This window comes from Tamandua tetradactyla, chromosome 2, assembly GCF_023851605.1.
Source record: "Tamandua tetradactyla isolate mTamTet1 chromosome 2, mTamTet1.pri, whole genome shotgun sequence".
Classification (NCBI taxonomy): Eukaryota; Metazoa; Chordata; class Mammalia; order Pilosa; family Myrmecophagidae; genus Tamandua; species Tamandua tetradactyla.
Genome location: NC_135328.1, coordinates 214,133,966 through 214,353,238, shown reverse-complemented (window position 1 = coordinate 214,353,238; position 219,273 = coordinate 214,133,966). Strand labels below are relative to the sequence as shown.

Sequence of the window (219,273 nt, the reverse complement as noted above, 5' to 3'; positions counted from 1 at the left end):
CAAGAAGTAGTAATAGAGTTTCAAGACATGAAGGCAAATACCAAAATAATCAGCTATAAGAGGTAAAAGTGGCTGCCTCTGGAAGAAGCAAAAACGGGGATAGAGGGCTGCTATGCTTTTTTTTTTTCCTTACAAACTACACTGAACTATTTGAATTCTTAACCCTAGAGGCATGGCTGAAACTTATTTTAAACTTTGGGTGGGATTGATTTATTCACCATTCTACAAATTAAGCCTCTTAATGGCCTGCTTTGTGATCTCTGGAACTTTTGGGGACTCATGCCAACATGCTCATCAAACCCCTTGCTTCTGCCACAGATTGGTCTGTGCTTTTGCATTGTGCCCACCTGAATGTAGGATTCAGACCCCTGGGAGGTGTGTGTATAGCATATAGGAGACTTGACTAAAAGCTGGAGAAGTGGAGGGTTTATGCTGCTGACAACTTCAACCTCAAGGCCAGGCGTTATTGTGGCTCAAATGGCAACCAGCTGTTCCTGCAACTTGGGGCCAGGCTTCAGCTCGCACCTGGGCCATCTCCCCTTTTTTTTCTGCCCTGATTTCCCAGTGCAGAGCCATAATGCTCAGTGCACATGGCATCATCGAAACTCTGAGTACAGGTTATTGCTCCCACTCTCTAGAAGGGGTAACAGATCAGAGGAATTGAGTGGCTCATCAAAGCCACAGAGCTTAATGGAAGGCAGAATGGAGATCCGGAGACCTTGGGGAAAGGCTCCCAGACTAAGGGGACACAGGGTGTGGGACCTGGAACCACCCCATTCCCTGTCCTCACATTCTCCATGCTTTGAGGGCCTGAGAATGGTGGCCTGACCCCTGCAGGTGGCTGTCAGTGTGTCCTTCATTCTAGGCATTGCTCTTTGAGTGACAGCTGGCTCTGCCAAGCAGCTGACACTGAGTCCCGGCTCTGTCTAAGTGCCCCTAAGTGGGGAGGAGGTTAACTGAGTTCAGAGCGGCTGACCCAGGGTCAAAGGTCTGAGGACTCAGAATCCTGAACACCTGAGGAGGTATGGAGCCCAGAGAGGGCAGTGACTAGCCTGAGGCCACAAGAGTTGGTGGCAAGGCTGGACCCGTACTCCCTGCCATTGTATCAGGTGTCACAAAACCACTTCCTGCTCAGGGTGGGGATTCCTGCACCATGGCCAGGCTCGAGGCCACTCAAGTTTAGCCCACTGTGGGGCATGGCTCTGCCCAGCCCAGACTTGGGGGGCGGGATGGTCGTTCAACTCTGCAGAACCCCAACTCCAGCCTTTGGGTCGGCAGTGGAGGGTGCGCGGAGGCCCCCCTTTCCCAGACCCCCCCACCCCCAGCCCTTTTGGACAGTTCCCTGGAAGGAGGGCCTGGGGCACCGGGGTGGAGCTTCAGCACCTTGGAGAGGGGACAGCACTGTGCTGCACCCATGTGTTTTTTTTTTTCTGCATGGGCAGGCCCTGGGAAATGAACACACGTGCGGTTTTAATCCTCAACACTGTGGGGGAGCTTTTAGGCCTGTGCCTGAGGCCACTCAAGAGGGGGTCCAGGCAGGGTCTGAACCCAGCTCTGCATGTCGGGACATAAACTTCTGATTTGTTTGAACCGGCCCAGGGTTCTGACTCCCAGGGCTCCTCTAGAGCCCACGGCAGGGTGGGGCCTGACCTCCTCCTGTGAGTGGTCCTGGCTCTCCTGTGAACGCCCCAGGAGAAACCGAAGCCCCTCTGAGCCCCACCCTGACTTCAGCCCCCAGCCCTGGCCCCAAGGAGTGTCACCACCACCCATGCTCGGGGCTTGCTGGAGGGAACAGAGGAAACAGCAAACCCAGCTTCTCAGGACCGGACTGGATTCCCTTTGATCTCGGCTCTGTCCCTCTGGGCCATGGGTGGAGGGTCATGCAGGGAGGGCCCTGCGTGGCCCAGACAAGGTCAGGGGACACACGATTTAGAACTTTGTTATAAATACACATGTTTGGAGACGGTGCTGTACACAGCTGGTAGAGGCTTGGAGGCTGGACGCCACATAGACAGTCCACCCAGCAGGGCAGGCCGGCAGCATCTGGGGCCTGTTAACACTCGGTTGGTGGGCAAGAGCCTGCAGAGGGTCCTGTCCAGGGCAGCTGGGCCAGCACGCTGGAGGCTCCTGGGCTGGTGTCCCGCGGGGCGGCACCTGGGCTCAGCTTACATCGTTCAGGGCCTGGAGGTGGGCAGAATGCCGAGTCAGGGGGCTTCTGGGTTGTGCAGGGAAGCTGGACGGCTCCCCGCCCGCACCCAGGGAGCTCTGGATCTGCACCCCAACCCTCCACCGTCCAGAGGGCCACTTGCCTTGCGGGCAAACTCGGGCAGCACGAAGGCTGCGCGGTGCACATCCGAGTTGTAGTACTTCAGCTGCATCTGTTCCACTTGCTTCTGTGTCAGCTGCTGCACAGGCTCCCGGAAGTTGGTGCTCTGGGGAAGGGAGAGGAAGTTGTCAGGGGAGTCCTGTGCCCACCGCCCCACTCCCCAGCCCCGGGGCAGCCCCAGCTCACCGGGTTTTTGCTGCACAGCATGAAGCCGATCTGGCCGCTGGGGTAGGTGGGGATGGTGCAGTAGGCGTAACCCACCACGGGGAAGAGGGACTTGCAGAACAGCCTCATCTCCTTGATAAGGTCCAGGTGTAGCCACTGGCATTCGCCTGGAGGGGTTGGCAGTCAGCGCTGGGTGGGGCCAGCCCTACCCCACCCAGGCCCCCACCCCATTGCCTGGAGCCTCGGGCTCACCCTGGCAACAGAGAATCCCATCCTCCTTGAGGGCTGTTTTCATGAGCTGGTAATAGGATTCCTTGAAGAGGCTCTCAGCTGGGCCTGTCCGTGAAAGAGGCAGGGTGGGGGCAGTGAATAAACCCTGGCTAAGCCCTGCGGGGGTTGCCAGAGGACTCGGAACCCCATCCTTCACTCACCCATGGGGTCTGAGGAGTCGGTGATGATGACATCAAAGGCATCCTGGTTCTGTTTCATGAACTCAAAACCATCACCCACGTGCAGCGTCAGCTTTGAGCTGGAGTAGCCAACCGCCATGCCTGGCAGGAACTTCTTGGAGACCCGGATGACGTCCTGGGGTGGGGGAAGGGTGGGAGGAGGCTGAGCACCCGGGTTGACCCGAGTGGGTGCCCTGGCAGTGTCTGACACCCAGGTCAACTCCAGCAAGCCATTCCCACTGTGGGACCTCAGTTTCCACATCCGCAAAACAGGGAGAGCATGGCTACCTCCCACCTGCCACTCAAGCCTCACCTCCCACAACCTGCGCTCTCCACACCCCCAAACCAAACCGCCCCACCAAAAGTGGCTTTCTGTATTTCCCACTTCGGGCCTCACCAAGGATACCCACCCGATTTGGGGTGGTCAGCACCCCCTCCCACCAATGTTGTCAGCAAGGTCGGAGGCACTGCTGTCACATGGGGATGGGAGGTGAGGGGCTCTGGTTGTGCTGGCAGAGGCGGGTGCAGGGCCTGGGGCGGCGACACCCCGCCGTGCGCACTCACCTCGTCAATCTCGCATTGGACCACAGACTCCACCGAGGGGTGCTTCACCACCTCCCGCAGGACGCCGCCGTCCCCGCCCCCGATGATCAACACCTGGGGTGAAAGAACAGTGAGGGGCCTCCAGGAGCAGGCCAGGCCCCGCTTGGCCGCAGGGGCGCAGCGCGTACCTTGCGCGGGTCGGGGTGACTGCAGAGCGGCAGGTTGGCGATCATCTCCTGGTAGGAGAACTCGTCCCGCTCGGTGCACTGGATGACGCCGTCCAGCACCAGCACGTTGCCGTAAGTCTTACTGGGTGGGGGGAGGGTGCGGGGGCAGTTAGGACCTGGTTCTCCTCCGGGAGGCGGACGGGGCCCGACCTGCTCTGGGTGAGACGGTCTCCCTCGCCCGCCCAAGGGGTCCCAGGGGTGACACGTGGCGAGGGCAGCAGGCAGGCCGGGGCGCGGGGGCTGGATCTGCGCTCGGGTTCCCCGGGCTCTGACGTGTCCCGGGACTGACACGTGGAGCTCGGCGCAAACTGGGGGCCCCTCCCCGCCGAAGGGACCACCCGAAACGCGGCCCCAGTCCAGGGAGATGGGATCGGGGTGGGGAGCAGACCAAGGGAGACGGGCCCGGCTCACGGGAACTTCTGACAGCTTTGCAGAGAGAGTGGGGCAGGGGGCAGAGAGGGCGCAGGGGGCGTCCTCAGGCTAAGGGAAGGCAAGCCCCGGGACTGGCGCGAGCCAGGGCAGGAGGGACTCCCGGCTGGGATCTCGGCTTGGAGGGGTCCGGGAGGGCGTCGGGCAGGGGTGGCCTGGGCTGAGGGCCACGGCGGGGCTCGGGGGGGTGCCGGTACCTGCGGAAGACAAGAATATCCTGGTAGCGCGAGCGCTGATGGTGCAGCAGCTGTTCCACCTGCAGCGACAGGGCCTGGCCGGGCCACAGGCTGCACGTCTCGCGGAACCAGCCCTCACGGATGGCAGCGGGGCCGGGGGCGGCGGGGCCGTCGGGGCCGGGATCCATGGCGGGCGGGCGGCGCGCGGCGCGGGCCCGGGAGTGCAGGCCGAGCCGAGCCGCGGCACAACGGGACCAGCTCCGCCCGCCGCCCGCGCCGCAACCTAACCCGGCCGGCGGGGCGGGGCCCGCTGGCAGGGGGCGGGCCCCTAGCCCTCCAATGGTGGCGCGGGAGCCGGACCGCGGCGAATCGCCGGCGCGTCCCCGCCCTCGCTGCGAGCACGCTCATTGGCCGTCGGCCCCGCAGCGCGGCGCCGAGTGGCTGGGGCGGGCCGTCCATTGGCGGCAGCAGGGTAGTGCGGCCCGCTCCGAGGGGCCACGTGGGGCTGGGGCCAGGGGGCCGGGCGGCCGGGCCGCGGGGGGGTTCCGGGGCGGGGTTGGCCGGCGGGAGGGGCCCGGGGTCCCGCCCACAGGCCCGCGCCTGCCGGGGTGGTGCAGCTCCTCCGGACCCGGAGCCCGAGACGCTGCCCTCTTCCGGGCCGGGCTCCGGGGCTGCTGAGACGGGGCGAGGCGGTGCCGGGATCAGGAGCGGAAACTTGCACCTCCCGTCCTGCGCCGAGGGTTCCAGCGCGGGCACGTGCGGACCGCGGGTCTCAGCCTTTAGGCTGGAGAGAGGGGAGCGGGCGGCTACTTGGCAGGGCAAAGGGTTACGTTGTTGCACCGCAGTGAGTGTATAATGTATCTCCCGCTGCGTCCCCAAATTTGATTCCTTCTTGGACTTGCAACAGACTGTGCGGTTTGTTCGGCTCCCACTTAAGGTTTTTATCTACTTGAAAAGGATCATCACAGCTTCGCTATTTAACTAGCTCGATTTAGCCATTTTTTCTGTGGATTCGCTGAGCGATCAACCTATGGCTGCTGAATAGGAAAGTTTTTCCTAATTGGTTTCTAAATTTACCAGCAGTGTTCCGGAAGAGGCCGGCACATTCGTATTCAACACCAAAAATGACTGGCGCGCGATTTTTTGACAAACTGGGTCTTGCTCCTTCAAGGGTGGGCGGGAAATGTGCTTTCTGTTTTTATGGAAATGTCAAGGAACTTCTCGGAATCACATTAAGAATGCTAATTGCGAAACATTAAATGCTAATTGCTCTTACGCACTTCGAATGGCAAGGAAGGGAGAGGAAACTGGTATGAGCTACTTGGTGACATGTCAGAGGTGTTTTTGTAGCTCTCTTTTTTTTTTGACTGACATTTTGCAGCCTCCACTTGGAGGTGTGGAGCATGTTCTTGTGTCTAAACCGAGGTGAATAGCGATATTGTTTATCAGTGAGTGCAAGCCTCAGGTCTTGCAGCACTAGAGTGCCTTATTTGACTTTATGCTCCTTTAAAGGAAGGTAAGGAAGGCAGTTAAAGAATTTCTAGGAGACAGCCCCTCTGTTACTGATACAGGACCCCATATCATTCCGGAGAACAGATAACATAGAGGATGAGAGAACAGTATTGACTGGATCAAACCCTGTACTTGGGTCAAAGTGTTCCCATCACACCCTGTTCTCCACCAAGGCATTTACTCCTGAGTTGTAACTGCCTATGTATCCTGAGCCAGACCAGCCTCCAGGAGGCTGGGGGAGGGCAGGCTCTGCAGACAGCAGGCTCTGGACACTCACAGTCTGAGGGAATGCGGGAGGCAGGACGCTGGTCCTTAGGGAGCCAGTTGTGTTGGCTTTCTTCCAGGCACAGCACAGGGGAAAGTGGAGGATCAAGTCCATCCCCTCCTCCTCCAAGTTAAACAAAGCTGTTCTTCTCAAATGGGAAGGACCATAAATGACATCCTTCGTCTTCCTGTAAAGGAACTGTGGTCTCAGCAAGTGGGGCCTCTAAGGCTGGGGTAGATAGTATTAATTCAAACTGTTCGGGGCTTAAAGAAAACAAAGGCCCAGTATAAACTACAGACAGAAAAGCTCCCAGATGTGTAGCACCATGAGCCCAGAAAGGCCACCCAACGTCAAACCACAAGGAGGAAAAATTGTGGTCTTGTCAGAAGTAGTCACTAATGCACAGTTCGGTCAGTCACAATTGGCGTTGAAAATAAGGAGGGAGAAAACCAAGTTAGCAGCATTACAAGGCTTCCCCACGTTTCAACCAATATGATTTAAAATTTTTATAAAGCAATATTGTCTAGTGGGGAAACTATCCTAACTATCTAAGAAGTGTGGATAGCTTATAACGGGAGGAGAGGGTTAAGGAGGGGCGTGGTCTCTCACCCAGGCAATGGTTTGAATGGGGTTGCACAGGCGTATGTACCTATCTCTGGAGACAACTGCTTGCAGTTAGTAGTGAGAGTCATTTTCTAAGCATAGTGTTCAGCCAGCCAGACAGCTGTGGTTGTGCGTGGGGACAAATTTGGCCATTACAGGTGTTACTGGGTTGAAAACGCCATGGCAGGCTGCCTCAGGGACCAGTAACAGCAGCACTGAGTCCTTGAGTAAAGAACCCTTCTGCTCCTCAGTTCTCCTTCCAGCCTGCAAGCCAGTTGACCCTGCCAGGTTACTCTTTCCAAAGCACATCTGTCACATCAGTCACGGTTCAGAAACACTTCCTCACTGGCTTAAACAAGCCCTTCCATAAACTTGTCCCATCCTCCTTGATCCTCGAAGCTCCTTTCAGATGAAACTATGGCTGTTCTGCAAACACTCCCAAGGCTTCTATCCCTACTTCAGAGCTTTCAGGTCCCTGCACCAGTGAAATTTCAAAAACACATCTGGGGATTGGCATTGGGTTGGCAATGTTTTATTTTCAAGAAAGAATATTTAGAGAGACACCAGTTCACTGCCTTTGCTCATCAACTTTTTAAATAAAAAAGTTGTGTGTGTGTGGGGGGGATTGTCACAAAGAAAAAGGACAGGAATAGGGACTTATTTTAACTTTATGGGAAACTTAGCACATTATCTTCATTGCTCTCGAACCAGCAGTAAGCCCACTGGGCCTGCTAAGCAAGTTCTGGAACTTGCTTTAGCTTACAAGGGTGGTTCTTGAAGGTGAGCATGCAGAGATGACCCTGGACACTTGTTAGAAACAGGTTGCTGGGCTCTCTGCCCTCAGGCTCTGAGCGGGCAGGCCTGGGAAGAGGCCTGGTGTTTGGCCTTTCTGACAAGCTCCCAGATGGTGTCTATCCAAGGACCACACCTGAATTGAGCAGCAGTGGCTCACAAAGTTCTTTCCTAACTCTTCCAGGTCCACCCAAATGACTCTTTTAGGAAACCTCTGTGGGATGTCCTCAGTAGAAAGTAATTTCTCACTTTTCCAAATTTCCATGTATTTGTTATTATATAGCACTTTGGCAGAGAATGCTTTTTGTCCCTTACTGTTCGTTCTTTTAAAATTCTGACTTTTTAGCTGGGCACACAGATGAAATAATGACATTTCTCACCTCTTGCTGTGGTTTTGTGATATGACCTATCACAAATTCTGGCTAATGGGGAGCTGAAATAGACAGTATCTACCACTGAACCACCCGTGGACCCCAGACAGTGTCCATTTAATGGGTGTGATTTTCTCCTCCCGGCTGGCTGGAATGGGGGTGTAATGGATGGACACCTGGATTCATGAGGTGGAAGCCACATGTTCAAATGGAGGATGGGACCACAATAGATGGGAGTCTTAATTTCTGATGATCATGGCCACTACACTAGCTCTGAACTAGGTTTACAAGAGAGGAAAAAAATACGGATGGTTTGGCTTTTCTGCCATCAACTAGGCTACTCTAATACAAACCCTTGTCTACCTTAGGACATGCCTTCTTCTCTGAAGTTCTGATTTGGGAGCTCTCCGATAGCAGAGTAATGTTTGATTTCACCTTGCAGTACCCCACTGTTGATGCAAGAGCATCAACACAGCCCTCTCAATCATTTGTGAGGTTAAAAAAAAAATTCCTAGAGTGTTTATGAAAACAAAAATAATGGCATTAATCTCTGCTTTCTTGATTTACTAGCTCATCTCAGTATCAAAACCAAATGGAATGGTTCAGTGGTAGAATGCTCGCCTTCCATGCAAGAGACCCAGGTTTGATTCCCAGACCATGCACCACCACCCCACCCCCCAAAAAAACACAAAAAACAAAACTGAATGGAATTCAAAGAAATAATCAGAGATTGGGTTAAATACTTATATAAAAGAACTTCAGGGTGGGCCACGGTGGCTCAGCAGGCAGAGTCTTGCCTGCCATGCCGGAGACCCGGGTTCGATTCCCGGTGCCTGCCCATGAGGAAAAAAAAGAACTTCAATTGTGTGCAATTTAGAACAGTACAAAATTGGAAACCTAAATAGGCTTAATAATGATAATTTGAGAAATGAGAAGTATCAATAATATGAACTTTTTTGTTTTTTCATAATATGACTTTTAAGATGAAAAATGAGAAAAATTAAAAAAAATTTATATACATGCTTACAAAAAAGCTGATAAGATAATATAAAAATATTAAAGACTGTCTCTCTGCATGGTAGTATTACAGAGATTTAATTTTCCTCTTTGTCTTTTTCTCTGTTCTTTTCTTTGATCATTATTACTTTTATAATCAGGACAAATAAAAAGTTTTTTTTTTTTTTTTAAATGACGGCAAGGGAGAGAGAGAGAGAGAGAACAGACAGGAACCCCAGAGGCCAGTCTGCCCTGGAGCGCTCTACCAGCTCCTCTTCCCAACAAGGTTTTTTTACCATTTGGCTTCAAATTATTTTGAAGGTAGGTGGAGGCAGTAAAATGATCCACAGAACTCTCTCTTTACCTGGAGAGTCCAATGAGACATTCTCCTTGCCTTGCTGCCGCAGCCCTTTGCTGAGTCACAGGAGGTTCTCCTGCATTCCTCCTCTGGGAGGAATTTTCTGGATTTCTCCAGAAATCACGGCAACCTCCAAGGGCACACTTACCTTTGTCCACAGACAGTGGAAGATGGAATCTGAACAGGATGGGATCTGTCCTTCCTTGCCAGGGCAGTGGTGGCAGCAAAAGAAAAGTCAAGAACCAGCTTCCTTTCAGTAAGAATTATTTTTAATGGTTTAAAAATAAGTCTGTACAAAATTCGCACCACCATTCGGTGCTTGGGTCCACTGAGGGTTGCCGAGGGTCTCTTTCAACACTATCTCTTTGGCCAATTATGCCTGAAACCTCTGCAAAGACAACGTGAAGATAAGAGTCACCTCTGCCAGTCTGGCCGGATGTCTGCTCTCAGCTGAGGTGTACACAATGTAGACATTAAGGACATGGAAGTGAGAGCGAAGGGTCTTGTTCGTGGGGTCATGGAGAGCTAAGCTGCACAGTAGTGCTTCCCCCGGTTCCTGCAGAGAAGAACGGGGGCCAGAGCAGCTGCGTACCCAGGCAGGGCTGCCTGTTCTGACCAAAAGAAGGTAGGCCCGTTCTTCATAGCACCTCCAGCGGCAAGTCTCAAGACCTCAAGGTCTGCTCTAAGGATTAGGATTTCATGCTTTTAAGGAAAAAATCCTTAAGCAAAAAACAACAATCTACATTTGCTTATTGATTTTTTTCTTATTCCTAAGAACAAAACTGATGTAGGAAAACCTCAAACCCATTTGTTCTGGGGTGACCCCAGGAAACTACGGTAACAGGAGAAAAGTCGGAGTGACTAGACTGGAATGCAGTGACAGGCTACGGGATGTGTGGCATGAAGTGATTTGCTTTCCCTCCTCACAGCTCAGTTTTTGGAATGATGAAGAGGGCTTTGGATGTGGCAGGGCTCTCTGTAAGTCTTTCTAACTGAAGAGTTCTGAGCTGCTCTTTCCCAGCTCCTCCCCGGGGGGTGGTCCTGGGCCTCCAGGGGCCCTGTTGGCCCTCTACACGTACCTGTCGGACTTTCCACTTGGAAAAGACATGCTCTTATTTCCTGTTGGCTGTTTAAATTTTTTGGCTGCCACGCATTTCTGCAAAGATAAGAAACCATTTGAGCTGGGTACCAACCCTGACGACACGATACACAGGAGAATACACATGAGTTCCGATGGCCTGTCAAAGACTCCAGCACCACTACTGGTTTCTTGGTAACTGGGCATTTCTGTGTTTCTGACAGCAAAAGCATTAGAACGAGCAACAAAAGAGGAGGGCTCCAGGTGCCTCTCTCCACATGCCATGCTTCCAGCCACATTCAGCTCTGACTGGTACCAACACCCACGTGGGGCAAATGCAGGCTTGTGCTGGCACCAAAGGGAGTGTCTGTGGCCTGCGGCTATAACTTCCATGGTAGCAAACACAGACAAATGCCCTAGTACACCTCATAACAGTTTTTACAGTCTTTTTTTGTCTTCATTGCTGGAATAGTTAACAGGTATGGTCTGTACTTGGGAAGAAATGAGGTAAGGGAAAAGATATGCAAAGGAAAAGAAATTCCTAGATGGACCCATCTTCTGAGCAATGAAAGATACAGAAATAAATAAGCCCCAGGGACATGCTGAAATTCTCCAGTTATATTTCTCACCTTGCCAGACTGGGTCTGCTTATTTGGATCAAACTGGGAAGAAGGTTTGGATTTGCTGTTTCCTAAAAGGTGAGAGAAGAGAGATGGTGGTGGTCATGTGAGCCGATGCACGTGGCAGGCACACCACTGGGCTGGATGCACAGCGACATTCAGGACGTCCTGGCTATCGGTCTGCTGCCACCTTCACGGTGAGGCACTTAGGGCTGCTGAAAACCGACAGATCAATTTTCCAGTAGGTAAGGGCAGCTTTATCTGTCTTGGGAGGTCAGGGGCAGGAGGCTAAAGTTCTGGCAACTTTTACCCCAGGGGAATCTGCTTGGGGTTGTGTGCCTGGTGATACCACTGTCAGTAATGTGGGCTCTGAGGCCATGTGCCTGCAGGAGGGACTGCTGTGTGGACTGTGACAGGGGTCAGGAATGCCCTTTGCAGCCCATTCAAAGTAGATGGGCTCTCACAGGCTAAGAAACCAGGAAGCTGCATCTCATGGGCATTAGATCTTATCAATAAACAAAATCTCTACTCTGTGTGTCTGTGAAATTTGTGTTTCTGGGCACAACTTGTTATTGTGAGGAAAAAAGGGTGCCACGGCCACAATGGCTGACAGCTGGCTACACCACCGCAGCGAGTGGACGCTGAAGCTGCGCTGGGAGGAGCTGGGGGAGAGGGGCCTTGTTTCTATGTCACTGCTGTTTCTTTGGATTGTTCCAATAATTCCTGCTTAGTGCTGTGTCTTAGCCAGGGCTTAATCTGAGCCTAAGTCACACTCTTCCTTCACTCTCCAGGTTCCTCCCATCTAACCCGGCCAGACATTCCTTACAAGCATGGTTCCATTCTCACCAGCAAAAGCCTTGAAATCTGACTTGCTGTAGTCATAAGGGGTGAAATCTTTTTCTGGTGCATCGGCATCCTTTGGCTTCTTGGAAATTTTGAGTCGTTTCTTTTCTTGCTTCTGTTCTGTGGTCTTTGGGTCACTTGTTGTGCGCTCTCGCTTCTTAGCAGCATTTTCTAGCTGTATATTTAACAGGCCCAAAGGAAAGAAGCATGAAATCATGGGGGGGGGGGAGGGGGGATGGTCCTGCCTGCCTCTGACGTTAGCATACTGTGAGGGATGCAGCTGCCTACTGTGGGGTAAAAACCGATGCAGTGATGGGAAAGGAAGAGTGGCTGAGATTCTGGAGAGTCCTGGAACTTAAGAATAAACATAGTCACACTAGTATCAGTGAGAACTCAAAAGTTCTTAGCTGAAAAATGACATCGGGCCATTTACAAAAGCCAGGGGTTAAGTATTCCAGAGGACTTCTGGGGCAGGAGAGCACAAAAAACTTAAAAGGGCAGAGTGGCTTCACTGTCATGAGCTTCCATACCTTGGCTACGACTGCAGACACGTGGTAGGGTGTATTCACCATAAACACAGTGGAGGAAATTGTTTAAAGAATTATATCAACTTTTCTTGAGTGGAAAGAGGCAGGGATTAATTGACAAGCCAAAATGAATTGGAAAGAAGGAAGCATTTTATCTGAAGCCCAGAGTAAGAACACCTAAGGTATTACAAGAAAACCCTGACCATCTCCAAGGGCACCTGGTTTTTCAAAAGAAAAAACTAAGAAGCCAGCACCTACCGCTGCCTGCTGTCGGACAGAGATGGCCTGCTCCACCGGTGCTTTGTGTTCTTCCTTGGCTTCTTCCTGGGCAGCTGCAAAAGGAGACTGTCTACAGAGCTGCTGAATCCCAAGGCCCATTTTCATCCTCATGCACTCTGATTCATCACTGGCAGCTATCACAGCCGATTATCCCTCCACTCTTGAGCCGCTTTCCTCCCTGGCTTCCAGGTCCCACTCTCCTCTGTTCTTGTACCCCACAGAGTGCTCCTCTCTCCTTGGCTGGCTCCTCCCCATCTCCCTAGTCTGCAGGATAGGGTGCCTCAGGGCTACTCCCAGATGCTCCTCTCTTCCTCACCTGCACTGCGAGTCTGATGCCTCCAGCCTGTTTTTTGCATATGAACCTGGACTCATGTATCTACCAACCTGCTTGACTATTCTGTGAGGGTGTTTCCTTAGGCGCTTAACCATAACCCAACAAGGACCAGAACTAAAACCTCTTCCCCCTCCAACCGGACCTTTCTTCAGAATCATTCAGCTGAAGGCAACTCCATTTCCTAGCTGCTTGGACAAAACCTTCCTGCACTACACCCAGCTCTTCCTCAAATGCTGACAGCTTCTCTTACAGGACACATCTCACCACCTCCTCTGGTGCCATCACCTCTCACTTGGATTACTCTAATATCCCTAACTAGTCTCCCTAACCTTGCTCTTGACAATCCAAGATCAGCACTTTTGAAAGTAATTTTTTAAAAAAATTTTGAGTTGTTTTAATGCACGAAAAAGAATATCCCAGAACCAGAACAAGTATCGACTATTAACGATGAAGCACTATATAAAGGAGATCCTGCCCCCTGAATATAGTGTAAAAAGACATGAATGGAGGTGAACACTTAAGCACTAAGTGCAAACCTTAAGGTTGTATACAACATTTATAAATGGCTTATTATAGCTATATTTTCATAACGATGTGTATGACATTTATATTTGTTGGAAAGATGCTTTTGACTCAAGAGTTGAACAAAAGTGCTGAAAATAGTGCATTTGGATGATTTTTTGAAAAATTTAAGTCACTTCATGTCATTGTTCTGCTCAGACCCCGACAAAGCTTCCCAACTCATTGAAGTACAAGCCAAAGGCCTTACATGGGCCCCGTTTGCTCTCCTTCCTCATCCCCTTCCAGTCTGTTTCAGCCACAATGGCCTCCTTGCGATTCCTTGGGTCGCCAAGCAAGCTTCCACCTTGGGGCCTCTAGACTCACTGTGCCACTGGTCTGGTACACTCTCTCTAGACAGCTGCAGATCTCTGCTCAAGAGTGCTGGTTAACAGTCTACCTTCTCTGACCAGCACACACACAGAGCAACCATGCTCTCTGCCCCCAACCCAAGAGCTCCCTGTTCCTTTTCTGCATCATGCCTACTGCATCGGACAGTATACACATTAGAGGGTGAGCCCCAGAGGGTAGGGCTGTGTCTGTTTTGTTTCTATTTGACATTTTGTTAAATGGCTGAAAAAATACAGTGTGATGTATAAGGGTTGTTCTTTAACAAAAACATGGGCTAAGTTTACGGGAAGTGAAAGCTACCTGTTTGCTCAGCTGCTTTCTTCTTTGCAGTTTCTTTAGATTCTTTTGGTACCTGTACCTGGTTTTTTGCCAGCTTCCAACGGTTGCTGATCTATAATGAAAATAAAACAAAAAAACCTTCAAAACTCAGCCACCTAAGCATGCCTTATTTTTTAATGATGTAATGTGGGCCATGTTAACCTATTAACTACATATATTCTAAATCCAAACCTAAGGACACACAAAATATAATCTCACTCTGGATTTATAAAGTACATTATTAAGAAGGACACAGTACAACTGTATTCCAGGCACATCCCATTCAGTCTCTTTAAGAGGCCTGGGAGAAAGGTGTTATCATCAACTTAGAGATGAGGAAACAAGGTCCGAGAGGCTAAATAACTTGTCCCAGGGAATGCAGTTAGCAAATGGCAGAGCTGGGGTTCAAGCCAGGACTTTTGTAATTTTCATGTACTTCTTTTGACAGATGCTGTGCTACCCAGTGACACTGGAACATGTCTAGGTGACACTACACATAAGCATGGTGAAGGCTGTAAGTTGTTCAATGTGCCACCACCAGTGGGGGAAAAGGAGAGAAGGCAAAAGCCCCCACCTGACTTCCCATTTCTCAAAATAGCAGGACAGCATTTTTGGCCCAATTCTTGGCTGTCTAATTAGAGTGGTGCTGACGGACAGAGGGAGCCAGTGCACTCATTTGATAGTGTATTTCCTGCGGGCAGGAAGGAGGCTTTTCATGTTAGACAGCTAACATGCTGGCTCTCAGGAAGATCTCATGGGGACCCAGGTGAGGTACACTCTTACTCTTATTCACAACCCTATTAAAAACAAACCAAATAACATACGACAGTGTTTTAAATTTAAAATTTAAGAACTTTAAAGTAACATACATTTATAAAATTGCACCAAGCTGCACACTTAATATCTGTGCACTTTACGGTATGTAAATCAAACCTCAATTAAAAACAAAACAAAAAACTGTTTCTTAAAAGGTTTCCAGACACCACTGAAAACCTGATTGAAGTTCTGGACCCTCTCCCTGGAAAAACTGCAGATATAGAAATTAAAAAAAAAAGCACTGCTATGAAATGTTTTTTGCATTCCTGTTGGGGGGGTGAGGTGGGAGGAGTGGTGGCGGGTTTCACAGATTATCTGGGGCCTCATCTAAGAACAAACCTGGTTCAAACAGTTCAAGTCCCCTTTTCATCCTTCAAGGGATTCTGAAAACTCTTAGGAAAGGTGACAAATCTACTTATTTCATCAAAAATCTCTACTTACTTCATAGATTTTCGATGATGGATCAAACTTTGCTGCCTGAGAGATGTGAGCATGGTGCTCTAGTGAAGGCAGATACTAGAAAAAATGGAAACAGTCATTATAGGCTGTAAGAACTGGAATCTGTGCTCAGAGTTCAGGGGCAATCAGGTGGAATATTCTTGCTGGTTTCACCTCAGAAGAGTTCAACTCAAAGTTTTAGTCTTACCAGGGCCAACTGACACCCACTGTTCTCAAAGCCTCCTCTTTCCAAAGCCTTACAGCTTTCTTTTCCAGGTAAAAGGCAGTTGGAGCTGCAGAAAATCTGCATATTCTACCTGTACTTAACATACGCACTTACTGCTTACCATCCTGAATGGGTTTTCAAAGGACTCCATTATGTTCTGGGCCTTTTTTTGTGCAACTGTTAATGGACCCTTTCCATTTTCTTCAGCACTAGGTTCCTATGGGGACAGAGAAGACATAAAATCATCACTTACAACCATGATCATTTTGTGACATGAAGCAAGAAGAATAATTGAGAGGATATAATAGTAGCAGTAGTAATAGTGGATAGTGTTTCTTTTTTCTTTTTTTTAATATTTTTATTGAGACAACTTCATGAACATATAGTTCATCTAAACTATACAATCAGTGGCTCACAATATCATCACATAGTTGTGTATTCATCACATGATCATTTTTAGAACATTTGCATCACTCCAGAAAAAGAAATAAAAAGAAAAAAGAAAAAAATATATCTCATACCCCTTTCCTCCCTCTCATTGACCACTAGTATTGCAATTTACCCAATTTTTTTTTTAACCCCTTACCCCCCTATTTATTTATTTTTTGTCCTTATTTTTTTATTCTTGTGTTCATACCCTGGATAAAGGGAGCATTAGCCACAAGGTTTTCACAATCACATGTTCACATTGTAAAAGCTATATGTTATACTATTGTCTTAAAAAAAATCAAAGCTACTCAATAGGCTGAGCCCCCAATCTTGGGGTTTGTTCATATGAAATTCAACCCCACAAAGGATAGGTCAGGCCTATTTAAAATTAGGCCTAAGAGTCACCCCAAGATAACCTCTTTCGTTGCTCAGATGTGGCCTCTCTCTCCAGCCAACACAACAAGCAAACTCACTGCCCCACCCCCCCAACTATGTGGGACATGACTCCCAAGGGTGTGGACCTTCCTGGCAACGTGGGACAGAAATCCTAGAATAAGCTGAGACTCAGCATCAAGAGATTGAGAAAACCTTCTTGACCAAAAGGGGGAAGAGTGAAATGAGACAAAATAAAGTGCCAATGGCTAAGAGATTCCAGAGTCAAGAGGTTATCCTGGAGGTTATTCTTATGCATTAAATAGTTATCACCTTGTTAGTCAAGATGTAATGGAGAGGCTGGAGGGAATTGCCTGAAAATGTAGAGCTGTGTTCCAATAGCCATGTTTCTTGAAGATGATTGTATAATGATATAGCTTTCACAATATGACTGTGTGATTGTGAAAACCTTGTGTCTGATGCTCCTTTTGTCTACCTTGTCAACAGACGAGTAAAACATATGGAATAAAGATGAATAATAGGGGGAACAAATGTTAAAATAAATTTAGCTAGAAATGCTAGTGATCAATGAAAGGAAGGGGTAAGGGGGAATGGTATGTATGAATTTTTTTCTGTTGTCTTTATTTCTTTTTCTGAATTAATGCAAATGTTCTAAGAAATGATCATGATGAAGAATATGCAACTATGTGACGATATTATGAGTTACTGATTATATATGTTGAATGGAATGATCATAAATTAAGAATGTTTGTGTTTGTTTGTTGTTATATTTTAAAAAAAAAATCAAGGCTACTGGGTGGCTGGTGTTTCTGGAGCCCTCACTCCTGTGTATCACACCCCTATGTCTGTCCCAGCACAGAGGAAGGGATTCACCACATGTTTGCTGCATGGAGGAATTCTCACTGCATCCTTCTATGCCCCCAAGGATTGTGACATTATTCTGTCTTACAGATCAGGAAATCAAGGTTTAGACCTGGAGGTCTTAAGCTACGACTTACCTGAAATTTAAAATTATAAACCTTACCACGTGATAAGTGATGTTTTACAACAGAATGTTGCTTTCGGCTGGGTTCATAAAATTTGAGCTATGATCTTGCTTAATTTGGGGTTTTATACCCTTGCAAACAGAGTACAGGGAGATTACAGCCTCCTTTAGACTAAACACGATGCTTCCATACGAAGGCAGCCGAAAGTTTATGTGAACATTCTTAGCTGCTGAAGCACGCTGGTGGCTCACAGCAACACCACTGTTACACAAAGCTCCCAGGTTTCTTCTTCCACTAACTGCTAAAGAAGACCTAGTCTGAATTTATGTAATTAAATTAAAAGAGAAAGTTAAATCCAAGGTAGCACATTTTGAAGGTGGTATTTCACCTTGTCGGATTTGGCCCTGTGTGATGGAATGGCTGTGTAATTTGATCCTCTAACCTACTGTTTCTATAATTTGAAAATTTGTTAAGCTTGATACCTGCCTTTATCAGAGAAGGATATTATTCTTACTTCTCTTTCTCAGTTCTTTCTACCTGAAACTATGATTTTTCCTTTCTATAAACCCGTTGTTCTTCTTGGTATTCAGCTTTATCTGTGTATTTTCCTCTTATCCCTGGCCATTTCAGTATTCATCAGTCCTGACCAAGAAATGCACCCTGGTCTTCTTTTTGCAAGGAATGACAGTTCAAATGGCTGGTAGAAACAAGAAGCCTAACAGGAAGGACAAAACAGAAGGCCTGACACAACCCAGTGCCCACCTGGGACAAAGGCCCCCACCAGTTTAGCCACACTGGGTCCCCAGAATGAAGGGAGTCCCTAACTATCATGATTCAGCCTCCATTCTGGGATGGAAACAAGTTTTTACATGCTCACTAGTGCTTACATATCCTGCTCTTCATTTCCTCTAATAAGCCACAGTGTAGAGAAATGCTTTCCAACATTTTCTTTTTTTTTTTTTTCCACTAAAAGCAAATGCAAATGGTGATGGTGTTAGGAAGGAATACAAAGCACATACTCTATAATAGTTCATCAGGAGAGATAGCTCCCTCCATCCTTTCTGGGATCAAAATGAAACATCCTGATGGTGGCTACTTTTCTGTTTAAATGTCAATATAGCCAATGCTCACCTCCTTTTTAGGCTTTAGTGAGTATCAAGATGTCACTTCCCTTGAGGATTTCTCCACAAGTTCACAAAAGTATTCTCCGTCACCTCTCACAGACCAACTCCTCCAGAGTGGCCAAGGCTACCTTGCTGACCAGTGATTCCCACTGCTGCTGCGTTTTTCTCTTAGCATTTGTCTCAAAGCATATGCAGCACTCCCAGCAGACAGTTTGTTTGACAAACCCAAGAAATCCCCATGAGCCAAAATCACTTCAAGGAAGTTTCCGCATTACTTACATTGAATAAGGTGATGACAGCAGTTGTGATAAGGCATATGGTATCCATTGAGGGTTCCTCTTCTTTTCGGTCATGGAAGAGGCTTGCCTGTTTCTGAACTGGCACAGGTCCTATAGGTACAGAAGTCATTGTGGTCAAAGCCTATGGATTTTATACAAGACAGTTTTTCAGCCTCTTGCAGGAACCCAGAGGGTGCCTGACATTACCATTGATTGGGGTGAGAGCAAAGCCTTCTGGGGAAGCATGGGAACAGTCATGAGGTCCAAAGAGAACATTCTCCAATCTCTGCATCAAAAAATAAGCCAAACAGGTTGGCATGAAAAACTTGCACACACATCAGTAGCTTTCCTCCTGTAGCTAGGCACTGGCCTCTAGCACAGAGGTTTATTCTACACTGGCTTTCACCCACATCTTCCCCCAAAGAAGAGACAACAAATACAGCACTCTACCTCAGGAACGGGCAGTGGGCTGTTCTTCTTTCCTACAGATGAAACTTCAGACTGAAGAGAAAAAAAGAGAAAATCTGAGGAAAGCTGCTGAAACAAGATGACTGACTCATAGTTTTACCCCAGCACTAGACTGTGTTCCTTTAGTGGGCTGTGTGTTTCTCAAGGAACCAGAGATTTTCTTTTATTCCTTCATTCCTTCGAGTGCTTGGTACCTACAGGTGCCAAATAGTTATTTGTAGTGTGAAATAATAAAGCCCTCTAGTGTGACTAAACTAATACAGGATTCCAAAGGGCTTGAAAGCAATTCTTCTCTAATAACCAAGGCTTCTCTCTTTATGTGAAGAAACTATGGAGCTAAGAAAGACATTTTAAAACAAAAACTGCCCATATGTTTATCCTCAGAATCTCTTCTGGGGGCTTATTTTTGGTCTTCCTGGATCAATCTTTCAAAAAGTTATAAACAGGACTTATCGTATGCTAATATCACTACTGAGTCCACATCTTTAAAACTGTTCCTGTAAAACACAAATAACAGGCAAATTTATATCCACATGCCTGTACTCCACATGTAAGAGCACATGGACACCAAGAGATGCTATTGTACTTGTACTTCTGCACACACATCTACTCCTACAGATACTGTATCTGCAGTTCCAGCTGGGTACCCCAATTTCATCTAAATTTGGCATCTCCTTCACAAAATCAGCTCTTTCTGAATTCCCTGTTTATACCTACTTCTCCCATATTTTCCTAGTCACCTAAGCTTTAAATCTGGGGGACCTGCCTTTGCCTCCAACATGCCCACCTCCAAGTGTCCTTCAGACAATACCTCTAAGTATGCAGCCCAGTTCTCAAAAATAAACAGCAATCATTTTCACCATCTATTACTAAATACTGTTGAGTTTTTCTTATGATTATGTCTCCTGCACCTTCCTTTCCTTTCCATTTCTGTGAGCACCACACTGATTTGGGGCTCTGTTACTTCACATCTCGACCCCTGTAGGCTTCCAAAATGGTCTTCCTTTGCTGTAATTTCCACTCCATTTTATTTTGTTATATTATAATTGAATCAGAATAACAGCTAGTTGGCCCATTCACTAGATATTACTTGCTATTAATCATCAAAGATAATAAAAATAAGAAGGATGAATTTTAACTTTTGACTATCATAAAGGAAAAGCAGCTAAATCTAAGAAGACAGATCCACAGGATTTTCTAATCTGTATTATTTCCTCGAGTTTTTTTAGAATGGAGAACAGCTCATATGCATAGGAGAAGAGAAAGGAGTAAGATGCTAAAAGGAAGAACAGGCCTACTGATCTGAGGCCCTTTGTAGAAAAGCTTACTTTGAGCAGGGGCATCTCTCGAGCTTGTTGGACTAAAAGATGCATTTCGTTGATCTGCTGCCGTACAAGAGGTGGAACCGGGTTACAGCAAGCTATGATGCCCTGAGGTTCCCTGAAGACAAGTAAGAACACACTTAATTCATTACTTAGAAACACAGCCCTTATGGCTTCCAGACAAGAAAAACATCAGGCAAAGCTAGAATAGTACAGCTAAACTGAAGACTAAGGAAACACATTCATCTCTGATTACAGAAGAGTAATGATCTGCCAGCCCAGGCCAACTCCTTCTACGTGTGCTCTTTGCTATACAGAGCTGGACGGAGACTCCTTCCAGTGTGTGACTCCTGCAAATGGGAAAAGCTCAAAATTTCTATCAGAGCTTTGTGAATTCTGCATTGGGGTGAATGACGGATTATGAATTTTGATTTTTGGTGTAATATACTAATTAACATTATTACACATTTAAAATTAGGGGTGGAATAAAAATAAATAATAGGGGGAACAAATGTTAAAATAAATTTAGTTTGAAATGCTATTGATCAATGAAAGGGAGGGGTAAGGGGTATGGTATATATACACTTTTTTTTCTGTTTTCAGTTTATTTCTTTTTCTGAATAGATGCAAATGTTCTAAGAAATGATTATGATGATGAATATGCAACTACGTGATGATATTGTGAATTACTGATTATACACGTAGAACGGAATGATCAAAATAGGAATGTTTGCATTTGCTTTGTGTTCTTTGGTATTTAAAAAAAAATAGGGGTGGCTTAATTTGGGAGAAAGTACAAATAAGAGAACTTGAGACATTTTCCTTCTTATGATGTCGGCTCAGAGACTTAAAATGGACCTAATTTAAGTAAGGCCAAACCACTGAATTGGTTCCAACTCAGAAGTTTTATTTCTTATATGGCAGTCAGAGGGTAGAAATTCTCAATTCTTTGGACTTGCTAACTGTCTTAAATGACTAATAGTCTCTGAGTAGACAGGCTTGGATGACAACCTAATATTCAAGGACATGAAGCTACAGAGAAAGAAGATATCAATCAGCCCTTGTACTCACTTAGGCAGTTCTTCAGCTATCTTTAACATCATATGGTTTGGCAGGACATATCTGGAACAAAATACAATGGAATCACCTTAAATTCAGCCACCAAGTTCCACTGAATGCTATAACCCAGGAAAAAACATAATCAACTTCCACAGGGAAAACAAATTTTTTATTATTTTTTGTTACCAGACCTGCTCAGTCTAGAAGCAAGTACTCAAGGAATTTCTAATTCCTTACCCATAACTTTCATCTTCCTTACGGGCTGTTTTATCCCTCCAGGCAAACAGCAGCTGAAAGGCTGTCAACTGCTGTGTATTAAGATGTTTCTTTTGCTTTCTATATAGTTCAAGGTAGGACTCATCCGTGAAGATAGGTTTGATGAATTTCTGCAAAATGTTAGAAATATTCAAAATCAATGGAATCACCATTGTGCTCTGGGCTCTTTAACAGGTTTGGATCTAGTCATAAATATAAAGAGCAAAGATAAAAACCAGCACTGAATCCAAAACAAAGAGCCTGAGAGAGTGTCAGGGGTGTATGACTCTGAGGAAGTTTTACCTTAAGGCAGATATCCCGGCTCCGCTGCCAGACCACCTGCAGCTGAACCGGCTGATCGCCGGCCCGCTCCCACAGTTCCAGCTTCATTTTATCGTAAATGTAAAGCAGGTAATGAGTGTCATCTCGGGCGTAGTTGAGCATTTCCTCAGGCAGTGGTCTAGAAATGCAACAGAGAAATTGTTTCACTGATTTCCCCCAAGGGTGGTACTTTAATTTGTCTACACTGTGGGTGCTAAGATGTTCTTGGACCGTTTTGATATCAAAGATTATTTCACAGCCAATACTATAGTTCTATCAACAATTTCTGTTGAACTTAATATGACAAACTACTGTTGTAACACCTGGGTGGAAAGCGAGGCAGTGTGATGAAGATGTTACAAATAAGAGCACTGAAGTCCTGAGTTTGAATCTTAGCTTCAGATAGCTGTCCTCAGACAAGTTCCTTAACCTTTCTGAGCTCATTCTGTTTACCTGCAAAACAGGAACAAGGTATTTCACAGGGTGCTGAGAGGATGGCACAGGACAACAACCTAAAGCACTAAGCTCATGCTTGGCACATGGTAAGGCTTCAAGAACAGGGAGCGGGCTTGAAGATTTATCAATTTTCATCTTATGTTCAGACTTCATTACCTTCTCTTTAGAAATGTGACATGCAGAATTGGATAAAGGTTGGTGGAATCTTCATGCAATAGCTGCAACCTCAGAGAGGCAGCTAGCCATTTGAAAGAATCAAGCTGAGAAACTTCCAGAAAGTGTGGCAGGACTCTGTTACGACTTTATACTACAGTAAACACTTACCATAAAGCTAAAGAAACCATGTATTTTAAAATTCTCTCATAATTACAGGAGATAATCTTGCACAGATATAAGTAACCATCCCTGTTAAGGTCATCAGAATTTGAAACAAGAGACTGGCATGGGCAAATAGTGTCATGGCAAACTTTTCAACTACTACTTCCATGACACTCAGAGTCACAGAATCAGCTCAACACAAACTCTACTTTATCATCCTGAAACATGCCATTGCTCTTATGTGCTTCTGAAAACAGCTGCAGAAAAGCCTTGCCCCAGTCAACTCAAGATTCAAGTTGACTCGAATCTTGTTACAGCCTGAACACAAGTCTCCATGGATGAGAGGTTAAGGAACAATCATGCTTTGTTCTCCCATCCATATTTCCCCATCAAGTGCACACAAGTAAACTGACCGTATTCGCCAATCTGCCAGCTGGTATTGCTTGTTTGACTCCACACTGCAGTAGAGTTTCAGCAGATGATCGAGTGAGTGCCTGCCCAGGTTAAGAAGACGCGCTGCTTGATGGGTATCAAACATATTTACTACGTACAACCCAAAATCTTTCTGTAGCCATTCTATGTCTGAGTCAGCACCATGGAAAACCTGAAAATAAAACCAAAGTCATGGGTGGGCAACGGTGGCTTGGTGGCAGAGTTCTCGACTGCCATGCCAGAGACCCGGGTTCATTTCCCAGTGCCTGCCCACGTAAAAAAAAAAAAGTAAATAAATAAAACCAAAGTCATACAGTACACTGGTATAAGGCTATTTATGCTTGGAATTTAACTTTGCCTCTAGGTTATTAGAATATTGGTACTAGAAGCCAGTATGAAGATTAAGATGTGTTTAGTTTTAAATGCTGCTTTTAATATGGGCCCATAGCTTTCTATACTCCTAATTGCAAGCTCTTAAAGTCTGAAGCTGCTAGCAGCCAATGATACTCAAGAAAGCAGCTCTAATAGCTTCAAGTATAGTCATTAAGTTCAATCTTGATGGCTTGGGCTTGATGCAGTAGTCATTAAAATGATTCAACATTTTTTTCTGGAAGGTAACGAGCGAAGTCTTAGCTTTTCTGTTAGAGCTTTAAACATAAAAGTAGTTCAGCATGCGATATCCTAGTATAGGAAATGATTATTATTTCTCACAACTTTATTGGGTCTGTGTTGAAATAATGACAGAACAAACTGAAAACACTTAAATCTTGCATTCATATGCAAGAGTTGGAAAAGGCTGGCTGACCTTGACAATGGCTGGGTCTGTGAGGCTCTCATTTAGAATGTACATGTCACTTCGAAGCTCCAGGGTGTCAACAATGAAGTCTTCTGTTCGGGTGGAAATTTGCATCAGGCAGGTCAGTCCTAGGAAGCTCCGATAAGAGTGGTGCTAAAACATTGAAAGGGAGAGAGAATAGGGAAGAAAAAGGATTTTATTAGGATTTTACTATTTTTGAAAAGTCAGCTACAGAGCAAAGTTATATAATTTTTATTTAAAATATGTTAAAAATAGTATTTATTTTATTAATTTTATTCTTTTTGATTAGGTGAACTCATAAAAAATGTCAAAGTTTCACTCAAAGTCATTAAAAGTTACCTCCAAATCAATAGCAAATTCTTTACAAGTCAATAATTTTTCATTGAGTTCCACAAGTTCATCCAGAGAGGATATAAAATGGCAGGGTGTTTCTTCTACAGGTCTATACATCTGGACCAAAAAAGTACAGTTAGAATACAGAGGAACAGTGAATATTCCTCACTGAAGTACAAAATGAATTACGAGGTGGAGAAATGACTCAAAGTCACAACCTTCTACTTAAAGATGTTTAAGGAAAGTCAAAATTACACCAACTAATCCCCTTACTTGATTCTTCCTGGGCTATTCAGACACCATCCTTGAAACTACAATTTCATACTGACCTGGGGTTGTGGCTTATGAAGGACTGAATCTGGTGGAGTAAAGTGATCTAGTTCATATTGATAAGGATGTGCAAACCTGAATAAATAAAACAAAAGGAAAATCTTTTGATTAATTCCATGATTCAGAGGAAAAACAACTGCTCTGACCTGATCTGTTAAAAACATGGTCATTAAAAGACCACGGTGAAAATATCTTTTCTTTATTAAGAGCATATTATTCCAATGATACAGTTCAAGTATATCAAACAAATCAGGTGATACCTGTTCATCCTTAGAGTACAATTTAAAAACTATTCATTTAGAAGGGTTTGAGCACTTATTTACCCAATCCTGTATGACTGGTATTGTAGATGATATTACAATGAGAAATATATAAATCCTTATGGTTGGGAATAACAAATCTATGAAGTAAGAGAAGATGGGCAAATGTTTCAGTTGATTACGTAATAAATATTTTATTTGTTCTGTTTCCCTATCACGTAACATAAAAATACCACGTCTAATAGGATCTCTGGAGGGCAAGGCCACCTTTAATTATTTTCATTTTTCTAGTACTTAGCTTGGGGTCCCGCATGTAAAGTGGAATGCTGAAGGAATAAGTGTTCAGAGACACTGGCTTAGAGTAAAGGCCAATTTTAACAAGTTTTTACCACTTTTTTCTCACTCTACTTAGGGCCAAGTCCACTTATTTATGTTAAGTGAAGTTTTTCCAAGTTGCTTTTCTGCCAATGAAAAATGCTTTTTCCTTGTTGTATCCATTAATGCGTCTGACCTTACTGTCTGAGTGCCCCACTAACAAGTAAGGTATACTGGTATTGAGGAAAAATAATTTTACAAAAAACTAAGACTTAAACGTCTAGCCCTATGGGAAGTTAGACTCTCTAATTCTGTTTTTACATGTACAAACGGGGATGAAAGCAACTGTTACCTCTTGGTAAGGTAGCACAGTGAGGATTATGAGAGAGAATGCTGGTGCAGGCACTATGTCAACACAAACAGAAGCTTTTATTGACGGTAAGACCCATGTTAGGATAAGGTAAAAATCACCTTAGATTCTTGTTTTCATCTACACATTTTAAGGAAGTAAAAATGTGGCATAAAGATAAGCACTCCGAGTAGCAAGCTCAAACACAGGTAAACACTTACATGTCTTGCTCAACCTGCTGGGTTCTCTGCTGATGGATGAAATCTGCCAGGGCAGGTGGGACATCCAAGTCCTCAGGCCGATCCTGTGGGCACTCCCGCTTTTCTTTAGAGAGAGCTGGATACCCAAGCAGCGACAAAAATGCCATCATAAAAGAGACAGACATAATTGCTTCTTTTTCACTTAAGGAGGGATTAAGCGGCATCCTTTGAAGAAAGGAAGGCAGGAGGGAGACCTTTCCCCTTTACTTGTTTTTGCATGTGACTGAAAGCAAGACTTCCTTAGGCAGCGTACACACTACTTACCTTGAGGTAGGGGTTTCTGGGCATTGGGCTTGATGAAGATTTTAGGAAGAAATGGTGTGTTGGAATTGTCAATCTTCTCTCGAAACTTGAGCTGAGGTCGGATGATGTTTTTTGCGTGAAGGAGCCGGAAAGTTTCAGATTTTGCTTTTCTGCCATATTCTCCTGCCTGTGATGAAAAAATACAAACACTTTATAACACAGCAACTCAATGAATTAGAACAGCAAATTCCAACACATGTGATCAGTTTTCCAGGATGATGGGAGTATTCCAAGAGCTATTTATTTAAGACTATACATGTGGGAGCATGTGAGATTGGTAGATGCAAGGTGGAGAAGAGGGGGTAAGGAGGCTGTGTTTGTGCATGAGAACAAGCTAGAGGAGGCAGGGACCAGTTCTGCACCAACAAATAACAACAGAAATGCACACTGGAATGGGCAAATGTTCTATTATAAATCTGACATAAGGAGCTTTAGGTAATCTGAAACGAAGCCCTCACCTTCCGGTTCCAGCTGGAAACTATCGTTTTGGGGACCTGCATTCCTGCAGGGAGAATGGGCTGTTGATTTTTATTCACACCTGATGCTTCATCCAGTAAAATACCCTAGGAGGAAACAAGGTATTAGTTTATAGTCTTTTCTTTTCTTTCATGGTTACCAGAGTTAATCACCTACATTTTTTTTTGGTTGCATGGTCTGGGAATTGAAGCCGGGTCTCCCACGTGGCAGGCAAACATTCTACCATTGAACTACCTGTGCACCTTTATCTAAAATTTTAAATAAATACATTCAAAGAATTATGTATAAGAGAATATATACATCCAAGAGCAACATATGATGGGTGATTAGGGAGTACAGTTATTATGGAATGCAGAGTATTACTTGCTTAAAGACAGACCAAAAATCAGCTCCTACCAAACCCTGATTTACTCTCTCTACTGTTATGAATGGGGCTGAAAATTTAAATGGGATTCAATATGAGGTGACCGTTACAATAATTTAAATAATTAAAAACACCCCAGAAAGCATATATTAATTACAGAAGTATTTAGAATGAGGATGATGGTTGTCTTGATCTACTTTGTGCTATCAAAGCAGATGTGGACTATGAGTTTGGGCACCACAAATGAAAATGCACCAGATGATGGATCAGCAGTGACAGAACCTGAAATCACAAAATACAAAAAATAGCTGCAAGATCTGTGGACATTTAAACTATAGAAGATAGTTTTCATGGGACAGGAGAGCATAATTTCATATAGAAGATAGATTTCATGGGACAGGAGAGCATAATTTAAACATCTCCAGTATCATCCCATGGCTAAAGGTTAGATTTATTTTAGACAATCTCCGTGTATTTCTGTAAATAACATTCTGCTGTAGAATTGGGCATAAACAGATGGCAAGCTAGTCTGAATGATTAATATCTTCTTCCAATCCTGAGAGTCAAGGTAACGATAAGGTTTTCAATAACAAAGTAAAAATGATTAAATTTTTATTGGGTTGATAGAGAGGCTGCTTCTCTTGTAATACAAAGGTGGATTTTTAATCAGCACCTTAAAAGAGGCCTCTATGGGGCAGTAATAATTTGAAGTTATTCATACTTAGTTTTGTATAAAAAGAAACCACTGGTCAAAGGAAGGGAATGTTATTACCAGTAAGAAATTGTATATTTATTTCCTTATTTTCTAAGGTACTTGGATTGCTCTTTATTTTTAATCAGACAAAAACTCTTTGTTTGTTAGTTATCATAAGAATAAGAGAATACTCACCACTCTTTCCAGGATGACGTCATTAGCATCAACTAGGAGATCAAACTTATCCTCCAATTCAGTCACTTTGCTTCGATCCTTAATGCTGCTACGGCACCCATGGTACTGCATTACTCTGCTCATGCTGAGGGAGGGACACCCAGGTAAATGTGTGTACATTTATTTATTTGTTCACCATCTGGAAGAAAGCTCAAATGGCTTGGCTCAGGCTGTTCCCAATGCCTTTTCTTCAAATTAATAAAATCTGTACCGTTATGACAGTCTTCAAAGAAACAGCCAGTTGTGTGGCTTTGGGCAATTCCCTAAATTTAGCTAAGACTTACTTTCCTCATCTGTTAACCGAAGGGGCAGAAGAAATTTCTGATTTCTTTAAATTCCAAAAAAAGTATGATAGTATGTAAATAAATGTACATTACATTTACTTCATTCTTTTAACATGGCAAGTCTAAAGCAGTTTCTCCAACTCTTGTCATGCAAAGGGTAAACAAAATTAACGTTTGTACATTAACTGTCCTAATGTACTAGGTAGAAAGTTAATATGTGTGACTCTGCAAGTCATGGGACTAAGAAACCTGGATCTAAGTTTTCAAGGCCCATATTAATTCAGTTAAGCTCTGTTATGTATAAGTGCAAAAGTCAATACATTTTTTAAAAATTAAACTCAAAATTTACCAAATAACAATTTCCTAGTCCTCTTGGCTATTTTTTCACATTTTGTAGCACTTTATAAGCATGGAAGATTATGGTAAGGAAAAACAAATTTCAGGAAAAATCTACCTCTTTATTTTCATTTCTTTTATTAACTTGGGGAAAGAATGTATGGTACTTACCACTGAAGCAATCTGTCTCCCTGTGTTTCACAAAATGCCTGGAAGCCAGGAAAACTTCGGTAAAAATCATACTCATCACCAAACTGTGGTAGGCCCCCAGATGCCTTGGTAACTGCCACCACTGACCCAAGAGCAAACTGTCAAAAACCAGAAAAGAAGGCGTTTTAAACACAGATCCCCATCCACTTGGCAATCATGTCTTGAAGATCTACAACACATGGTACCTTATGTTAGATGCTAAAGATAGCCAATCTTCATCTCTCCAACAGATCTCCATTTAATACTGACTCTACTCTTTAGTCTACTAGGCCTTGAGGAGACAAGGCTGAACACAAAACCAAGGTTCGGACCATACATCTTGAAGAGTGGGGAGAGACAGAACAAATGGAAAATATGAAAAAAAATGAGACAGGAGGTGGAAAACGAGTCAACGTGGGGTATGTGGTGACTTGTGAGTGTGAACTCCACATGATCAAGACCTCAGTTAGTGGTCTGCGAGCTACTCAAGGCCAAACAAATAAAATTAATAAAAGTATCTACTACTAGTACATTAGATAATATGAATGGAATGGGGGGGTTAAGTAATATTAACTTCAAATTATGTTTCATGGCTGCATAAGAGGCATGCATGACGTGTTTAAACCTAGTTTTATTTTGCTCATCTTTAAGCTGCATTACACAAATAATTTAAATGGACCCTCTCTGTTCCTTCCAGGAGTTTCCAATCTATTCTGAGATATTGATAATTAGAAGAAAGACACTCGACGATAGCTGTATCTGGGCTTTGGGGATTACGTAGGGCTGGACGTCAGAAGAGGGAAGAAAGATCCCGCCGGTCGTGGGAAGGGGGGCCGCCGGGCAGACGTGGGAGGTGTAAAGCAGTCAAGTTCCCTCGGAGAGTTCGCCGGATGGTTCAGGCACGGGCGGGGGCGAGGTCGCCGAGGGCTGGAGACATCAGGGTGACGAGAGAGTTTTCCCCAAGGTGTGGAGAACGCTCTGCACAGTAAGGGCTGCAAGGCCTCAACTCGGGGAACGAGGGCTCTGGGAAATGGAGCGTCCCTCCGTTTCCTTGTCCGGGGCCCCATCTCCGGAGGAAGACACCCAAGAGACTCTGCCCAGCGAGGGGAGAGGCCCCTTGACCCGCCCTGGAGGCTCCGCTGCGGGACGCGCGCGTTGCCTGCCGCCTACAGGACCTGGGCCTGCTTCCGTCCGGCCTTGATCTGCTCCCGGTGCCTCCGAGGACTTACGAACTCACCTTCACGAAGCTGTCGGAGTCGGGGAAGCCGGGCAGCACCATCTCCTCGTCGGACTTGGTCGCGGTTGTCGCCGGCGGGGACCTAGGATCTCGGGGACTGGGAGGCGCCATGTTTGCGGACTTTACGGCGCTTCTCGCGAGAGTGTCACGCGCCAACGCGACGTGTACGCCGGACGCATGTGCAGAGGGGAGAGGGCCAGAGGGGTTTCAGTTGGGTGAATAACCCTGAACGCCCACCCCGAGAACTTAAAAATTTCCTTTAATTTCATATTGCATCCTCCTAACGATCCTCTGGTTTAGCGAGGGAATCGGCGGACCCAGTCATCTCCTGTGTAAAGCTAACACCTTCCAGGCCCTGGATCCATGCCCCTCTCCACTTAAGATCTTGGCCACAGTCATTATCCCCGCCATCTGGCATCGTCATCTCTCCCCTCGCTCCTGGTTCATTCCTAACAACACAGCCCTAAGCTGAAATCTCTCCCAACTAAGAAAGGGAAGACACCGAGCCCCCACCTTCCAGGCCCTGCCATATTTCTCTTACCTTTTTTGTAGGAAAACTTCTGGAAAGAGTTTTACGCTACCGCTGTACTTCCTAGCCTGCAAACGTGCTTTTGAACCGTTTCGATTAGACATTCTTCTCGTGCATCCCACTGGAACCTGTCTTGTTAAGGCATACGATGCAACTCAGCAAAGACTTGTTATGAGGCAGGCACCGCTTTGCTAGGTAGCTGGGGAATGGGGGAAAATGGATTCCCGGAAGCCCTGTGGAGTGAATTGCGTCTATGTGCACAGAGCAGAGGTGGTGTACCCTTAATAGATCTCATTTGACTCAGTCAGTGTTCAATAAATGTTAGCAATTATGGTAATTCAGGATATCCTATCAATAGGACACTTGTTTTTCACTTTTTCTTTCCTAGTTGTGTACTTCAGGTACACAAGCACCCTGAAAGAAGAAATGCTTAGTTCATTTTAATGACTGATATTTTTGAACACTTATTTCATAACACAACATTCAGGCTGTGTGCTAAATGCTCCACATGGATTATCTCATCCTCACCCAAACCTTAAGAGGTAGAGGTAGTATTAACCAGGTTTTCAGATGAGGAAACAGCACTGGTTCAAAGTCACACAGTATGAAGTGGAGTTGAGATTTGAAACTAAATAATTCGATGCTGCAGCCTTGACTCTTGAAAACTACTTTATAGTAGTTTTTATTTTAATTTTTATTGACAAAACAACACAACATACAAACATGAACATTTTTAACCTGTGAATATTCCATTCTTGGTGTATAATCAATGACTCACAATATCATCACGTATTTGTGTATCACCATGATCATTTCTAAGATTTCTTAGAACATCTGCATCACTCCAGAAGAAATAAAAAGAAAAAATAAAAAACTCATACATACCAGACCTTTTACCCGCCTCTCATTGGCCTCTAGTATTTCCATCTACACAATATATTTTAACCTTTGTTCCCATTTTTTTCTATACCCCTTACCACTACCTTTCATTGATCACTAGTATTTCAATCTATTGATAGTAGTTTTAACCCTAGGAACGGAAGGATCTGGAAAGTCATTCTTTGCACACCCCTTTCTTCACACAGGGTTACACAAAACCATTCAGGATTGATGGGTTAATTAGACTGTCTTTAAAGACCTCCAGTAGCTCTTCACCTGTCTCTGATAATTCACTTCAAAACCAGAAGGTTTTGCTTAGAAATCACTTAAAACCCATTGGATTCACCAAAGATCTTAATCCCAATGACTCTCAAACCCTGAGTATGTCTCTACCACTCATGGCCACCATTTTCCTGAGTTCACCCATCCCCATACCCTTTAATTTTCGTAAAAGGTAACATCACTGTAGTCATTGCTAGTTACTTCATCTCAAACCGAGGAGGTCAGAACAAATCAGACTTGGTTTAGGACTCTTCTAGAAAATTTCAAAAAAGAATGAGACTTCCTCACTGTGAATATTGAAAACGTTATTAGTATCACTATTGAAATTTGAATGTATCTTTGTCTTTAAAAGAAAAGTCCTCCAACAAATTGTCTAGGGCTAGGTTTTCTCTCAGATTTTGTGGGTGCAATGACACCTATGATGTGGTTCCTGACCTTGTGATTCTCAGGCTCCCCATAATACAAGTTCCTTGAACAATTTTTATACAAAACAGTGTTTCTCACTGAGTAGTTGTGGACAACAGAAATTTAGAGAAAAAATTTCACTTAAACAATGTCATGGTTAGGGAAAGGTATCAACTTGGCCAAGTTGTGGTACCTGTTCATCTGATTGGGCAAGCGCTGGCCTGTCTGTTGCAATGAGGACATTTCATAGGATTAGGTCATGATCACGTCAGCTACATCCACAGCTGATTCCATTTGTAATCAGCCAAAGTGGAGTGTCTTCTGCAATTAGTGATGCTAAATCCAATCATGGGAAGCCTTTTAAGGAGGACTCAGAGGAGACAGGTTGCATTCCTGCTTTGGCTGGTGAGCCTCTCCTGTGGAGTTCATCCAGGCCATCCATTGGGGTCATCGGCTTCGCAGCCTGCCCTGTGGATTTTGGACTCTGTGTTCCTATGGTCACGTGAGACACTTTCATAAATTTTATATTTGCAAGTGTTCCCTGTTGGTTCTGTTTCTCTAGAGAACCCTAACTAATACAAACAACTAAAAAATAAATTTCTTGGAAGAACTTCTCTTTAGGTATGCTCTTCAGAGGGAATCTATAAGTAATTACCTGATCCATTTAATGTTCTCTCCTCCCCAGCATTGCAACACCCTCTTTACTGGGCCTTCTGGCTTCTAATTTTCTTTACATCCATTTGTCACTACTTGCCTTTTTCAAAATACTATTAGGATTCTCTTCCTGTTTTAAAAATTTATACGGGGGTGGAGTGCAAGGGTATTTCAGTGGTAGAATTCTTGCTTGCCATGCAGGAGACCTGGGTTCGATTCCCGGCCCGTGTACTTCCCAAAGCAACAAAGAGAAAAAACAAACAAAAAATTCATCAAATAATGCTACAATCATGGGCTATTCACATGGAAAAAGAATGAAATGTGATCCCTGCCATATAGTACACACACAAAATCAGCTAGTTCCCTGTTGTTGACAGCTTCAAGCCCAAACTCCTTGTCATTGAGTTTTTCTCCACTGACCCCTGAAGCCACACCTGCTGAACTATGAGGACCAACCATATGAAATTGCCATTTTTGTATATAAAAACTGGTTGAATACCTGCAGATTCATATGGTTTAAGCTAATACTTGCCATTCCTGCACAATATTGTGCATTCATGGCTTGATGACTTGCGCTTTCTTTTCTATTGAGGAAAGCTCTCACTCATTCTTCCAGACCATCCATGAGACTTTCCTGGCTAACCCGGTGGAGTGAGTGAGCCCTCCGTGGCTCACACTCTGTTCACGGCTCTTCTCACCACTTAGCTAGCAGTGGAGTTATCCATTTATTTCCTGTTAGGCCGTCTCCACCTTCTCTGGCCTGTAGACATGCTGAGCAAAGGGACCACGTCATGTATACCCATGTCATTTGTTATCCTTGTACTAAGTGCTTAATGAATGCTGAATGTGAAGGAATAAATGCTTTTTTTTTTTTGAACTCTCTATTAGGAATAAAAAGCTACCCATATGTGTGTTTTAAAATTCTGATGTAATTTATTGGCACAAAAAGTATCAGATACATGGTGTCTAGACATGGCTATACTTTATACTTTGTGCATTTAGTTTAATATTTATTTTGTTCATAATTCCCAACCTGTACTAGACCTTCCCTCTGTGTTCAGCACCTCCATGACAGTATTTCTGTTTTTCAAGCCTTTGCTCTAAACAGAGTATACAGAACTCACTGAAAACATCCAAGATCCAGGCCAAGGAAGGCGGATTTGGGTCACCCCATTGCACCATGATCCCCACCCTGCGTTTGCTTGGCAGAACTGTCTAGCAATAGCAATAAAGTCCCCTCTTAGCAGCTCAGGTCTTGGTTTGAAGTGTGTAATTTGCGGCGTCACTGGGTCAAGCAGAAGACAGACCCTTTTCACCCATTTTGGCCCATTTTGCAAATGCTGTTGATGATGTTGTGGTTGTTGTTGTCCACGGACCAGTGAAATCATGGGATGGGAGGAAGTGATGAAGTCTGCTCCTCTTGATTTGTTATAGTCCAGAATCCTCCTATGTTTCCTCCATGACCTAAAGCTTCCTGACAGCACTAAGTCTGCTGTATTGGGTTGAGAGGAATGAGTAGGCCATTTTTCTACCAGTAAATGCATATGATGAGTTCTCTTGTGAGTTAAGTCAAAACCCGTATTTCTAAAATTATGGATCTTCTGTTCCCCAAAATCAATGGCTTGATTTATGTGGCAACACTGTTTTACAATCCTGGGAACGAAATCAAGCCTTGTGTTTCCGACAATATATTCTTCAACAGCAGCTAGAAAGTTGGTTCAAACCAACTCTTAATATACAGTAGTTATTTTTTCATTTACATTTCAAAATATTTAATAAAGTCAAACTTTTTGACCATAGTTTCAGTTTAGTGGAAGCATACATATACCAAAGTACAAAAGCCTCACAAGAAACACTGTGGGCGTGTCTGGGCCTCCAGTTACCAGAAAGGACACCTAGGAAGACAGACAGAAAAAGGAATATTTTAATCATAAGAGCTTCTTCAAAGCTTTACACAGATACAAGGAAAACAAAAAGATCAAGGTCTGATAATCCTCAGGACACTCCCTGAGATTTCCCACAACTAACTGTGTGAGGCATACTCATCGCTTCCAGGCCAGTGCTGATGCCTACTGAGGTCCCAGGGGACACGTCCCCTTTACCCTCTCTTCAAGCATGCCTCGGGCAAGTAATCAAAGCGGAGCCCCGAGTGGTCCTTGAGGTTACAATCCCAGATCATAAATTTGTCTTTTCGTCTCCTTCTATCACTGCTCTGGCTTCTTTTCCATTACCCTTCCTGTATCGGAACTGACAGCAAAAATCCAAAGACCTCCTCCCTTCACCCCTCTGTCCCTGAAAAAAGCCTCACCTATGCTCCTAAACCACTTCTCTTAATGCAATTTTAATTTATTTTGGTGTCTATCTTTCCAATCCATATTTCTCAACTTTTAATGTTTAAAAAGTTGTATTTGCTGAGAATGAGGTAAGGAAATTTCTCTCAATAGGACAATAAATGAATATATGTAGCAAGCAAAAACTTTTAAAGAGATTGAACCTGTAACTGCCCTTTATGGATACCCTACCAATTCCTTCTTTGTGATCCTGGATTTGGGGCATAGGTTAGGGTTTTTTTTTCACATGGGTAGGCACCGGGAATTGCACCCAGGTCTCTGGCATGGCCGGTGAGAACTCTGTTGAGTCACCGTGGCCCACCCCAGGTTAGGGTCTTGATTGCTTATTTTAACAGAGGAACTCTGAGGTGCCCACTCACCATCCAATGTAGCACTGGCAGAGGTTTTCATGGGAGGTTGCCTGTTTGATGAGCAGCTCAACTTGTGTTGGAACGTCCAAAGTTTCATCATGAGAGAAGTCCCGACCTAGGATAGGAGAAACACAAACTTTTTAGCTGCACCTGGATATCAGCTCATTCCTTGTCACCTGTCTGGTGGTCTACATGGCAGAAATCAGTTAATCTTCATACATGAGTAAGAAGGATAGACAGACGGATTTTAAAAACCCACCTCCAAGTAACTTGAATAAATATCAGGCTTTCTCTTAATTTGGAAGTGGTTCAGACATGGGAAAGCCCTATAGTTGGCTGAGTTCAACTGTGGCAGAGATTAAACTGTTGGATTTGTGAGGACCACCTTCTTCTACTCCACAGTTATCTTAAGAGTAGAACAAGTGGACAAGAAACTCTGTTCTGTTTTATTCCTACTAGCCTCCATTTTTTTAACTCCCCCAGAGATGTTTGCTTCCAATATACATTCATAATCCCAACCTCACACAGGCATTTATTTGGCACTTACTGCCTGGCAAGCTTATTGATGTTTCTCTAGTCTACTTGCTTTGCCATCTCCACAAGGACAATTTCAAGACCTCTCTACTCTTCCCAAATGTCTGAACATCTCCCCCAACTTCTCACACTTAGCAGATGCCTTCATCCTCTATTTTATAAAGTTAATGAATTCATAAACATAAAGTTTTTGAGCCCTGACAATGTGCACGGCTGGGATATAGGTGCTGGATTCTTTCAACATGAACTCTCTCATCTTTCCTGTATTCACCTCCTATTAAAGGCTATCCTCTACCTGTGCTTTGGCCCCCATCTCCTCTTGTGTTCTTAGGAACCTTAGGTATCGATTATTCTTTTTCTTATGCAAGTCTCCAAATTTTCTCTCAACTGGACTGTTTTGTTTTTAAAACATGTTTCTCTCTCCCATTAAAGAGAATAAAGCCTCCTACTAAACCATGTGTCTTTTTCCAGCTACTGTCCTCTCTCCTCCTCTGCCCAGCGAACTTCTTCAGAGTTTTTTTTTTTTTTTTTCACATGGGCGAGCACTTCTTCAGAGTTTTTAAACTTGTCTTCATTTCCTCACTTCTTTCTCTCACCTTAAACATTTTCTTGAAATCCTTCAGGCTAACTGCCAGACTTGTTGCAGTTCTCCAGAAGGTCATCAATGACTTAGAGCCATCCTTGACCCCTCCCCAGCCCTCACTCCCCATTATCTATCCTTTGATTTTACCTCCTAAAGATCTCTTGAATCCATACAAATTTCTCTATCTCAACCACCACCACCCTAGTCTAATCAACTCCCATTTTTTTGCCTGGGTAACTGCAATAACCTCTTACCCAGGCTGTTTATATGCCTCTCCTCAAATCCATTGTCCACTGAAGTCAGAGCAGACAGTTTTCACAGAGCAAACCCGCTCAGGCCCTCCACTCTCCAACTCTGCTTAAAACCCTTCAGTGGTTTTCCAATGCCCTTAGGGTATAGGATAAAAATATAAGGTCATGTATGGTCTGGCCCTGGCATACTCAGAGTCAAGTAATTTTGCACTGTGCTCTTTTCATCTTGCTTTCTCTGCTCCAGTCAGACTGGCCTTCTCATGGACTCTTCCTGCCCTATACTTACCCACCACAGGACCTTTACACATGCTGTTTCCTCTGCCTGGGAACAATCTACCTCTAATTAACTGTTATTTTAGATTTTAGTTCATGGGTTGTTTCCTTAGGGAAGCTCTTCCTGGACACCATGACCTAGATTAAATCCTCTAATTACAGGCAACATAGCCTCGAGCTCTTCTCTTCCACTTAATATGGAGTATCTTTTCAGATGCTAAGCCCCATGAAGATGGAGAACCTGTCTGATTTTACCAACAGTTTCTTCAGCATCTAGCACTGGTTAGGTACTTAATAAATACATCGTGACTACATACAAATGTGCCAGCACTAATGCTAAGTGCTCTGTTTCCCATATCTCCTTTGATCCTGATCACCTGGAAGGGAGGCAGGGGCTCAGAGGTCACCCAAGAGCAAGCACTGGAGCTGGGGTCCTCTGGCTTTCCTGATTCCAACCCTCCATATGACAGAACCTTCCTCTCAGAAATAAGATGAGAATGTAAGATGTCTCCTTTTAAAAATGATGCCTTTCTCACCTTCCATTATCTCTATCCCATACCTTTACCAAAGTACAGGTAGACAATGAATTGGAGTATGGTCAGATTTACTCTAATATCAAGTATGGTGATAAAAAACATTTTCCTGAATTTGACTGATTTTTGGACTCAAACGAACTTTAACTCACCTCTGTTAAAAACGAGATTAGATTAACCTTAAGTAATATCATGAGTTATCAGAAAGAAGAACCAGAGAGGGTCCTTAATTGTTGGTCTCAGAGAAACTTGGTAGCTAACTGGGAATCACAATTCAAAGCCCAGGCCCCAGTACCACCAGAAATGGTGCTCACCACCTACTCAAGGAAGAAAAAAGTCTCCTCCACATATTATGTTCCTTTTAAATAAACACATACACAATACACTCACCAGTGAGCTTATCTCGAACTCTGTTAATAATCTGAATGGCTTTCTTATTTAGGGCCTCTGGTTTCACCAAACCATCTCCAACTGAAATAAAAAAAGGAGAAGTAACTGCAAGAACGGATCAACCCAGCAGGTTCAACAGAGACCCCTGTTTTTCTCAAATATTCACTTTTGTAAGTATTGAGCAATCTTTCCTCTCTGTTTTGTCCTCAGAATATAAAGAGAAATTCACAGAACTTTTTCTACTCAAAGGCAGTTTTGTTGCTTTGTCTTATTGACCTCTTCTCTTGGTACAACACAGCTGCTCTTTTCTTTATGAGATAGTCAACAGTACAATTCCTCAGAAGATGGACTTACTGAAAGAATGAATAGATTCTGGCACTGTGGTCCCCGTTTTCTTATGGGCTGGTTCCCCAAGCTCTACACCGTCCAAAATTTCTAGGGAGTAAAATCAACAGCGAAAATTCAAACACCAAGAAGCCACTGTTTCTAAGATATTAACATATAATTCTTTATGTGCTATGTACTCTTTGATACCTGCCCTACCAATTGCAAAGGGGAAAGGATTTAAATACATGCTATTTAAAGCTTTTAACTCTGAAAAGCCATTCTCAAATGTGAGTTATTATTATTGAAGAACATGGTGCTTACTGGAACTGAAACATGAATTTTAAAGCAAATAGCATTAAGAACATATTCTGACACAGAGAAAAGGAACAAGGGTCAAAGACCTGTCAACAAAATGTGTTTGGCTGAACAAAAAATGTCAACAATATAAAGAAAATTAGTTTTGCAAGGGTCACACACGATTGAAGTATTATTCCTTATAGGAATTTACATATCAATTTTGGGAAGAAAGTCTTCAGATTTCAGGGTTACCTGCCAGTGATTATAGCATTTAGCAGAGAAGAATATGGAATGGGAATTATGAAGTTATGTAAACATTGTCCTTGAACACCAGAGAACTTCATTTTTATTAACGTTTTTCATTTTTTATTGTGAAATATAACATATATACCAAAAAAAAAAAGGCAGTAGTTTTTAAAAGTACATTTTAACAAGTAGTTACAGAACAGATTTCAAAGTCTGGTATGGGTTACCATTCCACATTTTCAGGTTTTTCCTTCTAGCTGCTCTAAAACACTGGAAGCTAAAATAAATATCATTATAGTGATCAGTAGTCATAATAGTTTGTTAAATCGTATCTTCTCTGTTGTAACTCCTCCTTCTCCTTTGATCCTACTCCCAATCTATAGGGGTGGGTCTTTGGGTTATGCCCATTCTAATTTTTTCATGTTGGAAAGGGTGTCAAAATACAGAATAGAAAATAGAATTAGTGGTAATCTTGGAGAGGCTAGTGCTTTGGGTTTCAGAACTTATCCAGCCTAGGAACTCTCTGGAGGTTCTCAGGAAAGCAAACTTAGTACATGAAACTTCTGTGCAGTCTCAGATAGAGCCCCAGGTGATCTTCAGGGTTAACAGGAATGATGTAAGTTGGAGTATGGCAAGCCATGCCAAGTACCAATATCTAGCTGAAGCTTGTATAAGAGTAGCCTCCAGAATAGCTTTTTGACTCCATTTGAATTCTCTTAGCCACTGATATTTTATTTTGTTACACTTCTTTCCCCCATTTTGTTCTAGTAGGCACTGTTGATCCTACGGTGCCAGGGCCAGGCTCAACCCTGGGAGTCATGTCCCCCGTTGACTGGGAGATTTTTATCCCTGAATGTCATGTTTCATGTAGGGGGGAGGGTAATAATTTTCCTTGCAGAGTTGAACTTAGAGAGAGATAGGCCAAATCTGAGCAGTGGCACTCTTAGGCATAATTACAGGTAGTCTTAGCTTATCTGCTACAGAAATACATTTCAGAAGGGCAAGCCTCAAAATCAAGGGCTTGCCTATTTTCTTGGGAGGCCATAATGTTTGAGAAAGTACCAGGGGTTTCCCCCAGATGACAAAATTTAATATTTCCATATTTTTTTCTCCAGTCCCTCAAGGGACTCTACCAATACTTTTAAATTATCAGCCCACCATAGTCTGGGATGTCTCCAAGGATTATATTAAGCTATACAGAATTACAAGGCCTCATTCCCATTCTGGGCTCCATGTTTGGGTTGTTTAAATGAGTTATTCAAACACGATGATTTAGATGGTGTGTTACAGAAAATTTAGGTTCCAGACACAATAAACCTCTCTGCCTTTGGTCTCATACAGTATGTGAAGCTCTAGAGTACATATACTATCATCTTTTGTCCTGCATTCTGATTTGCCTTAGCCCCAACCAGATCAGCTTCATTTTTAACTCTAACTGAGGTCTGATCTCTTTTTTGCTAAATTGAACTGTGTTTGTATGTACCAATGCTGACTTTCAGAGCTCCAGAGCTCCAGCTCTGAATCTTGTGTGTCAGAGATACTCAAAGTTCCAGGTAAATACCAGCTTATACAAATATAAGTCAGCGTCTCAGAATCTAGAAATACACTTAGAACTTTGGACTAAGTACGGTTGCTAGCTTACAATCTAGGCTCCAATATTCTTAATGTATTTTCTGGAAGAGTCCATAGCATGTTTGTTCTTTTGTTTCTGACTTATTTTGCTCAACATATCATCCCCAAGATTGTTTAGTTCCTTGTGTGCCCCACAATATCATTTCTTTTTTGTAGTCAAACAGTGGCTGTGATAAATATATCACAGTTTGCCTTTTGGCTTCTCAGTCATTGTACCCTTTGGTCCCCTCCTTCCATTGGTCATCATGGATAATGTCCAAAATAAACAAATCATGTCTTACAATGTCCTCACTTCACTGTACAATCAGCAGCACCCTCAATTTAAACTATTTTCATTGGTCCAAAGAGACAAAGTACCGATAAACAGCCTCACTAAATAAATCAAAACCTCCCCTGATCTCTTACTCCTTCCCCCCACCAATCATTTACCCCTGATATTATTGTGGTACTGTTGCTGTCTTCCTATTAATTATAGGCCACAGCATGCAATATTAATTTCCCCCCTGTATCCCTCTATCATTGACTCTCTGTATAAGATCAAACCTTACATCCCCTTTCAATCAAATTCACCTTCAATATGGCAATGCTTCTTATAATCTCACTGATTAGCTACCATCATTTCCATCTGCTCTCTTACATTTAAGTTCAACTTCATTGAGTAGCCTTTCCCGTCTCTAGCTTCTGCATACTTCTAGGTCCCCTATATTCTATAGTGTAAACCTTTGAGATTACCAGAGTCATATCAGCAAAATCATACAATACCTATTCTTTTGTGTCAGATTTGTTTCACTCCGCATTAGGTCCTCAAGGTTCCTCCATGTTGTCATATGCTTTGAGACCTCATTTCATCTTACTGCTGCATAATATTCCATCGGATGTATATACCACAATTTTTTCATCTACTCGCTGTTGATGGGCACTTGGATTGTTTCCACCTTTTGGCAATTGTGAAAAGTGTCACTATGAATATTGGTGTTCAAATATCTGTTCGTGTCACTCTGCTTTCTGCTCTTCTGAGTATATACTGAGTATTGGTATTGCCAGGTCATAGGGCAACTTGGTATTTAGTTTTCTGAGGAATTGCCAAACTGTCTTCCACAACAGCTGTACCATTATAAATTTCCACCAACATTGAACAAGTGTTTCAATTTCTCCACATTTGTGGTTTTCTGTTTGTTTAATAGCAGCCATTCTTATAGGTGTTAGGTGATACCTCATTATAGTCTTGATTTACATTTCCCTTATAGCTAATGAAGACAAGCATCTCTTCATGTGCTTTTTGCCCATCTGTATTTGCTCTTCAGAAAAACATCTATTCATATCCTTTGCCCATTTTATGACTGAATTGTGTATTTTTTGTTGTCTTGTATAATTTCTTTATGTACACAGGATATCAAACCTTTGTCCAATATGTGGTTTCCAAATATTTTCGCCTATTGAGTTGGTTGCCTTTCATCTTATTGGTGAAGTCTTTTGAGGCACAGAAACTTTTGATTGTAAGGAGTTTCCATTTATCAATTTTGTCTTTCATTGCTTGTGCGTTGGGTGTAAAGTTTAAGACGCTACCTCTTACTACTAAGTTTTGAATATGTTTCCCTATATCTTCTCCTAGGAGTTTTATGGTACTGGCTTGTATATTTAGGTCTTGAATTCATTTTGAATTAATTTTTGTATAAGGTGTAAGGTAGGGGTCCTCTTTCATTCCTTTGGCTATTGATATCCAGTTCTCCCATGACTATTTACTGAAAAGTCTCTTCTGACCAAGTTCAATGGATTTGTGGGCCTTATTAAAGATCAACGGACCACAGACTTGGTGGTCTATTTCTGTAGTCTCAATTTGATTCCATTGGTCAATACTTCTATCTTTGTGCTAGTACCATGTTTTGACTACTGTAATTTTATAGTAAATTTTTAAGTCAGCAAATATTAGTCCTCCCACTTGGCTCTTCTTTTTTTAGGGTATCTTCAGCTATCGAGGTCTTTTTCTCTCCAAATAAATTTGATAACTAGATTTTCCAAGTCTTCAAAGTAGGTTGTTGGAATTTTGATTGGTACTGCATTGAATCTGTAAATCAATTTGGGTAGAACTGACAACGACATTCAACCTTCTTATCCATGAGCATGGATCTATTTAGATCCATCTATTTAGGTCTTTTTTTTTTACTTCTTTTAGCAATATTTTGTAGTTTTCTGTGTACAAAAACTTGATTCCCCTGGTTAAGCTTATTCCTAGTTATTCTTTTGGTTGCTGTTTTGAATGGAATTTTTCCCCTTAATTGTCTCCTCAGTTAGGCCATTTCTCTCCAAATTTATTTGGAGAGAGAAAGACCTCGATAGCTGAAGATACCCTAAAAAAAGAAGAGCCAAGTGGGAGGACTAATATTTGCTGACTTAAAAATTTACTATAAAATTACAGTAGTCAAAACATGGTACTAGCACAAAGATAGAAGTATTGACCAATGGAATCAAATGTATACATGTATACATTATGTATACATTAATCTTGTGTGCTGCTATTTTGCTGAATCTGTTTATTAGCTCCAGTACCCTGTTGTAGATTTCTCAGGGTTTTCTAACTATAGGATCATGTCATCTGCTAATGAACGTTTTCCTTTTCCTTTACTATTTGAGTACCTTTTGTTTCTTTTTCCTGCCTAATTGCTCTAGCTAGGACTTCTAATACAATGCTGAATAATAGTGATGACAGTGGGCATCCTATTTCATTCCCAATCTTAAGGGGAACATTTTCAATCTCTCACCGTTAATGATGTTGGCTACGGGTTTTTCATATATGTCTTTTATGATATTGAGGATGTTTCCTTTGATTCTGACCTTTTGAAGTGTTTTTATAAGAAAAGGATGCAGAATTTTGTTGAATACTTTTTCAGCATCAATTGATATAATTATGTGATTTTCCCCTTTTGATTTGTTAATGTGCTATATTACACTGATTTTCTTACATTGAAACACCCTTGCATTCCTGGTATAAACCCCATTTGGTCGTGTGTATAATTCTTTTAATGTGTTGATGGATTCAATTTGCTACTATTTTGTTAAGAATTTTTGCATCTATGTTCATTAGGAAGATTGGTCTCTAGTTTTTCTTTCTTGTACCATCTTCATACAGTTTTGGTATTAGAGTGATGTTAGCTTATTAAATGAGTTAGGTAGCATTCCCTTTTCCTCAAATTTTTTGAAGAGTCTGCACAGGATTGGTGTTAGTTCCTTCCGGAATGTTTTGATAAAATCCCCTTGTGAAGCCATCTGGTCCTGGGTTTTTCTCGGTAGGAAGTTTTTTGATGACTGATTGAATTTCTTGTAATTGGTTTGTTGAGATTTTCTATTTCTTCTCAAGTCACTGTACATAGTTTTTATGTTTCTAGGAATTTGTACATTTCATGTAAATTTTCTAGTTTGTTGGCATATATAGTTGTTCACAATATTCTCTTATAATTTTTAAAATTTCTTCATGATCCAGGGTAATGACCTCCCTCTCATTTCTGATTTATTTGTGTCCTCTGTCTTTTTTTTGGCAGTCTAGCCAGGGATCTGTCAATCTTATTGATTTTCTCAAAGAACCAACTTTTGGTTTTATTGAGTTTTTCTATGCTTTTTGTTTTCTAGTTTGTTTATTTCTGCCTTTATCTTTTAATTTCTCTTTGTATATGTTTTGGGTTTAATTTGCTGTTCTTTACCTAATTTCTCCAGATGAGCAGTTAAATCCCCATTCTTGTTTTTTAATATAGGCATTTAGGGCAATGCATTTCCCTCTCAGTACTGCCTTTGCTGTATGCCATAAGTTCTGATATGTTGTATTGTCATTATCATTTGTCTTTAGATATTTACCAATTTCTCTAGCAATTTCTTCCTTGATACACTGATTATTTAAGAGTGTTTTGTTTAGACTCCATATATTTGTAAAAGTTCTGGTTCTTTGGTGGTTACTAATTTCCAGTTTCATTCTGCTGTGGTCAGAGAAACTGTTATGGATAAGTTCAATCTTATTAAATTTATAAAGACCTGTTTTGTGTCCCAGCATATGATCTACCCTGGAGAACGTACCATGAGCACTGGAGAAAAATGTATATCCTGGCTGGTGTTTTGGGGTGTAACAATCTATATCTGTCTATTGGGTCTAATTCATTTGTCACATTAAGTTCTCTATTTCATTGGTGATCCTCTGTCTGCTATCTTTGGAGTAGACTGGTGTACTGGAGTCTCCCTCTATTATTGTTGAAACGTCTACAGCTCCTTTCAGTTTTGCCAATGTACTCTGGGGTTTCTTGATTGGGAGCATAAACATTTATGATTGCTATTTCTTCTTAGTGAATTGTCCCTGTAATTAATATACAGTGTCCTTTTTTGTCTCTTATGACATCTTTACATTTAAAGTCTATCTTATCTGCTATTAGTACAGCTACTCTTGCTTTCTTTTGACCACAACTTGCATAGAATATCTTTATCCATCCTTTCACTTTCAATCTACTTGTGTCCTTGGGTCTAAGATGTGTCTCTTATAAACAGCATATGGATGGATCATATTTTTTAATCCATTCTGCCAATTTGTAACTTTTAATTGGTGAATTTAGTCCATAAACATTCAGTTATGACTCTAAAAGCACTTTCTGAATCTACTATCTTATCCTTTAGTTTCTGTCATATCTATATATTCTTTTCTCTCTCTCTCTCTTTTTTTTTTTAACATGGGCAGGCACCAGGAATTGAACCCGGGTCTCTGGCATGGTAGGCGAGAACTCTGCCACTGAGCCACTGTGACCCCGTCTCCTTTAATGATTTGAATTAACCTTACCAGTACTCTTCAATTTTGTTCCCTCTTCCAGACCTCTCTCACCTTTTTAATTTTTTTCAGCCAACATAACTTCCTTTAGTATTCCCTGTAGGGCAGTCTCTTGTTGACTAGCTCCCTCAGTCTTTGCTTGTCTTTGAAGATTTTAATTTCTCTCTCAATTCTGAAGGACAACTTGCCTAGATAGTGAATTTAGGATCTTAAATTATCACTGCCTTCTTGCCTCCACAGTGCCTATTGTGTAGTCCAAACTCAATCTTGTGTGATTTCCCTTGTATGCAGATCGCTTTTCTCATGCAGCTTTCAGGGCTTTCTGCTTCTTTTCAATGATTGACAGTCTGAGTGCTATGTGTCTGTGAGGAGGCCTATTTGGATTTATTCTATTTGGGGTTCGTTAGGCCTCTTTGATTTGTATATTTACGTCTTTTATAAGTGTTGGAAAGTCTTTCCCAATTACCTCTTCAACAAAACTTCAACAAACCTTCCAAGCCCTTTACTCTTCTCTACTCCTTCTGGGAACCAATCACTCTTGTATTTGAGTGCCTTTTGTTATCCATCATTTTCCTGAGATCCAGTTCCATTTTTTCCACGTTTCTTGCCATTAGTTCTTTCACGCACTTGAGTTCAACTGTTCTGTCTTCTAGTTCTGCCTCTTCAAATCTGCGGCTGTGTGTTTTTAGTATATTTTTAATTTGGTCTACAATATCTTTAATCTCTGTGAGATCTGCTACCTATCTATTTAATCATTCAAATTCTTCTTTACGCTCTTTTTTTTTTTTCAATTTTTTTTATTAATTAAAAAAAGAATTAACAAAACAATTAGAAATCATTCCAATCTACATGTACAATCAGTAATTCTTAATAACATCACATAGTTGCATATTCATCATTTCTTAGTACATTTGCATCGATTTAGAAAAAGAAATAAAAAGACAACAGAATAAGAATTAAAACAATAATAGAAAGAAAAAAAAAAACCTATACCTCACATGCAGCTTCATTCAGTGTTTTAACATAATTGCATTACAACTGGGTAGTATTGTGCTGTCCATTTCTGAGTTTTTATATCCAGTCCCGTTGTACAGTCTGTATCCCTTCAGCTCCAATTATCCCTTCTCTTTTTTTTTTTAATTAACGGAAAAAAAGAAATTAACCCAACATTTAGAGATCATACCATTCTACATATGCAATCATTAATTCTTAACATCATTACATAGATGCATGATCATCATTTCTTAGTACATATGCATTGGTTTAGAAGAACTAGCAACATAACCGAAAAAGATATAGAATGTTAATATAGAGAAAAAAATAAAAGTAATAATAGTAAAATCAAAACAAAACAAAAGAAAACAAAACAAAAACCTATAGCTCAGATGCAGCTTCATTCAGTGTTTTAACATGATTACTTTACAATTAGGTATTATTGTGCTGTCCATTTTTGAGTTTTTGTGTCTAGTCCTGTTACACCATCTGTATCCCTTCAACTCCAATTGGCCATTATCTTACCCTGTTTCTACCTCCTGCTGGACTCTGTTATCAAGGACATATTCCAAATTTATTCTCGAATGTCTGTTCACATCAGTGGAACCATACAGTATTTGTCCTTTAGTTTTTGGCTAGACTCACTCAGCATAATGTTCTCTAGGTCCATCCATGTTATTACATGCTTCATAAGTTTATCCTGTCTTAAAGCTGCATAGTATTCCATCGTATGTATATACCACAGTTTGTTTAGCCACTCTTCTGTTGATGGAGATTTCGGCTGTTTCCATCTCTTTGCAATTGTAAATAACGCTGCTATAAACATTGGTGTGCAAATGTCCGTTTGTGTCTTTGCCCTTAAGTCCTTTGAGTATATTCCCAGCAATGGTATTGCTGGGTCGTATGGCAATTCTATATTCAGCTTTTTGAGGAACCGCCAAACTGCCTTCCACAGTGGTTGCACCATTTGACATTCCCACCAACAGTGGATAAGTGTGCCTCTTTCTCCGCATCCTCTCCAGCACTTGTCATTTTCTGTTTTGTTGATAATGGCCATTCTGGTGGGTGTGAGATGATATCTCATTGTGGTTTTGATTTGCATTTCTCTAATGGCCAGGGACATTGAGCATCTCTTCATGTGCCTTTTGGCCATTTGTATTTCCACTTCTGATAGGTGTCTGTTCAAGTCTTTTTCCCATTTTGTAATTGGGTTGGCTGTCTTTTTGTTGTTGAGATGAACAATCTCTTTATAAATTCTGGATACTAGACCTTTATCTGATATGTCATTTCCAAATATTGTCTCCCATTGTGTAGGCTGTCTTTCTACTTTCTTGATGAAGTTCTTTGATGCACAAAAGTGTTTAATTTTGAGGAGTTCCCATTTATTTATTTCCTTCTTCAGTGCTCTTGCTTTAGGTTTAAGGTCCATAAAACCGCCTCCAGTTGTAAGATCCATAAGATATCTCCCAACATTTTCCTCTATCTGTTTTATGGTCTTAGACCTAATGTTTAGATCTTTGATCCATTTTGAGTTAACTTTTGTATAGGGTGTGAGAGATGGGTCTTCTTTCATTCTTTTGCATATGGATATCCAGTTCTCTAGGCACCATTTATTGAAGAGACTGCTCTGTCCCAGGTGAGTTGGCTTGACTGCCTTATCAAAGATCAAATGTCCATAGATGAGAGGGTCTATATCTGAGCACTCTATTCGATTCCACTGGTCGATATATCTATCTTTATGCCAATACCATGCTGTTTTGACCACTGTGGCTTCATAATATGCCTTAAAGTCAGGCAGCGCGAGACCTCCAGCTTCGTTTTTTTTCCTCAAGATGTTTTTAGCAATTCGGGGCACCCTGCCCTTCCAGATAAATTTGCTTATTGGTTTTTCTATTTCTGAAAAATAAGTTGTTGGGATTTTGATTGGTATTGCATTGAATCTGTAAATCAATTTAGGTAGGATTGACATCTTAACTATATTTAGTCTTCCAATCCATGAACACGGTATGCCCTTCCATCTATTTAGGTCTTCTGTGATTTCTTTTAGCAGTTTTTTGTAGTTTTCTTTATATAGGTTTTTTGTCTCTTTAGTTAAATTTATTCCTAGGTATTTTATTCTTTTAGTTGCAATTGTAAATGGGATTCGTTTCTTGATTTCCCCCTCAGCTTGTTCATTACTAGTGTATAGAAATGCTACAGATTTTTGAATGTTGATCTTGTAACCTGCTACTTTGCTGTACTCATTTATTAGCTCTAGTAGTTTTGTTGTGGATTTTTCCGGGTTTTCGACGTATAGTATCATATCGTCCTTTACGCTCTTCTTGTGTCTTCTTGATATCCTTTATTTCTTTATAAATATTTTTGAGTAATTGTTCCATATTCTGTGTTCCCTCCAGTGTTTTGATTTGGTCATTTAGCTGGGTCATTTCTGCGTGGATCTTCACAAGCTGTGTAATTTTCTGTTGCATCTGGGGCATATGATTATCTTAAAAATGTTATTTTGTAAATTGGTGTTCTAGTTTGCTAGCTGCCAGAATGCAATATACCAGAAATGAAATGGCTTTTAAAAAGGGGAATTTAGTAAGTTGCTAGTTTATAGTTCTAAGACCAAGAAAATGTTCCAATTAGAATAAGTCAATAGAAATGTCTAATCAAAGGCATCCAGGAAAAGATACCTTGGTTCAAGAAGGCTGATGAAGTTCAGGGTTTCTCTCTCAAGTGAGAAGGCACATGGTGAACACAGTCACAGTTTCTCTCTGAAGGGTACATGGTGAACATGGCATCATCTGCTAGCTTTCTCTCCTGGCTTCCTGTTTCATGTAGCTCCCTGGGAGGCGTTTTCCTTCTTTATCTCCAAAGTGTTGGCTGATGGACTCTTTGCTTCTCGTGGCTATGTCATTCTTCCCTGCTCTCTCTGAATCTCTTTCATTCTCCATAATGTTTCTTCTTTTATAGGACTTCAGAAACAAATCAAGAGCCACCCAAATGGGTGGAGACGCATTTCCCCCAATCCAGTTTAACAACCACTCTTGACTGTGTTACATCTCCAGGGAGATGATCTAATAACAGATTCAAACTTATAGTATTGAATAGGGATTATTCTGCCTTTCAAAATGGGGTTTAGATTAAAACATGGCTTTTCTAGGGGATATACATCCTTTCAAACCAGCACAGTTGGTTTCCTTCACTTTTCTAAAGTTTTCTATTTATTTGGGTTTGAAAGTCCCCCTTTTGTACTTGGTTTGTAAGTAATTCCCTAACAAATCAAGGTCTGGATCTCACATAGGGGGTGCAGTTCTCTTTTGGGTTTATTAAGGGCTATGCGAAAAAGATGCATGAATGATTCAGGGGCAGAATGCCCACTTGTCAGGTGGGAGACTCAGGTTCAACTCCCATCCCATGTACCCCCCCCCCACCCCCCCAAAATACTTGAAGGTCTGTTAAAAAAATAAGCAGAAAAGGGTGCACAGGTGGTTCAATGCAAGAAAGGTCACCTGTCATGCAGGAGTTCAACTCCCGGCCCATGTACCAGAAAAAAGAAAGATAATAAAGATGGTGGCATGTGGATTGGCTGGCCTCCTCAGCCCTGCCTCTCTGTCACTGCACACCCAAGAGCCTCTGGCCTCTGTGGGTAAAGGGGAGTTGGACCAGGACCCCTAAGAGCCTCCCTCAATAGCTGGTTGCCTGGTCAGCTCTGCTCTGCATCCCCCAAATCCTCCCCAGGGATGGGGAGAGGACCACCAGGTCTCCAGCAAAACCAGACGCACATGGTGGCTCACCACACAGGTGGGGAGCAGGAACTGTACACCGACCCAGTGGTCTCCATACAACGGTCCCCAGGGTAAGTTTGCCACTCTCTCGGGTCCCTGTGGGAACTCTTGGCTGCGGGATCATGAGGGAAGACCTCCCATGCCTGCTGTGCGAGCTGGGCAGAGTGCAAGAGTGTCCCACTCTTTTAGGACCTATGCCACACTGCATGCCTCCTACCTTAGGAGGGCTCACAGTTGAGGACACTCACTCATCTCTCTCTGTCCCAGTCTCTCTGCTTCAACTGCAGTCACGGTTGTTTATTATTATTTAAAAAACTTTGACTCTATTCTTGTTGTTCCACAGAGCTTGGGGACAGTCAGCCCACCCTACTCCACCATCTTCCTGGAAGCCCACCTGAAACAACTTTTAAGCCACATTATAAAACAATCAGGTTCATTATCATCTGATGCCATCAGAACTGGCTGATCTACTTGCCCACTATATACTGTCAGCTATATACAGGAATCACTTATTAACATATTAATGAGAATGAAGTGGACCACAAGTGTTAAACTAGTAAGTCTCAGCAAGTTTTGGATAAGACTAGTCATTTGCACAAGGTACCCTAGAAACTGGGGAAATATGAGCATTCACAAATCCTGTCAAGGTGTCCAGGGTAAAGTCCATACGTGTCTACACATGATACTGTAACTCAGTGCCCCAATTTCTTACCTAGAATGCCCTTTTCCTTTCTACCCATCCAGATTCCATTCATCCAATAAGGCTCAACCAACCAAAGCGTTCCCTTAATTACTACAGTTCAGGTGGATAGCTCTTTTCTCTGAATTCCCATAGTGCTTCTGTTCCAAACCAAATCATGGGATCCTTGATTCCACACTGGAATATATCACTTTTCTTATTCCATGCATATTTTGGTCATATTTATAATGTGATTCTGTTCTTAAGGAAATCTCTGTATCACACTGTTTCTTTCTGTATCCCTAAACGTTATTTGGCTTAGTTAAGTAACTAGCTGCAAATGTCTCATAAATATTTGTAGAGAATATTTGCTTTTTATACCCCAACAGTAGTTCCTAAAGAGTGAACAGTGTAGGATGTTATAAGGAAAAAAAGATGGTGGTCTGGAAGGCTTAAAGTAAACAGCTTTACTCTAAGACTCTGGAGCACTTTCAACATGCACAAGTGTATCTTGAATCCTGGAAGGGTATGTATCTTCCTGGTACTGTTGTGTTCTGAGGAACACAATCTTGGAAACAATTTTCATGGCTCTTACAGCAGTAATTTAAGTAATTTTCTGTTGCTTCCATCTTTCTGTTTCCAAGCTAGTAACAATACTTTAAGTCCAAAGTAACAGAGCTAATAATTATCCCAACCCAGACACAATTACAATACATGCTAAATAATGACTAATATTCAGATAGAATTTTAATTATGTTTTAATAAATAGATTAAGATCAGATAGTTTGATAAATATTTCTGAACTATAGGTCAGCTATAGGTCCATCTATATAAAAAACATGTCAGGTATTTGGTGATCAGTAAATATTTCTAGACCAAGTTTTTAAAGTTAAATAAATGCCTGTAAGGTGATATTTTAGCAGTGACAGCCTCTCTGCAAAACTATATTTATATAAAACAATCAGTTTATTCCCTTCATAACAGTGGCCCCTGCTGGTTTAAGTCATGCCTCCTACTGGCAACAACAAGGCTCATCCTGTTCTAGAAACACTCTTGGACAAAGGAAACAGGATCTGCAATCTCTCCTGGGGTATACCCACCTACTGACTGGCCAGCAGAGTAGGAATCTGTCCTTGTTCGGGATCTCTTATTGCCTTTGGTATTTGCTAGGGAGAGAAATAAAGGGAGTATTAAAAAGTGCTTCAATTTTGACTTGGTTGCTATCCTTACAATCATAAAAATCTAATTTTTCCAAAAGCTGTGACCTCTAACAGAGAACAAAAAGTATATTACTCAGGAATGAGCAGGTAGCTATTAGCACGGGTATTCAATTCAGAGGGACACACTGTATACTGTTGAGTCATCTCTTTTTATTTCCTACTAAAATTCCAGCATGCTATCCTCTATATGAAATCCAGGCAAACAAATATCACTAGGGTACTTAATTTGTTCTGAAAAATATTTTAATTATTCACTAAGCTGTTAACAGGAGTTTTCTGTTCTAGTTAATAAAAATACTCAAAATTCATCTCTAGCCACCAGAGCTGCCCTGTAAAATGTAATCCACTAGCACAGTAATGTATCTCAGGCTCCAGGCCTGAAAGGCGGTGGGTTTGTGAAATGGAATGTATGGCATATTCCTAATCTGGGAGGTGGGTGGGCCCATAATGGAATTGTCAGCTCCAGCTCCTGTGCACTTGATGATACTCACTGTCCATCAGCCGCCAGTTCAGCAAGGGGTCGTAGACAAAGGCTTCCAGCACAGCCATGACGCTATCTTTGTGTTCCCGAAGCACTTCCATCACCGTGTGGCAAGTGATTCTGTAGTTTCCATCTAGGCCAGTAACCTACGGAAGGGACAGAGCCACTCTCCTCAGCACTCCCTGATTCCTGCCCTTTAATACCTCACGATCAAAAGCCAAGTCAAAGCAAGTTGAAAGGGTTTGTTATCCTTACTTAGGAAGCAGCCACAGGCCACTGCTGTGCTATTAGGCTGGAATGTCTTGGGAACAAGGTGTCAGGGCAAGGCTATGATACATATGAAACAAAGGTCTGATGTGAAAGTGGTAAATTCAAAGATAAATTCAAAGACAGACTGTTACAATGGGAATTAACAGGTAACAATCACCACAGAGATAACCTGGGTCTTTCGGGGAACTGATGAAATCTACCATGCAAGTCTGTCCTTAGAGAGGGTCTTAATTTATATTGGCCCCATTCCAAAATAACTTATTCCCAATATACACTCACCTCCATAGCATTGGTCAACATTCTTGTTAGTCTAAATGGAATCTTCTCTGGGAACTTCTCTCTGGTCATAGCTACCTAGAGTGTAACAATAGAGAAAAACCATACCTACTGGTTAGACTGTCTTCTTTAACTGAAACCAGGTGAAGGCAGATGGAGTTCCTTTGCATGCCAGCAGATATTTCAGTTAAAGCATATAAATGAAGTAGATGAAGTTGTCTTGTCATAAAGGATTTGAAAGATAACCAAAAATTTTTAAAATGGATAGACAGATAGGACCAGTGCCAGACCTTCAACCAGTAGGAACAGTGGATGATAAAGGCTTTCCCCACTCAAAAGAGGGTATGTCAATAAGAGCCCTTGCCACAGAGGGGTTATGGTTCAATTAAAGCAAGTATCAAAAAGCAGTGATTTCATGTGATGATACTATAAACCACTGTTTGCATACTTCAGATGGATTGTATAGTGTGTGAATATAATCTCAATAAAACTGCGTAAAAAATAAAAGCAGTGATTTCATTTCTTAGACTATCACCTTGGTAGAAGAAGCAGTAGTGAGGATAATGCATTTTGGATTTAAGTTGGCCTAAACTGTAAGAGAAGCCTGAAAAGTGATCATCTGGGAAGGTGGGCTTTACGTGGTGCTCTGGAACACGTGTTCACCTCACCTCAAAGCAGTCCCCAAAGTCAATGTGCAAGATCTTCCCACTCAGCCGGTCCAGCATCAGGTTGGAGGGGTGTCTTTCTCAGAGAAACAAAAGAGAGATGGCGAGGGATGAGCAGAGCAGCACTGGTGAGTAAGTCAGTAAGCAGGTAGTTGCCTAGGTCAGGGGTTGGCAAACTACCGCCCTCAGCCAAATCCAGCCCACTACCTGCTTTTGTAAATAAATCTTTATTGGAACACAGGCATTACCTGTTTGTTTATGCATTGTTTAAAGCTGCTTTTTTATTACATCAGCAGAGCTTATTAGTTGTGACAGAGACCAGATGGTGGCAAAGCTTGAAATATTTATTATCTGGAAATTTACAGAAAAAGTTTGCCCACCCCTATTCTAGGTCCCAAATGAGAATTTATCTGTGTGATCTCTCTCTGTGACAGTCATAATAATTTGTCCTCCCCCACCCCCAGTTCTTTGGCTACATGATAAACAGTTTTCTTATAGTGCTGGCACCTCAGAATGGCAAGGCTTGATAAATACTACTTAATAGCTTATCACAGGAGCTCATCTCTCTGAGGTCCCTCGCCAGTTCAAGCAGGATCACCTGGCTTTTGTCAATGGGTATTCTGCACCTCACTGGTAAGGTATTTTTATTTTTTTTTTAACAAGAACTTATTATTTTGGTAGGGTAAAATTATTGTTACTCCCAAAGATTTGTATGAGACATGATTCCAGGAGAAAAACAGCAGACATTAGAGAACTTTTTTTTAAGTATTCTTTGTCAATGTCTGAACATTACTTTTTCAGCCATTATGGTCGGATGAAATTTATTATGCAAAATATCAGAAGGATCTACTTTGCTTGGTTTCAATTACAGAAGCAGAATTATTCATCTTAGCATAGCGGTGACTGATACATGCTTATTGAATGAATAAAATAAATCAGATTTACTACGGCTTTTAATAAATTAAACAAACCTATGGAGAAAGCAGTATCCTTAAACTATTTCTTCTCTTTAGTTTGATGTGTTGTTGTGTTGGCATGGATAAGAAAGTGGGGACTAAGGTTGACGCCACAGAAGAGGCCTAAACCACAAAATACAAATATCTACTCCCCAAGAGGTAACAAATTTCACTGGAAAACAAAATGAGATGATTCAAGAAAAGTACAATGGAGAAGAAAGACTAAATTAAACAAATTACATCCACTCACCTATCTCCCAGGCCCAAAATATACCCAACCATTGACATGACCGCTAAGGAGCGGGTATAATTGGTTCTTCGGTCAAACCACACCTAGAACACAGGAGTTCAAATGAACCAAAGCTCTACGAACTTTAACTGATTTTAACATAATTATACCCAAATCAGCTGTCTTCTTATAATCCATTAAAAACCAGTTGGAATATATAATGGAGTAAAGATTTCATTCACAATTGAAACAAGAGCAAACTATTCCTTGGGTTCAAATTAATTAGAAATGGGCAGGACTTACACAAATAAAAAGAAAGCAAACTTTGCTTAGGAAAATAAAGTCTGAGTAAATGAAAAGAAAACCATTTAAGATTATAAAGATGTAATTTCTTTCTAAATTATTTGATACATTTAATGTAATTACAATGAAAATTCAATGGTCCTTTTTTCTTCCCCCCAAAAGTTGACAAAATGATCCCAAAATTTATTTGGAAGAAAAAAATGAAAATAGCCAATGAAAAGAGACTTTACTTATAGCAAGGTACATAAGGAAATACTGGCAGAAAGACCGATGAAACAGAAATCCAACGGTACATAAGAATTTAGGGTATAATAAAAAAGGTATCTTTGAAATAGTGGGGAAAGGATGGATTATCTGGTAAATGGAGTGGTAGCTAATCATTTTGAAAAAAAAAATCAAAATTATATTCTAATCTTAAATGCCAAATTGAGGTAAGGATTTAAATGCAAAAAATGAAGTGTTTATAATTAATTCAAGAAAATATAGGTATAAGGTGGAAAGAGGCTTTTTAACTACAAAGCCAAAAGCTGAAAGTTGAAAGGATTACAAATCTGTAATATCTAACGTTAAAAAATTTTGCAAATTAAAAGCAAAAGAAAAGAAAAAACCCAATCTAAAAAAGCACGATTAAAAAAAAACCAAAAACAGGAAATTTGCAACATATATATATATATATATATAAAAACAGCTCAAATACTATTGTAAGTAATGAAAGAAACGTTATGGATTACTAAATCTATATTTGTTAAATTGCATGGCTCACCTGTTTAATTTTGGTTCTAAGAGAATGTATAAAATCCACAGCTAATCATAACAGAGAGAAGCCCACTACACGTGTGCCAAAGGGGAGCAGAGTGCATGTGTAGCTGTGGGCGCCATACCTCAGAGCTGGGGCTCTTCAGCCACAGCAGCTTGGCCAGGTCGTCCCCAGCAGTATTATTGACAGCATGCTCAAACACCTCTACCTTCTGCATCAAAGTTAAGTGGTCGTAGTCTGGAGCCATCTACATCAGGACACAGCATTCAGTAAAAGAGAAGCCTAAGACAAGCTAGCTTAAATCCAGGAGGAAACAGGGTCTGGGTCCAGACAGAGCTGGGTTCTAATTTACCCACCACAGCCAAAAGGAGAAGGGGAGTAACAGTGCAGAAGGGAAGACTTGGGTGGCCAGCTGGGATTGATGAGCATAGGAACTCGCTGGGTATTAGAGAGAAAAATTAGGCTCTCACCTAAGCCTACTGGTGTGCATGAGAGCACTGGAGATTTCAAGGTTTTGGGTAACAAGTAGTTTTCTTTCTTATTACTCACTCATACAGCTACTAAACAGTTTCTCCACATGGCCAGTACTTTGTATACATTAGGTGTTTGGTAAATATATGTTGCCTAATAAATAATACTGTCCAGTATCACCTATGATGACGAAAAGTTCATTTCTGGGCTTTATGGTCCTTCTCTAGCTTAAAAGATTATCTCCTTTAGAACCCACTTCATTAAACTTTTTTCAATGACTAATTCCCTCAAATAGATTTTTCAGTGACTGAAATATATAGAAGAACTAGATAAGTAGCTCTGTGTAGATTTGTGAGTTTTGCCCCCAAGACAAAAATGTCTCATTACATACCCGCAACATGATGCGATGTTCAATGTTGAGAAGAATCTTCTTTTTCTCTCTGTAGTCCCGGATGAGGGCATGCAGCGTGTCACAGTGGGGGACCCAGCCAATGAGGCCAGAGTTGGTTGATAAAGGGATGACGGCATATCTCTGGATGCTGGCGCCCAAAGGAAGACAGGATTATTGAGCAGTAAAGAGGGTACACATTTAATCAGCTCATGACAGCATGCAAACTATTTTTAACAACCCCTTTGAGAGGGCTGTTGTGAGCTGCTACTGAGGGACCCTCTATGAGAGCCCTTTGTGAAGGGTAAAGTGTCACACAAAGTGCACTGATGATATAAAAGCCACACCGGCCTTCTCAATATGCCTCACAAATGAGCTGCTTTGGGGGAACTATCAAGTAATTATTTCTAAGCCTAAAATAACTTTCCAGATTAATATTCATGCTCTTTGTAGAGGAGGAGGAACAGGGCACTGAGGATAGGAAAGTCTTTACCGGGTTTTCACCCCAGAAAGGATAAAATACATTGACTCTGCAACTCTCTAGTTAAATGGTCACAACCTGCTCCATTCTGCATCTCTAGGAGGTTGTTAGGCATTTCCTAAGAAGAGAACACTATGAATTCTGGAGGATTTTTCTTTTTGTGTTTGATACCATGGCAACTGATGACTTTCTGTGAGGTACATAATTTTATAACTTTTTTCATAAAGGTACATGACTACATGGGACAGATACAGGAAAAACTGGAAGACTTCTGAAATAATTGCTGTTTTTAAGGTCATCCTGAATACCTGAGGTTTTTGCGAAGAGATGTTGGGTCATTGGCCAGAAGGGTGTTCACCAAGCCAAAGAGCTGCATGACACGTTCGTCTTGTCGCAGATCTTCATGGCCCTTCAGAAGGAAAACAAACTCGTGCCCGTTGCTGCCTGTGAGGGTGGTAAAGGTGACTAGTGTAGACCGGAGCTCAAACCCTTCAGTTTGTTAGACCACCACAGTATTTAAAGATCCTACTGACAGACCACATATACCTTAATCCCACGTCCCCTACAAAAAGAAACAAACACTTCCCAGAATTAATGAAAAGTATGGCTTCCCATGAAGTGCTCAAATTAAAAAAATAAAAACACAAAAAACTCTCTTGGTCTTTGAAGACCAGGAATTAATGCACAGACATCATCACTTCACATGTTTCTCCTTGGGATCCATTCTCTGCCCTTCTCTGTCCTGAGAAGATTGACTTGTACATAACATATCACTTGGCCTCCCAAGTGGGTTTGTCCAAGGGGGGGACACTGACAGGAGATCAAAGGGCAGGAAGAGGGCAAGGTCATGGTATCCATCCCCTATAACTTCCCTCCATCTGGGATACAGCTTCTGTTGGCTGTTCCCTCACCCTCTGTTAATCCTAGAATTCTTGCTGGATTTCAGTAGCACTAATCTCTCTCCTTGCCCTTTCAGCACTGGAGGGTGGGGATATGAAGAAAGTGATAGCTTCTCACTACTGCTTGTTCCGGGACTCTTCTCATTGGATCTCAACTCTGCTCACACCTCTGGAAACAGTTCCCTCACTGAATTTCTTTTTAACTTAAAAATGACAAGAACCTACTGGACATGCACTTTAATAGCAGAAGATACAAGGCCATGGAGAGAGAATCACCCATAGCCTCTGTTAGGATTTACTGGTGTTGGTGTGTAATCACTGCATTTAGAAAACACTAAGCATTATGGAGAGGGCGAAAGATGCAAAGTGGCACCAGACTACTCTGGCCTACCTAAAACCATGCCAGATGGTAACACTCAACCACAAGGGGAAATTCCAGGGGCCATCTGTTTGACAGATCCCACTGTGAGAACTTCTTAAATCTTACCTAACTCCTTTCTATATCTATTCGTTAATTTTACACAATCATTTCCCACAAAGAGGGAATGGTAAATAAAAGAATATTCAAGAGCCTAGAACCGCTTTCTTCAAAGTCACCTTCCCCATTTTGTCCAGATGCCTCTTTGTTGTCCCCATTAGTTTCCCACACCTGCCCTCCACAATCAACTCTCTGCAGTATAGGCCCTTATACTTCCCATCTAACTGTTCTTTGTGCATGATCATTATGTGCCACTTAGATAAGCACGGCTATATGAACAAACTAAGAGTCCCAGAGAGGCTGGAACGAAGGGAAATTCACTTGTTCTCTATTCCTCTCTCAATCAACATTGGAAAGGTATAGCATAGGAAAGTTAGTAGTGTGTTTAGCAATCAGTAATTTCAGAAGGGACAGTGGGGGGTCGGAGTGGTTTGGCCAGGGTAGGCAGGAGGGGCAGGCAGAACAAGTGCCCAGTGGTTCTTACCCATGAGGGTTAACTTCCGAGGCCTCTGCTTGGATGTGATGACTTGCAAAGATGGTGCTATGGACTGAATGCGAATAATCGGCTGGTTGGGGTCATATGTTCCTGGCACGGCCAACTCAAGGTCCCGGCACATAAGAAGTTTTGGAGAGACATACTGCAGCTCTAAGGATGTGAGCTGTGAATAATTACCACAGGATTTAGTTTTCTGCCTTGGGGAGGACTTTAAATCCAATTACTTGTCCCAATGTCTGCAGGTAGAAGTGGAACCAGATGCTTCTGAATTAGCATCAGAACATTCACTAATAGTGAAACAGGACTACAACGATAGTTAATTTGGCTAGAACCCTGAAGATCCTACCTGAGGAAGCTGCTTTGAGATTCGTCTGAACACATGATAATAGAGGTCCCAGGCTTGGGTAAGATCCTTAACATTCCCTGATTTCATGTACTTTCTGCACCACTCTTGGGCTTCCATTAAATCTCGACCATATGCCTGAAAGGGAAGGCAGTAGAAATTTGCAAATGGTCAAGGGGTTGACTGAGTCACAAGGCCAAATTCCCGTATAGTAGAAATTCCTATGACTGTAAGTTGTCAGCATGGAATTGGTTTGTAAGAGAAGTTTTGCAGTTCTCTAGTCCTGGAACTTCTGAATCCTTGGTATGGCTTATTAGGTTGGGTAAGGCTAGAAGAGAAATGGATTGACTTTTGGAGGTCTTTCTTGTTTTCCAAATAAACTCTGAGGAGGGTTCTTGTAACTTAACATCAATTAAATTTCTGGTGTTTCTGTATTTTGTGACCACCGCTGGAATTCATTTTAATAAAGTCAGGAAAAAGGTCAGAAGGAAAGGAGCTTGATAAAAAGCTCTACATTATTTTATCTAATGCTTTTTCATCCCATACCTGATTAAAGGACGTTTCCTTCAGAGTCTGGGGTCCCCGTTCCATCATGGCATGCAGTGGCTCTAGTACCTCAAACATGCCTTTCACATTCCTCTCCCCAAAATACAAACGAGAGGCCTCTTCCAGGCCTTCATGCCACATCTCATGCCACAGAATGGCCACTCGGATCAGCTCCTCACTAACCTGCATCAAAGAAGGGAAGGAGAGGAGAGAAGCATTAAGGAAAAGCTAAATTCAGAAATGTCCTTTTGGGAGAAACAGGAGGTATTCCTTCTGGTAGTTAAAGGAAGTATGCAGCATTGTCTGAAGGAAGAAGAAAGCCTCACTCTAGACCTGTGCTTAGGTGACCAGGCAAGTGAAATCCCTGCCGGCCCCAGACTCACCATCATGGCCTGCTGTACCAGGGTGTTGCTGTGTTCACACATATTCTTCAGAATCTTGTTGGCTGCATTGTGACGGGCTGTTGTGGTAGACTTGGAAGCCACGGTCAGTGGGTAGATAAGGGCCTGGAAAAAACATAAAGGGAAAATTTGCAAGCACACGAGAGAAAGGAGCTAGATACTAATTTTAAGGAGGATGACAAAAAGAAATGGCAAATATCACATTAATACCCATGTGGGTCTACCAGGATGGGTTTATTCAATCTCGAAGGGAACTCTTTCTTTTCAGGAAGGCCCCTGGGCCACTGGGGCTGCTGGCTGGGCAGACCCTCCTGGGGGTAGGACAGAATGCTTGGCTCCCAGTTCCTGGACGTATGTCTCCTAAGCAGCTATAGGAAAGGCTTAACACCAAATTAAAAGGTCGGTGGTTAGATCAGAAAATGCCCCAGGGTCTCCACATACCTGGGGGTGGTACCGACCAATGTCTGTGAGCAGCTGGTGAATGAGACGTCCCACCAACGGCCTGGGTGTATCGATTCTTGCAATGAGCTGAGGTATAACCTGGTATTCAAAAAGGCACAGTATGTAGCAGATGAGACACGGAAATTACTCTAGTTATTCTGGGTAAAACCCAGCTCTTATATAACTTGTTTAGGTTGGTTGTGAGGCTTTGCAATGGTTTACTGCCTTCAGATCTCTAAAGAAACGTGGAGTCTTGACCTTGTGGCTAACCCCTTACCAGTATATAGCATATGTGGCCTTGCCACCCTGAACCCTGAATGATTGCAAGAGGAGACACAAGGGAGAGACCCTGATCCATACTCACCTGTAACCATGTATCAATCTGGATTGCTTTCACTCCTTCCACTAAAGCTTCATTTACATCTGGCCAGTGACCATAATCAAACCATAAAGTGAGGACTCTGGAAAAGAAAATGAGAAAGTCATGGAAATGTAGTTTCCCAGTTTCTATTCGTTTTTTTTTCATCCTCAAGGCTCTTGAGAAGAGAAGAATTGGCAGGATTCAAATCAGTGGTTCTCAAATGTGTTTGTTTGGTCTCCGGACCACATGGGAAGGGGTAGATGGTGATGACCAGAGGAAACTCTTGACCAAATACCATAAGGATTATTCTAATTGGATTATTATTACATTCCAGAAAATGTACAGAGACCATTATGGCATAAACTCAGAATCTAACAGAGGAGCCCATGGATAACCCTTTGAGAATCACAAATCTTTGCACATACAGGAAGAGTCGCCTACAGAACAGTGGCAACAGAAACCTGGCACTTGGCCATGCTGAATGAAGCCCCAAATGAAGGAAGAGACTGCGCTTGTCACCTAAAACACTGACTGACTGGTTTGTCCCATTTCTTTAGGCCTCTCAAAGCAGCTGGCTAAGAGCTGAAGAGATTTCAGAAATATTGCAAGTAATAGATGAGATGTGTTTGTTAGTATCTACATAATAAATAAAGCACACTTGGAAAGTCTCCACCCCATTTCTCTTCTTTAATCTTTGCAGATTTTACCCAGACAGGTGGGATCTAGTCAACAACAACACCTCAAACTGCAGCTCCTGGGGGTACTGACAGGGGTGGGGAACGGGAAGAGGACCTGTGTGTAACTTCTGTGTCCTGTCATTAAGATGACCTTCCCTTCCCTGATACCTGAGTGTATCCTGGAGGTTGTTGCCTCGTGACAAAGAGATAGAACGGAAGAAGCCCTGGACGGCAGGAACTGTGTACATTAACAGGGTCTTGGATAAATCCTGTTGGAACACATATAGGTTAGTGACACTTTTACCTCAACTTTCTCATGAATAAAAGGGGACTAATAGCACATAGTAATAGCTACCTCAAAGGGTGCTTATGAGCATTAAGTCAGTTAAGGCATAAAAAGCCTTAAGGTCAGTATCTGGCCAATGATAAACACTCAATAAATGGTTATCATGACATAATTGTTATTAACCTAGGCTAATGGTGGCTTCTTGAACAGGACTGCAGGAAGGGATGGGGATGAGGCTCTGAACATGCTAATCTCTGGGCCTGCAGCCACATTCTGAGCTGACAGCCCAAGGGGGAGGCAGGGGAAGGGACAGAAAAAACCAGAGGATGGAGTCACCAGATCCCATACTCAGAGGGGACCTGAAGATGTGCATGGCCATCTGGCCACCCACACACACAGGTGCAGGAGATTCAGAGAATGAGTTCATTCACGTGGGAAGCAAAACAAGGAACTTGCTGTTCAGCTCAGGGACACATCAGCTCCCCAAACACAAATGTACATAAAAACACTGTCTCAAGCAATGGTAGGATGGTAAATAAGCAGTATTTTCTAGCCTCATCTGGCATTTCAGAGTAAACCCTTAGGTTCCTTTAAGCTGAACACCTATTTTATTCCTCAGAGAGCCTGGTGCCTGGGTCAGTTCTTCATGGAGGAAGAGCAAGAGAAGGGTACCTCAGTGACTTTCTTCTGTAGAGGAGATGGAGTGGGGCTGTTTTCCGGGCTCTCGGCCTCACTCTCGCTGTTACTGCCCTCAGTGCTGGTGGCAGCAGCAGAAGCAGTGGCAGCTGTGGTGGTGGCAGTGGTGGTGTTGGTGATGTTGGCCCCACTAGCATGGCGTAGTTTCTTCTTCTCATCACGGGCTTGGTTCTGATGTTTGTAGTGAAGCACGGCTTCAAAGTTCATCACTGCCCACGCATGCCAGGCCTGGGTGGGAGACAGTCAGTGACAGACAGCAGGACTGGGAACAACCAGCATAAGGGCTTAAGAACACAGGATGAGCTATAGGATTGTCCTTGCCTCTCAGCCATTAGTAGAGTGAAACTTCACTTACATTAAAAACACTCAGGAATGGGGTGTTTTATACTGACTTCAATGTGATTCATTCATCCTGTGGAATTCTTACTATAAAGATACTGTAGGAAGTGTTGTGAGGGGAGGGACATATTAAAAGGAGTGAGATATGATCCCTGCCTCAAGGGATCTTCTAGTCTAGTAGGAGAGCTCATTCACAAACCTAGAGCTCTGAAGACCATGCAAGGCAGGATACCACTGGACAGTAAGAGATAAGCAAAGAGAATATTGAGAGGGAAGTTTTAATTCTAACAGGGATAGGGATTGGGAAAGCTCCATACAGAAGAGGGGTTGAGGGTAGGTTTTGAAGAGGGTTTAGATGGGGCAAGTTGGGTACAAGAGAGAGGGCAGCAGTGAGGGTTCCTGAGAAGGGAAATAGGAACAAAGGTAAGAGGCGGGCAAGCACAGGACAGTTCATGGGAAACATGAAATGAACTGACTTGGCAGAAGCTTAGGGTACATGCAGAAGAGTAGCAAAAAGAAAGACTAGCAAAGCGGCTTGGGTTAGATGGAGGACCAGGCGGTTAGGCCAAGGGCCCATTTCATTCTGTACAAAACAGCTTCACTGCATTTAAAGATTCCTTTGGCAGCAGTCCATAGAACAGATTATTTAAGAGAGCAGAGACTGGGGACAAGCAGCCAGTTGTTATGGTATTTCATGGCCTGCTGAGGTCTGAAATGGAGGTCTGAACTAGATTATATGACAATGAGAAAGGAAAGTCACTGAGAGTGAAAGGGCAAAACAAGGTGAGTGAATTTCAGGCATTTGTCTAGGCCTAAAACCTGGGCCATGGCCTGACAGAGAGCCAGTGCTCAATGACTTATAGAAGAAGCCTCTGGAGCTTATTTGGATGTGGAAGGAACTATTCACATTGCTGGGATGCTGAGCTACAGCGACTCTATAGTATATCACTGCCTGATGCAGGGAGTATGATGCAGATTGTGATTTTGGGCCTGGTCACTCTGCAGTGTTCGCAGAACTTACATAATCCACCAGGAGTTGGACTTTCTGGATAATCAGGAGATTCCTTTGAGCCTCTTGCTAAAAATCCTTTCTAAATTTCTATCTGAACAGAGATTGTTCATAATTAACCTTAAGTTGAGTGAGAATTCTACAATAACCCAGGTTCAGTTTCATTGATTGAGCAAATACCTCCTGGCATTGTGCTGTGGACACGGCACACAGGATAGAAACAGCCCCCCCCCGCAACATGGAACCATGACATTGTCGATATAAGACAGCACACAACCAAAAGGTCCCATGCCAAGAAATGCTTTTACAAACTAAAATTAAAATTTCTGGAACCAATTTTTTTCCTTGTGATTTGTTTCTTTCCAAAAGGCTGAATGAAAAAAGGAATTCTGGTTAGGAGACAGTTCTGATTAGTAAGGTTCCAGCTAATCGGGGTTACCAGATTCATTTTATCAGCCTAGGGCACACAGCTATTCTACAGAGGGTGATTATTGCAGCTCTTACAAAATGAGTATCGTTTGGAATAGAATGAAGCACGTTTAACCCAGGATAAGATTTTTGTTGTAAATGCTTCTGTGGTCTTACGATGTATATTTTGAACCCAGAGGGCTTTATTCACAAAGTATTAGCAAGTTAGGGAGATACTGGAAAGAAATCAATGAGATATGATATACCAAGCAGCTATTCAGAAAAAGGGTCTTAGAAAAAGATGTAAAAAAAAAAAAAACCCAAGGTGTTCTCTTTCTTGAATGTAGACTTTCAAGAATTCCTCCTCCATCGCTGAATAACATCTTTCATCTATTTTCTAATTCTCACTGATAATCTCTTTGAAAAGTTTCCTGTAACATAATAAGATGTTTCTCAGGCCTTTCCAAAACAAAACAAAACAGAGAAAGTTGTTAGGCTGAGAAGTAGGCAGTGCTGAAGAGCAGAAAGATGCTTGAAAGGAACAGATGACCCAAGGGAAGGTAAATTTTCAGTGATGAACCATGTTTAGACGCTCCTAGGAAAATAGTCAGCTGAGAGTCTACAAGAGCAGCAATCCAGCAAACCAAGTACACACATAGTGTAATCAGTATTGCTCTAATAGAAGAATCAATCAATCTTCCTGAATCAATAAAGCTTGTCCGGAGAAACGTGGCTCCTTGGTCCTGACAGACGAGCTCCAGGTACTCCAGAAGAACCTTCACAGTATCAGAGCAACTCCACAAAGGCTTAGCTGCATACCACAGTAACTCAGGAGGACACAGGTAAGGTGCAGGGCATTGGGTTGGCCTGTGGAGAAAGGCAAGGCTGCAACCCCAGCCGCTAATATCCCTGGGTTACCTTGTACCAGCTGCGGTCGTGCTCGGTGGCGGCACTGTAGTACTGCAGAACTTTGGGGATTGTGCTCTCGTTGATGCCCTGCAGGTTCAGTTGCCACTCCCCAAGTTTCAGGAAACATCTAAAAAACAGAGAAAGAAGCCCTCATGTTGCTCCTTCTTCAAAAAAGCCCTCCTGAGGAGAGCAATGGTTTATGTTAAGGGGGCTCAAAAGCCCTTTTGGTATTTACTCTTGTCCTTGGGAAGCCTCAGGATAGACCCACAAGATATCCAACCACATAGAAGGAAAGAAACAGGCTTTTGGGATACAATTTCAAAGTGTTATTTCTTCTTTTTTATTTTTATTGACAAACCAAAGCAACATACAAACACGAACATTCTTAACATACAAACATTCCATATATTGTATACAATCAACAGCTTACAATATCACCACATAGTAGTATATCAATCACCATGATCATTTTTTAGAACATTTGCATCACTCCAGAAAAGAAATAAAAAGAAAAAAGAAAAAACTCATACCTACAATATCCCTTACCCCTCCCACTCATTGACCACTAGTATTTCATCTATCCAATATATTTTAACCTTTGTTCCCTCTATTTTTTTTCTGTACCCCTTACCACTCCCTTTCATTGATCACTAGTATTTCAATCTACTCAATTTATTTTAATGTTTGTTCCCCCTATTATTTATTTATTTTTAATCCATATTTTTCACTCGTGTCCATATGATAGATAAAAGGAGCATCAGACACAAGGTTTTCACAATCACAGTCAGACTGTGAAAGCTATATCATTATACATACATCTTCAAGAAACACGGCTACTGGAACACAGACCTACAGTTTCAGGCACTTCCCTCCAGCCTCTCTAATACACCTTAAACTAAAAAGAGGAAATCTATATAACGCGTAAGAATAACCTCCAGGATAACCTCTTGACTTTGTTTGCAATCTCTCAGCCACTGACACTTTATTTTGTCTCATTTCTCTCTTCCCCCTTTTGATCGATAAGGTTTTCTCAAATTATTTCTTCTTCTTGATCTTTGTGTTTGAATGACAGTATAAAATGGGTACTATCTGTATGGAACTAACTACCCAAATCCAATTTCTGTGGTTGGAAGTTATAAAGAGTAATTTTTCTTATTGACTGCTATATGGATTCTCTTTTACTTTTCTCTTCTTCTCCACTTTTTTATAATGATATTAACAATTACATTTACCGATCACTTAAAACTATGTTTCAGGTACTGCCCTAAATACCCGACATTGTCTTCTTTCTGTTTAATCCTTACATCTTCCTCCATCATCCTGGGAAGTAAGAACTCTTATTATCCCCATTTTATACGATGAGGAAGCTGAGGTATACAGAGGTTAAGTAACTTCTCTAAATTAGCTGCAAGTCTGGAATTAAAAGATAAGGGGTCTGAGTCTAGAGTCAGAACTCTAAATCAATGGAGACTTAGAAACTAAGTCAGACACCAGGAAAACAGCACACACACATGTATAATCTTGGGCTACCGAACCCTGGGAAAATAAATGGCAGAGACTTTGGAAAGCATGATTTTATGGTGCGGGGGACCCGTACTGGAAAGGGTGAGAGAGACCTAAGGAACTAGCTACCCCTTGTTGTAGAGGCTGCTGAGATGGCAAGACTGGAATGTGACTGGCTCCAGGCCAGTGTGTGAGCTCACCGGGCCATGAGCTTGTGCAGCTCCTGTTTGTGCTGCTGGTCCTCAGTAGCAATGGCATGCTGGGCCTGCTGCTGCATGGTCTGGACAAAGTGCTGCATATGCTGGAAGGCATCGATCTGGAGCAGGACAGAGGAACAGGAAGTCACTTGGCATGCGGCCCAAGCTCATGGGAGACTACAGGTCATCTAACAGGCATGTGGGCCATGCCCTCTCTACACAGAAAACCTCAGAACACAGAGGGAAGACCCAGTAGGACAGAGAACCAGAGCATGGTCCTGGGAGAGGGCTTGGTTTTTCAATAAGATTCATGAATTAGTTCAACTCAAGTCTTGGCACTCCTCTGCCAACTGTAATTACTAATTTAACAAGTCTTCCTTACCTGGCTATCCCAAATAACAATTTGAAGTAATATGAAATAACTGTTTACCTCACTGCCATTTCATTGCCCTGGGGGAAATTAGGCTTAAAGGGAATTGTTTTGGGCAAGTAAAATTTTAGTACTTGTTCTAAACCCTGTGACACCTTGGACACACCAGCCAAAACGATGCATTTAAAAATCAGATAGAACTTTCAGAACCCAAATAAGAACACTGAGGTGAAGTGAAGCCCATGATGCACCCAAGGGGAAGAAGGGTAAGACTCTAGCTAAGCAAATATCTGGTTGAACAGCTAAACATCTAGTTTAGCTTAGGAGCAAAATCTTCAGAGGATTCGCCAAAAGTAGATCTAATTACAATATGAGATTTTATATAAAGTGAGCAGAAAAGTTTTGGGGTGGAATAGATCTGCGAACTAGGGAAAAACAGAGACAAAGAGTCACAGATCTGGGAATAAGCTAAAAGCCAATTGTATAAGTCTGACACATCCTAACACATCATCATCTTGATAAATGGGGTCAATACTTTTTGTAAAGGGCTTCAAGAATGGAGACAAGTATGTACAAACACTGAAAACTCAAATAGAAAAATGGTGAGATATAAATCCACTAACAGGAGGGGAAACATCATGTTAGAGTGTGAAAAGGGGTTATGAGTCCTCTGCTGAGGAAAAGGGGGAAAAACTCAACAGTTCAAATAAATGAGATCATAAAAGTTTCCTTATAGTGAATCATATAAGAATTCTTATTTTCTAAATATAACCATGTGGTTGCCTCAATGATGGCCTTGAAGAATAATGAAATTTCCTGGTTTGGGGATCAGGGCCAACTTCAGATCCTTTTTAACATAAGAGATTAATTGGCTTCAAGAGATAGGGTTTAACCCACAGCCAGAATGATGTGAAAGAATCACATCATTTTTCAAATAGTTTGAGAAAGCAATTTATCAGGCAGTTAATCCACACATGAGGAAAGGGCAGATACATAGATGTTTCAGCAGTTAACAAGACACCTATCTTCCTGAGACATCTGCCTTCACAAAGTTTCATTTCTCACTACTGGTTTTGAAAAATAAACTACATTAGCATCTCACACCTGGGAAGTAGATAGATGTACTTTCAGTTTTCCTCTAAAAACTTTTAAAGCATAAAATATATATATATTTATATGTATGAACTGGGAGGCTGTTCTAAAAAGATCAATCACTAAAAAAGGTGTGATCACTAAAAACTCAGTGTGATCAGTGTTTACATTAAGTAGTTAGGAATTAAATTAGGAATGCTAATCCCAGTGTTTTTCACAGCCAATAAGCTAAGTGTCACTGACAGGACCCCAAGTTTAAACTCTCTTTTCCGTGAATTTTAACAAAGGCCTGGCAACTTATTTGTATATGTGTGTGGATATATATATATACACAGTTTAAATATATATATTGGTTAAAAATAGGAATTTATTTGCTGATGGTTCTGTGGTTAGGAAAAATGTCTAAATCAAAGCACTGTCAAGGTGATGTTTTCTCCCCTAAGACTGTGGTGTTCTGGGATTGGCTGCTGGCAGGTGTAAATACTTTGGTCCTTAGTCTGTCACATGGCAAAGCACATGGTGGCATCTTCTGCTCTCTCACTTCTCTTCCAGGTGCCACTGATATTCAGCTCTAGCTGCTCCATCTCTGGCTCTTTCTCTTTGAATTTCATTCTGCTTATACAGGACTCCAGTAATAGGTTTAAGACCATAACTGAAGTAACCTCATCAAAGGGTCCTACTTGTCATGGGCTCACACCCACAGGAATGGATTAGGCTTAAGAACGTGATTTTCTGTGAAGCCCAATATTAAGTTTATCCAGCATGGGAGAATCTAATACCTTTCTAATTTATAGCATGGATGCAAGCTATTTTTAAGGAATTATAAATGTTTTATTAAAAACACCTTCTCTCATCCATCTTTAGGAAGTAAAGAGGGAGAAGAAATCATTACTTCCCTCTTATAGATAAAGGTCTAGTCATTTGGAGGAAGGGGCTTCTCAAAGGCCCTAGAGTTTTAGCCAGAAATCAGACTCCTAGGTCTTTGATGCCTGGGCAGTGTGTAGGTAAGAGCAATGTTCTTGGCTTAGTGACATTTCACTGAAGGACCAGCCTGTCTCTAGATTACGTAAACTGCCTTGCTTAAGAAAATACTGCACATACACCTATTTTGCCTGCTCTCTTTCTGTAGAAGAGGGTCTGTTTTTTTCCCAAAACTTTAATTTGTTCTAGGCAGGGCAGAGATTATGATTTTTATTTATAGTGGAGGAAACTGAAGCTCAGAAAAATAAAATGACTTGTTCAGGAGCACAATCATTATTAAGTAGTCAGTATTCTTTAGGTAGTTTCTGAGCAAAGATGTGGTATCTCTGGTTTGATGTCCAAGCATCAAAATTTAAATAGGCTTCTTAATTTTTAATCTGTATGGTTTTAGAATATCCTACCAGAATTTGGGTTTCTAAGAAAAACCCATACTTCATGGGGTAGAGTTGGGCTAGGGTCATATGTTGAAAGAAGCCACTTCTGGGTTGAGATATTACCCAAAAGGCTCCTTCTGCCTGCCTTCAGCAAGACATCCAAAGACTTGGAGGCTATATATAGGACGGAAACCAGACTATATTCAGATCCAGCACCTTTTGTTTTTCTCATTTGCCTGGAGGAAGATCAGGCTTTGAATTAGAACTGCTCTGGCCTCAGAGGCTCACAGAGACTGAAACAAAGCAACACACACTCACACACCACAATGAAATGTGCACATTTGGGAAAGCAAAGTTGGATCTTTAGTACTAAAGTAAATTCAAGCCAAAAACCAAGTATCTGGGAGCAGACTGTTGGTCCACTCTGGGTGGCATTCATGGTCACTCTGAGTCAACAAAATAAGTCAATTTCTAAATCTAGTCCACGGTTTAGAAGCATGTTTTTAGCACAGACACAACTGATATTTTATCAGATTTTCCCAAAACCACAGCTCCAGTAGTTAGCTGCATTTCTTTCTTGTGTCAGATACCACTGTAGGGACCACAACAGGGAGAGAAGGATAGATGTGACTCCCTTCTCCTTTATTAAAAGGTGATGGGGAAGTCAAAGCATGGTTTTGCCTCCAGGGTCTCCTTTATTAAGCCATCATTATTCAGAGAGATTGTTTAAAATCAAACAAACAAATAAAAAACCAGGAGCCACATCTATTTTCCAAAGGCATGTCTGTAAGTAAAGTAAGAGGATTCTGCATTGGCTTCAATGGACTTTCCCTACTGGTTTCAGCATTATTATACTCTGGGTATTGCTTTTGAATTCCAATTTGTTGATAGGAAAGGAGACTAAAAGTCTGAAGAAACCAAACTGGAAAGTTCTAGTTTGTGTTTTCACAAAGATGGTATTTTGGTACTGAACATCCCAGCTACTCTTAGGGAGAAGAAACCGTGCCTTCTCTATGTCCCAATGTAAAAGGGAATTTTACAAAGCTTAACAGTAGCTAATTTTTCCTGCTTAATTTAGCTATTTACATATATTTTAGCTTCTGAAATATCCAGCAAAAGCATTTGTGTCATTTTATATTCACGGCTATGCATTTGGTGTGAGTTAAGAATTATAAAGAAAAGAATTATGGGCCCCATCAGGCTGAAGATAAACAATCCTGGCGCCAAGGTTACTTGTTGTAAAACTGTTAAGAAATGCTTATTGTAAAACTGTTCTTATCTGCTTTTTTGCAAAACAGCACCTGTGACCCATGCTCAACCCCCACCCCCCTCATCTTACCCTTTAAAAAGCTTTTGCAAACTTAAGTTCGGGGCTCTCTGTTCCTGCGTGTTCAGGGAGCCCTACACATGTGTGGAAAATAAACCCCTTGCATGTTGCATGAGAGAACGTCTCTTGGAGTCCTCCTTTGCGTGGCAAAACTCTCGGATTCTCAAATTCTTACACCAATATATTCTGGATGCTTATAATAAATATAACTGTGATTGTACCCACTTGTTTGATCAATGGTATATGCACATCTCCTCAAATATGATTCACTTTGAAATCAGGCCAAATAACGAAATAATAGCAACAAACTCTATGACACTGTAATTGCAGGTAGGTGGTTTAGACATTGCTTCCTTTCTGGCTGGTAAGGAGACAGTGAAAAACAGTTTAGGTGAGCACTCCAAAGAATATGCTTATGCCTGGGATGGACTCACAGACCTTGCGGGCGCTCTTCCACATGTTTTTCATGTATGCATAGGTCACCTGAGGGTGAACTGTTGGCAGAGGATGGTCAAGTTGCCGAGATGGATCAACTCCCAGGAGCAACACTAACGTTTTATGAGCAAGAGCCTTAAAAGCAAGAAAGGTCAGGTTTTAAACAGGTCTGGACCATAAACAACTCCCATCCTCCCATCAGCCCTCCATTGCTTGAGGGGTGGGTTTACTTGCCAGTCTGCCACTCTTGCCACATAGGCTTGCATACTTGAGCCAGGTTCTCATGTCCTCATGAGGGCTGACCACAAGGGACCTCACCATAAGGATTTTCTGCCAGTCCTCCACAATACGCTGGCAGCCCTGGAACAGTCATAAACCAGGATTAGCATTTGTTCTCCACCATACCAACCCCCCAAACAACAGTGATATCCACCCTGGAATACAAAAGAGAGTCATTTATACAATTTCCAACTTTCTCCTCAGTGGAGGGTACCCTGAATGAAGTAGCACTTAGGCATTTCTCAAAATTTAGAAAGGCAGTCTGGCATGGACTCTGGAGCTTGAATCTTGACTCTGCCACTTACTATCTGTTTCCTCTGGGCAAATTATTTTATCTCTTTGTAACTCATCTGTAAAATGGGGTAAACTCACTACCAACTACACAGGGCTATTGGGAACAGGAAATAAATTAACATATTTAAATTTCTTTTGTGGATTGTGAATAACATGTTTTTAACTTTAATTTTTTGTTTTTCATGCTCTCCGTAAAAATGGCTTTCACTGACAAAGAAATTAAACTCAAAATGTATCATTCAAAATTCAAAAAACTAAGGGTAAAAGAAATTTAAATAATTCAACTATCAAATGATGCTGTTTGTAAGTTGATAATATTTATACTTCTGAAATCATTAAAGCCTAAACCTGCACTAAAATTTTTGGGATGCCCCCAATGTTGGTCTTGCTTAGATTCTTTCCTTTTCATTTTTATTTGTCTCATGTCAAAAACTGCATAAGCGGGGCGGGCCACAGTGGCTCAGCAGGCAAGAACGCATGCCTGCCATGCCAGAGGACCTGGGTTAGATTTCGGTGCCTGTCTATGTTAAAAAAAAAAAAAAAAATTGCATAAAGGGGAAGACGCTCATTAACTCACACATAAATGCTTTTTAATAAAAAAAAAAAAATAAGAGTGAATTGTTGTCAAAGGGGCTAAGCTAATTTTATACAGAGTTTAATTAACCTCTCCTTTTCTACCCATGCTAATAAGAAGTCAGACTCAGGCCATGTGGTCGGAGATACATCACTAGGTGAGATGAGTTTATGAAATCTATCATTTCATCAGCCAATTCCATGAAACCAAATGAGCTGTTTTCCACAGAGATAACTAAAAGTCTAGCACCAAAACGTCAAGGCTCTGAAACATAATGTGGTGCACTCTAAGCCTAAAGAGAGAACCCAAGATAAGAAGAGACTCAGTTTAACGAAGGCTGAAATCTTGCACTGCCCCACAGGAGACAAAGGTTAAGGGTTTTAATTTAAATGACCTGACCACAAAATGGCAGTCTTCCTGTGTAGGCCATTGAATGAGTGTTTTCACAGCAAGCCATTCTCTACAGCCAAATTTCCACCACAAAGTAAAGCTTCTTTTCAATCTTGGACCATATGTTACATCCCATGAAGTGTGACATCAAAGATTTGGAAAGTTAGAAAAACATAAAAAAGTACACTGAGTGACTGTTTTTGGATAACTTTCACCAACTGCAAGTTTTTCCCAGATGTAGAAATAATTTGGCTCCCTTCAAGCCAAAAAGTATATTGCAGTCTTAAGATAGGAAAGCCATGAAAGTTTACGGAGATGACAGTGTCCTAGACAGAGTAAAGTCAGACATGTGTCTCCTCTCCCCAAGGCTCACTGAATTAATCCTTCTTCCAAGCCAGTATCTGGATAAAATCCCACTTTTTATAATATCAGAAGATTCACCAGATCTCTAATTTAGAAACTCTTCACCCCATTACAGGCACCTAAAAAAAATGGGGTGTGTTCAAGTCAAGTGGGGAAATGCTTTCTTCGTGGAATTGCTTTCTGGTGCCCAGCAGACAATTTTCCATCAAAGCATTCACTGGGCATTTCATAATCACTAATAAAACAGGTAGAAGAACTGTATGTGCTCATTTCAGAGCCATAAATGACTGCCCTCATAGATGTTTCTTTGCCCACGGCTCCTTTCTTTCCAGTGGAATGTGCCCTTTGAGCGTCCTAGACAGGAATGCAGCTTGGAGTCAAATGGTTTTGTCACAGCCTACTAAAAAGCCCTGAAAGCACCAACTATAACTGGTCTGGAGGGAGAATTTGGAATTAGGTGTGGATGGGGCTATGAAGAAAAGGATTAGAATTGCGGGGTTGACTATGACAAGCAGGGATAGGAGTGGCAAAGGCTTTCTCTCTTTTGCTGATGAACTTCCTTCCCTCTTTTACCTATTTAAGGAATGGGAGACCTGTCCTTTCCAAGAACACGTAAGACCACTGACTCCAGAATTTGGAACTGACAGCTTCTCATGCTAAAATGATCAGAATGTTGCAAGGAAAATACTGAAGGGAGACCTGGAAAGGTTTCTCTACAAGGGAAAACCTCAATGGAAAAAGTCTCAAGGGAGATAACAGGATGACTGTGACCTGAGGAGTGGTGAAGGGCAGGAGGTGATAAACAAGAACATGAGGCAACTCCATTGAAAGAGCTGGACGTAGCTGGCCAGTAAGTGTATTTAGAGCAGTGCTTCTCAGCCTGGGCTCACCCAACATACTCTTCCTGCCCCTACAGATGCTTGGTTTACATTCAAAGCCAAACACTAAAAGGCTTTTCACCTCAGCCTTTAGCAGTGATAAAATGGCCAATTTCCCAGCCTCCTCTTAACTGTTCTCTGGGAATGAAAAGACACTAACCCTCCCTGGGTCTGTCCCCAGAAATTTCTATTTAATTGGTCTTGAGAATGGCCTGAGCATCAGGATTTTAAAAACTCTCTAGGTGATTCTGGTGTACAGCTAGCTAAAGGTGAGAGGCACTGATTTTGAGGTTAGGATTCCCAACTGGCTGTTTTCTAAGTGTCACTTAGGAAAACACATGTTCTTTCATTCCCAGAGAAGGGTAAGAGGAGGCTGGGAAACCCATCATTTTATCACCGCTAAGGCTGAGGTGAAAAGCTTTTTAGTGTTTTGCTTTGACTGCAAACTGAGCCTGGGGAGGCAGGAAGAGTATGCTGAGTAGGAGCAGGAGAGGGAGGGAAGGGAGAAGAAGGTGGAGAGGTTGGGGCAGGGCAGAGGCCACTCAAGGAGGCTCACCTGTAGTCTCTCCCACCAAATCTGGCGGATGATCTCCCGGCGCTCTGGGACAAGTTTGTACTGGATAACCTCCTCCAGCTCAGAGAGCATGTGGCAAGAAACCATGGCCTAATGGAAGCAAATCGCATTCCAACTTAATCACTGCATGAAGAATCCAAAAGACAGGATTAATTTAAAATCATTCCTTTTGGTGCCAGATTATTTGCTGACCAGAGAAAAACAGGTATGCTTCCAGCAGTTTGTGAGTCCTCAGTAGCCCACTCTGTAAAAATAACTGAAATAAACCTCTAAAAGGATAATGTGCAGAATATTTGACACTTACCCCATATGCCCGACTGTAGCTCTCTCCTGCCATAGCAGTTAACTCAGCATCCAGCAGGTCTCTGGCTTTGTCGATGCACTAGAAGAGAAACCAAGTGCCCCTGGAAAACTGAGCTCTGGATTCGGGAGCTCAAGGAAATGTTATTTTAGCACTTCCCAACTAGCTGCAGAAGTTATTTGTCTCACTTAAATTCCAGTGATAAAGAGAAAAATTCACCAAGAAGGGAAGAACCTTTTTCTCAAGGGTACAAGGCGAAGGAAGAGTATTATTCAATTACTCATCAAAGACGGAAATGTGTACTTCACATACAAAAGTTTAAAATCTACCCAAGAAGACATCCCAAATCCTGGGCATGAAGGGAGGGGTAATACGTGCTTAGAAATAAAATCACTGTGTTCTTGCACCTGGAGAGGATAACTCGGGAATCCACCTGCTTTTGACTTTTCCTTGCTGGGCATGTCTGTGAAAAGAGATCCTGCAAAAACCCTCACAGCGTTCCAGCTGGTTGTGGCTTCTACGCATCCTCTGTCTTCTTGAGAGAAAGCCTCTGACTTAGGCTGCGTGACACCCGATCTGCTCTATGTTGATGGGTATATTTGTGTCCCTGGAACAAATGGCCAGGCCTTGGGTCTATTCATGTAAATTAAGAGCCCCACGTATCAACATGTGACTAAGTCATCAATTAAAAACCCCTTGGCCAGAGCTTTACCTTTCTTGAATGTTTCAGTTAATTACTGAGTCCCCATCCCTTAAGTGCTCTGATCATTTACTCATGCACAACTCATCCAAGACAGTCTGGTGCCTGATAGGGTAGAGGTGATTACTTCATTAATTTATTCTGTAAGCTAGCAAAATAAGGCACTAGCTTTCCTGGAAAGTAATCAATGTATGACATCCCTCCATAGTCAAAAGAACACTGGATTTATTTTTGCTACAGAATGAGGACTGGTCTCTGAACCCTCCTTTGGTGAAACTGACAGTTTTTCTCTACTACAAGGAATGTTAAGGCCTGAAAAGATGCCATGATGACCCAAGAAGCTAATTCCAAAAGCAATCTAAATGGAAACTTGCAGAACACATTTGTCCCTCTCAGAACAGAAACCAGACCCAGTTGAAGTGCTGGCAGTTTTCTTACTGAGTATTATATGCCAAAGCCATTTTAATGAGCTTATGAAGCCAAATAACTACCAGAGTTGAAGAAGAATATCTACCCAGGTACCATGTTCTTAGGAGCCAATGGGACATGCCTAAGTACCCTTCCTTTGATAGAGGGATCTGGGTACATGTCAATTTTTACCTGTTGTGCTAATGAGAAGAGGTCCTGATGTAGTGCCAGCACGGCTCTATAAAATGCCCCATCGTGGGTGTCTCGAGGGATCATACAGGTGTACTCTTCCATGCTGTCCCACTGACCTATAAGCACACACAGGCAGAAACAAATTAGGGTAGGCAGCTGCTGGGCTAGAGACAGCATCTAAAATAGGCCCTGTCAGTGTTACTTCCATTTAAGAAAAATTAGTCTGAAGTCATCAAAATTCTGCAGAGACCCTCTATATACTGTGGGGGTTCATTAAGCCAATTTAACAAAGCCACATTTCTCTTCCAAACACAAGACTCCATAGCTGCACCTGGAAGCATCACAAAAGATGGCAGAAACAGCGTGGGTGCAAAGCCTGGCCATCAAGTAGGTTTAATGTAGCATCTCACCAATCTAGAGAACCCTCTCAGGTTTCTCTAGGTGAGATGAAATAGCTTTTCCCCTACTAGTGAAACATCTCAAAATTCGACGGTACATTGGGAAATTAAATATTCCTCTAAACAACTAAAAATGGCCATTATATAGTCAGGGGACAGCGTTAGACAAATAGCTTGCCTGTTTCACTCTGGCAATTCCTTTGCTTCAGGAAGGAGGAGAAAAACATCTTAAGAAGCACTGTTATAACAGAAATATGGGCTGGGTCACAGCACAGTGGTCTCTGTGTCATGTTAGACTGGGGAAATGGCTACATCCAGGAAGAAATAATCATTTTCCCTGGTGGGGTAAGCATGTATCAAATGCCAGGATTAACAAGATCATCTGCAGAAAAAATATCAGCTTCATTAGCTACAAACTGCAGGGCTGTCAAATTTATAAGGCATTTTCCTGCCTTTTGCTCTGGAACATCAGCTCATCTATTCTCTAAGCCTCTGGGCAAAAGCAGATAGCAAAAATGACTCCTCAGGAAGCAATCTGTTTTGAAAAATGTTTTGGATCAAACCCAGAGCTCATGAAAGGAGAGGATATAAGCTCCGTGACTCAAGTGGGCCAGAAAGGAGGTGGAAGGTTATGTAATCCCCCTCTGGGCTCCATAGGTGAAGCTTTTCACCTGGGACAGCCTAGGTACCCTTTTTGCTTTTATAAGAATATCTCTGGAACAGACATTGCAAATCTTCATTAGCTGGGGCCTGATGTCAGCAATTCACATATGCCTGTGGGGATTAAAACAAAATCTCTGCTTTAAAATACAGTGGGAGTGGGAGTGAGGTGGGGAAGGGTTGGGGCAATAGGTTGGTGAATACAGAAAACAAAGTTGTTGTACATTTATAATGGTTGAGGATGTAGGAGTTCATTATACTATTCTCTTCACTTTTTCATATGTTCAAAAGCTCTATAATAAAAGTTAAGAAATGAAAGACAGCTGCCTTCTCCCTTTCCTCCTCCTTGAAATAGTGGGTGGAGCTCCAGCCACCCTATGGATCATGAAGTGGATCTGCAAATGGAGGCTCCATGGTATGGATGGCAAAATAAAAATACGGAAAAGGGCCAATGACAATAGAGCCACAAGACCCATCTGAGACTACCTGCCTCTCATTTACAACGCAGAAAAATAAACCAGTAACTTATTTAAGCCAAACAAAAACAAGCTGCATTAAATCTCAATTTCACTGCTTGCTCATTGTTTTGCTTGGCCTTCTCATGCAGACTCCTTTTCACCCAAATCTAACAAATTAGTCTAATTCATCAGGTGGAAAGGTCAGATGGTGGCTGGAGAAGCAGGTGGATATAGACTGTTTTTACATTTCTGTAGAGCTGACATCTCTACCTGCAGCTACAGTCCTTTCTTCTTTGGTTGTGTGCCCTCAGCCTTACTCTCTCCGCATCTGAACTTCCTGTGATGGAAGCCTTACCCAAACCCCACGCAGCAGCAGCTGCCATCCGCGCCATCTTGGCTTGGGTCTCATCATTAACCAGGGTCCACTTTTCACAGCACTGCTGGTGGAGCTGCCCCCTGAAGGAAAAGAATTAAGCAGCCAGGTTAACTGAAATCACCTCCATAACTTGCCAGTCTTCCCCTTCATCCCCTTGGGTTAGATGATGGCTATAGATAATTTGGCATGAGAGGGCCCTGTCTAGAACTGGAAGTCTTAAAATAAAAAAAGCACATTCTACTGGGTCATTTCATAGCAAAAGTGAAAGGGCCGTTTGTAGCTTCTATGGCCTAGTGCTTATAATTTGTATGAGAGTTAATTTATCAAAGATAGAAACTGTGTCTAAATCTATGTGATGAGAAATGTCCTGAACATCTGGCCCCATTCATAAATATTAAATAACTTCTCTTCTGTGCCAATGAACTCTAGGCTCTTTTCCTTTGGCAGGCTTAGAAAGAAAGCAATCTGAAGAGACACATCTGGATATTCATTTGGGCTCAAAGCTAAAAGGAGAACTGGCTCTTAAAAGTATTATACAAATGATTTCAGTCTGAAATGAAACCCAAATGAAACCAATCTGCAAAGAAGGAAGGGCCTACCATGATCACACGTACCAGAATTTTGCACAATTACCAAGAATATGGGTACGGACAATGAGACAATAAGATATGAATGGTGTTTAACAGACTCTAATACAGAGAGAGCAGAAGTCCGCCAAAGGATAGACTTCCTGCTGACTGTTAAAACTGTTGCCCTCCCATGCTCCACTTCTGAATGAAAGGAAATAAAAGCCTACTACTGTGCAAATTTGACCTCTGCTTTCACGTGAGTTTCAAAAATTAGTAAGGAGAGTCCTTAATCTTTCTTGCTTTTCGAAAGAAATGTTACAGGATGTTTTAACTTGGCATTGGAATGGATTCAAGAGAAAAGGCACAAGTTCCAAGTGGCTCAACTCAGAAGCCTTGTGCCACATGAGCTGCAATGCACTATAAGGTAACAGAGACAGGAAAATAAAGATGCTGAAACTACTCAGTGCTAAAGGGATCTAGACTGAGCTCACTGACAGACTGCCTGTGGCCATCCCTAGAACCAGCATCATGGCATGGTGGACATCAACTTCATGTCCGTCTGGCAACTGATCAAGAGAGGTGGGGCCCGAGCACTCTGGCTCAATACAGAGTCAAGAGACAGACAAATGAAGGAACCACAAAGAACAGCAAGAGAAACAGTGACTGGGAAGCCATAACGCCTTAAGCACTTGCTGAAAGCCATTTAGAGAAGTAGAATGAACCTCAGTTTTGGTTTCCTGACATTCAAACTTAGACAGCATATCTTTTGTTGCCTTCAGGGGCCCTGCCTAGATGAAGGGGAAAAGGCTACATGACCTCTGAGGTGGTCCTTCCAGCCCCAGAATTCAAATTTTTAAAGCTGGTGGCCACAGGTAATATGCTTGCCAGGAGCAAAAGTCGAGAGCCTGGGGATTCAGCTTTTCTCCAAGATGCAGGGAGAAAGTTCAGTGACTTAATACCATGAACTGTTATCTCAAGAGGCAGTGCAGGAAACAACGCAGGAGCGGCCTTCTTGCAAGACAACCCCTAACAGTGACACAGGCCCTGCCTTCCAGATGGGCTATGAGAGTTGCCAACAACAACAACAAAAGGGGGGGGGGGGGGCAAAACAAAAAATATGAAAATGCTTGTGGGGCAAAAACTAGGAAAAATTTTCCGATAACTCTCACTGCACACTAGGGAGGACTTTCTCCACCTACTGTAGCAGCAAGAAGTTTTGGAAGTGTTTTTCCATCTGGAACACCTCAAGTGGTTGGCTGCCTATGATCTCATTCCTGAGGAATCTGTTCTCGAAGACCAGAAGGTTGAGTCAGGAAAAGTGTGGGGAGGGGATTTCCTTGTGTTCACCTTGGCTGAGGAGCAGCTGTGTTTGTCATGGGGATGGAGCCCAGCTCTTACAAGTTAGCTTCCTGGAGGCAGATGAGCATGGTCATTCTAAATGCCACCTCTAGGGAATGCTTGCCTAAGGCATGTTCAGGTTCCATGCTCATAGCAAAAGAAATTTAGAAATTGCATTATAAATAGAAATGAATGAATAAACCATATCAGAAATCTGCATAGGATTAGAAAAAGGATCCTGCTTTTTTTCATCTCTTTTTAAAACCTCTTCTCTTGCATTCATAAATCCCTTGTCAGCATCACTAGCCAGTTATACTTTATAGGTAATCATAAAACTGGAAAGAACCTAAGAGGTCAGTGATACTGGATTGAGGATGGTAAAGTTAGAAGATGCAGATTAGACTGGTCTTGGGAGACCTCAGACAGCTATCTCGACTTCTAAGAGCCACAGTTCCCTCACCTGTAACAAAAGAGTATTGGAAAATTCACATCTAAAGACTTTTGATATATCCAGGTTGTCCTAGCTCCATCCAAAAGCAAAGTGCCTTAACTAGCCTTAATGCATATGCCTGCACATACACAGGGTTATCCCTGGAAGCACACACAAGAACCTGGTAATGGTGCCTGGAAGTATGGGGGGCTGAGAGACAAGGGGACTTGTTTTCCCTTTTTTTGGGGGGGGGGGAGAATGGTGCATTGGCCAGGAATCGAACATGGGTCTCCCACATGGCAGGCAAGCATTCTAACACTGAACCATCCATGGAGACCTGTTTTTAATAGTTCTGCCACTGTTTTGTAAATGTTGAATTTTATACCAAGTGTATATTACCTTTTCAAAAAGCAATGCTGTAAAAATAAAAAAAAAAAGGGAATACCAGGATATAGATTAAAAAAAAAATAGCCTTTGGGGACAGAGGTTCCATATGCAGATCCAAATGCCAGGGCACAGTCCCACAGAATTCTGCTTTCAAGGTTTTCAGGTGGCCAGGTTTAGGGGAACCTTAAGCTTTGGACTGAGTTGGACTCTGAGAAGATTTGGGTGTTCCAGCCTATATTCTAGAAGCTCAAACTGTAATTCCCTTCACTTTCACATCTAATCAGTCTTCAAATCCTGTCAATTCTACTTCTTAAACATCTCTGGGTCTAGACACGTCTCTCCATCCCCACTGCCATAACCCTCCTTTTTTGCCACCATCATCACTCCCCCTGAATGGCCTCTGTGCTGTTCTTGCCATCTCCTCTGTCCTCTCTTCACTCTCTATTTCCTCCTAAAGAGTTTGTTTTGTTTTTTTTTCAAATAATAGAAATCCAATCACCCTGGCCCTCCAAATATTTCAGTGGCCTCCTGGTTGCCCTTAGGTTAAAGACCAAACTCCTAACATGGTCTGTAAGCCCTTTATGATCTGACTACTGCCTACCTCTGCCACTTCACCTTTTACCTCTTTCCAAATGATACCTGACCTTCTGGCCATATTGAACTTTCAAAACCTTGAACAGACTGTGCTGGCTTCCCCTCTATGTACAGGTCTAAGATGGATATCACTTCCTTTTGGAAGGCTTCTATAACCTTCTAAGCCAGGATCAGGGCCTTTTCTATTTCCCATAGTCACCTGTGCTTCCCTTGTATAACTGTTCTCACATGGTACTTTACAACTGCCTGGTTATCTGTCCTGCAAACTTTGGGAAGGCAGAGGCTGTGCCTGCCTTGTTTACTGCTGTGTTCAAGAGCCTGGTACAGACACTGACAGTGAATTCCTGCTTGAAAGCCACTGGTTGAATAAATGAATTAGGGGACTTTCAGTATCACTTCAAAAGAAAGACGAGATAGCCTGCAAGTGTGGAGGCAAGGACTGTGGTATGGTATTTTGTTTCAACTATTCAAAAAAAAAAACAAACTGCACTTGACACTGGAAAACAGAATGGGGACCACTTTTGCTTCATCACCCCCCAACAACTCTCTAAACCAAAACCTAATTAAATGTTCTCATTTGAACATTACTGTTGCTTTTACCTGGAAAACACTTCACCTTTCCCCTTCCTTGTCATCTTCCAGGAAGCAATACAAGATCACCCTGGTCCTGGCTGGGTTACGTGTCCCTCCCTGGGCTTCCAGGGCAGTCTCTCATGGAACTAGCTGCCCATCAACTACACAGTGGAGGCCTTCAGGGCAGACATGTTTTCCGTATTTGTTTTTTTAATCTCTAGAGACTGGCATAGGCTGGGCACAGAGTAAGCATTTAATATCAATAAAGGCTAAAGAGCTGAAGAAGCAGGTATTTGTTTCTGTTTCCTAAGACATTAACAAAAGCTAACAAAAAAAATCAACGTTCTGGAGAAAGAATATGAGATCTTTGCCAGGTAAAGAGAAGCAAAGCAGATGGATGAAGCAGTGTAGATTCTAGGAGCACACCCAGCTCTTGCTAGCATTATAAATCCTCCAGCATTACAAAGTTATATTAAAAAAAAAAAGTCTTGCTATTTTATTTTGAAGCTGAGAACCAAAGTGATAAATGATTCCTTGGAAAATCTTAAGGGAAACAAAAGTTCTGTTTAGTAAGATTTCTGTTTAAGGGAAGGCCTTTCAGATTCAAAGATCAAAGAGAATAAATCTCTAATAGTTCAGACAGATCCTCATCACCAGAAACTCACCATTCCCCCAAGGCCTCAAGGCAGCGCATGCGTCCTAGCATCAGCTCGGGGTCATCCTTGTTGGTGTCCATCTTCTTATCATAGGCTACAAGAGCATCCTCCCACTCGTGCAGCTTCTCATACCAGGTAGCCTGGATCTCCTGCCAAGCGGAAAAGAAAGAAGACTGCTATGAGGCACAGAGAAGAAAGGGGTGACATTCTGTAACACCACACATTCTTTCTCCTAAGGTGCGGTGCTTCATGCGTGACACTTCATCCATCTAAGTATATCTTGGCTTTGACTGAAAAGAACTTCAGAATATCTGGAGTTATGTTGTTTGGTAAAGGTAGAAATGCTGGTTCTCTGGCACACTGACGGAATGATTCTGGGATATCTGAGAGCAGATGTCTGCCCATGCGCCTCCCTCCTCACTTTCTGCCCAGACTAAAGCGCTTACAATGGTGCTAGCTGCTGGAATATGACATTGGGCTACATGGGAGAGATGGGAGCTGTTTTTCTAATAGGACCAAGCAATAGCTGCATACTTGCTGCAGGAAAACAACTTACTTTTTAAAAGCTCTTGATTCTCTGTATTTCTTAATGCATATATATATATATATATATATATATATGCATTAAGATTAAATATATATATATATATATATATATATATATATATATATATTTTTTTTTTTTGGTACGGGTAGGCACTGGGAATTGAACCTGGGTCCCAGTCTTGGCAGGCGAGAACTCTGCTTGCTGAGCCACTGTGGCCCGCCTGCATTTTTAAACTTATAGGAAATAATTAAAAATACTATATAACACTATCACTTAAAATTCTCTGGAAACCCTTTTCTTCATTCTTTTAGAGTCTCCCATCCAACGTTCTCTCCTGCTCTGCTCTTGGCAGCTTTACCAGCACTAGGAGTCAAAGGACGGATTCCATTATCCTGGGCAGATGGAGTACCATGCTGAAATTCAGTGTTGTCCATGTGAGTAAGAGGTACTAGAGTCCTGAAGCTGCTGACTATGGCTCTCTGAATGATCAGGAGACTGTTATATGTATATTCTCTGTTTGTCCTCCATCTGCCCTCCACCTCAGTTTGTCTTCTGGGCTTCACCACCAGCTGAGTAACTGACAATTTCTCTGCCAGGCCTAGGTAGAGAGACTCTCCAGGGATTTCTTGTATAACAGTGTGATTCCACAATGGAATATATATATTATAATGCAGGGTCCACATTGGTTTCCTCTATTACCCTCCTTCCCTTTCTAAATAAAACTCATGTTTGAGTAGTACATACACTAACAGCTATTTTGCAAAGCTATTTGAAAGATCCTTTCTTTCTTGAACCTCTGTAAGGAGGTCATTTATATTTTACATTGTTAACTTGTACCTATTTCCTCTAGTTTGTTTTTGACAACACTACTCCCCTCCACCGCTCCTGCACTAATTCTGCTGCCACTATAGCCCTTACCCGAACGTACAGTGGAATTTGCCAAAATGGGCAAATCTGGTTCTATGGAAGGTAAAAAAAAAATCTAACTTGTATTTTCCAAGCCTATTTAAAATAATGTCTCTCTATTATGCCTTAACATGAAAGGCTAAACTTAGTGACTGCAAAGATAATGTAAAATTAAAAATTCTTAGGAACAAAACTGGTAAATTTCCCATTTTGAATTTCTATACTGGGTGAAAAGGGGCAAAAGGGCTAGTATATGGCATATACTTAATATGAACAGACAGAAAGCAGAGGGAGCAGCATGTGGAACAGGTCAAGTAGGGGGCAGGATATTTTGAATTGCAATAGATGGCAGAAACTATAAGGTCTAAGCAATGAATCACAGAAAATTCTAATGAGATTGCAGTTATATAAATTGTGCTGAGAAAGTGCAGGCTCTGCCAAGAAAAGCAAACTATTGTTGAGCTTAATAGGATTCAGCTCTTTAAATATAAGAGAAAATCCACCACGGGTTTAGCAATAATCCTAAAGCTAATAGTTACCTTTTGAACCTGGCGACTGAGGGGCTTTCATTTGAGGTTGGCACTCTGAACCACTAGGATATAAACTACATGTGGCAGAACACCTGTACACCAGATGCTGTGGAGTTCCTTGTTTGAGTCGGCACAAACTAGGTCTAAGCCCTAAGGATATTTTTTTGTGTAGCTGGAGTACATTATGTACCCTCTCTGTCTACTTTCTGCAAACAAGGATTGTGGCAATGATGGCTAAAACATAGATCTTTCTATCTTGTTATCACCTGGAGAGAAACATTCTATACTCTAATTATAGATAAGATAATATGCGCTAAAGATGGCAAAAAATTTCCATAAAATTCAGTTCAATTCACTAACCCTCATGTAAGGCAAAATGCTAAGTACTCAAACAAAAGCCTGAGAAACATTCATAATCTCCTTTACTCTTAATACCACGGGCCCTTGATTGAGGCAAACTAGACATGACTAATATAAGGCTCCCCATCAAATGTATGAACTCAGAACTTCTTGGCCTTCAAGGATTTAATACTAAGTTAAGTAGATATTTTATATATATGGTTAGGAAGTTACCAAAGTACCTTCCCAGGGCCGCAAAGAGTAATGGAAACATTTTAATATTGGTAGGACAAAGATGGCAGAAGAGCAGAAGCTATGTAAGCAATAATGAAATGGAAAGATCCATCAATATCATGTATAAATCATAGTATATTTTTTCCCAGAAAACCGGCCATGGCCTTTTATGTCTATACTAAGTGTTAACTTAGGACCAGGTAATGCTAGCTGCAGTAGATGATGCAAAGGTAACTCAGATCAGGGTTAAATTCCTGGATTCCAATGCCAGACCACCTAGGTTTAAGTCTTGGTTCTGCTATTTATTCACTTTGTGAGCTCAGGCAAGTTTCTTTTAAACAAACAAAAAAATTTTAATTTTTTATTGATATATATATATATTATATATTCACATACCATGTAATCATCCAAAGCGCACAATCAATGGTTCACAATATCATCATATAGCTGTGCATTTATCATCACAATTGACTTTTCTTTTTTTGTGAAAAATATCATAAATACAAAAAGTAATAAATTTCAAAGTGCATCACAACAATTGGTTGTAGAACAGATTTCAGAGTTTGGTACAGGTTACACAAAAATTCCACCATTTTAGGTTTTTACTTCTAGCTGCTCTAACATACTAGAGGTTAAAAGAAATATCAGTGATTCAGCCATCATACTCATTTGTTAAACCCTACCTTCTCTTATAACTCTGCCATCACCTTTGATCTTTCTCCCAATCTTTAGGGGGATTTGGGCTATGCCCATTCTAACTTTTTCATATTGGAAGGAGCTGTTGATAATATGGGATGGGGCTAGCTGATGTTCTGGACAGGATGGCCCCTCTTCATTTCAGGACTCCTCTGGTCCAGGGGCCCATCTGGAGGATGGGCTTTCTGGAAGGTTACCCTAGTGCATGGAACCTTTGTAGAATCTTATATAATGCCCTAGGTGTTCTTTAGGATTGGCAGAAATGGTTTTGGTTGGGGTTTGGCAAGCTATGACAGGTAGCAATGTCTAACTGAAGCTTGCGTGAGAGTGACCTCCAGAGTAGCCTCTTGATTCTATTTGAATTCTCTCAGCCACTGATACCTTTTTGTTCTTCCCCCCTTTTGGTCAGGATGGCATTGCTGATTCCATGGTGCCAGAGCCAGGCTCATCCCTGGGAGTCATCTACCATGTTCGGCAAGGTTCTAAACCCATTGGGGCTGCAGTTTCCTTATGGATTAACAATTAAGATCAACTTTACAGGTTTGTTAAGAAGACTGAATGAATCAGATGAGTATGTAAAGCACTTAGCAAAACGTTAAGCAGATGCTAAAAGCTTGGAAAAAGATCAGCTGTACTATTTATTACATCCTACCCTCAAAATCTATGTTCTGTTTGAATACAGCCCACATGGCCATTGACTTCTTCATTCCTAAGACATAGGTAAATCAGACAATTGGTCAACCAAGATGGCAGCATAAGATGCTCCAAGACAGTGTACCCCCACAGAACCTTTGAACAACCAGCAAAAACTGGCAGCGCTGGACACCTGCATTCGATTCCTGGTGCCTGCCCATGCAAACAAACAAAACAAACAAAAAACCAAAAAACTGGCAGACCCACCTAACTCAAAACTCCAGAAAACAGTTAACGCTTTTTTTTTTTTTTGCAGTAACTGGGCAAGTGCCAAATCAAGAAAACTAGCTTAAAAAATGGCTGGAGAAGCACCTACAACAATGCCTGGCACATAATAGGCCCGCAAGAAACAGCTGGTAAATGACTGGGAAGTACTATTATCCCTCATTTCACAGATGAGGAACTGAGGCCCAGAATAGTGAAGGAGCTTACCCAGAACCTAGCTAGGAAGTGGCAGAGCTGGCATACAAGCCCAGGCAATTTGACTCTGGAGACAACATACGCAACCAGTATGGTGGACTACTTTGAGATCTCCTTGAAAAGGGAGGAGAATGGGCCCTGCTAGCCCAGGTGCATGGCACCACTAGTCAAGGGCCAGCCTGAGTTGGGAGCCTTGTGCAGCAGGGGTAGATCAGGATATTCTGCTTATAGGAGGGAAAGGAAGGTCCTGGCAGTGAGATGGTAAGCACTGAAAATTAACTTCAGCTCTTTGACACTTGTACTAAGAGTGCTAGGTATCAACCTGGTATGAACATAATCTCATAGAAACATTCAGATACTTACTGAACCCCTTTTGTGTGCAAAGCACTAGATAGGTGTCGAGAAATATCATAAAAGTGTTTAAAAAGACGTTTGGCACTCAAGGAGCTTACAATCTAATTGGGCAAAGCACTAGCACAAGAAAAATTAAATAAAGTCAGCAGTATTAAGGATGCCATAAAACAGCACATGGTTAACAGCCATACCAGGGAGCCCGAGAAATAGCACTTGTCCTTAAAGGAGGTTACTTGTAGGTTCACAAGGACTGGGAAGCTTCATGGAGGGAGTAACATTGCACAGGGCCTGACAGAGCCAGGAGGGCTGGGGACACTTAGTGACAGCTGAATGGAAAGGGTCAGAAAACAGAGAGGAAGTCTGGGGAGAACTCCTCAGGCAGTGAGTGCTAGGAAACAAACTGCTACAGAGGGGCTAGACAGGGTCATGGGGGGTAAATGGAGTCAGCTAGCTGCACTTGGGCTTGGGAAGGGTGGAAGATACTCCCAAAAGTGGAATAGCATCAAAGTGGAGTGTTTTGAAAGCCAGGATGAAGAATGTAAAATGTAGCTCATGGATAGATGTCTACCTTGAATTGGAAAGTAATCCAGAGACAGAAAGGGAAGGAAAATAGGAAGTGTAAAAATGGGAATGATGCCAGAGAAGACCCGGGGGACTAAAGGAAGGCTAAAGGCCATCGATCTCTGCCCCTTCTGAGCCTTGTGAAAGGCCAAGCTGCTCAGCCTTTCGGAGACTCAATTCCTCACCTGTAAAATGAGAATACAAATACTCATCTCCTAAAAAAAATAAGAAAGAAAAAAAAAATACTTATCTTCTGGGGGAAAAAGATGATTGGAGAAGCATGTGGCACCTTTGTTGGCCCTGACCCTGGCCCCTCTTTAGGGTGAGGTGGAGTTAGCCCATGCGTCTATTGTGGGCCCCTGGTCCTATTCTAGAGTGAGCAGAGTAACCCCTATGTGCATACGTGGGTGCCCATATGTTGGTAGCACCTACTGGGAGGCAGCTTGCAAGACTGAACTGGGACACTAGTCTCTAGCTCATTCTCCCAGGACTAGCCCTGCAGACAGAAGCAGCAGGAGAGCTAAAAAAATATATAAGAAACAATTAAATCAAAATGGCTTGGACCAAAGGATGACTTGTTTTAAGACATATAATAGAGCCCCCAGAAGGGGGAAGGCGAGAGTCTATTTATTAGGGAGTAGAGGATCAATAGGATTGCTGTATTCCTGGGATCCCTAAGGCCACCAGCAAGGATAAGCCCAGGACAAGACTAGGGCTCAAAAAAGACAAGATGACTTCACACTTGTCTTGGGCTGATATTCTTGATTGGAGGCTAAATGCTATAGTGGTATGTTTTTGTTAGTCCTGACACTTGAAGGAAATTGCTGTCATATCACTAACTGTATATAAACTTAAAGAATAGATAGCTCAGGGACTAAATCCCATAGTTAACTGGTAAATATATTAAAATGTACAGTGTGCAATAAAAGATATAAGACAAAGAAACAGGAAATAATGGCTCATCCAAAGGAATAAGATAAAAATCCAGAAACCACCAATGAAGAACACAAGGATCTGGACATACTAGACACAGACTTTAAAAAATAGGCTGAAGGAGTTAGAGAAAAACAGAGAAAGAACTAAAGGACACCAAGAAAACAATGAGTGAACAATATGAAAATTTCAATAAAGAGAAATTTTAAAAAGGAATCAAATAGAAATACCGGAAGTGAAGGTCACAATCACTAAAATGAAAAATTCCCTAGAGGGTTTCAATAGCAGATTGCAACTGCAAGAAGAATAGAAAAGAAAACTCAAGGCAAAACACAGAAGTGATTCAGGCTGAGGAACGGAAGGAAATAAAAACATGAGAAAAAGTGAATAGAGAGAGCTTAAGAAACCCATGGGAAACCATCAAGAGACCAAATATACGCAACTAGTACTAAGAGACATACATAGAACACTTCACCCAACAGCACTAGAATACACATTCTTCTCAAGTGCACATGGATCATTCTCCAGGACAGACTATATGTTAGGTTACAAAAAAAGTTGCAATAAATTTAAAAATATTGAAATCATATCATGTGCCTTCTCTGACCACAACAGGATGAAGTTAGAAATTAATAAGAGGGAGAACTGGAAAATTCACAAATATGTGGAAATTAAACAATGTATTCTTAAACAATCAATGGGTCAAAGAAGAAATCTAAAGGGAAATTAGGAAATATCTTGAAGCAAGTGAAAACAAAAACACAATATATCAAAATTTGAGGGATACAGCAAAGGCACTGCTGAAAAGGACATTTATAGCTCTAAATGACTACTTTAAAAAGAAAGATCTCTTGGGCAGGTCACGGTGGCTCAGTGGCAGAGTTCTTGCCTATCATGCTGGAGACCCAGTTTGATTCCCATTATCAGCCCATGTGGAAAAAAAAAAGACCTCAAATCAGAAATATAACTTCATTACCATAGGAACTAGGAAAAGAGGAGCAAACTAAACCCAAAGTGAGCACAAGGAAGGAAATAAAGATTAGAGCGGAAATAAATGAAATAGAGAATTAAAAAAAGAGAGAGAGAATAAAAAAACAAAGGTTTTTTTTTCAAAGATCAATGAAATGGCTAGACCTTAGCTAGACTGACAAAGAAACAGAGAACAAGGCTGCAAATAACTAAAATCACAAATGAAAGTGTGGGGCGGGGGGACACTAGTATAGACAGCACAGAAATCAAAAGCATAAGAAAATACTATGAATACTGTATGCCAGCAAATTAGATAACTTAGATGAAATGAACAAATTCCTAGAACACACAAACTACCCACACTAACTTAGGAAGAGACAGAAAATTTCAAAGGACCAATAACAAATAAAGAGACTGAATGAGTCATAAAAAATCTCCCCCAAAAAGAAAATTCCAGGACCAGATGGCTTCTCTGGTGAATTTTACCAAACATTCCAAGAATTAACACCAATCCTGCTCAAAATCTTCTAAAAAAAGATGGGACACTTCAAAACTTATTCTATGAGGTCAATGTCACCCAAAATCCAAAGCCAGTTAAAGATACCCCCCCCAATAAATTACAGAGCAATATCCCTTATGAATATAGATGCAAAAACCCTCAACAAAATACTAGCAAACAGGATACAACATCACATTAAAAGAATTATACACCATGATCACGTGAGAGTTATCATAAGTATGCAAAGATGGTTCAACAAAAGACTAACAATTAATATAGTACATCACATTAATAGAACACAGGAAAAAAACTCCATCTCAATTGACACAAAAAAGGCATTTGACAAAATTCTTAATAAAAAACATTTAGAAAACTAGGAATAGAAGGAAACCTCCTTAACACGACAAAGGGTATATATGAAAAACCCACAGCTAACATCATACTCAAAGGTGGAAGACTGAAAGCTTTCTCTCTAAGATCAGGGACAAGACAAGACAGCCCACTGTCACCACTGTTATCCCACATTGTACAGGAAATTCTAGCCAAAGCAAGAAAAAGAAAGAAAAGACATCCAAATTGGAAAAGAAGGAAAGCTTCCCCAATATGTAGATGATATGATCCTATATATATACATGTAGAAAATACTGAAAAATCCACAACAAAGACACCAGAGCTAAGAAACAAATTCAGCAAAGTAACCCACTGGTGCGGTACAAGATCTGTATGCAAAAAACAGAAGCATTTTGCTGCACCTGCAATGAACAATTTGAAGAGGAAATCAACAAAATAATTTCATTTACAATAGCCGCTTAATGAATCACATATATGGGAATACATATAACCAAGGATGCAAAGGACCTGTAATCAGAAAACTACAAAATAGTGCTGAAAGAAATCAAAGAGGACCTAAAGAAATGGAAGTATACTCCATGTTTATGGATTCAAGGACTAAATATTGTTAATATATCAATTCTACCTAAAGCAATTTACAGATTCAATGCAATCAGTCAAAATTTCAAAGGTCTTTGCAGAAATGAAAAAGCCAATCACCAAATTTATATGAAAGGGTAAGGGGCCCCAAATAGTAAAATTCATCCTGAAAAAGAACAACACTGGAGAATTTGCAATTTCTAATTTTAAAACATACTGCAAAGCTATATGATCAAAACAGTGTGGTACTGGCATAAGGACAGACACTGACCAACGGAAATGAACTCAGAGTTCAGAAATAACCCCACACATCTACAGCCAAATGATTTTTGACAACAGTAGCAAGTCCACTTAATGGAGAAAGAATAATTTCTTCAACAAATGGTGCTTGGAGAATGGGATATCCAATGCAAAAGAACGAAGGTGGATCCATACCTCATAACATATATAAAATTTAACTCAAAATGGAACAAAAGATCTAAATATAAGAACCAAAAACTATAAAACTCTTAGAAGAAAACATAGGGAAGCACCGTTAGGACCCTGTGTTAGACAATGGTTTCTTAGACATCTAAAGCACAAATAAGAAAAGAAAAATAGATAAATGGGACTTAATAAAAATTTAAAACTTTTGTGCATCAAAGGACTTCATGATGAAAGTAAACAGAAAACCTACAGAATGGGAGAAAGTCTTTGGAAACCACATATCTGATAAGGGTTTAAGATCCAGAGTATATAAAGAAATTCTACAACTCCACCACGAAAAGAAACAACCCTACTTAAAAATGGCTAAAGACTTGAACAGACATTTCTTCAAAGGAGACATACAAATGATCAATAGCATATGAAAAGATGCTTAGCATCATTAGTCATTAAGGAAATGCAAATCAAAACCATGAGGTACCATTTCACACATGCAAGAATGGTTAATACTAAAAAGAAAAAGAAAGGAAAATGACATTTTTGGAGATGGTATCAAGAAACACGAACACTTATTCTTTGTTGGTGGGAACGTAAAATGGTGCAGAACTGTGTAAAACAGTTTGACAGTTCTTTCAGAAAGTATGGAACTACAATATGACCTGGCAATCCCACTCCTAGGTATATACTCCAATGAACTGAAAGCAGGGACTCAAACAGATACTTGCACACCGATTCTGACAGCAACATTATTCACAGTTGTCAAAAGATGGAAGTAATCCAAGCTTCCATCAACAGATTAATGAACAAATGAAATATGGTAAAGACATAAAATGGAATATTATTCAGCTGTAAAAAGGAATGAATTTCTGAAACATACAACAACATGGATGAATGTTGAAGATCTCAAGTTGATTGAAATAAGCCAGACACAAAAGGACAAATATTGTATTATTTCACTGTGCTGGTTTGAAACTGTTATGTACCCAGAAAAACCATGTTCTTTTAATCCAATCTTGTGGGGGCAGATGTATTCTTGGGCAGGACCTTTTGATTAGGTTGTTTCCATGGAAATGCGACCCATCCCATTCAAGTTGGGTCTTAGTCCTTTTATGGGGCCCTTTATGAAGCAAATAAAAGGCAGAAAACACAAAGTGAGCTTAGAACTCACACAGAGAGCAGAGAGATGAAATGAAGACACAGATATTTGGAGATGTAAAAGGAAAAACGCTCCAGGAGACACCAGAAGCTGAGGGAGGCATCTGAAACCAGAAACTGGGTAAAAGAAGGACCGCAGACACGGCCACACACTTTCCCATATGACAGAGAAACCCTGGTGGTGATCAGTCTTTCTTGAATGAAGGTGTCCTCTTATTGGTGCCTTAATTTGGACATTCTCACAGCCTTAGAATTGTAACTTGTAACTTAATAAACCCCCTTTGTAACAGTCAATCCATTTCTGGTATTTCCCATTTCAGTAGCTTTAGCAATCAAACTACTCAACGATATGAAATAACTGGAAAATGCAAATTCATAAAGGCAGAATGAAGATTACATAGTACCAAGGGCTGGGGTGGGTGTAATGGGGAGCTAATGCCTAATTAATATAGAGTTTCTGTTTGGGTGATGGAAATGTTTTCGTCATGGATAGTGGTGATGGTAGCATAATATTGAGAAAATAATTAACACCACTGAATTATATATTTGAATGTGGTTAAAAGGGGTCATTTTAGGTCATATAAATGTTACCAGAATTAGACTTTTAAAAAGCTACTGAAATGTACAACATAATGAACCCTAATGTAAACTATGGTTATAGTTAACAGTACAATTATAATAAAAGAGTTTCACCAATTTTAACAAAGGTACCAACTAATGCAAAGTGTTAGTAAGGAAAACTGTGTGAGGGTGGTATATGGAAACCCTGGAATTGTGCATTTTTCTACCTACCACTTCTTTAATAAAAGAGAGAGAAAGAGAAAGTGATATAGGTAATCAGTGTCAGACTGTTACTGATTAGTAAAACAAACAAACAAACAAAAACAGAAAAGAAAAATAACTTTTTTGAGGTAGGGGCCAAGTGCCTTTCTTGCCAGATTTCCCCCCATCTCTTGCTTTTCAAAGCAAACAAGGCACTTACCAGCTCTCCAAAGTGCTTCATGGCATATTCTAACACCCCGGCAGCTGCCTCTGGCTGCTGTAGCTTATTATTAATACTGGGAAAACAAAAGGAAGAGGTGGTTATACTCGACATGTCTGCAGGTGAGAAGAAGGGGACCGTTCACGGGCAGCTGGCTCCCAGTACACTGGGGACTAGGTGTGCAGATGCAGAGCAAGCATCAATGACTTAATGCCATCCAGAATGCTTAGCTTGAATGATTTCGTCTGAGAAAGGTTTCTGATTTCCTACGCCCAATTTCTTTTTTTCAGGGATGGGGGGGTGGGTGCAGTAAAACAAATGCTCATATTTTGTATTTGCTTATTCTGGGGCCCTTCTTCCAAGCAGCACAGAGTGGTTTCTTCTCAGATCCTGTAAAGTCGCGCAGAACGTGTTTGTTTCTAAAAAAACTAGGAATACTGGATCCAAAATTGTCATTGTTGTAGTGCACAAACATGAAGTACCGCTGAATTTTTAACTCCTACATCTTCTTGTCAGCTATCATCGGTAATAAGAATAACCAAAACAAATAAAAAAAACCCTGTGAGAGACCCAGAAGAGGGACTAAGGCTGGGCCATCCACGTCACTGTCAAAGAACCTGAGCTGTGGCTGTGCAACTTCCTGATCGTCTTCCTGACAGAGCCCATTTCCTCTAATCTTCAAACTAAGGAGACACCTTCAAGGACTACCCCTCCATCTGCATTGGACTGAGTGGGGCGAGATCTACAGGTCCTTGGACTGGTCTCTCTGGCATAGAGACGATTTTGCTAATACCACGCTGCTTTGTCATTTATCTACAGCCACTATGTGGCCAGTGGGGCTGGAGGATTGTACCTGGAAAGGGGCAACGAGGCAGTGCCATGAGAAAGCCTGGTGCCTAGAATCGGTTAATCAGAGATTACAAAGAGCTCCAGAAAGTAGGAAGGGGTGGGACTTAGACTCTTCTTCCAATGGGAACTTATGTAAGAGAGTAAACAGTATCTAACCCCGATTTTAATCATAAGCCTAAATTATAAAAGGAAGGAAAAGAGGGAGGGAGGAGCGGGTTGGAGAGAGTCATATGACAACAAGGATTCTACCTGTTTCTTGACAGGGAGCAAGAGATGACACACCAACTTGGGAGCCTAGACTGGTTTAAAGAGCAGAGATCCAGTTTACTGCCTCAAGTACAAACTGTCTACTTGAATAGAATTAACCTTTAAGTAGTTTTGGAAAATTCCAGGATTTGGGTTCAGTGTGGTTATATGGCCAGGGAATGCTATTACAAATATTTTTAAAAATTCAATTTCTACCACATTTCTTTCAATAAAACTGGGAGGGAACTGCTCAGAAATCTGATGAACTAGAGAAGTTGACATCTGTAAAAGTAATAATCTAATGCCTCAAGTTTACAAGACATATTTCAAATAATCTTTCCTACCTATCACTCCTTCAGTGTCACGCCTCCCTGAACAACAGGGAGGAGAAAGGCATCATCAGCCCTGAGGCCCATGGGGAGGTGTGAGAGAACACATACAGTGATTTTTCCCAAGTTTCACAAGGACTCGGTACAGCGCATGTTACCTGAAACAACCTTATATCTTTTTTGCTGAGGGGAAGAAGGAAGAGAAACAGCTCTGGATTTGGTCAGAAAACTTGGGCTTAAAACTCTGGAAGTCCGATTCTGCCACCTATAAGTTGTGTGACCACTGGCAAGTCACCTTTTATGAGTTTTAGATTCCTCATCTATAATTGGGGATAATACTACCTCCCTCACAGGGTTCTTCAGAGAATTAAATGAAATAATGGGTATGAAATTTTGTCCAAGGATGAAATTTACTAGAAACATAGTTATTTAGATGCTTGTGAACAGGAGAAACATACATCCATGGTTGAGACTTGAGCTAGCATTAGGAAATCACTGGTGTTTAAGTTCCATATGCTTCCTGAATAGCACTGCTTGGGTCAGGTATCCAGGCTCTGGGAAGAGCTGCAATCAGAGGTGAAGTCACAGTGTCTGATGTCCTCCTGTGTTCAAAGGAGATAGGCAACCTGGTGTGGGATCTACTGGGAGGACCCACTGTGGCTTCTGTGCTTGTCCTAAGGAAAGCAATGAGTCAAAGTTGGTTAGCTACGGAAGTCAGAAATGTTTTTATTTCAGAGTGAAACTGTAGCTTCACTGTTTCCTTAAAGAAGCCCTATATGCATTTTTCCAAGCTGAAAATGAAAAGCCAGCACAAAAGGACTGACTCCACTGCAGGATCTCAACACTTCTTGGCTCTTAAGTCAGGTACTGTACTTTGCTGTCCAATAGCCTGGGGCTGGGTAAACTGTATTAACAATTAATATTACTGGGGATACATTTGAAATTATCTAGTTTCTTGAAACCAAATAATTTGGAAGTATAAGAAGCCAGAAAGTTCCAAAAAGACTCTGCAAACTGCATGTTATCTGAACTTAACTAACTTTATATGTTAACCCTACATGGACTATTGGGATGGTCCCAGTAGGAGTAATGAATTTTTCTAATGAGGGAAATGAGGTGGTTCTTTGCCTGAACCAGAAGCTAACTAAGAATGAGACATAAAAATCCAGGAGTGCTAATTTTGTCTTGATTTGTTCTAATCTTGTCTTCTAAGCTTGTGTTCTGGAACATATTCTATTTTCAAAAACAAATTATAAACACTACTAAAGCTTGCCTCATTCTGGGGATAAAACAAAACAAAACTAAAAAAAAAAGAAAGCTTCTTCCCACCCTACCCTCCCACTCATTATATTTAAGAAGTTTTCTGATCAAAGTCAGAAAGTACTGAGTAGAAACCTGACAGGAGAAATGCAAATTGATAAATCTCTAAATACAGGCCAGCAAAGATTTACAAATTGAAAAATAAAACCACCATATAGCCCAGCTCCTTTTAGATAAAGTCCAAACCTTCCAATACATAAATGAGCCATCTACATAATACTTCCTACTTATATGTGGGGCAGATGAGGAATCAGACAAAGCTCAAGGGGAAGGAGAGAGGCTGGGCTTGTTGGTGGGGAATACTGACCCTTAGCAACTGCTCTGGGGGTATACTCTGAACTTCATGATAAGCCGTCATCCAATAGGAAGGACAATCATTGAAAAATTACTGCCTTGACTAAATGGACTGAAAAATAACCATGAAAAATGAAATAAAGTTTAATTCCTTGGTCTCTGATTTGAGGACCTAAAGGAAAGATTATACAGACCCATTTTCTTTTGTTCAGAGAGTCAAAAAGATTTTAAATTAACCAGCTGTTATCAACCTGTTTATTCTTTCTTCTTCCAGCTTTGACATGTTAATTTCCTATAGGTCTCCTTAATCTGCACTTTTCTCTTGCCTTCTGCAGAATCTTGCCACAAGACTTGTGGAGTATCTACAAGGTTGCTGGAGTATGCTAACTGCAGATGTTGCAGAAGTTCTGGAGAGTTAAAGGGAACATCTTGTTTGGTACCTTAATTTTTTTTTCTTCCTCCATGGCTCCTGGCACCCTACCACATGAGGCAACATACTATAATGACAGTAACAATGAAAAAATACCCAAATTTATTGAGAGCTCATTATATGTGCCAGAGACACCGTATTAATTGCTTATAAGCATTATCTCAGCCCTTTCAGGTAGGAACTATTATTAATAGTCACATTTTATAGATGAAGAAACTGTGGCCCAGTCGGTCATAGGCTGTGGATGTCATCCTTTCCCTTACAAAACTTAGCATTTAGAATGATCTTAAATAATAGAAGATATGTTATAAGCTTTGCAATGGGAAAGACTGTTAACGTTCTACTCTCAGCATCAGTAAGTGACCAGTAAATACTTGCAAAATGAATGGATTATTGACTACTTGAATGCAATGGGTGGGACGTTTTCAATGATCTCTATAATTTGCTGTACAGGAGAAAGGAGCTCTACTGTGCTTCACCTAACCCTTGTCGGTGACATTGTTTACACTCCCCTTTGACCCCACTCCATTTCTTACTTCTTTTCAAAAGCTACTGATATACCTTAAGGCCTCCCAATATGAATCAACCAGGCTGCCACAGCAGGCTTTTCTGGAGCAGCTTGTTTGAGGTTGCCAGACCTACAGATAATGTCTATATTGCAAAGTGTGAGATAAGTCTCTATGAATACTCAGGAGTTTCTGGCTTCGAAGTCCCCGAGTCTCTTGGCTTCTTGGGTGACACAAGGCTGTCCTTTGAAATATTCCTGTTTTAAATTCAGATGTGGTTTTATGAGACCGAAGGGAGAGATTGTATGTTCGGCTCATGTTAAGAAATCACCTTTGCTCAAGAGTCCCCTTAATAAGGAACTCTCATTTTATTGGACAGCTGGGAGTTTTTAAAGCCCATTCCATAATTGCTTCCTTGTGTGCTCCTCACGTCTTTCTCTATTAATACTGTAGGCTTCTAAAGGGCAAACTGTTCAAAGCCAAGCCCAATGGCAGAGGAGTATCTGACACAAACCAGACTGCTAACTTTGGTCCAGCTGAAAGGTCTGCAAACAAACACGTTTAGAAAGACAGAGGCTCGGGCAGCAATGTACCTAAAATGGCAGCGTGCAAACAGAGATGAAAGGCTGGCCAGCTTTCTGTCACCTTTGGATGCACACTGAGGCTAGAAGGAAAGGAGAACTGGATCAAAAGGATTTCTAAGTTAGTGATTCCTACTGCTGCCTTAACATGGATATGAGGGGTATATCTGTAATCTATTTCGTTTTCCAGTGAGAACATCCAATTGCAATTTTAAACAGTTGCAAATCTATAGACAGCAAATAGAAACTGCTTAGCTGCACCATAAAACCACAAATGAACCTGGTGCTGGGAAGACACTGAACAGAAATGGAGAGAACACTCAATATGTCAATAGGATATCAAAGGGAGAGGCAAGTATACAGATGTATTCATTCTTACTCATTCACCATTCCAAGATTTAATTATTATAAAGGAGGCTATGTTGAAAGGTTGAAATTTGGAAAATTCTTGGCATTTGGGGAAAAATGCTTTCCAGAGTTGAGTAGAATTAACAAATAAGGACAAGAAATTGCCTCAATACCTTTGTATGGGTTACACCAAGCATCTTTTCTCCCCAGTATCCAAAAACCTCTTTCCAGAGGTAGGCGTACCCAAGCAGGGGAAACAGATAAGCTGAGGAAGTGGTTTAGATGGGAAGGAGTTTCTCATGGCCTTGGCAGTTCTCTGTCAAGAGGGATCCTGGGAACCTAATGCTGGGAGCGGGTATATTTACTTTCCCATAACCTTTCCCTTTCCAGAAAGTTTTCCTTCAGCGCTTCTCATAGGCAGGTCTTGACCAGTTTAATGGAGGAAGATGAGACTGACAGAAAGGGTTAGTCATTACCTGCTCAAGGTAGTAAGAAAGACTTGGCATTCAAATGCCATTCCTACCCCCTGAAAAGAGAAACCGGAAGAACACTGTTGTTTTTTAAAGGAGTTCCTAAGTTACTATTCCATAAGAATCTGGGATGATAGCAAATCCAAAATAATCTGGTTTAGTAATTCCTTCTTGCGTGGCTCATTGGGTTATCAACCCTCATCTCTCAGTCTTGGCATCTCAGTGACCCATAGGCTATTAAAGCAAAGTGGCGCAAGACTATTCAACACATATCCTAACCCTGTGGAAAAGTCCTCAGTCAAAAGAGGAGCAACTGCAGTCAATTCTGAGGGAGGCTCAGGTTTTCCTAGTGTGCCCATTAGGAATTTATAAGAACATCACCTACCCATTTGCTTCCCAAATGGCTCTGGGCCTCCCCTCTCCTATTTCTAGCACAGACCACAGTCTATGTTACATTTGGTTCCCTGTCAAGTAAGAATTCTCTGAATTCCCTTGGCACTAGGCTGGTGACACATGCCACACAGCTGATGGGGGGTCTGCAGCAGGCCTGACTGAGGAGCTTTTGACCAGCCATGATGGGGCCAAACTGGACACTGTGTTGGTCCCTAATCACCATAGCAAGCAGTTTTTCTTGTTTCTATAGAGTGGTAATTGCATCAGACCCTGCTGCTTCTTCAGAACCAAGACAACTCTGTTTCCAGCACATGAGTAAAAGCAAAACAGCTTGTTTCCCTGACGGTGTCAGCATGATTTGGGGTTGGCTGGGCCCCAGTGTCTTTATTAGGCAGCTACTCTGGGATTCTGGGAGTGGCAGCATGGTCTGGGGAACTCAATGACGTAAATTTCTTTTTGAATAGGGTAAAGGCTAAAGGACAGCAGTGAGGCAGCAAAGGTAGAGGAAATTTGTGAGGAGCAATTTAAATGCGAGCAGTAGGGTAAGTGAAGGAAGACTGGAAGACCATAAGAGTTTTATATCTTAAAGCCAGAATCAAGTGAAAATAGTGATTTTGGGTCTGGAAGGGTCAAACCTTTTTTTTCTTTCTTTAAGAAGTTAGGAAACAGAACTACTCCACTTCCACATATTAGAAAAGAGAAGGCAAGCCCCATTAGAAAGCATCAAAAGTGGGACATGAGTGTCTGTGGAACTCTCAGGGACCTAAGGCACCAAGATAAAAAAGATCTAGTACAAGAACGGTGGCCAGCTTGGATAATCAAAATGGATTCCTGATGTCTTAGCCCTGTCCCAGAGTGCTTTTTGATTATCTGCTTAATATACTCTAGGACGTATCTAAGAGTAGATCTTACTTTGTCTCCAGTCCTTCCTTTGATTACAGTATAAATGTTAAGTTTGTCATAATATTTATAGGGCACACTAAATCTGTATGTGAGAAAGTCTGGGCTCTTTAGAATCAAAAGCTAACAATTTTCCATATTAGGTAGAAGGAGGGTGAAATTCTATCTTTTCAAGATTTTGGTCTGTAACTGAAATTTTCTGTAGTGAATAATCTAATTCAACCTATCTGTATAGCTCATTTGAACAACTGAAACACAAGGAGCACAGAATAAGAAAGAGATCTTTTAACCCTATATAGATTATTGAAACACCTGAATACGTCCTAAAGTATACTAAGCAGATAATCAAAAAGTATTGGCAAAGTCCCCTGAGGGATGGGAGAAAGCATATGGAACTATTAAACCTTAATCAGTATCAGGGAATCCCCGATACTGTGTCAAACTTTATGGACACCCAAATCAATAGGCCATGCCCTCCATCATGAGGCTTACTCTTGTGAAGCTTATGTAGGTAATGGAGAAGCTTAGACTATAGGCATGCCTAAGAGTTACTTCTGGAGGACCTCTTTTGTTGCTGAGATGTGGCTTCACTCTCTCGAAGCCCAATTCTGCAACTGAAATCACTGCCCTCCCCACTACGTGGAACACGACATCCAGGGATTGAAGTTGCCCTGGCAACGTGGGAGACGACTCACAGGGATGAATCCAGACTCAGCACTGTGGGATCAACCATTTCATCCATCGACCAAAAGGCAGAAAAGAAGTGTAATTAATACAGTATCAGTGGCAGAGTTCAAATAGAGTTGAGAGGCTACTCTGGAGGTTTCTCTTATGTAAGCTTCAGTTAGACCTTGCTACCAATATAACCTGCCAACTTCCAACCAGGACCATTCCAGCCAATTTTAAAGAACACCTAGGGCAACATGCAAGATTCCACAAAGATTTCATGCGCTAGAGTTAACTTTCCAGAAACCTACCACCTCCAGATAGGTCCCTGGTCCAGAAAAGTCTTGAACCTAGCCCAGCCTCTCCAGAACATCAGATAGTGCTATATTTATCCCATATTAGTGACAGATCCTTTCAATATAAAAAAATTTAGAATTGCCATAGCCCAAACACTGCCAAAGAGAGGGATGGAAATATCAAAGCTGATGGTGGAGTTATACATAGAAGATAGGATTTAACAAATGAATATGAATGCTGAATTAAATTGATCTCTCTTTTAGTTGCCAGTATTTCAGAACAGCTAGAAGTAAAAACCTGAAATTGTGAAATTGTAACCCATGTCAAATTCCGAAATACGTTCTACAACTAATTGTGATGCTGTGCTTTGAAATTTACAGCTTTTTTGTATATATGTTATTTTTCACAAAAAAGGGGAAAAAAGTCAATTGTGATGATAAAAAAATATTTAAACCCTCTAGCTTCCTATATTCTGGAGCAGCTAGAAGGAAAAATATGAGAGGATCATATGGCAACCCATGACAAATTGTGGGATCTGTCCTATAACTACTTGCTGAAGAGTGCTTTGAAAACGGTTACTTTTTTATTTCTTTGTTTTGTATATATGTTGTACTATACAATAAAAAAAGTAAAAAAAAAAAAGAGAGATTGGTTGGGGAGCTATATTTTTTTAAATGAAGAAAAATCTGGGGAAGCAAAATTCACCACAATATAATCACCTTTCCAAAATATTATTTTCATCTATTCTATATAAACAAATAGGTATTTTATACCTGGTGGTGTGCAGAGCATTCACACAATTTCAAATTCTGTTTTTTCACATAGGTGTGTCCCATTTTATTCAGAGGCTTCATAATTACTACTTTTAAGGGCGGTGTAGTCATTTCATCCTGCTGACGGACTCTGAGTGACCCCACTGACAATCTCCTGGGCATGCCCTCATGTCGCCTGAGAGATAACCTTTGTTCTCTATGTTCAGTAAGTGGTCTTCCTGCAGAGGTCTACGAGGAGGCTCTGGGCATCACAGTGCCTGTCCCAAGGATGACCTCAGTACATGGGGTTAAAGAAAAAAAGCTGCCCATTTACCATCACCTCCAGGCAGCAACTGGCTGGAAGTGGGCCCAGGTGCCCTAGTGCAACCCTGTTTAAAGCCCAGAGAAGCTGCACAGCTGAGTGTGACTGCCCACAATTTGTGCTGGCTGGGTGTCCAACTGAGGAGCCTGTCAGAGGCGTGTGGTAAAAATGATGAATGGCTGTCACATTTCTAGGGCTCTGGCTGATTTAGGGAGCTATTGGCAGACGCATCACTCCCAGCATGTCAGCCAGTTAATTACTTCCAACTTTATCTTTCTTGTCAACACTTCTTGACAAATTGGCCATTATCTTTTTATTCTACAACAATGAGCACTGCTCCTTTTCTGGTGATGCCTGGAGGTTTTTCTCCCCCTTTCTGCTTCTTTATATTCAGAGCAAAATGAAGAGCTCTGAGAGAGACTGTTAGAAAGAAGCTGTCAGGAAAAAAAAGGGCAGAAACAAACAAAAGGTGGTGGTGGTGGGAAGGCCTGAAGGAAGGTTGATAGGTTCAAGCAATTTTTAACTACCTTGACTCAAAAGACAGCTGACATTTTGGGTAAAATCCTGATTTCTTGGCTTCTGAATGTCCAAGAGCTCTGACAGCCTATCATGTGGATGAAGTTGGGAAACATGTTAAATGAACTGGCATCTACTTAGAGCTAGCTGGCTTCAAACTTTATACATTTAATTGAATAAGCAGATGTGAGCTGGCCTTGTACTCTATTAAGGAATTAGGCCACTTTGTAGGAATACTGATGCCTATTCTGGGATCAAGGAAAGGAAAAAAAATATGCCTATCTTCTTGGAAAGGAAAAGTTTATGGATAAGAACCATGACACACTTTAACTGAATTACCAAGATTCATGGCCACTGAGATGTCCAAAAGAATTTTGGAGAGACCAATGGTGTCACCACCGAAACATTTCATCTGTACTGGTGGGGCAGGCAGTGTCAGAGATGGCCAAGGGCAAGAGCCCAGAACCTTCTGAATTTCACCAACTCTAAGACACATACTTTTTCACACTTTAACGTCTCTGAAATCAGGATGCAGCTTACAAGTCAACAAAGCACAGTGATGAGCTTGACTGCAAGCAGGTCTTCTTTCCTCTATAACGGTATATAATCATCAGACACAGCTTTTCTAACTCACCATAAAATTTCAAAGTATTCCCAAGGATGAACTCGATGCTATGAGAGAAAAGAGGTTTACCACTGAAACACAGCATACTTCTCCCTTTAGAATGGTCTTGGCTGTAAGACACTCTGGCCTTTTGTACAGCTTTAGGGAAACCCTAGAGCTTTTCCCTTCTTACAGTTCCTCATTGATGGCCAGCTTTCTACACTGAAAAACAACCTTCCTTGGGGCTTGTATGCTGCTTTTATGAAGGCAAGCTGCTTTATCCACAGGAGGTCCCAAGAGCAGCCAGAAGTAAATTTACACTTTACTGACTGCTGTTGAGAGACTTGACATCTTTGGTACAGCTGAAAATCAGAGCATGAAAGGAAAAAATGGGTCTAGAAACGCTAACCACAAAGAATATAATCTGTGAATGTGCTTTCACTACACAAGGGGTTTCCTTTGTCCTCCTATTCTTTGCTGTTTTGGAGCTTTTCTACAAGGATAAAGTTTACTAGCAGTACACTGGCACTTTTGAAATCAGCATGAACCCAGAAGTTTGGAATGTGTTTTTGCTGAGAAGTGAAAGCTTTGAGCAAACCCTCACCTCTCTGGACTAAGGGATTTTCTTATAGCAGAGGTGTAGGAAGACAACAGGACCATGTACCTTTTTTGGAAGCCAAGAAACAACTGTAAAAGCAGGACTCATACTTCCAAGCAGCACCTTAGCAGCACCTTGGGAACATGTGTTCAGAATTAAGACACGAGCGTGGGTTTTGTTCAGCCATCGAGCCCCTCACCTGTAGTCCGTAAAGCCCCATTACCCTTCCCATTAATTGTTTGCTCAGGCACAAATGGCATGAGTTCTCCAATATTCTTAAAGAATTACAGGCCTATTTATTGCAGTTAGTGCTGCCTAAGTCAGGGTGGCAGCAATCTGGCCCAACAGGAAGCACTGCAGTTCAGGGGGCAACCTGTAGTACGGACTCATGATTTTGTCTTGCAACGGCTGAGAGGGTCTTGTTTCTACCTAAGAATGACATGCTGAAACTGCAATGTAATGGGCATTTGATTCCCCTTTGAGACTGATGTATTAAGTTCCTGGATAAATTATGGGGAATACAGCTGCCCAGAGATAAAGCTGTTTTTATGGGGACATGTTCCTTTCTTTGCTTTGTTTTCTACAGTGGCAGCGTGTGGCCCCACAGGCTGATTCAGGTAGAAGCAATCAGACATGCCATTTACACAAGCCTCAGCATAAAGAGCAGTGAAAAAAAACCCTATCCCAAATGCTCTGTCATCCTCCTGCTGATCTTCATTTGTGAAGAGAGGTGAGATACAAGTAAAGTGATTATACAATAAGCATGCTATTATCTTGGGTTACTGATGAAAACAAGAGGGTTCAACCAAATGATCTCATCTCTTCCAGTTCTAACTTTCTTTCATGCTATGACTAAGATCTAAGGAAGAAAAATGGACTTAAACCAAAGCAGAAGAGAATACAATGCCCAGTGAAGAACTTACCAAATAACAAATACTAAAAATGACCATGGAGAGAGACTGTCAGTCTCTGTAACAGAAAATGTTCTGTAACGGGCAGGAATTCATCCACTCATTCAACAAGTTCCAACTAAGTATCTGCTTTGTCTTAAGTCTTGTGCAAGTTGGATGCTAGAATTACCGTGGTAAGAAAGACAGATCAGGTCTTTGCTTTCACACTGCTTACATGTAGTGAAATATAGATGTACAAAAATCAAACGAAAATAACTACTGTGGAGGTAAATACCGTGAAGAAAACAGAGAAGGTTTGGATTAAGAATAACAAAGCAGCATTATTGTAGATTCGGGTAACAATGAGATGGCACACCTAAATAACATATTTACAGTTGCTGGGCATGGACATTATTCCATATATTTTATGTACAACATCTATTTTTAAAATGAACTTCCTAATTGAAGTATAACATCTATGGAGGCAAGTGTATAACTACGTGTACAGGTGAATGAATTATCACAAAGTGAAAACACCCTTATGACTACAACTCAGACCAAGAAACAGAATACAACACAAATATCAACACCCCAAAAGTACCTGATACTCTTCCCAATCACTGCTCCCTTCTTCATCCCTAGAGAGGTAACCATTATTATGAGTTCTAACACAATTGGTTAGTTTTGCCAGTTTTAAGCTCCAACATTATGCTTGTGAGATGTATCAATGTTACTGCAAGTCACAATAATTTTTTTTCTTCCTATTGCTTAATAGTATCTTACTGTATGAATATGCTCCAGTTTCTCTATCTCACACTTAATGGGCATTTGGGTTATTTCTGGGTTTTGGCTACTATGAATGGTACTCCTCTGAATATTCTTGTATATGCCTTTTAGTGCACATGTATTTGCATTTTTGTGGGGAATATACCCGAAGTGGAATTGATGGGTTATGGGGTACGTTTGGCTTTAGAAGATATAGCCAGATTGTTTTTCAAAGTGGTTTTACCAATTCATATTTCTACCAGCAGCATATGAAAGTCCCATTTGCTTGACATTTTTTGTCAACACTTGTATTTTCAGTCTTAAATTTCAGTCATTCTGGTTGGCGTGTAGTGACATCTTATTATGGTTTTAATTTTAATTTCTTTGTGACGCTGAGATTTTCATGTTTACTGGCCTCTGGGATACACTCTTGTGAAATAAGTGCCTTAGATCTTTTGTCAATCTTTTAATTGGGCTACCTTTCTTTTTCCTATTGTTGGACAAAAGTTCTTTATATACTCTGCATACAATACATGCAAGAGTATGTATAGGAAATATCTTCTTGCCTTTTCACTCTCTTAATGGTATCTTCTGACACCAGTAGAGAAACAACTACTTTCATTTTATTTACTGATGTTATGGTTAGCATTTTTTGTGTCTTGTTTAGGAAATCTTTGTTTATCCCAAAGTACTGAAGATAATCTCTTCTATCTTTCAAAAGCTTTACTGCTTTATTGTCACATTTAAAAGTTAAATTTCTCCGGACTTGATTTTTTTTAGTGTGGTGTGAGACACAGATCAAGGATCTTTTCTTTGTTCTGTATGGCCATCTAGTTGACGCAGCAGCACTTACTGAAAAGACTGTCATTTCCTCACTGTAGCAGTGCTATTCTTACATAAATCAAGTCAGCATATATACGTGTGGGTCTATTTCTGGATCTTCTATTCCATTTGTCTATTGTTTATCCTTGTGCCAATGACACATTGCCTTTATTATTTATTGTAGTTTATGACAAATCTTGATATCTAATAGTGTAATGTCTCCAAATTTGTTTTCCTTATTCAAAAATGCCTTTGCTTTATTTAACTTAATCCTCACAAAAATCCAGTGATATGATGTAGTTACAATTTTTATCTCCAGATACACTCTGAGAAGTTAAGTAATTTGCCCATGGTGATAGGGCTATCCAAGTGGTGAGGAGGGATTAGAACCCAGATTTGTCTGATTCTAGACCTATATGCCTCCTCAATTCTAAAGTCAATGACCCTACCCAGGCATTAGTAAAAATGCATTGGGCATTAGTAAGAATACATTATGCATTGAGAAAGTCTAATGTTCAAAATAATCCATTTTCCAATTAAAAGTTTTGTTTGGTAGCTACCAAAACTCACTTTTCTGGTGAGACTCAGGAAAACAAAGCCTCCAAGAGGTAAAACCTCCCTTGGATTCTTTCCATAGCCCCATCCATCTGCACTGCAACAAGCTCCCTCAGCCTGACCCCTCAGCATTTCCTCAGTTCTAATTCTCGCTATCACTTCTTTCCCTTCTTTCCTTGGAAGCTACGCTCAGCTGCTTATGTTCTTCTCTAAGCCAAGGCCTTTTACATACCTGTACCTCTGCTCAGGATGCCCTCTCTTATGTCTGGCTATCTTCTTTATCTTTAAAGCTTCAGAAGGTCTTTGAGGACCTCATCTGGGGTGGGCACTCCTACTCTGTGTCCACTATCACAGGACTGCATACTAGTCTAGGCATGTGGTGCTCCAACTGAACTATGAGGCACTACAGGCTGGACTGGCAGTGTTGCCGTATTCTACAATGGGCCTGGTAGCTAACAGAACACATTTGCTGTTAAGCCCTGGGGAAATGAGAAACAGACTTTTTAAGCTATGTGCTATAATTAATTCAGAGTCTCTGTGAGGAAGTCTGAGAGAAATGATTTCTAAGAGGTTCAGGGCACACTTTTTGGTAGAAGTAGCATATCAGAAGATGTAGGTAAGATAGAGAAAACTTTTGTGATAGACTTGGGCTTTCAGATGAGACTGAAATGAGATCAAATGACAGAAGGGTCAGATATTAAAAGGCTACACAGTAAGGTAAACCTGTGGCTCATTATAAGTCTTTAGGAGAAGTAACACATTTATATGCAGTACACAACTAACAACAAAGCACAGTTTTCTGAGATTTATTCATTCAACAAACTCTGAGTCTGGTGCTGAGGGTATTTGCTTCTCTACTTCATCAATTCTGAAAGTAGTGGCTTAAGGGTAGGCCAGGGCAGGAAGGCATTAGCATGAAGGGAGCAGTCTATCAAGTGGTGACTTTTCAAGAAGATGAAATACCACTCCTATCTGGGTAGAGGCCTTTCTAGCTATACAGTTCTGAGCCTGTCCTGCAAGCTCTAGTCTTTGGTGCCAGCCAAAAAACAGTTAACTCAAACACTGTTAAGTCTGAGAACTCCTGTACTAAGTAAAAGCTCACTGACTTTTTTCATTAAGAATATAAACTTTAGACAGACGAGCCAAGATGGCAGCTTAGTGAAGTGTGGGATTTAGTTTGTCCTCCACAGCAGCTAGTATATAGCCAGGAACAGTACAGAACAACTGTTGGGGCCAATTCAGTGACAGGACACACAGATTACCACAGTCTGGACAAGCTGGACCAGCTGTGCTCCCACCCTGAACCATGAACCCCCCAAGCCCTGGCAGCTACAGCCCCTCCCCCACAGGCCGCTTCCCAGAGGGGAAAGGAAACAGACTTTACTAGCAGCAGCGGCTGAGCCCAACCAAGCTCCAATTGTGGAATTAATTAACAAATTCTGACTACTAAAAACAGCCCCCAGCTCAGCTAACGTTGAGTAAAAGCTGAGTTTGCTGGGTTTTGCCTTGGTGCAGAGCGGGCAGGGCTGATGGTAAAACAAACAAACAAACAAACAAACAAAAAAAAACCAGAAAAAAAAAACCCAAAGGTTTTTTGGATCAAACAGCACAAAATACTTGAAAGGGTCTGGGCTCTGAAGGAAAAGGGGGGGCACAAAGGACCTGGACATACACAGAGCAACTTACCAAGTTAAGCTCTTGATTGGCAAATCCGAGGAATGGGGGTCCTGTTCTGAAAAGGATTTATTTTATTTTATTTTACTTTATGAGGTTGTATTTCTACAGCTTAACTACTCTTTGGATAACAACTGGAAGGCTTCTCAGGCTCCAACTGCCCCAGGCAAGGGTGGAATTAAGCTTGTCTAAAAGACAAAGACGCTGGTAAGGTGAAAGGAGGTAATTCCCTGGAGGCTGTGTCTTCCCCAGCAGAGAGGTGGGGCCCAGCTCAGGTGGAATCCCTCCCTTAAGGAATTCAGACCCCAGGGTCTAGAAAAGTGAAGCGCTTAAAGCCAGCCTAAAACCTCTCCTCTGTCTGAACCACACACCCAGCAGGTAGAGTCTGCTGAAGTTAAAAGGTACCACATCACCTTATGCTGGTGGGACCTGCAGGCAGACAAGTGTCATATACTGGTCAGGATAGGAAAAGCAGAGTCTAGAGGCTTCACAGGAAGTTCTTTCAGCCTGCTGGGTCTCACCCTCAGGGAAAAGTGACGCAGGTGACTCTTTCCTCCTGAAAGGAGGCCAGTTTGGTCTGGGAAAATCTGACTGGGGTCTATAATACCTAAGTAGACCCTCCAAGGGGGGAAAAAAGGGACTATATAGGCAGGGCAAGAAACAAGAAAACAAGCACTGAAAAATTCTGATCTGTTAAACAAAACCTAAGCTAGAGGTCTAGAATAAGCAGAACTGAACATCAAAGAACAGACAGATGACAAAGTCATCCAGCAAGAAAGAAACTTCTAGGTAAAAAGTGAAAACAATCTCCAGAATAAATTAATTAAGGAAATTAAATGTCTAGATGCCAGCAACAAAAATAATGAATCATAGTAGGAAAACTGAAGATATGGCCCAGTCAAAGGAACAAACCAACAATTCAAATGAGATACAGGAGTTGAAACAATAAATTCAGATGTTCAAACAGACATGGAAAACCTCATCAAAAATCAAATCAATGAACAGAGGGAGATATAAAGAAGGCAAGGGATAAACAAAAAGAAGAAACTGAAAGTCTGAAAAAACAAATCTCAGAACCTATGGAAATGAAAGGCACAGCAGAATAGATAAAAAAAAAAAAACGGAAACCAACATTGTTTGAGTTCAGGAGGCAGAAGACAGGATTAGTGAACTGGAGTATAGAACATCTGAAATCCAACAAGCATAACTAAATATAGGGAAAAGAATGGAAAAATATGACCAGGGACTCAGGGAAATGAATGACAACATGAAGTGCATGAATATACGTGCTGTTGGTGTCCCAGAGGGAGAAGAGAAGGGAAAAGGAGGAGAAAAACTAATGGAGGAAATTATCACAGAAAACTTTCCAACTCTTATGAAAGTCTTAAAATTACAGATCCAAGAAGTGCAGCATACCCCAAACAGAACAGGTCCAAACAGATGTACTCCAATACACTTACTAATTACAATGTCAGATGTCAAAGAGAAAGAGAGAATTTTGAAAGCAGCAGGAGAAAAGCAATCCATCACGTACAAGGGAAGCCCAATAAGACTATGTGTACATTTCTCAGCAGAAACCATGGCGGTGAGAAGATGGTGGTATGATATATTTAAGATACTAAAAGGGAAAAAAGGCCAACCAAGAATTCTATATCAAGTAAAACTGTCCTTCAAAAATGAGGGGGAAATTAAAACATTTTTAGAGAAAAAAAATCACTCAGAGAATTTGTGACCAAGAGACCAGCTCTGCAAGAAATATTAAAGGGAGCACTAGAGACAGGGAGGAAAAGACAGGAAAGAGAGGTATGGAAAAAAGTGGAAAATGAAGACTATCAGTAAAGGTAAAGAGAAGAAAAATTAGATATGACATATAAAATCCAAAAGGCAAAATGGTAGAAGAAAGTACTGCCCTTACAGTAATAACAATAAATGTTAATGGATTAAACTCCCCAATCAAAAGACATAGGCTGGCAGAATGGATTAAAAAACAGGACCCATCTGTATGCTGCCTACAGAAGAAACATTTTAGACCCAATGATAAATACAGGTTGAAAGTGAGGTTGGGAAAAGATATTTCATGCAAACAACAATCAGAAAAGGGCAGGAATAGGCTATACTAATATCCAACAAATTAGACTTCAAATGTAAAACAGTTAAAAGAGACAAAGAAGGGCACTATGTATTAATAAAAGGAACAATTCAACAAGGAGACATAGCAATCATAAATATTTCTGCACTGAGCCAGAATGCTCCAAAATACATGAGGCAAACACTGAAAAGAGAAATAGACACATTTCCCAGAATAGTTGGAGACTTCAATTCCCCACTCTCATCAACGGACACAACATTTAGACAGAGGATCAATAAAGAAACAGAGAATTTGAATAATACAACAAACAAACTAGACTTAACAGACATTTATAGAACATTACACCCTACAACAGCAGGATATACCTTTACCTCATGTGCTCATGGATCATACTCAAGGACAAACCATACGCTGGGTCACAAAGCAAGTCTCAAGAAGACTGAAATCATACAAAACACTTTCTCAGATCATAAAGGAATGAAGTTGGAAATCAATAATAGGCAGAGTGCCAGAAAATTCACAAATATACGGAGGCTCAACAACACACTCTTAAACAACCAAGTGGGTCAAGGAAGAAGTTACAAGAGAAATCAGTAAATATCTCGAGGCAAATGAAAATGAAAACACAACATATCAAAATTTATGGGATGCAGCAAAGGCAATGCTAAGAGGGAAATTTATTGCCCTAAATGCCTATATCAAAAAAGAAGAGCAAAAATCGAGGAATTAATTGTTCACATGGAAGAACTAGAGAAAGAACAGCAAACTAACTCCAAAGCAAGCAAAAGGAAAGAAATAACGAAGATTAGAACAGAAATAAATGAAAGTGAGAACATTAAAACATTGAGAAAAATCAACAAAATCAGAAGTGGGTTCTATGAGAAAATCAATAAGATTGATGGATTCTTAGTGAGGCTGACAGAAAGAAGAAGAGAGAGGATGCAAATAAGAAAAATTAGAAATGGAAGAGGAGACATAACCACTGACCCTGCAGAAATAAAGGAGGTAATGAAAGGATACTATGAACAACTTTATGCTAATAAACTCGACAATGTAGATGAAATGGACAACTTTCTACAAAGGCATGAAAACCAACATTGACTCAAGAAGAAACAGATGACCACAACAAACCAATAACAAGTAAAGAAATTGAATTAGTCATTGAGAAGCTTCCAAAAAAGAAAAATCTGGGACCAGGTGGCTTCGCATGTGAATTCTACAAAACATTCAAGAAAGAAGTAGTACCAATTCTGCTCAAATGCTTCAAAAAAATTGAAGAGGAGGGAAGGCTGCCTAACTCATTCTATGAAGCCAACATCACCCTCATACCAAAAACAGACAAATATTCAAGAAAAGAAAATAATGGACCAATCTCTCTAATGAATATAGATGCAAAAATCCTCAACAAAATTCTTGCAAATCGAATCCAGCAGCACATTAAAAGAAATAAACATCATGACCAATTAAGATTCATCCCAGATATGCAAGGATGATTCAACATAAGAAAATCAATTAAAATAATATATCATATCAACAAATCAAAGCAGAAAAACCACATGATCATCTCAATTGATGCAGAAAAGGCATTTGACAAAATTCAACATCCTTTCTTACTGAAAACACTTCAAAGGGTAGGAATAGATGGGAACTTCCTCAACAGGATAAAGAGAATATATGAAAAACCCACAGCTAACATCATCATTAAATGATGTTAAAGTTTTCAAAAACTGAAAACTTTCCCCCTAAGATCAGAAACAAGACAAGGATGTCCACTATCACTATTGTTATTCAACCTTGTGTTGGAAGTTCTAGCCAGAGCAATTAGACAAGAAAAAGAAATACAAGGCATCAAAATTGGAAAGGAAGAAGTAAAACTCTCACTGTTTGCAGATGATATGATACTATATGTTGAAAACCCTGAAAAATCCACAGCAAAACTGTACTAATAAATGAGTACAGCAAAGTGGCAGGTTACAAGATCAACACTCAAAAATCTGTAGTGTTTCTATACACTAGTAATGAGCAATCTGAGGAGGATATCCAGAAAAAAATTCCATTTACAATTGCAACTAAAAGAATAAAATATTTAGGAATAAATTTAACTAAGGATACAAAAGACCTATACAAAGAAAACTACATGAAACTGCAAAAAGAAATCACAGAAGACCTAAATAAATGGAAGGGTATACTGTGTTCATGGATTGGAAGACTAAATATAGTTAAAATGTCTATTCTACCTAAATTGATTCATAAATTCAATGCAATACCAATTAAAATCCCAACAACTTATTTTGCAGAAATAGAAAAACCAATAACCAAATTTATCTGGAAAGGCAGGGTGCCCCAAATAGTTAAAAATATCCTGAGAAAGAAAGATGAAGTCGGAGGTCTCATACTACCTGACATTAAGGCATATTACGAAGCTACAGTGGTCAAAACAGCATGGTACGGGCATAAAGATAGATACATTGACCAAAGGAATCAAATAGAGTATTCAGATATAGACCCTCTCATCTATGGACAATTGATCTTTGATAAGGCAGTCAAGCCAACTCCCCTGGGACAGAACAGTCTCTTCATTAAATGGCACCTCAAGAACTGGACATTCACATGTAAAAGAATGAAAGAGGATCCATATCTCACACCTTATACAAAAATTAACTCAAAATGGATCAAAGACCTAAACATTAGATCTAAGACCATTAAACTGTTAGAAGAAAATGTAGGGAAATATCTTATAAATCTTATAATAGGAGGCGGTTTCCTAGATCTTAACCACAAAGCATGAGCATTGAAGAAAGAAATAAATGGGAACTCCTCAAAATTAAACCCTTTTGTGCATCAAAGAATTTTGTCAAGAAAGAAAAAGACAGCCTACACAATGGAGACAATATCTGGAAACAATTATAAGGGTCTAGTATCCAGAATATATAAAGAGATTGTTCAACTCAACAACAAAAAGACAAACAACCCAATTATAAAATGGGCAAAAGACATGAACAGACACTGCTCAGAAGAGGAAATATAAATGACCAAAAGGCACATGAAAAGATGCTCAACTTCCCTGGCTATTAAGGAAATGCAAATCAAAACCACAATGAGACATCATCTCACAACCACCAGAATGGCCACTATCAATAAAACAGAAAACGACAAGTGCTGGAGAGGATGTAGAGAAAGAGGCACACTTATCCACTGTTGGTGGGAATGTCAAATGGTACAACTGCTGTGGAAGGCAGTTTGGTGGTTCCTCAGGAAGCTAAGTATAGAATTGCCATATGATCCGGCAAAACCATTGCTAGGTATCTACTCAGAGAACACGAGGGCAAGGACACAAATGGACATTTGCACACCCGTGTTTATAGCAGCATGATTTACAATTGCCAAGAGATGGAAACAGCCCAAATATCCATCAACATATGAGTGGCTAAACAAGCTGTGGTATATACATACAATGGAATATAAGGCAGCTTTTAGACAGAAGAAAGTTATGAAGTCTATAACAACATAGATGGACCTTGAGGACATTATGCTGAGTGAGATTAGGCAGAAACAAAAGGACAAATACTGTATGGTCTCACTGATATGAACTAACATTAACTTGGAGAATTTCAGTTAAGAACAGAGACCATCAAGAGAAAGAAATAGGGTAGATATTGGGTAACTGGAGCTGAAGGGATACTGATTGTGCAACAGGACTGACTGTGAAAATTCAGAAATCGATAGTACAATACTACCTAACTGTAATACAATAATGTTAGTACACTGAATGAAGCTGGATGTGAGAATGATAGAGGGAGGAGGGCTGGGGGCACAAATGAAGTTAGAAGGAAAGATAGATGATAAAGACTGAGATGGTATAATCTAGGAATGCTTAGAGTATAGAATGATAGTGACTAAATGTACAAATTAAAAATAGTTTTGCATGAGGAAGAACAAAGGAATATCAGTATTGCAAGGTGTTGAAAATAGATCAGAATTCATGTTTTAATACTTAAACTTATTTGTGAGACTAAAGCAAAAACTATTTATTTGATACAAAATTAAAAAAAGAAAATAGATGGTAATTCATATTTTAAAACTTTAACTTATGTGTGAGACTAAAGTGAAATATGTTTATTTGGCACAAAATTTATATTTTGAGTAGTGCATCTCCTAATATAAGTTATATTGACAGTTTAATTGAACACCGTAAGTACACGGAACCTTGAGTAAGGCATTAGATTTTCTAGGTTTGTCCAGAGTGATGCCCCGATAAATCACAGAGTGATGACCTGATAAATCCCAGTGATCTGAATAGTGAATAAAAAAGTATTTGCAAAGTCCCCTTGGGGGAATGGTGAGAAAGAGGGAAAATTCAACTTCCCCATTTGGAGAAGGCCTGATATTCTTGCAAGCAGTGAGGACAACAAAATCAATATGCCAAATCCTCAGTCTTAGGGTTTGTTCATATGAAACATCCCCGCAAAGGATAGGCTAAGCCTACTTAAAATTAGGCCCATAAGTCACCCCTACAGAACCTTTTTTTGTTGCTCAGATGTTGCCTATCTCTCAGCCAAAACAGTGAGCAAACTCACTGCCCTCCCCCTCTCTATGTGGGACTTGACTCCCAGGGGTATAAACCTCCCTGGCAATGTGGGACAGAAATCCTAGAATGAGCTGGGATTCAGCATCAAGGGATTGAGAAAACCTTTTCGAGTGAAAGGGGGAAGAGAGCAATGAGACAAAATAAAGTGTCAGTGGCTGAGAGACTTCAAATAGAGTTGAGAAGTTATTCTGGAGGTTATTGCTATGCATTACATAGAGAATCCCTTTTTAGTTTAAGGCATATTAGCAAGGCTAGAGAGATGTGCCTGAAACTGTAGAGCTGTGTTCTAGTAGCTGTGTTTCTTTAAGATGATAGTATAGTGATAAGGTTTTCTCAAAGTGACTGTGATCAGACGCGTGCGTGTCTGATGCTCCTTTTGTCTATGGTATGGACAGATGAGTAAAAAATATGGATTAAAAATAAATAAATAATAGGGGTAACAAATGTCAAAATAAATTTAGTAGGTTGAAAAAAACGTTTGCATTGTATATTGATTGGTTTTATTAATAAAAATTAAAAATATATATATATAAACTTCATTTTCATAAACATCTTTCCCAGGAGCACCAAGTTGACCCTCTTTCACTACCAGCAAAATGGAGCTGTCAGATGCTGACAGCTTGGGGCCAGGTTCTTACTGATGTGAGGAGCTAAGACTGTAGTGCCCAACTAGGGTAGATATTTGCAAAAAGAGAGCAGGGACTGGCAGACAGTGCCAATTCTAAACAGAATGATTTCAGTGGGATGACAAGTTTCTGTAGGGGTCTGCAAATTCCTCACCCTTCAGTAGGCAAAGGAGACTAGGGAGGTGAGAAGAAAAATTCTGGCTCACCTTGGTCCCCTATTGCTCTTAGATTTAGGGAGGAAAAAAATATTTGGTCACTCCAGCTGCTTAAATCTAAATTAATTTCTGAGAAGCTACAAGCCCTGACTGGAACAGGGCTCTGGGAGCAGATTATGGCATAGAAGGAGAATTGTCAAACATCAGGCTTGTATGTGAAAAACCCATACTGAAATTCAATGTTATAAGTCTCTGCTTCAGTGGCACCATAACAAAGAATACAGCAATAGGATATTCTGAAGACAAAGCTATTCTTTTAAGGACTGAATGTGTACATTCTTAGTGAAAAGTTTACTTCAAGGATGTTTGCTGAAATTCCCTGTTTTTACATTTGCTTTTAAATCAAGAATATTCTTCAATATGGTATTTAAAAAGTTACGTGTCCCTATTTTCAGGTACAAAATCATAAATACATGGAGGGAGAGAGAGAAAGAGAGACAGAAAGTCAGAGAGAGACAATAGAGACAGAGGAAATACAATTTCAAATTGCAAACCATGCCGCATGAGAGGAGGGAAATTAGATTCTGGATATGTATTTATTAGGTAATAGGGATTATTTTAATGCATTTTCCAAGTTTTGAACCATGGGCATATATTATTTTTATAATCAGAAAAAAACAAAAAAACATATTATGCTCCCTTGTCTCAAATACAGGCCTGCTCTTTGTTCTGCTTAAAGACTGATGCCATGGTCTTCTGTCACTCCCTTGGAAAATACCAAGTGTGAGAAGCTCGTACTGGCCAATGCTTTGTTGAAGGAGAAAGTATGTAAAAAGAAATAAAGAAAATAGAACAAATCCTATGGATGTAAACTACAAAGTATTTTTTCCTTCTAAAGAGATTTATTCTATCCTTTTATTTCTAGGAATTTTCTAAGTTGGAAATTTTCAAATGTGAGCTAACACTGGATCTAGATAGAATGAATATTTTTAAACCACTGAATGCTAATCAGAGAATGGAATAACCAGCCTAGTTAAAGCACCTGCAGCGGATGCCTAAATATACTAGATCCTCACATAAGTAGAAATAATTATATCGATTGGTCTCCCTTGGTAAGTAGAAAGTCCTATTTCCAACTCTCTTTCCCTATCCTTACCCGATTATATAACCTTTAGAATGGAATTTGGAAATTCTGACTCTGCCCTGCTTGCTGATAGAGTGGAGCCAGTGGCTGGCAGGGCCATAATCTAATAGACAAAACATACTAGAAATACACAAATTTACAGCCCTCTTCTCTCAGCCCAGACACTGGGCAGGCAAGAAAAGACAGACTCGCCTCTGTATCCTTTTATCCCTCCTCCCTTCCTCTGGCCTAAGTTGAAGCTGACTTCACCCAATAGGCACCTAACCCTCCCAGATGAACTGGGAGGGGCTGAAGCACAGTACATGGTCCTAGTGGGGATGGAGGTTAAGAAAGAAAACAATATTTAAGATGTTCAGTTTGTAGAGGATTCAGGTTTGGAAAGGAGGATTTTGAGATACCCAATTAAGCTCTACTTTCAGAAACTTCAACTCTGAGGAAGACTTAAGAAAGAGCAGGGAAAGAAAGAAAATGAAATGGTGAGACCATAAGGAGTGAAAGTATAAGATTATACTTTGCAGCTGCTTTGCAAACCTCAACTGGGAGTATCCAAATTTCCTTAAAGGAAGATCTTTCCTCACCAACACCCAAGAAAGATGCTGAAAAAGACTCTTTCAGCCATGACCTGGCTCTGCATTTTCATTGTGGCCTTTGCCAGCAACCCAGTGTGGCCACAGAAGCCCCCTAGGCGTAAAACACCCCCACAGCTCAAAGTGGCCACTTGCTGTGAGGAGGTGAAGGAGCTCAAGGCCCAAATTGCCAACCTAAGCAATCTGCTGAGCGAACTGAGCCAGAAGCAGGAGAGAGACTGGGGCAGCGTCGTCATGCAGGTGATGGAACTGGAGAGCAATAACAAGCGCATGGAGTCGCGGCTCACAGATGCCGAGAGCAAGTACTCCGAAATGAACAACCAGATTGACATTATGCAGCTGCAGGCAGCACAGACTGTCACTCAGACCTCAGCAGGTAAGGAGAAAGTGTCTACCTTCCCCCTTGAATCGCTGAGTGTCTCCCCCATCTATAGTGTTGCTTCTAAATGATTACCGGGGGGTTCTTTTGGGACCTACTTTCTTGGGTATGTGTCACTACCTCTATTTTCTATTTGGTAAAGGCTTTAGGAGTATTTTTTTTGAATTCTAAAGTTCTGTAAATTTACCCTCTACCTGCAAGAGTCTCTTTTACTCACACAATGTTTCAGCAAATAAGGAAGAGCACAGAGGGATTACATGGTTTTTCCATGTCACACAGCAAGTCTCAGAAGAGTTCAAGTTTTCCTGGGTCAGTCTAGCTATGCTGTTTCCTGACCAAAAGTTGAAAGGCTGTACCATCAATCATGAGTAAGCAGAAACAAACACCCAAATCTTAACATCTACTGCTCTGGAAGCAAAGTTTTGTCAAAATGCTTCTCTGGTGTAAGATTTAGTAGGGATGGGCATTATTGGAGTTACTGGAGTTTTGTGTTCACTCTGAGAAACTGACTTTTCTTACTGGCACAAAATTAAGTGTGTAGACCTTGCCCATAGCCATCTGAAGAATCTTTTAGTTCAAGAAAGGACAGGCTCTTCAAGACGCCTCAATTTTAGGGTTATTATTTTTCCCTATGGTCTCAGATAAACTTTTCAAACAATTCCTGGCTACACAAAAATGCTATACCGAAATCAGGATTTTCAAAGGTCAAAAATAAGATATATTTTTAAATATTTTCTTTTGTAAAATAACTTTCAGTTTCTGGTTAGCTTGGCTCAGACAGGCTTAGGAGTAAATTTATTGTTTAGTGATTGATTTAGCTTTCTGGAAGTATCAGGAAATGATTAGGTGAAAAGAATTTATTCTAAAGATATGTCGTTTCTTGCTGACACAAAAATTGTTAATCACATTATAAACCAAACTGTGAAAAAAGAAATGCTTAGCTTCTTGGAAAAGGCGATGGCTTTAATGAGTAGGTTTACTGTCTACCCTTAGCTCAAATGAAGAAAGTTTTAACGTGAAATAAGTTTGAAAATCCTATTATATAAACCAATGTGTACAAATCATTTTCTAAGCATTTACTTCCTGACTCAGTTTAGAATTAGAAAGATATTCTTAGGCCATTTTTTCAGATAAAGGAGACTTGACGTGGTCTGTGAAATAAACTAGACATGCAGAAGATCAAGCCAGACAGAGGAACCTGACCAGGCCACTTTCTGTTCCTCCAAACAGGTGATTTTCTTACCACCCACAGGGAGTTTCTTGGGGGATCAAAGGGAGCTCCCCTGCCTGCCTCTCACTCTTCTTGCTCAGGAGATCATTCCTTATTCTTCTCCATTACCAGCTGCTACCACCATTATACTCTGTAAGTAGGCACTTTCTCGGAGAAAGCAGTGAGTTAAGATGCTTTCATCAGTAACAGGAAATGAAGAACTCTGAGGGCAAAGGCACATGTATACAGTTTACTTTCCCCAGTGTGCAATGTAAGGGAGCCAAGCAGCCTCAGACATCTCTATGACAGAAGTGATACAGTTGCAATCTTCTCCAAGGGCCCACAGAAGTGGCCACCAAGACAAGGATCCTCTAAGACATAGAGGTAGGAAGTGTGTCCTGGACAGTGTGATTTCCCAGGCTCTGAATCCTATCAGGGAAGGCTGTCTCTCTCACAAGGCTCTTTGATATTCAGAAGAGGGAAACAAACTCCAGCAAAAAGCAGTTGCCCAGTGGGCAGCCAAGAAAGCATTTAAACCAATCTCAGAGTGAAAATCAGCCTGTCTAATGCTCTTATTTTCTGGTTTTAATAATACCGCCAGGGGAAGACCTCGAAGGGTTTTTCAGGGTGTTTTCATTTCATTCTAGTGTTGTTAGATTAAGAGGGGGGAAGATAAGAGTGTAAAATCCATCTCCTGTAATTAGGGCCTTATTTGCAGTGGACATTACCCTCTAAACAAAAATAACACAAAAACCAACCAACTAACAACCACCAACAACCACCAAAACCAGACATTATGAGATACTTGTGAATTTTATGGTAACTGATTTAGCTGTTCAACATATCTGAATCTATTAGATAGGATCATCAGTTACAATAAATGTCAAAATCCATGGTCTTCACACATTGCAACATTTCTAGAATTCATGGCCAAGGATAATAGCAGGGTAATTAATTTCATAGTTAGCCTGAAAGTGCTGTTAGATTGTTCTGTTAATGCCATTCAGGCTTTCCTGCCCTACTCCCGGTGAGGCCAAAAAACTCCTTTTTTTGTTCTCTCTATGCATATCTCTTCTGAATTCAGACACTGCCTAGCAATTAACACCAATGTCAATTCTGTGGTCAAAATGAAGTCTTGGCTTTGACACATTCAATTTAGATGCAGCAGGAATGTCCTGACTGCCCTGGAGCCCTGAGTCTGGATGTTTATCCCTGTGGTTTGCTCCTTTTGCAGATGCCATCTATGACTGCTCTTCCCTTTATAAGAAGAACTACCGCATCTCTGGAGTGTATAAGCTTCCTCCTGATGACTTCCTGGGAAGCCCTGAGATGGAGGTGAGGTCCAGTAAGCTCACTGTCTACGTTCTACCTACCCCGCCATCTCTCACCCCCCTAAAAGTGATGGAGACAAAAGGGATTGTTTCTAGTCTACTGAAAGGTAAACACGAAACACAGAAGGAAACACCCCAAATACCCGAGATACCAAACACTCAACTTATGGTAAAAATAGGCCAGACAAACCAACAGAGGCTCCTGTTTTGCCCCTATAGATCAGTATCAACTAAAAACCAGACCCTCTAATACAGATTAGATTGTTCTTATAACTACCACCTAACCAGTTTAGATCTCTTGCCATATCTTAGAGTAGTTATTCTTTGGGAGAGGAGAAAAGAGAGCATATGAAAGGGGCCTATCAAAAGTACCTGGGGTTTTTCCCTTTGAACCATATGCTCCTTGCATCCCCAATTCTGATAATTCTTCCCCAGTAAACCACTACCCTCCCCCAGCTTGCCAATACTGGGGTAGAGCCATTGCTGCCAATGAGTCAGTGTGACTATGGAAATGCATGTACCCACTAGTCATGAAGCTGGGAAAAGATTGTGACCTCTGCCTACACATTCCTGCCACTTGCCTCTGCTAGGCCCTGACCAGCAATTCTCTGTTCTAGGTGTTCTGTGACATGGAGACTTCAGGTGGTGGCTGGACCACCATTCAGAGACGAAAGAGCGGCCTTGTCTCCTTCCACCGGGATTGGAAGCAGTACAAGCAGGGCTTTGGCAGCACCCGTGGAGACTTCTGGTTGGGGAATGAACACATCCACAGGCTCTCCAGACAGCCAACTCGGCTACGTGTGGAAATGGAGGTGAACGGCGGGCCTGGGACCCTGGGACTGGACCAGGGCCACCATACACATCTAAGCACCATTCTGGGGGTACTGTTCATAGGCTTATTCACTAAGATTTTAATATTTATTATGATGGTTTACTGCAGGTTGCATGACAGTTGAGGAAGAACAGTTGTTGTCTTTTTTAACTTATTTTGTACAAAAGTAGGGCTACAAGTAGCATGAGGAGGTAGCTAGCCTAGGCCAGAACTGAACAAGTCCAACAGTCAGCTGGGATCAAACACTGCTGATTCCGATCTGGCCTGGGGAATGTGGTCTTTTATGTGCAGAGCTCAATGAATATGGTTAATGTCCCTTGTTAGTGGCCTTGAAATGCTCACTTTATATTCTCACATTATTTTTTTTAACATATCTGAGGGAGACAGAATGAAATTGTAAATTTATACCTTACAACCAGGGAAGTGAGGTACAGAAAGAGAGACAAATCAAGGTCATATGGTGAATCAAAAGAGAAGTGAGATCTAGGATTCATGCTTTCTGATTTCCAGGTTGGTATGGAATAGAGGTAAATAAGTGATAAAGGCTTACTAGATCCACAGCTATAAAAAAAAACATACCTGCTATGGGCCTGCATAGGGAAAAGAGGTACAAGGCTGGGTCTTTTCTGTGAGATGAAATAAAGCCCTGGGAAGTTTCTCTAAGGCTCTGACTCCTCCTGGCAGGACTGGGAGGGGAACGTGCGCTATGCTGAGTACAGTCATTTTGTTCTGGACAATGAAATGAACAGCTACCGCCTCTTCCTGGGAAACTACAGTGGCAATGTGGAGAACGATGCCCTCCACTACCACAACAACACAGCCTTCAGCACCAAGGACAAGGACAACGACAACTGCTTAGACAAGTGTGCACAGCTCCGTAAAGGTGAGATGGGGGGTGTGTGCGCGGGGTGCAGTACAAAGGAGTGAGGTAGGTACTTATACCTTTGGTTTTTTTTTTTTTGATACGGGCTCTGACTGCTTACCCAGTTTCCAAGGGGGGGTGGGCATACTCAGGTTACTGGCACTGATCAGTTTTTCTTGGGCCAGGTGGATACTGGTACAACTGCTGCACAGACTCCAACCTCAATGGGGTGTATTACAGCCTTGGAGAGCACAATAAGCACCGGGATGGCATCACTTGGTATGGCTGGCATGGGTCTAACTACTCTCTCAAACGGGTGGAGATGAAAATCCGCCCGGAAGACTTTAAGCCCTAAAAAGAGACCTGCTGTGGAATAGGGCTGCAGAAATAGAGACAAATGGAGGTTGGGCAAGGTCAGAAAAGGGAAGAAAGAGAGTACAGAGACGGTAGGGATGGAAAATGGCCTATAATATCCAGTGAGAGAATACATCTCTGAGGAGTACAACAAAAGATGCTGAAGCAAACGGGATGAGGTATTTAAACATAATGGGTCCTGAGTGACAGTTCTCAGGGAGCTGGACTGGGTGGGTTCTCTGCCTATGATCCCTGATACAGCAGCAGCCTGTCTTTTCCACATGATTTTTCTGTGAAAAAAATAATTGTGAGATTACTTAATCCATTTTCACTAATGCCTAGATTACATGAGGGCAGGAAACAAATCATTTTGCTAAAAAAGAACTACATTACTTTGACTCTCATGGGAGAGGCCTTCAGTGTTAGGAAAAGGTATAAAAGAAGAGGAGGGGGGAGGAGTTCTTATTTTTAAATCTAATGGAATTGCCTTCAGTTTACACACTTTTTTTTTTTTAAACATAAAAACTTCTGCTGGCGATGAGGTGACCCAGACTGGTACTGCTTGGAGGAGAATCCAGGGAATGAGGTCTTGCCATCATCCTCAACCCTGGCAGAGCACTCACGGGAATTAAATGGGCCTTGCAGTCCACCCCAGCACAGAGTGGGGAGAAATCTCTCATGAAGCTTACACAAAACTGCCTGAAAATATTCACGATCAATATAGACCTATCTATTTTTATTTACTTTCTGTAAGAAAGGGACTCAAAGAACTTTATTTCATACCTTGTCTATAAAAATGTCTGAAAAATGAAGGTAGATGGCTCTATTCTTAATAATTCATGCTATATATAAGTATCTTGCTTTGTAATAATAAAATATTGTAGTTTATATTTTAAACATTTAAATTTCTTTTCCTTCTGCATAAACTCTTTTAAAATTTGTTTGTTTTCTTTATAAATTATTGCCATTACCACTTAGAGTATGGAAAAGTTTAAGCAAACATATCAGGATGAGCACTAGTAAAGAGACTCACGAGTTTATTTCCGTATTCAGGGAAGCCAAAGGAGGAAGAGGAACCCCCAAAAGTAAAAAGTGAGGACCAATAAGAGACTGATAAGACATTAGATCCTGGCACACTTAACCCTACAAGGCCACACTTTCATCATATGATTTCAATGTCCTTTGCAAACAGTCCTCTTCCTGAGCAAAGTACAACACATACAGAAGAAAAATATCTTTAATTATAACTGGTGTCAAAGTTTTGACTGTTAAAAAGTAAATTTTCCCTGCCTGAAAGTACTTTTCTTTGAGCCAGTCAATATATGATAAGCCATTATTCTTTTTTTAATTTTTCTTTACAGTAATTTTTTTTAAACTTATGATACATAACCACAAACAAACACAAACATTCTTACCATATGATCATTCCTTTCTTGTTATATAATTAATAACTCACAATATCATCACATAGTTGTATATTCATCATCATGATCATTTCTTAGAACATTTGCATCAATTCAGAAGAGGAAATGAAAGCAGAAAAAAATCATATATACCTTACCCCTTTCCCCTCCCTTGCACTGATCACAAGCATTTCAATCTACTAAATTAATTTTAACATTTGTTCCCCTTATTTATTTTTAATCCATATGTTTTACTCATCTGTCGATAAGATAGATAAAAGGAGCATCAGACACAAGGTTTTCACAATCACATAGTCACACTGTGAAAGCTATATCATTATACAGTCATCTTCAAGAAACATGGTTACTGGAATATAGCTCTACATTTTCAGGCAGTTCCCTCCAGCCTCCCCATTATACCTTAACTAAACAGGTGATAACTACTTAATGCGTAAGAATAACCTCTAGGATAACCTCTCGACTCTGTTTGGAATCTCTCAGCCATTGATACTTTATTTTGTCTTATTTTGCTCTTCCCCCTTTTGGTTGAGAAGGTATTCTCAATCCCTTGATACTGAATGTCAGCTCATTCTAGGATTTCTGTCCCATGTTGTCAGGAAGGTCCACACCCCTGGGAGTTATGTCCCACGTAGACAGGGGGAGGGCAGTGAGTTTGCTTGTTGTGTTGGCTGAGAGAGAGAGGCCACATCTGAGCAACAAAAGAGGTTCTCTTCGGGGTGACTCTTAGGCCTAATTTTAAGTAGGTTTTGCCTATCTTTTGCAGGGTTAAGTTTCATATAAGCCAATATTCTTAATCAATATTTTCTACCGTAGCTACAGTCTTTTGATGATTGGGAACCTACTTAAGTCTTAAAAATTGGAACTTGAGGATCTTAAAAAAAAATAAGCAAAATGAGTAGAGAAGAACTGGAGTTGGACTTCCCATGGGCTAGACATTCAAACAAAATTTTAAGGTAGGCAGGAGAAGGTGAAATGCTCAGCAGCCAGCACAACAGGGCTAGAAAAGAGGATAAAAGTATCAGGGGGCTAAAAAGGAGGAAGAGAGCAAGAATACATCTAATTGTTGAACTTTGCCCAAGACCCTTTGTATGTGTATGACAGAAGTAGCACATGATTTTCTCTCACACCTATATATCCCACAACTCAAAACACAAACAAACAAAACACTAAGGCTGTTATGTTAAATCAACCTCTGTGGTTTCCTTCCCTCTTTTTTTGAGAAACTTCTCAGAGAGAGAAGCAGAAGGAAAAGGAAAAGAAGTTGATAAAGAATGTATAGGATATCCCCAACCACTTAATCTATGGTGGTGCATTTTCTGACAGTAACTAGCTTTTTCTGTTTTTAAGCTGGCCTTTCTTTTTAGAGAAGTTGCAGTTTTACAGAAAACTTATACAAAGAGTACTGAGTTACTATACAGATCCACCCCCCCCCCACCCCCAGTCTTCCCTATTATTAAGAGTTAGAAACTAATATTTTAAAAGCACCTGTCTGGTGCAGGTCAACTGATGGATACAAAGGATTCAGAGATGAGAGCACAGCACAATCTCTGACCTCAAAGAGGACAGAACCATGTCAGAAACAAAAACGAAAGCCCAGTGTTGCTCCCAAAGGTAAAGAACATTGTGTTCTGACCAGGTCCTTTAAGAGAAGTGATGGAAGAGAAGCACAATGAAGAATAGAGCTGTGCAAAAAAAAATGGACCAATCAAGCCCTCTGGCAGTTTTCAGAGCTAAACATTCACCTAAAGAGCACTAGCCTCTGTTACAATTTTTAGTTTTGCAGATGTTTCAATCAGAAAGTTTTAAAAGGCAGAATCACGTGTTAGGAGCTGGGCAGTGAAAGAACTTAGAATTTGACAAGGTCCTCTATTCTACCTAGGGTACAGAAAGAAAAGCAGGCCACCAGACCTTACCCTAATGCTAAGAGTTAGTAGAAATCCTACAGTTTTATGTGTGAGTATTCCCGCACACTCAAATACTCTCTAATCCTTTGCTCCCCTAAAAAGCAATTATATCTTACTGAGATATAGGGGCTTTAAGGAGATGGGAGCAGCTTATACTGTTGCTGTCTCAATGTTAGCCCTGGTTTGGGAATTAAATGTGGGATCTGATTTGTACTAGAGGAGACAGGTAAAAGGTAGACAGGTAAAAATGCAGGAAGACTAACAATGTGATCCAGCAGCAAGAGAACAATATTGTCATCAAGGTACACTTTCTTAAACCAAAAAACAAAAAAAATTGAGAAATAGCTATATAACATGTTTTGTGTATGATCATCCCAAGTTATTTCAGAAAGAATTTAAGGCAAGTGACTCAAATATGTGTAGCAGAATAAGATTTTTTTTAAGTGGGAAAATTGGTGAAGGGAAGATAAGAGTAGGAAAAATAAAATAACACATGGAAGGAGGTAAGAATCTGTAATTTGTTGGGGATGGGCCACAAATTTAGCTGCAAGCTCTCCAGTAGCCACCGTGAGGAGGGGAACTGCTCTATTACAGATGAGTAGTGGGACTGGAGTCTCAGGAGACACGTGACCACCACCGGTGGTGGTGGTGATGGTGGCGGTGATGGTGGCGGTGGTAGTGAGGAAGGCGGGCAGTGCTAGGAGTAACTTCCTTACTAGCAGCTTTGCCTAGGGCTGTTTCTTAAAAATTTCCTTCAGTGAAACTGACGGCACAGTGCTGGACTGATGCTTAGGAAAAGCAGTTTTACAAATGGTAAAACCAATAAATGGAAATAAAAGAGAAAGGTATTTGGAAGCTATGGGATACCAACTTAAGGGAGGCAAAACTGCAAGCTGAGCTGAATGAGGCTAGGAATAAACCCGAAGCACTTCGAGTCAGGCTTTACCTTGGAACAGATTTTTTTTGTTTTAAAATTCAAGATCAATCTGCAGGCAAGTACGATAAAAATCTCTGAGAACTATTTTTCAATTATATTTGGATTAAGAAGCCAAAAGGCCATCTTGAACACTTTTCCAGGCATCTGACTATATATTTCCACTGAACTATAAATTAATGTTCCTATGATTGTTTCAAATATGGGAAAAGTACAAGGTAGAAAGAGTGGGGTTTAAGAAGGGTATTAAACAGAAAAAGGCTTTGTAAGGCAACTAATGTTCAAAATTAGTTATCTGATATTGAAGCAATTAGATGCAGCTGTCAGATTTCCCAGTAGTTATCATATGATTCGGCATTACCTAGGTCAGCAGAGGGAGGAGGAAATGCAGGTGATGACGTCCGCTGTTCTTAATCTGAAACTAAAGCATGCCTCACAGAGTGGTATGTTTATAACTGCTTCTATAAGCCATTTTAGAATCAACATTCTCTCGGTCTTTTTTTTGGCAGAAACACAATTCTATTTCTATCTTTTAGCATCTATCCAAAAGCAGAGCCAGCAGAGAACTTGACTATTTGATGAGCCTCTCATATGAAGGAAGCTTTGTACACAGCAGGCTCCTTAAGCTACAATGGAGGTACTTATTAGTCAGGTGGTTTATTCATAAACTATCTGTGGTAAAATGATCAACTATGTTAGCATTTAAGTAAAGATAATCAGGTCCCGGAGTCAATATTCCCTGATAATCATGAGGGAAGGTGGACAGTTTGCTAGGAGCTAAGAGCTAACATTTCAGCTTGTAATTGCGTAACAGCAGAAAACTGATTACACAACTTATTTCTTCCATACCCAGAAGACTCAAAGCCCCTTAAGAGGGGAGAGAACACAATCAAATCAGAGAGAAAAACTAACAAATCTCAGACTACACTCTGCCTTTTATATTCATAGAATGTCAGAGGAGAGAGACCTTGGCATCGATATACTTAGTCCATAAAACCCCAAACCTGCTTTTGGGTAGCCTTTGAGGATGAGGAGATCCTCTTCCTGCTCAGAGATCATTAACTAACTTGGACATAAAATTTTTCTTTCCTAGGTTGCTAAGGCTACAGAATGATTCCTAGACTAATTTCAGTGGGACCAGCAAACAAAAGTGGGAAAACAATAGGAGTTCAGGTGCTATGGGTCAACAGAAATGACAATTATGGCTAGAATACTGGGGAGAACCATCTGCAACTATCTCCTTTAAACATGTTGGCCAGACCGAGGCAGATATCACAGATCAGAAACATCAGACAATGGGACGAGAGGTTATTTTGTATTAAGGAAGCGATTAAAAATGGTTTATGACCTACCTGATGAGAGACTCTAGGATGGCAGGGGTAGGACCTTTTTGGAACTCCAGTTCTTTGTAGTGTAGTGCTTTGGCATATGCTCGACACTTGGCAGCTCTCTCACCCAGCAAAACAATGCCATTGTTGTCTCTTAGTGGCAACGGGCCCTAGAGGAGGCAAAAACCCATAACAGAGGTAAAGAGCAGATGGAGCACAGATAAGATTGAGTTGCATGGATGCTTTTCTCCTCTCTCCAGCTGGCTCCCTGTTAGCTTCCATCTGGACACTAGGGAAAAGTCTCACCTTGTCACTGTGTTCCATGAATTCAGCCAAGTTTAAGAGGGTTTGTGTGACTTCGGCAATGTCTTGTGAGGTAAGGGCCAACTCGATGCTTCGGATGAGCTCATCCTGCTGGTCTTCATTCAATTCAGACCAGCAGGACACAAATGCTGCATTGAAGAGATCCCTGAAGGCAGAGGAGTGGAGAAAGATGTTGGAAATACCTCTCATACCTCTGCCTGGTGCTACAAGACACACTTGCCCACCTACTCCTGGCACAGCTGACTTTAACGATATAGACCTGTGCTGTCCAAAATAATTTCAGTGATGCAAAAAATGGTCTATATCTTTCCTGTCCATATGAGAGCCACTGGCCACATACAGTCAATGAGCATTTGTACTGTACCTAGGAACTAAATTTTAAATTTTATTTAATCTTAATTAATTTAAATTAAAATAACCACACATGGCTAGCAGCTACTATATTTTACAGTACACTATAACATACAGGAAATTCTGTGTGTATGTGTCTACGAGAGAAAGAGAGAGAAGGAGGGAGGGGGGTAAAGAGGAAAGAGCAGGGAAAATGTACTTGTCCAAACAGGTATATTTCTTGGCAATTTTTAAATCAATTCTCTTCAGCAGAGGGGAAGAACAGAAACAGGACTTCTAACATAGAGGCTGGAACTAACAGATTTAGAAAATAAAAATCTTCAAATGATTCTCAGAATGTTTCTTAGGTAATGTCTGAATTCCTAAGATCAAAAATGGTAAAGGCAGAATCTGGTATTGCCTTTTAAAATGAAACCAGAACCCTTAGTTGGATGGTCATAAATGAAATGATAGCAGACCTAAAGTTACTAGAAGGATTAGAGAACAGAATCCAAACCTACAGTCTTAAAAGATTCTCTAGGTCAATCTCTAATAGCTGGGGCTTTACAAAGAACTGGAACCAGAGGTGCCATTTCTAAGATTTTAAAGAATATTTTAAATTACTACAGTATCACATGGATGGAGATAATTTGTTATCCCTGATGTGAATTTTAATCCTAACCCCTCTTTTTTTTTTTGGTGAGGTAAGGGGATGGGGGGTGGAGATTGGGGGGGGGGGTAAGAAATGCTAGGATATGCCTATAATATAAGGGGTTTAGCATTTGATGCATCGCCATCTACTTTCTATTATACACTGGAAAGGATCAGTTGGACTAGATCAGTCAGACCAGTATTTGTATAATTTTGGAATGTGATGGAAAAAAATAGTTTAGAATTCAAAGGATAATATGAAGACTGAAAGAAGTCTTACGTAAATTAATAAATAAGTCTTCCTGAATGAGGTCAGAGGCTATATCAAACGAACATATTTGGACCTAAGGGCATAAGTATGTATGTGTACATTTATCACAGCCTAATTTGGATGACATTGTGCTCAGAGGTGACTTGAAGCAGAAAAGAGGTACATTACAGTACTCTAGCTGAGCATGTGAAATCTGCATGCTATGGAAAGAGCAAAGTCTTAGAAACTATTTTTAAAGCCTTAAAAATATACTTCAGAGAAATTACACGAGCCAAGTCATGGCAGCAATTTAATTGTCTTAGGCACCATCACTAGTCCTGCCAAACAAGCGCCATTGAACAAACCAGATGTGCTGATAAGTGTGAAATGTAATACCCTGCTTTTTTAAAACATTTTTTACTGTGAAATATTAAAAAAAAGCAATAATTTTCAAAGTACATTTAATAAGTAGTTACAGAACAGATTTCAAAGTTTGGTATGGATTACCACTCTACATTTTCAGATTTTTCCTTCTAGATGCTCCAAAACACGGGGAGCAAAAAGAAACATCATTATAGTGATTCAGCAGTCATGCTCGTTGTTAAATCCTATCTTCTCTGTCATAAGTCCTCCTTCTCCTTTGATTTTACTCCCAGTCTACAGAGACCTTTGGGGAATGCCTATTGTGACTTTTTCATTTTGAGAAGGGATGGCCACACTAAAGGATGGGGGATGTAATTAATTGACAATCCTGTAGAGCCTAGTTTCTGTGAGTTTCAGGATTTATCTGGCCTAGGAACTCTCTAGGAATTATATGTTCCAGGAAGGAAAACCTAGAACATGAAACCTTTCACAGAGTTTTAGTTCGAGTTCTAGGTGTTCTTAAGAGTCAACAGGAGTGATGTTGATTGGGGTTTAGTACATCATGGTAATTAGCACTATCTAATTGCTTTTAATCTTTGGGCTACGCCCATTCTAAATTTTTCATGTTGAAATGGGGTGTCAACAATATAGAATAGGAGGATGGGATTAGTTGATATTCTTGGAGAGGGTGGCCCTTCTGGGTTTTTAGGACGTAACTAGCCTAAGAACCATCTAGAGGTTTTAGGTTTCTGGAAAGTAAACTTAGTACATGAAACTTTTGTAGAGTCTCAGCCAGAGTCCAAGATGTTCTTTAGGGTTAACAGGAATGATGTGAGTTGGGGTATGGCAAACCATGGCAAGTAGCAATACCTAGCTGAAGCTTTCCTAAGAGTAGCCTCCAGAACATACTCTAGATTACATCTGAGCTCTCTTGCCGCTGATACCTTATTTTGTTACATTTTTTCCCCCTTTTTAGTCTGGAAGGGACTGTTGATCCCATGGTGTCAAGGCCAGGCTCAACCATGGGAATCATGTCCCCCACTGTCAGGGAAACTTATGCCTGTGAATGCCATGTCCCATGTAAAATTTCCCTTGCAGACTTGGTCTTAGAGAGAGATGGGCCACATCTGAGCAACCTAAGGTTTCCTGGAAGGAACTCTTAGACATAATTATAGTCTTAACTTCGCCACTACAGAAATAAGTTTTGTAAGAATGTCTTGCTTTTTGCTTCTGGCTAACAAGAAGAGTTGTTTGTTAATTAATTCACAATTTTACTCTTCATATAAATAATAAGTGTTCACTGTAGAAAAGCCTGGAAAATATGGAAAAAAATAAAGAAGAAAATAATAATCACCCCTTATACCTTCCTACTTAGATAACCACTGTTTTGTTACTTTCTAATCTTTGTCCTATGCAGATACATTTCTTTTGCATGGGCAGGCACTGGGAATCGAACCTGGGTCTCCAGCACGGCAGGTGAGAACTCTGCCTGCTGAGCCACCATGGACTGCCCCATTTTTAATAGGTGACGTCATATATTTATATTTTGTATTTTATTTTATTCACTTACATTATACTGTAAATATTTCATATGCATTAAAGCTTTTAATAAAACAAAATTTTAATGGCTGGTTAAGATTTATTAATGTAATATTTTTCTGTGGTAAATGTTTTCTTCCTAAGAAAGCTGCAACAGTGTCTCCTGTTTCAATGCTCTTCTAGAACTTTAATACTCCCCTATCAAGAGGTGGTGACCATGTCCCCTTGTGAGTGGGCCTTGGTGGCTTCCTTGAACAGAGGACGGCAGAAGTGCTACTATGTGACTTCCAAGGTAGATCAGAAAAATGCCAGGCATTCCACCTTGTGGAATTTCACACTCCCTCTTGAACCCAGCCATCATGCTGTAATGAAGCCCAAACAGCCCTTGGAAAGATTCACATGGAGAAGCATCAAGGTCTCCACCCCCAGGAAGAGCTGAGCTTTCAGTCCATCATCAGTCGCAACTTGCCAGAGATGGGAATGAGCCACCAAAGGGATCTTCTAGGCCTAGTCAAACCAACCCCACTGTTACCGTGTGAAGAACCGGCAAGCTGTTCCCCCAAGCCCTGTCCAAACTCCCGATTCAGGAGCAAGATAAATGACTGCAGCAGTTTTAGACGACTGAGCTTTGGGGCATTTGAAATGCACAATAAATGATTAGAATACCAATATATTGGAAACAGATTATATTAAACTATTATATAGTTGTTTTCCTAATTGTACATGGCTTTGTAACTAGCAAATTAACACAGAAAAGTATTTGTAGTTTACTAGCAAGGTAAAGATGCATGCTTTTCCTGTAATATAAGCTTGTTCAAGTTGTCTCTCTATTTTTTTGTCCCACAAGTGAGAAAACTAAGTCGTATACAGCATTTCCTCTGGGCTAATCTTCTCCATCCGAACCTGGCGGTGGGAAAAAGGGAACCCTAACACACTGTACCTGGCCATTGGGTTGTAGGCCTGTGCCAAGGCCCAACATGAGCGCAAGGAGGGCGATGAGGAGTCCTTCAGCAGCTCCAGGCTCAGCCGTCTCAGCCATTCCAGCCAGTCATCTTTGGAGACCCTCCTGGCAGCTCCCCAGGCCTGTAATCCCCCAGGCAGTAATGGAAAACCATCAGCTTCAAGGGCCAGTTATAAAGAACCCTCATCTATTTACTGATAATTCTACTTCTTTGATTTATAAAATTATATCATTCTCTGTATTATTTTTACAATTTTCCTGTTAAGCTTGAAGTTATTTCAAAATAAAGACAAAAAATATATATATTTCTAATGATAAAGATCCCCCAGACCACAAATACAAATACTAGTATTTAATTAAAAGCCATAAAGCAAAAGCCTCGACCTCTGGAATACACTATAATAGAAAGGTATGTTTTACAACCAATTTGTGCTGAAGTTTGAATATCAGCACTGTAGAGAGCACTGCAGAACCAGAATAGACAGGACCGTCATACTCAAAGTGCATCCCGATCAAGCCTCATGGCCTGCAGTGGTATGTGAAAGGATCCGGCAAAAAGACAGGCTCAGTTCTCGATTCTCCGGGATCAAGAGTCACTAACAGGAGCAGCTTAGGGTAGTGGATGGAAAGAACACAGGATCTGGAGAGGCACTATAGTATAGCTGCAAAAGCCACATTAGAGCTCAACTGCCTGAGTTCAAATCCCTGTTATGTATACTTTTTAGACCTCTGATCTTGGGTAATCTGCATCTCTTCTCTGTGCTTAGCTGCCTCATCTGTAAAATGAGGATAAAAGTTCCTACTTCATAGAGTATTTTCAGAATTAACTAAGATAATGTTTGATTAGCACAAAATCAGTGTATGCGCGCTCATTACTCTGCAAAATGCCTGGTTGGAATCTTGGCCTTCCACCCTAGGCAGATTATTTCTAGGTTATCTCTGAGCCTCAGCTTTCTCACCAGGGATAATGCATCTAAAGGGCCCAGCTGAAATAGATGAGCCACAAATGGTCTGTATTATAATCAAAATGACATCAATTGACCTGGCCTAGCCTAATTACTAAATCTCAAACTTTTTTTTTTAACTTTTTTTATTATAAAATATAACATACACAAGAAGCAAAGAAATAAAAAAACAATAATTTTCAAAGCACGCTTCAACATGTAGTTAAAGAACAGATTCAAGAGTCTGTCGTAGGCTACCATTCCAAATTCTCAGATTTTTCTTCTAGCTGCTCCAAAAACACTGTGGTTAGAAGGAATATTAATTAATTCAGCAGCCATACTCCTCTGTTAAATCTCATTCTCTTTGTTATACCTCATCCTTCTCTTAATCTATAGAGAACTTTGAGCAATGCTTGCTCTGATCTTTTCACATTGAGAAAGGGTACCTATACTATAAAGGATAGGGGGATGAAACCAATTGACAATTTTGGAGAGGCTGGTCCCTCAGTTTCAGGTTTTATCTGACCTAAGAACCCACCAGGAATTATATGTTCCAGGAAGGAAAACCTAGTGCATGGTGCCCTCACAGAGTCTTAGTTTGAGTCCTAGGTGTTCTTAAGAGTAAACAAGAGTGATGCAGATTGGGGTTTGGCAAACCACGGCAACCAGCACCATCCAACTGAAGCTTGCATAAGAGCGGCCTCCAAAACAGCCTCTTGACTCCATTTGATCTCTCTGATGCCTTATTTTATTACACTTCTTTTCCCCCTTCTGGTCAAGAAGACATTGTTGATCCCATGGTGCCAGGACCAGTCTCATCCCTGGGATGAGATGCTGTCAGGCAGATTTTCACTCTTGAATGGCTTGTACATGTAGGTGGGAGGGCAACCATTTTCCTTGCAGACCTGGGCTTAGAGAGAGAGAGGCCACATCTGAGCAACAAAAAGGCTTCCTTGGAAGCAACTCTAAGGCCTCGTTATGGGCAGTCTTTGCTCCTCCCCTACAGAAATGTTTCACCAGGGCAAGCCTCAAAATCCATAAATCTCAAACTTTTAAAATACATTCTTATTTTAAAGACTTTTCTAGCAAAACAGTTATGTTATTCCACCTATACCAGGGAGATCATGTAAGTTAGAGCAGAAGTTCTCAAACTTTGACAAGCTAAGTATCCAGGAAATGAAAGAGATCCCCGTGTGCTTTACCAGTTAATATCAAAATTCAATCCACCACAACCCTGGGATAAACAGGATATTTGCTGCTGCTTTTGATAAATTACCAATAATGACATTACATAAACTATTATTTTATGTTAGAAACTGAAGTTGACATATTGATAAATCAAAAGAATTGGTATTACAAGAGACAAGCTAAAAGTTGTATCAAGGATCCTCAATGACCACACATTGAGAATCCCTGAACTAGAAGGAAGAGATTAGATATCAAAGACTTTAATCTTTAGACCTTAGTTCTGTTGGACAAACTGGAACATCAAGTCTTTTTCTCTTCAAATTTCTAACTTTCAACCTATATAATGAATCTCTGTGTAGCTTCACTATATCATATAGCACTTTAAAAAGCGGACATATGAGAAGTATTACTAATTTTTTTCTCCTTCTAGTTATATAAGGCAATTCGGCACCGTGGTTAAGACAGACAATACCTGAGTCAAATCCTAGTTCTTTCAATTACCAGTTGACATTCAGTAAATCATTTAATCTCTCTCAGTCCCTTAATGTCCACATCTGTAAAATAGGGGACAGTGATAATATCACCTAATTCACAGGATTATTGTGAAGAGACACAATGAGCTAATGTACATAAAGTGGTCATAACAGTGCCTGCATATGGAAACACTGAAAAAACATTAGTTGCTGCAACTGCTACCATTACTGTTGTTACTATTTGATAAATGGAAGTAAAGAGGTCTTCCAAATATCAGAGCTTGACTGACCCTTTTCTGCACAATCTATCAAAAACAGGCCAAGTACCCCACATGGACCCTTCCCTTCCCATGTTCAATTAAAAACGTAACTCTCAGTTCTCTGGATTCAGTAATGAATGTTTAAACACAGGCCAATTTCCTCCTACTATCACCCACTGCTGACTACCTCATCTGGTGATGCTGACGCATGTTTAGGTAACATGAACTTATTCTGAAGGTAAGCCCAAAGAGATTATTATAAGATGGTAAAGCTACTGAAAATCCTGGAAGGCATTCTAGAAGTATATATAAAGGTGTTTTTTTTTCTGTACCATGTAGCATGGCTAACAGAAAAGTGACTGAGGTGGCAAATTATTATTCTGAAAGCTGGTTAAAACTGGTAAATACATCAGTTCCTAACTAACATCACATGACTGTCTGGAAGAATGATGTTCTTTTCAATGAAATTGATCTGAAAATCTGTTGTATTGGAGGATTTTGCTTAGGGTTTGTGAATTTGATCCGTTCTCTCAGATAAGATAAACTAGAGATTCTTTTTTCTATTTGGCAAGGCTTATGTTTATTTTTCCAAGTTCTGGATAGAAAGCAAAACTTCCTGGAAGCAAACTAGAGTACTGGAAAAGTTCCTAAAGTAAACAGAGCAAAGCTTAAAGCAGGGCAAACAGATGCCTGGTTGGAAGGACATTCTGATCCTAGGCAGGCTGAAAACATCTGGGTGGAAATGTACATCTGGCCTCATTGCCTGGCCGGTCCCTTGAGTGTGAGCTATCATCAAGGTGGCCTCAAAACCTGATTACCTTTTTCTGCCTTTCTCACTACCAGGGATATTTTAGCACTTATTACATCACCACACATTTCTCAGCAGTGATCACTTTTTAGCTGTCTATGCAGGTAAAGACTGACAAGATTGTCAATAATAAACCTCCAAAGTTCTGAAGCTGTTCGTGACCACACCTGCACACACAGACTTGTGTTAAAATCTTCATGGCCTTGGCCAAAAGAAGAGAATGAATCAGCTGGGACACAGACTTTGACAAGTTCTTTAGCTCTAATTGCTGCGTAACACATGAAGTACAGCTGCTATGCTGGTTTGGATCTGTAGTGAACCCCAGAAAAGACATGTCCTCTAATCCTCATTCAGTATTGCTGGGTGGGAGCTTTTTAATTATTCCCATGGAGATCTGACCTACTCAATTGTAGGTGGTAACTTTTGACTAGATAGTTTCCATGGAGATGTGTCTGCACACACTCAAAGTGGGGTTGCTTACTGGAGCCCTTTAAGAGGGAACCATTTTGGAAAAAGCTTAAGAGCCACGAGAGCCCATGCAGTCAGAGACCTTTGGAGATGTAGAAGGAAAATGCCTCTGAGGGAGTTTCACGAAACAAGAAGCCAGGAGAGAGCCAGCAGACGTCGCCATGTTAGCCATGTGCCTTTCAGTTGAGGAGAAACCCTGAATAACACTGGTATTTTTGAACCAAGGTATCTTTCCCTGGATGCCTTAGATTGGACATTTTCAGGACCTTGCCTTAATTTGGACATTTTCACAGCCTTAGAGCACGTAAACTTGCAACTTAATAAATTCCCCCTTTTAAAAGCTGTTTCTGGTATATTACATTCTGGCAGCATGCAAACTAGAACAGCTGCAACAGTCAGCTGCTAATAAAGGACGATTAATACCATATTAATGGGGTATGAGGCTGTTTATAGTTGTCAGAAGCACTGAAGACTAACACAAAATGTGGAAAATAAGCAACCTGGTATATTTATTTAGAAGTCAGTGAAGTAACTAGTTATTCCCAGGAGATTCACCAGATACATTTCAAAACTGCCTGTTTTTAAATAGGTGGTTAGTGGCATATGGGTAAAAAGCTGGCCACATCCCAGGCTGTGATCAGCAAAGAGAATAAAGTACTTATCTTTAAAGATTTAAAACCTGTCTACTCAAAGCATATCAGCATTATCTGGGTGCTTGTTAGAAATGCAGAATCTCAGGGTCTACCCCAGATTGTCTCATCAGAATAAGCACTAAATAAGATTTTCAATAATTGGTAAGCCCAATGAAGTTTGAGAAGCACTGCTTTAAAAAGCTCACATCAGTCTCAGGGGCTAATTATAAGAGGCAGTTTTGTTCTCTTTAAGTAAAACACAATAATAATACTTGCAACAAAGTGTTCTACTACCAAAGCTTCAAGGGAGCAGCAAAGAACACTTTGTTCTTTACTTTACCTTTATTAAAAAAAAATTACACCAGTTAACCAAGATGGTGGCATAAGACATTCCAAGGCTGTTGTCTGCTGCAGAATCTTAGAACAACTCGCAAAACCTGGCAGAGCTATTTTCATCAAAACTCCTAAAAACAAATAAAAGGGGTGCAGGAATTGGGTCAGTGCCTGTTTTAGTTTGCTAGCTGCCAGAATGCAATATACCAGGAATGGAACAGTTATTAAAAAGGGGAATTTAGTAAATTGCAAGTTAAACAGTTTTTAGGTCATGGAAATGTCCCAATTAAAGTCAGTCTATAGAAATGTCTGATCTAAGGCACCCAGGGAAATATACCTTGATTCAAGAAGGCCAATGAAGTTCAGGGTTTCTCACTTGGCTGGAAGGGCACACAGGAACACAGCATAATTTGCTAGCTTCCTCTCCATGTCCCCTGGAGGCATTTTCCTTCTTCATCTCCAAAAGTCACCGACTGGTGGACTCTCTGCTTCGTGGTTCTGCAGCGTTCTCTGTCGTGGCTCTGTCATTCTTCTCTGCTCTCTCTGAATCTCCCTCTTTCTCCAAAATATTTCCTCTTATTTTATAGGATTCAAGTAAAGTGATCAAGACCCACCCAATCCTGTTTAACACTAACTCTTGAGTGACTCACAACTCTATGGAGATAATCTAATTAAAGTTTCCAGCATACAGCACTGAATAGGGATTAGAAGAAACAGCTGCCATTACAAAATGGGATTAGGATTAAAACATAGCTTTTCTAGGGAACATACATCCATTCAAACCAGCATGGTGCTGAATCAAGAAAACACAGCTTTAAAATGGTAGAGGCTCAGGGTGGTGCAAGGGTAGCTCAGTGGGAGAATTTTCGCCCGCCAAGCAGGAGACCTCAGTTCAATTCCCAAGCACGCACATGCCAAAAGAAAGACAGAAGCTCATGGTACCCTTGCCAGTCCCTTAGCCACCCCTCAGGGTGATGGGGAGCCAGGCTGTGGCTCCCTCTTCTGTTATGGAGGGATCAGAGTAATCCCTATGTACACACTGGGGTGACTGCATGTTGGTGCCCATCTACTGGATGGTAGCCTGAAAGACTGAACCAGAAAACTAGTCTTGCTCGTCTTTCCAAAGGCCCAACAAAAGGAAACAACTTGCTGACAGCTAAAGCTGTGTAAAACACAATCAAGCCAAAGCAGCCCAGGATAAATGATTACCTGCTTTAAGATATACAATAGAGCATCTGGGAGGGAGTGAAAAATCTATCTCATAGGAAGTAAAGCAGGCATTAAAATTCCTGTAAAGGGAGAAATTCCTAAGGTCACCAGTGAGCACAAGACCAGGACAAGACAAAGGCTCAGAAAAGACAGAAGACTTCACATTTTTGCCTTGGGCTGATCTTAATAGGAGGTTAAACCCTGAAGGAGCGCACCAGCCAACACAGAGCCAATCTGCAAAGACAGTGAGAAGTATTTTTGCATTGGCTTATTTGTTTTTGCTAACTCCTGGAACTCAAAGAAATCTCTGTCATATCAGTAGCTGGACAGAAACTTAAGGAACAGACAGCTCAGAGGCAAAATCCCAGAGTTAACATTTGCAAATGTTAAAATTTACAGTGTACAACAAAAGATCACAAGACAAACAAACATGAAATGATGGCCCATTCAAAGAACATGATAAAAATTCAGAAACCATCAACAAAGAGGATCAGAATTTGGACATACTGGACAAAGACAAACAAACAAACATCAATATACTCACAGAGACAAGGATAATATGGAGAAATAAAGAGGATATCAGGAAAAAACAAATGAACAGTATGGGGATCTCAATAAAGAGATAGAAATTTTATAAAGGAACCTGATAGAACTACTGGAGTTGAAGACCACAATAAATGAAATGAGAAATTCCCTATAGAGGTTTCAACAGCCAACAGAATCAGTGAATTCAAAGGCAAGACAATACGCATGATTCAAGCTGAGGAGCAGGAAGAGAAAAGAATGAAAAAAAAAAGGGAACAGAGCTGAAAGAGACCCATGGGACACCATCAATCATCTCATTATATGCATTATGAGAGTCCCACAAGAAAAAATAAAGAGAAAAACTGTAGAAGAAATATTTGAAGAAATAATAGCTGAAAAGTTCCCAAACTAACCAGAAGACATGCATATACACATTCAAGAAGCCCCCCAAACCAAACAGTTTAAACTCAAACAAAATCAGGTCCAGGTACATGGTACTCAAATGGTCTATGACCAAGGACAAGGAGAGAGTCTTGTGAGTGACAAGAGGAAAGCAATGCATTATGCACAAGGGACCTCCAATAAGATTATTATGTGCAAGGGTGTCCCAATAAGCTTAAGTGCTTATTTATCCTCAAAACCCATTGGAGAAAAGGCAGCAGTGGGATGAAATATTCAAAGTGCTGAAAGAAAACAACTGTCAACCAAGAATTTTATATCTGGTGAGAATGACTTTCAAAAATGAAGGAGAAGGCTTCTAGGAAGGTGGTGGATTAGAGTGGATTTAATTCATTCCTGCTCCATGGAAAAAAAACGGGATGGGGAGGGAATGACCGGGAATGCAGTCCTGGGATGTGAGAAATCAAAAAGGATCTCCACGGGTTTTAATGAGAACAAGAGAGCTGGGGGATCAGGATGGGGAGAGCAGGGTTGGTCAGATCAACCATGATTCCCACTAGGGGCAGGCTACGGCATGAGGGAGATGCAGATTGGAGGGAACTGATCATCCCTCTGCTCCAGCCTGCCCCAAATGCTGGCTGGGGGAATGTCTTCATGTGCCTCTGCAGCTGGAAGTACCCATGGACAGCACAGAGGCAGAACAACAGTCCACCATGAGGGCCACGCCTCCTGAAGCATCACCGGGCAGAGTGACAGGAATAGCCAGCCTGCAAAACACATATTTGAGCTGCTGCTGCAGTCCAGCAGGGGTAGCCCTGAGGGAAGAGGTGCTTCAGAAGTGCTACCTGCTGGTGAAAAGCGGTAAATGCAGTAAGTAAGGGAGTAGAGAGCCTAAGGGGAGGAGGTGCTCAGAAGTGCCACCTGTAGGTGATAAGAGGTAAGTGCAGGCTGGTTAATTCCTTATCTGCTAGGTTTTTTTGGTTATTACTTTTTTTTCCCTTCTTTTTAAAATATATTTTCTATATACATATATATATTTACTATTAGTATTATTTTATTTTTACTTACTCATATTTATTTAATATATTTGTTTTTATTGATTATTTTTTATATTTTATTTTACTTATTGTTATTATTTAAAAAAAAACTCTCTCCCTTCTGTCGGTACCAGTCTGAGTTCATTCCCAATATATCTTGGGGTGTCTTCTTTTGACTTTGGGCCTATTAATGTTGAGATGTGTCTTTTGTTGTTTCATATTTTCATTTTATTATTATTATTTATTTTTCTTCTTTTCTGGGGTGCATGGGCTGGGAATCATGTCCAGGTTTCCACATGGCAAGCTGGCATTCTACTGCTGAAGAACCTGTGCACACTGGCCTAGCTTTTAACAGATCCTCAAGTTGAATTGTACCCCCTATATGAGATCCAGGCCTTGATGGGTCTCTGACAGAGATTTGATGGGGTATAACTGACAAACAAAGAGCAAAAGGAAACCATCAATGCAAAACCAAGTAAATACAAAATTTAAGATGAATGAAGAAATTCAATTTGCAAAATAACCTTACTAAGATAATCAAATGCCCTGAACACAGAAAATCAAACAGCACATGTAGACTCACACAGAAATGGCCCAGTGAAAGGACCAAATCAAAACTCTGGAGGGGACACAATATGGAAAAACTACTCAAGGATATTTATAAAGAAATAAAGATTATCAGAAAGACACCAGAAGACACAAGAAGAATTTGAAAGATTAAACGGAAAAAAGGCAGATCTCACAGAGATGAAAGATACAGTAGACAAAGATTACAGTAGAGACACACAAGTAGCAGATTCAAAGAAGCAGAAGGAAGAATAAGTGGGCTGAAAGACAGAATAATTGAACTCGAGTGTACAAAAAATGGAACTGGAACTTGGGGGAAATGATGGGCAACAAGAGGTGCACAAATATAAGAATCATAGTTCTCCCAGAAGGAGAAAAGAAAAGTAAAAGGCTGGGAAAGATAGTTGAAGATATAACTGGGAAAATGTCCCAACCATTATAAAAGACAAAATGTGCAAATCAAAGAGGCATATTGAATCTCAAATAGAATAAATCAAAATAGGCCTATTCCAAGACACATAATAAGCAAACTGTCAAATGTGGAAGTGAAACAGAAGTTCCTGAAAGCAGCACTATGTACAAGGGAAAACACATGAGACTGAGTTTGGACTACTCAACAGGCACAATGGAGCAAGAAGGCAGTGGTGTGATATATTTAAGATCCTGAATGAGAAAGGCTTCCAACGAAGAATTCTTCATCGAGCCAAGATGACCTTCAAAACTGAGGGAGAGATTACAATCTTCAAAGATAAACAAAGACTGAGAGAACTAGCCATCAAGAGACTTGCACTACAGAAAATACTTAAGGGAGTTCCATGAGCTAAAAAAAAAAACAGGAGACCGAGATATGGAGGCAGGTATAGAATTGAAGAAGACCAGTCATGGGAATTTAAAGGATAAAGAGAGAAGGAAAAGAATATACAGATCTGACAAATAATAACTAAAGGATAAGATGGTAGACCTAAGAACTGCTTTTATAGTAATTACTCTGAACATTAATAGACTAAACTCACCAATTAAAAGATACAGATTGGAAGAATGAATAAAAAAAATATAACCCATCTATATGCAGTTTACAAGAGATACATTTTAGACCCAAGGATACAATTAGATTGAAAGTAAAAGGAGGGAAAAAGATCTTCTATGCAAGCTGTAAACAAAAGAAAGCAGGAGTAGCTATACTAATATCAGATAAAATAGACTTTAACAAGTTCATATGTTAAGAATGTTAGTGTTTGTATGTTATGTTTTGTCAATAAAAATATTTTTAAAAATATAAAGACTTCATAAGAGACAAAGAAGAACACTACATGTTAATAAAGGGGACAATTCACCATGAGGAAATAACAATCAGAAATGTTTACATTTCCAGTCAAGGCGCTCCAAAGTACATGAGGCAAACACAGGCAAAACTGAAGGGAGGTACAGATATTTCAACAACAATAGTGGAGACTTCAATACACCAACCTCAACTCTCCACTATAGACACAACAACCAGAGGATCAACAAAGAAACAGAGAAGCTAAACAAGGGAAAGACGTATTAGACATAATAGACATATGCTGACCTTTACACACCAAAACACCAGGATCTACATTCTTCTCTAACGCACATGGAACATCCTCCAGGACAGATCACATGCTGGGACATAAACTGAATCTTTCTAAATTTAATAAGATTGAAGGTATCCAAAGCACTTTCTCTGACCACAACAGAATAAAGCTAGACTCACCAAAGAACTAAAGTTTTCAAAAATATATATAGATTAAACAACATACTCTTAATCAGTAGGTGAAAGAAGAAATTGCTAGAGAAATTGGTAAATACCTAGAGATGAATGATAATGAGAATATAATTATCAAAATTTATGGGATGTGTGCAGTAATAACATTGAATGTTAATGGATTAAACTCTCCAATCAAAAGACATAGTCTAGCAGAATGGATTAAAAAACAGGACCCATCTATATGCTGTCTCTACTCAAAGGACACGAAACCAAGGACACAAATGGACATTTACACACCAATGTTTATAGCAGCATTATTAACAATTACTAAGAGATGGAAACAGCCAAAATGTCCATCAACAGACAGTCGGCTAAACAAACTGTGACATTTACATAAGATGGAATATTATGCAGTTGTAAGACAGAATAAAGTTATGAAGTATGTAACAACATGAATGGACCTTAAGGACATTATGCTGACTGTGATTAGCCAGAAACAAAAGGACAAATACTGTATGGTCTCACTGATATGAACTGACATCAGTGAATAAACCTGGAATATATCCTTGGTAACAGAGACCATCAGGAGATAGAAATAGGGTAAGATATTGGGTAATTGGAGCTGAAGGGATACAGATTGTGCAACAGGACTGAATATAAAAACTCAGAAATGGACAGCACAATATTACCTAACTGTAATACAATTATGTTAAAACACTGAATGAAGCTGCATATGAGAATGATAGAGGGAGGAGGGCTGGGGCATAAATGAAATCACAAAGAAAGATAGACGATAAAGATTGAGATGGTGTAACCTAGGAATGCCTAGAGTGTATAATGATAGTGACTAAATGTACAAAGTTAAAAAATGTTTTTGCATGAGGAAGAACAAAAGAATGTCATTACTGCAGTGTGCTGAAAATAGATGGTACTTAATAATTTAAAATTTCAACTAATGTGTGAGACTAAAGCAAAAAATGTTTATTTGGTACAAATCTATACTTTGACTAGTGCATCTCCTAATACAACTTATGTAGATAGTTGATTGAACACCTTAAGTACATGGAACTTTGTATAGGACATGAGATTTTGTTGGCTTGTCCAGGTGATGCCCTGATGAATTCCAGCATGATTTGATCAGTGAGTGGAAAAGTAGTTGCAAAGTCCCCTTCGGGGAATGGTGAGAACGGGGGAAAACTCAACTTCCCTAAGTTGAATTCTTGATATTCTCACAAGCAGCGTGGACAACCAAAGCTATAGGCTGAGCCCCCAGTCTTGGGGTTTGTTCATATGAAACATAACCCCACAAAGGATAGGTCAAGACTACTTAAAATTAGGCCTAAGAGTCACCCCCAAGAGAACCTCTTTTGTTGCTCAGATGTGGCCTCTCTCTCCAGTCAACACAGCAAGCAGACTCACCACCCTACCCCTGTCTACGTGGGACATGACTACCAGGGGTGTGGATCTTCCTAGCAGCGTGGGACAGAAATCCCAGAATGAGCTGAGATTCAGCATCAAGGGATTGAGAAAAACTCTAGAATGAGCTGAGACCCAGCATCAAGGGACTGAGAAAACCTTCTTGACCAAAATGGGGAAGAGTGAAATGAGACAAAGTGTCAATGGCTGAGAGATTCCAAACAGAGTCCAGAGGTTATCCTGGAGGTTATTCTTATGCATTAAGTAGATATCACCTTGTTATCCAAGATGTAATGGAGAGGATGGAGGGAACTGCCTGAAAGTGTAGAGCTGTGTTCCAGTAGCCATGTTTCTTGGTGACGATTGTATAATGATATAGCTTTCACAATGTGACTGTGTGATTGTGAAAACCTTGTGTCTGATGCTCCTTTTATCTACCCTGTCAACAGATGAGAGGAACATATGGAATAAAAAGAAATAATAGGGGGAACAAATGTTAAAATAGATTTAGTTTGAAATGCTAGTGATCAATGAAAGGGATCAGTAAGGGCTATGGCCTGTAAAATTTTTTTTTTCTGTTTGTTATATTTTTCTGCCATCTTTTTATTTCTTCTTCTGAATTGATGCTAATGTTCTGGGAAATGATCATGATGATGAATATGCAACTATGTGATGATATTGTGAATTGCTGAGCGTATGTGTTGGGATTGTTTGTTTCTTGTAATTTTTTTTAATTAATAAAATTAAAAATATATATAAGAATCCTACTATTTTGAAAATTAAATGTCTTATCCATCAAAAAAAAAAGATCTAATGGAGAAGCTGGAGGGAACTGCCTGAAAATGTAGTTGTGTTCCAGCAGTCATGTTTCCTGAGGATGATTATAATATAACTTTCACAATGTGACTGTGTGATTGTGAAAACCTTGTGTCTGATGCTCCTTTTATCTACCTTGAAACAAGCAAGTAGAATATATGGAATAAAAATAAATAATAGGGGGAACAAATGCTAAAATAAATTTAGTTTGCTAGTGATCAATGAAAGCGACAAGGGGTTTGGTAGGTATAATCTATTTTTTTTCTGTTTTCGTTTTATTTGTTTTTCTATTGTCTTTTTATTTCTTTTTCTGAATCAATGCAAATGTTCTAAGAAATGATGAATATGCAACTAAGTGATGATATTGTGAATTACTGATTATGTATATTGGTGTTTTATTTGGTTTGTTCATTTCTTTAAATTAATAAATAAATTTAAAAAAAATTTATGGGATGTGGCAAGAGCAGTGCTGAGAGGAAAATTTATTGCATTAAATGTCTATATTAAACAACAAGAATGAGCAAAATTTGAGGATGCTCACCTGGAAAACTTAAAGAACAGCAAAGTAACCTCACAGCAAATAAAAGAAGAGAAATAACAAAATTAAAGCAGAAAAAAACAAACTGGAAAACAATAAAACAACAGAAAGACTCAACAAAACCTAATATTGGTTCTTTGAGAAAATCAATAAAATTGACGGACCGCTAACAAGACTAAGAAAGAAAAAAAAAGAGAGATGACACAAATAAAATCAGAAACAAGAGGGGGTCATTACTAAAGATCATGTAGAAATTTTAAAAATTATAAGAGACTACTATGAACAACGATATGCTAACAAACTAGACAACTTAGATGAAATGGACAAATTCCTAAAAACTCACCAACTACCTACACTGACTCAAGGAGAAATAGCAAATGTCAACAAACCAATTACAAATAAAGAGATTGAATCAGGCATCAAAAACCTTCCTGCAAAGAAAAGCCCAGGGCCAGAGGGCTTCACAGGGGAATTTTATCAAACATTCTAAAAAGAACTAACACCAATTCTGTTCAAACTCTTACAAAAATTTCAGGACAAAGGAACACTACCAAACTTATTTTATGAAACTAATTTCACTCTAATACCAAAGCCAGATAAAGATGCTATAAGAAACAATCTCCCTAATGAACACAGATGCAAAGTTCTTAACAAAATAGTAGCAAATCTAATCCATCGACACATTAAAAGAATTATACATCATGATCAAGTGGGGTTTATACCAGGAATGCAAGGATGGTTCAACAAAAGAAACCAATCAACATAGTATAGCACACCAACAAATCAAAAGGGAAAAATCACATGATCATATCAATTGATGCTGAAAAAGCATTCAACAAAATTCAGCATCCTTTTCTTATAAAAACACTTCAAAAGGTAGAAATCTAAGGAAATACCTCAATATTATAAAGGGGATATATGAAAAACCCATAGCCAGCATTATTAACAATAAGAGACTTCGTCAAAAAAGTGAAGAGGAAGCCAACTCGATGGGAGAAAACATTTGGAAACCACATTTCAGATAAAGACTTGATATCCTTTGTAAAGAAATTATACAGCTTAGCAACAAAATAACAAATAACCGAATTATAAAACGGGCAGGGGATCTGAAGTGACACTTTTCTGAAAAGTAAAAAACACATGAAGAACTGCTCATCTTAATTGACTATAAGTGAGATGAAAATTAAGATGACAATGAGATATCACTTCACACCTATAAGAATGGCTGCTATTAAATAAACTACAAATGTTGGAGAGGGTGTTGAGAAATAGGAGCACTTATTTATTAATAGGACAGTTATTGGTGGGAATGTATAATGGTGCAGCTGCTATGGAAGACAGTTTGACGATTCCTTAGAAAACTAAATATTGAGTTGCCTTACGACCCAACAATACCAATACTTGGTATATACTCAGAAGAGCTAAGGGTAGTAACACAAACAGACATCTACACACCCATGTTCACAGTGGTACTATTCATGATTGCTAGGAGGTGGAAACCATCCAAGTGCCCATCAGCAGAGGAGTGGATAAACAAGATGCGGTATATATATACACAACGGAATATTATGCAGCAGTAAGACAAAATGAGGTCCCGAAACACATGACAATGTGGATTCACCTTGAGGACATAATGCTGAGTGAAATAAATCAGATATGAAAGGACAGATACTGTCTGATTTCATTGTAATGACTCTGGTAAAGGTAATCTCAGAGGTTATACTGTAGAATATAGCAGACCTAGAGGTACACAAAAGCTAGAGATGGGAGGAAAAGTGACCCAAAGAGATTGAACTTAAAATGCAAGGGAACAGATTGATAACCAGTTAGTGGTTTTATAAGTAACACTGGTATATTGAAAGTTAATATGATTGAAAGTATAGTGCCATGTATCCCAATGATAAAATTTATGATTATAAATAAATTCTCTCATGAACTATTTAAATCGTTTGAAAGTGAACAAAGAGTCAATAGTAGAGGGATTTAAGGGTGAAAACTAAAAAATGTATGCTATGGCAAAGAACTCACAGGAAAACACCAACAATACTACAGCACTACCAGGGGCAACTTACTGGGGGGGGAGGGACAAGTGATAAGGAGTTCTCTTATTAAAAAATATTTTTATTGAGAAATCCTCACTCACATACATTCCATACATGGTTGCGCTGGTTTGAAAGGACTATGTGACATAGAAAAGCCATGTTTTAATCTTGATCCATTTTGTGGCAGCAGTCATTTCTTTCAATCCCTATTCAGCACTATAGGTTGGAAACTTGATTAGATTATCTCCAGGGAGATGTAGCTCACCCAATTGTGGGTATTAACCTTTGAGAGAGAGATATGTGACTCCACCCATTCCAGGTGTGTCTCGATTAGTTTACTGGAATCCTTTAAAAGAGGAAACATTTCGAAAAGAGCTAAGACAACCACCAGAGCCCACACAGCAGAGACCTTTGGAGATGAAGAAGGAATACACCCCCGAAGGAGCTTCATGTAACAAGAAGTCTGGAGAGAAAGCTAGCAGAAGTCGCCATGTTCAATATATGCCTTTCCAATTGAGAAAGAAACCCTGAACTTCATTGGCCTGTTTTGAGTGAAGGTAACTTCTTGTTGGTGCCTTAATTTGGACATTTTTATAGACTTGCTTTAATTGAGACATTTTCACAGCTTTAGTTAGAACTGTAAACCTGCAACTTAATAAATTTCTCCCTATAAAAACCATTCTGTATCTGGTATATCACATTCCTGCAGCTAGCAAACTAAAACAATGGTGTACAATCAATGGCTCACAACATCATCACACAGTTGTGTATTCATTACCATGATCATTTTTTAGAATATATGCATCACTCCAGAAAAAGACATAAAAAGACAAAACTTAAAATACCATACACCTAACTACTCCCTCTCATTGACCACTAATATTTCCATCTACCCAATTTATTTTACCTTTGTCTCCCCTATTATCTATTTTTTTATCTATATATTTTTACTCATCTGTTCATACCCTGGATAAAAGGAACATCAGACACAAGGTTTTCACAATCACATAGTCACATTGCAAATGTTATATCTTTACACAATCATCTTCAAGAATCAAGGCTACTGGAAAACAGCTCAACAGTTTCAGGTACTTCCCTCCAGCCACTACAATACACCATAAACTAAAAAGGGATATCCATATAATGCATAAAAATAACTTTCAGGATAATCTCTCGACTCTGTTTGAAATCTCTCAGCGACTGAATCTTTATTTTCTCATTTCTCTCTTCCCACTTTTGGTCAAGAAGGCATTCTCAATCCCTTGATGCCAGGTCCCAGCATTTCTGTCCCAACTGCCAGAGAGATTTACACCCCTGAGAGTCATGACCCATGATGGAGGGAGGGCAGTGAGTTTACCTATCAAGCTGTTTTAGAGAGAAAGGCCACATCTGACCAACAAAAGAGGTTTGCTGGGGGTGATTCTTACGCCTAATTTTAAGCAGGCTTACCCTAACCTGTGCAGGAATAAGTTTCATAGGGGCAACCCCAAGATTGAGAGCTTGGCTTATTGATTTAGTTGTCCCCACTGCTTGCAAGAATATCAGAAATTCTCCAAATGGGGAAGATGAATACATGAATATAGCCCCTTTCTTCCCATTCCCCCAAGGGGACTTTGCAAATACTTCTTTATTCACTGCCCAAATTACTTGGGGATATATCAGGGCATCACACTAGCCTGGACAAACCAAACATTTTCAGACAAAAAATCACTGAGAGAATTTGTGACCAAGAGACCAGCTCTGCAAGAAATACTAACTAGAGACAGATACAAAAAGACAGAAGAGAGAGGTGTGGAGAAGAGTGTAGAAAGAAGGAAAATTAGATATGACATATAAAATACAAAAGGCAAAATGGTAGAGAAAGTACTACCCAAACAGTAATAACACTAAATGTTAATGGACTGAACTCCCCAATCAAAAGACATAGACTGGCAGAATGGATGAAAAACAGGATCCTTCTATATGCTGTCTACAGGAAACACATCTTAGACCCAAAGATAAACATAGGTTGAAAGTGAAAAGTTGGGAAAAAATATTTCATGCAAATAAGAACCAGAAAAGAGCAGGAGTGGCTATACTAATATCCAACAAATTAGACTTCAAATGTAAAACAGTTAAAAGAGACAAAGAAGGATACTATCTACTAATAACAGGAACAATTCAACAAGAAGACATAACAATCAAAAATATTTATGCACCGAACCAGAATGCCCCAAAATACGTAAGGCAAACACTGCAAATACTGAAAAGGGGAATAGACACATCTACCATAATAGTTGGAGACTTCAATTCCCCACTCTCATCAATGGACAGAACATCTAGACAGAGGACCAATAAAGAAACAGAGAATTTGAATATTACAATAAATGAGCTAACAGACATTTATAGGACATTACACCCCACAACAGCAGGATACACCTTTTTATCAAGTGCTCATGGATCATTCTCAAAGATAGACCATATGCTGGGTCACAAAGCAAGTCTCAACAAATTTAAAAAGATTGAAATCATACACAACACTTTCTCAGATCATAAAGGAATGAAGTTGGAAATCAATAATAGGCAGAGTTCCAGAAAATTCACAAATATGTGGAGGCTCAACAACACACCCTTAAACAACCAGTGGGTCAAGGAAGAAATTACAAGAAAGCAGTAAATACCTCGAGGCGAATGAAAATGAAAACACAACATATCAAAACTTATGGGAAGCAACAAAGGTAGAGCAAAGAGGGAAATTTATTGCCCTAAATGCTTATAGCAAAAAAGAGGAAAGGGCAAAAATTCGGGAATTAACTGTCCACTTGGAAGAACTGGAGAAAGAACAGCAAACTAACCCCAAAGCAAGCAAAAAAGAAAGAAATAACAAAGATTAGAGCAGAAATAAATGAAATTGAGAACATGAAAACAATAGAGAAAATCAATAAGACCAGAAGTTGGTTCTATGAGAAAATCAGTAAGATTGATGGGCCCTTAGCAAGATTGACAAAAAGAAGAAGAGAGAGGATGCAAATAAATAAGATCAGAAATGGAAGAGGAGTCATAACCACTGACCCCACAGAAATAAAGGAGGTAATAACAGGATACTATGAACAACTTTATGCTAATAAATACAACAATGTAGATGAAATGGACAAGTTCCTAGAAAGGCATGAACAACCAACTTTGACTCAAGAAGAAACAGATGACCTCAACAAACCAATCACAAGTAAAGAAACTGAATCAGTCATTAAAAAGCTTCCCAAAAAGAAAAGTCCAGGACCAGACAGCTTCACATGTGAATTCTACCAAACATTCCAGAAAGAATTAGTACCAATCCTGCTCAAACTCTTCAAAAAAATTGAAGTGGAGGGAAAGTTTCCTAATTCATTCTATGAAGCCAACATCACCCTCATACCAAAACCAGGCAAAGATATTACAAAAAAAGAAAACTACAGGCCAATCTCTCTAATGAATACAGATGCAAAAATCCTCAACAAAATTCTAACAAATCAAATCCAGCAACACATTAAAAGAATTATACATCATGACCAAGTAGGATTCATCCCAGGTATGCAAGGATGGTTCAACATAAGAAAATCAATTAATGTAATAGAACATATCAACAAATCAAAGCAGAAAAATCACATGATCATCTCAATTGATGCAGAGAAGGCATTTGACAAGATTCAACATCCTTTCCGGTTGAAAACACTTCAAAGGATAGGAATACAAGGGAACCTCCTTAAAATGATAGAGGGAATATATGAAAAACCCACAGCTAATATCATCCTCAATGGGGAAAAATTGAAAACTTTCCCCCTAAGATCAGGAACAAGACAAGGATGTCCACTATCACCACTGTTATTCAACATCGTGTTGGAAGTTCTAGCCAGAGCAATTAGGCAAGAAAAAGAAATACAAGGCATCAAAATTGGAAAGGAAGAAGTAAAACTCTCACTGTTTGCAGATGATATGATACTATACGTGGAAAACCCTGAAAAATCCACAGCAAAACTACTAGAGCTAATAAACGAGTACAACAAAGTGGCAGGTTACAAGATCAACATTCAAAAGTCTAGTAGTGTTTCTATACACTAGTAATGAACAAGCTGAGGGGGAAATCAAGAAATGAATTCCATTTACAATTGCAACTAAAAGAATAAAATACTTAGGAATAAATTTAACTAAAGAGACAAAAGACCTATACAAAGAAAACTACAAAAAACTGTTAAAAGAAATCACAGGAGACCTAAATAGATAGAAGGGCATACCATGTTCATGGATTGGAAGACTAAATATAGTTAAGATGTCAATTCTACCTAAATTGATTTACAGGTTCAACGCAATACCAATCAAAATCCCAACAACTTACTTTTCAGAAATAGAAAAACCAATAAGCAAATTTATCTGGAAGGGCAGGGTGCCCCGAATTGCTAAAAGTATCTTGAGGAAAAAAAACGAAGCTGGAGGTCTCACGCTGCCTGACTTTAAGGCATATTATGAAGCCACAGTGGTCAAAACAGCATGGGACTGGCATAAAGATAGATATATTGACCAATGGAATCGAATAGAGTGCTCAGATATAGACCCTCTCATCTATGGACATTTAATCTTTGATAAGGCAGTCAAGCCAACTCATTTGGGACAGAACAGTCTCTTCAATAAATGGTGCCTAGAGAACTGGATATCTATATGCAAAAGAATGAAAGAGGACCCGTATCTCACACCCTATACAAAAGTTAACTCAAAATGGATCAAAGATCTAAACATTAGATCTAAGACCATAAAACAGTTAGAGGAAAATGTAGGGAGATATCTTATGAATCTTATAATTGGAGGCGGTTTTATGGACCTTACACCTAAAGCAAGAGCACTGAAGAAAGAAAGAAATAAATGGGAGCTCCTCAAAATTAAACACTTTTGTGCATCAAAGAACTTCATCAAGAAAGTAAAAAGACAGCCTACACAATGGGAGACAATATTTAGAAACGACATATCAGATAAAGGTCTAGTATCCAGAATTTATAAAGAGATTGCTCAACTCAACAACAAAAAGACAGTTAATCCAACTACAAAATGGGAAAAGACTTGAACAAACACTTCTCAGAAGAGGAAATACAAATGGTCAAAAGGCACATGAAGAGATGCTCAATGTCCCTGGCCATTAGAGAAATGCAAATCAAAACCACAATGAGATATCATCTCACACCCACGAGAATGGCCATTATCAACAAAACAGAAAATGACAAGTGCTGGAGAGGATGTGGAGAAAGAGGCACACTTATCCACTGTTGTCAAATGGTGCAACCACTGTGGAAGGCAGTTTGGCAGTTCCTCAAAAAGCTGAATATAGAATTGCCATATGACCCAGCAATACCATTGCTAGGTATCTACTCAGAGGACTTAAGGGCAAAGACACTAACGGACATTTGCACACCAATGTTTACAGCAGCATTATTTACAATTGCAAAGAGATGGAAACCGCCAAAATGTCCACCAACAGAGGAGTGGCTAAACAAACTGTGGTATATACATACGATGGAATATTATGCAGCTCTAAGACAGAATAAACTTATGAAGTATGTAACAACATGGATGGACCTTGAGAACATTATGCTGAGTGAGACTAGCCAAAAACTAAAGGACAAATACTGTATGGTCTCACTGATATGAACTGACATCAGTGAATAAACTTGGAATATGTCGTTGATAGCAGAGACCATCAGGAGATAGAAATAGGGTAAGATAGTGGGTAATTGGAGCTGAAGGGATACAGACTGTGCAACAGGACTGGATACAAAAACTCAGAAATGGACAGCACAATACTACCTAACTGTAACGTAATTATGTTAAAACACTGAATGAAGCTGCATGTGAGATTGATAGAGGGAGGAGGGCTGGGGACATAAATGAAATCAGAAAGAAAGAGAGATGTTAAAGATCGAGATGGTATAATCTAGGAATGCCTAGAGTGTATAATAATAGTGAAATGTACAATGTACTAATTTTTAAAATGTTTTGGCATGAGGAAGAACAAAGGAATGTCATTATTGCAGGGTGCTGAAAATAGATGATAATACTTTAAAATGTCACCTTATGTGTGAGACTAAAGCAAAAAATGTTTATTTGTTACAAAATTTAGATTTTGACTAGAGCATTTCCTAATATAACTCATGTAGATAGTTTGACTGAACGTCATAAGTATTTGGAATCTCAGGTACGACATGAGATTTTGTTGGTTTGCCCAGAGTGATGCCCCAATGAATCCCAGAGTGATTTGATCAGTGACTGGAAAAGTATTTGTAAGCCCCCTTCGGGGAATGGTGACAGCGGGGAGAAATTCAACTTCCCCAAGTTGAATTCTTGATATTCTCACAAGCAGTGTGGACAACCAAAGTTATAGGCTGAGCCCCCAGTCTTGAGGTTTGTTCATATGAAACTTAACCCCACAAAGGATAGGTCAAGACTACTTAAAATTAGGCAGAAGAGTCACCCCCAAGAGAGCCTCTTTTGTTGCTCAGATGTGGCCCCTCTCTCCAGCCAACACGACGAGCAGTCTCACCACCCTCCCCCTCTCTGCATGGGACATGACTCCCAGGGGTGTGGACCTTCCTGGCAACGTGGGACAGAGATCCTGGAATGAGCTGAGACTCAGCATCAAGGGACTGAGAAAAACCCTGGAATGAGCTGAGAATTAACATCAAGGGATTGAGAGAAACTTCTCAACCAAAATGGGGAAGAGTAAAATGAGACAAAGTGTCAATGGCTGAGAGATTCCAAACAGAATTGAGAGGTTCTCCTGGAGGTTATTCTTATGCATTAAGTAGATATCACCCTGTTGTTCAAGATGTAGTGGAGAGGCTGGAGGGAATTGCCTGAAAATGTAGTGCTGTGTTCCAGTAGCCATGTTTCTTGATGATGACTGAACAATGATATAGCTTTCACAGTGAGACTCTGTGAATGTGAAAACCTTATGTCTGATGCTCCTTTTATCTACCTTGTCATCAGATGAGTAGAACATATGGAATAAAAATAAATAACAGGGGGAACAAATGTTAAAATAAATTCAGTTTGAAAAGTGGTAAATGAAAGCGAGGGGTAAGGGGTATGGTATGTATAGTCTTTTTTTTTCTCTATTATCATTTTATTTATTTTTCTGTTGTCTTTCTATTTCTTTTTCTAAATTGATACAAATGTACTATGAAATGATGAATATGCAACTATGTGATGATATTAAGAATTACTGATTGTATATGTAGAATGGAATGATATCTAAATGTTTTGTTTGTTAATTTTTTTAATTAATAAAAAAGAATAAAAAATGAATAGAGAGACTCAATCAAACCAAAAGTTGTTTGAAAAACTGAACAAATGTCAACAAGCCTTTAGCTAGACTGACAAAGAGAAAAAGAGAGATGATGCAAATAACTAATTGTGCCATTGAAAGGGGAAGGGGGGAAGTACTATCAATACCACATAAATAAAAGTATTATAAGAATAACTGCATGTCAACAAATTATATATCCTAGCTGAAATGGGCAAATTCCTAGAAACACCCAAACTATCAACACTAATGCAAGAAACAGAAGATCTCAACAGATCAACAAATAAAGAGATTTAATCAGTCATCAAAAACCTCCCCAAAAGAAGAGCCTAAGACCAGATAGCTTTTTTTTGGTGGGGGGCAGGGGGGGGTGTATGGTCTGGGAATCAAACCCTGGGTCTCCCGCATGGAAGAGAGGCATTCTAACCACCGAACTACCCGTGCACCTGACCAAGACCAGATAGCTTTTAATAAATGGGACTTCACCAAAATTAAAAACTTCTGTGCATCAACAGACCTTATCATGAAAATAAAAAGACATCTACAGAATCGGAGAAAATCTTTCTAAATCACATATCCGATAAGGGTTTAATAATCAGAATACATAAAGAACTTCTATAACTCAATGACAAAAAGACAAACAACCCAATTAAAAAATGAGCAAAAGACTTGAATAGACATTTCTCCAAAGAAGATACATAAATGACCAATAAGTTGTTTCACATCATTAGCCATTAGGAAAATATAAACCAAAACCATAATGAAATACCATTTCACACCTACCAGAATGGCTACTACCAAAGAAAAAAAAAGGAAAATAAGTGTTGAATAAGATGTGGCGAAATAAGAACACTTGTTCATTGTTGGTGCGAATGTGAAATGGTACAGCAGCCATGGAAAATAGTTTGGTGGTTCTTCAGAAATTTATGTATAGAATTACCATATGGCCCAGTATTCCCAGTTCTAGGTATATACACCAAAGAAATGAAAGCAGGAACTCGAACAAATATTTGCACACAAAGCTTATGGTAGTTATTCACAACTGTCAAAAGATGGAAGCCTCCCAAGATGAATGGATGAAATGCAGTATAGATAAGCAATGGAATATTATTCAGCCATAAAAAGGAATGAAGTTCTGATACATGTGACAACATGGCTGAATCTTGTCATGTTGAGTGAAATAAGTCAGACACACAAGAACAATACTGTATGATTTCACTGGCAGGAAATAACTAGAACAAAATTCATAGAGTCGAAACTAGAATACAGGTTAGCAGGGGTCAGGGTAGGGATAGAGAATGGGGAGTTAATAATTGGTATAGAGTTTCTTTTTGTGGTGAAAGAAACATTTTGTTAATGGATGGTTTTGATGGTAGCACAATATTGCAAATGTGATTAACACCACTAAATTATCTATAAGAATGTGGTTAAAAAAGGAAATTTTAGGTTATACATATGTTACTCAAACAAAAATTAAAAAGAAAAACACACAGGACTGTACAACACAAATAGTGAGCCTTAATTTAAACTATGAATTATTTTTAATAGAACATTAATAAAAATGTGTCATGAATTGTAACAAAGTTACCACACTAAAGTGTTTATAATGTGAACACTGCATGTGTGTGGGGGGGTGTATAATGGGAACTCTGTATTTTCTGGATGAATTTTCTGTGATCCTATAATTTCTGTAATAAAAAGTTCTTAAAAAATTATAATTCAGATTCTTGGGATAAGATAAAATTTTCTAAACTCATGGTTTCAATTTCCAGAAAGATCCTCAGGTTAGTTTTCGCTTGCCTTAAACTGAAGGTAGCAAGAACTGAAAGTTTTAAACAGGAAAGAAGAGCAGGGATCGCCTTCCCAAGTCAGCCAGAAAACAAAGGACCTGCCTTTTGGAGATTGATGGTGCTGACGTGGAGCTTCTTCATGGGTCCTGTTTCTACTGGTCCACTAGCCAGAGCATCCCCTTGGCCACTCCTCAGCATTCGATGTTGGTAGATCAGAGGATCCTCCTCTTCATCAGCAAGGGTGTATCCCTGAAACCAGAGGTTTAGAGGAAACACTGGCACCTCTATTATACAACCTCCCCACCCCAACCCCAGATTAGAAACCATCTTAAATCCGGGGAGGTTCACACTTTTTGGAAGAGCCAGGATTTCAACAAGAAGTAAAAAGTTACATGTATGCACCAAACAAATTACAGGTGGTATATTCCACAGATTGTCTTTGCTGATCATTCCTCGTCATTGATAAGTACAAACTTAGTATGAGCACTTAGCCATTTAACTGGCAAAATTGAAACAACAGTGAGCTATGGTAAAACTGATGAAATGGTTGGAGCAGAGGTGGCAAACAGTCCCTGCCTGTTTTTGTATGGCCCAAGAGCTAAGAATGGTTTTCATATTTTGAAATGGGTGGGGGTGGGGAACAAATGAAGATCAAGATTTCATAATTACATGACATCCAAATTTTGGTGTTCATATATAAAGTTTGACTGGAATGCAGTCAGACTCATTTATTTATCTATTGTCCATGGCTGATTTCATGCTAAAATGCCAAAGCTAAGTAGCTGCAACAGAGATTAAAAAGCCTACAAAGCTGAATTTTTGGTGTCAAGAATGCCACCAATTAGGAAAGAAAATGGGGGCTCTGAAACAGAAACAAAGTGTAGGTCACCTTGACGATTCTGCAGATGAGCACATCGTAGCGCTGATGGTTGATTCGGTGTCGCACCAGAACTTTATTCACCATTGGAATGAAAATTTGGTACTATAACAGGAGGGGGAAGAGATCAGAAACCATTACTTTGAAGATTGGAAAGTAGAGAAAGGCTATTACTGCAACTCTATTACTCTGTTTCTTCTGGGTTCTGGGGTAGCTCTGTGGTATTCAGAAGTATCCCTTTTACCCCCCACCCCCACCCCAACGCTATTATCCCAGTCCAAGTCCCCATCATCTTTCTTCTGGATTACTGCAATGGCCTCTTAATAATTCTTCCTCCTTATAGCCTTGCCCCTATAGTATATTTTTCCACACAACAGTGAGAATAATCATCTTAAAATCTTAGGTCAGATTATACCACTTCTCTGCTCAAAATCCTCCAAGGATTTTCAGTCTTGCTCTGAGTAAAAGCCAAAGTACTTTCAATGACCTACAACAGTGATTTGCAAACTTTAGTGGGCATCAGAGCCAGCTGGGGAACTTATAAAGCCAGAAACTGTTTTTGCTCCACAGCTAGAATTTCTAATTCAGGAGGTTTTTGGGTGAGGGTTGAGAATATGCACTTTCAACAAATTCCCAGGTGATACGGATACTACTTGGCCAGGGATCACATTTTGAGAACCACGGGCCTACAAGATCTAGTCCCCTTACCCATAACCCTTATTTCTATGACCTCAACTCCAAGCTCCTTGGAGGAGGGGAGTCCTCAACTGCCCCTCAATCACACCTCTAAAGTCATACTGCTTTCCTGGCCATGCCCTGTAGTCTGCTACCACCTTGCAGCCTTTGTATTTACTATTTCTTTTGCCTGCATGTTCTTCTCCAGATGGGGGCCTTTACTTTACTCAGGACTCAGCTTATAAGTCAACTCATCAGCGAGGCCTTCCCTGTCTACCCTAAATGAAAAGCATCTCTCTCTACTCAAACTCATCACTCTTATGAGACTAACTACGCTTATCTGCTTTGCTTTGTTAGAATGTAAGCACTATGAGAGTAAAGACTTTATTTTGTCCCTAGAAAAGCCCTTAGCTCACACAGGTGCTCAATAAATATTTGCTGAATAAATGAAAAAGAGAAAAACAGAATTCCATGTCCTCTGACAGTGGATGACGACTGAGACCTAGGGACAAATACATGTTTGTTTAGAACTCCTTCCATAATTACCTTCTTCCCTAGCTGAAACACAAGTGAAGATAGCGTGTCCATGGCTGTGGGACGCAGCTCTGGGCTCTGGTCCAGTGTTCGAACAATGGGGTGAATAATCCTTGAAGCATAGTCAGTGAAATCCAGGGACTCGGTCAGGCGGTCCACTGTCTCTAATGCTGCCCTACAACAATCGCTCATGTGTAGTAAGTGCTAACCAAAGTACCAAAGTAAGAGACACAGCTGAGGGTTACTTTAGCAATCAGCAACGAATGGGAAGGAATGGCAATACTGAGATATTTGGGGTAAATAGATATAACATATATTCTAGTAAGATGGGGAGAGTTAAGATTTTCACAAATCTGTGACATTTCTGGAATAAAATAATGGCAATTGAAATAACAACAACAAAATAGAAAGATGACATGGGAACCTAAGAAAAGGACATCTTCCAAAAACTATTAAAAGCTTATTAATTATTAGTGCCAAAGGGCAGGTGCTTACTTTCGAGACGGTAGTGGAACTTCAGGGGCATCAAACAACTTCACGATAGGAGGCAACAACAAATGCAGATAGTCATCCAGGTTGGCACCAAATAACTGGATTGCAGTCAACAACTGCAAAAGAGACCAAAAGCATGGCCTGTGAACAAATATACTGAGATATTGAATATCTAAACACACAGAGAGGGGCAGTGGTACGGACAATGCAAAATTCTGGAGGACTCTGAAAGGTCTTTTTAAGCGGCTTTTAACTACAGTGTTTGATGTGCACTTTTTTTTTTCTCATTTTATTCTGCTTCTAAATTACTTTGCTTTCTCTGAGTTTATTTCAACTGGTAAGCAGTCAGAGAAAGTTGGTCTGAGAGATAAGGCATTTACCAAGGATAATTTATAAAAGGGATTAATTTTATTATTATTTTTATTAAAGATAATCAAGAGAGGATTAACTTTCTATAAACTGTAAATTGCAAGCACCAGATATTAATATTCTTTGGATTCGGTAGTGTGGACTGTCATCAACCAGTGAGTCAGAACAGGGTCTCATCTCCAGGTGACCATCCAGGAACTCTAATTGGAGCTGGAAACTTCTCTAGAGGATGCCCTAGATTACTTACCTTGATAGAGACAATACGGCCTGGGCTGTTGTCATGCATGAAAACACGCAGCATGTGCGGGATCAGCAGGGGCAGGTAGAGTTTAAATTCACCCCCAAGAGCCACCACAATTTGCTCAATGAGAAGAATGATTGTGCTCTGGATTGAGGTGTTCATGACCCAGAATTCCTATAAGGAGGGTAGAGACAGGGGAGCACATATTTCTGCTGAAATATGAACCTAGGAACTGGGATGACCAAAAAGAAATAAAAATGCAGTGAGTCTGCCCCAAGCTGAACTCCTTCCCTATCATCCTCTCTCACTGAGTCCCTTCTTGTAGCCTATGTAACAGCCATATTCAACAAATTAAACTGCACTTCCCCAAATACCCAGGCCACCTCACTCCCCTGAGCTTTGCTCAGGCTGTTGGCTTCCTTTGCCTGGAGTCCCGTTTTCCAATCAGCTAAGCCCTGTTTTTCTAGATCTGGTTCAAACCTCACTTCTCTTACGAAGTCTTTCCTGTTCTTCTAACTTACCCACTTTGGGCCCTTTTACATTCCTCATTTCTAGCACTGGTGAGTCTTCATTTTCTTTACCACCCTTCCTCTACTAGACTGTAGGCTATTTAAGGGCAAGGAACCCCTCTGATTCATCTCTGTATCCCCACTATCTATCAAAGGACCTGGCATACTCTAAACATTCAAGAAAATTGTTTAAAGAATGAAAAAAATGACTAAATCTAAATCAGTCTAAGAGGTCTAAAGTGGATACTTAACTTTGGATGTCATCTGACATCTCTACTAGAGGGTGACTCCAGTGTTATAAAGATTTCTTATTTTTTCTAGATTTAGGCTTTGCTAGATAGCATATGACATCTGTCCCAATTGGTTAGGAAGACCGAAGCCATGCTAAGTGAGCCACAAAAATGGAAACAATATCTAACATTCTTGGCCATCATCTATCACTGCTCAACTATATTAACAGGAATAGAACATGGGCTTTAAGTGAATACAGTCATTCCATCAACAACCATCCACCAAACGTCTATCTTAGGGAAGATGCTGTGCTAAGGACTCACTGGTACAGTTCCAGAAGGAAAACTAAGACATGTCACAGGTTACTTAACTATATCACTAGACTTACATCGATGTCTGCTGTATGGAACCAATAAGGTATGGAAAAGGAAAGAACTAGAAAACTACAAAGTACTTTACAAATGCAAAATATTACTGATAATAAAGATACTGTTTAACATGATGGAAGATTTTGTTGAATGACTACACTTTAAGTTAACACAAATACTTAATAATCTAGATATTGTATAATATACAGAGAAGAATGTTACAAGTCTATTAGAGGCTCTCCTGTGTCTTAAATCAGTCAATGATTTTTGAAAATACATCTTCTTTTTCAACACTCAAAACATTTTCAGTTGTGACTAGTACCACAAAATGCCACATAATTTACTAAAATTAAAAAGTTGACCAACTGGTCACAGATCCTGCCTTGGTACTACTGTAAGCAAATTGGTCTAAGCCTCTGACTCAAGGAAATCAACTTAAAAAGATAGTGGCCTACAATATTCTTTAAAATTTCCAGAGTAGGAGATTTAATGATAATAGAAACTAATAGCAATGGCAATAATTGTACATTCATACTGTCGGGGCCCCTAAATAATTCAGAATGGAAGTCAATGAAAACAGGGATAAATTTTCAAATGAAAGGTCTTATAGAAATATCAAGTATTTGTATCTTTTTTAAAAAAGGAAGCATAATAGTTTAGAAAGTAAAAATCATAGTAGAGACTGTTGGTAAAGTCTTCTTTCTCTCTACTTGGAGAGAAGTATTCCCTCTGAAAAAATCTATTTTCTGTAGGAAAAAAAACCTTTGCCAAAAAACCCACAGATTTAATGGCCTCCATAGATTGTCTGATGTTCATTCTTTCACTTGGACCACACTGCTTTTTTCAGAAAATCCCCCTACCTCCCAGCTATATTACCATTTGCTCCTCAAAGGGGTTTCTCTACCTCAAAGAAGCCAGGCGGCCTGCCCAGGGATGTCAGATCACTGTTAACAAAGACGGTTCTCTTCCCAGGCTCAAGGGAGTTCATTAAAATGCCCCGGATCAACAGATAAAGGAAGAGCCCCTGCTGCACTTTATCTTGGAGGAAATGAAAGCTGTATTTTAGAGGCATGAGGCTCTGTGTCTCAAGTCTCTGGGTTCAGCCTCTTCAATGCACAATGCTCAGAAAACTGGGCATTCACATGCAAAAGGATGAAGGTGGACTGCTACTCCATAACATACACAAAAAGTAACTCAAAATGATCAAGGACCTAAACACAAGAGCCAGGACTATAAAACTCCTAGAAGTAAACATAGGGAAGCAACTTCAAGACCTTGTGTTAGGAAATGGTTTCTTATGACTTTACACCAAAAGGATGAGCAACAGCCTTTGATAAATGGGATTTCATCGAAATTTAAAACTTCTGTGTATCAAAGGACCTCATCATGAAAGTAAAGACAACCTACGGGGTGGGCCACAGTGGTTCAGTGGCAGAGTTCTCGCCTGCCATGCCAGGGACCCGGGTTCAATTCCCGGTGCCTGTCAATGAAAAAAACAAAACAAAAAAAACAACAAAGTAAAAAAGACAACCTACGGAATCAGAGAATATCTTTTGAAACCACATATCTGATAAGGGTTTAATAACCAGAATACATAAAGAAGTCCTATAACGCAAGGATAAAAAAACAAACAACCCAATTAAAAAATGAGCAAAAGACTTGAATAGACATTTCTCCAAAGAAGATACATAAATGACCAATAAGCACAGCAGAACTTGTTCGACATCATTAGCTGTTATGAAAATGCAAATCAAAACCACAATGAGCTATCATTTCACACCCACCAGAATGGTTACAATTTAAAAAAAAGGAAAATAACAAGTGTCGGAGAGGGTGTGGAGAAATAGGAAAAGGTGTTTATTATTGGTGGGAATGTAAAATGGTGCAGCTGCTGTGAAAAACAGTTCGGTGGTTCTTCAGAAATTAAATATAGAAGTGCCATATGGCCCAGCAATCCCACTCCTAGGTATAGAATTGAAAGAAGGGACTCAAATAGATATTTGCACACTGAAGCTCATAGCAGCACTATTCACAATTGTCAAAAGATGGAAGCTTTCTAAGTGTCCATCAACAGCTGAATGGATAAATAAAATGTGGTACAGATATGGAACGGAATATTGTTCAGCCATAAAAAGGAATGAAGTTCTGATACATCTGACATCTTGAAAGGGTCATGTTGAGAGAAATATGTCAGACACAGAAGGACAAATATTGTATGATCCTACTGATATGAAATAATTAAAGTAAATCCACAGAGTCAGAAAACAGAATACAGGTTACCAGGGGCTGGAGAGGAGAGAGGGAATGGACTTCTGTTTGGTGAAACAAATGTTTTGGAAAGAGATGGTGGCGATGGTAGCACATTATTGTGAGTGTAATTAACAGTACTGAATTATTTATTTGAATGTGGTTAAAGGGGAAACTTTTAGGTTCTATATATGTTATGAGGATAAAACTTAAAAAATAACCATTGTACTCTATAATACAGTGAACACTAATATAAATTGTGTATTATAGTTAATAGAATAATTATAATAGTAACTGTTTCATCAGTTGTAAGAAAGGTACCACACTAATGCAAACTGATGATAGTGAAAACTGTGTATGAGAGGGAGGAAGGAAACTGAATTTTGTGCATGATTTTTCTGTTAACTTACAACTTCTACAATAAAAGAAAACTCTGTATTTGGGTCGTTAAATCTTTTCGGAGGAAATAAGTCATAGATTACTTCTGCTTCATACCACAAAGACACTGCCCTCCTCCCAGACCCCTCCTTCCTGCCCAACACCATCCATCAGGCTCTGTTACATTCTGCCTAAAAGTTCCTTGTACAGGGTTCTCTGAGGTAGGAGTCAGGAAATAGAAAGCTTTTAGCTGTTCATATATGTATGAATTTTTCAGAACTGAGATCCAATTGCTGGGAAGTTACATTTCTTAAGTCAGCCATTCTGATTTTGGTCCTGTTGCCTTCTCCACACTAACCACAAATGTCTGGCATAGAGGAACAGAAATCACCTTCCATTTTGTGGTGGTTTTAAGCTGTTATGTAACCCAGAAAAGGCCATGTTCTTCGAATCCATTCCTGTGGGTGCAGACCTACTGCACCAAACGGATGGAACCGTTTGGTTAAGTTATTTTAACTGAGATGTGAACCACCCCATTCCAGGTGGGTCTTAATCCTTACTAAAATCCTTGATGAGAGGATAAAAGACAGAAAAAGCCTAGAGAGCTTAGAGAAAAAGCCCCTGGAGGAGCTAAGACAGGGAGTCACTGAAGCCAGAAGCTAAAAGAAATGAAAACCAGTAGAGAAGGACCAACAGAAACAGGCCATGTGCCTTCCCACGTGACAAGAGGTGTCCTAGATGCTGGTGACCTTTCTTCAGAGAAGGTATCATCTTTCTGATTACTTAATTTAGACATATCCATGGCCTTAAAATTGTAAATTTGTAAGCTTATAAATCCCTATTGTAAAAGCCAAGCCATTTCCGGTATATTGTATTCTGGCAGCATTAGCAAATAGAAACACACCTCTTTGAGAACACAGCCACCTCTGCAAAACACTTTTCCAAAAGAGACATTTAAATTATATAGAAAAGTAGGAAGCAAGCCTTCCCCTAAAACAGAAAAATGATATTGCCATCAATGGGGAATCCTCTGGCACCTCTTTATGTTATCAAATCCTGGGAAGAGAGTTTTTTCTCATATACCATTGCAGTCAGAAGGTGACATTTATTCTTTGGAAAGTAGCAGGGTAGAACATCACTTTCTTTCTCAGTGCCTACAGGAGTCTTTCATATTTAATAGCCCCGGGAAACCCAATATTGAAGGTCTTCTTAAGACGATGGTTTTATGGGCAGTAAGGAAGCGTGATTTAGTGGGACTAATAAAGCACTGTTGTGATATTAAAGTAAAACTGCTTTGCTGTGTGTGAGGCAAATAATTCAAGAATCTATTTCTGGCAGAGCAATTATTTCAGGATTCTTCTTCAGACTCCATACAAGGTACTCTTGTACATGGGAGCCTGGAACAATCATACCTTTCTCCCCTTTCATAACCTAGTGGGATACCTTGCTTTGTTTTTTTACACTTGGATTTAAACAGCTTTACATTGATCCATGAAAAAATGTCCATGTTATTTAAACTTGCTTCTGAGCTTTCCTAGAACCAATACTGATGAATAAGCCAAAGCACTGACTCCTACTCACTCTCATGAGGGTGACTATTTCATCCATATAAGGTCTGATGTGGCTCTTCACAAAAGACACCAACATTCCCAGCTGCTGGAACAGGAACTGAAACAGAGAAAAGGGCAGCAAGTTGGTACCATGAAGGACATGGAACTCCCAGGCTTAGCCTAAGTCCTCTTGCATAAAGACAACGACAGAATTTGGTTTCTGCACCACTCCAACTACTGAGAATATGTTTCAAATAATTAGACTTAAAACTTGTGGTGTTGACGACAGTGGGGGTTAAAAACAGCTACCAGGTAGGCCACTAGCAGTGTAGGAGGGGCTCTGGAAGCAGATGGGCCATTTTGAGCCACTCTATCACCTATCACTTTGCAACCTTCATTAATATCTCTGTGCTCAGCTTCTTCATCAGGAAAAGGGAGATAATACAACATATCTCACTGACTAAGGATTAAATGGGATAATACATATAAAGCACTAGACATGAATACTGTAGGAGCTATTAATAACAACTGTTATTAATGGGACTTAAAAAGGATTTCTGAAGTCACTAATGACTTAAAAACGAACATTAAAATTTCAACTAACTGTAAATGTCTCTTTTGCTTATTCTGCCTTAATTCATTAGCATTTACTTTCTAAACTAAAAAGAGCTAACTCTTTACTCTGGCTATTGTAGCTCATTTATAGTAATCTTGCTTTTCAACTTTTAATAACAGCACAATTTCCTCTTTTTTTTTTTTTTTTTTTTTTTTTTTTTTAAAGGAAAGACAGAGAGAAGGAAGGAAGGATAGAAGGAAGGAAGGAAGGAAGAAAGGGAAACATTTTTAAACATTTTCTTGTTTTATTGTATTCTGTTTCTCCGTTTTTGTTACATGGGCTGGGGCCGGGAATCGAACCGAGGTCCTCCGGCATAGCAGGCAAGCACTTTGCCCGCTGAGCCACCGCGGCCCACCCCCACAATTTCCTCTTTTATTAATATCATTAAATATTTCTTTTTAGAGGTTTGAGTTTCCTATTAAAAAAAGAAAGCAAAGAGTTAATTAACTTTGTGTCTCTAGGAAATTAAAAGCCAAAATAGCAAACAAACATAGAGGAGGGATGGGGTAAGGAAATTCAATTTAAGTTGAAATCCTGTAACTGAAGGGATAAATCCATCCACTAAATAAAGGTGGGAACAAGGAGGACTGGGTAAGAGGGCCAGATGGGAAATCCCAGTTACTTTCAGGTTAAAGATATGTTCTCAGGATGTAGTTTTTATTTTGTTATGACCTTCAGAGAGTGCTACATGACAATATTATGTAGCAAATCACATTCCAAAGTAAAAGAAAAGATTTTTATAAATCTCTATTCTTTTGCTTCCCTCCATTAACAAGGATAGTTCAGAGATAAACATATATATTTTTACCCCCATCCACATTTTTTAAACTTGGGTATTGGAGATAATAAAAACGTTTCAAATAGGGTGCACGGGTGGTTCAGTGGTAGAATGCTCACCTTTCATGTGGAGACCCGGGTTCAATTCCCGGACCATGCACCCAGAAAAAAAAAGTTTCAAATAGTAAGTAATGGACTTAGAATACTTATCTCAAGAGGCTGACAGAACCCATGACTGGGCTGAAAGAGTTTGGACTAATTTCCTAATGGGGACACCAGGGCTCCTAAGGAGGTTAGAACCTGGACACTGCCCAACACAGATCTGACTCAGTAGGATAGCCCTACCTATATCTCCTGGGTCCCTACTCATAGAAGCACTGCTGACAGGTTTTGTTAAATAGTCCCTATAAATGTATATTATAGAGATCAAGGAACATGAGACTCTATACCATTCTATAGCTGAAATTTTGTTATGCAAAACCTAAAAGAAGGTCAAAATTCTGGTTTTGGGAAAAAAGCAGGTCATTGGGGACTGCAGGAAGTATGGGGGAAACTACAGAGAGAAAGAAGAGCCAGCTGACCCTTGCACTCATCTCAACAGACACAATTAGGGAGGCTTCTCTGATGGCCAGTGGTCAGTTCAGAAGACAACGCAGTGGATACAGACAGGCCAGCACTTCATTCATGTGTAAATAGCTCACGTAGCCACCTCATTTCTTCTCCCTTAGAGTTTTTCTCTCTATTTTATTCCCTCTTAGCATTAATATACAATAAAACACATAGTTCTGTTCTTGAAACTATGGTGGACTATATATCCTACTATACCCTCTTGCTATTAAAAAACTAAAAATACAAATATTATTATAACTGAAATTCAAACATAAAGCCAGACCTTCACATGGCCACATCTTAAGAGAAATGGTGATTAAAAAAAAAAAAAAAACCATCTATAAGTAAAAGGAGACTAAGAAATCTGTTAGTCTTGATGCTGGTTCTAGGAAGAAACAAAAGTTTCCCATAAACTTATTCATTTCTTTCTTTCTTTGTTTTGCATGGGCCGGCACAGGGAATTGAACCCGGGTCTCCGGCATGGCAGGCAAGAATTCTGCCACTGAGCCACCACTGTCCGCCCTCCCACAAACTTTTATAATCTCAGGCCTACCTTCATATGGGTTTAGGGGTTTATTTTTACTGTCTGTGTGGCATGAAAAATTCTAAACCAAGAAATTAAATTAAAGCTTTTTTGGGGGGCCCAAAATACTGTGGATCACCCAACAGAAGCAAAAGGAAATTCTCTCTGTAACTGGTGAAGCCCAGCTGGATAGAATTTACACAATCTAAAATTTAAAAAAACATGTGGAAATATATCACTGCAAGTATCACTCAGCAGAAACAATAAACAATAGAGCTAGACCCACTAAGGATTTTGCATATATTGGAATTAGTGAATACAAAATAAATTTGCTTAAAATTCTTAAAAACATTAAAAGTAGAAATAAAAACTATGGATAAAGAACAATATATCACTAAAAAATACTAGGCATATGTGAAAGAACCACTTAACTTTAAGAAATAAAATATGCAGCTGGAACAAAAACTCAGTGACAGGTTAAAAAAAAAGGCATAGCTGAAGAATTAGTAAAGAGAAAATGGATGTAAAGAAATATATAGAACGCATCTCTGAAAGACAAAGATGAAAAATATCGAAGAGACACTGAGGATAGAATAAGAAATTGTAATATGTATAATCTGAATTCTGGAAGGAGAAAATAGAAGAGTAAAAGGGCAATATTAAAAAAGATGATAATTTCTCAAGAATCGATAAAATACAGCAAATTCTCAGAGTGAGGAACCTCAACATATCTCAAACAGGATGAGAAAAAGAAATTCACTTCTCGATACCTAAAAGTGAAATTGTAGGACAAGAGAAACAATGAGAACATCTGTAAAAAGTTACAGAGAAAAAAAGAGATTAAGTAAAAAGGAACAGTGTTTTCTAAATAGCAACAAAAGAAGTCAGATAATAATTACCGACAAAGTTGTAGAACCTAGAATCATATTCTCAGCTAATGAATACTTACAAAGAAGGTAAAAAAGAATTTTTCAGATAAATAAAAACTGAGTTTATTTCAATGAATATGCACAAGAAAAATCTGCTTAGGAAGAAGGAAAATGATCTCAGGAGGAAGCTCTGAGATGGAAGATGGAATGAAGAGGAATGAAATGGCAAGTGTGGATGAATACAAACAAACACACTGTCTACATAAAGCAACAGTAATAATATTTAATTTGGTGTTAAGAAATGTAAAATACTAGATAATAACATAAGAGGAAAGGGAGGTCGTCTGAGCCATTATTCTAACTTTCATATATTGATCAGGGGAAGTACGGACATTGACAATTTTAGGCTTTTTAAAATTAGGTATGCAAACTGAAATTCTATGGGTGAAAAAGAAAAAACTGAATCCATTCCTCACTGGGACAAAGTTCAAAGAGCTCAATGATCTAATTGTAAAAAATGAAGCCAATCAAATACAATAAGAAAAATAAGTAAAAATGATATATGTATAAAGTTTTTCAGTGGAGCATTGTTTTAATAGCAAAGACTTGAAAAACCACAAATGTTCATCCATAGAGATGTTAAATACTTTATACTAAAGTACCCGCAACTGAATAAAGGAATGTAGAAATTCTCAATATACTGCTGTAGTGTGATCTCCAGGATATGCTATTAAGTGAAAAAATATTAAGTTCAGAACAGTGTTTATATTATCTTATGAGTAAGAAAGATGGGGAAGTACACACACACACACACACACACACAAGAAGGAAGAAACAAGGTAACAGAATGGGGATAGAAACTAGACTTTACTGAATATATCTTAGTTTATAGTTTTGACTCTGGAATCCTGTAAATTTTTTATGTAACTAAAATAAAAAGTAAATTTAAAAGGAGAAAACTCAATTTAAAACGGACACTCTGGAATGGAAAACTGAATGATGAGCACTGAAATGAAAATTGTTCAATAACTGAAAATAATTGAAAAGAAAAAGAAAAAACTAAATTTATGATAAACTAAGTTGGTTACAGAATGACTTGAAGAAATATTTCATGTGACTTTCAATACAATATTTGGTTGTACATCCCTAGTGCGACCAACAAAATTGCAAAAAAAAACTTAAATGGCATTCAGTAAACTTATTGTTAATGCTAATATTGGTCATAAAGTATTTATAGGTCTACAAATATATATTTTATAAGATAAAGCAAATAAGAAATTATGAAAATGTCAGAATCAAGTTTTTAGGGTAACAGAAAAGAGATACAAGTTAAAATCATTCTTTAATCTTAAATTTGAATTAGAAATATCAATAGTGTTATGCTAGTTTGAAGCTATTATATACCCCAGAAAAGCCATGTCCTTTAATCCTCATCAATATTGCTGGGTTTTAATTGTTTCTACGGAGATATGACCCACCCAATTGTGGGTAACTTCTGATTAGATGGTTTCCATGGAGATAAGTCTCTACCCATTCAAGGTGGGATTGCTTACTGGAGCCTTTTAAGAGGGAACCATTTTGGAAAAACTTGTAAAGCAATCAGAACTAGCAGAGTTCACAAAACCAGAGACCTTTGGAGATGAAGAAGGAAAATGCCCCCAGGGGAGCTTCATGAAATAAGAAGCCTGGAGAGAAAGCTAGCTGGCACTGCCATATTTGCCATGTGCCCTTTCAGCCTTCTTGAATCAAAGTATTTGTCCCTGGATGCTTTAATTTGGACATTTTCAGAGTCTTGCCTTAATCTGGACATTTTCATGGCCTTAGAGCTGTAACTTGCAATTTAATAAATTCCTCTTTTTAAAAGCTGTTCTGTTTCCAGTATATCACATTCCAGCAGCTTACTAACTAAAACAACGCTTATCATTTATTTTTCTCATTCTCAAAATTATATATTTCTCATTCTGTTCACTGAAAAGACCTAGAAATAATAATCCTCAAATCGCAATACAAATCTCTCACTGAAAGAGATCCTTGGAGAAGCAGTCATGTCCAGTTTTAAGTGAAATGTATTTGATAAGCTTGGAATATCTTTTTTCCTGACAAAAAGCAAGAAAGAAATCAAAGACTAAGATCAGTGTGCTCTGTAGAAAGGACACAATAAGTCAAGGTGATGGGTTCATTAGACCATGAAAAAAAAAAAGCACTTGCAACAAAGTTAAACATACCAGACATACATACATCAATAAATTAATAATGATCCTAAAAAAAAAATAAAGGGGGCGGGCCGCGGTGGCTCAGCGGGCAAGAGTGCTTGCCTGCCATGCCGGAGGACCTCGGTTCGATTCCCGGCCCCAGCCCATGTAAAAAACAAACAAACAAACAAAATATAATAAAACAAGAAAATGTTTCCCTTTCTTCCATCCTTCCTTCCTTCTCTCTGTCTTTCCTTCCCTTCCTTCCTCTCTCTTTAAAAAAAAAAAATAAAGGGGGCGTGTGCACCTTGGTCTTCTCTGAGAGGCTGCTAGAGCCCTGACTTCTTATTTTGAAAAACTGATAAAGGGAAAAGCCATGCATTTATTCTGCCTTTCCCGCATGAACTGTATTTCAAATTAACTAGTTGATGATACAAAGTTCCTTACAGATGATTTCTCGCTAATAAATCCAGAAGCAATGATGGAATTAGAAAATCATAATGTTACAGTCCCTAATGAAATAGTGGATGTTGGACAGTCATCAATGGATGCTAAAACAATGCAGGGAAATAATGATGAGGAACTTAACAACAGATGGGATCACAATCACAGCACCTGAACCTTCTAACTTTCACATTTCTTTAAGTAGATGGTCTAATAAATATTTGCTTCTTAGTATGCTGAAACAGGGAGCTTCTAGCAATACCTATAAAGTAGTTTTTTCTAAAAGAAAGGAGTATGAATCCAATCAAGCCTCTAAATCTATAGTTTATAGGAAGTTAAAAAATACCTGGATGATTCCATCAATCTAATCCAGAATGGGAAAATCTATAGGACAAATGTCCTCATTTCTTCCACAAATATATGGTACGAAAAAAAGTGGGAAAGAAAAGGGAGATACATATAGGGAGAATTAAATGTATCAACCAAATGTCATGTGTAGACCTTATCTGATTCTGATTTGAATAAAAAAACTGTAAAAAGACATTTTTTAGGAAAACATGAAAGTCTGAAAAGACAGTCTTGGTATTAAGAAATTATTGTTACTTTTGTAGGTGGGATAACTGTATTATGGCTATATTGGAAAAAAATAATTATTAATATGAAATTTTGAATTCGTTTTAAAATACTCCAGAAAAAAATGAAACCAAACTGACAAATTGCTAATGATTGTTGATGGGGACATGAAAATGTAACATGATTATGACTGAAATATTCCAATACAAATATACACAAAAATTAAGGGTCAGGCGCTGTGATGGTGGCTCAGTAGCAGAATTCTCGCCTACCATGCCAGAGACCTGGGTTTGATTACCGGTGCCTGCCCATGAAAAAAAAAAATTAAGGGTGGCCAACAAGTAGAAGGCAAAAAATAAAAAATAAAAGTTTAAACCCCCAAAAAAGACAAAATGAAAGAAAAATAAACAGAAAGCAGGACCAAAAGAAAGGATTAATTAAGATGGTGGAAATAAATCCAAATATTTCAATAATCACAATAAATGTAATTGGGCTAAATGCACTGATTAAAAGACAATGACTTCCAAGCTGGGTAAAAACATTACATAGCTATATCATAATTACAACACCCATCTAAAATAAAGGTCAAAAAACTATGAAAATTTAAAAGTATAGGAAAAGACATACACTCTCCCTCAAAAAGAGCTGGTGTGGCTAAATCAGTATTAGGCAAAATTAATTTAAGGAATCACTAAAAATAAAAAGGGTCACTGCATAATAATAATAAAATATTCAAATCACCAAGAAGATGTATGATTTAAAATTTGTACATTGAATAATATAACCTCAAAAATATGTAAAACAGAACTGACTAAACTATGAAAATGTAATAAATTCACCACTGTAAAGGGAGATTTTAAATCACCTGTCTTAGTAATTGATAGATCAAGCAAGCAAAAAATTAACAAGACTAGAGAAGAGTTGAACATAATAAGTAAAAAGCTCAACCTAATGTCATATATGGAACCTGTGCATAACATTAGCAAATATGCACTATTCCCAAGCATTTAAGACATATTTATAAAAAATTTATTACGCACTGATTCATAAAGACAGTCTAATAAATACCAAAGAATCATAAATACAATGCAATTAAGTTAGATATTAAAATCAAAAAGAAAATTTTAATAATCATGTAAATTTGCATATTAAAACACTCACTTCTAAATAACTTAAGGTGAAATAAGAAATCATAACAAACAGAAAATATTTATTTTTGAACAATAATGAAAATACAGTACCATTATTCAGCAAATAAAAGAAACGCCCCAAATATGGGATAGTTTGAGCAGAAAGAATAATGCGTAACAACCAATACCTGATCCTAGACTGGATTCTGAACTGGAGGATAGAGAATTTTTATAGGAATTCTTACAGGACATTATTGGATCAACTGTAGTATGTAGATACATGCTACAACATGGATGAGCCTCAAAACCTTTATTATGTGATATAAGGCAGACACAAAAGACCACGTAACATATGATTCTGCTTATATGAAACATTCAGAAAAGGCAACTCTACAGAGACAGAATGAAAATTAATGGGTGATTATGACTGGGGTAGGAATGAGAGTAACTAAAGGGTCTTGAAGTTTCTTTCTAGGGTGATGGAAATTTTTTAAAATTAGAGTGTGGTGATGGCTGCCCAACTCTGTAAATAAATTAAAAATAACTGAACTTTCTATTTAAAGGGGGGGATTCTATGGTAAATGAATCAATACATTCTATGGTATGTATCAATAACCAAAACCTGAGTTTTGTAATGCAGCTAGCAACACTTGTAACTTGTAGCCTTAATAGATTACATTAGAAAAGAGGAAAATCTGATGATTAATGAACCAAAATTCCAACATAAGAAGTTAAAAAGAAAAGAAGAAAGGAAAATAGAAAATTACAACAAAGATATGAGCAGATTACTGAAATAGGAAACAAAGATCCAAGAGAAAATACGAATAATAGAAAGTTGGTTGTTTGAGAAAGAAAAATACTACAGATAAATCTTTCACAAAAATTTTTTTATTAAAAAAATAAGAGAATAGTGTAAATAACTTCATACTAACAAATGCTATTTAGATAGAATGAATAATTTCCTATAAAAATGTGATGAAACTGTCTCAAGAAGAAACAGAAAAGCTGAACAGATGTTTGAGCTTGTAGTTAAAAGAAATTATTCATAGGCTAATTTCATTTAAGAATATAGATGCAAAATTATTAAATTAAATGCTAGATATAAAATCAATGTATTAAAAATACAACATGGGCGGGCAACAGTGGCTCAGTGGCAGAGTTCTTGCCTGCCATGCCAGAGACCCAGGTTCGATTGCCAGTGCCTGCCCAGGCCAAAAAAAAAAAAAAAATATATATATATATATATATATACACACACATCATAGACCAAGGTATTTTTATAATGCAAGTATGTTCAACATTAGAATATGTATCAGCATAATTCAAAATATTAACTCACTGAAAGAGAAAAACCAAATGACCACAATGGATAAAGAAAAGCATATGAAAAATCCAGCACCCATTCATGATAAAGACTCTTTAGAAAACTAAGGCTAAAGGGGGATTGCTAGAATCAAAAAGCTATTCACTCAAAACTACAGCAAGCGTTATATTTAATGGTGAAATATTAATAGCAGTCCCATGAAAATCAGACACAAGATTAAAAGATCTTCACTATCACTGAGTCTAATCAACACTATAGTGGAGGTCCTAGGAATGCAGTTAAGGATAAATAATAAATGGTTTATAGATTAAAACAAAAAAACCAAAACGTCTTTTTTTTTCAGACTATGGGATTATCTAGAATGAAAACGTGAGAAAATTAACAGGTAAATTATTAGAATCAGTAAGAGAATTCAATGTGCTCACTACTTATACAAAAAGAAAGTACAGTTCTATATATCAGACAGGAAGTAGAAAATGCAACTTCCAAAAAGGTACTGCCTCTTCTATATGTGTATCAAACTGATAATGTGACCACAAAGGGAAAATAATTCAAGTATCTTTTTAGTCCAGGACTCTGACTGTATAATGTATTTTAAGAACAGTAGGTTTGTTACTGGTAGTAGCACGGGTAATCATGGAACTACTCTGAGAATCCTATATGGTTTAGGGCAATTGAGCAAATGTTTCTGTAGGATCCAGGGCTCTCACTATAGGAGAGCAGACATACAAACATGGACTATGAGGAGGTGAGGAAGAATCCTGCGATACTGGATTTGAATTCCAGATCAGCATGAACTCATTTTTTTATTATGTTTTCTCCTAGTGCTCCCACTGAAACGGTCTAAAAGCAACAACATATCAGTGAAATGATCTTCCCTAGTAGCCAGATACTGGTTTCTAAATACTTTTCCCCACTAAAAGGAAACAGGTCTCCTTGAAAAAACGGCTGATTCCAGGTCTGGGGTAGGGAAAGAATACAACAAGCCTGGGAAAATCTTGTATCAGAAAGCAAGGATGAGCTCAGAGACTCGCGGGACATGTCAAAAGGATATAAGCTTAAAGGGACTCCCATTGGCCAAAAATGGGACAGTTTGAGCAAAACAATCAATACCTGATCCTAGACTGGATTCTAAGTTGGAGGAGAGAGAATACTTATAGACATTATTGGATCAGCTGGTAAAACTAGAATATAGGAAGTAGATTAAAATATCATATCCATGTGTTAAATCTACTGTGTTTGAAAATTGTACTGTACTTGTGTAAGTGAATGTTCCTGTTCTTGGAAAATATACACTGAAGTATTTATGGGTGGAGTGCTATGATGTATGCAACTTATTCTCAGGGAATAGGAAAAATAAATTATGTAAATATACTATACACAGAGAAAAGGGGCACACAATGAAGGAACTGGGAAAAATGTTAACAAAAGGTGAATCTGAATAAAGAGTCCATGACCATTCTTTATACTTTTCTTATTTCTGCAATTTTTTTTTTTGTAAATCTGAAATTATTTCCACATAAAGTTTTTAAAAAATTGAAGACAGTAGTGAATTAAAACACACTGAATTAAAAAAAAAAATCTGTAAGTCCACAATGATACACAACAAAAAGAAAGCAAGAAAAAGAAAGAGGGCAAAAAGGGGAAAAGCTCTTTTTTACAGAAAAATGCCAGCTAACAAAAGCAGAATGAGTGATACAATTAGAAACTACCAATGTAGTTTTGCAACTACCAATGTGATAACTGATTCAAGCAAGGATCATCAACAGATGTTACAATCATTAGGTGAAATGTAGTTGGAGAAGAGGATAGTCGCAAAGTATCATCCCCACAGATTACTTCTTAATGACAATGGAGAGATCTGATGGGTAATAATTTAACTACCTGCTGGAATTTAGTATCGAGGAAAATGGGACAAACTGACATTTTGAGATATGGTATGAACTTCATCTATGTTATATACTCACCAGAAATGTTCAATTTAAATCTAATTGTGTAGAAGCAACCAGAAATCCAGACAAGGGTCATTCCCAGACAACCGGACTGAACTCTAGATTAGTGAGACTGACAATGCTTTCCTTCCCCTCCAGGCACTCGTCTTATAGCCATACTGAAGGGATAAGCCAGAAAACTGAACTGAGCTGATTAAACTTGTACACTTGGGTGTTAAGAATTTAAGGAGGAGCATTAGCTCAGAACAAGCAGAGCGCATGATCAGGAAACTGAGGCATCGGTGAATCTTCTAAGTGTGTATGATGCAAAGAGAGAGAGGAGCAAAGGAGTTTTAGCTACTTACTTCACGGATGGCCCCGTCGCAGACCCGAATTACATTAAGGAATGTGGGCATGACCTGGGGCAGGAACTGCACACACTTGAGCCCCAGGGATTTGAAGATGAAGGTGATGGCCTGGACAACCATGGTGTGATGGTGAGAGAGGGACTGGTCTCGGAAGATCCGCATCAGGGCCACCATGGAAACAGCAGGGTAGAACTCATCCAGAGGCAGGTTTCCCATGTTGACCAGCATCTCACTGGTGCTGTAGTCAGCTAGAAAAACACAATGGGGAGAAGTCATGAGGTACGTATAACACTACTGACTTTAGGCAGAGTATGGTTAACAACAAACAAAAAATTTCCTGACAGACATGAGAGTTCATATCTTTCTCCCTGGTGTATTCTAACACTATTGGGAAAACAGGGTTTATTTGGACCCACTGAAGAGCTCTCACCTTTCAAGATGAAAGGGTTTTTGGCTATTCTAGTACCCAAACTACAAAAGCCTAAAATAGCACATAATGGGTTTTGTTTAAATGTTTAACTTAGCTTTTTACCATTATAATTCACAACTATGTAACTGAAACCATCAATAAATATAATTACTCCCCCAAATAAAAGTAAAGGGAATTAAATTAGGCAAACATCTGTTCAGCAGCTGTGCAGTCCCCTTGGGCATTCAGACAAGTTAGTGGGCAGATGTTCCCTGACCTGAATAAGGATCTCCTGGGCACTGACTGGGGATATTACGAGTGCTGCCAGGAGCTTAAGAACCACAGTAGGTGCAGAGATAGGCCTGCCTGATGGTGCTGACAGCCAAGGGTCTGCTAGGATAAACCACAGGTACAATTCTCTGATAGACAGAAAGAAGAGAAAATCGGAAGCAGTAAGAACCCAATTACAGACTTTAGAAACAACTATTTCATTTTGGGAAAAAAACATTTTACTGGATTAGTTAAGACTACAGACTTTCACATTTTCAGATACACACCTTCCCTTCTGTCACTAGTTTCTATAGATAGATAATGATTAAATTTGGAAACTCTCCTGCATTCTCATACCCTATCACAATCTCTCAGGTTACTTGTCAAAAGGCAATGGGGTTCTAGGACCCTGGATTTCTGACAGCTGTTAGTTTTTCTATGCCTCTGAGACTTGCCTCAACAACAAAAGTTACTTCTAAACTCTACAGATGAGCTCTATTCTCTCAGATTTCCTTATCAATTAAAACAGGAAAAGTAAATCCTATACTCTTCCTCCTCGGGTGTTATAGGGATTTAAAAAAATAAAACAGAAAGAAAAAAATATAGCAAAGAATGAGAGATGAACAAGAGGTGATGGGGTTATTCTTTGTATCTCTCTCACCAGCACCAAAAATGTATTAACCCTTGACAAAGAATCTGGACAGATGGGAGGACTCTGGGTACACTGGGAAGCAGGATCCCTGCTGTGGCTCAAAAGGAAATTAATTTTTCATTCAGAAATAAGCCAATAACCTATAATTTCAATTATCCAGCCCAAGACTCTTTCTAACTGGTCAACAAAGTGTCTCTCACAGTTCCCTTCAACTTACAGGAATCCTGACTTGATTTGGACTCTGAGAGGCTGACAGCAGAAGCATCCCGGGACTGGTCAATCATCCCGATATTCACTTTGTGCTTGTAGGGATCCAATGCCCCCAAAAGCCCTAACACACGGATAGCCTGTGTGAGAAAGGGGTGGGGAAAAAAGAAACCATTCATTCATAACATCTGATTACAGCAGGTTTCATGGATACTCTTTTTCTGTTCTATAATACACAATTCATACCTGGATGATCAGCAACATGAACAAAAGAGAGGGGGGCAGAAAGTCCGATCAATACGTCAGAGCACATTAATTGCCTCAACTTTCCCCCTCTCTCCACCCTCCTGGAAATCTTTCAAGACTGAATTTACCATGTTCCCTACCTCTCTCCGTGTACCCTGGTTCTGCTCAGTCTTCAAAAAATTTAGCAGCACCTCAAGCAAAGTAGGATACTTCCTGTAGGGCTCCACCACATAGCCAGTGCTAGCCACCAACTGTCCCAGTGTCCACAGAGCCACCTGGACAGGCAAAAGATTACATGGGTTGTTGAGCCAGTAAGAGAAAAAAGAAGGCATAGTTTGTACTCTTAAATTATTGTAATAAAGTGTTAGAGACTATTATAAGAAAAGAAGTTTCTCGTAAAGGTACTAACATGACCAGAAATTCTCAGAGTTCAGGCATAAAAACAAGGCTGATCAAGTACAAATCTATTAACAATCACTGGATACAAAAATAAGGAATATCTCACCTTTCTTTAAGGAAACACATGGTCCTTCCATATCCCTAATGATTAACAGGAGAAATGTGATTCAAAAATAAACTGACTGGGGTGCACAGGTGGTTCGGTGGTTAAAATGCCGGCCTTCCATGCGGGAGACCTGGGTTCGATTTCTGGACATGAACCCCCAAAAAGGAATAAATAAATAAATAAATAAATAATAAATTGATTGTTCATAATTTTAGTCTAGTAACCTAATGACCTCAAAGACCAAAGTGATACCAGAGATAGGAGGAGCTGAGTTGAAGCTCAGCTTGCCTCCACCGTCTGTGGCTAAGGTTTTCTCAACATAGTGTGCCCTCTCTGAGCTGCAGCTCTAATAGATGATCTAAATTTTCTTTTGCATTGAGGAAATGGACCTCATCAGTCCTGATCTGCACTGAAAGTGACTTTGGTTCAGGATGACAGTTAATTCTGATTCCAAGTCTTTCTTCTTTTGGCTCATTCAGTAAATAGCTCTGAGTATCAACTCTGTGCCAGGTCCTGTGTCAGCAGTGTCTGGGGACACTGAAGTAAGTAACAGACAAGGCCTCCTAGGGTCTGTCCTGCTCAGTCAGGAAGCAATGGTACACACCTGCCTTTTGGCTAACAGAGAGGAGTCCTGAAGCATGTCCATGATGATAATAAAAAGTTCATCAACCCATTTCCTCATTTCCAGGCCACTAACCTATAAAACAAAAAGAGAGGGGTTATATGGTAGAATAAGGCTAAGCAGGGTTTGTATTATTTCTGTAATTGTCCTATAAATTTGAAAGTATTTCAAAATAAAAAGTAAAAAAAAAAAGGTTGTAGATAATATCAGAAATTATGACATTAAGAGATATTTTGACTTTCTTAGAGGTTAAATAGTATTCTCTCCACCCTTTGGAAAAAGCAGTTGTCCCTTTACCTGAGCCAATTCTCCTATTGTAGCCAAGACATTATTGATGACACCTGGATTTGGATCAGGGTCTGGATCTTTCAGTTTCAAAATTAAAGCCTATGGAAAGATGGTATGAGAAGATGAATGCAGATTAGAATCTCTTAGAAATCTTTCTTTCACATAAGTAAAATTTACCCACGACACAATCTCAGTCATATGAAAATTACTTCTAGGCTTTATGAATCCAATATTTCACTAGAATGTGGTTTCTTAAACTTTTCCCCACACTGAGCACAAGTCTGGGAAAAAAACATCATTTAAAAGTATTTCCAATGCCTCCTCTAAACTAAAACTGTATAACCATTTATCCAGATTCACACATGAAAGACTTCTATGATCCCAATGTATTCAGATTTAAGGCTCATTCTTCCTTATTTTGGAGAAGCTATTTTTATGTTACTATCTACCTACTGCTTTCCAAGCACATTTTATGATGTGCTTTAGGCATCATATCTTATCTCTTAGAATTGGAGCACTTTGCTACAACTGGTGAGACTCTTGGTGCTCCTTAATTGAAAGTGCTCGAGGTGCTCCTTGTCTCTAAGCAAGGACTAAAGAAATGATTCATTCTGTTCAGTGTACCAGTGAGCAGTGAACACTTCAATCTTCCCAAAAAAGCTGATAAGATAGTTCCAAGAGAAAGTTTCAGTCTCTGCCATGTACTACCTTCAGAATAGGCTCCATGTAGGGGCGGATGAGTCGGGGGGCATTGGAAACCAGGTGCCCCAGCATGCGGGCACTCTGCTCTTTGATTCTTCCAATGCCACTGTGCTCCAGCTCTGTCAAAATCTGAAGGAAAGAAAGGCTCATTATGACAGAGGAAATTCTAGAGACAGATTGTGTGTCAAAAGGGAAAATGTGTCAGGGATCTAAGGGAGAACCAGGACTCCACTGCAGATCAAGTAGCTGCTAGATATTCCATAAGCAGAGGCCACCTCTGCAGTTAACAGAACAGTCTTGGAGACAACTGTGACTGGAAGGAAAAACCGTCTGAAACCAGCCCCTTTTCTTTCTATCATAGCACTTCCAAGGACCCACAGTCCGCTCTAAAGCATAGCTTTCAAGTGCAGAGCACACACAGTCTTGGAAGACAGAAAACTAACAGGGATAGCAGTGAGCAGGGTTTTACAAAAATGAGGAATGAGGGGAAGGCTCTCTGGAGGAAAAATCTTTGTCCGGATAGCTTAACTGAAAGAGGGCCTGCAAATAATGACAAAGAGATCAGAGAACAATCAGATCAGCTAAGACACTGAAAGAAATGCTGATACTCAATAGCTGTTTTGGGCAAATTGAGATAAACCAAATAATTAAGGATTGCATTAACAGGATCCCCTTGGATTTAATGAGCAAAGATATCATGCTTGTTCTGACTTCCTTAAAGTACCAGCAAATTAGCACAGTATATTCATGCTGACAACATACAAACACCACAACTTCCGGACAGCCGAAGTTGCTAGAAAGAGAGCTCTGAGAAGTGAGGAAAGTGACTGCCACAAAGCTCATGTTAACTCAACTACCCAAAAGAGAGACCTACAATTTGTTATACTTGGTGTTCAGTTACTAATAGCCCTGATTTTCTGCAACACTTTGGCAGCTATTTTTTCTCCATTCACAGTAGACAGCAGTGAAAGGGACTGGAGAGGGATACTAAGAACAGCACTGCAGCAGCAAGTAGAGATGGCAAGGCAGTGTGCCCCAGTGAGGAGAGCACAACTACCTGGAACAGTGTTGGGCCAAATCAAAGAATCCCAAATTCACTTCTAGAGCCAGACAGTTTCATTGTACCCTAAAAATAATAACCAATGCCCACCCTACTGACCAAGACATTGAAAAAATGGCTGAAGCACATTTAGGGCACGTCCGTTACCAAGTCATAGACATGCGCTATTCAATTCTGGAGAATCTGAATCAAAGTTTAAAAGTTACAAAAAAATACAATTTTATTAATATTTTAGTTTCAAGGGCTAAGTTCAGTACCTAGAAAATTCATTCCAAGTGTTTACATTCTCTAATATCAGAAAAATACAATAACTTGAGAGCTTAATGCCAGCTTCAGAAGGACAGGCACCATGTTGGACTTGTTCACTGATCTATTTCCAGCTCCCAGCAAGACCCCAAGCATAGTAGATGCTCAAAAAGTATGTTGACCAAACTCACATGCTGATGTTCTTATTAGGAGACATTTCTACAGCAAACATATTTAGCATAATCAGAGCTAGAAGTTTCAACAATGATTTCTTTTTCTTCATTAAGCATTAAGTATTTGTAAAAAACTTAAAATAATAAGCCTTCCTAATGTGGGACAGTTACAAACCATTAGGTTAAAAACAGACGTGCCAGCATTAAATACATTTCCTAATTTGTTGATTGATGATATAATCTCACAGCCACTTGAATTACGAATTATGAATAAATATTTGTCTAGAGTAAAAGTTACATATATTAATGATTCTCAAGTTCTTTATATGTTGAAAAATGTTTACTTCAAAAGAAACCATGGAGGAGGGTCAGAAGGCAGAGGAAGTGGCGAAGCAGAGTGCAGGAGGGGATAGGAAAGAACTGGGTGAGCCACACTGAGTCCCAGAAGAGAGGCAGGTGGAAATAACTTGAGGCAGGAAGGACTGGATCATGCATTGCTCACAAGGAGACCAGAGAACGTACTTGTGTAGGTGAAGACAAAGAATGGGGAGGCAAGCTTCAGTGGGAATTGGAAATCCTACTAGATCTAGTAACAATGCCAACCTCAGGCTATCACCCTGGCAGCTTAGCACAGCCTGGCACATTGTTTAAGAACATTTTATTTAAAAGCAAAAGCCAGGGATCACAGACCTGGAATAAGGACTGAGGAAAAATGTTGGAACCTATCTCTGTTTGTTATTTTGTTAAGAATAGTAGACTCTGTGCATCATCTTGGCATCAGCAAGAAAAGCAGGAGAGTGGAAAGCTGGGGAGGTACAGGGAAGATGGATACCATCCACAGCCAACTGAAGGAGAAGAGCCAATAAATGGAATAGATGGTAACCTGCCAGGGAAGAAAGTGCTGCATGAGAAATTAGACTGGTACTAAGAGGCATGCCGGAGTCATAGTGACAAGAAGCTTGTGAGGTGATAATACTAGAAATGCAATTACAAAACTGGGAAAACATGTAGACCTGGGAAGGCAAATGTTTTTTCCTAGTATCTCACTATTTCTTCTCCTTCCTTGTCCTATTTCCCCAAGCAGAACTCCAAATGAGAGCACTGTGCTCTATGGCCTCTTGGGTTGACTGCCATACCCGTTACCTGGATGAGCATCTTGCGGAGAAAAGGCATGACAAAGGCTGGGTTCATGCTACTGAGCCGGCCCACAGTGCAGATGGCCAGCTCCCGGATCTCAAACACCTGGTCATTCAGGGCCACAAACAGGGCCTGCAAGTTCTCTGCCTGGGCCAGGTGTGCATCAAAGCGCTCATCCAGGGATGCCAAGACACAGTAGCGGATGTCAGGGTCTGCAAGAGCAAGTGAGCCTTTGAACATTTCTTCAATTATTTCATCCCTCTAGTCCTTTCCCAATCACCACCTCGACTGCCAACAGCCTAATGGAAGGATTCCAGATAATTTTTTCTCATCTAACCTTGTCATTTTTTCCCTTACATACAGGAGCAAAGGTAAAGACAAAATTATCTTCCACCAATAGGCTGGAGTAATCAAGCATAACCTTGGCAGAGAAACAGCCGAACATCAGCCTGGTTGAGACTGACGATCTCTAGAGAGACCATGTAGTGAAACTGGCAACTTTCAACTGCCAGGCTCCTAAACTTTCCGAGACTGCTTCTGTCTGTAAGCTTTACCAGGATCTGTTATCCCAACCACGAGCAGTTTGCTGAGCACATCTGCCACCACTTGCACTGCAGTCTGGCTAACCACGTGAGCATGGCCACTGATGAGGTGGATGGAGGGTGTGAGCAGGCGGGAGCAGGTGCGGGCAGCTTCCATGCGGATCTCCTTGTGCTCACTGTTTAGGAAATGATCTGCACAGTGGCGGACAAACTGGGTCAGAGAGTGGCCTGGATACAAATGCAGAGAGAAAACAGAATAGACATTGGTGCTTTGGATACGTAGGTCTGCAACTTGCTAGCTGCAATTTGTGGCTACAAATTCAATTTTCTACAAGGTATCAAACAACAAGATACTGACCCAGAGCTCTTTTAAAATGTTTAATAAATGCGCTTTGAATTGGCAAAAAGGAAGAAGAGGAATGGTGGAGGAGCAGAGACAGAAAAAAAGTACCCACCTACAGTTTTATTCCTTTCAAAGAATAAGCTATTTTGTTTCATTCTGATCCAACCCCTTACATGACCAGTGAGTAAAACAGTTCTTAAACAAATGTACCTTGTCTTAGTTCCCAGAATTAATTAAGCTAAAAAGTCTGATGCAGGCTGACTTTAAAATATTGCTACCTTTTATTAATTAGAAATGTTACATTGGGCATTAACCAATGTTAAATGGAGTAACTACAACAGGGAAAACACAACAGGGAAAATACAGATGTGAAAGTCTTCAAACAGCATGTCTGGCATTTTACACTTGAGTGGCTCCCTGCAGTACTGACCAATACTACCTCTATATTGACCAATACTACCTCTATGATCTTACATTTCAAAAGTTAACTATTTTTTCTCATGAAACGTATCTCCCTAAGGTATTAATGTGGGTTTATTGGGGCTTAGAATTCCAAACTCAACAACCTAATATATCATCCTTGGAAATCGTAACTTCAGGAATGGAAACATCTCCAAAGGTCCCTACTTGGAAATTCTGAAGCATTAAATACCACCTCAGCTATCAGATGGAAGTGGGGAGGTAAGAGGGATCTATCTTTGACTTTTCCATTTCTGAAGCATTATTTCCTTAGATTAGTACATACTTCTAATGAATACTCTCTGTCTCCAAACTCACCATGACACAAGGAAACAGTAGGGATTAACAATATGGAAGGAGTATGGGAAGGGTGAAGTGCTACAGAATCAGCTGTCCTGCTGATTCAGGATATGCCAGTCACCCTCATTCCTTTCTCAAGGCTCCCAGCATTGCTTGTTATCTTGGTAAGAGCCACTACAATTTCTCACCTTCAAATTCAAAGCTGCCAAGAGTTCGGAGGGCAAGAGTGATGCTGCCCACATCGCTGGCCTCAGGGAGGGTTGTGAGGCCAGGGGAGGCCAGCTGATGGGCTAGGCCCTTGGGCATGCCTGGGTGCCGGAGGGGTTTGTGCATGAGGACCAGAGACAGCATCTTCAAGAGCCCATCCTGGATGTCCTTCTTCAGCTGCGGGATCTGACGGCTCAAGTCATAGAGCACTGCAGTCAGGGCAGGGCTGAGGGGAAGGAAGCCAGTCATATATGGGATGGGCATGTGACATTCAGCCTGTTCTTAGAAAGAAAACAGCCCTTCTTTTCCAGCAAAGGGATCGAGCTCCATTACTGCTTGGTCTTTAGAAGAGAAAGATACTAAAAAATAGAGTGCAAGTCCTGAACATTCTTGTCCTGGCCTCAGATTTCAGAACAATTGGTTAAGTTTCAGGGTTTTGCCATGGCAGAACTTATTTATACTTCAGTACCACTGCTGAAGACCTCAATAAATAATCTGGTAAGCAGACTGAGGGCATCATCCTTATTTCATAAATGAAGGAAACTGAAGTTTAGGGAGCTGAAGCAATTTTCCCAATAGCAACAGAAACAATAGCTACACACATTTATTGAGCACTTCCTATAAGCAAGGGACTGTGCTAAGAGTAGCTATTCCATGAATGCTTTCACTTACTCCTGCTAACAACCCTAAACAACAGGAATTGCTTTGGTAGCTAACTTTTCAAATGAGGAACTTGATTAAATTATCTCCAGGAAGATTTGAGACTTCCGATTGTGAATATTAACCTTTGATTAAGAGGGAGATGTGATGCCACCCATTCCAGGTGGGTCCTAATAGTTAATTGAAATCCTTTAAAAGAAGAAGCATTTTGGAAAAAGAGAGAACTAGGAGAACCTCGAGAGTCCATGTAGCTAGAGATCTTTGGAGAAGGAAAACATTCCCAGGGGAGCTTCATGAAGAAGCCTAGAAAGAAAGCTAACAGATGTTGCCATGTTCACCATGTGACTTTCCAGTTGAGAGAGAAACCCTGAACTTCACTGGCCTTTCTGGAGTGAAGGTAACCTCTTGCTAGTACCTAATTTGAACATTTTTACAGACTTGCTTTAATTGGGACATTTTTATGGCCACAACTATAAATTTGCAACTTAATTTCCCCTTTTAAAAGCTGTTCTGTTTCTGATATATCACTTCCGATAGCTAGCAAACTAGAACACCTGCCGATCCAATTTAATGCACGACTTAATCATGCCTCTCTCTTTGAGTATAGTCCAATACTATGGACCAAGTATCACAATGGGACACGAAGGCTCAGGTTTCTGAACATTTACCTTAGTCCCACTGCCAACATGGGCTCTAGTAACTCCTTGATGTCCTGTTGGATACCTGGCCCCATCGCTCGAGCCAGCATACTGATACAGGTGAACACAGTGGCATCTACCTGCATTGCCTTCTGCCTCCTGCAGAAAAACAAAGAGTGGCTAGATCAGACATCCTAGCTTTTTATGACATCCTGCCTCAAAATCACCCATGGGAAGGTAGTTTACCAAGGCAGGACCACCACATGTGGGAGTACAGGTAGTCTACTCCATCATTCTAGGGGGTACCTTTCACATTATACCCATAACAGATTTGTATATTTATAACAACCCAGCAGATGGCAGTAAAGAATCTTGAGGAAGAAGCCCCTTTGCTGAATTCACAAGATGGTAACAAATGGGCTAGGGCAGTGCTGGCCAGGGTACCCTATTCAGGAAGCAAATTGTTTATACAGTCCAAAGTGCAGCACAGTCATCCTACAGAAAGACTCTCCCGTGTTAAAGGTGTTGGGCTTTATAATGGACAGAGCTTATTAACTCACCAGAGCAATCCTTGCTACCAATGCAGAGAAATATGAAGATAGAAATCTAAGACTAAAGCCAAGCAACACTGGGACCCCAGCCTTAAAGAAAGACACTCTAGCCTATCCTTTCTGTTTTTTGCATGGGTAGGCTCTGGGAATTGAACCCAGGTCTGTGGCATGGCAAGTAAGAATTCTGCCAGAGCCACCATTGCACCACCCTACCCATCTTTTTTTAATTTTTTTATTGTGAAAAATAATATATACACAAAAAAGCAGTAAATTTCAAAGCACACTGCAACAATTAGTTCATAGAACAGATTTTGCAGTTTGGTATGGGTTACAGTTTGCCAATTTTAGGTTTTTTACTTGTAGCTGCTTTAAGATACTGGGGACTAAACGAAATATTCAGCAACCATGTTTATTTGTTAAACCCTACCTTCTCTGTATAACTCCACCATCACCTTTGATCTTTCTCCCACACTTTAAGGGAATTTGGGCTATGCCCATTCCAACTTTTCCATGTTGGAAGGGGCTGTCTATAACGTGGGATAGAGGGATGGAAATAGATGATGTTCTAGAGAGGTTGGCCCCTCCGCATTTTAGCATTTATCTGGTCCAGGGACCAATCTAGAGGTTCTAGGTTTCTGGAAAGTTACCCTAGTGCATTGAACCTTTGCAGAATCTCATATAAAGCCCTCGGTGTTCTTTAGGGTTGGCTAGAATAGTTTTGGTTGGGGGTTGGCAAAACGTGATAAATAGCAATATCTAGCTGAAGCCTGTGTAAGAGTAGCCTCCAGAGTAGCCTCTCAACTTTATTGATAGCTTACTTGTTACAATTTTTTTTTCCCCTTTTGGTCTGGAAGGCACTGTTGATCCCATGGTGCCAGAACCAGGCTCATCCCCGGGAGTCATGTCCCACATTGCCAGGGAGACTTTCAGTCCTGGGTGTCATGTCCCACACAGTGGGGAGGGTAATAATTTCATTTGCAGAGTTAGGCTTAGAGAGGGAGGCAACATCTGTGCAACAAAAGAGGTTCTCTGGAAGTTTCTCTTGGGATAACAATAGGTAGGCTTAGCTTTTCCACTATATAAATAAGCTTCACAAGAGCAAGCCTCAAGATCAAGGGTTTTGGCCTATCCATTTTGCAGGTTGCTGAGAGTTTTTCTCCTCATTTTATTCACTGTGAGATTTAAAGACGTGGTAGAGTAACTTATCCAAACTTAGTGGATAAGGAATAAGATGATCTGTAGGACCCCTCTCACTTCCAGTCTAAGAATTCTCTCTTTAATTCATATATCAAAGTAAGACCCTTGAAAGTCAAAGAAAAGAGTGAAACTAGGAGAATTCCAGTAAATAATAATATTGAAAACAGCACTGGTATCTAATGTGTTCACAAGGTACTCAATCTCCCCAAATACTTACATATATCATTTCACTTAGTAGAGATTAGAACTCATCTGAGGAAGGAAGAGTTATTCTATATATGATCTCTGATCCCCTCAAAGTTCATGATAGAAGGGGCTTAAGCTCCATGAGAGCTGGGATGAAGTGGGAGGTGACATCGTAACAGAGACGCTTACTTGTGGGCAAAGTCCTTAGGGGGCAGGGCTGCTCGGATGATGTCCAGCACACGGGGCAAATAGACCTTGAACTCTGACCTCACTGCCACAGAAAGTAACCCCAGGGCCTGGAAGGCTGCTGTACGTTCCTTTTCTTTCTTGACACAACTTAGGACATGGTTCATGGTATCTTGGAGGTACTGGGTATCTGAGCACAGAAAAGACAAGGTGCACGGCTCAAGGTCAGAGATCAGAGCTCCTATAAAGCACTTAAATTTAAGAATAAGTTAAAAAGTTGGAAAGATTTTAGGAAGAATTCAGAGACTATACTAGCCAAAGACATATGTTTGATAATCACTCCTCAGATACATCTTTTGGAAATCTTAGAAATAGAAGATTTTTCCTTCAATTAAAAAAAAAAAAATTAAAGGGTCTCCCAAAACAGTAATATGACATAGTGGTCTCCATTAGAATGTTATATTTTGAGGGAAAGATTACATGGTCTTGTTTGGGGAATATATGGCAAATCTTCATTAAAAGCAAAGAGAGGATCATCTAAATTACTATATTATATTGAAATTTAAAGTTATATTGAATACTGTTTGTAATGAACAGGTACTCTATTCAGTGTAGGCCTGAAATCACTTATTATTGAAAGATTTTGTTATAGTTATATTTAATAGAACAAAATTTGGTCTGTAATTTGGAAATCTGTGTTTTCATTAGATTTACATAAGCCAATGTGCATGAGCAGGCAGTTCTTGGGCGATTTAAATTAAAGTTTATTACTCCTCTGAAGGTGAGGATTTCCTAATTGTTGCTTCTCCTCTCCCACTGACGCTGGTCCCGAGTCTGTGCACTACTTTTTTTTTTTTTTTTTTTTAACATGGGCAGGCACCGGGAATCGAACCCGGGTCCTCTGGCATGGCAGGCAAGCGTCCTTGCCTGCTGAGCCACGGTGGCCTGCCCGAGTCTGTGCACTATTGACACAAACACTGTAGAGGAGGCAAGACTGCATAACCACTCAGAAGCTAGGAGTGTTGAGGATTACCAGAACTACAATTCAGGAGACAGAAAACTAGATTTCCAAATAGACAGATACATTACTGCATTTACTCTAACAAGAAATGTCTTCTCCTAGCTCTTAGAGTCAAACAATGATGAAGGTGGCTTTGATAAGAAGGCACTGAAAAGAGGCAGGATACCCTATTATTAAAGTGAATCAACAAGAAAAATCAAGACTTGATGTAGGGGTCAGCATCTTAGAATGAAATGAGCTCTTATCAAGAGTCTAATTTTCTTTTCTAGATTAGCACCCTAAGAGATTAGGAATCTGACATTATTAGAAGTTTCACTCAAGCTTAGGGGGAGTATTTTTGACAGTCCAAAAGCGTACATCATTAGGAAGTTCAAGCAGTGACTTCCAAACTGCAAGCTTTAAACAAGTGGCACTTATGCAATGAGATTTGTATTTCTGGGGTCTGCCCACGCTGAACTTCAGTTACATATCTTAGTATGTTATTTAATAAAACAACAAAAACCCACATCAAAAGAATAAAGCTAGGGGCCCTCTGAGCCTTTGTAGCCTGCTACTAGACAGCCTTTTGAGCTTACTAGGGTAACTGCTCTTATGTCATGCCAGGTTTTGATCACATTTGGCCTGGTTATTAGTTTCTTTTCAATCACAGACTTTCTACCCAAGATCATTTAGAGCTCTACTGAATAGGGGCATGTCTGGAGAAAACTGCTAGGTGCCAGGTGGGAAGAATGGCAAATTGAAAAAATATGGGTGATTTTTATTATACCATTTCTCTTTGCTTCAACACATTTTGCCTCTTATAAACAGCACACTCAACACTTCACCAGTTATCCTGCTGGGCCATGTGTTGGGGAATGGCATCTGCTGAAGGTCAGGCTGGCCTTCCATTTATGTTCCTGGTCCGCATTCAATACTGAGGGCTCACTAAGCACAGGCATCTGCATCAGAGATGTTGGAAATAGGGTCTCTACACTCAGCAAGCAGGGAGCAAAGCAAGGACATTAGGTCAGCATAAATAAGCAGTTCTACTATTATTGTAATTTGCCTCTATCTTATTTCCATATGGATTTGAAGAAACTGTAGGAGGCAGTAATTATATAATAATAGTTTTCTTTTATTGGGATTTATTCTGTACCAGGCACTTTAATAGGTGCTTAGGCATTAATGCAATTCATCTTGTGAGGAAGAGATCATTACTCTAATTTTACAAGTGAGGACATGAGGACCAGGAAGGTCAAATAACCTGTTCAAAACCTCACAGTGACAGAGGCAAGATCCACCTCAGGTCTGCCACCAAAGCCTTTCTACAGCTGAGAGCTATAAAGGAAAAGGAAAAGAATGTTTCCAGGTGGAGCAACCTAGGAAGGACTCACTGAGAAGCCAGTACCTGAGTTGGGCAGCTTTAGAAGCTCACACAGCCCACCAAGGACAGGGAAGGGAGAACGGGAACCCAGTCTATCACCAGGGGAATCTGCCTCTGAAACATCCAGTCCTTCCTTTCTGTAGAGTGGGAAAGTGGCCCGGTGACCACAGCAGGGGCAGAAGCAGGACAGTTTCCAAGTCCTTCTGTTCCACAGACAGGCTGCTTCTCAGTATCCAAATTGCTCTCTTTGGTCTCTTAAGTTCATTCATGAGCTTGCGGGCTCATACATGAGAACCTGCTTGGCCCAAGAACTGACACGCTGCCCATATATTCAGATTATTCCTATGTCGGCTGCCTCAGACATTAACAGGAAACTTGAGCTAGATACCACTGTAATTTGGCATGGGGCAAAGAAATCAGAGAATAGTCTCTTAGTTGGCATTGCTTCAAATGAGAACTTTTTTTTTTTTTGCATGGGCAGGCACCAGGAATCCAACCCGGGTCTCCGGTATGGCAGGCAAGAACTTTGCCTGTTTGAGCCACTGTGGCCCGTCCCAGACATAACTTTTGAAGTCACCTCTTCTCCATTTATGTATAAAGTTAAAACAGGTAATGGTGTCTTTCATGGACATTCTCACCTGTGAAAGCAGAAGGCCGGAATGCAGCTAAGCGAGGCAACAAATTAAGGATTGTCATTTGGATCAGCGAGTTCTTGCTATTCCTGCATTTCAGCACCCACTGGCACACCTGAGAGAGGAAGGATAAAGGACTGGTGGAGGCAAGTGAGGTCTGGAGCCTGGGAAAAGAGGAAGAGGGCTTCTCATCATTTACCTGATCAAATTTCTCCTCCATCAAGTCTCTGCAACACCGGCTCTCCACCAGGGTAGATTTAGCTGGGCTGGGGGAGGTCCCAAATCCCAAGATGCCTTGATGGGAGGTGTACCCCAGCAGTCCCACCAAGGCATTTGACTGCTGGGGCTGTACAGCCTGGAAACTGGTGAAGGGGGTAATATGGCGAGGTTTCGTCCCAAATCCCATGAGATCTTTGCAGTACTTGTCATGTACCAGCTGCTGCTGTGTGATTTCTTCCATTTCCTCCCTCAGACGCTAAATAAACGGGGGAAAAAACATCTTTACTTACAAGTGGCTTCAATATGGGCTCTGCGGAGTCTACAAGGCAATGAATTTGTCCAGTCTGAAACGAAACTATTTCAAAACGAAGCGTAGTTACTCTTCCTCTCTAGGATCATAGCTTCCCCAGAACCTTGCAGGGGGCCTAGCTTTGTTTAATTGAGGCAGAAGAGTATCCCCTTACTGAACAATGAAGAAACAGCAGGGTCTGCCTGCTCAGGGCTCCTGCCTCCCAAGACTTCCAGCCTGCCCTGGGAAAGTTGACATGCAAATTGCTGGGACTAGAGGACACTTAAGATCACAGCAGTGAAGTGATGGGCAGCTACATGCCAGCATCTTGTTAAGGATATTCTGGTCTCTTTCTTCTCCCCAGAAAACTGGGTAGAAACAACTTTTTTCTCAGACTCCTAGAACTCCATAGGAGTTATGGAATAAACTGACTGGTTGAGAACTCATGTCTATTTCTTTCTCAAAGAGCTCCTTAATAATTTCATCCTCCGAAAGTCCAAATTGAAAAGGATAAAAAAGCATTCCAAACTTCCCTTAACACAGATACTTTCATTTTACAGAAAATCTTATCTACAATTTTCGTCAAGGTCACCAATGATTTTTCTTTTTCTTTTCCTTTTGAGATTTTATTATCATAACATATATATATATATAACACAAATTTTTCCATTCTGACCATTTTAAGTGTCCAATTCAGTGGCATTAATTGCATTCACAATGTTGTGATACCACATCCACTACCAAAAAACCTTTTCATTACTCCAAACAGAAACTCTGTACTTATTAAGCAATACTTTCTCTCCTTCAGCCTCTGATAACCTCTAATCTACTTTCTGTCTCCATAAATTTGCCTGTTCTCAATATTTCATATAAATAATATCATAAATAAAATAATAAATAAAATATAAAATAATACCACAAATAAATAAAATCATATAAATAAAAATCAAAACAAACTTTGTCCTTTTGTTCCTGGCTTCTTTCACTCAACATGTTATCTTCAAGTTTCATCCATGTTTAGTATGTATCAGAACTTCATTTCTCTTCACAGCAGAATAATATTCACTGTATTATATATTCCAAATTTTGCCTATTGATGGACACAAGTTGCTTCTATCCTTTGGCTACTGCAAATAATGCTGCTATGAACACTGGTGTACAGACATGTTGGAGTCTCTGTTTTCAAGCCAATGACTTTTATGTTTCTAAATTCAGTGGTCCATTCTCAGTCCTTGTCTTATTTGGCCTATGTGCAGTATTTGATCTAACTGGACCTTTCCTCCTCTTTGAAATTCTTTCTTTGGACTTCCTGGACCAGAACTCTCCCGGCTCTCCTCCTTCCCTGGCAGTGCCTTTTCAGTCTCCCTATCTCCTGACCTCATCTCTTCTCTGACTGTACAAGTTCCTTATGGTTCAGACCCTGTCTTACAACATCTGTATGCTGCTGTACCTCTAACCTGCATCCCTCCCCACAACTATTCAGGATCTCTGTGCACATACCCAACAGGCATCTCAAACATATTATGTTCAAAACCAAACTCCTCACCCCCTCCCCAAAACTGCTTTTTCTTTCTCTGTAAATGGCAACTCCATCCTTTCAGCTACTCAGGCCAAACACTTTGACCCTTCTTTCTTTCTCACTTGCCTCAAATCTATCAACAAAGCCCAAATTCAGAATCCAGCCACTTCTTAAATCTCCATAGCTCCCATTGTGGCCCAAGTCACAAAAATCTCATACTAAGATTGCTGCAGTTCCCTCTTAACTGGACTCCTGGCTTCAGGCCTTTACCTTCCTACAGTCTACTGAGAACACAGCAGCTAAAAGAGTGATCCTTTTAAAATATGAGTCAAGTGTCACTCTGCTGCTCCAACCCCACTAACAAACTTCTCACTTCACATACAATGGCCTCCAAGGCCCTGTATGATGTGGCCCTTCTTTGACACAGATCTGATCCTATCTCCCACCACCTCTCCACTCACTCTGCTCGGTCACACTGGCAAGCGTGATGCACCTCAAACACACCAGCATGCTCTCACTTCGATGCCTTTGCACTTGCTGAACCATCTGCCTACAATGTTCTTCCCCAGATATTTGCATGTTTTTTTTTTACCTCCTTTACAATGACGCTCAAATTCCCCTTCTCAGAGAGGCTTTTCTCGTCACCAGATTTAGAAATTAAACCCTTAATCTATGTTAGCAGTCATTATTCCCCTTCCCTGCCCTACTTTTCTTGATAGCACTTATCACTATATGATACAATATATATCTTTACTTATTTGTGTACTGTCTATCTCCCCCTGCTAGAAAGTGATCTCTGTTTTTTTTTTGTTCTCTGATATATTAGTCTAACTCTTAGGACAATATAGCTGGCATACAGGAGGTGTTCTATTAATATTTACTGAGTTAATGGACAAATTATAGAAGTATAATACCTTATATTTAGATAGTTCTAATTTACAAAGTACTCTCATGAGTACTATTTCATTTAAATGTGGCAACAACCCTATGAGTTAGGTGATATTCCTCTGTTCTACTGAGAGGAAACAAAAATCCCAGAGTTGCCTGGGCTACAGTGGAAAGCACCATGTTAAACTCAGGTGGGAAATGATCTGAAGGCTACCACTTATAGAATGCCCACTCTGCGTTAGGTGCTGTGTGGAGCTCTTCATGTATACTTAGAAACCTCACAAGAGCCCTATAAGGTGGATAAAATCCTCTCAAAAGTGAGGAAAATGAGGCTGAAGGGGGTAATCTGTCCCAGTCACAGAGAAAACAGAGGAGTAGGGATTCAAAGCCAGACTTCTTCCTCTCTGCACATAGCCAGCTGCCTCCACATCTAGGGCACAGCCATTGCCGAACAATCCCCATGTCTGTTAAAGCAGGAAGCCCTGTGGTGAAATTCCACACCAACCAGCTCCCCAAAGAAGTCTCCTAGATGGAGACTTCCCAGTATCTGTACTGCCACTCCTAGTTGAAGCCACCCTTGTCCCTTGCCCAGACTACTGCTAACAGCCTTGAGTGGCAGCTGTGAGAATGCATCCTCTAGCTATAAGAGGCATAACTGTTCAAGGGCCCCACCTGCTGCACTCTCACATCTACCACCTGCGGATTTCAAACCATTCATGTCTGTGCCATGGCCACATTTTTCTAAGCTGCGCCTAGTCTACGATAGAACGCAGCAGGGATACTCAGGCATGCTCCTGGGAGAATGGGACTCCTCAGAGACCAATTTTGGCCTTTTGGCCTAGGACCCAACAATGTCCCTATACAGTAGCCTAAGAACTCCATCTGACTTTCCTTCCCTTTCTTGTTCATTCAGGGTGAGTTGTACATGGGGAATGATGGTTTTCCCAGCCACTCCCAGGAATCTCTCCATTTTCTAATGAACCTTTGTACTTTTAAATCAGTTTTGGCATCTGCTTCTGGGACTAATAACCCCCACCCGACTGGTCTCCATGCTTTCATTTCTATCTCTCCGGAGGTTTTTATCCATAGTTAGACAGTGACCATTCAAACCGCACAGCATCTCAGCATTGCCCTATGTGCCAGTCTTCAACACTTCCCCAACAGGAATAGAAGGCAGTGTTTATGGGGATCTCAGAGGCCTTTCCATTTGGTGCCATCCTCCCTCCAAATTTATCTCATTCTCTCTTCCCTGCTCACTCTACATCAGCCACACTTCCCCTTCTTTCTGTTTCTGCAGCTTGTAACACTCACTTCCATTTCAAAGCTGCTGCCCAGAACACTGTCCCACCCTCTGCAGAGCTGGCTCCTTCATGTCATGCAGGTCTCAGCTCAACAGGCACCTCCTCAGGGAGGGCCTTCCCTGATTACCCAGCGACCCCTGGCTGCTTACCATTCATCCCATTACTGTTTTACTTCATAGAACCTGTTGCTCTCAGAAATTATCATAATTACTTGTTCACAGTTGTTTCCTCCTACAAAACGAAGACAAGGATCTCGCCTTGTCTTGCTCACTGCTAACAAGTGCCTGACAAACAGAATGACACATGGTGAACCCAACTGCAGCAGCCTAGACTCCCCTCTGATGCAGCTTCTTACCTCTCCCTCCATGCTGCTGATTCGGACCAGCTCGTTGAGGATCAGCAAGGCTCCATGGATCCGATCATCCCGATTCATGCCCTTCTCCTTGGCCAAGGTCTCATCAAACCCTTTCTCTGCTTCTTCAAATGTGTGCTACGTAGAGACATCAGAATACCTTAATTACCTAGTGTCCAAAGTTAGAAATAGCACAGGCCTGTCTTCCACACACAGGGTTCTGAGGAGTTACAGTGCCTGCTCAGTGTACGGGATCACCATAAGTCTTTGCCTTCTCCTACTGTATGGGCTGCTGTCTTTTACCAGTATCATCAATAATATAAATTTAGCTTTCTCTCTAATTTAATTTAGCTTCAGCTCTCACAACCCCATGAGACAGATACCATCACCATCCCTTATCTAACATATGAAGACAGAGGCTCAAAGAAATTAGGTAACTTGTCCAAGCTCATGCAACAAGCTAAAATGGAACCTAGGTCTCCTAGTCCTATGGGGGGGGGGGGGGCTCTTTTTGCAACACAAGGCTCATTAGTAAGTTGGCAACAGCAGTCAACAAAAGGCTTATAATCCTCAGGGAGAGGGAACTGACATTTCCTTAAATTAGCAGCAACAGTATTTCATTGATTCTAAGACATCCATGTTTCTATATTTTAGCATCTCTGAAAAGAGAGAAATCTTATAAGAAGTGCTGATAAAAAGCACTGACTCATAGTTTAACTGAGTTATTTTCATTCTTAGCGGTACACAAAATAATGATGCAGCTATCAAAGGGTCTTGGCTTTGATGAAATACAATAAAATAACTATTGATTTACACTGAGCATAAAAAATTGTTTGAGACTAAAACAAATGTTACACTTGCTCCATGGCCACGGGCCTATTCTGGCCCTATAGACCAGGTAATAATCTGTAGATAGCTAGAATGGAAATCTCTCCTCACCCTGTACCACTGAGGCTTCTGCATTTCCTTCGGCTCACGCTGGGTGGTGAGAATCAGACAGGCACGAAGGGCAGCTACAGCTCCCTCACGGATGGCCTGTTTTGGGTCCCATACAGCCACAAAAATGTTATCAAAGAAGGGCTGCACTTGCTGGAAGAAGAAGGTGGGGACGCTGATGGCCAGCTCACGGAGAACGAGAACCTGGGAGAAAAATGCAAATTGAGAACCTCATGTATACCAGAGAGTTTTGCTCTCTCACTAGTATAGCCTCTTATCATCTTAGAACCTATACATTAGGAAAGGAGAAGATCTGTCCACTTTCTAGTGTTAAAGCTTAACCTCTAGTTAGGGGAAGTTCGCGGCACACAGAAAGGGAAGTAAAATTGATGAAGCACCTCCCATTCATTACCCTAAGTAATTTATAAACACAGAATACATATAATGTTAGAACACAAGCTCTGGAAGTAGACATTTTTTATGTTTTGTATCCTGTTACAATGACGTTCTAAAACTCTGCATGGAATACAGCAAGTGTTTAATAAATACTTGTTGAATGAATGAATAATCATGTTCAATGTCTAATCCTGCTATTATTTTTATCTGACAGAGAAAGAAACTGAAGGTCAGAGAGGTTGCCCTGAGTTACAGAGTTAGTAAAGTGAAAAAGCAACACTTGAACCTAGATCCCAGTATGTGTCCTTCCCCTGTACAATGCTCCTTTCTCACAGTGCTGCCTTCTGCAAAGTCTGCTGGCAGGACAGGATCTGAATGAAGCTTCTAACCCTCACCACATTCACTACTAGATTCTCTCTCTCTCTTTAAGGATAAACTCTACCCTATATCATGGTCTGGAATCCTAGGCCATCAAACCAGCCCTTTTCAAGGATAAGCCCGTAGAAGAAGTAAGACTGTGCCACTGAAAGAAGGGGATAAGAAGCTCAAATGCAGAGCAGCCAATGGCAAGTACTAACTGATGAATAAAAATACAAAAGATAAACAGAAAAAGGCTGAAAGAAAGGAGACCAGCTCTCTTACCGGAGACAGGGAAGGTACCTACTTCTCTTCCTCCTAGTATTTCCATATTCCCACCACAGTATATGTGAGAGACTCTAATAAAGATCTTTATAAAGACAAAGATACAAAATTGTCTGGGGCTTGTAAACATTTTGGCTTGTGACTTCTTTTCTCCTCTATGGCTGAAGGGTACCTTTTGCCTCTCTAGAGGCAATTTTGATTCTAGAAAACTAGAGATTAGAATAAGCCCTAAATTTAAGGCTGCCTTTCAAATAACAAAGAAGAAAACTTTTAAAGATTCTTTTTCAGGTATCAAGCTCAGGTTGAAAGAGAGATACGGATTCACAAGAAAACCTAAATCCACCAGAAACACAGAGCCTTTGCCTGAAGTGCCCCTTCCCATTCTTTGTCTTTCAGGAACCTGAGCACATTGCATGAGAGATTCCAAAATGTTGTCATCGCTCCCCAGGCCTAGCTGTGCTCCTCCCTCGCAGGTACTCACGGCTGCATGTCTCCGGCCCTCGTTGCGGTCAGCACCCAGCCACTCCAAGGCTCGTTTCACCTCAAATTCCACATACTCAGCAGTAAAAGTGTCCCCTGCCATGGCTAGGCGGCCGATGGCTTTGGATGCCATTTCCATGACAACTGGGTCATTGGAGGGGAGAAGGTTCCGCAGGTAGTTAGCAAACCTGCCAATTCGGGTGGCATTCCCTCCTTCCACTCCTATAAGGCTGGCTAGAGAAGAGAAGGCAAACGTGAGGATGGGGCACATGCTATCCAAAAATGAACAGAGCTGTGAAGTGAAAGCTGGTGAGTTTTCTTTTCATTTCACTTTGACTAAACTTCAATTTCCAGATGGTAAAGCAGTAGCTAATTTTCACCTTTATCAATAGTTTCGATATTTGGGCCAAACCTACTTATATGAAACAAAAAGATCTCATTTTAGTATCATATAATTTATTTTCCCAAGAGAAAAAAGAATACAACCAAGGTCATAGAATGGACCAGCAGTCCTTGGAAGTTGAAAATTACCTATCTTTTATAACTATGCCTCTAACTTAACAAAGATGCCAGTCTGACAACTCTGTATTTGTGAGCCTCATTCTGCCATCCTGCTCTACACAGAAACCAGATCCTGTAAAAAGCAATATAGGGGGAATGGAAAGTGTGCTGGTTTGAAAAGAAGTATGCCCCCTAGAAAAGCCATGTTTTAATCAAAATCCCATTTCATAAAGGTAGAATAATCCCTATTCAATACTGTATGTTTGAAACTGTAATCAGATCATCTCCCTGGATGATGTGATTTAGTCAAGAGTGGTTGTTAAACTGGATTAGGTGATGACATGTCTCCACCCATTTGGGTGGGTCTTGATTGGCTTACTGGAGTCCTATAAAAGAGGAAACATTTGGGAGAATGGGAGATTCGGAGAGAGCAGAGAATGCTGCAGCACTACAAAGCAGAGAGTCCACGAGCCAGAGACCTTTGGAGATGAAGAAGGAAAACGCCTCCTGGGGAGCTTCATGAAACCAGAAGCCAGGAGATAAGAAGCTAGCAGATGATGCTGTGTTCACCATGTGTCCTTCCAGATGAGAGAGAAACTCTGACTGTGCTCGCCATGTGCCCTTCTACTTAAGAGAGAAACCCCAAACTTCATTGGCCTTCTTGAACTGAGGTATCTTTCCCTGGATGCCTTTGATTGGACATTTTTATAGACTTGTTTTAATTGGGACATTTTCTCGGCTGTAGAATTGTAAACTAGCAACTTATTAAATTTCCCTTTTTAAAAGCCATTCTGTTTCTGGTATATTGCATTCCGGCAGCTAGCAAACTAGAACAGAAAGGAAGCCAACTTCTAGGCCCATCTCTGGCAAACTGTCTGGACCTAGAAAAGCCACTTAACAGTCCTGAGACTCAGTTTTCATATCTGAAAATACCTTCTTTGCCTATGCCTCAGGACTGTTGTTAGAACTAAGATACGTATAATATAAGAGCACCAGTCCCATGAAGTTCATTAAACAAATATGAACTAGTATCCATTAAGTGGCAGACATTAAGGGGTACAGTGGACACAAAAATAAGTGGGGCTGTATTCCTAGCTGTTATTGTTATCAGAGACGACATGCTTACCTATGGCCAAGATGCCACCTTTCCTCTCATTGGCATCTGAGCTGGAGACCAATTCAAAAATGTGATGGTTCAGCTGATCATAGAAGCGAGTGGACTCCTCTTGACTCATCTGCAAAAGAAGATGTGCTCAGAACAATTTCTAATGTCTTCCTGGTTTGGGTTGGGGGCCTTCCAAAGATTAGGACCTGAGAGGTTTTTAGCAGGTACAGTTTAAACCAAAGAAGACAAAGTTACTGCCCATTTTTACAGCTTTAAACTGCAGCAATGGAACTCATAATTGGATCTGTTCATTTACTAAATCTTTATTAATTATCAACTTTATGGTAGGAAACATCTTGTCCTAGGTTCTACCTAGTGCTTGGCGTACAAGGATGAACAAGACACTGTTGCTGACTTCATGTAGAGTATTTACTTAGATAGCTCCAGGTTATCAACTTCCCCAGCCACTATAATCAGGAAGAAAGAAATGAGGGTCTGGTACGTGGCAGGAAAGACAATAAATTAAAAAAGACAGCCTCTACTCTGACTCCAAAAATGTTACCACAAACACAAGAAATGCCACAGACATGTGAAACCACTGCAAAGGAACCTGTATAGTCTATGGACATTACAAGTTGGTCGTTTTTCCAAAACAGAATCTCTACATTTCCAAATCCTCCTTAGCTGTCAAAAAGCATCTAAAACAGTGATGGTAATTTAGCCCAAACACCCCACAATGACTGGTCCCAAATCACAGAAGCCCCCAACCTCTCGGAGCTCCATGGTAACGTAGTGCTGGAGCTCCTTGGCAGCTTTGGCCCTGGTCTCCTCATTGCGGCTCTTCAGGCCACTGGCAAACTGCTGCAGAACGCTCACATTACTGGAGGTGGTGGTAGCTGTGGTGGCCGCCGCAGGTCCCGTTCCAAGCATTTTGCCCTAAGGTTCTTTGGAGAGAAGCTTTCTTTAGTATTCTGAATATGAACTATGGGAATGAATTTATTGGCCCTAGGCTCCTCAACATAGATCTCCACTCCCCCCGGCCCCAGGTCAGGTAGGGGATTCTAAGAGCTGGGAGACTTCACTGAGGAAAATGTAGAAAGCCTAGAAAACATTCACCCAACAGTGAGTAGCAGCATAACACAGTGGGTCAAAGTGTGTGCCATGGAGCCAGACTACTTGGGTTTAAATCTACTTCCAAGATTATATACCTAGAGGAAGATACTTAAAATTTCTGTAGCTGTTTCCTCATTTACAATATGAGGATAATAGTACCTAATTCAAAGGGTTGATGTAAGGATCAAGCGAATTAATACAGGTTAAAAAAAAAAGCAGTTAAAATGGGGTCAGACACACAGTGATTTCTCAATAAGTGTCAGCTATTTTTATCATTATTACCACTATATACCTGGCACAGCACCAGGTACTAGAAGTGGGGAGGAAAGGAGAGAATAAAACAATGAGTAAGCCAGCCCCCTTCCTCAAGGAGTTTAATCTAAAAAGGGAGATTATTATTCTATAGCAGTGCTGGCCAACAGAAATAAAATACGATCCACAAAAATAATTCTAAATTTCCTAGTAGCCATATTTCAAAAAAAAAGTGAAAAGAAACCAATGAAATTAATTTTAATATTTAATTTAACCCAATACATCCAAAATCTCAGTTCAACATGCTATCATTATAAAAGATTACTGATGCAGGTTCCATTCTATTCTGTACTGTCGCCAAAATCTAGCCTGTATTCTACAATTAGAGCAATCTCTATTTAGACTAACCACATTTTAAGTGCTTGGTAGTCGCCTGTGGCTGGTGGCTATTGTACTAGATAGTTTGGTTCTATAGAACACTAGCTTCTCAGATGTGAACTAAAAGAGACTGATTAATTCTTGAGATCATTCACTCATTCTTCAGTGAGCTTAAGATCCAGTGGTAAATAAAGACAATCAGGCAACCACAATAAAGTGGTCATAGTGGGACTCCTGACAGACTCCTACGGGAATAACACATATTTACCTATCTTAGTTACGTTCAAATTATATTATAAAACCAATTACTCAAAAAATTTTATTTCTGAATGCATTTGTGACACGCAGAGGAAAAAACAGGGAATAACTGCCTTTGAAAGCTTTTAAATACTCCAGTGCCAAGAAGACTGCAAAAGGAAATTAGCACCTTTTACAGAAGAGAAATTCCAAGGATCCCTCATGAGAAAAGTACTACACCGTTTGCGTGTGCGTGAGTGTGTGGCGGTGGTGGGGAGGGGTGGGCGGCTGGCAAACGATTCCCCATTCTCAAGAAAGGACCAGTGTATCTTCATACGGTCTAAGGCCCACAGGCCATCTGCTCCGGGTCGAATTCAGTCGTAAACTACTCGAAGTCAAGTGTCTTGACGTGGGAAAGGCAAAGAGAATGAAACCCCAGCATGGAACCGAGCTCAATCCCGGGGACTGAGTCCCTGAGAAGTCTCTACGGTGGAGAACAAGGGGCTGTCACTGACGGCGTCCTCTCCGAGGCAGGGGGTCCGGGATTTGTAGGTGGCTCAGAAGGCGTGTCTGAGACCACAGGGCAAAGAGCCCCCAAGGGCCTTCTGCCGCACCGGAGCTGATGAGCAGGCCTCGCGGGTGCCTGGGAGTCAGGCGGGCTAGAGGGTGCCGGGGGTCGCGCGGGAGGTGGGCGTGCCTCGCCGGGTGGCGGTCAAGGGCCCAGGTGGCGCCCAGATCCGAGGTGCCGGTACTAAGGAGTCCCCACGTTCCCGACAAGCGGCTTCCCGGGACCCCATACGGACCAGACTGGCCGTGAGTCCGGACATTCCGCCACGTTAAAAGAGTCGGTGCCAGACCCCAGACTCACCGCGCGGCTTCGGTCAAGTCCTCAGCTGCCGCCGCCAGCGCCGGTACCGCCGTTTCAGACCCCCAATCCCACCACCCGCTTTCCCCGCTGTCCTCTAAGCCGGGCGGGAGTGAGGGCGGGAGTGAGGGCGGGCCCCCAGCCCCGATGACCAATCGACAGACGGAAAAAGAAGATAGGCTGGAACACAGTCCAATAGTAATGAAGGAGGTATGACGCCTCAGGAGCCGGCTTCTCCGGGGGGCGGAGATTCTTCAAATAGACAAACCAGGGGGCCAGTGACAGGCAAAAGGAGTCTGAGGTCCGCTCGGGAGAGCCAATCGGTCGTGAGTTGACTTCGTCACTTCCACTCAAACATCCGGTGTATCACTGCTAAAATTCCCTTCTGCACCGGGGATGTGGCTGTGCCGAGTCTGTTCTCTTGGGTACTGCGGGGCGGGTCCAAGCGGCTGTAAACTGAGGTTCGAGGCTGTGCTCTGGATAATTCCGAGCCTGGCGTCTCAGAATTTTCGCCCGCGCTCTGCTTATGGCTCCATGAATTCTCTTCTTTAAATGTAATATGCATTTGAGAACGTTTTAAGTTAGATTTTTCTCGCTTTTCAAAAATTTTTTAGCTCAAAGATCATTCTGAGAACTTATAACCAGTTCTTAATTAAATGAGCTACTCAAATTATTTCAAAGCAACGTTATCGTTTTAAAGAACTTCCCAGAATTCAATGGCAAGGGGTGCGGAGGTGGTTCAGGGGTACAATGCTTGCCTCCCACGCGGGAGACCCCGTTCGGATCCGGCCAGTGCACATCCCGCCATCCAACCCCCCAAAAAATTCAGTAACAAAAATGGCACTTAATTATTATTATTTTTTTGTATGCTGTATTGTGGGGGTCACATTTCATTCTTTTTCCACGTGAGCCTCCCGTTATTGCAGCACCATTTGTTGGATTTTTTTTTTTTTTTTCTTTTTTGGGAAGTGCATGGGCCGGAATCCAATCGGGTCTCCTTCATGGCAGGCGAGAATTCTACCGCTAAACTATCCTTGCACCCTCTTAGCGACATTTTTCTTTTTGGGGGCATGGGCAGGCTCCGGGAATTGAACTCTGGTCTCCGGCTTGGCAAGTGAGAATTCTGCCTGCTGAGCCGCCGTTGCACCGCCCCTTAACTACTTTTTAATCATTAATAATTTCTGAGTAGGTATTAGAGTCACCGTGTATACATGCAATGGGATATTATTCAGCGGTCAAAAGGAATGAAGTTTTGATACGTGCTATGAGATGGATGAACTTTGGTGAAAACACGATGCTAAGTGAAACAGCCGGACATAAATACTGCATGTGTTCACTTTTGTGAAATATCTTATATGAGATATCTATCTAGAAATAAGCAAATTCGTGGAGACAGAAAGTAGATTAGAGGTTACCAGGGGTTGGTTGTGGGAGAAGGGGCGTTATTGCTTAATGGGTGCAGAGTTCTGTTTGGAGTGATAAAGTTTTGGTATGGACGGTGACGATGGTTGGTCAACTTGTAAATAATTAATATCACTGATTTGTACACTTAAAAAAGGCTAAAATAGCAAATTTATATACATATATGTATATATATAACTACAATAAAAATTAAGTGAAAAAGAATGTATTCACTGTAGGAATATCAAAATAAAAATCATTTATCAGTGAAATTCACGCACTCACTCATGTCCCTTTACTATTTATTCTTTTGGTTTCTTATGTACCTTCTAGAGTATCTTTATGCAAATATCAGCAAATACAAATAAATATTTTTATTTTACCCCTTTCTAACTATATCCATTGTTCTGCACTTTTTATCTTGAAAATGTTTCCATGCCAGTATATAGAAAGCTTCCTTGTTTGTCGCTGCATAGTATTCCATTATGTGAATACACTGTAATTTATTTTCCATCTTCTATTGATAGATGTTGTGTTGTTTCCAGTTTTTTGCTCTTACAACTGAAGCTGCAGTGAATGCCCTTGTACATATATCATTTTGTTCCTGGGCGGGCGTACCAAGATAATTTCCCAGAAATGTGATTGCAGGATCAGAGGTACATGCACATGTAGTTTCAATGGAAAGTGCCAAATTGCCCTCACTAAGAGTTGTGCCAATTTTCACTCCCACCAGAAATGGGAGATTTTTGCCACTCTTAAAATGAAGCAAGTCCCTGTTTTTTTAACTAACAAAGATGGTTTTATGACAGCAGTAATCAGTGCATTTGTAGATCTCTTTTTAGTTTACAAGGAGCTCTTTATTTATTAAGCACTTAAAATGTATTAGGCATTTTGGTAGGCATTGTAGGATAAAGTTTGGAAGAGGCTTGGAGTCAGCTTAAATCTGCTACTTAAATCCAACACTTACTGTTTGAACCTGGGCACAAATAATTTCTATGTGCCTACTTCTTTATGTGTAAAACAAGAATGATTATGGTACCTACTTCTGTAGACAGTGTCATAGGGGTTAAATGCTAATACCTGTAAAATGCCTACAACATTATCTGGTACATGTGATCAGTTCATAATTGCTGAACTGTAATTCTTAAACATTACTTAAGAGGCAGGATGGATTGTTCCCATTTTATACATTAGTAGTCTGAGATACAGAGAGATTGAGTCATATAGTTGGTAAGTGATGGAGCCAGGATTTTAATATATTAGCTTATTTCCCTTGTCTGATGCAGCAATGCTTCAGACACTCAGGTTTGGCCACTGATCATTCTTTCATGTGTGTGTGTGTGGGGGGGGGTGCATATATTTGTCCGCAGCCATCTCGTTCGGCTTCTGATCCCCGGCCGGCGAAGGGAACAGGAGGGGAGAAAGAGACAGGCGCAGGCAAACCGACTCGAGTGATAAACACGGGTTCGAGGCACGCAACGGTTGTGAGCACAGACCTTTACTGGAGTTAAGCTTGCATTCTCTGTTACAGGTTCCACGCGGGCCTAAGCACCCCGCGGGGAGACAACCTCTGTGCGGCCGTCAGGTACGGCTCCCTGTGGGTCGTCTCCACCCACCCCGTCCGGGTAACCTCTTATATACTGTGCCCAAACCCAATAGGTTAGTGCCACGTATACAGAGGTGATTGGAAGATAGGGTTGGTGGGCGTGTGCGTCATTTGCGGAAGCAGGATGTGAGCGCCATCTTGGCTCACTCGATGGGCGGGGGGAACTCTAGAGCAGGCTGCAGCGTGTCCACTAGGCCAAACCCGGAAAGCGGCTCTCTACATATATTCATCTACAGGGTCAGCTTCATGGGCTTGAACCTGTGAAGTCACAGTGCTCTGTCTTGAAATTCTTGATGATATTTGAACAAGGGGCTCCACGTTTTGAACATTGGGTCCTGCAAATTATGTGGTCCATCCTGGGTACATATATATTATGTGTATTATAAATTTTATTGCTATAAAGGATGTGTAGTACACAATTTCCAATAATAATAAAATATACAGTGCTCTTTATTGTGAATTCCATAGAGCCAATTGATTCTCACAGAATGCTCTCCTTGATATAGCATAGCCCACTTAAAATGGTTGAAACTGATGAATGAGTGTAGTTCTGACATGAATGTTGGCCGGTATTTCCTTTTATATTAACAAAAGGAAAGTGAAACAATCAGGAAATATGTTGGGCCTTCACTCCTTTGTCAGTGACATGAATGATTTTTTGCTGAATTGGATAATAGCTTTCCAATACTGGAAGAATATTTCCTTAAACTTTTGGTGGTTGTTGGGGATTGAATCATGTTCCCCACAAAAGGCAAGTTCCGGTCCCAGCCCCTGATCCTGTGGGCGGGAACCCATTTGTACACAGGACCACTGAAAGTTGTGGCCAAACTGATGAGGATGGGCCTTCATCCCATATGGCTGAAGTCCTCAGAAGGAAATCAGACACAGAAGAAGAAGCCACCAGGAGCTCCCAGAAGCTGGAAGTCATCAGAACCCCAAAGAGAAAGAAGACACGGCCATGTGTGTTGCCATGTGAGACATAAGCTGAGGAACCCCCAAAGGTTTCTAGCCAGCCAGAAAATACTGACAAGGGAGGAAGTGAGCCTTCCAGTCTCGGAAACAGTGAGCCAATAAATTCCTGTTAAGCCATTGCAGGGAATCTGTTTTAGCAGATGGAAACTTAAACACTGCTATACACAGTGTAATTACTACAGACTTCATACACTCTGGAGTTTAACATGCTTTTTTTTTTTTTTTTTTTAATCTTTTCTGGTGCATGGGTGGGGAGCCAAACCTGGGTCACCTGCATAGCAAGCTAGAATTCTACCACCGAACTACCGGTACACCCCAAACATGCATTATTAATATTTTCTCCATCCCTTTCTTAAGCCTAGATAATCAACAAAACAATTATCGAGCATTTGCTGATTTGCACCGTGTAAGTATTCCCAGTGGCAGATTTCAAGCTACTTACGGATGTCACTGGATGAAGAGTTGAGAACAGATGTGCAGTAGCACATCATTGTATTGTGTTTCCATCATACAGATACAGTAAGTGTAAATAACCCGAAGAACGTATGTGATTCAAAAAAATTAATGAAATAATTAGGAAGTGATGAGTTTTGAGTATTTGTTACCTTTATTGTTAATATAATTTAATTGGAAGTTTGTATAATTTAATTTTTATTAATGGCTGTGTTTAGTGGACCAGCTCACAAAGTTCCTGAAGATTTAACGATTGGCTCTGGCGAGTCAGAGCAGCTACAGACATGGACCATAAGCTTCCAGAAGGCAGGCGATGAAGACAGAGCCGGCCACCTGGTGGGTGGGGAAGAGGGCGGTTATTTGCACGAATAAGTAAATAAACTAGAGATAAAGGGATAAAAAAAAAGCCAGGCCAGGTGGCAGAGGGCATGTGGTAATGGCACAATAAAAAGCGAGAATTATTGTTGTTGTGATTATTACTAGGGCTAATAACTTACTAGGCATCACTTCCCATTCCAGGGCTTCAATTAAAAGGGGGTGGGGTGGGAGGGGGCCGCTAATTATATCGTCCTTATTGCTGTCCGTGTGCTCCCTGCTTTTTGTCCATTCTGTTCACTGCTGCGTCCGTCCCCAGGGCCTAGATGAGTGTCGGCGCACAGTAGGGGCACAATAAATGCTCGATGCGTGAATAAATGAAGGAATCCTACGTCAGTGAGCGCCACCCAGCGCCACCCAGGTGTGGTCGGCCTTGCGCTGCCGAGTGAGGCTGTCTGCAGCGGGCCTCGCAGCTGCTGGACGCGGGGTCGCCCCTTCCCCGCCCGGCCCCGCCCGCGCTGCCGGCCGGTTTCCGGAGGGGCTTCTCCACGCCGGCGCACAAGATGGCGGCTTCGGTGGCTCGGGAGGGACGCCCGCTGCCCGGCTTTGGACTCTAGCCCGGGGCTGGGGACGCAAGACAGGCTTTCCCAGGTGACGGGTGGTCGGGCGGCGCCGCCGGGGTCTCGTGGGCGCACGGCCCGCTCGCTGCTGCCCCCCGCTCCCCGTCGCCTCCCCAGCCCTTGTCCCCGGGCGGAACCAAAGGAAGGTCAAGCCCGGTCGCCCCGCCCTGTCCCGTCCCCGTCCTTCCTCGCCCCGGGGCGGTCGCGGCGCTGGGGGTGGCTCACTTTCAGGACTGACTGAAGCCACGTGCAGCCTCCATGGCGGCCTCGCAGGCGCCGGGGGAGATAAACATCCAGGCGACAGAGACGGCTAAGGCGGGGGACCAGGACCCGCTGGAGAACGGCTACCCCGAGCCGGACAGCCTCCCTCAGCGCTCCTGGAGGCAGAAATGCGCCTCCTACGTGCTTGCCCTGCGGCCCTGGAGCTTCAGTGCCTCGCTCAGCCCCGTGGCACTGGGCAGTGCCCTGGCCTATAGGTCCCAGGGTGTTTTGGATCCCAGGCTGCTGGTGGGCTGTGCCGTGGCTGTCTTGGCTGTGCACGGGGCTGGCAATTTGGTTAATACTTACTATGACTTCTCCAAGGGCATTGACCACAAAAAGAGTGATGACAGGACCTTGGTGGACAGAATCTTGGAGCCCCAGGATGTTGTCTGGTTTGGAGTTTTCCTCTATACCTTGGGCTGTGTCTCTGCCGCTTGCCTCTATTGCCTGTCCCCTCTAAAACTGGAGCACTTAGCCCTTATCTACTTTGGAGGCTTATCCGGCTCCTTTCTCTACACAGGAGGTAAGAATTGGCCCGTAGTGCTGTAGGTCTTGGGGACTTGTATTGCCTTGCAGAAGCTCTAGGGTGGGGGTCAAAGGTTCTTCCTAAAATTAGGCCACATGCTGTGAAATCCATTAATTGTGGGCAATGTGGGTCCTCCCCCAAAACTAGTGAATTGATAAGACCCCGGCTTGGCTTAAGGATGTTGGGAATGACTCAAATATGTATAGGGAATTTTGGGGTATCTCTTTTCCTTTTGTTGGTCAAATTCTACGATGCCAAAATTTCAGTGTTTAATTTCAGTGGAATTAAATTGGAAGAGTGCAAAATCACACAGCAAATTACTTTCAGCTAGTTAACTAGTGAGGCACTCCCCCCACCCCCGGCAGCAGGCTCATCAAAGTAGTGATGGGCAGGAGGTTAAGCCCTAATTATTGAGCACCAATTGGGTGTCAGACATTATTCTAGGTGAATACAGCTGTCAGAGATCCCTGGCTTTGTGAAACTTATGTGATAGTAAGGAAAGGCAGAAAATACAAAATAACTAAATCATAATTAGAGTGACCAACAACCTGAAAACTTGGAAAGTTCTTTGTAAACCAGAATGAGTGAAATGGAGACATAGTGTTGTTATTTTTATTAGTTTGAGGAGACTGTTCTGGGTAGGCCTCATTGAAAAGGTAACATTTGACAAAAGTGGCAGAAGATGAAGTTGGTTAAGTAGTTATCTGTGGGAAAAACATTCCAGACAGAGGGAACAGCATATGTAAAGGTCTTAAGACAGGAGTGTACCTGGAGAATTTGAGGACTAGCAAGGAATTCAGTGTGGATGGTAGTTGAATGAGGGAGAGTGTAACTGGAAATAGTTAAGTACATTTGGGGAAGGTAAAGGGCAATGCAGATTATGGAGGCTTTTAATGCAGTTTATGGAGGCTTTGTAGGCCTATGGCCTTTACTCTGATATGGAACCATTGCATGGTTTTGAGCAAAGGAGTGACAAAATCTGATTTAGTGTTTTCAAAGAATCATTCTGGCTAAATCTATAAAGAGGGGTGGAGCAGGAGTGTAAGTGGAAAGACCAAATAGGCTATTGAATAATCCAAGCAAGACAGGTTTGGTGGCTTGGATCAACTGTGGGAGGTTAAGTAGCCGTCAGATTGTGAATATATATTTTTAAAAAATTTTTTGTAACATATATATAACATATTCCATTTTAGCCACTTTCAACTATAAAATTCAGTGGTATTAATTACATTCACAATGTTGTGCACCTATCACCACCATCCATTATCAAACTTTTTCATCACCCAAAACAGACATTCTGTACCCCTTCAGCATAAACTCCCCATTACCCACCCCTGCCCCTGGTACCCTGGTATCTTTTTCCTGTCTCTATGAATTTGCATATTCTAGCTATTTCCTAAAAGTGAGATCATACAATATCTGTCCTTTTGTGTCTGGCTTATTTCTCTCAACATGATGTTTTCAAGGTTTATATATGTTGTTAGTGTGTATCAGAACTTCATTTTTTTGGCTGAATATTATTCTTTTGTATGTGCCTGCCACATTTTGTTTAAAGTCTGACATATAGTTTGATGGTAGACAGAGTTTGCTGGTAGATTAGACATGAGGTAGACTAGAAACAAGAATTAGGTATAACTCAAAGATTTTGGCCTGAGCAACTGTAAGAATGGAGTTGATGTCATCAAGTGAGATGGGAAAGGCTGAGAATAGAATAGGTTTTGGGGGGAAATCAGGAAGTTGACTTTGGACATCTTGGTCTGTTAGATCTCCAAAATGGAGATGTTAGATAAATAGGCAGTGGGATATAAGGGTCTGAGTTTAGGGGAAAGGTCTGGGCTGCAGATAATAGACATTTGGGAGTTACTGGCATATATAGAGGTACTTATAGGATTGTAAGACTGGATGAGATTACCAGAGGCAGAGGTGTTGATAAAGAAGTGGGGAGGACTAGGTCAGAACTCTGGGGCACTCCAGCCTGGAGGTAGGGGAGAAGAGAAGGAACGGGTCAAGGAAACTGCAGCAGCATCCAGAGGAGTAAATGGAACACCAAGAGACTGTCCTTGGCAGCTAGTTGTAAATTTAGTGAATTGCAGAAAATTCCAATGAAGGAAATCAATAGGTTACTATAATAGAGAATAGAAGGTAGTGGTCAAGGAGGAAAGAGGCCCTCTGTGTGAAAGTGATATGTAAATTAAGATTTGAAGGATGAGCCACTGGCAAGAAGTGGGACTGTGGGTTGTTTGGTGTCCTGAGTCCTTCAGGGTTGTAGGAACAGCAAGTGCAAATACCCTGGTATGGGTGAACGCTCTGCATGTTCTAGGATCTACTGAAAGGCCAGTGTATTCAAAAAGAAGGCTGGGACGGGAGAGCAGAATGAGATATGGTTGGAGAGGTAGGGGCAGAATCATGCTAGACTTTATGGCCTCTTAAAGGAGTCTCTTGCTGAGGCCTCCTGACTCCCCTCTTCTTAGCATTGGTGGTCCCAGGGCTTAGTTCTTGGGCCTCTTTTTCTCTACTTCCATTACTTCCTTGGTGTTTATAGCCAGTCTCATGGCTTCACATACCATCTGTTAAGCTGATGACTCTTAAATGTATACCTCCGGCCCAAATAGCTCCACTAAACTCGAGGCTCATATATCCAACTTCTTAGTAACTCCCCTTGGAGGTTTCTTAGGAATCTCAAATTTAATTAGTCTGAAACCAAACTCCTGATCTTCTCTCCCAAAGAAGCCTGCTATACCCACAACTTTCCCCATCTCACTTGAAAGCAACTTCATCCTTCTAGTACTTCAGGCAAAAAGTCATGGGCATCATCCTTGATGCTTCTCTCTCTCATATCTAATGTCCAATCCATTAGCAAATCCTGTTGACTCTCCTTTCAAAGTACGTTTGGGACCTTGACCACTTCTCACCTTTCCCGCCACTACCACCCTGGTCTGATCTGCAGGCTCTTAGCACCAGGTCTGTTTGCATCTGTCCTTTTCCCTTTCCAGCTCTTCTCAGATCAGTAGCCAGAGTAAGAGTAATCCTGCTAAAACATAAAGTAGATGTGTCCCATCTGTGCTCCAAACTCCTCAATGACTCCCCATCTACTTCCAGTAAGGGCCAAGGTCTTTACATTGCTCTCCAGGGCCCTCCCTTTTCTGCTCACTCTCTTCCCCCCAGTTCTGACCTGCCCTCCTTCTCCTTTCTTTCTAGCTTACTGTACTTCAGCCACACTGCCCTCCTTGCTGTTCCTGGAAGATGCCAGGCATGCTCCTGCCTCATCCTTTGTAGATGCTATTCCCTTTGTTTGGACTGCTCTTCCCCCATCTATTTGTATGGTTTGCTTTATAACCTTTATGCATTTGCTCACGTGTCAGCTTCTTAGTAAGACCTTGCTTTCTACCCTATTTAAAATTGACCCTCCCCACCTTTACCGGTTCTCCCTCCATACCCTCTGTCCAGCGCTGCTTTATTTTTCTTCACAGCTTATATTACCTTTTAACATACCATATAAAGTACTTGTTTTGTTTGTCATCTTTCCCATTAGAATGTAAGCTCTCTCGGGTTAGGGATTTTAGTCTGTTTGTTCTCTCTTGAACCCCTGGTGCCCAGAACAGTGCCTGGCTTGTGGTAAGCACGAAATAATTCACTGAATGAACAAATGAGAAGATATCGAAGTGCACTGAGCAGAGTAATGACATGATCTGATTTATGGTGTTTTTCTTTTATGTATAATATAATTGACATACAACAAACTACACAGGTCTTTAGTATCATAGTTTGATGAGTTTTGACATGTACCCTACACCCCTATCATGGCAGAACATTTCCTTCACCCTGGGAAAAAGTCCTTGTGCTTCTACCCAGTCATTCCCCACTCTCCTCATTCCTATCCGAAGAACCACTGTTCTGATTTTATTAATCACAGATTTGTTTGCCTGCTCTAAATGCATCATTCCATATGTTCTCTTGTGTCTGGCTTCTTTCATGCAGCATGATGTTCTGAGATTCATCCCGTTATGTGTATCGGTAGACCCTTTTATTTCTAAGAAGTATTCCATTGTATGACTATACCCCCAATTTGTTTCTCCATTTTTCTGTTCATGAATATTTAAATTGTTTCTGAATTTTGGCTTAGAACTACAGCTGCTGTGTACATTCATGTTCAAGCCTTTTTGTGGATGTGTATTTGCATTTCTCTTGGGTAGCTGCCTAGGAATGAAATTGCTAGGTCATAGGAAAGGTGATGTTTAACTTTATGGGAAACTGCCAAGTTGATTTCAAGTTGTGCTTTTGTACGCTTCTCACTAGCATGTATGAGAGTTCCAGTTACTCCATGTCTTAGAATTTATTTATTTATTTAAATGAATGGGTTTTTATTCACTTTTCCAACAATTTATTGATTGGCTATTCTGTATCAGGCATACTTTGTTTTTTAACAAATTGATTCCAGCTGCTATATGGAGAACTGGCCCAATATTTCAAATGTGCTGACTAATTTGAAAAGGGGGGGGGGGGGGGTAGAAGGAAACTCCCAGGTGGGCCTTATTCTGAATCAGGTGGAACACATCAGCCTAAGCCAAATATGGACACTTAGAAAACAGGGCTTCCCTGCAAGAGTTCTTTGATGGTGCTGGATAATAATATCACCTCCAACGAAGTTATCAGACCTTTCACATCCTTATGTTGGGTCGGTATAGGGTCTATTAAAGCTAAGGGATTATCCTTTTTCAGTTATGCTTACGTTGTTTTTTGGCGAGTGACCCGAGGTGGTATTCCTGGAAAATTTAGCCAAAAGACAGTGCTATAGTGCTACTGAGATTTCTTCTATAATCAGAGCCCTGAAGTCTGCTTGGGGAGCTGAGAAATAAGCAAAAGAAGAGCAAAAGGAGTGACTGATGGGGATTGCACTTGGAATATTCTTTGCTAGGATTGCACTTGGAATATTCTTACCCAGCATCACTTTTGGTCAGGTTTAGTCTCCCAAGTATGTGGGATATTACAAGACACATCAGTTTACTAATTTAGAACTGGAGCTGCTGGAGGGAACTTAATCCTGGAGGACAGGTCCTCAGGCAAGCAAATTATTTATCAAAGGACAGGTTGGGGAGTACAGAATTATCTTGCCAGGTGTTAGAGTGTCAGGAGCCATGTCTGGGATGCCCTTCCCTTGGGACACTTCATTCTAAAGAATCAAGGGCCGAAGGTAGCACCAGCAACACCTTCAACCCTAAGTGTGAAGGGTAAACTTGGGCTGAATCTTGTTCTTTGACGCCCATGTTTTAGATCTTCTTCAGACCATTGCCCCTTATCACTCCAAACTGCTTAAAATGCAATGGATCACATTCTTTATTTTCTGATCCTGAGGCCATACCTTGGTAGTCTGGTTAGATTTGGAGGTTTCTCAGGCCCTTGTAGTAATATGTTCCTAGATCATCTCCTTCAGTGGGCTCCTCTCACCCATTCTGTGCTGCCATACCTATTTTAATTACATGGGAGATTCGCCCCAACCCCCACCTCAGCCCCAAATGCCAGGTACTTGTTACTATAGCTCTGTGTTCAATTCCGCCTTTGGGCCTGGTGTTTGGGTCCAAACTTGGAACAAGCCAGACACAAGGCCCTGCCCTCACCAAATTTAAAGTTTAGTGGGAAAGACAGAGATTAAGTCATTAAAAGTGTGATAAATTTTATAAAAGTGGAAGTCGGGGTGCCTAATTGCTGGGGACTGAGTGTGGCTTTTGGGGTGAGGGAAGGCTGTCTGGAGGAATGGACTTTACAGTCTTTAGCATGAGTAGGAAGAGAGCTCAGGATAAGGCAGGGGAGAGCTGGGGCCAAGGGCCACAGTGAACTTGGTTAAAGAATTGGAGCTTTTATCTGAGGACAATTTGTTGATAAAAGTTTAAGGTGTATTGAGGGGTGCAGTGAGGTGGGTGGTGGATGGTCATATTAGTGTTTTTATAAGATTACTCTGGCTGCAGTGTGGAGAGTAGATTAGGGATGGGGGTGTAATGAGAATGGAAGCCAGGGGACCAATTAGGAGGGGGTTGCAGTATTCCAGGCTTGGATTTAGTGGTGAGGTGGGATGGGGTGTGACATGGGGATGGCAAGAACTCAGCAGGTTTGAGAGATTGCCAGGTAGCTTAGATAGGACTTGGTAGAAGCTTAGCAGTTCGAGAGGATGACTCGGGTAGTTTAGAGTCTCAGCTTCACGGAATCCAAAGAGGGGAAGCAGGGTCACAACTCTGCTCTCAGTGCTTTTATTTGCTATGTGGGTGAACATTTCTTTATGTGGAGCTTGGAGACCCTGGACTTTTCATTGATTTACTTGGGGTTTTTCAAAACCAGAGATGCCTTATTGTAGAGTGAAGAGGTGGGAAGGAAAGAAGGTAGGGTAGACATTCTGTGAGGGGCTGAGCTAATACTTTTACAGATGGAAGACAGGTCTAGCTGGGGGTGGTGGGGATGAAAAAAAAACAAAGAATAGACTAGGAGGCCATTTCTGACCTGCACTGGCTCACCTATTGAACTCTCGAGGTAGTAGGTCCCTTGTGCTATTTATTGCAGGACTTGGTTGGGGAACATTAGGAAGAGAAACTTGGGTATGAAACTGGGACTATAGGCCTTGAAACCCAGCTGGATGCTAAAGGACTGGTACTCGCTCCATGCCTGTGCCACACTGGAGAAGAAAGCAGGCTCTGCCCTGTGGGGCAGGGAGCTGAGTGACTCCCTGCACCCACAGTTTTAAGAATTCACTGTAGCCGGCCAGCAGTGGCCCACTTTTCACTGATGAACAGTTTTTACATTTCTAGCCCTTGGTCTCATACTAGCTCTCTGGGTTTTCTGGCCGTAGGAATTGGCTTCAAGTACGTGGCTCTGGGAGACCTTGTCATCCTCATCACCTTTGGCCCTCTGGCTGTGATGTTTGCCTACGCCGTGCAGGTGGGGTCCCTGGCAGTCTTTCCACTCATCTACGCCATCCCCCTGGCCCTTAGCACCGAGGCCATTCTCCATTCCAACAATACCAGGGACATGGAGTCCGACCGGGAGGCCGGCATCGTCACGCTCGCCATCCTCATCGGCCCCACCTTCTCCTACATGCTCTACAATGCGCTGCTCTTTCTGCCCTACCTGATCTTCACCATCCTTGCCACACGCTGTAGTATCAGCCTGGCACTCCCCTTGCTCACCATTCCCATGGCTTTTTCCCTCGAGAGACAGTTCCGAAGCCAGACTTTCAACAAACTACCCCAGAGGACTGCCAAGCTCAACCTCCTACTGGGACTTTTCTACGTCTTTGGCATCATCCTGGCACCAGCAGGCTGTCTTCCCAAACTTTAAGGGGACAAGTAGCTCCCTCCACAACATGCTGCCCTTCTTAGAAAGTATTGAAGTCATACTACCAAGAAGGGAATGTGATTTGGCAGTGAAGTTCCTGGAGATGGGTTGTGAACCCCCAGCTTTTTAATCATTCTGATTTTAAAGATGCCTGCTGAGTTTTTCCGTTTTATGGGGAATCTTGAAACCACTCTGTATTGAAAGAAGGTGAACTGGATGTATGGTCCTTGTTATATTTATAATTTCCACTAGAGGGTGTAGTCAGGTCACTTTAAAATGGACAGAGATTTTTCCCCCTTGTTCCATGCAAAATATCCTAATTGTTCCACGCAAAATGTCCTAAGACTTCATAAAAGAGCTGTCCTGCTTGGCCTCTTATCCTTAAAGCTGTAGTAGAGAGGCAAAGTGTCCTTCTGTTGTCTTGGTCTTGTTGGATATAGTAATGACTGGTACCAGGCCCCATTAACATGGAGAGCACCTGTCTCTTGCTCTCGGCACTGAGATACTAAAATATGTTGCTTGAGAGAGAACTCCCTCATTAACAGCCTAGAGTAGCTCCCAGCTTTATGCTTAAATTGCAATTCAGGTTTTGTCCTTCATCTCACCTCTCATTTATTGCCACAGTTAAGGAAAAGTGTCATATAGCCCTGCAGCAAGACAATCAAGCCAGGGACTGGGTGGAAAAAATTTTTTTAAACCAACCCTGGAGGCAGCCGAGAAAATCATTCTGCTTTTGGGTAGAAATTGGTAGGGCAGCTTTTTTCCCTTAGTAGAATCCACTAGGATGACAGCAAGGACTCCAGCCCTTTGAGTAACTATTAGGAACTCTGGAATTGCAGAAGCACTGTCATCATGGGCTATTTAAAGCCCATGAAGGTTTTTCCCTTCTGATCGCCTCTCCTAAGGCTCCCTGCCTCCACCCTCCCTTTCTATCAGGTTTTCATTTGTGTGGTTTGCATGTGTAGAGCCATGCCGCTGGGGCTGAGTCAAGGGAAGCTGTCACTGTCCACAGCCACAGGATGGGCAGGCCAGGGACATCTGCTTCCCCGATAATAAGCCAATGGACAAACAGCCCAGAGCCCCATTCAGCCCGAATAACAGACCTGGCCAGGAAGGAACTTTGTCTTCATCTTTGAAGGCACTTGTACAGTATTGACTCTGCCTCTCCCAGAGGCTTTCGTTACCTCTTGTGTGCAGAGAGATTGAGGGCTTCTGTGAGATCACACTACACACGAGGGAATTCTAAAATTGATCAAAGCTGCTTTTCCTGTCATTGCCCACAAACCTAATTTCTGGGTTGGAACTGCTTATTTGCATTACGCCA

At 40.8% G+C, this 219,273-nt stretch overlaps 5 protein-coding genes and 1 long non-coding RNA gene across 11 annotated transcripts in view; 3 read left to right on the top strand and 3 right to left on the bottom strand.

Annotated features, from left to right (window-relative positions):
- Nucleotides 1-1,928: 1,928 nt before the first annotated feature.
- SRM (spermidine synthase) lies at nt 1,929-4,579 on the bottom strand. Its single transcript, XM_077151339.1, has 8 exons — nt 4,337-4,579; nt 3,672-3,792; nt 3,505-3,597; nt 2,923-3,076; nt 2,744-2,827; nt 2,513-2,658; nt 2,310-2,432; nt 1,929-2,181 (listed from the first exon to the last, which is right to left on the bottom strand). The coding sequence occupies exons 1-8, from the start codon at nt 4,501-4,503 to the stop codon at nt 2,161-2,163; spliced, it is 909 nt and encodes a 302-aa protein (XP_077007454.1). The 5' UTR covers nt 4,504-4,579; the 3' UTR covers nt 1,929-2,160.
- A 4,884-nt stretch (nt 4,580-9,463) lies between these two features.
- Nucleotides 9,464-30,382, bottom strand: EXOSC10 (exosome component 10). The gene is made up of 25 exons (XM_077151320.1): nt 30,224-30,382; nt 28,969-29,105; nt 28,139-28,262; nt 26,867-26,971; nt 26,370-26,535; nt 26,067-26,181; nt 24,921-24,996; nt 24,598-24,708; nt 24,247-24,390; nt 23,423-23,613; nt 22,218-22,374; nt 21,897-22,045; nt 21,672-21,722; nt 20,607-20,718; nt 19,261-19,311; nt 19,018-19,096; nt 18,812-18,921; nt 15,722-15,817; nt 15,378-15,452; nt 14,103-14,193; nt 12,539-12,612; nt 11,757-11,928; nt 10,920-10,981; nt 10,292-10,368; nt 9,464-9,600 (listed from the first exon to the last, which is right to left on the bottom strand). The coding sequence occupies exons 1-25, from the start codon at nt 30,332-30,334 to the stop codon at nt 9,570-9,572; spliced, it is 2,667 nt and encodes an 888-aa protein (XP_077007435.1). The 5' UTR covers nt 30,335-30,382; the 3' UTR covers nt 9,464-9,569.
- A 3,499-nt stretch (nt 30,383-33,881) lies between these two features.
- MTOR (mechanistic target of rapamycin kinase) lies at nt 33,882-204,598 on the bottom strand. The gene is made up of 58 exons (XM_077151319.1): nt 204,479-204,598; nt 202,399-202,574; nt 201,652-201,760; nt 200,026-200,258; nt 198,510-198,710; nt 197,574-197,708; nt 193,202-193,477; nt 193,009-193,117; nt 189,990-190,176; nt 187,897-188,025; nt 186,550-186,794; nt 185,272-185,487; nt 184,724-184,929; nt 182,108-182,230; nt 181,409-181,498; nt 181,094-181,186; nt 180,125-180,259; nt 179,749-179,878; nt 178,198-178,448; nt 166,876-166,962; nt 161,568-161,735; nt 160,955-161,067; nt 160,472-160,634; nt 159,263-159,355; nt 158,476-158,622; nt 133,879-134,021; nt 129,788-129,950; nt 129,506-129,651; nt 94,608-94,683; nt 83,446-83,585; nt 78,869-78,969; nt 76,998-77,113; nt 75,701-75,778; nt 75,379-75,486; nt 72,279-72,404; nt 72,048-72,179; nt 67,469-67,584; nt 65,775-65,892; nt 63,077-63,328; nt 62,287-62,387; nt 61,445-61,541; nt 61,081-61,179; nt 60,622-60,744; nt 60,239-60,421; nt 59,696-59,830; nt 59,338-59,512; nt 57,785-57,920; nt 56,999-57,146; nt 56,261-56,383; nt 55,098-55,180; nt 53,895-53,967; nt 53,230-53,304; nt 52,691-52,826; nt 52,080-52,145; nt 38,592-38,672; nt 38,238-38,318; nt 35,683-35,788; nt 33,882-34,867 (listed from the first exon to the last, which is right to left on the bottom strand). Exons 2-58 carry the CDS (start codon nt 202,558-202,560, stop codon nt 34,852-34,854), a joined length of 7,653 nt encoding a protein of 2,550 aa, XP_077007434.1. The 5' UTR covers nt 202,561-202,574; nt 204,479-204,598; the 3' UTR covers nt 33,882-34,851.
- On the top strand, nt 57,070-62,093 carry LOC143674928 (uncharacterized). The gene is made up of 4 exons (XR_013171282.1): nt 57,070-57,673; nt 57,771-57,937; nt 59,592-59,753; nt 61,776-62,093. It is a non-coding gene; the product is annotated as an uncharacterized LOC143674928 (long non-coding RNA).
- On the top strand, nt 118,521-134,377 carry ANGPTL7 (angiopoietin like 7). Of its 6 annotated transcripts, none has more exons than XM_077151323.1 (6): nt 118,525-119,299; nt 121,747-121,847; nt 122,461-122,655; nt 123,360-123,558; nt 132,817-132,924; nt 133,786-134,208. In XM_077151323.1, exons 1-6 carry the CDS (start codon nt 118,930-118,932, stop codon nt 133,866-133,868), a joined length of 1,056 nt encoding a protein of 351 aa, XP_077007438.1. In that variant the 5' UTR covers nt 118,525-118,929; the 3' UTR covers nt 133,869-134,208. The 6 variants fall into 6 exon arrangements, with proteins under 6 accessions (XP_077007437.1, XP_077007438.1, XP_077007442.1 ...); XM_077151326.1 differs by lacking the exon at nt 133,786-134,208 and adding an exon at nt 123,723-123,816 and having other exon boundaries at nt 118,532-119,299; nt 132,817-132,929; XM_077151325.1 differs by lacking the exons at nt 132,817-132,924; nt 133,786-134,208 and adding exons at nt 123,723-123,816; nt 124,434-124,788 and having other exon boundaries at nt 118,532-119,299.
- Nucleotides 204,599-209,883: 5,285 nt separating the features above from the next.
- Nucleotides 209,884-219,273, top strand: part of UBIAD1 (UbiA prenyltransferase domain containing 1) — a 10,037-nt gene continuing 647 nt past the window's right edge. The window contains exons 1-2 of the mRNA XM_077151318.1: nt 209,884-210,626; nt 217,465-219,273. The exon at nt 217,465-219,273 is cut by the window's right edge and continues 647 nt beyond it. Coding sequence (XP_077007433.1) covers nt 210,101-210,626; nt 217,465-217,952 — 1,014 coding nt within the window. The 5' untranslated portion in view covers nt 209,884-210,100 and the 3' untranslated portion in view covers nt 217,953-219,273. The remainder of the gene's footprint in view (nt 210,627-217,464) is intronic.

Coding starts and splice junctions, on each gene's coding strand:
- ANGPTL7 (XM_077151322.1), top strand. CDS start 118,930: ATGCTGAAAAAGACTCTTTCAGCCATGACCTGGCTCTGCATTTTCATT. Junction 119,300..121,746: donor TGTCACTCAGACCTCAGCAG/GTAAGGAGAAAG, acceptor CTCCTTTTGCAG/ATGCCATCTATGACTGCTCT. Junction 121,848..122,460: donor TGGGAAGCCCTGAGATGGAG/GTGAGGTCCAGT, acceptor TCTCTGTTCTAG/GTGTTCTGTGACATGGAGAC.
- EXOSC10 (XM_077151320.1), bottom strand. CDS start 30,334: ATGGCGCCTCCCAGTCCCCGAGATCCTAGGTCCCCGCCGGCGACAACC. Junction 19,097..19,260: donor GCCCACTGCCCGTTCCTGAG/GTAGAGTGCTGT, acceptor TTTTTGATGCAG/AGATTGGAGAATGTTCTCTT. Junction 18,922..19,017: donor TGCTCTCACCCCAATCAATG/GTAATGTCAGGC, acceptor CTGTACCTATAG/GACCTGTGCCAGTTCAGAAA.
- MTOR (XM_077151319.1), bottom strand. CDS start 202,560: ATGCTTGGAACGGGACCTGCGGCGGCCACCACAGCTACCACCACCTCC. Junction 159,356..160,471: donor TGTTTCAGCTAGGGAAGAAG/GTAATTATGGAA, acceptor CTCCTGTTATAG/TACCAAATTTTCATTCCAAT. Junction 62,388..63,076: donor TACAGAAGAAAGTCACTGAG/GTACCCTTCTCT, acceptor GTGTTCCAACAG/GATTTATCCAAGACCCTGTT.
- SRM (XM_077151339.1), bottom strand. CDS start 4,503: ATGGATCCCGGCCCCGACGGCCCCGCCGCCCCCGGCCCCGCTGCCATC. Junction 3,598..3,671: donor GTCACCCCGACCCGCGCAAG/GTACGCGCTGCG, acceptor CTTTCACCCCAG/GTGTTGATCATCGGGGGCGG. Junction 2,433..2,512: donor TGCTGTGCAGCAAAAACCCG/GTGAGCTGGGGC, acceptor TCCCTTCCCCAG/AGCACCAACTTCCGGGAGCC.